Raw genomic sequence first — 288,358 nt, forward strand, 5'->3', positions numbered from 1 at the left:
AAAGAAGAAAATATAAAAATGCTGTTAAAGAAGATGATGTGGCCAAATACAAATATCTTAAAAATCAAATTACAAGAAAATGTAGACAAGCCAAAAAAGAATACCTGGAAAAACAGTGTAATAACATAGATGAATTATTTAAAAAAGAAAACATAGGGAAAGCCTATAAAGAAATTAACAAACTGACTTTCAAATTTAATAAGAACAGCAAAAACAATGCCATGAAAGATGAAAATGGAAAATTACTAATAGAATCTGAGGATATATTAATGGAATGGAAGAATTATCTTGAAAATTTCTATAATGGCGACGAACTTGATGTTGATATCAGAATAGAAAATCAAAATGAAGATAATCTAGAACCCCCAATAATGCGAGAAGAATTTGATAAAGCACTGTCCGAAATGAGTAACGGAAAAAGTCCAGGTGTAGACAATATTCCTATAGAACTGCTACAAAATCTAGGTGATGAGACAAAAACCTTACTCTATCAATTAATATCCCAAATCTATGATAGAGGAGAAATACCAAAGGAGTTTATGAAATCAGCCATAATACCAATACCAAAAAAGAATAATGCAAACAAATGCAGCCGATTTAGAACAATAGCTTTAATCCCACATGTTAGCAAAATTCTGCTAAAAATTATTCAAAATAGAATTTATTCAAAAATAGATTGTCTATTGGATGAAGACCAATTTGGATTCGGAAAGAATAAAGGAACAAGAGAAGCAATACTCTGTTTAAGAACAATAATAGAGAGAAGATTAGACCTTGGTCAAAATACATTTGCTTCTTTGATTTAGAGAAAGCGTTTGATAAAGTAAACCAGCAAATACTCCTAAATTGTCTAACTAATATCGGCATAGATTTGAGGGATAGGAAAATAATTTATCAAATTTACAAAATCAAAATGGACGGATTAAAATCAATGATAAGGAGAAAATAAATATCAGGAGTGGAGTAAGACAAAGATGTATACTTTCACCACTTTTATTTAATTTATATATTGAAAAGGCCATTCAGGAAACTAAAGATAAAATAAATAGTGGCATAAAGGTAAATGGTGAGCAAGTCGTGTATAAGATTTGCTGATGACATAGCCCTTGTAGCAGAAAACAGAAGCACGTTAAAAACAATGATAGAATTACTAAATAATAACCTTGAAAAATATAAAATGAAAATCAACACAGGTGAGACTAAAATCATTGTTACAGGCAAAATCCCTATGAATACAGAGCATACATCAGCGGAGAACAAATAAAACAAGCGAAAGGCTTTAAATATTTAGGTAGCCTAATAACAGAAGATGGCAGAACAAGAGAAGACATAAGATCAAGAATAAACAATGCAAAAGCCCAATTCTCTAAGATGAAAAGCATTTTAACAGGAAACCTCAACCTACAATTGGAAAAAAAATTAGTAAAGACATTGATATGGAGCATTGCACTGTATGGGTGTGAAACCTGGATTCTAGGCAGAGAAGATGTAAGAAGATTGGAGGCTTTTGAAATGTGGTGCTGGCGTCGCATGAACAAAATAAAATGAAGAGGAAAAAAAATCAAACCAAGTCCTGAGAGAGATAAACGAAACAAGAACTCTAATAAAATCGATCAAAATTAGAAGGGATAGGTGGTTTGGACATAGACTTCGACATGATGGACTTGTGAAAAGAATAACTGAAGGCAAAATAGAGGGGAAAAGAAGAAGAGGCAGACCAAGGAAAAGCTTTCTTGACCAAGTCAAGGACAGCACGGGTTTGAGGAGTTACCAGGAGGTTAAAAAGAAAGCCAATGACAGAGCGGAATGGAGGAAATTGCTGCTGAGCTACCAGTCCCAAAACTGCTGCAACTGATGATGATATTAAGAAGCCGGACAAAAAACGTGACACAAAAATGCTTATCATTTTATATCTATAGGTTAGATAAAACTACTACGGAATGTGATCAAGGTTGATTTTATATTTATGAGGAGGAGAAACGCCCAGAGAGTATCCAACCCCCAGTATGAGACTGATCAACTCAATGCTGGAAAACATAAATGAACAGAAAATATAGTTCACCTTTGCGGTGAATACCATGTGATATTTGATTCAAACGAAGAGGACACGAGTTGGATTTTCTAAACCCAGCACGTTGCAGTAGAAGGTTATAGTATGCTACGTATGCCTTAATCGAAACAACAGAACCGTGTGGTTTTGAATGTACGTTTTGTTTTTATTTTGACAAATTGCAGTTTCTCAAATTACGGTCTTTGTTGTTATAAATCACTGCATTGAGAACTTTTATGAATAAAGCCAAAAACTCTTTAGAAAAACCGGATTAGAGCTGTGTCCAAAGTTCGAGGTCGCAATCTGGGCCTCACCCTAAATTACTCTAAATTATTTGGTAACGTAGACGAAATTCCCACATCTGCTGGAGGTCTAACGAGCAGTTATAATCGTGCTTCTGTCGTAACCACTTCGTGCTGTAACCATACTTCCTCGTGAAAGAGGAGAAGGGGCGGTAAACAAATCGCGACCTCCTCTTGAGCATTTGTAAAAAAAAAAAAAAAAAAAAAAAAAAAAAAAAAACTTCTTCACTTAGGGACTGGCAACCAACCACAGGTTAATTGAGGTATTCGTATATCAAATCATTTGCTGATAATGTCTCGAATTCCCGCGAAATACATCACTCCATAAATCTGTATAGAAAAAGCAGCCTTGGGGAAGCCACGCTATATTCAATGCACGATAATTCTCCTCTGTTTCCCCCCATCGCACCTCCATTTTCTGACGCTCATTTGACCTAAGTCCCGTTATATCAGTTGTCATCCTTGCATAACTGAACTTTAGTAGCTTTAGTTGCCCATGGAACACACCACTGCTGTAGAACTGGTTCTACCACTTCCACCCTCCGCCCTTCTGGTAGTTTATCTTTAGAACTTGATTTAAAATAAAATAAAAAAAACTTGTTCGTATCTCCACGTGCAGTAAAGATTACCTAGTACACGCCGACCTCAAGGACGTTTGGTTTTGCTAGGAATAAATTATGGTTTGGTCTGACGGCCTTCGGTCCGTTGGCTTTTCGCCTTAATCATTGGTTAGACAGGGGTGTACGAATCATCGGTATGGCGTAGTTCGTCTGACAGCAACATTCAGTTCGTATGGTACCTGTACTGTGTATTTGTGAAATAGTGCGTGGGGTTGATGCGTGGCTAGCCGTGGGCGACCGTACTTGCTGGAAAAATTGCCCTTTACCATGATGTCAACTGCTGATTCATAAGAAGGGGCTGTCTGTTGCCAGTACTCGTGACTCATCCTTGAAATGGTGATGGTTAGAGAAATAACAGATGGAGGGGACGAACTGGTTTAACGTGTCACCTGGTAACATGTATAATTCTTGTCCAGATCACTCCATTTGGCCAAGTGGGGGGGGGGGATATAAGCTAAGCTCATGCTTGGTTTTACTATCGCTTTTCTTCTTTCTTTTTTGTGGGGTGAAAATTGGAGGTCCATTCCTCTTAAAATCATCCGTCTATTACTTGGAACTCACTCGCAACTCTTGGAAAGTATTAATACACCACAGGTTGTCTGAACGTCATTTGATGAGCGATATATTTAATTTAGTTTCGCAATGACGTTTTTCCTTTTTTATTTTTTATGACTTCACCCAGTACAATTAGAAATCTCTAACATGTGAGTGCTAAGGGTCACGTAACCCAAGAAATCTACTCTTAAGTTGCTGAGGGTCAGAAACGATCAGGGTGATGGTTATACACCGTTTTGATGAAAAGTACTGCTTCAGAATTTTTTGTAATTATTTCAGAATAGTTTTTATCACCTTTTGCAGAAATTTGAAAGGAAGATTTCATTCCCTTTTAACTTTGTTGATCAGTATTTATCTCCTGATTTGTCTCCTGTATCTGTCATAGCGTCTGAACGTCATAGATTGATAGAAAAAGACACACACAATTTCTTCCATCACACACAGGATTTGAACCCCTTTTTCTCCTAGAAGAAAACACCATCAAGGAGACCTCTCCTTTCATTGTACTCTGAAATATAGTTCGTGAACTATATTTCATTCCATTTTTCATCTCTCATCATGGACAGAATAATACCTGAAGTTCGAACACCTTAACTAAGGCAGGTGTGTTCCGATCTTAATATGGAATTTTATTGCTAAATTAAAATTAATTGAATGAGCTACGTAACCTCAAATCGACACAGTTTTAGTACATCTGCACTTAAAGCACAACTGGTGTTTTCCCGTCATAAACAAGCCTTGAAATGTTCCTTGTGTTCTTTTATTCATGTATTTGTGTTAATTGTGAGATTTGTTTTACATTTTCAATAAAAATGTGAAAAAAGCATCTCTTTAATCGACTTATACAATCCTCGTCTCTACCTTGCTCATCGAGTTTGGCACATGCGCGATATTTCTTTATAATATAAAAAAGAAATTCGCTCCAAAACAGAAGAAATACTCTTTATGATAGTTATTATTTGGTCCTTTTCACTAAAATTGATACATATTATTGGATTTATTGGACCATGGTTTTGATAAACATTTATACATAATCGTCGCCTAGTTTCGCCAGCTGTGTCTGTCTGGCTTTGTCAAGACGAGAAAGATTATACTAATATTAAATGTAAAAACAAAAGAATGCAGAAACGACTTAAAAAACAGTTAAACAAATTAGAGCGTACGTGTGACATCATTGTTATTAAGTTGCGTTTTATAATTTTTCGCGTAATTTAGTTCTGCTAAATGGAGTCCCAATGAGACAGGTGGAGAAGTTTAAATACCTTGGGTCCATATTCACGAATGATGGAAAATGGGACGTAGAGCTAGATACTCGAATTGGCTTAGCAAGCTCAATATTGCGGGAGCTTGGCCGTTCAGTAGTATTGAAGCGGGAGTTAAAGCCAGAAGGCAAAGCTGGCTGTCTTCAATACAGTCTATGTCCCCATCCTCACCTATGGTCATGAGAGTTGGGTAATGACCGAAAGAATGCGGACACGAATTCAAGCGGCTGAAATGAGGTTCCTTCGAGGGGTTACGGGGCTGACAAAACTCGACAGTGTCAGAAGCTCTGCAATTCGGGAAACCCACAATACTCAACCGCTGCTTTCTCCGTGTTGAGAGATCACAGTTACGCTGGTACAGGCACCTGGTCAGAATGCCACAAGAGAGGCTCCCTCAGCAGGCCCTCTTTGCCAAGCCAGAGGGTGGGAGGCCACGTGGAAGGCCAAGGACTCGCTGGATAGATTATATCCAAAACCTTGGGTGGACACGTTTGGGAATCCCACCAGAACACCTGAACTTGGTGGCAGAGGATCGTGACAATTGGAAGTTCCACTTGCAGCTTTTGCCCCCACAGCCCAATTAGGAAGAGTGGGCCTTGAAGATGTATTTAGTTCTGCTAAACTTAATGAATTTAATAGGTTTTCCAAATGTCTTTTAATATTATTCCCTGGCTTCTATTGAGGTTATTTCCTGTCCGTATGACTACTGCAGCTTCTTTAAAGGTTCTACATCTATAATCCTCTTCGATATATGGCATGGAGCTGTTGTCGCAATCTATTGAATGGTTTGAAGTTGAGAAATGATGTGCTAACCCTGAGGTGCCTATTCTATTATGATTGACATCTCCGACATGTTCCTTCTTTCGGATTTCTAGGCTTCGTGAAGTTTGGCCTACGTAAGTCAGTCCACACGTACATAGTATGCTGTAAACACCTGCATATTTGTAGAAAACGACGCTATCCTTAGGGGATCTTAATAACTGTCGTGCAGTTATGGTGGGTTTAAAAACAACTCTGATGTTATGCTTTATGCGTTTGATGTCACGCGTGCTCTCCAATTTGTTTAACTGTTTTTTAAGTCGTTACTGCATTCTTTTGTTTTTGCATTTAATATTAGTATAATCTTTCTCGTCTTTACACAGCTGGCGAAACTAGTCGACGATTATGTATAAATGTTTATCAAAACCATGGTCCAATAAATCCAATATTATGTATCAACTTTAGAAGAAATACTCTGTTCTATTAAACACTTGAAGTACTACATTATAATAACAATAATTACTGCATCATTATTGTTCCATTGTTATGATTATATTGTTCATTAAAGGAATATTTCGTTGTGGCATTTTTAATGAGAAAACAATGGAATAATAACGATGCAGCGCTCGTAGTTGTCAAGAAGAATGAACAAGTACTGGTAAAGTGATGCAGAACAATCTTCATACAACTATAAGGTATTGTAGTTTAGTTAAAACAGAATAATATTACTTTAGAAACACCAGGTGAAGTTCAGTTCCAGTTATATTTAAATTAATTCTCGCGAAGGTAATTTCTGTTGCTATAATTTCAGAAATTTATTCTAAGTGATTACGTATTCATAAAGAAAGAATACATCCTTAGGTCGAACCCACAGCACCTCCCTCTTTTTTTAATCGATATTTTAAATGAAAATGTAAAAAAACATCTCTTTAATCGACTTATACAATCCTCAACATATAAAAGTCCGCAGTTTCTCCTCTAGTATGAGGTTTGTAACACACAAATCAAAGTCTCAGTTAGAATAGCTGTTCATGCAACGTTGGCAATCTGGATGCTGTCCTGTGCACGTTCTTCATCATATATGCATTCTTTCTTAGATCGGGATTCCAAATATTAAATATAGTAGCGGGCACATCGGCGAGCAGAATTGCCATCTGGAAGACAAAAGAAATATGGTCTATTGGACAGATGTCAGTAACCCAAACTCCCTTCCGCCAAAGAAGTCATGGCGTTGTTCTTCATCCTAAAAACACAATTAAACAACCAAGAAGGGAGACGGCCCATTCCATAACCCAGGATGTTTTGACAATCTAGGTAAAGGCAAGAATACACTTTCTTCGGACATTGGGTCGATAAATAGCCTAAAGAACGAAATATGGATATAAGATATCTTGTGGTCGCCTTGCCGTCACCATTTTCTTGAAGTAGTTCTGGAATCCGTAGTACTGCTATCATTGGGCCTCCCATAGGCCTAAAATATTTCTGTTCAATAAGTTTCAAAAATCGTGGACAGTTCCAGCTTCCAAACTAATGTGACCGATGAAAAAGACCACTTCTTGAGTTGACTGTTATTTTCTTGCTGAAAGTTCCAGCTAAACTTTAAATTTCCTGCCAGACTTTACCTCGCCAGGTGGATGGCAAATGCTATCTACGCTTTGAAATACATGTTCAGGAATTAGTTCAGTTTAACAAAGAAGGATCAGGAAGGAATTGCGAACGTCTGTATATTCACTATTGGGCTCTATGTTAAAGCCCAGTTCCAAACTCCGTGCCCATGAAAATGACCTGCAGTTCCTGAAGGGCATTTCTAGGATGTCTCTGTTACCTTTCAGAGCAATTGGTCGCATTTGACAGTAGACTTAACCGTAATCGTTTCGCAACTGGAATACTTCGTGCCACCAAACACTGCTGTTCTTCTCTATCACCGGAGAGCCCACTGATTTCCTGAACAGGATGCTACTGACTAGTGCACTAATTAAATTTTAAAAAAAATTAAAAAATCACTTTGGGCGCTGAAGTAGATTTTTAAAACTGAAAAAGCAAATTACGTAATTTATTGGGGCGATGTTAAAAGCTAACCACCCTTTAATATATTATAAATCGTTCAATTTCATAGTTTAGTTTTTTTCTTGTTCATAATAAGCGAAACCAATGAGATGGTGCCTCGTAAGAAATTCAAAACATTTACAGTTTTCTATTTTTAAGAAGCATCCTAATGATCGTGAGTACTTATTTGGCACATTTTAATTAGTACGGACTAAATGTGATACGCTATCAAATGCACAAATCCATAAAAATCATATCACACGTCGATTTATTTCCCTCATGTCCTGTTCAAAAGAAGTAAGCAGGATTTTCATAACCGATCCCCCCCCCCCCTTAATGAAACTATTCTGTAACCCCAGTTACATTCCCTTTGTTTTATCACCTTCGGAGTGCTTGCGAATTTTTTGTGAGGATTCCAAATACCTGACAGTAATGAAAGCCGTCTAGCCCAAACCTCAGAATAAATGAATAACTGAGTTTGTGTGGAGAGAAAGTTCGCGATGGATGCTTTCATCGTATTCTGCAAAGCTAATTTGAAGCAGTTTTTTCAGGATCTAAAAAAAATTAAGTATCAATATGAAAAAGGAAAAAAAGTATTTACACCATTAATTTGTAACCAGAAGGGAATCCTCAAAGCATGCATTTTTAAAACATAATCAAAGTGCAAGAAGAATATAAAAATATTTTTATCGCATCTGAATATTATAGGCTTCCGCATTATAGGCGTTCCGCGATTTGTTTATTTCTAAGGGGGGAAAAAAGCGTGCAGTGATTTCTTCATCTTTAGATTGCACCTCTTAAGATATATACAAAGCAGTCGATTCATGTTTCTTCTGCTCTGTGATCTTCTATAAGATACAGATAAAACCTCTATTTATGTGCAGCAGCTATGAATCATTTTCTATTTTTAATCTTCGTATTCTAACAACCTTCTCTGGTAAGTACTCAAGAAAAATGAAATTGGTTTTAAATGAATTTTGCTGTTTCATTGATTATGAAAAACATATTCGCTGTATCGTAATGGTTTGACTTTCTTCAGAGAATCGCATTTCTTCAGTTACAAAAAGCTGTTAGAAAAAGTCTCTCTCTTTGGAGACGGAGTGTACGATCTGTAGTGTAATTACTTGGCTGTAAGCATACGTTATCACCTGATTTGAGCACTAACTGTAGTGTAATTCTAGTCAGAAGTGAGAAGCCAATCAGGAGTCATAATTCGGTTCCTGATTTGCTTCACTCGTTCTGACAAAGTTAAAATTTCAGCTAGGTGGTGTTCACTGGGAATTTTTCAACTTTCTAGAAGACATCGGTAAAGCGAATCTCTCTTAACTGAAATGATAAAGTTTTTAAGCCTACTGTACCGCATTCTTGTTCCAGCTGGTGACTCCTCTCCACAGCTGTTTACATCACTCCAGCCATTTATACTTCACCACCGGTGTTAGGTGGCTTGTCTACTCATGGTAGCAGCTGCTTTTAAGAGGAGAAGACGAGTAAAACACTTCAAATTTCGTTTAACCTTGCCTTCAATTCGGATAGAGGAGATGTTCACTATTTCACGTTCCAACTAACTGCTCTCTGCGGAACACAAGGTGGTGGAATTAGTTTCGTATTTTGTCTTTTACGGTTCATCACGTCGTAAAGAATTTTTGATTTCTTAAGATCACTGAAGCAAAACCACTCACTTTTGTCACGTAATTTCTACCTTCGAAAGAAAACTTAAGGGGGAACTAGTGGCAGCATTTAATCTTGTTTAATTGCTCCCAGAAATGTTTTATTTAGGCGTTGTAACTTTGTTTTCCACTTTTTTAAGGATATTATATTCCAATTTATTTTAGAGGTGACCTTTAACTTATTTTTCCAGTAGATTAATAGAAAGTCTTCTGCTCCTAACTGTTAGACAATTATATTATAACAATAAAGGTTATTTATTTCTAGCTGTGCAGTAGGTTAGCTGATGCAAAGCAATCGACGATTGATTTTGTGCATAATTTAACTGGTCTTTCTCTTAGAAAAGTTTATTCGGTAATATGAAATTTATTAAACGTATTTGGAAAGATTTCAAAGCAAATCTCTGCTTAAATATCGCTGCATATTCGCTGCCTTTTTCGACAACATAGTTACTTCAAGTGTTTCGTATTACTTAGTTATTTCTTTTGTGCAAAAACAGATTTGTAAAACTGGCTCTTTTAGTGACATAATTTATGATAGGGGAAGAGATCATAGACTTTTGACATTTTGCAAGAATATACTCTGAAGAATAATGTTTTTTTTAAAAAAAATAGAAAAATAATAATTTTTTTAATCTTTAAGTTGGTTCAGTGTTCTGCCTGACTAAATGTGAAATGTGGAACATTTGGATGTAATAACTACAAATACAATGAACTGAATCAGCTATAGGATATTTAATGTAAAAGAATTTTATTATCTTTTTTTTCCAAGATATAAAAAGAACTCTTACTGAAATTAATGTGTATACACGTGTTAACAAAGAAATCCAACCCATCAGTGATAACGCCTATGCAAAATTATGCAAAGTCAATGCGTCAGATATTTTTGATCCGTTGACTTGTTTTTCAGTTGAATTTTTCAAACTGTAAGTATCAGTGTAATCTGATTATAACCACTAATTTGATTATTATCGGGTGTAGGGGTATGCATACATAATAGTATACTTCCAAGCATTTGTTATTAAAAAATTAAAATTAATTATGGACCGCACTAGTGCCTTACGTCTCAAACACACATAAAACCTCTCTGATTATTATTTTAAATATCTTCCAGGTCTACCAACGGGGTAAGGAAAAAAACATCCTTTTTCGGTATTACAATAGCTTCATGACTTTTCCGGTATAAATGTTACAGCTGTACCTGTCTCGACAACCAAACAACGGACTTTTTCTTTTACTCATGATGCATACTTTGACCACATCTGCTTACTCTGTCCATACTTCTTTATTTATTTATTAGTATGGGGTTTTCCCCGTTCCTCCACAGTCCTTAGGACTGGTTGAGCCCTCGTAATGAGGGATTAAGTACGTATTTTAAGTGATCCATGTGTGTGTTTACGGGCCGGTTTGTTTGTTTGTTTGTTCAGAGGGACGAAAAACCCGAGTTTCCGGAGTGAAAAATCCCTCTACCTCTGTATTAGACCGGTTAACTGGTTTCGATTCCCTTCATGGACGAGAAACGAGCCAGGTCTTTCCGACCATAGGGCTTCGTCTATACCGACTGAGTTACGGAGGCGCTTACATATCCCTACTCTGTATAGATATTAGTCCCTATATCTGATGTGGCGCTGAAAACTTAAATTTTAAACTCCGTTCGACAGGGAGTAGCCCAAGTAATTAAACTAATTACTTTAACCACTTTTGCTTAGATTCCTTGTTACAGAGATATTCTGTCTCTTCGCTTCAGTTAGTGTAAATCCTAAATTCATTCATAATTTCCATTCTCCCATTCTTTATGTGAGTCCAACCCACTCATATTCGTACCGGATGTGGGCTTTGCTATTCTGGGTAAACATGGAATTTTTTCCATGTTTGCCCTAAAGCCTTCATTAAACTGGCCTTGGATTCACACCAGACGATAAAATTCACTGAACGTTGAAAATCTATAGTAGCACTTATAGTATCGTGGTGGGGTAATATGGTTAAATTGTCCAGGAATCCCACTCTGTATATAGCGGTGGTCTGAAGTTGCTTAGCAATGTTACTTCAAGCCTCCACTAAGCAGGCTGATGGTTCCCGCTGAGCTATGAAAATTATCTGTCACTTTAGTGATATAATAAAAGGCGTTTCAGAAATGTTTACCTGTGTGTGTGCAACGTTATGAAATGATATAGTTTACATAAATTATAGGCGTGCATGTAGGTGTACAAACAGTTGGCGATATGATATACAATGTAGAATGTCATAAGAATTAATTTAAATTCCATACAAATACTTTTTTGTATTAAATTGGCAATAATCAGAAATTTAACGACATAAAAGAGGGACAAAGCTATATTCTTCTGCGTGTTATTGAGAAATATTTCTTACAGCAATAAGAAATGTATCTCAATAACTTGCAAAGATTCTTGGCCGTAAACCGTGCCAAAAATAACCCACAAGCTTCTCATAAAATGCTGCGTAATAAAGTGTCGCCTGCAATACTTATTTGTCGGCAGATGGATCGGTCAACTGTAGTCATGTTAGATAGAGTGGGTAATCCTTGTGGCATGAGAAGCGAATATTGTCTGGATAAAAGTAGAGAGGTCTCTGAAGATGGCGGGGGGGGGATTATCTGTTGAGGTTGAACTTATTTCTTGTTACAGTATCATTATAGCTTCGACTTTCGTTCCGTAGATTTCATATAGTTTTTGTAGATTGTGATTACCTGCAGACCTACATTATCCAGGGTCATTTCTGAAAATAGCATTCTTAAGTTGCTGTGACAACGATGGGCAACAGATTGCTCCACTGCTAGAACTATAAACCAGTTCAGGTGTGTTTATTTGCTGCTGAGTGGTGATGTAATAGTGGTGGCATTCTGCATTGACAATCGGTTTTCATTCATCATGGATCATGCATCTAGCCTTGGATTTTTTTTAAACGTTAACTGATTCTTCAAAACGTTTTTATATACCATATTTGTTTGTACTGTTGCGGAGAGTTGTGATATGTTCAAACTATTTACTTTGACATCACTAGCTATCTTATGGATAATATACTATTTTTCATTTTAAGGTCACGTGAACCCGCCATAGTATCCCACACCAGCAAGTATTTGGGATTCGTAGAGAGTAAGTTGTTCTGAGTTGACATGTAGAGATGATGAAAAAGTCTAGCTTTTTTTGGATGCCTCAGATAGCTCTGATTTTGATTTGTTTAGTCTGAAGGGGTTTGAAATTATTCTTGAGTTTATCTGCGTAAAGTTAAAAGTAAGAAGATGAAAAATCCAATCTTTGGAATTCGACTAGATTATCTTTATCTGATTGGCTATTTAGGAAAGTAGTTGTAATAATTTAAGTTAAGGGATATTACATCCCATATTGTTTCATAGCCGAATAAAAACTCAAAGAGTTTCATGCCGAATATAGAAACTATATAAAGTTCGGCGAGTCCAAGCGTAAGCAAATACCTGGATAGTGCAACAGCAGGGCAACTCATAATTCACCTGGTAGTGCAACACGGGGCAACTCATAGTAAGGGTGGAGCAAGCTCCGATCACTGTTCTTGGTATTTACCCATAATGTGAAACCCAGCTCCTAGGAGCTGTATTACTGTTCTACTTGCTCCACCCTTACTATGAGTTGCACTACCAGGTGGACTATGAGTTGCCCTGATATTGCACTATCTAGATATTTGCTTACGCTTGGACTCGCCGAACTTTATATAGTTTCTATATTCGGCTATGAAACAATATGGGATGTAATATCCCTTAACTTAAATAATTTCATCGCCGAATTGAAGCCTTTGGCTCTTCATATAATTAGTTGTTGTAATAGTTTAGATATTCCTTGTTTACACATTGCAGAGCTTCTGCTAGAAGAAGAAATTCCTTTTTTTTTTTTTTTCTAAATCTATGAATCATTTGCATTTCGAGAGAAAAAAGTCGTTAATATACGGTAGGAATAGAGTGCAGTAGGAGGGGAAAAGTACAAGATCTTGTACTCTAAAAGTGGGGAAGAAGTTAAAGGGAGTCTGGTGGCTCAATGTACATGAGTGTACATTGAGCCACCAGAATGCATATTATACTTTTTTGCGAAGTGCAATGAAGCACCAGTACGCTCATTTGTTCACGAGGCCTCAGTGGGGGAAAAAAATCAAATATAATAAGGAGATCTAGAAGTCGTGCTTAGATTGCCCAAACCTCTTAACAGCTTTGGTTTAGCGGTTACCTCTGAGTGTTGAAGAAGTTAACTGTTGGTTGTTTTTCATTATTTAGGAATTAACTGAAGAACGGAAAGCATTGAATATCTAGTTGGATAATCGTTTGTCTCTCTTTTGGATACTGGTTAAATATGAGCTGATTTCAAAACTGTAGAAGTTAGAATCCAGTCTAAAAAAAGTAGGATCGACTCTGTAGCACTTTTCGAGATCAATTAAAGGGGTGAGTGCCATGTGTTACGCATTTCTTTTTATTGTTGGGACCAAGGCGCAGTGGATTTTTCTAATTGCTCACTGTCGGAAGGATATTGGAAAAATCAAGTGTAAGAGTTTAATGTAACAATCGGAGTAGACTTTCCTTTGGGATTGGAGCAGGAGTGGGACGACAAATATGATGCTATAAAAAGTGCATCTTGTTTTTTGAGTATGTTGTTGATGAATCGGCATAATGAAGGAGCTGTCATTACTCGAATGCCATAAATTGCGTTCATTGGCTTAGAAAGAGCGGAACATAAGCTATTGTATTTCGATATATCGATGTAAGTGCATATTTTGTGCATTTAGCCTTTTCATTTCCAACTTCGGTTGGTTGATTATTATAACTTCAGACAAGTTATGGATTTCAGTGGACTACGAAATGGAAGATGACTTCGATTTGAGCAGTTTGCGACGTTCTTTCTTTTTAATATAAAATTGTCTCATTTAGTCTGTCTACAAATTCATGTTGTCTTCTATCTATAAATAAATTTGTTTAAATGTCCGGTTAATGGAAATCAAATTTCTGCTATGAATGAACCATGCACTTGTAACTTTCTCTGTATGTTACATGCATACAGTACGTTGATAATAGCAGTGTGCAGTGTAACTGCATAGGTTTTGCAACTATGTTTCTCAAATCCTTTGTCTCACGAATGTCATGTTTCTGCTATTTTAAATGGTTATAAATAGACACAGGTGTTTTGGCTTATTACTCTGCTAGACGGTTCAAGGGGTTAAGTTAGGAGCGTTGGGTTCAGTTGGTATTGTGGCCTCTTTTTGAAGGTGCTACACGGTCAGGGTCCTGTGCTGGCCAATTTAGTATTCCCACTCCCATTTCCTCAAACCATGGTCCCCATGCCTTTGTAGTATGGAGGGTGCATTATTATATTGATACTTAACTAGCGCGTTTTTCACTGAACTGCCACGATATAGAATTACCCACATCAGTATAAGATTCAATGTCCATTTCCCTTTCACTGACAAGGTGTTACTCCAAATCAAAAGAAAGATCGCCAGATTATAACACCAATGCTAACATACTTAACAGATGTAACAAGACGCTCCAGTAAATAATATTATGACAGCCGCTGATTTGAACATTCACTGATTTGAAGTGCGTGTATCATGATTCGTCACTCAATACCACAGCATTTGTATGATTTACTCTCCAATCATAGCAAGCTCTATACTACGCAGGTTGAAACTAAACATTTTATGGGAGGTAGTAGTAGTATGTGGGACGGGTGATGTTTGGCTTGTACGTAACGCATCAGTCCTTCCACGGAAATATAGATGTTGCAGTTCGGTACGTAATATTGTGGCACTAACCTCTCCATCTGTGGACACACTGAATTCCTCGTCGAGAGAATTAATTGATGCACGACAGGGAAGATTCCACAGTTGTTTCGGACATTCCCCGCTCTTCCCTAGTTCCTTATTTTCCCCTGTTTTTAAGGGAGGAAAGGAGTTTCACTATCTCATTTTTATGTTTTAATGAATCAGCCGTAGTTAACCTCGGATGGCGTCATGGTACTGCAATCCTCAAACAGAAGTCTGCGATAACACATCACTAGATGTCGCTCACCCTAAATTACATCTCCCTTTTCTAGTGGTGGATGATACTGCAGTTATTTAGTGTTGCACGCCTGCCTTTATAGCTCACTATTTGTTTCCACATTTGATGCCTCTTATTGAACATCCTTTGGTCACTCCTGCACCCCAGGATTTTGGGAGTGAAGTCTCTGCTGGACAATTAAGTGGTAGGGTCTCAGATGCCATCTCCACAGAATGGGTAAGATCATCACAAACATCCGTGCTCACGATGCAGTTCGAAACCACAGCCTGTTGGTTTTAGAGCGGACATGCTATCCATTTGGCGAACCACGCCAGTTTTCTTTATACCACACGATCATTACTAGTATGTAGTGTGAGAAAAGTGTGTAGAGAGCGGAGTGTTCATTTAATTTTGCAACATGCACTAGATTTTAGAAGAACAAGTCCTTTAATGTGTTCCTCTGCTGAAGTAATAGGATGAGATGCATCTGTTTGGAGGGACTTCTCTTTATCAGCATGGTAATCCTTATTCAGAATATACTATAAATAAAAGCATTCCAACGAACCCTGCGGCGCCACAGTACATTTCTAACCCCTAATGTACAAAATTGTACAAGATATACTAATCTTATACTTACAGTAATGTCATCTTCCCCTTCATTTGATTAAAAAAAAGCAACGAAAAGGTTTAAAGATATATAAATCTGCGCATGCATGTCCGAAAAATAAAATAGAAAAAAATATATATACATACATACATACAGTCGGGTTAGTTGATAGGAAACAAGGAGGGTGAGTTAATAAGATAGATGCAAGTAATAGGTGTAACCTTGGCATTCCTAGACAGAGGAAGAGATAACTGAGCATGGAGGGGTGGTATACTGACATGCTTGTTCTCCTTCCACCAAATCCACAATACTAGAAGAATCCGAAAAAGTGCCAAAGGAAATCCCGCTAACAATCGTAGATAATGCTCCGTGCTCACGAAACGTGATGACAAGTAACAAAAGAATATGTCAAGAACGAGGGGAGAATAACATGTTGGATCCACTCTAGCTATGCATTACACTATTAAGGAATACACACCCTTCCCTCTCTGCCCATGGTGGGATGTACTTCCTACACCCCCGAACAGGATAGTAGCTAATGCATGATTAGTGCAACACAGACCTGGTATTTAAGCACAATCTGATCGGGTTCTACACAAACATTAAAGTTCAGAGAAAATTAGGTTAGACAGATAAAGAAGGACTTGAACGATATGTAGATCCATAAGACGAGTTTAAACACTGCGTAGAATTTTTTATAGTCGAGCAGTGAACGTGCGAACTATCAGACCTGGGGGCGGGGGTTGAATCCTGCCATTGATATAGAGGCTGTCTTTAGATGGGAGATAAGTTGTTCATTGCCCGATGTAAGACCACCAACCTGCTTACTGAAGGTTTGAAATGGCTTAAAATTTTTATATTTGGTCTCTACAGTAGTATTTGTGAATTTTCGAACCTTAGTCTACCCACATTACTCGATGTGATTAGTTTACAGCCTTATGTTGGTGCGGCTGACATAAAAAAAACAGATTTAATAATAGTCTGTGTTTCTAGGAACGTAGGCCAATCCCCTGCAACCAGTAGTATTTTGGTTGCTCATCAACTGTGTTTATAGTATGCATTGTCTTTTTTAATTAAATATATGAAATGGCATTTCCATTTTCATCTCTAACAGTTGAATTTAAAAAATTAAACCGTATGCGGACTATAAATTCGATTTATTGCATTCTGGGTAATGTGAAGAAATTGATAATGCCTTGCATAATGTTCAAACTAATGAAGAAGTGTACGGCAGACAGTCTATAGATGAACAGTCAGAAAAGCAGGGCTTGTCATTCACATAATTGGCAGGATCTGGTATGCAGTCTGGCGGAAGTCGTATACTTAAAAAAAAAAAGAGAAAAAAAAGATTTTTGACTAGCAAGTCCTTACGCTGACTATTTTCATTTCCGAAGAAGTGGCCACTGCATTAGGCGCACGCCTCTGCTAGCTTCTATTAGCTCATTTTCCAGATCTTGTTCAATAGTCCTACTGTCTCCGTCAGCAACTGTCTTGATCAATACCCCAGTCCTCTCCCCACCTACAACCCTTGCCCCATTGGCGCCAGTATTGTCTACTGCGTTTGTGCCAACGGCTCAATAGCTTCGGACAGAATCGGCAGTTACACTGAGCAAGCAGATTGAGATAGAGCGAAGAGGAGAGAGCTCTAGAGGCATTCCTGCTAACTGCTTAACCGGAACGATAGTCAGACAGATTGCTCCTTTGCATTCTATCTGAGTACAATAGAGAAAAATGAAAAAGGAAATCTAAGAGTTATCATAAATCTGTAGCATCATTTTACTCTCTTTTCTTTGCTTCACTTTCAAGGAAGAATATGACATGAATGTATAAAAATAAGAAATAAGAGTCCGTCTTAAATTTAATTTAAAATAAGAATATATTTAAATATGAATCATTCATAATTGCATTACAGGAAATACGTCACAGTTAACATTTAAGTAATCTTTAATACATTATTCAGGGATGAGATAGAGTGAAGCATTCTTTATATTCAGCTGACAAAGCTGAATTAAAAAAAAAAAAGAATAAACGCTTTTTTTTTATATAATGTAATTCAGACAATTGATTGAGTTCTGACACAATATCTGCTACAGCCTTTGCCTTCTGTAGTAATAATTAGCAATAAAATTATTACTGTTTTATAATAGTAAATGTTTTAAATGCGATGATTAAACTGGCTAAAATCTTTTAGAATTTTCCTTTGCTATACCTTCATGATAAGCATAAAACCAGAACGTGTTAATTTTTAAATTGTATATGTTGAAAATATCTAATATTAGTTGCCCTAAATTTGAGTATTTTTCATCGGTCTCCCCCCCCCCAAATAAACTAACCAGTGGAGAACACTCAATTAACAGATATAATTCGCTGATCTTATGCTATAGTTCCCCCAGCGTTATTGTAAACAGCCCCATCAGTTACATACTAGCCATTACCATGTTTAGTATGGGATTGATTTTTGTAATTATCATGAATTACATACTAAGTCATGATAAGACTTATCTTGTGTATTTAGCTTGATTAGGCTAATGATTTTTGATGTCTATTATTGTCTGTATTAACGTATTTTTGCTTTGAAGTGGCTTCACCTTTCACACGCCTTTCATTACAGTACAAATACTCTCTCCTAAACATTTGAAAGGAAGCAGCCTTTATGAATTATATTGAAACCAGGAAATGTATTCCTACGGTGCAAGTATCAATTTACAAACATTGTAGGATTGGTTGGTATGGAACAGTAATGAATATTTCTTACTCTTTCTTGAATACCAATGTTAAGTTAGATCTGTATAGCTTTCACAGCAACAGTTACATCCCAGTGCATTACTGATTCTAATGTGTTCACTGTTCTGTTCATAACAATTTCTAGCTTTCTTGCAATTAATCTTTTACTCAAGTGTGAGCAAACGAAGTTTGTGCTTGAAGTATCTTCACGACTAATCTCCTTCTACAATGGAAAATATGACTTACGCATTCATTTGTTCTGGACTTTTTCCACTGGTCAAGCGCCCACTGATGAGACCTAAATAAAAGTTCAAACCGGTTTATGCTGAATCTTCTCATTATGCATAGCAATTTGCACTTCCGAAAGGAAATGTGCTGTGATTATGGGATACTAAGGCCTATACAAATACCGTTGTCGGTTATGTAACATATTCGTAAACACGTTGAAATCGCACAGCAGTTAGATTTCTCTAAGTGTAAGGAAAATAGATATCACTTCTTCATACTTGTCCACATGTTAATTTTATCCCATTTTTTTAAGAAATGTAGATATATATTAATAAAATTGAGCAAACATTTGTTTGCTCACACCTGATAAAGGATCAAACAATATGATTTCTTGTCTATTATAATTTATGACAAAGTGTTTTGCTTATAACTTTTCTTATTTGTTGTATTTTGTTTCTTAAATATTTTCGTTTAAGATTTGTTGCTCCATGTAAGCAGCGATTTAGAGAAAATTAGTGACGTTGATGGTTATTGCAGTGTTTATTTTTGAATGTAAATAAGTTTCAGTTTTATTCATATATATATATATATATATATATATATCTGCATTTCTTAAAAAAAATGTGATAAAATTAACATGTGGACAAGTATGTAGCAGTGATATCTATTTTCATTACACTTAGAGAAATCTAACTGCTATGCGATTTTAACGTGTTTACGAATATGTTACATATTCGTAAACACCGAGATGTCTCTCGTCCTCCAGAATAAATCATAACTCCTATTAGCTGTCTCAGATCCATTATTTCAGCGCTGACAGATCAGCCAGACAATTAGCATTACGGAAAAGCGTCCCTTTCTAAGTAACTTTGTATCCCTCCCTTCCTCCCCCCCACCCACAGACATCAGTCATATTTTATCTCTTAGGCATTGACGAAATAATTCAAGAAAATAATTATTTGAGAGTATAAAGTAATGCTTTTTTTTTCCAATTTTTTTCTGTGCATTATTTAATTATCCGGTGATCAGTGTCTGGAGCGTACAAAAACAGCATCCTTGTAATCGGGTTTATTTTCTTATTTAAGCATTTGTTTTTATTAAGAATACATATATATTCTTAATGAATACTTATGTGTAGTGTAGATGTGTAGCAAAGGATAAGAATCAGATCAGAACAAAGTATAGTAACTTTTTATCATCTTCACCAAATTGCTTGACAATTTAGGAAACTTCAAGAGAAAAAAAAATCAGATTCTGCTGTAGTGTTATGAGTTTTTACAACATTCTTTAGAGAACATTTCATTTTATTAGACAACTCGATTTTGATAAATTCTATGTTTTTATATCGATATTAATTTTGTGATTTGCACTGCATGAAATAAGAGAGCCTCCTTTAAATAATTTCTAAAAATCCATGGCGATATCCGATTAATAGTAATGAAAAATGTAGCAAATTATGGAATGTCTCGTATTTAGAATGATTTTCGGTCTTGCAAATGTTAAAAACAGAATTCAGTAACGGGTAGACAGTGATACCAAACCTCATGGTAGCCAGCATGGCTACCCATAAAGTGATACTTGATTGAATGAGAACAGCAATTCAATTATATTGCTTGAATTTTCAAAGGCTTGGATAGAAGACCGCAGGAGTGAATGAGTAAAAGTTGGTGGCATCGATAAGAGATGTTGATTTTCTGGCTGATGTATAGAGAAACTTCTATGCATCAGAAAGAAAATGGTAGCTGGTGAAGAGCCACAGGACTCCTTCGAATCATGCTATTTAATTTGTATATTAACTATATTTTGATAGTTGGAAGGAGGAGGCATATGCAGTTGTTTGCTAATAATTCAAACTGAAGGAGAGCTGTAAGAAATCACACTGACTTAGTAATATGAATAGAAGAGAATGATCGTCAATTTAATATTGCAAAGTAAAGTTTTGTATATTAGACTGAATATACTGTACTGCAGATTCAATATATTTAGGAGATTAGGGATCTCGGTATGAAAGCGGAGGAAATTGCAGTTCAAATGATATATTGCAGAAATGGTGAAGACAACGAAAGGATAACCACTTTGTTGAGCGGATACTGAAAATGAAATTGGAATATCGAACACGTAGAAATTAAGAGAGCATTGGTTGTAGAGTTGGGTTCGATACCGAGGGGATTTCCAAACACTTGAAGTATTGAAGGGAGTTTTACAGGGTAGGATAAAAAAATAGAGTTTTTTAGTGCACGGTAGGGGCGGAAGGCATGAAGGATCATCTCGAAGTTGTATACGAGTGTAGTTAATAAAAAGTCATAATCATGTTATGATGAAGATGAGTGAGTGAAATTTGTTGGAAAAAGAGGTGAGGATAACAAAGGCGAGTGAATTGGATACATTTTAATGGTTGGGGTGATACCAGAGATTTAAGAAGACCGTTAATCCGATAATAAGAATAATGCTTAATGAATGTATGATTTCAAGTCTATATATTTTCGTTTTGCTTGTTAATATTTAAAATAAACGCTAGAAACAGTTTAGGAATTAATATCAGTGATACTAATGCACCGTAATCTAATCTCATTAACATATGATTTCTTTGGAGGTGAACTTAAGTTCCATTGAGTTTCTACATTTCAGTGTCTCACGTGAGTGAAGGATGACTTTATTAACTTCTTTGCTACCAAAACTCAATCTATATCATTTATCTCTCCTTACTTTTAATCATACCCGAATCCCTCTCTCTCTCTCTCTCTCTCTCTCTCTCTCTTCTCCCTTCCTGACATAAGCAATTAACATTACATCATATCCATAACTTCCTCAAAAAAAAAAAAAAAAAAAAGATTGAAGTTTCTTTGTTTCCTGTTTTTGTTACTTGGTTATGACATCACAAGTTTTGCTTAAAAAGTATATGCTATCAATTATAAACACGTAAAATTCCACTGCAAAACTATGTTTAGGTTGGCTGTCAGAGTGAGTGAAGTTGAAACTGTTTCACGCTTCATTTAATTTAGTTTAGGCTCGAATAGCCTTCCTTTCATTTTACCATCATTCACACTAGTTTTAAAATTATGCCATTTGTTAGGGAGATTTCCTGTTCGCTTTCGGTAGCCATTCATTAATTTCAGATCTCATTGCGTGCATTTGTACTTAAATCCTCGGATTAGTAATCATTCCAGTGGCGTCCGGAACCTTTTCACCGTGTAGTTGGTGTTTCTGTTATCACATCTGATTTGTTGGTCTCGGTGATTGTTTATTTTCTCCTCAGTCATATTTGCGACACTCACACGCTGTTTGTCCTCGATTATTTTGCTCTTCTGTGATATTACTGGTGTTCTTCTTTCCCACCATCGCTTTCATATAAATCTAAACGATGAAAAGGCATGGGCGAGTTTTCTTTTCTGCTTAATAATCGCATTCTACTGTTGTAGAAGTGCAGTGGAAATGAGTCGAGAGAACTTAAGAGAAAGAGAGCTCTCTATTGAATCGAGTGTTTTATGTTTTATTTCTTCCCAGTTAGGGGCATGCATCATTCCAAACATGAGAACAATGTTTTATGGTTGGAAGCATTTGCAATTTTTTTTAATGTTAATAACTGCTCGGAAGTAAAGTAACGCCTTTAATGAGGCGATAATTATAATTATTGTTTCACTGAAGCAGTTATTTCCCCATTGTAATTGATGAGGAAATAATTGTAATATGCTAAAAGAGATTTCAAGTTAGCGTATTTCCAAAAGGAGAAACTTCATCTTATCTGAAGATTTCGGTGTTGTTGAAAGTAAGGCTGGAAAGGGAGAAAAGAATAAGGTTCTTTTTGTTCGAAATAAAGGATTGTGTTTCGATAACATTAAAATTCAAGGAGTTATTTGAAACCCCAGTAAAGAATGGTTTGGAGGTAAGAGTTCGCGCCCTGGAGATTGTGGCAGGGTAAAGTTTGTCAGATGAGGAATGCGTGCACTGTCATTAGCAAAACTGTGTTTTGGATTGAAGTCAACTGGAGCAAGTCATTGATATGTGTAGGAGGAAGAGGTTGAGAGAAAAGAGACTTTGGAACCCCGGCAATCGGTTACAAAGTTAGAAAATAAAGAACCATCCGTCATCACATGTAGTGAGCACCCTATTAAGAGCTGGCAGTCTTGTTGCAGAAGTCAGGTGACTTCTGCAACATAAACCATTTGTGATTTGCGATACTTTTCTTATCGTTTGTCTAAAGATAGTTAGCAGTGGCAAAATCCATAATGACGTTCTTTTATTAGTTGAGAGCCTTCATGGTCGTGTAGGAGTTGTGTTAGCGGTTCCTTTCCGTTACGTTGGTGAGAAATGATGGGAGAGAAATTGGAACGAGAGTTGGATAGTAATGATTTGTCGCCATTCTTAAGAATAGTTTATACATAGGCTAATTTCTAAGTTGTGGGATGAATAATACCACTTGAATAAGAGAGCATAAAAAAGACGACACAGAACAAGGGACATCTCTGATCTGTGGAACAGAACAATCAACGAAGTGCCATCAAGACGGCGACGTTTTTTGTATCCAGTTTGGACAAGGTTCTTCTGAATTCTTTCTGGGCGAGAGATCAGAGGGGGGTCATTTAGGGTTGAATGTTTGGAATGCCTCGGGAACGTTTACCATCTATACATTCATTTACGGAAAGCATGAAACCATGAAATTGGCTTTTTCTGTGGGTAATGTTTCAGTGGAACTGTCCAGGTGGAAGAGGGGTGTTAGCATTGTTGGACAAAGGATACAACCAGATTTTTTGGCAAGAGACCAGAAAGCGTGACTACTTTTTGGACATGATGCAGATTTGTTGCTTTTCGCTTGCTCTTTCGAAATCAGTTTTGCAGTTGTTTAAGGGTTTGGTAAAAGAAGATGGACATAGAAATGAAAGACAGTAACGATGTTCTCGATTCTTCTGTTATACGCACATCATTTGTAGAAAACCAAGGCTTAGAGGACGGATGATTGATAGTGGAATGGAAAATAAATATTCCATACTAGTAAGGCTACTTCAGTGATACGTCCATTGTATGTTACATGATTGGATCAGAAGGCCGAAAACAATAAATCCAAATGACTGTTGATTGTTGGTTCTTGAGAGACCAGATCAACAGCAGATTGTAGTCCGAATTACCCAGAGGATTAAGAGCATTCCTACTATATACTGTGAAGAGTCATCACTGAGGAAATTATCTAGGATGTTTTGGAAGGCGGATGGGGTTATCTGGTCTTCTCGTAGGAATGTGAACAGCTTGTACAATACCATTGGTTTCAGCATATCCACCTGCTTAGTTTCTAAAGTATATATGACTACAAATTAATCTGATAGAATGGGCTGAGGGATTCAAAAACAGGATATGCTAAGTAGGATACTCTCTGACATGGCACTACAGTGAACATATGCACAAATACCACTTTTGAGACGCAGGGAGTCATCGAGTGCGCAACTGCGAAAGGCGAGCTTAGGGGTGCTTATAAGATTGCAATTTGAATTTCTGCCAAGAAAAAGAGACAACGTTTTGCAGACTGGAGATGGAAAAGATTGCGGATTTGATAGCTTTATGGAATGCGAAATCAATTTGTTTCCCTAGCTGATTTCAGATACAGTTGGATCATCTCACCCAATGCAGATAAAGGCAACGTGTTCCAGATCAAGAATAAAATAACGGAAAAATTATTTTAACTCAACTGTGTGATTTTCCCAGATGTAGACTATGACTTACCCTAAATCTGTAAACACAACGACTGTTTGGTTGGAATACTTCATTTCCATTTTATTTCAAATAAGCTAAATATTTGTTGTCGATATTTTATTGTGTTATTTTCTCGAGATTACACCGAAACATTGGGGATCAGTACGTGTTCGAATCAACTGGCTATTCTCTGTTTGCGAACCCGAACTCACCGCAAGAACATTACGACATTTAAAAAACATTTTCCCTTTGGCTGTAAAGACCTTTGCTTGATTTCGTTTAGGAAGTGAGGAACCTTTAGGATGTTTTCAAATGAAGATGGAGATGGATATTCCCCTCCGGAAACTCGAGTTGTTCATCCCGACAAACAAAACAACAGCCAAAGAGAAACCGGTAACACGAAATTTGAAAGCATGTATAATGGATTCATAGCCTTAATTGTTTTGGCCGCAATTACAAAGCCAACTTCTTCAAATGAGAAGAAGGATTGTGGATTTGAAATTTTTTCTTATCACGGAGGCACCGTGATAAGAAAAAATGCATAACAGTTCTTAATCAGTTGATCATATCTTGTCTATTGCATAGTCTTTCAGCTGGATTTTTTCACTCCAGTCGCAAAACTTGCCTTGGTTTTCTTTCCCTGCCTCTGTACTGCTGGACAACAGGTTCCATCATCCATATGGAGATGGAACCTGTTAACATTCTTTGTTTAATGTAGATTGTATTATTATTCGGAGATTTTTGTGCATTTTATAATATTCATTGATCATCAAAGCGCTCTATAATCGTATAATTCTGAGAAGGCAAGAAATCACTGAAGTGTTGTCTGGTGATGTAAGGTAGCGATAAGGACACCTATACCTGTAGATCGCATTCCTGAATACAAGTTCCCGTTCATTGCTGTAATGTATTGTCTGTTTTGCGTAATGCAAACCCCTAGTGTCTATGAGAGAAACGTACCACTTCCACATGACTAGAAAAATCGATTGAACCCCTCCTCCCAAATAAAAAAAACATTCCTAGACATAATTCGAACTCATGTCTTCCAGTGGAAGAAGTGTCATCGTCTTCTTGACTGCATTACCATCAAGGAAAATCTGACTTCTCAAATTCTGAATTCTTATTTGATCTCTATTTTCACTCTTATATAATAATCTATTACACTACTCAGAAAGTTATGGAAGTTATTCTTTTGTGATTGTTATAAAATGGCTAAGGATATAAGACCTATTTCCTGAAGAGTCTACATATTTTTATATTAATCGCAATATGGAATGTTGTATTGCGCACTAATGCACTACTCTATGAACTGGAGCTGGAAAACGAACCTGGTGTACTCTTTATGGATATCTACAAGTTGTCATCCTTGATAATTACTAGATGAGGAAGTTTGTTCCAGAGAGGGGGGGGATATGTAGAAGGGAAACGTTCACGAGCTGAAAACTTAGATAATGCGAAATAATTTTCGAAAAATGATGAAGAATGGTTGATATGAACTCGGAAGAGAGATAAGCTAGTTATTTTAACAGCAAGTATCGTTGAGAATTAACACTGTCCACGACAGCCTTACGAGATAGATTTGGTCGAATCCTCAGTAATCCGTGTAAGCGTGGAATCACTGGGTGTTTCGAAGTGAGACATCCTTTAATTCTTCAGCCCGATTTATCATATCTTTGATGAGCTCATTAGAAATAAGATGCGTCCTCTATGCGGGATTGTTGTTCAGAATAATACTGCGTGTAGAATACGATTTATTGTTTTTCTTTGTTTGGTAAGGAATTCCAAATCGGTTGTTGTGAAAATCTGGTATTACTGTAATGAAGGCTGTGTTTAATCTACCTTCATTTGTTTTAAGAAATGGAAGTACCCGAAATATCTAGCCTACCCTTGTCATGATATTTACGAAGGACAGAGTCGATAACGTATTCTTTGCTAAGGATATCCAGAAAGATTCGCCATTATTATATAATAATAGGAATCCTGCGTATGCATGGTATTTTTCATCCACTTCAGGCTTCTAATAAGTTGGGTGTTGGTTGTGCACGGAGCGGCAGAAATCATTTACCACTGATGACTCTACAATTAAGAGATGCAATATAGTGGCTTCAACCTTATTGCTTTGATTGTAGTTATAACCACACAACTTTATTCATCTTCTATTTTAATTTCTCATACAAAGGTTAGTGAGTTAATAAGCAGATATAAAAATTATACGAAGAGCCCATTTTTTCCCCGAATATTGCATGCTGATGGTGGCACTGGTACAACAAGATATAAAGGCAACGACTGTACGATGATTTTGGTTTTGTAAAAACCGGACATTGTGTATAATTAATCGATATTAAGAGAATTACTGTATATTAGTCATCAATCATTTCTTACGATTGTAGCAAAGTTAAATGCGCCAAGATCAACTGTAGCTGATAGCTTTTGAAACGTGTTGGTGAAATAAAGTCCCGTAAACTCATGCATACATAAACTGACTGAAAAATATAGAAGGGGATTGATAAAAAAAAAAAGGTTTAATTCCTGTTCGTGTAGTAATGTAGTTCTTTCGACAAAGGGGTTCATGGGTTAACTGGTCTCATACCGAGGTGGTCCGGTTTTTCATTCGGAAAACAGGAAAATCAGCCATAACATGCTCAATACACTTAATAGACATAATACGCTGGTGTCATTGCGTTAGTTTGCTTCGTCCATAATTAACGCAGTCCAACACAGTTCGGTGTGTCCATAGCGGTAAAAGCTTGTTCCGGAATATCATTTATAACTACATGTTAAGCGTGCTTGGTGTTATGACGTTGTTGCTAATTTTAACTAAAGATCCTTGTTCCAAAAAATATAACTCGACGTTATATTGCCTATCTGGATAGTTCTGTGTTGTTTGAGCTACCTGAAGCAAGCCATCTATAATCTTTTACCATCAATCGAGGCATCAAAGGTGTCCCGATGTTTCTGAAAATAAAGGGCTTGCGGAACAATCGAGTGTCCATATTGTTTTGTAACATAATGTATTTCGGATATTGCAAACTTTTTGTGATTTTTGGTGTGATAGAGAATTGCAGAATGTAGGATAACTGGCTGAGTAATCGGGCACATTTATTGCTTGTTACTGTGTGGAGTAGACTTCGCATATTTACATTTCTTGCATGCTCTTGTCTTGACTGATTAGACAAAATCAGTCATTTATTTCCCTCGTGTTGTTGTCGAAGTTACGCATGCGCTATCGTTTATGGTGAGAAGGTCATTTATTCAGGTATATTTTTGAAATTAAGTCCGCAAGTCTTGATTAATATTCAGCGTATTTTTTCTATCAAATGACAGTTATAAATTAATCGATTGACTCGGTAATTTAGGTTATTTTATTTTCATAAATAAAAATTCCTAACTTTTGGATTTTTATGAATTATTCCTAAAACATCTTACTTAAAAATGCTGTAACTTTGCTTTTCCTTAAATTCTAGTTCTTTCTCTGTTTGCTATGTTTTAGCGATACTTCGTTCATTATTGCTGGATTTCTTTTATGTGTTTCGTTATTTCAAATTTATTAATGAAGCCAGAGGGAGTTGCATTCGCTCTCTTTCAGCAAGCGTTGTATGAATGCTTTTTTATCTGTATATTAACCAAATATTTTAGTGTCTTTCACAAATGATTAATGATTATTAGCTGTTTGCTTCATATTAATCGTTTTATAATTTTTTTATACTTTCTTCCTTTGATATATCAGATTTTTATGTTTTTATATGATTACAAGAATAGTTTCTTCTGCGTATTTTATTTTTTTTTATTAAGAAGCGAATTCCTCTTTGAATTAATTCATTCCTACGTGCATCAAGCGACTGGTTCTAATTAAAGTATCCCTCACACACACACACACACAAAGCGGAATTTGTATTTTCAAATTCCGTAATGTTTGAGGCTTCCTTTCCTCCGTAGCTTAGTAGAAATTAATAATATTGAAAATTAATTATAATAATAATAATAATAAGTAGAAATTAATACTACGAATATAATTATTATCTTAAGTTCTGTATATTAGAAACAATGTTAATATAATTATCTTTTTGTGTAGGATTACGTATAATTGCATTAAAAAACAAATAAAAAAAGAATTTTAAAGAAAGTATCAAAAATCCTTACCTTGCCCACCGTACTATAGATTTACAACAATCATGGGTAGGAGATACATAAAAAAAATACTTACTATGTGAATATTTTATAGATTTTAAAATATATTTGCGTAATTCGAAAACCAGTTTGGTTTTGTTATGAATTTTATGAGTTTTACGTTTCTTTTACAGAGATTGATTTCGCTGGTAATTGATCGGAATTACGATTTTTTGTATAATAATTAGTCAAATATTTTTTATGATTTCAAAAACGTGTTACAGTTAGTGTGGATGCTGAAAGGGCTCATTCTAAAATGCAAACCAAGCCCATCAGTTACACTCCATGTTGCAACGACTCGGACAGTCTCACTTGCAAACCGTGGAGTTATTCTCTTCAAAGAGTAACAGCTGAAAAAATAAATAATGCATTTCTGTTTCTGGACATTTAGATTTTCATTGTAAAACTTGTGCATATTCAGGGTAAATTTAAATACTCAAATGGAACACAACAATGCCGTAATGTCATCTACATCGTTCACTTACCACGCATGGCTCGCGGAGCTCTTTGTCGTGACCCGCCGGACATTTTGAAAAAATAACTACTTAACATTAAAACGCGATTAAATAAAAAATAATTTCAATGAAGCCCACAAGAGCCACTAAACAATACTCCGGTATTTAGAATTGTAAGATGTTTTCCAGATTCACAAGGAACGCTGTGCATTTGATACTTTACATAAAATCCTATAAAAATAAATATTAAATAGACACTTCTTCAGCCATCTACTAGCGCCAAGCGGTACTTAAGTACTAGTACTGACGTCGCAGGTAGATGGCTGCAGCAGTAGTTCGTTCGAGTGCCCTGTCTAGTGCCTTCCAGATACATCTCGAAGGTTCTCGATACTTCGTTATTAAATACAAGAGGATCTCATCCACAGTCAGTCGTGAACAGTGCGATATTCGTGTATAAGCGCACGCAGGTTCGTCGTGTCAGCCATAGCCTATTGTGGTTTTATATTGCCAGACTTTTTTCATTAGCGTGAGACATAATAACCGTTACACTGCCATTTTGGATCATTTTTTGGGTTCACTTCAATCACTATGGCGTCTACGAGTAAAAAACGTAAATCAAGCGATTCTTGTCGGGTTTTTAATGAAAAGTAGACCAATTTGTACTTTTTGTGACGATCAACGATAAGCCAGTATGTTTAATTTGTCGTGAGTCAGTGTCAGTATCAAAAGCATACAATATAAAACGACACTATGAGACAAAGCATGCATCCAATTTCGATTACCTTCAAGGGCGGCTTCGTGTGGACAAAGTGAACCGTCTCCAAATTGATTTAAAATGCCAGCAGGGTACGTTTAAAAGGCAGAGGGAAGAGAGCGAAGCGTGCGTCAAAGTAAGTTATGTAATAGCTGAAAAAATTGCTAAAAAATCAAAAGCCTTCTTGGACGGCGAGTTTGTGAAATAGTATCTCATCGCTGCTAGGGATATTCTGTGCCCAAATACAGTGGTATCTCGCTAATCCCAACCTCCTTAGTCTGAACCCTCCAGTAATCCGAACTGTGATTTGAAAGGAAAAAATTTTTTATTTATTACGTATTATTATTTTGTGTACTATTATTTTATTTAATAATTATTTTAACTATTATTATTTATTATTATTATTATTATTATTATTATTATTATAAATGTAATTTCCCGCAATTATGACGTTACCGCATCGATAAAAAAAAATAAATTTGGAGGATGTAGCATTCTCAGTTGCTGCTGCTTGGGGTCAAATCCGAAGCAATTCGAGCGTCGTGGAAAGAACTGTGGCCTTCTAGAATTTACCAAGATAACTACGGTGATACACAAGAAGAGGAAATTCAAAACGTGCATAATTTGGTTAAAAATATAAATCCAGATGTTGAAATTTCACAAACAGATATTACGGAATGGATCACAGGTAGAACCGAAAGTGAATTCGAAATCAAATCAGGTGCTGAAATTTATAAATAAGATGCTACAGATTCAATTAGAAGACGATGATGACGATAAAGAACTCGAAGAAAAAAAAGTAAAAAATGAAGAGGCCGTTGACAGTTTTGATATGTATATAGAATGGGCTAAGCAGAATGATATGCCATTCCACAAAATTTTATTGCTAATGCAGCTCCGAGAAGAGGCATTCGAAAAACGTTTAGCTTCCAAGAAGCAAAAGAAAATCAGCAGTGAATTTTTTACAAAGAAATACCAATCACCCACCGCCCGCTGGTGGCGGGCGGTTGGTGATTGAGTGGTGGAGACAGAGAGATGTAGAGTAGGTGTCCTCCCTCGATGAGTCTCTGGACTCCCTGGAGGTGTCACGTAATAATAATAATAAAATTTTTGTGTGTTATTTTGTGAAACTTTTTTTTTGTGTTGTGTATAAGAACGTTGTATTTTTTACGCAAATTAAGTTATGTACTGAACTATGCAATTTTATTAAATCAAAATACTCAACAATACAGGTACATACAGTTCAAACTAAATTTTTTACTAAAATAAACTTTGTGCTGTATTATTTTTTTAAGTTTTACATTACAGTACAGTAGCTTTTTTCTATCAGTTACTTCATTTATTTACAGAATTAAGTTGATGCACCATTAGAATCTGATTATTTTTGTCTTAAACGCTAGTTGTTGTTGTCTCTTAGAGGAAAATTCGCTAATCCGAACGAGCACGTTTTTTATTAGTTCGGATTAGCGAGATACCACTGTAATAAGGAAGTGTTTAAAAAACCGAGTTTGTCTGGGGTAACTGTAACACGACGTGTCGAAGAACTTGCCAATGACATTGAAGGAACTTTAAAAAAACGGTCGTCCGGATTTACTTCATATTCACTTACTTTAGATGAGAGCACAGATGTGAAGGATACAGCACAACTGGCTATCTTTGAATTGTTGATCAATGCCACGGACAATGGGACAGAAGAACTGCTAGCACTCGTATCTATGAAGAGAACGACGAAAGGCACTGATATTCTTGAAGCCGCCAAGAAAACGCTCCAGCGTTTCGATCTCAGCTTAACCAACCTCGAGGGTGTGGTAACTGATGGCGCCCCTGCTATGGTGGGAAAGAACGAAGGGTTTGTTGCGCTGCTACGGAAAGAACCGGAACTAGAAGGAAAAGATTTCGTCCATTACCACTGTTTAATCCACCAGAAGAATCTGTGCCGAAAACCATTGGATTTGAGAATGTCATGAAAGTTATTGTGACTGTCGTCAACATTATTAGGGCAAGAGGATTGAATCATCGTCAATTCCAAAAGTTTTTGACCCAAGAGTGCGAAGCGAATCACTTTATTATAGTGATCTGCGTTGGTTGAGCAGAGGGAAGGTTCTTAAAAGAGTCTTTGGCTTAAGGAGCGAAATACAGCAGTTCATGCAAATCAAGGGGAATCCGATTGCGGAATTTAACGATCCGAAGTGGATGACAGACTTTGCCTTTGTGACCGACATCTCGTTGCATAATGAATGACCTAAATACGCGGCTACAATCCAAAGATCAACTGGTGCACACTGTTTGATCATATCAAAGCTTTTGAGGCCAAGCTCAAACTTTGGAAGGCACAACTCGCAAAAGATTTAACTCTATTTCAGCTTCTCGCTGAGTTCAATTGTTTGTCTCGATGAATACGCTACAAAATTAGCCGTGTTGCGAAGCGAGTTCGAAGAGAGATTTAATGATTTTCGTAACCAAGTCTTCTTTAGATTTATTTTCAATGCCATTTAGTGTCAATGCTGCCGAAATGCTAGGCACAGTGCAAATGGAGCTGCAAAAACAATTCTTCTTTCAGAGAAAAATTATTCAATGTGCCCTTGCTTACATTTTACAAAGACTACATTTTTGAGGACGCATTCCCTAATCGTCGCCAGCATGTTTTGAAGATGTGCGCTTTATTAGGAAGCACATACTTATGTGAGCAGTTCTCCAGAATTAAGCATGTGAAGTCCAAGACAAGAACTCAGATTACGGACCAACATCTCGAGAATACTCTGCGCACAGCGACTTCCAACATTGATGCCAACATCGACAAGCTGGTCAAGGAAAAGCATTGCCAAGTTGCCTATTGACATTGTAAAAAATGAATGTTTTCTTCATTAAATTATCTTTTTTCAAGTATTGATTGTATTTACTTATCATGAACCCAACTCCTACCTACGCTCTTAAAGCTAAGTTTATTTATTTTTATAGGCTTTTATATATAAGATATCAAATGCACAGCATTCCTTGTGAATCTGGAAAGCATCTTACAATTCTAAATACCACAGTATAGCTTAGTGGCCTGCGGACTTCATTAAAATTTTTAATGGCCCACACTGTCTGAAAGGTTGAAGACTCCGGATTTAGAGGATATTTAGCTGAAATGCAAAGAGAAAGGGTGCTTTGCAAAGTCGTGTATAGGGCTGGGCTTTGGTTGGTATTCAAGATAATATGGCTTGTGTTACTTTGTGGATTGATTCGTTAGTGAGTCTCTTTGTTTGTTTATTTATCTGGCCAAAGTCTATTCATTTGTTTTTGACATCCAGATATCGAAGTACTGTTTCGATTGCGGCTTTAAAAGTTCTTTGCAGAAGCTTAAGACGACCATTTTAGTCTCATAAACAGATAGTTTTGTCATTTAGAACTTACTATGTCTGGTTAAGGCTTTCAATGTCTGTAATAGGTTTCTGTGGTATTAAATCGATTGCTATTGAAGTTCTACTATTTCGTTATAACCATTTCATCATGACTTTCGGGACTGACCACGAATTTCTGTTCATCTGATGAAACATTTCCTTTCCTTGAAGCAAGACATCTTTTTGTAGCTAAATTATCTGCACTCAATTTATTTATAAAAGAAAATAGATAAGTATCGTAGTTAGCATAGAAGTCAACTCACTTTCATGATAAGAAGGCAACATTTATAAGAAGATAATGTGAGTGAAGAAAGCGATATTATTCATTTGGTGATAAAATAAAGCATTACTTTTTTATAAGATTATAAGAAAAATCGGCTTTTAATAGGTTGTTTTTCGGCCTTTCGTACGTAGTCTTGTCCCTATTACCAAACCGGTTCATTCGTCAAGCGCAGGTCTGTTCTATGGAGTATTATTTGTGTGTAGAATTCTGCAAGCCGCCTTGCAGTTAGGGAAATTGTAATCCGTCTACAAAGTTGTTCGCCTGACCATTAATGTTTAAGGTTTATACTCCCTTGATGCTGAAAAAAAAAATAAATAATTCAAAGATGGACTGGTAAAAACTTCAAAATTAAATTGATAACAATAAGTATGTAGGGTCGGGTTGAAAACGGAAGGATTTTGTAGAAAAACAATAGTATCCATGTTAAATATTTTATTTAACATGGCAACTTTTGCTGACATTAACGACAAATTACTCTTAGCTTTTTTGATTTACGATTTAGTGCAGTTTACGGCTCTTATGAGTTTAATAAGAATATTGAATTAATTTAGATTTTCATTGATTTATTCATTATAAAAAATCATTTTCACAACATTCCACTATCTATAGAGAAAAGCAGTTTTGTGTGATGTGTGTAGTGTAGCCCCAGATCATTTCCGATCTAATGATTTTCTTAAGTTTGTTTTCTTTATCTCAAAGGCTGAGAGTTGCCTTATTTTCCCTCCTGGTAGGTGGTAGTTTCTATTCTTGGTCGTTTCTGATAACTTCCTTCTATTCCAGTACGTGATTTATCCAACATATATGTTTTTGTTTTGATAGTTAAATGGAAGATGAATTATGAAGATATTTATGGCATTTTAGTCGAGTTGAAAGTTTTTTAAGTTTACTCTTTGGAGTTATGACACAAGTAACTAAGGCTGTAAGTTACGTGTCGTATGTCTGTTAACTAGATGTTCTTCTGGCCGGTTTGTCTTTTTTGCGAGAGAGAAATCCCTCCACCACCGTATGAGACTGACTAACCCACCTTTAGTTGAAAAGACATAATAAAGACTGTTTGCGTCCTAGACTGTATTCGTGGTATTTTAGTAATTGCTCCGAGTCTCTGCGTTTCTTATCAATAGCATCAGCCTGACTTTTCGTGAATTTACTTAAAATGCCATGTAGATTTTTCATTCTTCAGCATGCGCATCAGTAGTTATTTGTATTGTTATTATTATTATTAATGTTCTTGAGGGTTTATTATTCAGTAATCTTAGTCAGTGGTTTGTCAACTCCTCTGCCTTTCACCTGTCCCTTGTTATTGCTGATTATTGTCAGTGATTGCCGTGAAGAGATTTGTTGTGTTACCTCCATTATAGGTTTTTCTTCTAATCACTCACTGGACGGTTGACTGGTTAGTTGTATTTATCCGACTCTTTATGTTGCTCAAAAGGCTAAATCAAAAACCGAAGATCAAACTTCAGGTTTTTGTTGTCTTTAATTTGTGAACATTAACCATCAGAAGACATCTAGTTAATAACCTGATTTTTTTTTTTAATACTGAGCGTGTTATGAAAAGCCACCATTTATTTTAAACATAATGAAGATATATAAAATTTATCCATAAGCTTTCTGCATCTGATGATACACAAAGGATATTTGCGTCATAATAAGTGTCATTTTAATTTACTTTGTTTGAATTTAAAATTTAAATTTAAATATTTCCAAGTATGCATACTTGTATTTTTATGAATCTGTACTCAAGATTGAAAATCATATTAACAAATCATCCGTCTTCATTGTCATGGTAGAATTAAAAAAAAAAAAAAAAAAGAAATATAGCTAAGGAAATACAACACAAGGCGTTGCTGATATTCTTTAATTATACAATAAAGTTGTCGGTTCGAATCCTTCTGTGGTATTGGTGAAATACTTTACATAGTAGACAATGTTCGCGCTGGATTGTCCATTTAAAAGAAAAAATGTCAGTTATTCTACTGAGGTAGTTGCATATCTTGATCGCCATTTTGCTCCAAACTTGCTTGCAGTTAAGTAAATTTTTTGACGGTTATGTTGATTTAAATGTAATGTAACATGGATTACTTAAGAACTTGTTTACTTCGAAATCATTCCAGATTTCTGAAGTAACTTTGTAAGACTTTGCATACGCTACCAGTCTTACAAGTAGTGCAGTCATACATAATCGGTAAGATAAAAACAGGCTGATATTAAGTTCCCATAGAATACTACCGCTAGCAAAAATATACGTAATGAGGCATTTCAACACCAGATGCCAGCACTGATTCCTTAACCTTACAGGTAAAGTCGATTAAAACCCGGTGCTGCGCAGTTTATATAGTGTATCAAAAGAAGCAAACGCCTGCTATGTTTTATTAATGGGCTGAATGTGTAAACTCCAAAACGCTTCCTAATCTCCGATTTGTAGGAGGCTTCTTTTATATTTGATGGAAGATCTACTATACAGATTTTAATGGAAACTGTAGCTGAAAATTGTCAAGGCAATTTTAAATGGAAAAAAAAAAGTAAAAAATGGGCCAATATGATTTTTGACTTATCTTGATGGGAATATGCATATTGGAAAAAAGTGCATAAGCTTAAACACAGAATTATACACATTACAGTTTATAAGTGTGTTACGCAAATCATGAACCAAAATTCTCGGGCAGGGATGAGCAAATTTTTTTCGCTCATCTTTGGCCGAGAAAATATATATCAATGAGAGCCTGTGTAGCTCAGTGGATGTGGCGCTTGCACACCACGGCAGTTGTCCGCACGAAGGAAGACTTACTTTCGAATCTAGTCAACGACTAGAGGAAATTTTGAGCCTTTGTAGCTCAGTGGATGTGGCGTTTGCACACCACAGCGCTTGACCGCATGAAGGAAGACTTTGTTTCGAATCTAGTCAGCGACTAGAAGAAATTTTTCTAAGCCTTTTTTCGACCGGTTCCCGAGTTAGTCTATCTCTGGCACGGGCAAGTGGTTTTTTTTTCCCGGAAACTCAAGAAAATCGACCGTAGAACCCACATTATTTCAGACATTAAATATATTGTGTTAGGGACCACGAGATGGCGGCACTTGTTGAGCCGTCTCTCTTCACTGTGTGTCGCTTAATTAGTGATAGCCTTGAGCCAGCTATCTCTGATTGGGTACCAGTCGTGATTGAACTGCCCACTCAGTCTCCAAAAGTTAGATAGGGCTGAAACAGCCTCGTTTACTTCCTATACGGGAATAAAAAAGGCGTTAGCTGATTGATTGATTGATTGATTGATTGATTGATTAAATGTATGTCAATGTTAATAAACGGACGCAATTATTTTCGCCCGTTTCGCCATCAATTCCTGTAGTGAATTTGGACGTCAGGTTTTTCAAGCCATCTCTTTCCATAGTCATGCGGTATGACAAGAAGTATTTGTGTATTGATAGAAAAAAAAAAAAAAGCATCAGCACAATGTAGTAGACATAATCGACTACATTGCCAGTATACCGGAATTGCATTCCTGGTTGAATTCCACTATAATAATTCATCACAGTGTAACTATACGCTCTTGTAAACATTTTTGACAAGTAGCTTTATCCAAATGTGTTTATACATTGTGATTCGCCTTTTCATACTCAGCTTTTCATCTTTGACTCCTTCACTCGTGGCGAGCGTCATTTAGAATATTTTTTGACTACAACAGCGGAAGTACTGGTTATCGGGCTGGTTTGCCGATTTTAACAAAAGAGGTTGTGGATTTGAATCCTACTGTGACACGAATGTTTGAGAAAGTCTTCAGATGGTAGACGATTCCAGATGCAAAACTTGGACGCTCTGGATAGGTTTAGGCAATGCTTATATACGAACTAGAGGAATGCACTACCCTTTCCGTCACTTTATGGTTTTTGGAACCGTCGTTCTCGTGTGTTGATTTCACACCCTGTGATAGAGCTGCAAGTTAAGGTTTTCAGGAAGGGTTATCGTAGCTTATAATATTAGTCATAAATTAATTCAATCTGTGCCATATGGTCGGTCGCCTGCAAGCTATGCTCGATATAAAAGGGCGATATTGAGGTGGGAGGGAAGCGTGTTCATAGAATTTTTGTTTCCTAATGTGACATCTACTCTTGACCAGGAGCTCCTGAAACCACTGCGGCAGCAAAAAATAATTTTCTGGAAAACTTTCGTAGATCTAGACACTGTCAGTAATTTGTCAGAAACAATACTCTTATTGGTTATACTTAGTCTACTACAAAAATATTGAAAATATGTGATTCGTTAATGAAGAACGGTACGCGATTGTCTCCAGCAATATTGCAATTTCGTCGGTTTTGTATTCTCAGGGAGGCTGTCAGTGTTGGTATATGAAGTTGATTTATGCGGAGGAGTGAGTGACCTCCGTGTCCTGAAGATGGAGTGATAGAATTAACCTATGTTTGAGAGCGAAGCGAGAAACAAATGCTGGAATACTTGGGAAAGTAATCTGCCTTAAATGACTGATTCTTGATAATAAACACCATAGAAGACATTTTTCAGATTTCCTATTTTTATTTCTGTTCAGTTGTCCGTCACCTTTTCAGTGCAGTATTCAATCCTTCATTTATTCCTTCAGGTTCTACTTCATCAGAAGCCGATATCACTCCACTCAGGTTAGGTGTGTATTGTATGTTGAAATACGAAAGTTGACTTGATTTGTCGAGTGAACAGCATACCCATTCTACAGCCCACAAGCTGGGGACCTGAATCCCCTTAGACATGGCGGTTGGTTTATATATTTAGGAGGAAATTGAATTTCATCGCTCGGTGTGAGACGAGTACCCTGCTTACTGAAAACCTAAAATGGCTTGACAGAACGTCTCTTACTTCTCTAGACTAGGGTTTACGGATAACTGTTAGTCCACTGTACTGATGCACCACGTAAACCACCTGGTGCATCAGTACAGTGGGCTTTAATGAGAATCCCACCCTTTCATGGGTGGGATTCTCATTAAAGCAAAAAAGAGAGGAATAGCATTCAATTCTAGAACAAAATGAATATAGTATTTTACGGATACCTACTGTTCCAGTTTTCCTCGATATTATTTCATGGTATTATTCCTGATAGTGGCGATTGTTGGTCGGCTAGATTAAATTGCGATGTACAGTTTACAACTATAAATCATATATTCTGAAATAATAATAAAAAAAACTTTTAGGTGTTAGTCACTATACACGTCCAAGTTTTCTTCCTGATCTCGAATGAGAACCAACATTTCAGGGAGACTTTTTCCTTCCTGATCACTTGGCGTTAAATTTTATGTCTGTGTATAATTGTTTTTATAAATTTGTTTTCATCTATCTCTCCAGTTCATAACTTTTTCTTTTGATTTCTCCTTTCATCAATATTGCAGTTTTCTTTTCTGTTCTCGCCTTTTCTACTTGTATGCTTAAAATATTGATGGCAGGACTTGTTTTTTGTTTCGTTATATGCATTCCTCTTCTGAATATACTCGTATGTAGAAATATTTCAGTCTATGAAGGCGATTTCTTTATAAGATTCGAATCTGATATTCTCTTGCTTATCAGTTTACAAGAAAATCGCCAAGCTCCTCGTCTTTGCATGTTAAAGATAGTCAAATTTAATACTAAATTCAGCAGTTCGTCATCTACTTTCGATACGAGTTACTGAGAAGTTATGCGTTAGCTTCCTTACCAATATTGCTAGTGGTTTTCTGCCTACTGCTGATGCGAGTCCAAATATACTCTAAACGACTTTGTGGTTAGTGATCCTACAGTATGCTCTAAAGAAAGGCAATTGTAGACCTGTTTTATGAAAATTGCTTTTTCCATTATAGAAATGCATACCATAAACTTCTTTATGCTGAAGATAACTTACTATCAAATATTGGAACTTATGTTTCTTCAAAATGAAGAAATATTTCTTTTGTTTTAGGCTGGTAACAAAATAAAAATTATTTCGTATTCAAAGAATTTCAAAATCGTGACCAAATTGTTGAACTCATTTCTGAATTCTTTCGTTTTTTTTTTGTTTGTTTTTTTAACATCCTTATCTTAGATGTGTTTCTTACTTGATATTCTTTCCACATCACGTACACATTCTTGCACTTCCTAATTGGTTCCGATCTCGAACCACGAGTGCCTGTGTAGTGCAGATGTCTAGCATCATTTTAATTCTCGTCGATAACTAGAAAAACACAGCATTTGTCTGAGTTAGTTGATATCGGGACACTTTCTATTTTTTTAAGATATAACCCAGTCTTTGGTAAGCTCAGAAAAACTTTCGTCATAGAGCAAAAAATTATCAAATAAACTGAGAGGTATCAGTGAATTGGCTCGTTTCTTGTGTTAAGTATAAACTCGACTTTATACCTAACACTGGAATTATGCTTTCTTCCTTTTCGATACCTCATGCTCTTTATGGCAGAACACAGAAGCTGGTCAGCGAAACAATTAACACGCTGATTCTTACGATCTGACTTGTCTCAGCACTAATCCAGCTAGCTACAATTACCAAATGTCTAATGGTATCATACTTCTTGGATATGTTATGTATTTACACAGGACGACATTAAGCAGTGTGTGAACAATTCTAATTTAGTAGTACAATATTTTGCTAATTGTCATAGCAGATTTTTTACAGTAGCTTATTTATTTGATTAAATATTCTTTAAGATTTTTAACAGATTTAAGAGGATAACATAATCTTTATAAAGAATTCAGTTAACATTTTGTATTTTTCTGTAGCATTGTTTCATTTAATAGTGGGCGGACTGTAGCACAGATACAACGACGTACAAGTATAAACCCATGTACAAGTACAGTTGATAAGAAATCAAAGCTCATCACTGTACATCATTCAGTTTTAACTGTTGATTATCAACTTTAGTTTAAGCTATATCTCGTGCTGTATAAGGTTCCATTTATGATGTAGCTTTAACGTTTAGAATAGCTTTTCCCTCATCATGGCGTTTCAAGATCAACAAAACTTAAAATATCCTTGTTATATTATCATGATTTCTAAAGTTATTTTTCTTAAAGTTAAAAAGAAAAATTGGATCTTGGCAAACACCCTCCTTGGCCAGAATCCAACATGTTTGTTCTTCACCAAGTTTACCTTCAACAATTTTTCTTAGCCTTTCATCAAGTGTGCTTTTATAAATCTTTCGTGTTTCGTTATATGAAAATTCCTCCATTATTTTTACATTGAATTTTGTTTCCCTTCTCTTCATTAATTTGTACATGGGAGGAGCACTTACGCTAATCAACTGAGATTTGAACTCCTAACTAATCTTTCTGAATAGTGTAGCTACTGAAAAACGTTTACACCTCCAACTAGAGTCCTCTATTGTAGCTGCCAATCCGCTGCGTTATTTGATGCTTTTAATAGCCTCTTTCAAGCTATAGTAATTCGATGAGCGATACGAAAGTAGTGCCTCCAATTTTTTCCTTACAATTCGAGCGCGACAGAAAGCTTGACACGTCATTCAATAGACAGTACTAGCTATTAATTCCACCCCATTGGCTGCGATCAGTCATATGAAATCAGTAGTTCAAAATGGCTGCTGTTTTTGATGCTCGTACGAAGCTCACAGTAACAGCTGAATACCTTATTGTGAAGACATTTGTCCAATGGAAATTCATGCCAGACTGCAAAAAATGTTTTTGAAGTGTTCTAAGAAAACGGGATCTTGCTTCCGGATTTTTTGGAGAGAGAGACCACCTCAAAGTTTCAGAACGTCACGTGCAGACATTGAAGAAATTATGAAAACGCATTCGTAGAGTTGGGCCCACCAGAAACATGAGGTCCACCTCCATGACAACCTGACCTCGCATGAGTTTGCGCTCAAGAGATGTAACATTTGGTGGCTGGACTGATCTTCCCCATCCCGTCCACTGCTGGATGTGGCACCAACTGTAACCTATTTGGTCTTTTCGAAGGATACATCCCCAAGGACGGCATTTTACGGACAACGAGAAGCTAAATAAGCTGTTCATGAAGAATACATCAAAGTAGAGGGTTTTGCCCGATTGGCATGCAACGTTTCAATCAACGATGACAAATGTGTATAGAGAATGAAGGAGACTTTTGTTGGAAAATTGTAGAATACTCGCGAAAAATGGAGGATTACTCCATGTAAAAGCCGTTGTTAAATTATATTTTGAAAAAATAAAAAATGGAGCCATTAATTTTATACCGTTATAATATATTGTTTATTTACGTAAGTTATAAAAGTTCATCCAGAACTGACTTTTATATGCATTCCTGCTTTTGCTGGATTTCACCTTGCAGTGAACAAGCATTGGCTTTAACCAACTGAAGGCAATTTTTGCAAAGGTTTTAATGCCACGAATGAGCAACTGATTAGGGAGAAAGAAGGGATTTGTTGTGTTTCTTGTATAGCTGGAAGTTAATCACTGGAAAAAAAGTTTAAAAGTTTGTTCCCAAGAACATCAGTAAACGGAATGAAAGAGGAGGGTGAGAAGTTGGTTCGATAAGTTTGGACATGAAGTATGTACAGATGTTAGCCAGTTGTCCTTTGTGTTCTTATGATTACATGTAAGCAAGGGACTGGTGATAGTAGCCATTTCAGTGGAGCAGTGTTCATGAAAACAATATATATTCAGAAGCAGAGCGTCTGTGTAATCTGTTGAGGGAAAGTTTCTGTGAGAGAGAGAGAGAGAGACCAACGTATTAAGAGAATTGTCCTCTTTTTGACAGCATCAAGCTTAACGGAGTATTTAGTGTGACACCGGATTCTAAGGTCAGTCGAATTTGGGATTTATAATGCATTATCAGTTGTACACATGAGAAGTGACGTTTTGAACGGATGATGGCACCAAGTTTTAGTTTAAGTTCGTAGGTGTGATGTATTTGTTCCAGGATAAGCTAGAAAGATAAGTCAATCAAGAATATAAGTATCTATGTTCTTTAGATATTGTCTCAATATTTAAAAACATAAAGAAAATTAAAGTAAGATCTTTCTAGACATGTAACACAGATTTGTATTTTGATAGAATTGAAGTTCACTAGATTATTCCCACTTTTGATGAGAATGGTATGAGAAGATCATTGTTTAAGACATTAGTTATGGGAGACCTTAAAGTGTAGATCATCTGAACACAACAAAATTTCTCGAATGAGGAAGAGGAATGTACTGTCATCATCAAAATCATGGATGTCAGCAAGAAAAGAGCATTAATGTATAGAAGGAAGAGGGTCGGTGAAAGCACAGAACTTGGATATTGGATACTGTAACCTATTCTCAAAGGTAGAAAGCAACTTCAGATAGTAGCTTGGCAAGAAAGACTCTGTGCCATACCAAGTCAAATGCCTCGGAATTGTCGTGTGACCATCCGAGTTTCCAAACTTTTCCTTGGCTTGTATTCAAATGTAGTTAAGGTTAGCTAGGAGACCTGCTGTGATATGAGAATGGCAGAATTCATTAATCGAAATGGTGTAACAACAAGTAATGAAGAGGACAGCTGCTAATGATCTTGATTATTTTTATGATAATTTAGGTAAGAGTCATGGGACGATGGTTTGATGGTTGACTTTTATCGTCTTTTTAGGAACAGGCTTGCTTTCACTGGTAACATATGACAGACTAGTATAACAGTTTATACAGGCTATATATAATGGATGTGAATTTTGGAGAACAGGTTTGAGCAGAGTTAGGGATAACGTGTGTATATCAAGAGATTGATTCGTGTCTAGGTTATTGAGATTTTATCAGTATTACTGGCAGAAGATCAGATGAGCAGTGAGTTGTTTGTAGTATAGCGGGAGGTGATTTTTTCTCTGGTTCTGTACAATAGTTGAGGGGAAGACTTGCCATGAGGTCAGATATTTCTTTAGGCGATGTAACCATAGTAACATCTCGATGTGAGAGATGCGGAAGCATGGAATATTAGAATTTGCGCCAGAAAACTTAGCTAGGGACCAGAACACAAGACCATCGTTTGGACAGTTGTGTGTGTGCGCGCGCGCACACCTTAATCATCATGGTTATCATCTTTCCGCGTACTTCTCCTAGCTGCATTAGTTCAGATTTGCATGTTAGTATTATTTCTTGCCATATTTATTCTCTGTTCGCTCTGTATTCTATTGATCTAAATATCAATTACCACTCCTGGTTCTTTGCTTATTTGTGGAATGTTTCTGCCACTATCTTACTAGGTTTTTTTTTTTATTATTATAATATACACGGAACATCCGCTCGGTGGTTAGCTGAGTGGCTGTGCCCTTCGCAACCATATGCCTGCGGAAGGAGTGTCCTAGGTTCGATTCTCGTGGACGATGTGAGGAGCTTAAGAATCTTCCTCAGCCATAGCCAAGTTAGCCGGTCTTGGGCGTGGACAGCAGGTTTTTTTCCTCAGTTTATCTGGGTTTTTCATCCCGCAAGCAGGCAAACCGGCCCCGTGAGCACACTCTTCGACAGACATGAGATACTACCTGGAATAAAGAGTAACCAATCTATTCCGCGGGAATATCGGTTACGGAAGCTTACGCGGTAAAATGTGATGATGCACGGAACTTCATCTACGGACTTTGATTCATGAGTAATTGTCACTCTTGCCAAATCATTACCGTTTAGTGACTTGCCACTGTGCGCAGTGTGTGTGGAGAAACAAAATTTTGATATTTTTGATCCCTCTGTCCGTACGATCTATCTAGACTGTCTGTTTCTATATCAACTATGCTCTCTTTATAATATGATGGTATAGAAATGTATGTCCAGATGACCGACAGACGGCTGGTCACTGGACGCAAAGCGTGTTAAGAGAAAAATGATTTAGTTTACCTAAAATTAACTAAAATAACGAATCAAGAATGACATTCGTTTGATGATTCTCATTACTTCAGAGATGTTTGGACAAACTTTGCTTTTCACTACATTTTGATATATACATAGGTGATAAACGGAATTCTTATAGTTCTTTTCTTTCATTCTGTTTTTTTTTTTTTTCGTTGATATTTTTCTTTGTGTAAACCCCTAATTTTAACCGATATCTTATTGTAAAACAGTAGTATTATTTTGTTCAAATTTCTGTTAATCGAAAAAAGAATACGAATTATACAGATATCAAGATTGGATATCTTGCCATATCTTGAAATAACTTAAAACTTGTGCAGATGATGAACACAGACGTCAAACCTCATTCGTAGATTATCTCTCTCGAATGCCTTCAATGCAGGTCAATAGGTCATGCCTACTGATGATTTAAGCACTTTCGATTTCTGTGTACGTTTCATTCACCCTTACTAGAAAGAACGAAGCAGAAGGAATGAAAATAACCAAAACAGTGTTACACAGCGCCATCTACATTTAGGCAACCATTATCTCTTGTGATTTCTACTTTAATAATGAAACGAAACTCCGCTCTTCCAACATCCTTTGGAGGAATGATGCGTCTTATTTTGCTCAGAAAGATCAAAGCTCGAATGTCGTCTAGAATATCAGGAACTTTTGAGCTTTTCGACTGAAGGCAAATTAGCAAATTTTATACGGAAACAGTAAATCTTCCCTCGTCGCAAAACAAACTGGCTTAAAAACATACGCACTTAACACACATTGAACGCTTTACGTAATAATTACCTCTTTCTCTCTGCTTTTGATAATAAGAGTTTTGAAACGGTTATGATGGGAGAGAGTGTTTCCATTGCCTACGTAATATTCCATCATGATGCTAAACATATTTCTTACCGTTTTTATCAATTCAATCTGAGCTAGCTGGTCTCAAAAACATACAAATTGATCTCCTTTGTTGCCTCACTATTAATTCTAAACTGAATTCATCAACCGTTTATTTTAATTTCTTTTATGTTTATTAGTATTTCATAAAGTTCTATTTTAAGATGGGGATATTATTTCTCCAATTCCATTGCTATATTTTAATTGGAACGGAAGGTTGAAAATAACTTGGATAAGATTTGTCTCGATCTTACAAATACACGAAAAGTACATTCTTAAAGAATCCCACACACCTTTGAAACTCTATCTGAAGTTGTCCAGTGTTAGTCTCTAGGGTTCCTTTAAATCTTAAGTTTGTTTTGCGATTTTGAAGTAACTTACGAGCACAGAGATGCAAGAGTAATATTTTTTTTCGGAAACTCCATGCAAGTATCCGTCCCAACTTTTTGGCACTTTAAATGGTACATAAATAATCTCTGCCTTTTTTTTTTTTTTTTTTCCTCTTCGCCAGGCAGATGAGAGTAGAATTCCCGGGTAACAATCTCATCACCCATTACGAAGCTGTACAACGATCGTTTTACGGACACGTGCTGTGCGTGACCGCGTGGAACGATAGGTAACTGTTAGGAAGCGACCAGAGCATGAAAAGAACACCGATCGATGGGCGATCACGTGATTTGCCCACTAATCGGCAAGTTGACTTCCGCATACTCTCCCTTCCGTCACTGTTTCTGCTCCCCGTTTCGAACATGGTGAGAAATCGCCTTTTTTTTTTCTTCTTTCTCTTTCTCTCTTCCTTCCAACTTTAAGAAGCTTTTCTCCGGCTCCGCGTGCGTCGGTAAAGTGGCTAAGTGAGAGGCTGGGATATGCGCGTATCTCTCACCGCCTCGTCTGCTTTTACTTTGCTTCGCTTCTAACAATCTAACGACATCGGAGAACTCTGGATGGAATAAGGAGGTTAGGAGACGCCCTGAAAAATCTTATTTCTTCCGTTCGGTCGTTGTTACCACACACACAAACACCCATAAAAGAGTACTTCTTTCCGCCAGCCTGTTGTTTGAATACTTTCTTAAAATATCAGTGTTGGCTAAGGAATGATTTTTAGTTTCCACCCTTCTATATCAGAAACCGGTTTTAGTTTGTTTTTTTAACTGCCTCTCGAGATGCGAGCTGCCCACGGTATTGCGTGCATAACGAATTGTGACGTCACTTGTTTAACAGTGACCTCATTAGTGCCATACTTTTCGAATAGTCTAAGTTTCTTTGGTGTAATAAAAATGAAGTAATTTTGTGTTGTATTCTACAAGTTTTAAAAAAAAAAAATTAAAAAAAAAAAACTGAAGTGCATAATCAGTGGATATTATTGTTAATATGATGATATAAAAAAAATTGGAAATCCTACAGTTATTTTCTCTTTTGATTTTCTTTCTAGATTTCGTACTCCTCTTAATAAGATGGCGATGCCATCTGTAGTGTGTGTGTGCGTGCGTGCTTTGATTGCTCGGAAGTTAATGCATTGACCTGAAGGATCGCACATAGCAGTACATCTTCGGAATTTCTCTGTGCGTTCCTGAATACTTGACTTCCCTATCAGATGACCTTTAGCCCTCGCCTTTCGGCCTTACACTCGGTGGTCTTATGACAGAAGAAACCTTTTCTTATGGGAAGGTAGAAATACAAGCAAAATATCCGCGTACATGATTAGTTCGACTAATATTTCCGGGTCGTTCAATAAGCGTTTCGGTACAACTAACCCCGTCGTTAAGCCTTTTATGACAACCACAATTGCTGGTTTAAGCAACGCTACGGGAGAGGTTAATAATCTTTCTTCGGTCTTGCACAAACACACACACACACAACACGCAATGACCTAAAAATGCATGTACAACGAGGAAGTGTAGGTTTAGTGTTGGTTTTGTAACCAAGGCAACCATGTCGCTGGGTGAATCCTCTTCAACTTTCCTTACATGTGTGCGTTCTGACCAGTAATTAAAGTCGTTAAAGGGGACGTCGATTATTCCGTCTGTGGCACACGTTTTGAGTTCCAATTTACTTTCTCGCCTATTTCGTCCACTCGCCAGGGAATTATAAAACAAGCAGATATGTGGCCACGATTATTTCTCTTGGGTGGATTTGTTGCGTAACTTGGTAACCGTGGAACGTGTGACTCTACGAGTCACATCGTTTACCTGATTTCGACCAATTATTCTTTAACTGTTTAATCAAAAATTAAGTCACATCTCATCTGTAAAAAGTACTCTAAGTATTACAAATGCAGATAATTGGCTGCCGTTATTGTTTTAATTATTGAAAGTGTAATTTTATCCCAATTTATTCGATAACAGCAGCAACATCAACACCGCTTATAAAACACTAGAAAAATAACCATTGGCAGAAGTAAGTTTTGCAAACTTGCAGACAGTCTGCTGCTTTCCCAGTGGTATGATTGATTTTTTATATCTGAAATGTTTTAGAAGATTCATTATTCCCAAAATACACCTTTAATATGCATTATGAAAAAGTTTATGACTTTGGAGTAAGCCTCGTTATATATAGTACAGTAGAGTAAAACAAATTGCACTTTGTGGAAAAGATGTTTCTCGGAAAGTTATGACTTTTAAAATTTGAGTTAGTACTATATAAGTTTCATTACTTTGAAATTGTATGCCAGAGAGCATGTTAGAAATATGTAACCGATTACTATGTGTTAACAAAAGTTGCTTCATCGAGCAGACAGAAAAGATATTTAATTCTATATATATTTTTTCGTTTGGCTCACTACCATATTAGCGTTGCTTATTGAGAAATTCCTGTCATCTCCATTCCAACTCCTGACTTAAAAATGGAATATGTGTTCGTCGATATAATGTTATGTTTGAATCATAACTGTAGCATTTTGTCATATGACTTTTCTTCATATAGAAAACTGAAGTACAGCTCCTAGTTATATTCCCAATATTTCTCAACTATTTGTCTTAAAGTGAAAATCTGAGCCTGATAACCTCTGTTTAGTCTGAAACCAGCTTGTTCTTTTCCAAATCTCTTTTTCCACAATTTTTCTTAACTTTTTCTCAAGTATACTTGCGTAGATCTTACCAGAACCTTGAACAGAAAAATTCTTCTGTAATTCTCACGTTGAGTTTTATTTCTCTTTTTATGATGGTATAGAATAGCTGTACTGCTATAATTCAGAATTCGACCTTTTTGAATTATGCAGTGTAGCCAAATGATTATAAACTTTTATACTTCCATATTTGAGTATTTCTGATTGAATATCATCTACGCCGGTTGTCTTTCCACATTTCAGGTTTTAATGACTTTTTCTACTTCAAGTAAATATGTATTGATTGCATTCCTCTTCAGTATTTTAAATCACCATTCTTTCAATAATTCTTTCATTTAACTTTCTCTAAAAGTGATTACTTTTTGCATTTTCTCTGTATTCTTTCAAGGCACCAACTGACTTGTTAGGAACTTGCGATATACGAGGTGCTACCCAAAAGGTCGGAGGATTTGCCTATAAAAAAATTACTTATCTTAACACCTGGTTTGCACCATATCCTTCGATGCAGTCCCCTTGATCATGTATACAGCAATCCAAGCAATGGTTTTCCATTATTCGTGCAACCATGGAAATCCTCGAGTGTGACTGTGTTCAGTACTTCCTGTGATTCTGTTTGGATCTCGTTAATCGTGACAAAACGACTCCCTTTCCGTCGGAATTTCACCTTGCTGAACAGGAAAAAGTCTCAGGGGAATAGAATGACTGTTGTGTTTTTGGAATCCAGGAACTTGGAGGTGTCATTGTGGAGACCCCAGTCATTTTCTTCCGCTTGTCTAGACGTTTGCGCCGAATGCTCTTCCTTAGCCGCTTCAAAACCTCGCTGTAAAACTTGTAATTCACAGTTTTACCAGGGGAGGAAGTAGGTGAATTCCTTGTGGAGAATAATGTCAAGAAAAAAAAAACGATCAATATTGTCTGACATTGCTGCAAACTTGACTCGCGTTTTTTGCCGTGGTGAATATGGCGACTTCTACTCCAACTGCTGCTTTGTCTCAGTTGCTGCAGCAATGTGTTTGAGGTTGAAGCAAAATTTGATGAAGATTCTTTGCTCAATGCACGAACAACTAAAACACTGATTCACAAAGGATACTGATTGCCCCTTAAAGCGACGGAAGGCCGTATTACAACCGCTCCTCGCACAATGTTCAAATTCCCCGAACGTTTGAGTAGCATCTGGTATTTTCATGTCTTCCAGGACTGCTTCTTTAACTTCTTGCCATCACCATGGAGTTCTTAAATTCCCTTCTGCCTGAATCAGCCAATATTTTCTTCAGAATTGAAATCATCCACTGAAGTCTCCAGGGCTTGATTCTTGTTTTCTCCATCATTTTCTCTTTAAAGCTGCGCGCTTTTTATTATTTTTAGAACTTGACTACATTGAAAATAAAAGAAGTACAATTTATTTTTATCGTGGGTGAAACTAAACGGTAATCACTTCCTGTGCCAGATCTGCACCGTAGATAAGGGTAAAGATATCACTATAAACAATAATATAATCCGTTGGACTTTCTTATTTCTTTCTTCTTTTCACATGATTGTTGCTTATCGTTATGTTGGAAGTGTTAGTGATGACTCGTCCATGTCCTGAACAGATATTCAGCAAGTGCTAACGATTATTATTAGCCTTGTTCTTTTTTCCAATGACTGTAGTCTAATGACCCGAAATCTTCCACTTCTTTCTTAGTAAACCTCAGTTGAACACTGTACTTAATCATTCTTTTCTCTTGATCACTACTGCCTCAAAATAGCATCTTGTAGTTTCCACTTAAAAGAATCTCCCTTCTTTTTATGTTCTTTGTTTCAGTAAACAGGAGAGAATACTTAAAGATTAAAATATGCTACAGGAAAGGACACAAATTACTTATACTAAGCATGAAAGAAATGTTAGTTGAACAAGCTTTAGTTACCACTTCATGAACTTCAGTGGCTGCTGAAAATATGTTAGATATTGGCCTTCATTTTAAAACATTTACTTCAGTAATTAAGTCCTCGCTTTTTTCTTTATGACGAACTGTCTTGTAGTAAAACAGTTTCATTAAGAAGAAATAGATAAAAGCGTCTAAATAATTTTATGTATAGGGATCAGAGACGGAGAAATCGGATACAAGAATGAAAATGCCGTGTGTAAGGTGCTACTCAGATGTTCTCAAGCTATCTGGAAATTAGAATATGTTTAAATTAGTTACAGATTGTTGTTACTCTCCTTCTGAATTTATATGCCGTGTTTGTGGCGCTGTTGGAGACACGAGCGTTCACATTGACGGCAATCTGTCTGGATCACTAAAACGTCTCCCAGTTTTCGTCCTTTGAGGCAGAGAAGTAGATCTGGGGAATAAGGAGGATGTGATACAACAGCCATGTTGTTATTGGCTAAAAAAATTGTTGGAGTCAACGGCAGTTGTCTGCGAGACAGGAAATGCTCGGATAGTGAATAAGACAGGATAGTCATGCTCGCTACATATTTTTTCTGGTAATCCCACCCACGATAGGTTGTAAACCTATAGTACAGTAGTACCGTGTGCGTGCTAAGTGTTAAATAATTTTGGGACCTTGCTCTAGAGACCAAACATGGAATTTTTTTTCCAAGCCACTTCAGACCTCTAGTAAACAAGGCATTGATCTCATCCTAGGCAATGAAATTCATCTCCCTGCTAAGGAAATTCTTAAACATTCATACCTTCAGTAGAACGCACGACATGACTGACTGGAGAGCAAAAGTACATCCCCTCTATCAGCCAAGCCAGCAATATATGCCTTACTTCACGAATCTTAGGATAGATTTCTTTGAGGATTATTTTCGCACTTTTGTTTTGAATTTTCTGTCTTTAAAAGGCTGAATTTGTTACTGTCGTTGCCTCGTTGTAAATGCGAACCAAACTTAATCCCAAACTCTCTAGTTTATCATCAGGATTTACCAATCCATATTCATAAATTACATGTTTTGTTAACCTGATTAACAATTAATTTACTGCCTATGTAATATTATGCAGTGGTTCTAGTTTCGTCACTTCTGAAATCATTCTTTGCGCCTATAATGGCCGAAAAAAATATTTTTTTTCGAAAATTAATGCCCTCTGTAGACGAAAGTACCAATGATCATCTCCCTTCTGGTCATTGTCACCAATTATTATTTTTGGACTTATAAGGAATTGAAGTCGTAATAATATTTATCCTTTAACTATATTTCATTACAATTTGATGACATCTATTCTTTCTGGCTTGATTGTTTTCTGTTCAAAACAGAAGTAGATCTAAACAACAAATCAAATTAAAATGGAAAAACCTTAATGACACAAAACATTGCCTTACGATTATGTTATCGCTGTAGATGATCCCCTCCATCTTTCATAGAAGCTTAAGTGGTGCTAAAATATTTATTGTCCGGTTACATTGCATTTTTCTGACAATCCTACCGATGGAACTTACAGCACGTAACCCTACTCCAGAGACCGCGTGTTTTACGCCCATATCGGGATTCGAACCTACATCATGTAGCTTCAACTTCCTCTATCGATATGGTAAATGCAGTTTATCTGTCAGTATAAGTTAATTTCAGCTGAACCACTCAAATATACAAGTAACGGATAATGGTTTTATTGTATCGTTATGTTGCTTAAATCATGGAATTCTTGTGTCCTGAATTTGAATTAATTTTTTTGGCAAATATGGGTTTCTAGTAATTTTCTAATGCAAGTAAAATAAACATTTATCTCTTTCCCCCTCTCTCTCTCTCTTTCTTGTATGCGTTTCTTTTTTAAATGCTTCTCATGAGATATGCTTTTCTTTGCACGTGAGACGCTCTGTGGTAATCGTAATGCGATATCGAAAAGTTCTTTCTTCAGCATACAAACATTCCATTTTCCAACAGCCGTTATTAAAATGATACTCTTAGCAGATTTAAAAATCTGTTTCTTCCTCATTGCCAGCAATTGCGTGATACATTTTTTAATTTTTCTTCTTGCTGATTGAATAAAGAATATGGCTTTCATCAGTCCCATGACATGATGAGAAAAAGCAAACATGATTAAAAATGGAAGCTACTCTTGTATTAAAAACAGTCTTAATTACTTTGAGTGTTTATTAAAGATGATGAAACATTCAAAGAGAATTTTAATTTGGCTATACATAAATTATGAAGATAAATTATTCATCCGGATTTCTGCATATATTAGCTCTCTCTCTCAACAATTAAAAAATCGACTCATTAAATACTGTGTATAAAACTCGTTAAATTCTAGACTCGCAATGATTGGATGGAAATGACCAATACAAAATCAAATCAGCTTGTTTCGTTTCGACCTTAGAGACCGCTTCATTAGAGAGGAATTTAATTACGTTCTAAGAAAAACTAGACAATTTCTTACAATTCACAATGGGTTGCAAAACCTTGCTCATTTTCTGTTATGCAAAATACACTTCGTCGTACATCATCCTTTGCAGTTAAACAGAAATTGAGTGTCTTTTCTTATTAAACAGTTTACCTTTATTGTGAATTCTTAATTCTTCTTACACGTATCTCGATTTACTTTTCAGATTTAATTTAATAAACGTGTTTGTTATTTCTTCTGATGGTTTTTAACTTGGAAATCATTGGTGCATAAATTTCGTTGGCATCCTGTAAACGTATTTCTGTTCAAACTTGCTACGCTTTACGTAAAGATTATTTTTTGCCTACAACTTTTCTTTCTCGAGTAGTTTTTTCGAGTGGTGCAATTTGGAAAAAAACAAAGATTGAACGATGATGGTTTCATTCTCGTTCCCCAAGACGAGTTGAGTAATTAAGAGGTTTTGGCAATTAATGCAGCTAGCTTGACACTCCTCTGCTATATACCCTACGAGTGACTATTTTTATGTTAAGAGGACGTTCGCCTGTTCTGAGGGACACGAAACCCTCTGCCTCCGTATGACACCGACTAACTTACCTTTAATTGAAAACGCCTGATGAAGGTTCTTCGTGTCATAGACAGGATTCAAACTCAGGTCTTTCCAACGAGAGGGCTCAGTCCTAACCAGTTCAGCAATGAAGGTTAGATGGTTGAATTATACTATGTTTATTGAAGAAATGGCAAAAATCTTCAGGAGTGCTTGTAAAATAAATCACTGTCTGAGATAGAGAAACTGCTTCAAAGACAGTGTATAAAGATACACTGCTTGAATAAAAAGTCATCAGACAATATGCGCAAGGTACATCGTTCCACATAACTAGTCACGTGTTTGTAGCCGGTGTAAATCGAAGGAATATGATGCTCCCAGGTCACTACAACTGTGTTCAGGTGAAATAACTGCGGGAAGGGAACTGACGTTTCTTTCTTTTTTGAGTTTGAAAGAGACGTTGTGGTAGGATGCCATGCTACAGGCCTATCTGTTCGGCAATTGTTGAAAAAATGGGCCATCCCAGGTCAACAATCAGTGATACCAGACTGAGATGGAAACACAAGGAATCAACTGCAAGTGCTACCCGTAGTAGATGACCCACCACAATCATCGAACGTGGCTGCAGGGTGCTACGAAGGATAATATGTAAAAGCTGCCATTCATCAGTTGACACATTGAATGTGGAGTTCCGGGTATCGACTGGAACATGAATCAGCACACAAACATTCAGATGCGAGGCTCACAACATGGATTTCCATGACAAGATCGCAATATGCAATCCCACATTACCCGAACCAACATGCAGTGTCATCTTCAGTGGTGCAAAGAGCGTGTACAGTGGGACGTGGAAGTTTAGAAAGCTGTGCTATAGAGCTGCGAATCACGCCGCTGATGAAGGTTCACCCTCTACCGAGCAGATGGAGGTGTGTGGCGGATGTTCAGAGGACGTCTCTTACCAGAGTGCGTAATCCCAACTATGAAACTCGGAGGTGGCGGTGTGATGATATGGTCCTGTTTTTCCTGGTTTGGCCTCAGACCTCTGTTTGTGGCGCCACGAACAACGAACTCTTAGAGGGTCATTGACAGTGCAGTGCTTCTTACTTGGTGGCTTTTCTATCCAACTGACCATTGTTCATTTGAGCAAGACAACACACTGTGTCATAAGGCTGCTGCTGTAACTGTATGGTTTGAGGATATAAACGTCACCTCGTTTGACTAACCTCCACGGAACCCTGATCTCAACTCTAGTGAACATCTGTGAGATGAACTGGGGCGTCTGGTGAGGTCCAGGATCTCATTACATGCCTATAGGAAGAATGTTCCAAAATTCACATTGATCGCTATCGTACGCTTATGGAAAGCATGTCCCGTAGGATTGCTGCAGTCATCGCAGCGAAAGGAGATCCTACATCTTATTAAGGTGTAGGTGCAATGGTTGTTTGTTCCTGACACTGTGGTGTCCGTTAACTTCTTTCCAAGCAGTGTATATTGATTCAAGCTTATGATACGGCGATGCACGGAAACGTATTAAGGATTTAAAAAAAAAAAAAAAAAAGACTCCAAATAATTTCGGAAAATGGCATGAGGAGAACTCGTTATGAGTGCACACATCTCTGACGAGCTTTAGGGTATCTTAATTAGGTGTCCTCCCCTTTCTTGTTTCATAAAAATTATTATATTACAGTTTTATTTGGCAGCAAAACTTCTTTGTGTGTGTGTGTGTCCTTAGATATTATTTACTTTTATAATTTGCTTTGGCTCGCGTGATATATTGTATTATAACACTTCTTTCTTCGTGCACCTGTAGGTTTCATTCCTTGATGCTTTTATACACGTGTGAGCAATGCAGTGTACCATCCTATACAGGGGCACGTTATATATCGCACAATCAGTTTCATCTGTATCTTAAATTAGTTAAAAGTCTCCACGTAATTCATAATTACCTTCATGATTAATTTCGTGTAGTCTTGGATATTTCTGTTTATTATTTTAATTTCACAGAAGCACGGTACTCTCTCAAACCACTCTTGGTGTCCAGAAGATAGAAGTCTTACATCACCCGATGAAAATTATGTGCCACTTAAATCTTCATAGCTAATTGCATAATATTCGGCTGTTATTGTTACTTAACTTGTAGTTCCTCATCGCGATACAATATAATATACTTAGCCTGTATTATCTAGTTTTCATTTAATTGGGGGGGTTTTTTGTACAAAAGTTTTACAGTGCATTACCAGTTAATATCGATATAAATATCTCTTCTTACACGAACTCTAAAAACATTTTCAAAAAAAAAAAGGCCTTTTGTTCTAATTTCCTTAAATATTCAGATACTGTGCAGTACCCTTAACAAATCGACCATACGATACGTTTTAAATTCGGTTTGTCTAATCACGGAAAGAGTGATCAACTTTGGGTTATGAAACTGACGGATTATTGGAACCAAAAATTCGATACCGCTTTTCAAAATATGTCGTCCGTAATCTTCCAACTTTTTCTCTCCACCAACATATCGTAGCGGCGTTTTTTTATTCATATTGACTTACATGTAATTTTATAAGATGAAATAAAATTATTTGGGATACCCACAAGTTTTTTTTATTTGTTATATTAAAAAGTTAATTCGGTTTTATTTATACTTCCATCCAAGACATTTTAATATGCACATCAGAAGATTTCTTTCAAAAATGTTTCAACCGTATTTGGTTTTGTGTATAAGGCCACATCGTGTATGTACACTCATTAAGATAAGACTGTTAATTGGAAACGGGAAATACTTTTACTCTTTGGAATGGTCCAAGTATACGAAGCATTCTTTATGTAATAATTAGAGTATATAACGGAATGAAGGTCCGAGTTGGTATAACCCGGAAAGATAGGGAACTTGGGCTGTCCGGTATTGCCTAATTCTAGCATTGGTCCCCTATTGATATCTTGACTCCCTGATAAAGCTGCTACGGAGCAAATACTTCGGTCAATAGTCAAGTCAAGGAAACGTCCTCCATCACAGCAAGTGACAAGTGAGACAAGTCAGAAGCGTCTCCTTGTCAGCTTTCTTAAAGAAAGTATCTGTTTAATAGCATCAGCTCATGAGGCGTGCATTACAAAACCACCCCATCCAGCTCGGAATCATTTATTCGGCTTGCAGCTCTACTGTCATTTATGCAAATAAAGGAGCTTTATGACGTACACTAACTTCCGGCCCCGCTGGGTATACACTGTAACAGTTTCCATGCAACGGGTTCATTGTACTTGCGATCGCTCGTGTTTGCGAACGTGCGTGTGCGAGAGCCGGCTTCTAACTGTACATGCAAGCCTCGTGGCCACGTAGCGAGCTCTCGGCTTGCTAGTACCGACGATATAACCAATCAATAAGAGCGAGCCACTCGGAGCTACCCGAGACTGAAAGCCGCCAGCATGCCGCCCTGTTTTTTTTCCCTCTCTCTCTCTTTCACTTTCGCTCATTCACTCTGTCTTTCTGTCTCTATCTTCTTTTTACTTTCACTACTGACCCTATGGAATATAAACGAAATGATGGTCCTCTAAGGTTACCCATTTTGCGTATAATTTTTATTCAGAATAAAAGGGGAAATCTAATCAGATTTGAGGTTATGATTCCGTTATTGCATGATCTATGAAAAGGGATAGAAAATCGGTTGTATGGAAGTTTTATTTGTATCAAAAATATTGGGAGATCTGCATGAAAGGTTGGATTTGTGAAACGTGATCAAAACTGTGAAATATTGGAGGTATTCCAAAACAACTTTGTAAATCAGTTTTCATCAGACTTGGGTTAACTTTGAAGGCGATGAGTCACTTTTCTGTGCCGGAAACTTTGTTGGAATTCACAAAATGAGCAAGAACGTGTGGTCTAATAAATGCGAAATAGATTTTCCTTGAATATTTTATAAAACTTTCGGCCAAGGCATTGTCTGGAAAAAAAAAATTTAAAAAAAACAGAAATACTTTCCCAGGCAATTCGTAGACCAACTCTTTGTTACTGTTGTCTCTGGTAAATAAAGGTTGCAATTGTAGTATTTGCAGCTTCATCGAATAGATAATTACACCTTATCATAATCTATAAAATGACCGTTTGTCTTGATAATTCAAGCACGACAAATCATTATTATTCTTCTTATTTTAAATTGAGAACAGTATCCACACAACGAAGTTCATAGGAAAATCTTTGAATCGTTTCTAATCTTATTTCGAGCCCTGCGAGTTAAGAAAAATTAATGTTACGATTGACAGACAACATTCACATTGAAAAGATCTTATTAATCTCGAAGAATATTTCACAAGTTGTTTTTAAAATATTTTGGGTTTAATAAGCAGTTTCCGAATACATGTCGCCTCAGGCTATTACTGCGTGTTATTTTCAAAAGATATAGTCTTCAAGTATTAGTGAGACTGATAGAAATAAACGAAGTTGTAACCGAACTTCCCACGTCATCGACAATATCATATTGAATAAATTACGGTTATTAGCGAGCTTCTTGGGTAATTGATGCTTGTTAGGTGTTTGAGAAAACCATTGAGTGATAATAAATGCATTATCCTTAAAGAAAAATAAGTCTCGGGAGAATTAAAATTCAGTTTCCTCATTCCATCGAATTTCGATATTTCGTAGTATTTAGTAGATACTTTATTGCCTTCATTATGTTTTTATGAACTCGGTGAGATCGCCTTTCACACTTAGTTCTTCAACTTGGCATCAGCCATAATAAGACGCTGAATTATTTCATTTTCACAGCAACTCGAAAAAAAAAACAGTCATAAATAGATAAATTTTTCTTTAAAAAAAATGCTTTTTTTTTATATGCTGAATAGGTGACAGTGATAATATCGAACTTGTTTTGCTTTTATAGCGATTAGAAAAGGATAGTTGTGAGGTTTAGTCAGTCTTCACATAAACTTAGATTGTTACATTGCCTAAAACAGCGGTCTGACTGATGACTCTTCATTGGTTAAATGTAGCCTCTGTTCGTTTTCCGTTGTTCGTAAAATGTAGTTATCCGATATGTCATATATAATGATATATCAGAGCCGTCCTTGACCAAATACTTAGCGTAGCTACTCTCCAACTAACAAGCTCGGGTTCCTGGTTCGACTTCCGCCATAGGCATGGATGTTTGTGATTGTCTTTAGGTGAGAGACCGTCGGCCCCTTATTGGAGGCATGAAGGGGCCAAAGAAAGCTTGTTTGGTCTCTAGAGCAGGATTTATAAATATAAACTTAATAAAAAAATGGAAGAAAATACTTATGTACTCTATAGGTTTACAACCTTTCGTGGGGGGGTAGTCACATAAAAATAATAATATGAAATATTTCGCTAAATAGTACTGGCGCACTCTGTAGGTATCTACACGTTACCGATGTGCGGTTCGAGACTAGTCGGAGTTTGAGATCTATAAAATAAAGACGTGCTTATAAGAGGCCCTCAACAGATGACTTATTGTAGCGTTGACCGATATAAAATTGTAATTAATAATAATAATAAAGGTGTTGTTAATATCTCGTGTACTACCCTAGTAGCCAGGTGCTGTTCCTTCCTTATCCGTACAACAAACCACATCAAAGGTGGAAACACTGACCGAATAAATGTATTTAATTCCAGTCATGTGCTGTTCTATAGTTTCCTCAACCGCTTGTTTCTCGTCGGCATAAATAAAAGACTGTTTTCAATTCAGTCGATCATATCCTATACGATTTATAATATAAATATTTATACCATAAAAGCAAACTTAATTGAAACGTGTTTTTTTTTGCTTTTTTTCCATTACGTTTTTATTATTTTCTTGTATAAATAAATAATAGAAATGAACTGCTACCCGATAGGATTACTACGGTTAATTTTAACAGGTTTATTTGACATAGAAACCCTTTATTTAAAAACGTCCCTAGAGTAAAAACTCCGATTTTACAGAATATTTTAGTCGATTTTTTTTTACCAGTCAACATAGTTTGAATGCCAATTTTTTTCTTTATTCATCTGAGTCTCATTCCACGACTAAGAGAAATTTTCTCTCAGTTTTGGAATGAATTTTTCGTTCTTCAAATGAGAGATCATTTGTTTATCATCTTTTCACATCATTTGTTTATCATTTTAAAGTCTGGCTTCATTTTGAATGCCATTAAAACATTTGGTTTTATGGCCTGTGTAAAAAATTAAGGAATGTTTATGGCATTTCATTTTTTTAAATATGCATTAAGAGGCAAACCAAATAGTCGATATATTTTCGATGAGTCTAATATTAGGCGTAAAACGTGTGCTCTATGTAGCGTAAAATATAAACTGCGTTGCGAGTATATCAGATGAGAATGAAAGAACCGTGACAATCACTATGTCTGGTTATTTTGCCTAACATGACAACAAAATATAAAACTATTTTTAGTGAAATGGTACTTATATAAAGTTGGGGACGGGCACATTAGCGAGTAAAGCCCATTAAAGCGATCTGCAAATGTTGTAGGAAATATTACGAAAAAAACGAACAGCGGTTGGTATCTCATAACCAGCACCTGATTAGTCTCCGAGCACTTGTTAAAGCAACTCCAGCAGTGTGTTTAGTATTTTTTTTTTTTTTATTAAAATGTAAAACATTGAGATCAAAATCAGTAATTTGTATTCTAAGTTTCAAGATGTCCATGAACGAGACACCGTTTACTTTCTGTAGTAAAGATACATATTGATACCCAAGTCCCTTAAATTCTTTAGATATTTCCATGCCAGTTGTATTGTAAAATTCAACATTTGGTTCACTGTTGCTGAACGAACATGAGTACCAAATATGCACAGTTACTGGTCCATGATCTTTGAGATGTTAACACAAAGAGTGTCTTAAATAGGGCATCTTCACACATGACTAATATATGAGAATTGCTTCAAATGATGACACTTAGACTAGCTCCACTGCAAACATCACTGCGGATTTCTCAGATCTTATTTCTATGGAATTCTGATTGTGTATCATATGAATGATCACAACGTTATCTGACTTATGTATATATATTTATGAAGCAGCTTCCACCCAAGAAAGGTTTTTCAGTAAACTTATAGTTCGTTCGTACCGTAAGTGAACTAAGGATTTTTTTTTCATTTATTTTTTATTGATTTGGTATTTTTACATAGACCGGAAACCTTGCTTTAGACTAAACATGGAACTTTTTCAATCCACCTCAGGCCTCCAGTAAGCAGGGCGTTGGTCTCATACCAGGTGAGGAAATTTATCTCTCACCTAAAGATAATCACAAACGTCCATGCCCACGGCGAGATTTGAAATCACAGCCTGTTGATTGGAAAAAGACACTAACCATTCGGCCAACTAGGCCTGCAAATTTTGCCGGATTACACATCTGTCAGCTAAAAGGCACTTATGGGAAGATACAGCCAGATTCACCGAAACTCATTTCCATTTGTTTCATATTGACAGCAGCCCCGCTTCCCCGATATGGTAACATCAGCATGAATTAATGGAGACATTTTTGCTGTTTGGTAGGGAAGATGTTTTCGTTGCGCGTATTAAATCCCTCAATAGCGATACTTGTGAATGTCGTAGACTGTTTGAATAGTGTTTCACAGAATGCATTCTTTTATGCCTTCACTTTATCTGTTTGGTGATGTTACTTGGAACAGACTAATGCACCATGTCAGGACACTAAACGTTTGGGAATGCTTTGTGGAGCATGAAGGCGACTTAAATACATTTCATCAAGTGAGTGTTTATTAAGGACATTAATCATTCAAAGATACTTGTGATCCATTTGTCCTTCACTTAAGATCATCATTCACCCAGGAATTCTGCATGTATTAGTCTTTACCCTTTGTAAAAATCGATTATTTGCTTAATGCTTTGTACCAACAGTATTTTCAGACTCGCAATGATTGGAGTCAAATGGCTATCACAAAATCGCATCTCCCTGTCTTATTAAATATTGTGGAAATATTTCATTATGTGTTATTCTTGAAAAGTTTCCTTACCACTCATATGTGCTGCAAGTTTGCCTTGTCTTCTATGGTAATGAGTGCAAAGAATTCCCATCATTACCGAAGAGCGAGTTGCAATCTGTAACAGGATCTCAACTCAATTTGAGAATCTATGAGATGAGACGAAACTAGCTATTTTGAACCGAATCCGCTACGACTGCTCTGAGGCAACTCAGAAATGCTTTGGAGTCATCAGTGTGAAATGTATTCGGACTATTTGTCCATGCACCGATCAGTTGAATATTCTGAGAACTAGAGGGAAATTCTTTGCACTCGCCAGTAGGTGAATCTAATGAAGTGATCACTCAGTGCATAAAGGTATTGTGTAAAATCAATAGCGCCAAAACGTCAGGTATTTTATTTCAAAATATTGAAAGATAGTTTACAACCGCTCTATAACTGATATGATTTCAGGTTGGCACTTGTAGACTAAAATTATGCTCGACATATGATCTGTTGACAGATGAGAAGTCATTAATAGAAAAATATCTACACAGGGAATGCAACAAAATTATTATAGAATGTGAAAATGAAAAAGTAAATGAATAGAATGCGATTTCTTCGTCTTATTTATCGAATTTAACTCCAAATATGCATCTAACCGAAGGATTGTTGCTATGGAAACACCGTGTATATATACAGCAGCAGCATTCAAAACTGGCTATTTTGAGTTTCAAATCTGCTGATTATATTGCCCTGTTGTTGATGTAATTCCTATGTATTTTATCAAGTTTTGGTATAACCGTGATATCTTGTAATTGATATTAAAAATTCTGTATGTTTGTTGCTTTTCATATGGATAATTGAACAAATACGTATCCATCACACTCTATGAATGAATTTACGAAACGTGCCAACAATCTTCGCAATATACATTTTGGTTCCTTATACCGTCCCTTTTTGTTTTAAGCATGTTATACTATTAAAAAAGATATGATTCTAAGGATTTTTTGTAACTGATATTTCTGTTGTAAATATGTTAGTCGTAATATTTTATGCTTCTCTCGGTAATGCTTCCCGTAATCTACATAAAAAGTATTTGAATTTTATATAAATAGTTTGGCTGTTTCGTTCATTTTGCATTTATACCGTACATGACAGTATGCGGCATTCTAAATAACGTACTGTATTTGAAATCGATTTGTCATTTATTAGTCATTCAAAAAAATCTTAAGTTGTCATCCGGGCTGTCTTTTTAAACATTTCGTTTGCGTTGGCCAAAACACATGTTACGAGTTTTAAGAAACTGAATCCTTAAAAGTTTCTGATGTATAGACAGCTTTACAATGTCTGTTTCTAACAGACTGGAGAATTACTGTCACCTACACATGCTCGGTGCCTCAAACTAAAGCACGTGGCAGTCTGAAATCATGTGACGCCGTGATACATGATCCATTGACAGATGAGAAGTCGATTAATATTTTACAGTTGCTGTGAGGAGTGTGGCAACCAGAAAGGAAGAAAACACGTCTAACTGTGACATTCTCTCTTCTTTCACTCTTTCTGTCTGTCTGTCTATCTATCTATCTATCTATTTTATCTATCTATCGCATTCTTCGGTCTATTCGTTCACTCTCTTTTCTGCAGTCTCAATGATCGAGAAAAAGAGGCGAAAAGGCCCAGAGAAGAATGAGCAGAAATAGCGCTCCAAATGAACGGAATGGACGGGCTATATGAGAAGATTGAGTTGTTCTTTGTCAGCTTTGGAGAGAAAAGACTTTTTCTTGGGAGACCTTTACAATCGGCACATCTTTACCTGACGGTGGGATTTCCATTAGTCATTCAGTTGGAGAAAGGGACTTTCACGGGCGATATTGTGAAAGATGCACACTCTCGCATCGGTAGCATCGGCTCCGGTGGCACTGACAGAGACAGAGGGAACTTCAAGAAGAGGAACGAGGGGTGGCGCACGTTGGGGAGGGAGGAAGGAAGGAGACGGTGGGGGGGGGGGAAATAGAATGGCCCGTGAGTGAGAGAGAGAGAGAGTAGCGAAGAGAAGAAACGGGCACGTTTTATTTCTGATTGCGACTACTCCGAATCAATGACGTCTTTGAAATGCATCGCTTAAGAACGAAACGTTTCGCAGTGCAATAAGAATGGGAATGTTTCGGAATGGATCTTAATACGATGACCGTGAGGTTGAAATTGCAGCGGATGAAGTAACGTAATCATGCTAGTTCGTAACTGAAACGGCTTTTCTGTGGAGCTAAGGGGTAATCGAAGTTGGCTTTCAATAAAAATCATTCGCTAAGCTATTCAACGGATATCAGACATCAAGTCCTTGCTTTAAGCAAATTTTCTTCTAAATTCAGGTAAACATTATAATGTCGAAGACAATTGACTTCTTTCAGTTTGTAAAAGCGCATTAGTCCGACTTTTTTTTCAACTGAAAGGTAATTTTGTGCGTAGGTTTGTTAAACTTTTTATTCCGCAATTTCTCGGAGTCTTTTAGTTTATTCTGAATTTATGGAAGATCAAGAGAATTAGCTGTAGTGGTCTTACTTCATTTAAATGCTAATACTATTCATAAAAAGAAAATTCAAGTCTTGGCTTCATTTAGATATAAATATTATGCGACATCCTAAATTTTGAGTTGCTTTCTCAATTTATGGTTTTGAAGAATTCTTTTACTCTGAATCTATTGCTAAGTAGTTGGTATATTGTAAAACTTCGTATATATTTTCTGTTTCTTGTAAAGTTAAATGCATAGCTATTTTAATAGCTACAAGAAAGTCTGGTCACAAGACGTAATACTTTTGTTTTATTTTGAATGAGCTCATCACAAAATCATGTCCCCCCCCACTCTTAGATTATACTTTACCTTCTCCTAAGATCCTTTATGTTCATCTCAGATATGAAAGATACGCTTTTAGAATCAGAAAGAATGGAAGTCCTCCTCATACAATTTCAATAGCTGTAGTATTATAAGTTCATAAAATACATATGGAGATGTAAAGCGATTGGAAAATAAATGTTCTGTAGTAAATGTAGTTCGACCATTACTAGATTATTTGTAGTTGATTAACAAGGTTTAATAGATCTAGAAGGGGAAAGAATTATAAAACGAAAGAGCCAAAGATATCTTTGGCTCTTTCATTTTTGATTGGCAGCAAATATCTGAACTGGAATGCATACTACATTATTTTTATGCGATGATAGAAGTGGTTACTTCAAATAGTCCGACCTGTAACCTCCATCCTAGAGATTTCTGTGTTTTAAAATTATGCACTGGTGAAAAATGTTTTAAATATTTTTGCAGTAAAGAAAGTAGGACTGAATCTTAGTAACATTTAAAATAGTCTGAGTCTAACAAAATAATACGAATATCAATTTTGTTTTGTACAAGAAGTAATTTAAAAAAAGCATAAAATTAAAAAAGGGAGTAGTTATGTTACTTATAAACAGGCATAAAGCAATCCGTCTGTGTTCGAAAGAGTGTGAATTTTGGCTGATGGGGTGGCTACGTTTATCGATATGGTAAGACTACATAAGTCATTCGTTATGTTTCTTGTGTCCACGTCGTCTTGATCTGTGAATTTGTTTTTTTAAAATTCTGGATGTCTCGGTTCCCACTCCCTTCCCACTGCGATAATTAAAACCGACTACAAATACTTTATTGCAGTAGTTCTGCATTTTTAACAATTACGTGTTGGATAACTAGTAGAATTTGTGCCCAACCTAGATGGTCTGGATCTTCGGGTGGAAGGCTCAAATAATAATAACGAGACAAGTAAAATGCACACGGTTCAGCTAATTTCGGCATAAGATTTAAACTCTGTCAGCTAAAACTAAATGTAAGTTTAATTTAAAGTGAAACATAATGTTACTTCGCTGCCTTTGACTAAACAAACCAATACGCGCCCAAATGACGCTAATAGAGCCATCTCCTCATTTCTGTATTGATAGACCAGTGTTCATATTTCTTTGAAAAATAAGTTCTGTATTCAAATGATCTTTACAATTTCTTTTCTACTTTTTTTGTTTAGGTAGATATAAGAAAGGAACATTACATTAGGAGTATTTCTTTGGATGAAAATGAATTAAATCCCATTGTTATGCAGGGAGAATTTTTGAATGTCGTTTATTGATTTATAATGACTTTATTATCGTAATTATAGCATATTTACAGCTTATCTCGAGATGTCTGAGCCCGGTGACGAACCATAGTTAGACTGGAAGGTTATTTTTTAATTAGTTAATGAAAATGAGCTGTTGCTTTGAACCAGTTGCCGATATTATGAGGAACCTGGTTTTCCTTGCTCTTAGCGTCAACTAGAAATTGTAAATGATTTTGTCGTCGGTATTGTTCACACTCTTTTCAAATGAACGCAGTTTGAAACGCTGGCTTCGGAGGGTGGTTAATTCCTTCAGTGTCTAGTACTATGCCACCCTAGTGGAATATCGTATTTATATAGTCCAATAAGATTGCTTGCAGCTCTTTTCTCATTTTTTTTCGTTGATGTCTCTGGTGTCATTTAGTTAGGTGGTCCTTTAATTCACCTGTCCCTTAATGGCGTTTCTAATTTCTTTAATAGCCCCGCCAAGACTCGGAAATTAATGTTTCTGCAGCATTAGCTTCTCACTTCGTTTCTCCATAAAATTTAGGCCGTCCCATGCAACTCGTTACGGTCTAATGTCGGGATTATGCTTTTAATGAAAGAATATTAAAATAGGCAATTTGACAAAGTCTACTTTCGCCAGAGATTATCATCAGCGCCCAGAGCGAAATGACACCGTGACGTCATCTAGTGGTTCAGCCTGTCGTTATGAACATTGAGATATTTTGTATTAATTTTTTTTCTTTCGTACAACAATATCATGGTAATTCAGTTGCCAAAATTTTCAGTAAATACGTGAGAGTAAATATAATGAAGTGACTAGATAAGTGTGAAATATTCTAAGAACCAGATGCTGATTAGAAAGTTCGAAGCACTTTATAATATGCGCGAAAGAAAGTGAAAAAAGTTTAAGGGGGTGTGGAAAGGAAATGATATTTTTGTCAGTCAAATTATGACCAGTAAAAAAAAAACCGTGATAGATCTTATATAGAAAATCAAAAAAATTAAAGAATGTAACATTTTATTGCTGGAAAAGGGTTCAGAAATGAAGAGTACAGATAGAATCGATATCATAACTGTAGCATCGTATTCACATATTCTTATAATGTTTAAGTGCATTTCTTACGCTTTAATTTCGTTTCTTCTCAGTTTTAGTAATTATTCATTCCTCATCTTAAGAACCACCTTTGCATTTTATTCCCGAATATTTATTCAAAGGAGAACTGTTTTTATTATTATTTCTGAGTCCATTCATTCCTCTCTTTTTGTGTGTGTGTGTGTGTGTGTGTTTACTGGCTGATATTTTCGTAGCAGCCGCAGTAGGATTCTGGTAAAGTTGCTCCTGACTAGCTGCGAGATCTTCCGGCTTAAACCTCCAGTCATTTTTGCCATGACAACGATTGTGAACTTCCGTAAACAGCAGAAAAGATCAGGAAATGCATCCGTTTCCCGAGGGAGAAGAATCCGTAGGTTCTTTAAAACCCTTTCCTGAACGAACAATGCAGCCTCTTGCTATCGTTCAGCCAAATGAACTTCTGTTGTCTGTTAGAGGCTGCATGTGATTTGAAAGTATTGTTTTCGGCTATCTGAGTATTATTGTATATATTCCACTCGCAGATATGCTTTCACTTCATCTCCGCGCAAAATGTGATCATATTCGTAGTACTGCTTTTTGTAGTAATCTGAGATCTGTTTGTTTTCACTATTTGCATGCATTTCTTTGCACTTATAAAACTAAAAATGTCTAATGAACCAAAATAGAAAAATGGTTAACGAAGATGGATATCTTCGTCTATTAGGTGCATGGTTAGACTTTTCATATTTTAAATATTCCTGGAATAATCGTAATACGTATAATTTTCTTAAGAAGTCGATATTATCTTCGTGGTAAGGTGAAAATTCGTAAATTCTTTTTGTAACTAAGCATTTCTGAAAAAGGAGGGAGTCCCCTCTTCCAGATGATTGGGTTTTTTTTCGGTTCTTAAGGTAGGGTTATTTTCTCAGTTCCCGTCCATTCAACTATTCACAGTTAAAAATTGTGGGTCAGTTTTGATCTCCATCGAAAAAATTAAAATACTGAGAGTTAAATATTCAAAAACCTGGCCCTCATCCCTTTTTTTTTTCTTTCATATTAATGTGTGTATAATCTGTAAAGGACATCGCACAATGAACTGACAAAGACGAATCTCATGCAATGAAATCGCTGTATATAGGAAATCCCACGTCCAAAATAAGATTGCACAATAATCCCACCCACCCTCCACTTCCCGGTGTTGTGCAGCGCGAACGCTTAACATTCATCGGCTGGTCGTTCCTTGGCTATACTTTGCTGCACCCAGTAATACGTCTTCCCTAAAGTGGACAACTCTTTTAACACCCACGCTCCTCGTCAGACAGATAAATGGCGCGCTTCTCTTGTGCCGCGTTTCTGCGGCAGTTTATAGTGCTGGTGTAATATATCTCGTGCCGATGACGCAACACGTGGGTCATTAACCTAAAAGTTTATGGCAGACCAGGAGAATATCTCCCTTTTTCCGAGTGGCGTTCGACGGAGGGAAAAAACCGTAGGATGAAGTGGATAGTACACGTACTTAGATAAGATGTTATGTAACTCATAATAGCACCCACTCCCTTTCTCCATGCAAAAACAGGCATCGGTAAGGTGGATAAAGAGGAAATGATGCCTCTGACCACAAAAGGGTTTCGGCGGTTTCTAATGCGGAAAAAAGAACAAAGGTTTGCAGGTAGCATACCTGTTATTTTTAATGTTACACTCCCCTCATATCCAAAAGCATCTCCACGGAAATTTGAAGTTGATTGGACATCTCATATCGCCTCTCATTTCTCTGATACTGCTGTGTGTATGTCTTGCTCTTCGGTGGAATAGTTGATTACACGTAATAGTTATTTGCCTTGAATTCATCTCTAAAAAAGAAGCTCTGTGAATAATATGTGTGCGATGTAACACATTTGTGTGATAAATTGAGTTTTAATAAACTGATATTTTAAACAATATGACCTTCGAAAGTCTCTCCAGTATAGTTGATATAACAATCGATGCGCTTTATTATCTTTAAAGAATGCACTAAAAAAATACAAAATTTTAACATATTCATGAATTTTATTGCTCTGCTTCACACTTAAAGGGAGCATCTCTGTTCGTTGCTTCTTTATCTTCTTGTTGTTGAAGAAGACATTACTGTTTGTTGCCATTTGCTTTGTGCATTCCCAAGTACGTTTTGTTTCTGCATAAATCTCCATTAACCCTTCGCCCTATTGTCATCATGTTTGTAAATTAAGTCGTTTCATACATTTTCTTCGTGCATTCTTCCCTTATTTCTCTTCTCTTCATTGTCTGCGCAAGTTGAATCGTAATCGGATTGTGCTTCGTACCAAAGTTGCCGGAGTAACGGCTCGCTATTCTGTCGCCTTGCTGAGTCCTGTCAGTGGAAAGTCATCGGTGTCAGGATCAGCCAGTAAATCCTCCGTAATCGGAGCAGTCTGTCGCATCCATTGGCAGTGGCAATCTCGGCCTTCGGGGCTGCCTAACGATCGGCCAGTCGAGGTGAACTAAAAATCCATCCGTCCACGCCAAAAATGGCCGTGGGCACAAATTACACGCTGGCGATGCTGGGAACAAGAAAAGATCTAGCTCATAGGATCAGAGAGAAAGAGAGAGAGAGAGATAATAGATGGCCACTAGCCATTGTGTTCTGATATTTGTCTTCGTGCTATCAGTGTATTATGATGTATCCACCTGCGTTAGTGCTTATTACGCTATGTTCGGATCTGCGTAGCAGTCGCAATATTGTTACGCTCATATGTGAGATCTCTTCATGTATAAATAAAAAGAATAAGTCGTTTTCATGCTTTGATCCATTACTTAAAAAAAATAATAATATCTAAACCTGGTTATAATAATTTGCGAGGAAAGCTATGTATATTGCATTAGATTTAGAATAGGATATTTTGCCAATATGTAAATTATTTTAGATGTATTAAATGGTAGGATAAATGCAGATTGAGAAAATTAAATTTTGCTTATCATCTGTAAAGTGTTTTAAAAAATGTAATTGTCTTAGAAGTAAATAATTGGACTTCAGACAAAATTGTCGAGGTAAGATTTTTCAAGGATGCTCGACTACAATTGTGATGAAGATAGTTCAAATGGTACTTGTTCGAGTATTCAGGGAATTTTTCAATATGATTTCTTAAAAGATGCTTTCCGTCCAACATGGCGTGCGTCAAGTTCCACATTGACATGGATCATTAGGTGGTAGACAATTAAGTGAATTTTTCATCTGAAGAGGAATTAACCGTTCTCATACGAGATTGCACGATTCTCCCTCGCACCCCCCCCCCAAAAAAAAGGGGGAAAATATCCTGAGAACACACAATTAACAGCCATAATGCTGTCATGGCTTATAGCTTCATAGTCATTTCAGTCGTAATTTCCGGTCAAATTAAACCAAACCAGGCTCAATCTTTAATTCATAGACTCATTTATACCAAATTCCATTTATGTTCACTGTAGCTGAAAGCAGGCGTTTATTGAAATAATCAATTATAGAAAAGATTTATACATGCTTAAATCTAGCACGAAATGCGCTCATTTATGACAAATGGATCGTTCTCATGTGTTTCGCTGTAATGCTTAGTGTCCAAGTGAAATTACGAAACAGTAGAAGTTTCGAATTCATTGAGTTTCGATTTGTCACGTGTTCATTCGACAGTCCTAATTACGAGTAGTACACCGAAACCTTAAGTTATCTTAGCTAACCACTTTAAAAATGAACTGCCAAAATAGTTTCTTTTGCAAGTAGTCCGTTTTATAAGATAAACATTTATTACAAAAAGGAAAGCTTAAAAGAACCTCAATACAATTCTTCCGATCGCGTGAAACTAAATTATATTCTCTCTCTCTCTCAATACACACACACACACACGCACGCACGCGCACACACACACACACACACACACTTGATTAGAACGTACTATATATTTAACTAAATGTTCAAGTAATTCAATAATCTGTTTCCCACCGTTTACGCTTTTCTACTAATTCACTGGATATAATAGAACCTCCGTGGCTCAGTCGGTAATAGACGAAGCCCTTTGGTCGGAAAGACCTGGCTTCGATTTCCGTCCATGACGTGAGGAACCTTTATCTGGTCTCTCTCGACTAAAGGTGAGTTAGCCGGTCTCATACGGTGGTGGGGTTTTTTCCAACCCTCAGAGTAGGCAAACTGTAGGTCCTTGGACACATACGCATCTACAATCATAAAAAGCATTCTTAATCCTTTATTTGGAGGGCTAAACCAGTCCTAGACGGTGGAGGAAAGGGCGGACCCAAATTAATAAAAAAAACAATATAATAGGAGGCGATGCATTTTTGATCTGTTACCTCGAAGGAAATAACTCAGATATCACGCTTTTATATGTATTTTGTATGCATTTTATATGTAGGTTACATAAATCATAGACACAAATCCAGAAATATTAATAATTTTGAATTTTATTTGATATTGTCGACTTTATGTGATTATTGTGATCTTGCATTGATATCCCATGCGCGAGTGTGCCTGGCAATCCCGCATGGGATATTCGCAGATTGCTCGAATGTGCAAGCGTGCAGTAGATGTAAGTGCAGAATCGGGTAGGAAATAGAAGTCGAATAGACCTCTATTAATGTATTATAAAACACACGTGATTTACGAGTATGTTTGCATTATGTTTTATGCCACATGTAGAAGTGTTTGTTGTTGCTAGATTTATTTTAGCAAATTTTTTATAACCGCATTTGTTTGCATTTCTTTTCACAATATTGACAAGTAGGGCCGGAAGGTTTCCTTATAGGAAATGATCCTTTTCAGCGAGTGTGATCGAGAGCAATAAAAAATATTAAAAATTCATTATTGAAGAGTATTTTTCCATAAACATTATCGTAGGTAAAATGTCTGTTTTTGTTTGCTTTTAATGACAGTCCATTCCACTTCTGTGGAATGGGTTGCCATTCCACGTAAGTAGAATTCTGTGCTTTGTCTCTGAAGTAGGATATTTGCATTATTTAGCCTTTAGCCCGCAGACGATAATGGTACTAAATATACATGCTATAGGTACGTATTTTTGACAATAATTAAATTTTACACAAAGACAATATTATCTAACACTTATCCAGTCTGCTCGAACCATTAATGTTAATCGGCTCATTTATACAATTGTTATGAACTAAAACTGTCTTCATGTCTGTAGTAGGCTAAATATCCCTTGATCATATCGGTTATTTATTTGGGTTACTTTCATTTCATATTGATAAAGGTAAGCTATTGAATGTTTTAAAGTTGAGTATGCTTTTTATATGGTTTTGGAACTACCACCATTTCTTGTTCCTAATCCTAACTCATTGTTGTGTGAAACAGTGGGTTCGCGGCTGATTTTTCAGAGTTGAAAATTTAAAAATCCAAGAATGAAAAAACCGTCGTTTGTGTCAAAGAACGACTAACTTTGGAATCATTTCAACAAATACCTTGAAAACGCTCCGCTGTTCTGAATACTAGAAAATGTTGTGATAATTTTTCAAATATTTTTTAAAACGCAGGCTACATTTAGAAATCAGCATGGTAGATGATGATCATCATTATATCTCTGGTTTACTATTATCGAAGAAGAGAAATGATCACTGATCATTCGTTTTGCTGTGATTGTCATATCAGTGGTGATTTTTATGTTACACTAAAATATGAAAATGATGACCTTTTGACACTTCTTTACAAATTTTGAATGTCCGTAAATGTTTAAGAAAAGTTTTGAACAGTTCAGTTTCTGGTGCGGAGTGCTTGTTTCCGTTATTTTATATGGATCTACATGTAGGATCCATATAAAATAACTGTCGGGTTCCGTGTTTTGTTTACTTATCAGGCCCATTTTATTCATTCAATGTTGTATTCATCAATCCTCCCTGTTCTGATATCTGCTAGTCTTCTAATTTGATTTTCTGGTAATCGTGTTTCGTATCACAATTCAAACACTACTTCATCGTATTTCTCCAAAAATGTAGCGCGCTCCATCCATGAAAAGGAAACTACTATCTTTAGAAAACAGCGGTTGCGTTCAAGTGTGTATGTGATAATGGACAAAAACCGTGATCCGAGCGATTTTGAACAGATGTAAGTGGAATCCATATGGAGTATCTTGAAGAACGTCGGCTCTGGTTTGATGTCTCGTGTAGTGTCTCAATTATACAGAAAATGTTCGATGTGCAAGGCAGACAACAAATCATTGAAAAGATAGGAAATTCCAACAAATATGTTACAACTAGTCAAATGGCAACATGGATTATATCTGGATGCACCATGCAAGATCATACACTGTCCAAAATGGTATAACAGTCATTGAGGATAAATTATCTATCCAATAGAAACGAGCAGATGTGGCTCACGTTGGCAGAAACTATCAACATGGACGGAAAGACAATGGTTTAGCGATAACAACATGAAATCAAGAATCCGTCATACTTGGGTCCCAAAAAAACAAGGGTGGTGAAGAGTGATGGTCTTGGATGCTACTGCTTAATTTCCTTTTGATACTTTTTCTGCGACTTCTTAGATCCTTCGATAGGTGAAGTAGGGACTGAATTCAAGATTATCTGAACATTATGGCTGAGCCTTGTTCACCCATGTCAAGGATGCATGTCCATGAATAATTAGAGGAACATAATAGTGACTTTCCCTTCATGGATTTATCTTCGCATCAGATGGGATCTGAATCCTCTGACTGATGGAGAAAATCTAAAAAAATGGAACAAGATTCTTGTGAAGATTCCCGCTGCCAGCAAATCTGAGGGAAGCTCAGAACTTCAGTTGATGACCGATGTGTTGAGGCTGCTTTTAGCTGACATTAGACCATTTGGAATCAACTGGTCACTCAACCGAATATCTGATCTGAATAATTTAGTTAACGCATATTTGTTATTTATGTTTGTATATTACATAGGTGGCGCATTGCTTATGGGATTTATTTTTATTAATGAAAAATGGAAGTATTTTTCATCATCATAACAATAAATACGGGTATAGACCATATTGGTCTGTTCCGGTCTCATTATCCATCCGATATCCGTTTTTGAGGTCTACCCTGCCCTCAAAAACGGATATTGGATGAATTCTCTATCCAAGTGGCTTGTATTTTAGTATTTGCTTAGGACAGGGGTGGCAAACTGGCTTCCCGCGGGCCGCATGCTGCCCACAACGCCTCAAGGAAAGATGAAAAAAAAAAGGATGGTTGCTTTTTATAATAAAACAGAAATACCGTATTTACTCGAATATAACTCGCCCTCGCACCTCTGATTTTACTTTACGAAAAAATAAATTTAAAAGTTTTGCATATACATTGCACACGAAAATAAAGTTTAACCACTTTCAAGTGGGGGTGATAACTCGCTCCCCATGGTAAACAACATGCCCTTCCCAACTGTCACTATATTGCAGATGCAAGAAAAACAAGTAGTTTTATTCTTTTTCTTGCATCTGTATTTCATCTTGTCTCTGTATTTTATTCCACTGAATAAAATACAGAGACATTTGCTGTCTGTGTAATATATTTCTCACACGTGTAATATATTTCTTTAGTGCAATTAGCGACAACTGGGATAAAAACGGCACCAACTAATGAATCACATGTCTCCTCCTACATTAGCCATGCTGTTTAGACTCAAGCAAAACCATATGTTGCATCGACAAATACAGTATCTAACTAAAAACTATTTTTTTTTTGTTAGATGTGTGTGAGTGCGCCCACTAACTCAAATGCAAAGCAACAATAAAATTAATTTCGGTTTAATTTGGTTAAATGCCATCTATTGTAAATATTAATAAAAAAATTCAGCTAACGCCTTTTATTCCCGTAATATAAATATAATAAAAATATTCTTTATTTTTTTAGTTGTCATAATTATTATACTATTTTTATATGTCTTGTAATAACTTAGAATAAATAAAATTTTTGTTATTAATTTTCCAATTTATTTATACTCATTCTTTCACTTACCTTCGATTCTAATTAGTGAAGGTTTTTTTAGTCTAAAATTTTTTGCGGCTCACTTGAGATGCACTTTTATAGCGAATGGCCCGCGGTACCAGTCGAGTTTGATACTGCTGGCTTTAGGATGTTGGCCATTTTTGTTTATAATTGTTTAGTTTTTCTTCTATTCATTTTGTTTTTAGTTCTTTTAAAAATGTCCTCTTTCCTTTTTGGATCTAATAATGTGTATTTTGCCGTTCTTCTCATAAATCTCATTTCACTTGTTTTTATTTTTTGTTTCTCTTGTTTGTTTATTGCCCAAATTTCACTGCCATATAATAATGTGGGCACTGCTAAAGGATTGTATATTTTCAAGCATCTTTCTTTTTGAACTATATTTGGGTTGAGTGTTCTATTTATCAGGCCTGTAATCTGTAAAAATGTTGACGTTTTTAATTTTATGTCTTTTTCTCCTTCATATGATATTTCACATCCAAGATAACTGAAAGTATTTATCTGTTCTAGTATTTTATTATTAATAACTATTTTGCTTCTAACTGGAGTTTGTCCACAAAATGCCATTAATTTAGTTTTATCTATGGAAATTTTCATTCCAAACTGTTCTATATTTTTCATAATTTAAACTATAATGTTTAAATTATGTTGCTCTTTGTAACTTGTCTTCTTTATCTGATATTATTACCTGATCATCTGCAAATAATAGCGTATTTATTTTGTTATTCCGAGAAATTTCTATACCTTGATTGTTTATGGTGTTGCACTGTATTAATATTTCATTAATGTAAATATTGAAAAGTGTTGGAGACAGAGGGCATCCCTGTCTTACTCCTTGGTTTATAGATTGTTTTTCAGACATATTTTCATTTATTTTTATTTTTATATCATTATCTTTATATATATTCAATATTGCATGTAGTAAAATATTAGGTATGTACTGTTTGACATATTACAAAGAATAAGTATACCTAATATTTTACTACATGCAATATTGAATATATATAAGGATAATGAAATAAAAATAAAAATATTCTTTATAATATGTCAAACAGTATATATCTTTTTACTTTATCAAATGCTTTTTCGTAATCTATAAACAAAAGATGAGTTTCCAAATTAAATTCTCTTCTTTTTTCTTTGAGTAGTTTTAAACAAAAAGCTGCATCCATTGTAGAGCGTCCTTTTCTAAATCCATTTTGACATTCTAATAATATTTTTTCACTGTATATTTTTAGTTTTTCATTAAGTATTCTGCTATATATTTTGTAGCATGTATTCAATAAACTAATACCTCTGTAGTTAGCAGGTTTTGTTTCATCCCCTTTTTTAAATATATATAAGTATTACTATGTTTGTATTCCATTCTATTGGTATTTGTATATATTTTATTTAAAAATTTTAGTAATCTTTGAAATTTTTTTCCAGCAAATTTATACAGATCGGAGTTTATCCCATCTTCTCCTGCTGATTTGCCCTTTTTTATTTTCTTTAGGTTGTCCTTTAATTCTTTCATTGTTATCATATCATTTAAGGTATTTTGTAAGTTTCTGGTGTAATTATTTTTGATGCCAGTATTTGATGCCAAAGATCTGTAAAGTAATCCAAGAATTCTATTTCACAATTTATATTTACAGTTTCTTTTATATCTGCATCCATGTGTTTTAGTATTTTATACGCACTGGATCTTATTTTGTATATGTCATTTTCTAGATATGACGCAAATTTTCCCCAACTTTCTCTGTCTCTCTCTTTCTGGTTTCTCTTTTGGCTATTGCTCGTCTTTTTTAATATTCAATTTCATAGTATTTTTTTATTTAGTAATTAAATCATGCTGATACAGAAAACAACATATCAATAGCACGAATATCTCTACTCAACATGCAACAGTAATTCTGCAGATATAGATATTTATGAATGTTATTAGTTTGTACATGATTTTCATCGCCTGGTGTGATACACCTTACTTATTGGAGGCCTGAAGAGGTTTTGACGAAGTTTCGTATTTGATCTCTAGAGTTCATGAAAGTACGGTTCATGAAATGTCTAATCCTCAACCTACCGTAGTAATATCTAGTATAGACTTATAATCTTTCGTGGATGGAATGCGTACATAAGAAATGTCACTCTTATTAGTTTTTTTTTCCGCTATTTGAGCAGAATGTCTTTATTTTGTGTGTTTAATTTTCAGTTATGAATTATGTCATCAAGAATTTTTTAATTAGTCTAGACGCGTTTTTCGTTATGGTAAATTAATTATCTAAGAGTTGAGGCATAATATTATTACGAAATCTGTCAAAAATTAGAGTGTTTGTGAAAAATGCATGTGTGATTCCCTCCCAGCGCCATCATTCACTAAAAAATGGATAGAAGTTTTCGAAATCAGCTTAGCAAACTTTATGAAGTAGTAAATTATTCAAATGCGAAGTGATTGAAACATTCATTCGGCAAGTTTCCTGTTTGTAGACTTGTAATATTTTTATGAAGCAAGCAGCCATTTTATGTTTTATGGCATCGACTACCCAGTAGTTTTTCTGTAATTTGAAATCGGTTTGCTCAGTCTCAACTTCTTTGAAGTATAATTTATTTTTCGCATTTTAATCAGTTTAATGCTTTTTGATTATTATCTTTCTCGTAATTGTTTTATTTCATATACAAAATGAATAATTGATTGTATTATTTTCTCTTACTTTAGCCGTATTTGATTCTTTTAAATGATGATATATTCTTTTCTTTACAATCTTTTAAAGTATCAGTTGCACTCATCTTATTACATGCAATAGCGAACCTCTCCATTTTTATACTGGACTACTATTTTTTTATTCTTTTTTTCTTCGTCTTCTTCATGTAGCTTCCTCAGTGAGAGGATGCAGCACCATGTCCTTCCAGTTCTCTCTGTTGATGGCCTTCCTTTTTCTTTCTGCGTAGCCTTTGATCTTGTCCATAATCTTATATCTTCAAGCTATGTCCTTCGTTTTTGCCTCTTGATCCTTTTCTCATAATTTTTCCTTCTAAAACTGATAGTATCCTCTCCTACTGAACCTCTCAATATATGTCCCGCCAATCTAATCTTTCTCTGGATCATTTCCTGTAATAAAGATCTCTGTGTTCTCATTCTCTGTAGGACATCTGTATTTGTCACATGTTCTGTCCATGAGATTTTCAGAGCTCTCCTGCAGCACCACATTTCAAAGGCCATTATCTGTTGTCTTACTCTCTTCTTGAATATCTAGGTTTCACTTCCATATGTGAAAACTGGCCACACTAATGTTCTTATCATTCTTTTCTTTGTCTCCATACCCACAGAATCGCTGAGCAGATCTTTATTTTTCCAGAGGGCATCTTTAGCTATATCATCTCATTTTCTTTATACCCTCTTTTACCTTGCGGTGTCAAGGGTTTATTAATCATTGGACCTCAAACTGTTCACAGGATAAGGTGGTCAGCCCTACGCCCCGGTGTATCCTATGTCTGTCGTGTTGAGTTCTCAAGGCCGGTTTGCCTGCTTTGCCGGATGAAAAACCCCAGGAAAAAAATGGGGAAAAACCCTACTATCCACGCCCAAGACCGGCTAACTTGGCTGAGGAAGATCCTTCAGCTCCTCACGTCACCGATGGGAATCGAACCTAGTACACTCTTTCCCCAGGCATATGGTTGCGAAGCGCACAGCCACTAGGCTAACCGCGCGGACTATCTTTAGCTATGGCTGTTCTTATTTTTATTTTTTTTTTATCTTGCTGTAAAGTAGGTGCCTAAATATCTGCATTCTGTTGTATGTTCAATTTTCATATTGTTTATTAATATTTCTGGCTCTGATCTGTTTTCTTTTGAGATTTTCATAAATTTGGTATTTTTTGCATTTATATTTAATCCAAACTCTTTACCTTCTTCAATTAGTAGTTGCAGTAATTTGATTAATTTGTTTCTGTTTTCTACTATTAGAATGGTATCATAATTCCTTTATTCTTTTGCCTGATGATTTTGTTTTGGAAATGTATTTTTTTCTAACAGCAAATCACTAGGCATGAAAACCTTCCCATATTCCCATCCTTATTAACATATTAGGCTCAACGACCTTGTACTACCAAGTAGCTTCGTTTTGGTCTAAATTATTTTTGTAATATTAGGGCAGTGAATTCTGTCTCCATAAGATTAATCCTGTATTCTATGTTTATGTGATTACTTTTTTTTTTTCTTCAAGAGGAAAAAACTCTGCCAATTAACTCTCCTTTAGTTGAAAAGCCCTTATGAATGTTCGTATCCTTGATTATACTCGAACTAATACTCTCTCATCAAAGCGTCATCGCTACCAACAACACTACGACGGTTTATGTCATATGAACTTCTTAGATTGATTCCGTGATTTTCACTTTGCTCATATTCCTTGCACAGTTTTACAAATTCATATATGTAAGTAGCTTGTAAAATATTTTACCTAAATCTTTTTAATGTACTTACCATTCACAACTTATATTTGCTTTTTAAAACATAATCATTAAGCCTTCTCTGCGTTAATTGGACCAACTACTCTCCAAATAATGTCACTTATTTTGATGCTGATACAATGAACAAAATTGAAATCATTAATTCCTCGTCTGGGTCCTTACAGTAGGTGGCGATGGCGCCTCTTAAAGCCTTTGTTCGTCTTAAAAATCGCAAACGGATGCTGTATCAAATCGTATCGCCAAGACGGTGAGCTGTAAACTTTACAGTGACATTAAATCGTATTCTATTGAATGCTGGCTAGCAACGAAATACAATTAACTAAATCTAGACCGAGCAAAGCAAATGGAGGGTCCAACAAATCATGAAATCTGTACTCGAATGCCCGTCCGTTAACCGCTTCCAAATCTAAGCATTATAGTACAAGTAGGACCGATAAATCTTCGGCATTGCCAGCCTGCGAATCTGTAAAAAGCCGAAAATTTAATTGCACGCTCGGTTTTGTGACAAGTGTTTCTTCAACAAGAGGTTACGACCAGCCAGCGTCCACTTTAAGCAGAGAGCATTAACCCCGATGCGGATATAAGAAAATGCTGTTAGAAATCTCTTCATGTAAAGAGAATGGGTTTCGAAAACAAAACAAATTAGGAGTGACATTCCGTATTACGTTACATGCTTCCTAGCACTCCGAATAACACCAAACCTTCCATTATTCCTCACAAAGATAGAATAAGAAAGGAAAAACTGGCTTGAGAGCGATGTAAAATTAGGCTCCAGATTTTAGAAGAAAGATAAACTACATCTAGAAATTGCACAAATCTTAAATTATTTCTATGTTTTAAATATTATCGAGATTATGTAGATCCGAAATGAATATAGTTTCCTGCTTGGATTTTTCCGCAGTTATATGCATCTTCGGTGCTTTGTACCGAATATGGTACAAAGCACCGAAGTATTAGGGTGACATCAACTCCCACTATTTACTTGTATATTATGTGAATATCGCAAAGATTTCTTACCACAAAGATTAATAAAATGCTTCGTGTACTTGAAATACTTTTTCATATACTTGGACTGCACGTTTGAGCCTCTGTAGACGAAAGCCCTTTGGTCGGAAAGACCTGGGTTCGATTCCCGTCTGTCACATGAGGAACCTTTATCTTGTCTCTTTCGACAAAAGGTGAGTTAGCATATGAAGGTAGGGTTTTCCCCCATCTGGAAACTTGGGTTTTTCGTCTCCCAGAACAGGCAAACCGGCCGCGTGAACACACACGAATTAAATCAGGAATACTTAAGACTGTCCCTCCAGCCATATGGATGATTCGTCAGCTATTCCGGTCCTGAGCTCGGATAAAAATAGGGTGGAGCTGAGATTGGGGCCTCCCCGTAAAAGGGGCTCACGGCCGTTGAATCATCACACGAAATAAAAAAATAAACTGCACTTTTTAACCTACTATGAGAATGATCTTTATGAAAATCTGGAACTGGGTTCTCAAATTATCTAATCCTTACCTACAGTATTAGATGTGTATAAGTTACCAATCCTTGAGGTTAAAAAATTGATCAACATAATTAACCTTGAGAGTTCGTGACCTCGAAATTTAGCATTGCTCAGCCCACAGAAACAAAAAACTGCTTAGAGTTACTGTATACCAACTTATGAACTTCGCAAGATATAGGCTTAGTGGGCTCTTATAATTGTATCTTATAATACAGATTTGTTACAAACTGAAACGTTCTTGATTCTCCGTCTTTTTACTACCCTAAGAGGATTGGAAGATGAGTTGCATTAAAAATCATCTTTTTATGATTTCTTTGGTTATATTAATCATTATTATGCAGCTGTCTTCCAGTTATTTAGGATAATAACTTATTTAGTTATGAGTTTTGGTGAAATTGTTATATATAAATATAAAAGGACGAACATGCTGAATAAATAACCCCTTCATAAAAAATTCAGATTTTCTTTTTGCAGCCTACCATTTACACACACACACACACACACACACAAATGTAAAAATGTATTTTCGCAAAATCTTTTTAGCAGTTGGGTTTAAAACAAGCCTTTAAATCCTTCCTAACGTATAGAAAAGATATTTTCTGTAGATATAAAACAATCTTTCTAGTAAAGTTTTGAAGTCCAACCCTTCACAATGTGCTTAAACTTCGTTTGTCGTGTTTTTCCGAAGTACAAGATAAGTAAAACGAGTATTTAAATGCTTATCTTACGCGTAGGACAGAAAAGAACGGATTGAAATGTTCCCTTGTGCAATAATGTTTGGTTTGACTAAACGCTTAAAAGAAGGGGATTCACTTTATGTCAGACTAAATCTGTATATAAAAGATAAACAACGTCAAGAAATGTCACGAGTAACAAAGCTTCCAGAGCTCTGTATTCTGACTTTAAAGTTGCTTCTGCTAAACTTACAATAGGTCCCAGTGGGATGCCGATACTAGGAGTCTATCGTAAGACTTCAGAATACTGCTGCTAGAAGTCCTAGAGAGATCAGCTAATGATCTCTACAGGGGTGCGCAAGGAAGAATGTGGAATGAAATATAAGCTCGGTAAAAAGACAGATGGCCGAGGATTTGACTTTGTTCATTCGTTTTAATCGTGCTAGTTTCAACATAAGTCTTCGCAATGGGGTAGTTCTTGGCTGTTGTCTGTTCCTTCACTCTGCACCAACGCCATATTGCGATAATAAAGAGTACAGTTGGCTACTTTTATTTTTAATAAATTCAAATTACAAACAAAAATGAAGTGTAACCAGTAGGGTATTCGCTTGTCTCATAGAATCAAGACTAGAATTAACTTGGAATTTTTTGCTCCTAGAATTTCTGTGAAACACTCGAAGCCAATGAATTCCACTATATTCTAGAGAGCAAGGGCGAAATTGAGGATAATCTTGAAATACCGGAAATTTGACAACAAAAACGGATTGGGAAACAAAGATGACACGCTACCATCGCCGAGGTCGTGTACATAACGTTTGAAAGAAAAAGTATATAAACGGATCAAAGACCATCGGAAAAGCTTCTTATAAGATGGACTGTTGTCCTTTCAACTGTCTCGCAAACCCAGCAAGTCTCATACATTTTCTCCATGCACAGAAAAAATAGAGAAAGCTGTGTATCTCATAGCAGTAGCAAAAAGTAAAGTGATGCAGTGAGCCTCAGCAGAGAAGTATTTGGTACATGTTAAGATTGTGTGGAGCTGTTTCACTTAGTCTGGTCTTGGCATATTAAACGTGATGCATGAAGCTGGGATGTAAAGGCCTATCATATTCTGAACTAATGTACATAATATTAAACTGCTGACCTTCTCCATTTTTACAGATCTAGATGGAACAGAATGCTGAGTAATTTATCCTCAGTAGGATCTTACTGTAACTAAACCGTAACCGACCAGACTTTCTGATCATCTTAACTCCAATGCCAACTACTTTGACTCTTTTCTTTCTCTACCGTTAGGAGTGGTGAGTTTTAGCGTAATCTGTTTTATAGGCAGTTCAAGATTGCAATTAGATCCTCACTTAAAATCATTCTTAGCCTATGCTGATTAGCACGTAGGTAGACCTCTTCAGTTTCTATTCTTTGTTCCTTGATTGGGCTGTTGCTTTGCGTTTCCAAACCCTGACACATGATCAGAATGCATTATGAAATTATTCGTTCTGGTTAGTACCTTCATTCCATCTTGAATTCTTTTTCTTTATCTAGTTTTAGTTCTCCTACAAGTGTGCCTACGAAACAAACTGGAAATTAATTACCAATAGCCGAAAACGAAGTCCTAAGCCCCTGTTTTGTATATGAGAAGCCTGAAAAGCCTAAATCAAGAAAGACCGATCCAAACCAGACTATGGAAAAGTTAAAATGCCAAAACTTTCTTCATCCCCAAATAATAGTCATGTCTCCTTGTGATTATTTCTTCCCAGAGCTGTTGGTCGCAACTTCTGTTCATCCTTTCCCCTTCCCTTTTTTTCCCTATAACGTGGAGGTTCTCTTGCAGCATCTTAAAAATAAAATAGCTTTCCTATTTCATAATTCTGTTCAAACTCTTGCATCGACAGTGCCACTAAAGAGTGTTCCTTCCCCTATAATACCCAATATTTCACATAAATATCTTTCTCGATCAGGGATCGGCAACCTTTTTTTGAGTGACGACCCATTTTAGATCTAATGTTTTAAAAAATCCAAAGAGCTGCACCTCAGCTGAAGCTGGAGGTGCAGACTGGAGGTGTTGGACAGACAACAGTCTGTCCAACACCCAGCATTATTATTATTCATTAATACTGGAGAAAAAAAACGTAACAAATCTCCAAATAAGTATGAATTAATATGACTTTGCTGCTGAACTTCCTGAGCGAGTCATTCAACGCCAGGTGAGTACGTCGTAATTTTCATCTTTAAACATGCTGAGAAATTCCCTTTGTACAGGTGGTGTCTTTATTTGTGTTAATAAAGTTCATGTTCGAAAATATTTGTTCTCAGAAATACGTCGAACTAAAAACTGAGAAGTTCAAACGCAAATATTTTCAAATTTATATGCGTGCCCGGTAAGCTGCACACGCATCGCACACAGTTTGGTCTTGCTTTTTCATCTCCATCTGTCGCCGTCCCTTATCATAAATAACATATAAATATGTCATTTTGTTCCTGTATTAACTATTTTATACTCGCCACCTCTTCTACCATTAACCTTCGACGCCTTGATGTACATGTGTCTGCTGGCGATGCGCAGGCAAACTAAACTGAGAAGTGTTTACTGCGTGTGCTTGTCGTACATGTACGCTGAAAGTTAAGAGTCACATGTTCTAAGAGCGTTTGATTGTTTAACTGCCATCTGTTAAACAATCTATTGTTCAATCAATATATCTGATAAAAAATAATAAATTAGATTAAATTAAAGTAAGATACCATACATACTACTAATGATTTAATGATGCCATATTTTTGAGATGGATGGTGAGCAGATGAATTGTGAATGTAGAGACCCGATAACGTCGGCTTACGATAGACAGAAGTGGAGATGGAACCATCTTGTTTTCGTTGGATGTGTAAATCCAGAAAGGAGATACCTTGTGAAGATTCTTCTTCTAGTGTAATTTTCATGCGAGAATGTTGATTTTATCTAGAAACAAGTATAGTTCTTGTTCAGAATGACTGCAGACAGCAAAGACGTCATCAACATATCGTAGCCAAATTTTTGGTTTAAGTTCAAACATGAAAATTTTTTCTTCAAGGTTGGCTAAGTTTGGTGATAAGGGAAAGCCCACTGCTGTTCCTTCCTCTTGCTTGTAAATTTTTTCTTTCCATGTGAAGTATCCGAATATAATAACAAATTTGAATAATTCCACAAAATCGGATAGAAATTTCTGAGTTAACAAGTCTATTGTTTCCTTGTGGGGAATATTAGTGAAGAGGGAGACAATGTCGAAGCTAATTAGCATGTCGGTTTCTGACAGTTGAATGTCTTTTATTTTTATGTGAAACTGTGGAATTTTTAATTGATGAGGATTAATGGCTTATGAGAGGACGGAGAATGTTCGACAAAATTCTTGATAATTTATAAGTCGGGCTGCTAATAGAATCCACAATGGGTCTGAGTGGAACGTTGTTCTTGTGAAGTTTAGGTAAACCATATATTCTAGGAGGGCTAGCATGGTATGTCCTGAGTTTTTTTTATTTCATTTTATTTTTTTATGGTTTCTTGATCTAAGGAAATGGTTTCATCGAGTAACTTGCTGAATTTCTTGAGCTGTCTTTTTGTAGGATCATAATGCCGGCCGAGTGGTTAGCGTATCCGCTCTCAAGCCAAAAGCTGTGAGTTCGAATTCCGCCATGGGCATGGATGTTGGTGATTGTCTGTGAAAATACTAGTGGTGGCGGTCGGCGGTATATGGCGTTGGTGTAGATAAAGAAGGTAGTTGTGATTGGTGGAGTGGTGGAGACGGAGAACTGTAGAGTAGGTGCCCGCCTTCGATGAGTCTTTGGACTCCCTGGAGATGTCGTAGTAAATAATAATAATCAAGTTTTGGTGTATGTATTTCGATCTCGAAGTAATAAATTCATTTTACGGTCATGGGAATTGGTATCTAAGACAACAGTAGTATTTCTCTTGTCGGCTCTGGTGATGATTAGGTTTTTATTTCCTTTTAAGGAGCTAAGAGCTTTCAATTCTGATGGTGGGATATTCAAGTCTGAAGGTTTTGCATCATAGATTATTTTGGCTATTTCGTAACGAAGTCCAATATGGGCTTTCGTAACGAAGCCATCTGTCCAATATTTCCATATTGGGCAGATGACTGATGTTTCTTTCAATGTTGTGTATGAAATCTAGATATGGAATACATTTAGACAAAATAGCAAACGTATGACCTTGTGCTGATACATTTGTTTCATCTTCGGTTAATGAACGACCGAAAAATAAGTTGACAACTCATTTTTCGGTCGGTAATATTTTTCTTACATTGTTATAACAATGTAAGATATTTTTTATGTAGATTAACATTGCTTTTTTCAATTGCTTTGATGCCCGCATTTTTTGAAATATTAGTAACCGATTGCAGCATAATGTGTTTGACAATTCAGCTTCTAATTCTCTGATTTTTATAATATTTGTTGCAATTCATGTTTTTAAACTCGTTACTGATTAAGCAGTAATGAATGGCTCGCTTTTTGATAAATTTTATGATAAAGGCATCTCCGAACGTCTATCAAAAATTATGAAGAAATATAAAGTGACTGCTACCTACAAACCAATCAACCAGATCTATAATTTGCTACCTTCTCCTAAAGAAAAAATCTCACCTTTGATGCTACCTGGCTTTTAATTTGAGTTGAAGTGGTGTTACCTGTGGTTTAATTCGGTTTAGAAGCAACATGTTTATAGATTTTCAGTGCGGCAGGAAGTAATATGATTCCTTTGTAATTTCCTGGGTTGTTCAGATTGCCTTTTTGGGGTATTGGTATTATTAGGCCTTCTCTCCATTGTGATGGAATGTTGGATGTAGCTAGAGCTGTAAAGATATTTAACAGTTGTTTCCAAAGCTTTTTCCTCCATGTTTAATAGATTCTGCGGTTATACCATCTAATCCAGGTGCTTTCTCATTATTTTGGGGGTTGCAGTTTCCAATACGAAGTTTCATGTTCCTGTACGATGTCTTACTACGGACAGACAGGAAGATCTATTAGTAAACGCATCTCTGAACATCAAGACCATATCCGTCTTATCAAACCGCACAAATCTGGCCTCGCACAACACGAGTTGAAAACCCAAACCATAGGATCCAATGGAAAAACATTAAACTTCTACATAGATCCTTATATAAACATGAGCGTTTATATGAAGAAAAGTCTGTGAGGTAGGGCTTCGTGCTGAAGCCCTACCTCACAGACCAAATTTCCGTAATGACGTTCTTACTATCCCTAAAGTCTGGAAAATTGCCATCCTTGAATATGTAAAGTAAATTTATGCATTTTGTTTTAATTTAATCTAATTTATTTTATTTATTTATTATTTTTATCAGATATATTTTAATTTAATTCTATAACACACTACTGCACGCATAATGGGATTCCATTGTAAGCATGCACCCTAACTGTGTGTCATTCCTAGCATTGTTTGAAAAACTGTACTGATGATGTCCTAAAGATACTTAGGACGAAATATTTACTTATTAAAAAATTAATTACTGTGGTTTACATGTGTACACTCTGTTCATTATGAACACTCCACAGGTTTCAGTATATAATAAGAGTAATAATGAAAAGATATAGTACCAAACAGTCTCCTTGAAGAACTCCAGTGGAGATAGGAAAGTCATCTGTCCATTAACTATCACCTTTGCATGATGGTTCTGTTTTGATTATTTTCAAGAGTATGCTATTAATGAGAATTTTGAATATTCTTTGTCTGTTGATTGAATCGAAGGATTTTTGAGAAATCTATGAAGTTTTTCATTAAGGGAAAAAGTTTTTATCTCTTGACCCTTCTAGTAACTTTCTAAGGCAGTGGATGTATTTAACAGTGGTTCTGTTGTTGTTGTTGTTGTTTTTTTATAGGAAACCTGCTTTATTTTTGAGTTGAAGTGGTGTTACATGTGGTTTAATTCGGTTTATAAGCATCCTGTTATAGATTTTCAGTGTGGCAGGAAGTAGTATGATTCCTCTCTGGGTTGTTCAGATTACCTTTTTGGGGTATTGGTGTAATTAGGCCTTCTCTCTATTGTGATGGAATGTTGGATGTAGCTAGAGCTGTAAATATATTTAACAGTTGTTTCCAAAGCTTTTTTCCTGCATGTTTAATAGATTCTTCTGTTATACCATCTAATCCAAGTGCTTTCTCATTATTTTGGGGGTTTTAAATGCAGTTTCAAATTCTTGCATCGCAAAACTATTACATGTAATGGGAAGTTCTTTTTGGATTATGATTTCTGACAAAACACTGTAGTGAAATTCACTGCTGAATATTTCAATAGTTGTTCAAAGTGGTTCTTCCAAACTAAGAGTTCTTCACTTTTATCTTTGGGTATGTTGCTGTTTTTAGCTTTTATTCTTAGTCTTTTGGACTTCCTCTCTTTTGTGCATGAGTAACTAATTTGTACATTTATCTTGTTTTGTGGGTATTTTGATAGTGTTCTAATTTTTGACAGATATCCTGGATATGGTTTTTCTTCTCATTTCTCTGATTCCTTTATTGCTGCTTAATGTCACTGCCTTTCTTTACCAATTCTTCAGTGGTGTGTGTGTGTTGTCCATTTCCTTTGAGAAGATGAAGACGTCTTTACAACTAACGTTTTTTTCCTTATTCTTGTTTTAGGTTTAAAATGAAACGAAGGTTTATATATATGCATTTACTGCTCTATGATCGGAATTTAGTTCTACACTATTGTAAGCTCTGCAATTTTGAGCTAATCTCACCCACTTGCCAGTGATTTAAATATGATCGATTTGTGATTGTGTTCCGTTTGGATGTTTCCATTTCTTCTAGGTTTGTGCGGAAATTTGTAGATTGACAAGGGTATGAGTGTTGCATAGTTCAGCTAGAAGATAACTATTTTCAGAAGGCGAATATATGGACGCTTGGGCAAGCGCTCATGTCTTCAAAGTGGTCCGTGCTAGGGCAACTCGTGAATGCCGGGGAGTGTATTCCCATAAGTTCTCTGGTCAACTTTTTTACGAATCTTCCAGTTTCTACATTCGGCTCTGAATAATGCTGGATTTAATATCCACTTGATTTATGCAATTTTTCATTTCCGAACTGAAGCCTTTTGGCTCTTTATTTTAGTAAATATTCATTTTCATTTGTTGTACTGTGATACATAAAACGCCGATGTGTTTTGTGATTCCTAAACATCTGATTCCATTTGTGCATTAAAATCTCCGTCTATGGTGTGGAGACAGTGTAGAGAAAGTTTTGAGAGTTGATTGTAGAAAGCATTCTTGGAGTTTTCATCTGAAGCCTCAGTGGGTGCAAAGGTACGGGTTATTGTTGCCTTTGGGTTAGAGTTTAAAATTATGGCCATTATTCTCTTGGAGACTGGAGAGATATGGCTATGGTTCTTTTTGTTCAGTAGGATTCCGATTCTTCCATTACCAAATTTGTCTGCTGATGTATAGATGAAAGTCCATTTTTGCAACTTAGTGTGATTTCTTTCCATTCAAAAACTGTTCTCCAGCTGTGTTTTTAGACTGCATCAGCGTTTATGGACTTTACTCCGGTTCAAAGTTCATGGAATTTTCGAGAATTCAAGAGAGTATGGACATTGTAAATGGATATAATGAGTGGTTTTCTCCAGAGTTGATGTTTTGAATGTCTACCTCTTCCTGCTTCAACTTGTGGGCTTCCTTGAAGGCTTTCACCGACAGGCTTCATACCTTCTCTTTGAGAAAGAGGAATGGAGGTTGCCCTACATGTTTTTTCTGTATCTCTTATTCCTTTCGTAATCAGCAATAAATCCATATATCAGATTATTGTCTCTACATGCTGTCTTTTCGTTTAAATTCTTCGTTTACTAATGTGAGGAGTTCGACTGTACCCATAATAATTTCTCATTTCGCAGCATCTTGTTCATCTACATCCTCACATGACCAAATATGGACCAAGAAAATATTTCACTCTCTCACAATTTCTTGAAACCTTCTTAGTTTATAAAAATTCGCGTTGGTTATTTAGTGACAGTCACAACACTCTTCCTATCGCAAAATCTACACATGTACATCACATGGGTACGTGGGACATTAGAAAACGTGAAGGACAATTCTGCATACCAAACGTTAATCGCACCCTGTAAAACATACGATAGATTATATCACAGCGTAGACAGTCAACACTTCTCGGTTTGTTATAAGATGGCGAGATAGCAGGTCTAAATTCTGAAGAAGATATAACGGAAGAAATGCTGATGCTTGCTGAAATTATGAAGTCTCAAAGAGGCTTTGGTATCGAATACCATACCAAGGATTGTTATCTTCTACATGAAAGAAATGATTGTATACACCATGAAAATTGATAAGGATGGGCGAATCCCAACAGTAGATGTGCCATTCTGAAGATAAAAACGTTAAGATCAAAACTCCAGATATCCGAAGGAGTTCAAAGTATCGGTCTTCATGGTAAAACCTGGGATACAACTTAATGGTTGTATCCCAGCATACCTTCAAGAAGGCCCACATTGTTTGAAATAATGCATCATCATCTCATCCTCTTGGTAACGGGGTTGAGTCCACTAAGAAGAAAGGTTCTCCACTTATCACGATATATTGCCATCTCGGTCATGATTCTATAGCTAGGCAGATGGGAATGTTCTTTCAGCAACTTTATCCAAGTACTTCTTGGTCTTCCTCTAGGTCTTTTACCTCCTATATATATCCATTCAGAGCTAAATATGGCAATCTATGAGGGACCATTCTCTGAATGTGACCAAACCATCTCAACTGATGCTTAATGGTTGTATCTATTATATCATCTTGGAAGTTTAAATCTATTCTGACTTGATCATTGGTCTTGTGTTGCATCCAGTGGGTATTGTTGATTTTTCTGGGGCATTTCATTTCAAATGCTTGAAGTTTCTTGATTGGTTGTTGAGTTAATTTCCAGGCTTCTGAAGCATAGGTAGCCGAGGGGATGATAATTGTTTTATATAATTTTAGTTTTAGACTTGTTGGAATTTTTTTATTTTTCCATATTTTATTTAGGTTATTCATACTGGTCCAACCAAGGTTTAGCCCATGTTTTACTGTTTCCACGTTGTTGTGGTTACTGGAAATGAGACTTCCAAGATAAACATATTTATTAATTTGTTCCAACGGATGATTTTCGAGATTTATAGAAATATTTTCTTCTTCTCTACCTATCTTCCTTATTTTTGTTTTATGAAGATTTATTTTCATACCATTAATATCATTTCATTTCATTAATATCTTAAATGACAGGAGTCATTTAAGATATTAATAGTTTTTTCTAACTATGGTTTAGAATCTGCTAGGATAATGTCATCAGCGTATTTGATGTCATTAATGTTGGTGCCATTGATTTTACACCTGGTTCATCAACTATGGTTTTACAGACTTCTTCTAGGAAGATGATAAAGAGTTGAGGTGAAAGCGGGCAACCCTGCATTACACCTTTCTCGACTTTGAAATCGTTGGTTTTAATATTGTTCTTTTTAACAAAAGCTTTAGTGTCTCCCTAATATTTTGTAATAAATGTTAAAATATCTGAATCCATTCTTACATTCTTTAAAATGGTGATCAGTTTGTTCCTATTAACTGAATCAAAGGCTTGCTTGAAATCTATGAAACAACAGTATGTGGGGTAGGTTGTATTCCCTATATTTTTCTGCTATATTATTAATGGTGAAGATGTGGTCTATAGTGGATCTATGTGGCCTGAATGCTTGATTTTCTTCTATGATTTTTTCTGTAAGCACCTGTGTTTTTTGAATAAATAATGCATAGTCCATTGTTATTGGACTTTGTAACAATAGCAACTGACCTTAGGAAGAAAGGAATTGTACTATACTATACAATATTCAGATCTAACAGCCAGTATGGATTTTCAGAATGCCCGGAGGAAATCATCTTTCACAGTGAAGTTCGGAGCAGCAGCAGGAGAGAGGAGATGCAGATTGTTCTCGTGAGATTCGTACCTTGGGCACAAGGTTCACAACAGTAAAAACAATCAATGCCGATTTGTATATTAAATTCTTGACTGAATCCCTGCATCGTACTCTTTGAAGCGAGGTCCTTTATGTTCCAGAATTGCAATGTTCTTTCCATAAAGTCAACATATTTATCGAATCCACATACTTAAGATTACTGAATCTATAGCCCGTTAATGTCTTCTTTTTTTGACTTAGAAAAATAAAACAGACAGGCTTGGCACTATCAGAGTCCTTATTGCCAGATCACCTTATTGTTACTGCCGAAACAGGACCTCTAATGGACAGTCATAATTTCCACTTTTTTTTGGCAAATTCCAGCAGTCAGCTGTTAAATGAGCTGTGATAAGAATTCTACCAAGGCTCGCTGCCATTACTCAGATCAAAGGGTTTACTCTTTATTAATTTTTTTAAATAAAATCGAATTTCTTCCATATTACTTTCATAGAATACTTTTGAGCAATAGAGTAGTTAATGATTGAACTATAATGTATCGAAATAACACATCAAAATTATGTTATTTATTTTTCAAAACTTAAGCAACTCCTGAAGTGCCTAGGGTTAATTCCCAGACAAGGAAGAGGTTTTTAAAAGGCAACATTACTTCATTTTTCGATTAATATATTTGGAGATCTACGAGGAAAGAGACTCGTGTCGACAAATTTTCTCTAAGTGGTGAAAAACCCTCTTTTTAGGTGACGTTATTTTAATATCCACTACAATAGAATACGGTCCATATTATGTATACATTTAAATGATTGATTCAGTTTAAAATTAACTGACACCAAGAGAAGGGGAGTAGATCAGAAGATGCATAAGTGCAAAATGTTAGGAACCACTCCCAAAAGCAACAAATGAACATCAGGACGATTATTCTGGTTATTAGGAGTACGCCGCCAAAGATATCTTGGGCAGGTGCGAATATTATGACATTTAATTGCGTGTGTATTTTCTACCAGTTTGTCGATTTTGTAGAAATAATCTCTCCTCTAAATAATCAATAAAAAACGATACTTCTTTATGATACTAGTGCTCCCTCTCTCTCTCTCTCTCTCTCTCACATCGGCCGTAATTTCATGTGATGCAAATGAACGAAGAAATAACTTGAACATTTTCGAAATGCAACCTGTTAAATCACTTGTCTATGGAGCTGATGAGGCCTCTGCTTTGCAGACAGGTTAATTGCAGCGTCATTGTTATACAGAATATTTATTTAGAAAATAAGAATAACCTTCTTTGGTCGCACGTTGTTCACACCTGATCTTGTTAGAATCTCACTAAGTTTGCTTTTCTTGAAACACATCGAACTTCGTAGATTACTCTTTCAAATTTTGTCTTTGCAGATCACATCTCTTGTTTGTTTTTTCCATCACCTTTCCAATAAAATCTAGTTTCCTTTTTTATATTTCCTACTCGTTTTGACTTTGTGTTTGTATAGAATCTAGGTTAATTGCTACTTCAATTTTCATTCCCAAAATTTGATTTTAATGACGAGCTTCCCACACATCCGATCTCTGGAATGTGTTTGGGAAACCTACTTCGATTTCTGTGGCTGCAATGGCTATTGTCTTCCGCGCTGTTGCACTGCTTTGTTCGCTGTTTATTTACGGATGTAATCGCCGTATTGTCTCAGGTAGGCCGTTTAGTTCCTTACTTCTTTTTTAAAAGGCTCGACTTCGAAGTGTAGTACGTTTCTCTTATGAAGACTCACAGTTCTCTGGCATTAATCCCAGGCGTTTTGCATTGAGAATAAAAGGGATTTAACCCGCGTCTGATCTACCCTATAGTGATTTTCCAATCTTGCAACCAATTCCAAAAAAAAAAAAAGCACCCTGTCTGCGTATTGCTCCACCTTACCAGTATATCACATTTTGCCAGAAAGAAGATAAAATGGATTACCGGAGCAGAAGTTACATAATAATTTTAAGTACCTAGGATATGACAGGATTATAACAGTTTTCTTTTATCAATATCTGTAAGAACAAGTGAAGCAAATGCAGCTTCCAACAGATTAAATAATATATGTAAATCATCCAAATATTACAGTGAAACCAAAATAAAGATCTTCAATAACATTGGAAAGGCGTTGTTATTATGTGGATCAGAGAAATTGTAAATTTCGATATCTGATTATACTTTGGTATCGGACACATTTGTTTAAAAATAATGATGGAGGGAGAAGCAGTTCTGCTTCCTTACAAGTCGTATCTTACAGTGCTACTTAATGATAGACGATTCACACGATTTGAAGGTGGAAGAAATATTATATAGATTTTATTAAACCAATAACAACTCATCCTCCCCCCTCCATGCACTTACGCGCACACACAATGTGTTTTTTTTTTATACCGAATTCTTTTTATTTTTATTTTTGGGTATACTGTTTATACTGCCCTTTGACTCCATCTAACACTTGATGGCATCTGAAGAATGCTTTGAACATTTCCCGTCAAATAACTTCGCCGTGTGTCAGGACAACGACCACTGGATCGCGGCGTATCTGTAATGCTTTCTTCACCGATCTAATTTGGTAGTGCTGTTGTTGCTCAGCTTTTAGATGAGAAAAATCAGCATAATCATATAAAAGCTCGATTTGCTATTCATAGTCGAATCCTCATGCGCGCGTGTGTGTGTGTGTGTGCACTATAATGATGTAAACAATCAACTATGGACTACTTCATCCTTTTGGGCAATTTCAAAATGTCAGTGCATACAATTACACCTCGATCATAATATACTGTTCGACATCAAGTGTAAGTTGAGACTATCATCGCTCTTATAGTTTTTTTTCTTTTCAATAAACCATTTCTAGTTGCATCTCAATTGCTTGCTTTCCAGTTTTTATTATTTACAATAGATAAAAAAGAACACCTCGGTCTGCTTTTTTTTTCATGATTCGCTGAGGAGTCCATACTTGTAAGATGGTAACATTGGAAGAGAAAAAGTTCCATAGAAAAATACATTGGAAAATTTCGTATTCTTAGAAATAATTATTGAAATAGGAAGATATGAATCAGGTTAAGCACGTAAAAACGCCTATTACTTCTGTCTAATTTGTCAGCGACATTAAACAGAACCATTGGGAGTTTGTTGTTTGTCGTTGAAATGGAACTGGAAGAATTCGAACCATTGGGTACAAGGACGACGGAAAGATCATCAGAGAGAGAGTCTGCGGATGTGTTACGGTAATAGCTGTAACAACAGAAAAATCTCTCGATAAAACATCGCATCGAGGTGCAGATCAACGGGATTTATAGCGTTCCTTGTGCTAGGATATTAGGCTCGAGCAGACACGGCGCTCTCGATGCGGTTAAATGACACCGTCCATTCCTGCTAACATGACTCTCGGCGGAAAACTTCGAGGCTCATCATCCCACGCCGGCCCGAACCTAATGACTCTCAAATGGTCATCGCGAAGCACAACTTGCAGCAGCACACAGAAACAACACGCAGTTGGCTCGATTGGTGATACCCAGCAGCGCGCGGGAGTAGCGTCCAGCGGAGCAGAAAACGTTCGCCCATAATCACATTTTCTCGAGAAACAGAAGAGCTAGTGGACCAGGGAGGAGGCGTTCTTTCGCCGGCCGTTGTCGGACCACGTCGAGTTGGCAGACTTCAAGCTGACTGCACTTCCATCTTGTTCCTATCAGTCATCTGAAGAACGGAAGGCCATCATGACCGGGGCATCCATCACCAGGCCATCTCTTTCTCTCCCTCAGCGTCTCCGGCTGCTAGCCAAGATATCGGAGCGATTTATTTCTTCCGGATGGCGTGAGCTTACGTCCGGAGATGGGGTCACAGGTCAGCTCGCTGTCATCGCAAAGCGGACATTATCTAATCTAAATAGGCCCGAACTACGTCCAGACGAATGACTACGCGAACCGACGTAAATATCAACACTGACGATTTTTAAAGATTCTTCAAGATATACGCTTTAAGTCACATAGTCGTTTGTTTTCAACTTTCTTCGTCTTATGAGCCAAAAAATAAATAAATAAAAATCCTACCCAGTGTCCAGCTTAAAACAGACATGCGGCAATAATGCAAAGAGGTTTTTACGATGCATTGCAGTCTGGGGTCGTGATGTTTATCTCTTCGGAAAGCGTGTGCAACTTAAATGAAAAATAACTCCAAGGTAAATTTAAAAAAAAAAAAAAATGTATATATATATATATATATCAATCATTTGCCTTTACATGTTAAGCAAAAAGGTCTTTTACAACTAAGTTAAGTTGATTTCAGTAAATGCAAGTTCTGTTAGATTGAGTTGCATAGTTAAGTGGATAGAAACTCCACTCTCCTGCCAAGAAGCTCTTGTCTCATTGTCGCATGAATGTTTGGGAATGTCATTAGGTAGTAGATGATTTTAAACGTCCAATGTAAGACTGTCATCATGCTCACCGGAGGTCTGAAGTGGTTTGAAAACTTACCATATTTGGTTTCTAGAATAGGATTCTCGGATTATCTAAATCTCAGCCAATCACGGCACCAATATGTCTATAGGTTTACTATTCTTGAGTTGAATTCACGTTAAAAAATAGGGCAGTTAATCATATTTCCATTGTCTGCAATTGCTTGTCAATGCTTATGTATTCACTTGCGAATTGTTCTGTTTTGCTAAGTAAGCAGGATGAGGGGGGGGGGAATAAAAATCATCAGGCATCTAAACACATTCGCAAACAGCCATTCCATAGTAGGATTCATAACCAAATGGATAGTGCATCGCAAAGCAGGTACACTATCCAATCGGGACACAAAGATTTTCTTCCTGCAAAGCAACAAATCCGTCATAGAATGCACAAATTGACAAACATTGCAGAGAACGGAGATAGGATTATCTGTGTTATCCATCTTATCGGTAAAATTAACTTAAATAAAGTTACGTTTCTTAGCTATAACCTTTCGAAAAGGTCCGATATGTTGCTCCAACTCAGTGTCGTTCTTTGCCGAAGAGAAAAGGATCAGATTTTCTCTCAGTTATAATTTGTGGAGTTTAGTTGGAGTAGGTAGGAGATTGCAGAATAATCGCCACTGCATAACTGCATCCTTCTCCACTTTATCTTGTAAGATGGACCCCCCCCCCACTTTTCCATCGGCGTGTGCCAAGTATGCATAGGAAGAAGAAGACGTAGATGCATATGCATTCGGGTGAGGGTGGCTGCTCTGATGTGAGTGAGTAGATGGTGTCTTTTCGTTAAGTTGGTAGAGAAGTCTTGGAAAAAAAAAGAGAAGTACAAAGTCAGTTTAAGAGTTTCTAGTAGTACTCTTGATTCCTTTAGCCTTGGTATATTGGAAAAGGTCTTCAACTTCAGGTTTGGATTAGGAGGCCCTATGATTTTTATTTCTATTTCATTTAGGGAGAGGAAGGCATTGTCCATTTGTGGGACATGTTTTTGTTTGAAAACGGTGGGTCTATAAGCACAGCTGAATGAGATGATTCCATCGTTGCAGAATGCCTCGATAGAATGAAGAGTTTGGAAGGCGATGGTGCAGTATAAACTGTCCGGGAGACTTTAGGCAATAAATCATTTGGTGGTTTCTTTTAGAGCATGTTCAAGTGTGGTTACATAAATCTGTTCGATTTTTAGATTACAATTTTTATTTTACAGCCAAAGCAACTGCTGTTATCAGGCCAGTAAGTTTGTTCAATGATACTTTCTTGTACAGAGATATATCATTGTACTTCGAGTACGATTTTTGTTGTTTCCCACGGATTTCAGGAAAGTAAAAATGAAATAATTATTTCTTCTGTTGCGTTTCTCGTACTTCATAGAAAAAGTACGGTTCACTGTACATCAACAATAAAATTTAAATTTCTAAGCGTCAGAATAATGCATTAAAATGTATTATATTGTACTTCATAACTCAGTGGGAGGCTGTGTATTTTAATATTATATAATTGATTTATGAATTGTAAGCATATTAAAGAAAAATCATAGGCTTAATCAATACTTCTGAGTACATAGAGATGATTAGCTTATGCTTATACCGGATACTGCATCATTATCTTCCAACGTTGAAATTTTTGTTGCTCATGAAGGAATGCTATACTGAAGTTATTTTCATTTGAGATAAGACTTTTTTTTTCATTCTTAACAAGTTGCTTCGCATTTGATTTGGGCTCGATTTTTGTCATCTTAGTCGTCGATTCATTTTTGGATGAACTGTGCTGCCTTTCTGAGATCAAATACTTCGAGTTCTTGCGATTCATTTAACTTCCAACGAATTGCTTTTCGATTTCGATGGATTATTTTTGGTGAATTTTCAATATCCAGACTGACAACCTCCGGCGTTAGGAACCACCTTATGTATTATAAATGTGCAGTTCAGTTGACATTAATTATGCTCTATGCATCGATGGCCCTTAGAAGAGCGTTTACAACAACTGAAGGTAAGTTGGTAGGTATCATATCAAAGTAGGACTTTCTGCTACACAACACATCACGCCAGCCGGAGGGAGTTCTACCCTCATGGCTTTTTTTTTATTCATGATTGCATCATGTCTTGGTTCGTCGTAAATCGAAATTGCAATGTCAAGGATAAACATTTAGAGGTTTCACGGTAAAAGTCACTGGCGGAAAATGTCCATTATCTTCTTTATACCTCTCACTTCAGTAATTGTGATCTGCTGAGGATTAAATTGTAAGAAGGATTGATCTCTCTCTTCATTTCCCAAAGCAGGAAGACATAATTAAGTCTCATACGATATTATGTCAAATGCACTCCAGATGTGTATTATCACCTCTCAGAGCCGGACTTCATCCCTGTAGTCCATCACTCTTGATGGACCAGGCTACATTTACATTATGATCGCATGAGAGAATACTTTTTTAAGTGTTATAAAGCACAAACATAAATAAATAAATAAAGAAAAATATACACGTGTGAACTCTGAAGGGTGTGTGTGTTGCTCCACTAAAATATAATATAAAATAGTGTTTGGGGAAAAATATGCTTATCATACGCAAGGTGTATATAATTCCTCTCAAGTCTCAGAGAAGTCCTTACAACCTAATCCTTCTTCAACTCTTAATTCTCTTTTAAATATGGAAAAATCAGGATCGCAGCTAATGAAACCGATCAGTATTTCACTGCATTCCGGTTGCATGTTTGACATCCGGTTATGCAGATTTGTATATCAGGATGTCAAATAAACCTCAGCGATATTTGTATCACGTACGTGTGTGGCATCACTCGTGATGAGTACATGACGTTACCATCTGGTTGGAAAGATCTGGGTTCGAATTATTTATAAGGCTTTTGAGAGGAAAGTGTGTTAAGTCTCATACGGTGATGAAAAGGTTCTTGAAAATCGTTTTTTCCTCCTGCTGACAAGCCGGCTGGAAAATACATGCAGTTAACAGTAATTACTGGCATCATGCTTCTAGTTACCGTGGTCGTCATTTTGAACTAATAAATATCCGCCTGGTTGCAAATCTCTTTGCTCATTCATACTGCCGGTCAAGCTCTAGCAGTAAACAGTTGACAAGTAAGCATACTGTGCAGGTTTAAGAAAAGATAGGTGTATTTCCCATACGGAAAAGACGCAATCACTTCCGCTAAGTCGACAGATGCAGTCGGAGCGGATTTTGCCATGGGTGTTTTATTCCTGTCGAACAGCAGTAGCAAGTCGTACAATGGTGATATCGAGTCCTACAGCAGTAGGTCGGGTAATACAGGGAAGTTGACCAAGTGCTGCCTAGCCCAGAATGTTTTTCTACGACGAACGTGTTGTTCCGCCCTTACCGGAGGGAAGGGCGTGCACCAGTTAACAAGGAGGTGGGAGATGTTTCTGCTTGCATGTGTGGAACTGCTTCGCAGCCACCGATTAAAGCGTGCCCTGCTGGGGAAGCAAGTAAATAAATCCCTTAACTGTCATATCTAGGTGTTTGGATATGTGTGGGCATTTCAATGAACCCAGAGGAGTTGGTTATGGCAGAATGACGTTAATGTATGCATTTGCCGAACCATTTCCTGGAAGACGCCTCCAAACAAGTGCATTCCTGTCAGTAGATTACATTGTGTGTGCGCGTGTGTATGCGTGCGTCCCAGGTTCACACGAAAATCTGTTACCATGATAACCACCGGCAAGATGCTTTTCACTTCGCTTGTATTATTGTTAGCATTTCTAAACGGCGTGCATTTAGATAATCTCGCACGGATTCTTGTTAGGTAACTTGAAATGTGCATCGCGATGTCTAAAGCAGAGGTTCCTAACCGACGTGCCGAAGAATCGCGGGTGTGCCGGAAATTCTTCGTGGTAAAATACAAGCATTGATGATGATGTAAAAAAAAGAAATAAATAACATGTACAATTTTGTTTTTTATTCAGTCCTGTTTTCTTTATTTTAACTACTTATTTTCGGCCTTTATTTTAATTATTAAAATATATTATTTGGGAGAAACGTGAAGATTATTTCCATTGCCCTAGAGTGCTTCCTGAAAATTGGAATCCTCGGGAGTGCTGAAATTTAAAAATTGCTACGCTAGAGGACGTGTTTGTCGTATGAAATTAATGAAAGGTATCGTTTCATGATATTAAAATGATACAAGGTGATCCCTCGATCATAAATATAACCCTCCCCATAATAAAGATAATTAAAAGAGGATGAGTACTTCATTTATTAATAATTTTAACATTTTATAAAAATAATAATGTAAAGAAATCTTTTTTTACTCGTATATAGGTACGGTATTCTATTTTTCGGTATCATCTTATTTTCTACTAATTATCGTCTCCAATGAAAATAAAAAATTGCTTGGGTTGCGCCCATAAATGGAAGCAACACTTACGGCTTCCCTGAAAAGAGGAACTTGAGGCGATTCGGGATAACCAATATTCTTCAGTTGTTCACATAAGGAAACATCACAGTAGCTGGATCGTATGCAGAATACAATTGCTTCTATTCTGAAAGCAGTTAACTGATTTAAGACGACATAATGATTACTGTGCCCAGATTTCGTCACTTGGTTTTCAAAAAGATGAAAATGTACTGGAAAAGGTTCAGAGACGATTGACTAAGGTAGTTTCTAGTCTCGGGAATGTTGAGTATTAAGACAGATTAAGGGAATGCAAATTGCAGAGTCTGGAAGATAGAGGGAAGAGGAGACATGATGAAATATATAAGTTGGTAAGGAGTTATTAAGCCTCCGTAACGCAGTCGGTATAGACAAAGCCCTTTGGTCAGAAAGACTTGGGTTCGATTTCCGTAAGTGACGTGAGGCACCTTTATCTGGTCTCTTTGGACTAAAGGTGAGTTAGCCGGTCTCATACGGAGGTAGGTTTTTTTTTTTTTTTCACCCGGAAACTCGGGTTTTTCGTCCCCCAGAACCAGTCTCGTGAACACGCACAGATTACAGTCATGAATACATCCCAGCCATATGCCGGTCCCGAGCCCGGATAAAATTGGGGGATTGGGGAAAGCAATAGTGAACTATCCTGTAAAAATCTCACCAGGAATACTTTGTGGGCAAAGCCTACAAAGTCACCTACGGGTGAAAACGACTCAAAGGGAAAACTTGAACAGGACTTATTACAAGGTTAAGATGGATTAGGTTTTTCATAGAGTGGGTAGAGATAGGGGGGAAGAAAAAGAAGCCATTCCTGGATGCTATATAAGGAGGGTGTGAGCAAGGGGATGAGTAGGTTTTTTTGCATAGAGAGTTGTGGATAGTTGGAATGCATTGCCTGGAAGTGTGTGTGTGTGTGTGCGCGCGTGTGTGTGGAGACAGTGAATGCATTCAATCAATGCATGATGAGTTGTGTCTGTGATGGAGGACCTCCCGTGATGAGTTGTTTGATTCCATGGATGTCCAATAATAATAACTTTCTGGGCTCTGTTATTCTCAGGAAGTTGTTGCTGTTGTGTTTGATTTACAGCCAAAGCAACTTAGGCTGTGAAGCCACCTCCGTATGAGGCCAGATATCTCACCTTTATTTCAAAAGACCTTACAATGGTTCTCCAAGTCATAGACAGCATCTCATCTCAAAGACCAGTATTATAGCAAGTATATTAGTAACTAACAAAAAGAAGAAAAACTGGTAACTTTTTACTGTTTTACGGAAATATTTTAAGGTTAATTCTCTAAAGAACTTCAAAACCGGAAAACATCCATCTGGAAGTTTGAAAACCGCTTATTTCATCATCATCATGCATATCAAGGATTTAGGCCTAGCATGGCCTGTTCCGGCCTTAGAAGTCATCGTTGAATCGTTTAAGAGGACGTCCTGGTTTTCTTTTTCCTAATGGCTTGTGCTTTAAGGCTTGTTTTGGTAATCTTTCTGTTTTCATTCTTTGAACGTGTTCCATCCATTTATGTTTATATTTTTTTAATTTTTTCTATTACTGGTTCTTGGTTTAATTCTTTCATAATTTCTTCATTTCTTTTGTGATCAAATAGGGTATACTGTGCAGTTTTTCTCATAAACTTCATTTCTGCTGTTGTTAATCTTTGTTTGTCTTTTTGTTTTATTGTCCAGATTTCCCTTCCATACATTAAGACTGGTAGGGCTAATGTATTGTATACTTTTAGCCTGGTTTGTTTTTGAACTAGGTTTGGTTTAAATATAGAGTTAATTACACCTGTTACTTTTAAATATTTTGCAATTTTTACGTTTATATCTTTTTCATTTTCATATGTGATCATACATCCTAGGTAGTTAAATGAATTCACCTGTTCTAAGATCTTGTTATCAATTACTATTTTAGTTCTTGCTGGATCTTGTCCTTTAAAAGCCATAGTTTTTGATTTTTCTGTTGATATTATCATACCATAATCTTTGGATATCTCATTTAGATATAAAATAGCTTTCTGTAAGTTATCTTCAGAATTTGTAATTATTATTTGGTCGTTGGCAAAGAGGAGAGTGTTTAAGTTTACTGTAGGAGAAAGTTCAATTCCTTGATGTAAATTTTTTATTCCATTTTGCTTTTTTCATTGAATGCAAATTTCTCCATGGAAATTAACTATCTTAATGAGATATAAACAGATAATTACCGCGAACCTCTGAACCATACCAGGAGATTGTAGCAAACGACAGTAATCCCTCTGTGTTCATCACTCAAAGAAAGAAGTTGTTACCCAAGTTGAAGTCATTTTGCTGAAATTTTCACAAAAATTAAATCCCCCTCAAAAAAAGAAGAAAAAAAAGCTTAGAAAATGTCCTTCACGGCCTTGACAAGTTTCGAATATAGATCCTTCCAACCAAGGGGTGTGCCTTGTGACCTCGTTGAGGAGTCATTTGTAATATATATGACTAACAAGGAGAAAAATGAAGCAAAACTGAAGATGCTGTGTTTTGCAGATCTTTTGTTTACACATGTTTACAAAAGCTGCAAATGAGCCAGTCTTGTAAACACATATGTAATACGAAAATATTTTACTAAAAAAGAAATGTGGGACTCTTTTTGCACTTTTTACTGCAAACTGACGCTGTTCTGCTGCGTCGGACGTCAGAAATAAACGTATTTGAAACTTCATCCCCCCCCCCTTTGTACACAAAATTTAAACTCATCACATAGACGACCAGTTTATTTGAAAGAGTTAGATGCTTCACTTCAATCTAGTGAAGGACACTGAGTAAGTTCTACTGCGAATCTAACACGTTTCGAGGAAGTTTATCTTGATCTGACAAGTAATGAATATTCTAAATACAAACGAAGATATCAGAACATCATCTACAAGGGTAGATTTTACTTTAGTCATCTTTCTTTTTTTATTTTAATTTTCTGGTTGAAACTTTGATAGAACGTAAACACTGGAATTGCAAGAAAGAAAAAAATCTGTGATTTCTAATTATAATTAAATATATGCAAAATAAAACATGTATAATCATTCATGATAATTACGTAATTGTTTTAGAATGGTGTCCTAACTGCCAGCTAACAACGACAGATGGCATTACTAGTAACGTGCAGTTGACTAGCACTGCCTACATAAGCTGCGGAACAACTAACTGGTATCTGCAGTTGATGTGATCCGTGAAGTTGTGTACAGCAGCGACTGAACTGCGATAATCTGCTTGGCAGAACTGTTATGAAATACCCACACACACACACACACACAGAAAAGTTCTAGTATTCACTAAAATACGTTTACTTATATCGTGAATATATTTTGTACGTTGAACTATCGGTAATACACCGAACTAATCAGTAATTTTATAATCTAAATTTATAAAAGTTTCAGCGTGAAGATACCTTAAGGATATAGCCTGCAATTGAAGTACAGTAATTGAAACGACAAATGTGGCAAAATCTGGGAACACGGAACACTTTTGTTTCTGCAGTATAATATGAAACCGACAATTGTTGTGACATGTAAAGACTTTTGCAAATTTGTATTAAGATAATTCTGATTGGCAAATATCCCACCATCCGGAGACATTCTTCCCGATACCCTTCTTTCTGCTACAAACATATCTGCTTTCAGACCAATAAAAAAAATCATAAAATATCTTCACCGTTAGCACAAGAAAAGTATATTTAATATATTTCCAGATATTTCAGTTTGAAAATAACAAACTATCATCGGTGGCTTGAGAGAAAACAGTTTTTTACAGCGTAGAATACAAACAATTGATCATTCAAAATTAGAACGAGGCTCGTGATGTTATATCGCTGATCACGATATCTTTTCACTGAACAAATGTAAACATAAAAGAGTGCAGAAATAAATTACATGTATAAATTTTAGATGTTTTAATGAATTGTTGGTAAAGAATTAATTTTACTTTAGTCATCTTTCTTTTTTATTTTAATTCTTTGGTTGCAACTTTCCTAGATCGTAGACACTTCTCATTCAGCTAATTCAAAAATAATAAAAGTTAACACATTCGGTGATATGATATACACCTAAAAAATAGATAAAAATCGTAGGTAGGTAGGTAGGTAGATAGATTATATCGATTGCTTTAATTTAGCCATTTCTAATCTTATATCTTTGTTGGTAGCATCCTCACTAATTCCAATTGGCTTCCTGTCACACAGATATTAAGTTTTTCTGATTACCTTTCATTTCTACAGAGCCTTGGGTATTATTAATATGAATTGGCATCTAAAATGTTCACTTTTTTTTCCTCTCTTAAATATGACTCCGTTCATATCAACACAAGAGTGATTGGCATTTCTTTCCTTCCTTCATCTATTTTCTTGCTTTGTATCATCCTTTATTCAGTTCTGCATCTCAAACGCAGCCGATCTCATATGGAGGTTAAAAGATTCCTTCCTCTGTCTCTCGGAGGCTGTGAATCTCTCAAAGCAGGCAAACCAACCAGAAGAACACGCACTTAACAGACATAAGACACTCCCTTCTCCCTCTACTCGAGGGTGGGATTAATTTCGACTCATTGGAAATATGATTTAGTTATTTCTGATTTGATTTTCCTACCCACACGTTACCTAAGAAGGAAACGGTGTGATTGTTTGTCGGTTTATTTTTAAAATGCTGGGAATTCTTCTCAAATGTTTTATAATTAATTTATAACAAAAAATTGCAAATGTGTTGTATTTATTTCTTTGTAATGATGATGATAAAAAAATACCCTCTGCAGAAAAAATCCTCAGCGCTATCTATGGATCACTTAGTGAACTATGTGTGGAAAAAAAAAACTTGAATCATTAATCGCTGCATATGTTGCGAAATGCCCACATTTACCATCTCTTCGCATACACTACGATAACAGTTAAGAAATATCATTCGATGAGGACCCTTGTTGAAAGCATAAATATGCGTTCCTTTCTTTTCGAAAACGTCTTCCCTTTCGTTTTCAAATTATTGACATATTCCTGGTCAAATAATTTATGAAAATATAATTTATTAAACGATAAATACCATGACAAAAGTGCGACTGAAATATTTGTTCGTTTACATTCCCCTGCTTTCCGCGGAGTAGTTGAATTTCTGCATTTCCTCTTTGAGCCCTGATTAAGGAAGACAGGAAGCTTTTAAGGCCACCTTGTTGATTAAAGTATATCTAGCTGATCTTGGAGGGCGGTAGAAGAGGATGCGCCCTCTTGGAAAGTGTTTTTTTTTTTTTCATTTTAAAAAACAGACTAACCGGCCACTGAGCATGCTCAGTTGGCAAGCATAATACATTGGACTTGGAACATGAAATACCTGGACGTTGACTATAAAATAATCAAATCTCTCTCTCTCTCTCTTGCAAGCACGTGCACTTTCCTTAGCTGTGCCGTAATAGTTTCTTCCCTAATTAACATTTGCGTTGCTGAAATCATTAAATTTCAATATCTAATTAGCACCAGAAAGGATTTCTCCATTTGCTTAAGATTTCTAGTCTACTTTATAGCGACTTCAATATTCACAGTTTGTCTGTGTGCAGGTGTAAACAATGTATTATTAAAATGCCTTTTTAGTGCTGCATCCAAGGGCCCTCTCCCTCGAGATCTCTTTAAATGAAATGACTCATTCGCTTTAATGATGTGATCTCACTCTGCTGTTTTGTTTATTACTAGGTTGGGTTAATATTTTATAAGATTTTGGAAGAATCCATTTAAATAAAGTAGAGACAAATTCATTATTCCTGCATCTTAATTTTGTAGCAAAAAAATAACTTTGGTACTATGCCACAAGTATAATAATAATAAGTTGCATTAATATCGGTATTTTGTGGTGCTACAAAATAATAGAAAATATTTATTCATAAAGATAAAAATAAAACGCTTTACAAATGTTGCTAATTTCATGCACTAGAGGTTGTACAACCTAATCACACGAATACCATAGGCAGCCAAGAAGAAGCTTGTTATAACTTTTTTTTTTTTTTGCAATAGTTTTCAAATATGTTGGTGATAGAGGATGTCTTTTCCCTACAGCTTTCCTATTCAGTTCGTTATTTATTAGTGCGATTAAACATTAGTTTTTTACTCGACAAGACAGACAAGCCAACCTTCAGATCTCGATAATAGTTGATCGGTACTTCATAAATCCTTAGTTCTGAAAATACCTTTCCCTAGGTTATAATTTTCAGTTTTGGAAGACCTTATTTTATATATATAATTTATTTTAGTTTAATTATATTTTAGTTTCTTGTCGGATAATTATAAATTTCTGCAAATAATTATAACTATTAGATACTTTATACATGAATAAATATTTCTTACTTATGGAGGTGTAATTGATGAGATATTGTTTAAATAATCGATATTTATTACAAAATATGTTACATTTGTAAATTATTTTAATAGCTTTTAGCTTTGTATAACTTTTATAACTTCACGAGTAAGCCATGAATTCAAAAATGGACTCTTTATTCCAAGTTCCGTCGAACATTTAACTAAATTTCTTTCCAATTTTTCTGTCGCTGTTTAAAGAAACGAAACCCAAAAAAGAACACACGGAAAGTTTAAGTAAACATAGATCTTTTAAGGTAGTAATTTTTCCCTTTCTTTCTCAAACCTCCTTTCTCTAAGCACTATTAATTTCTTCAGCAATGAATGCCAGTAGAAAATCTAAAAAGACAATTATTTCCCAAGAGAACTACATGCGGGGATGTTGATGGATAACTACAATAGTGATTAAACATAATACTGGCGCTGCGCGAGGGAGTGTATTGTTATGTTCATCAGACGCTGGCTCGTGCACACCACGTGCTTCTCATTAACTGAGCGAGAGCACGCCGCAGTCAGCAGTATGTCTGTCCTTGTCAAGGCAACTGAGTAATCTCGGCTGACTACAGTTAGGCCTAACTGAAGACTGATGCTTGGAAGAGCAAAAGGAGGATCTCTTTACAGCAGAGTTTGTTCTCGCAATCAGAGGAGACAAATCCAGTTAGCGTTACATCAAGCGGGCGGATCGCCTGCCAGTGTCCGCAAAGGGAAATGGTTCTGGGAGGTGTCGGCTAGGGAGGGAAAAAGGGGGGAAAGATCCATTTGGTGGCCGGACGTCGCTCGCGCTGATGGCCCGTAAACTCTTGTCGGTCGATCGAAACGAGGAGGGATTTTTGTGGCTCAGCCGACACCGGTCTAGTGGGGCAGGTCGGAGCAAGGTGGATAATAGCTGCGCAAGGTTCATCGCATTTGCGGACGACCAAGAGGATTGACGGGAGAATAGCGGAGAAGTGAACGTGGTCGCCCGAGCTATGTATCAGTTTTTACAATATTTTTACGGTCGGCGATATAAAGATTTCGCCTGTTTGTCTTGCTGGGTAAAAAATTTTTAGTAAAAAACGGAGAAAAAAATGGCAGTGCCCATTTTTCTTTCTGCACGCTCCTCGTTCTTTTTTTTTTTTTTTTTTCTTCTTCCTTCCTTTAAATGTTACATTAAAAAATCGAAGATTCACCGATCGGGAGTGCGCGACTCACATTAAATATTTTATTGACAGCTGCTGTTCTTTTTATCGTTAAAGTGTCCATCAGAACTCGAAGAGAAAGTTGACAAATATTTGATTGATGGCGCTCAACCTATATTTCTGTTCATAGTGAAAAAAGCGTGATATTTGCATACCCTGTTATCCATTAAAACTACATTTTTGCTTTTTTGAATAAAGGAACTCTTGGTCTTGCCATTATAAATGGATTTTTTTTTTTAAATGCCATTTACGTTTAACAACTGAACATTAAAATAACACTGGAGTTCAAGCCAGCATTAGGAATTCAGCAAAAGGAAGTCGCATTCTTTAATAAATGCAAGGTTTACAATTATACTGAATAGCTTTGAGCGTGTTCAGTGGGGTTTCTTACGCATCATAATTGTAATATTTGGTTCAAGTTGAAGAATTGCGTACAAAAAAAAATAATAATAATTAATGAGGAAAAAAAAACTTGTTTAATCTAATACAAGATTACTGATATTTCAAATTGCTATTTTTGTTTGTCTTAGCATATTTAAATGTTTAGGTTTTCATTCGTAGCTCTTGTATAATATGGTGAGACTTTGTGCTCATCTTTCTGAGCTATTTCATAAATATTGAAATTGAAACTGTAATTAATGTGTATATTTATTAACATTCGTTTTAGGTTTAAAAGTTTCATAAATTGGTTTATAAGAAAAATTATACTTAAATATTATTTAATAACAAACTAATAAGATATTCTGAAAATTTATTTTAGAAGTACAGAATGGTTTTAGAAAAGGACGATCATGTGTAGACTCGGCCTTTTGCCTAAAATTAATAATAGAGAAAAGAAGAGAATACAATTTAGAAACACACATTGCATTTATTGACTTTAAAAAAGCATTTGACAAAGTTAAAAGAAACATATTATTTAACATATTAAAAGAAAGAGAAATACCAAATAATATCCTAAAAGCTATCACAAGTATATATGAAAATAATCAAATTCAAATAAGATTAAATCATGAGCTATCATATACGAGAGAGAGAAAAACCAAGGAGTCCGACGGGGATGTCCCCACTTTCAGTAACTCTTTTTAATATTTATCTAAATGAATTATTAATAATAAAATGGAATAAAAATTTCCATCAAGGAATTAAGCTTTCTCCTATTATAAAATTACAAATTCTGAATATAACTTACAGAAAGATATCTTAAATTTAAATGAGATAGCCAAAGATTATGGAATGATAATATCAACAGAAAAATAAAAAACGATGGCCTTTGAAGGACAAGATCCGGTAAGAACTAAAATAGTAATAGATAACAAGATTTTAGAGCAGGTGAATTCATTTAACTACCTAGGATATATGATCAGATATGAAAAAGATATAAACAAAAAAATTGCAAAATATTTAAAAATAACAGGTGTAATCAACTCTATATTTAAAGCAAACCTAGTTCAAAAACAATCCAGACTAAAAGTATACAATACATTAGCCCTACCAGTCTTAATGTATGGAAGCGAAATCTGGACAATAAAACAAAAAGACAAACGAAAATTAATAATAGCAGAAATGAAGTTTATGAGAAAAACTGCAAAGTATACCCTATTTGATCACAAAAGGAACGAAGAAATTATGAAAGAATTAAATCAGTAATAAAAAAAAAAATATATATATATATATATATATATATATATATATATATGTATATATAAACATAAATAGATGGAACACGTTAAAAGAATGAAAACAGGCAGATTACCAAAACTTGTTGACTAATCAAGTTTTAAATTACAAACCATCAGGAAAAAGAAAACCAGGACGTCCTCTGAAGAGATTCAACGATGACTTATAAGGCCAGGACAGGCCATTCTAGGCCTAAATCCTTGACAAGCATGATGATGAAGAAATTGGTTTATTTTACTCACCGTTTGAAACAAATAATTCAATTGTAGGACTGCATATTTTCTTAAATTAAAATAATTGAATTAAATTAAAAATATACAGCTACAGCCATTACGATCTTTATGGTTAAGTTAATTATTAAATACTAAAAAGGACAAATAATACCACATAAATTTTAAATTTTTAGTATCTCCATTAACGTAGCTGTGGGTGTTTATAACCAATTCGTAAAAGTGCGCCGTCTATCGGTGCAGCAGGTAATCGTACATTCTGGTCATATCTTTCCACCTTATTTCCTGTTTCCTCTTCCTTCCCTCCCTACACTTCTTTGCAAGATTTGTCTTTGTATCCTGGTCGATCTTTCTGAATACTGATTCTAACAGTCTAATTGACATCCAAATGCCCTTTATTTCTTCCTCCGTTATCTCACACCGCTAACTTGCGCTGTTCTTTTTAATGGCTGCCTCATGTCGACTGCTCCGTGTATAATTAATAGTCTGTAAACTCGGCGTCATAGCTAGCACTGCTTGCCTTGTGCTGCAAAAACTTGTTTGGGAACATCAAAAAACATTCGTTAGCGGAGCTGCTGCATGCTGCCTTTTGGCTGCGGAGAATAAGACTGGGGTTCAAGCGGGAAGGAGACAGTAAAGAAAGATATTGTAGCGTGTATACCTCTCAGGGTAGGTCCAGATAACTTCCTGACTGTAGACGCCTCTCAGCGGGTCTCGCCTTATTGTATTCACGCCAAAAAAATAAAAATGTGAGTGTACTCATCAAAGCAGTTGTCCACGTCCCTCAGGTGACTCTCTTTCTCTCGGGCTATAATAAAAAAAAAAAAAGTATTAAATCAGATGTTTGTAAAGTTTTATGGCAAATTATTTCTTCTCTTTGTAAGCGTAATGCTTAGAGCAATGGTGTCAGAGCAAGTGATCTACTAAAGAAAACTTTCAGGCCATGTAAGAGACATACAAAAACGACATTTTCACATCTTGATGATAATCTCACGAATATCTTAGGACATTAGTTTATTGACTTCGGTTTCTTTTTTTTTTTTTTTTTTAACTCTGTACCTCCGGATGTTACGTGTTATTTTTCAACTACTGAGTCATCCTAATATCGTGCTTTGAGAAAAATGCTTATAAGATAGACTATAAAATAATTAGGTGTTATGAAATATTTCAAAATCATAAAGAAAAGTCATCATTGTTTATAAAATAAAATGCTGAATGAAATAACACGTAAAAAAATGTTAATATAGATTTCCGGATTTGATTTCAATGAGATAAACATCGAAAAACCCATAAAATAAACGTGTAAGTTGTGCAGTAGTTGAATTTGACAAACTGTATACGTATAATTTAGATTGAATAATAATAAATATTTAAATATTAAATAATTAAACTGATTGTTTATTCCATTTGAGTTTTGTTTTACTTGGTCCTTGAATCATGAAACGGAGGTAATGAAAGACTGTAGTTTGGCATTTTTTTTCATTTGTTTTTAAAAAATAATGTGATAGATATATTTCATCTGTTAGTGTATGGAATAGCTGATTTGAAACGTCCGTCTTTATCATCAGTCATTAATAATTTTTAACTTATACATTTTTTATTTTTTATTTTTTTTTGCATTTTTTTTAAAGTTTGCTTAAAAACAGAATTATAATTTCCTACGCGAAATATACTTTTATTGGGAATGCTAACGAACTCATCACTAGGTGGCGGTTGTTTCATTTCATTATTGTGTAATCCCACGTTTTATACGTAATAATTACTCAGATATTAAAAACATTTGAGTAATTATTATGTAAAAAAAATCAAGTTTTTTTATTTTTTATTTGAAATATGTGGTAATGGAACTGAAACATTTAAAGAAAATTTAGAGGTGCCACGATATGTTCCTCATACTTACGATGAGCTGGTTTATTTTTCTGTAGTCGTTGAAATTAGTGCCACTTAATGCAGTTAATCGAACACAGATTTCATAATCTTTATTTATAAACATTTACGAAGTCACGCTTTTGTCCGGATTTTGAAGTAAATTTATCTCGTTATTCGTTTACATTCAGGAATGTTTATGAACCGAAGGTTTTGTTTGGAGATCACATTAAAAAGCTTGCATTGCGAAAAATGCGTAACAGAGACGTTGAGGAATCTTGTGGCCCTTTGCACCGACAGGTCATCGTGAACTGCTGCCAGCATCCCCTCCATGAATGGCACTTACTGTCAGATCTTATTCCGGGTACGACGCAATATCATTTACGTATTTCTAATGGCTAAGTGTGAGCACGTGGTCACGTCTTACGTAGGCTGCTTCCCTAGGAGGAAGGCAAGGAACTGCACCCAGCAACAAGAAAGTACCGCGTCCCGAGAGGGGAATGGCCTCAGCATGAACTAGTTCATCCCTATCTCTGGGTCACCAGGAGGCTCGCAAAGCTCTCCTACGGCTGACGGGTTCTGGACTGGAAGGACGTAACTACATAATCTGACGATAGTTTCCGTTCTCGTGTGGCTACAGGAAAATCGGACCGATAAGAAATAAAAATGATAAGCTTCCTCAAAAACGCCAAGCTGCGATTGAAATATTTTCCTGTACTGTGTTGCTAGGTGAGAGATTGGCGTAAGCATCGTGGTCGTTTGTAGTAAGAGAATGCCACCCCATTGAGACAATCATATTGAATTTAACGGGAGTTTTTCTTCGATAGAAAATTATAAGTGCCTGCTTATGTAGGATTGACATTTATTGATCACGTACAAGTGTTAATTAATCGTTTGATATCCCCGGTCAGGTAAATTCACCAATTTGTGAGTTTGGATTTGCTTCAAGTCATAGTAGATGTTTATAGGATGGTTATAGTTCATTTAAGAGAGATCAAAACAAGGATTTAAAAAGAAAAACTACAGCAGAACAAAAAAAAGTTAAATTAAGGATAAAAATTAAAAGGGGAATTCATTAATTCAATAATTAGTTACAGCTGTTATCATTTTGTGGTTAGTAACCCTCATTGAATCATTTGGTAGCCTCGGTAGCCGATAGTCAGCATATCCGCTGTTCAACCAACAGACTGTGGGTTCGAATCCCGCTGTGAACATGTATGTGATGTCTTTAGGTGGGAGATGAATTTCGTTGCAAGACCATCTCGCAACGAAATGGTCTTATTGCCCACCATTGATACTAATGTGCTATAACCTTTCGTGGGGTGAGAGACATTTTTTTTTTTATCTGTTATGTAATAATTCTAGTGTCCGAGAATTATAAATAGCCTTCCTCTCTGCAGAAAGTTATTAACGTGTAGCATGATAGGATATTCAGCACGATCATTATTGAAAGTAGGATTTTAGTTCAAGTTATAATAGTGAAACAGCAATGTGTAATGAACTTGGCCTTGGGGAGTTCAAGGAAGTGAACTGCTTGACAGGGTTGAACACCAAAGATTTCAAAGAAATGGCGAACGTGAAAACTTTTTTTCTTATTAAGAGCAGTGAAAAGTTTCAGCGTAATTCAAATATGTTTTCATAATTCAACACAAAAGTTCCTCATGAATTTGAGTTTAGTATATCAAAATACAGAAAAGGAGAATTTTAAAAGGTCCACAAACACGTCTTGATAACAGTAAAATTAACTGTTTTTGGATTGAGGGTTATGTATTGAGGAAGCTGGCTCTATTTGGTTTGGTAATACCAAATAGGGCCGATTTCCTTAATCTACTAGCGGGAATCCACGAAATATAGTCTTTCTTGAACATTAGAAAAACAGATCCATTGTCTCCCAGTCAGTGCTTTTAGAGTAGTGAATAAATCTCTCAATGGTTTGACCGAAAAGTTCGCCTGATCGGATAGCGTCAATGCACTACGTAGTTTCAGAAATCCCGTTGACTCTAGGACAGTGCTTCCCAAATTTATGGATGTAAAGGCTCCTTTTGGAAAAATTAAAATATTTCACGGCCCCATAGAAAAAAAATCCTAACTATTATTATAATATTTATTGTATTTATATTCAATACAATTTATATTCAAGATTTTGCGTTTGTAAGCTTTTTTGTACTCCCTATCTATTTGAAATGAAATAAAACTTTTGAAATGAAACTTATATGAATAAGCATATATTTACTAATATTCATTAAGCGCCGAAATACGCAGGAAGCAAAATTTGTGAATCCGCACCAATCTGTGATTTTTCCCATTTCAATATAAAAAACAACAACAAAAATAATAATAATTAAATACGTTTCTTTTAAGATTTTTAAAAAAAAACTAAGTCTCAAGTTTTAAGTCTTAAAATATTTTAAATTTGTTTTCATTATTTCACGGCCCACAATTTGGGAAGCGCTGCTCTAGGACATCACTTCGAGTTTAGCTGAATTCTCTCCTACATAATTGGGCTTGGATATTTGTTTTCCTTTTATGTTCAAATTTTCCCCATTTCCAGTGTTGTTTGAAGCATTTTTTTGACGTCATGTCTTCCTTCTCCTTATTAATATGATTTTCTGTCATCTCCCATTCGTAGCTGTTTTAATGAATGAGAATGCCATGCACGCCTCGCTTTCCCATAGTGTAGATGGAAAAACCTTTCGAATTCTGTGAGAGTCTCCGAGAGACCTTTTTCAGGTATTTTTCAACTAATGTATGTTAGATAGTCTGAAACTGAGATTGCAAGGTGACAAAGCAGGTCTGCGAACACATTCACTTGACAAAAATAGATTTGGTTCATATCCTTAGTGGTATTAATGTTAACTGCAAACGACATAACTCATACTTCATGCACGATTTAATCCAATTCCTTAAATGCTAATCTTCGTTATATTCACTAAAGAAAAATTATATTCGCCAGAGAAAAATAACCCGATCGAGACCGGTTCTTCCAAAATTTAAACCTACTACATTTCTTTAAATTTGCTCTGGTTGATTATTGAGCCCACTGGTGATTCCCCTCTACTTCCTAACCAAAGATAGTTATTGCTCATGCTTTTACTGAAACTTCCAGTGCTGTTGGACTTAGTCAACTATCCCGTAATTCTCGGACTGATGAGTGCTGGACAAAGACAGATCGCGATCATAAAGGTTTCGATTTTCCTGATTGCAGTCCTGATTGAAACAAACTAGTGTTTCAATCAGTGCGATTTAAAAAATTGTAATTCTGCATTAACCTAAACTTTTCTTTTAAGACAGTCGTAAACATTATGGAGACATTTATTATGAAATACTGTTCAAGTGACTTAAAATGGATGTATATATTGAGAGAAACACAAATCTTGATTGGAATCTGTAAATTACCAATCCTATTATTTGTCCATTAGCTAACCCCAGTGCTTTGATTAGGCATTTAAATTTGAAAGGAGTTCTAGATCAAATTATGATGCTTTGTTTTCATCAGTTTCTCCCAAATTTAAATTAGCAATCAAGACAAATTCCATTTGAAAGAATATCCTACAGTTATGTAGACATTCATTGACGTTATAGACTATCTGAAGACGAAGATATTTCGACTTCTTTCGGTTTTCTTTCACTAAGCAAATCACTTTATATTTTAAATCTAGCAGTTGCATAATTGGAGACGCCATCGATAACTGATTGTGGAAAGTCATTATAGGAACCGACTATTATAAGGCCTATCGGCATCATCGAATTCAGACAGTCAGATGCTTATTGGGAATGTTCCAAAACACGTGCACTTTTGTTCGCGTACATAGCGGATAATCCAATTTGGAATATTGTTTCCCACAGCCAACTTTGATATCTAAATTAATGATAAAATTACATTGATTAACGCATTGTGAATGTGCTGTTTAATTTGCTAATTATGCCAAATTTTGTAATATAACTGTCAAATGTTCGTCATCTGATGCAGAAATTGATTTGCACGAGGTTTGGAACACTGCCAGCTGTTGGGTGACCTTCGGAATGCTCAAGGCTATGTGTTTATACGCTAAGATTGTTTAGCATTCCGAGCAGAACTGTCGTATTGTGTTTAATTGATGTTTTATTGAGTAAAAAATTGTAAGAGAAAGATGAACATATGATGTCAGCAGTTCTATATTTTAATGTGATTTTGCCTTTTTTTAAGTGATCAGAATTGCTGTAATTCTGATAAAAAAAAAATCATTTAGATTGTATAACTAACTCTGAGCGATCTCGCGTTGTCTTGCACAAAATTTAATTATTACTTTGAGCCTGTTATTAGCATTATAAAAAATAATAACGTTTGCGCTATTTCTGATTAGATATTTTCGAAGACATGCAGAAATCTGTATTGTTTACGAGAAGCGGAAAATTATTAGTCTAATAATATTTTCTTGGTTTGTAATTTGGGGTGTCGCTAAAATCGCTCCGCTTCGGATCCAGATTTCTTCGTTCTTTTGTATTTAAGTTAATTTTGGACGGGATGAAAATATTTTTATTGAAATTCGGTATTTGGATTACTTACTAAAATTTAACAAACCATCGGAGTTTTTTTGTTTCCAGTAGCCCATTTGCAGCACAGAAGAGATGAAATTATGTACAACAGATATCCGCTCTGGCTGGATTTTGAAAATTAATAAAAATGAGTATTTAGGACGTAAATGAGAATAGATTCAATTAGTATATTCAGTTTACTGGAGAACGATTCTAAGTGAAAATTATACTTTCGCCCAATGTACGTATGCTATACTTCTTGATTCATTTGTGATTATGAGTGTAGTAGAAGCCATGGTTCTTTGAAATGTTTATTTATAGCAGTCAACTTAAAAAATTCTTCTAGAATGGCGTCTATTTTGTACTATTCATCTAAATTATTGTTACCCAAATTGAAGTGTTTTTTTTTTCTTCCAATTTTAATTCTTATAAAAAAATTTAAGCTCTTATGAGAATGCGATTAGAGCCTCCGTAGCTCAGTCGGTATAAACGAAGCCTTTTGGTCGGAAAGACCTGAGTTCGATCCTGTACAAGAACGTGAGGAATCTTTATCTAGTCTCTTTCGATTAAAGGTGAATTAGCCGGTCTCATACAGAGAAAGGGGGGTGGGATCTCGGGTTTTTTGTCCCCCAGAACAGGCAAGACAAATATATACAGGTAACCCTCGTATAACGTGGTACTTATACAACGCGGTCTACAAATTGTGGTATCCCTTGTTCAACGCTGTCTACAATTTCTAGTAACCCTTTATTTTTTATTTTATTTTATTTTTTTCATATTTTTCACCGCGAGACATAAAAATCAAATTTTATCTCGTTAAATTTGTGTCTGCCCGTATCGCGCAAGTAGTTATAAGTATCGAATTTAATTTTATTGTATCACTGAATAAGGTACTGTACAGAGGCTTTTGCAGTCTGTGTCATTCTCGACAAATAGTGCAATTAGAGACAGATGGAATAAAAACGGCGCTAGCTAATAAATCACATCTCCCCTCTCACAGAAACTACGCTGTACAGACGTAAGCAAAACCATATGTTGCATCGAAACACGGTATCTAACTAAAAACTATTGTCCAATTTTTCAATTATGAAATAAGTGTTTGTTTTATTGAATTTGAAATTCTCGATGTCATTATGACAGATCACAAAGGCTAACTTAAAATAAAAGACGACCAAGAATTGAAACATGCCATATAATAAATGTGTGAGTTCTCCTGCCACCTCAAACGCGAACAAGAAGCCATAAAATTCAACCAAGGATTGAAATGTTTGTGTGAGTTGAGCCAGTCAGTAATGAGAAGTTCCATCGGAACGATAAATGGCACCCTGTTGTGAATGTGTTAAAACTAGTAGTGAATGTTGTTATGACAGTATCAGATGTTATGGAATTCGATTGAAGAGAATTAGCATTTCAACTCGACACTTGTCGGTTGCTTTTGTCTTTGGGTCGCGTGATCTTTTGTTAATACCGCACCAAAACATCTTTATAGCTGCTGTCGTGTGTAAAACAAAATTCAGATTGTACGTATTGTAACAATTAAAAAAAATTTTGAATAATTTATAAGCGTATAAAAGGATATCACCTGTAAATCGTTGACGTGCCAGCAAAATTCTCAGACGTGCCAGCAAAATTCTCAGACGTGCCACCTCTGGCACGAGTGCCATAGGTTCACCATCTAGGCTTTACTGTATAAAGTGTTTATTGTTGAAAACTGTCTTCGTTTCTGCCAGGAAAGCGCATTTAAAATCATAAGTGTGTTATTCTCAAGCAGAGCAGTTTATTTTCTGGTGAGTGGCATACATATGTAATACTTTTTTTTAATGTAAAAGTTTATTTTTATTGTAATGGCCACTAAAACTGTAACGAAAGGTAAAAAACCACATTGAAGAGAAATTCATTTCTCTTGAAGAAAAAATTAAAATCTTGGATCGGTTGAAAATTGGAGAAAAACCAGGAGTTGTTGCAAGGATTCTGAATTTAAATGAATCAACAATTCGAACAAACAAACAAAATGAACATAAAATCCGAGAAAGTGTTATTGCTGGGTCAACGGTAAGTGCAAAGCGCGTTGCTCGTGTTCGCGATATTCTAATAGAGAAAATGGAGAAATCTCTAATGATTTGGATAGAAGATTGCACTCAAAAAAAAAAAAAAATCATTTGGATGGACACCTTATTAAGCAAAATGCTCTCAAGTTTATAAACATTTAAAAGAACTTGATCAAGATTCTTCAGAAGAAATCTCTCAGAATGGATTTTCTGCCAGTAAGGGTTGGTTAGAAAACTTTAAAAAGCGGTTTTCTTTGTATAATCATAAAATCCAGGGAGAATCAGCATCAGCAGATGTTGAAGCTGCCAGGAAATACCCAGCAGAACTTTTAAAAATCATTAAAGAAGGTGGTTACAGTGCAGACCAGGTGTTCAATGCGGATGAATCTGGGTTATATTGGAAAAAATGCCAAAACGCACCTATATTTCGAAAAAGGAAAGATCAGTTCCTGGATTCAAAGTTTCCAAAGGTAGAATTACTCTACTGTTTTGTAGTAATGCATCAGGTGATTACATGACAAAACCAATGTTTATTAACCAATCTGCAAATCCTCGTGCGATGAAAGGGCTCAACAAGTCCATCCTACCTGTTTATTGGCGGGCCAACAAAAAGGCATGGGTTACAGCTAGCATGTTTGAAAATTGGTTTGTCAAGTGTTTTGTACCCGATGTAGAAAGTTACATAAAGAAAAAGAATATGGACTTCAAAATTCTACTAATTTTATATAACGCACCAGGCCACCCAACAAATTTAAGCCATCCGAATATTAAAATAACTTTTTTTCCGCCTAATACTACTTCACCTATTCAACCACTCGACCAAGGAATAATATCAACATTTAAGTCATATTATATTCGGCGAACATTTCAATTAATTTTGGAAAAAATGGAATCTAATCCAAACATGACACTGCCTCAAGCGTGGAAAGAGTTTTCAATATTGAATTGTGTAAAAATTATTTCTCTGTCCATTAAGGAATTACGACCCTCTATGCTGAATGCTTGCTGGAAAAAAATATGGCCTGAAGCCGTAATGGAACAAAATTTCGTACCTCCAGTGGATGCCGAGCTACGTCGTATAATAAACGTTGCCCACATTTTTGGTGGAGAGGGCTTTTGCGATATGGTTGAAAACGAAATTAGTGAATTAATTGATGGGGAAACAGATTTAAATGAGGAGGAACTGGCACAATTAATAGATGGCGTCGAACCAAATGGCGGGGAAAGTTCTGCCGAAGATTCTGATTGTGATGAATCCGTTAAAGAAATTAGCAGAAGGATCAGTGGCGTAGCTAGAGCTGTTGCCGCCTCTCTCAATACACACCAAAAATCCTACAAAAAGTCAAAACGACGTATAGGGAAATAAATTAAAACACTATGTTTATTTTTGAAGTAAAACTTTAATTTCAACATTCTGAAATGTTATTTTTCTTCCTTTTCTGTTAGCAAAATCGTCGATGACATTGGCGAAGTCTATTTCATAGTAATGTAGGTAATTCTTAATCAAATTTTATTTAGAAAAACTCCTCTCACAACTAGCAACACTTACAGCAACTGTGAGGAAAATTCGCAGTCGTATTACAATATTTGGAACTGAGTTCTCCAGACTGTATTTTAGAATTAACTCCAAAAATTTTCAAAGTGCCGCCCGGGGCGGACGCCCCCCCCCCCAGCTACGCCACTGAGAAGTATTGGACTTTGCAAGAAAGTTAGGAAGTTATTTTACGGATAATGATCTCTCAATGGAGCGCTCCGGAAAATTCACGAGTCAATTGGATATTTGTTTAGCGCCATATTATGAACTTAATAAAAAATTGCAAAAATTCTGAAGACAGTGATGACGATTAAAATATGCGCTTTATTTTATTGTGTCTAAAACATTTATACATTATTTGCAATGAAAATTATGTACAATTTGTAATTTTTATAATTTTATACTACGTATTTGTCATAGCTTATGTTTTCTTAACTTACATGAATTACCTGAATTAAATAAAAATATTGTTTTTGTTGGATATGTCGTTGTTTATATAATTTAAAAAAAAAAAAAAAAAAAACGATTTCGGAACCTAACCCTACTTTTTCTGTGTGATCTATGTCTCATATAACGCAGTATTTCTATGGAACCTAACATCCGCGTTATACGAGGGTTACCTGTATATATATATCTTTCCAAAAAATTATATTCTTGGTTTTAAATCTTTTATCAAAGTGTAAACAAACACAGTTTGCCTGTGAAATATCTTCACGGTTAGTCTACATATATATATAGAGAACTAATGACTTCACATTAATTGCCTTTCCCAGAATGCAAAGCACACATCTTTACGGTCGTGTATATTGCTATACGTTATGGTAAGGACCACTACCCAGACTGATTTCGACCTCTTTATATGTATATAAAGATATATTTATCTTCATGTTCGTATAATTAGAAATGTTTGCCGAAAGTGATATTTTCTATCGAAGATACGCGAATGTCAATTGGGCACACATTTCTGATTTGTGTATCGGAAATGTTTAAATCCATGTCAAAAATTTAGTTCTTTCTTCAAGAAGGCATGTATCACATAAAATCCATAAAATCGCTGAAATATTTTCATCCCATATTATCGCTATGAATTCATTCTTCTAATCTCTTATAGTAAACAAAAAATAAATAAATAAAATAAAATAAATTACTCTACTAATTTTAATAAAACCCTGTTCTGCCTAGGAATAAAGATTTTCTCAGTAAATTTTCTTTGTGATTTGCTGAAAGTTGAGTTTCTGTTATGATTTCTTCCCAAAGAATCCAAGAGTTTTGTTTCTTTCGCTAGAGAGCCATGAAAGACATTTTGTGTTAATGGTAGTAAAGTGATGGCCTCTTATTTGCATACAAATGTACACTTTCGTACAGAGAATAACTGAAAGCTTTTCTAGTCAGAGATTCCCTTCAGTTAAAGCATAGTTTTTGTACTACAAAGCAGGATTTTCTTTTATAAAGTTTTTCGGCTAAGTTAGATATCAGTTTTGTAAAAGGCATTTAAAACTCGCATGTTTGTACATGATGGGAGCTGTGTTAATCTCCTTTGTCGAGTTACACAAAAGGACATTTAGAAGAATGAAAATTTGAAATTAATTAAATTTAAAACCACGCCAGCGTTTATATCACTGGCAAATTTACCGCAAGGCCTTGGGGATAGCTGTTGTTCTTTAGGTGCTACGGTTATCCTGCAATCCTTGCAGCCTAAATATCAAGTAATAGTATTTAGACAAGGTAACTAAGGCAAGTGATATATACGAGTTTCCCAGTCCTGAAATTAATTCAGGCGCATACTTTGTTTCTTACATTTGGATAAAAGATTAAACCAAGTGTATAATTTCTTGGTATCTTAAATTTATAGTATAACCAAGTTGAAAAACTTCCAATAACCAAGTAATGGTGGTTGAGAAGTGAGCTGCAGCACAGTAGAAAGGACAACCGAGTCATCCATTTTCATTGAAGAGGTCCGACTTGGAATCTTTCATCACTTAAAAAGCTTTTATAAAGATTTTTCTAACAGTAGGTGAGTTCGTCGATTTCATACGAAAGTAGTAGTCTCTCTACTTATCACTAAAATGCAGTGATGTCTGTCATACCTCTTCTTAACTTCATTCGATATCCGTGGTTTGAAGCTGGACAGTAAATGGATTTTGGCTGTTCAGCTACACGGGTCAATGGAACATTGGCCTTGAAAATACTTATGGAAGTGGCAAAAGGGAACCAAAATATCTTGGAAAAGAGGGGGGGGGGGGATATCTTTTAAACAAATAACTCTCTTTTAGATGGCGTTAAGCATTTTAATGAAGTTTATAGTGCACCATCTCAATTTCGTAATTACCTCTCACTGTCTGTAAAAATGATATTCTAAGATTGTGAACGGGTTGGGTAATGTTAGTGCTTGAAGTAACGTCTTGAACAGAAAGGGAGGAAGTTATTTGGAGATGGAGGAGACTATGAATGTGATAAGTATCTGCAGGAAAGGATGTAGTGTAATATAGGCCAAAAAAAAAAAATCTAATCTTTCCGAGAGATGTAGATATTATCAAAGTTTAGGAGAAGTGAAATTAAGATCATGCTTAAAAGAAATAAGATAGGGCTGTGCTTTTTTCAGCATTGAAATTTATAAGATTGTTCCCGATGCTCAACGTACTTTAAACATTTTGTGTCCAGTTCATATCACGCCTGGTGTTCTGAAAATTCATGCAGGAAGGGGTGTGTGTGGGGGGGGGGAATTAGTTGAATAATCTTTTCATCGAAAACCCACAATTTAAGAAAATAAGCAAGATATACAGAATATTTATATTCTGAATAATTTTTCGAAATTATTATTTTTTTCTTGCTTTTATGATTCTAAAGACACTTAATTTCTCTTATTTCGTAATTACCTCTCACTGTCTGTGAAGATAAGAATACAAGTGGTTCAAAGTAGGGGGGGGACACTTTTTCCTGAGGAATATGAAACAAATAATCCCCACCCATTTACATCACTAAGAGAAAAGCATCGTATATTAACGAATGCAAATAAAAATTAAAAAAAGATGAAGTATCCATTCGCTTTGTGTTGTTAAGATTTGTTTATTTATTAAACTTAGAAAGGATTCTAAAGTAATTTGGATATTCTAAAAACTGACTGTAGTGAAAAGGCATTACAGTTGTCTGTTTTCATGGCGAATATCACATGTTTCATAAAAAATAAGATTAATTAAGCAGGCTTTATGATTAGCAGTTACCACCACATTTCTATGTTCTCAAGAAAAAGATAATCTAAAGGAATGCCTAATGAGTATTTTCAAGTCAAGTCGGATTAAATATTAATTTTTAATGAATAACATGAATGTAATGTAATATAAATGTAATTTAAAATATTGCGGATATCAAAGGATGAAGTTCGCTATGAATATTCTTGAAATATTCTGATTTAAAACAAAACAGTAAGAGCCTCCGTAGTTCCGTCGGTATCGATGATCCCCTTTGGTTTGAAATACATTAGTTCAAACCCTTTCCAATTAAAAGTGAGTTAGCCGGTTTCATACGGAGGTTTTTTCCCTTCTGGAAACTGACCAGAACACACGCAATTCACAGCTATTATATACTGTGTAGTATATAATAGATACACAGTATATAATAGCCAAGTTACTTGGCCATGCAAACAACTGAGCCCAACACCCCAAGGAAAAATGGGAACCAAATAGTTATTGAAAACTGATATTTGCCTAATTATGTTATATACGCTATTAGTCATGTTAACTAAACATTCATCATCATTACTTGGTGCATAGCTCTCGTGACTGTGGAATAAACCGCTGCCAAGCCATGATGTGGAGTGACAAATCGCAACTCACGTACTCTCTGATGAACGTGTTTGGTTATGAAAGCCGCCAGGTGGTGGTAATTCACCAGAAGACATTTTCCCGACTTTTGAGAGGGGACTTGTGTTGAATTCTGTTCCTTGATTTGGACCAATATCCTTGTGGGGACGCCCGAAAAAATTTAAATGCAAACGCTGTTCTGACATTTTGGGTAAATCTCTATTTTGCTGTGGCCCTATGAAAACGATCTTCCAGAGAATCGACATCGGTGCACCAAATCATGCTGTGGAGAATCTATAGCGACATGATTTGAAGAAATGGGATGAGAAAGTAAAGATCAGACTGGTCAATACATCTTCTAGTAATTTGATGCTTCTGTTTCATTTCACCCTAATGGCATATGACATCTCACACAGTTTTCGCTCTTTTGGGTTCCTTCCATGCGTAAAACTACCCTTAATTAACCAAGATAATTTTAAGGAGCTCAGGGGTGGAAACAAGGGGTGGAACTGAATGATTCAGTTCCATCCCTTGTTTCCATGGAGACAACAATACCCCGAAAACATCCATTTCATCTAGCATCAATTGCCGAAGTTTGCGATCTTAATATTGAGTGGGTATCAATTTTGTTCACATCATTACTTATCTCTGAGTGGATTATATGTAATACATTTGCATGAACTTGAGATGTATTTACCGACTTGTTTATGACGAATGATAAGAACCAGCAAAATGCAGTTTATTTTATAGTTGACAAAAGTATTATTCGTTTAAGTGGTATGCAAATTTAAGGATCGTGTGTGATATAAAATGGAGCTTCTTCGTCAAAAGTGCACGTAGCAATCCCCCCCACACACACACCCCACCTTACCACGTATTGTCGAGGATTAGGAATTCTTTTACATCCTGAAGCGGAGATAAAATATTATTAAATACATTAATAATATTTTATCTCCGAACACAAAATGCAGTATTCGCATTCCACTCGAATAGCCAAGCAGGAAATAAGCACCAGAGTTCGTTTGGTGACTTCACCTGTAAAGCTCCTGTGTGGGACTGACTTGTTTATTAATTGTGCATTAAGTTCGGAAGAGGGAGAGAGAGGTGATTGCTTATTCTTAGCTGATTGGAGAATCTTTTCTTTTTTCTCCTTCGTAAGATGCTTATGACGATAACAATAATAGCTTGCGTGTCTGGAAAAATAAAGATCATTTACCGTTTAGAATCACTGGTCTGTAAAAGGGGTGCTATGCTTAGAAGTTGCTTATTTCGTGTCTCCGTTGCCTCCTTTTAGTTGTCTATCCGAGATGATCTTGGTATAGTACAAGGCGTTTATTTTATTTTATTTTATTTTTTTATCTAAGACCGATCTTAGTAATCATAATTGAATTTCGAATGCTTCTCTGATGACTCGTCCTCATCTTAAAATTTTATTCTGTCGGCAAAGGTTCTCTGTGGTTGTAGTTCTTGTTGTGAAACACAATTTTTGTTTCTGTTAACTGTTTTGATATATTCTAAGCTCTAACTTAAAACTTTGCTTGTGTACGCAAAAGATTGCTGTTCATCCATCGTATAAAAATGCAAAATTCATGATGGATTGTCCTTGCGTTCTTTTTCTTACAGCATATTTGCTCAGTGGCCTTGGAGAACATTAATCTCAAGAGCATTACCATGTTATCGCTTTTCCTGCATACCCAAACCTACTGAGATACTTACTAATGTAAGATATCTCTTTTTTGTTCCTTTGAAAATGTTAGTGGATAAAAAAAAATCCAGCCATTTTGTCAGAAATTAAATTGCAATTTTACAACTGCAGTTTAATCTCCAGACCAGTATAATTAACAAATATATTATGAATTACTTTATATATGTAAGTCAAGTTTTCTATAATTTAAATGTAAATTGGAGAATAGAAATTTTCAAGACTTTATTTCGCCTTCCAAGTAAAGAGATTAATAATTAAATACCAACAAAAACTAAAGATATTTCTTCTTGGTATTTCTTTGTTTCTTGCTGGAAATACGTTAGGATCCATCACCTCAATTCCTGCAGAAATCATTTGATTGCCAAGATTATTTGTAATAATTATCATCTTGAAGCCTGAATATGGCTTACATATTTGTTCTCCAAACACGCAATCCATACATCAGACATTTGTAAAAAATTCGTTGTGTCCTTTTAGCATATTTTGCTCATTCCTTTGTTTTATATTTTCAGACTTCGTTTGTGTTTACCATTTCTTTAGAGCCTTTTGTTTTTGCATTGCTTTCACTTTCCCAATTTTTGACCTCTGGGCCATGCAGTTCACGATCAATATGACAAAAAAAAAAAGAGGAGAAAGCAATTGAATACGATTAATTTATCATTACTGAAACGTCTCCAAGACAGGTAAACAAGATCGGCAAGAAATTCCTCGAGGTGCAAACTTAAATGTTCATTTAGTCGTCAAGGAATTAGCGTTCGGAACTTCGGGCCTCAACTCAGAGAGAGGCGCACATCGACCATGAGCAACGCGACACATTGAAATCCAAATCGGTTTTTAATAAAACACCGGAAGAGTGCATGTGTAGGAAGCCCTGCTGACTGCATTGAGAAGAAAAGGCTTCTTCAGGAGCCCACGTGTGGATGTGTCGATTTCTCCTCAGATGGAACTTTGTAGTTGACGCCATCACATCATACCGGAGTATTCATTTAGTTGGAATTTTTAAACGCTCTGTTTTGAGACATCTTTAATGTCTTCTGATCATTGACGTTCTTCTTATGTTGTTCATCAATTTCTTTTTTAAAATTTTCTTTCCATTCCATCCCATTATTATTATTTTTTTTTTTTCGACAGTGAATTTTTGTTACTGGAGTGTCCATCGCATATTGACAAAGAAGACAGAATACCGAATCACAGATACAATACAAACGAAATTAATCACTCATTTATCGGCATTTGGGCGATCCGTAATCTTCTGTTGTATGACATTCAAGGATGTATTAGTGACCCTGTGGTACGTACTTTATAATAATGGTAGAATCATATCAATTTTCAAGGTAGTAATGCACTTATTCTGTTTTCATAGAATGATCATGTAGATTCTATTTTTTTATATAGAACCATATTCTGCTAACAACCACGTTAACTGGCATTATTAATGTAAAATAGCCTGTTTGTATTGCTGCTATTTCCTTTCAAAATACATCAAAATTCAATCAGAACTGTGAATTCATAAAACGAAATGAATGAATAGATTCATTTTGACTGGCATTTTTGTAGACTGGCTTGTGAAGGCAAAGAGAAGTGATTCTGTCACTTGATTACTTCCAAACAATTTCATGCAATACTTAGCTAAAAACTATTGCATATGTAAGATTAGTCAGGCTGAGGGAGTGGTGTACCTCAGGGACAGGAATGCCCTTATGGCATACTCAGCAAGTATCATATCGTTGACAAGGTATGATAGAGCCGTATTACAATATTTGTAGAGAATGAAATTACAGAATTATTTTAAACTTCTGAATTTATGAATTTTAAACATTAATGCATAATCACTGGCTGAAAAAATTCGACTTATTTTGGGATGATGTGAATACTTTTCTAAAAGAATTTTGCTGATTTGATGAACTGTGTTTCGATTAATTTTCCTCTGTGAATTTTATGCACACGTGACTCATGTTTCAGTTGTGTGCACTTGCTTCGTTCATCTCGATTGAAATGGTGAAACCATAGAAAAGACAACGTTACCTTCCTTTTCGATGTTTGATGAGATGCACGGTTGCATATATCAGCATTCCACTGGTTAAAGCAAACACAATTTACCGACAACCTCTTAATAGTTCATTACGTAAATACACCGGATGGAGCTGGTCAACTTTGGATGCTTCCACAGGTGGTCTGATATCAGCTGAAATGTATACAATCTTGACGTTCACGCCGATACTTAACGAATAGTGGTGTCTATTAGTCCATTCCGTGTATACTCGTTTACCAGTGTGAGGGCGCAACCAGCGCGCAGTAAACTGAGACTTTTCCCTTTTGCATGACTCTAGTATAGCAGAAAATTCTATAAATTTGCTTGTGTATGTGTGTGAGAGAGAGAGAGATATGAAAACAACGTTGAAAAGCTACCTTTCAACGACATGGTTCATAGTGGTTTTTTGGGGGGGGGGGGGGAACATAATAAATAAGAGAAAGTATAAATCATTTTATGAATATTGTATATTGAAATCTCTTATACAGCTCATACTGTAATGACAGTGCCCTTTGATTGAAAAGGCCCGAATGAATCCCCTCTAAAAAACGAAGATTCTTTAGCCGATCTAAACTGCGTGATAGGTTTTTTTTTTTTTTTTTCACCAGTCTTGTGTCTGCAGTTTGTGGTCAAGGTATTAGAGAAGTTAGTTAGTTAGGAATAAGATTCAGAATTGGATTGACAACAGAAAAATACTCTTTGGCGGCCAGCATGGATTTACTAAAGGAAGATCGTGCTTTAGCAACCTGCTTACTTTTTATAATAAAGTGACAAATGCGTTGGATAAGGGTGTTGCATATACAGTGGTATATTTAGATTTTGCAAAGGCGTTTGATAAATTCGGGTATTTTTCAGACAAACTTGCCAAAGAACACACACTATTGAATAACATAGCAGGCTATGAACATAGATTCAACTACCCTGTCATAACATATGTCAGATTTCTGGGAAACCATGTTTCTTAACTTTTACGACAGGCCATTGGATGAAAGTGAAATTTCCTATAAGATCAACCTTTTATGCGAGTTGGCTTTTTTATGTGAATCTCGTACGATTGGTTAAAACTCTATAATACATTTGTATTAGTATGTATTGATCGAAATAAATCGAAAATCTTGACCAAACAGAACTTTTCGAGCCACTTCAGCCCTCCAATAAGCGAGTGTTGGTCCCACACCCGACGATGAAATTCATCTTAAGGTACAGGCATCTATCGCAGTGGGATATGAACCCACAGCCTGTTTGGAGAGTGAAAGTGCTATTTGATCTGCCATCACTGACTCGCAAAAGTTGTCTAGTCGTGAAATATAAAGAGCGGTCAGTCATACGCTCAAGTGACTGACTTTCTTTCTGAAGTATATCTTCTATTAGACGCTATCTTTCCGGTATATTTAAATATATCTTCTATATTTAAATCAGGTATGCAGATTTATTCATACACTGTGCGTCTGTGAAGTCTCGTGAGTCGAATCTGAGCTCGATGCAATCTATCCGACTTGCGGAAAGATCGATGCACTTTATATAACTACCGTTTTTCTGGTATTTCTCCCTTAGTTCTGTAACTTTTTTTGTTTTTTTTTCTTATTAAAATCGTTGGTTGTAATTGATTTATATATTAAAAAAAGAAAAGCTTTGTGCTACAGATTTCCTTATGAAAACGAAAATTTTAATTGCCTACCAAGTCCAATTGTAACGCCTCGTTTGACTTATTTGTTTTTAGAAAAGTTAATTCTTTTTTCCCTCTCCAAAGCTATGTGACTATCTCCGGAATATGCATAGATTATCCCCTCATGAATAGCTTTCTCCTCTCTAATTCAGAACTCAGTCTTAAGCACGACATTTTCTCCACCGTGCAAAAAGACACGGGTTCGAATCCTAGGATACAAACTTTCCAGCTGAAGCTACAAATCGACCGTAGAAAACATGCAGTTAATATACATAATACACTGACCTCATACTTGCTTTGGCTGTAATTCCAACTAGTATCAGTCTTCATAATTCGATGCAAAAGTTATCAGTGAAAATCCAAGATGAAGAAGCTCTATATGAAAAACTGCATAGGACACCGAGCCCTCTCCTGAAGGGTAAATAGGAAATCATCCTGTTAAAAAATAAGGAAAAAACATGGCGATGACTTCACAGATAGTGTAGGTACTCTTTGAAAGTTTAATGCCAAATGCATTTACTTTTCCTGCTTGTCGAAGTGTGGTTGGTATTAGCTGGCACCCAATCATGTCCGGACTTCGGAATACAGACATCGAGATTTTTAACAAGCGAATGTTAAAAGCAATATCGAAAGCGACAAAGAAGAATTTAACGATGGTTATCTTTAGAGACTTTTTTTTTATTTGTAGAATACGGAACCACGGATGGTGTATTCGGAGAAATATAGCTTTAAACGAATACACGGATGTCACAATGAGCTACTTTGCATTCGCGCACCTCTCGTAACGAACCCATTCTTCGTGTATTTTAACACAAGACGACGCCAAGTTTTTCAGCGTAGGGCGAGTGATTATATTGGTAACGCTTCTTAATGCGTTAGGGGACCATAATATTCCCACATCCCTTTAAAGAAATAACAACCATCACAAAGACCACATCTGATCGTTTTAATAGAATGGAGAAGGATCTCTGAGCATTGACTCTCTTCACTGTTTTACAAAAGGCATTCTTGGTCCTCGTGACTGTGGTATTTGCTACAAGTGTTCCAACAGACCTTCGAGAAATGTCTTAGCTTTCCGACGGTTTCCAAGATTACTACATGATCTCACGGTTTAAAAATATGTGGGCTTCACCCTTGCCGACACTTAATCGGAGAAGGTGGGTTTGATAGAAAATGATGAACTGCGTCGGTGAAAATTTCCTCCTGAAAAGAGGAAATTTTCACCGACTCAAAAAATAATTGATTAAAAAAAAGACATTTATAACCCTCAGAAACTGCATAAATTGGAAAAACGTACCCGACCTATAAATTAACATAGCCTACCGCTGTTATACAAATCGTGAGTATCGACTTCATCACAATACATTTATGGATTGTGATGAAGTCGATAAACTAGGAATCTTCATACGATTTTTTTTTTTAATTTGAAAGCGCACAGTCGTTCTCAACCGTTGTGACACCACGGTCTGGTAAATTCTTTTTTTATAAGACGAGGGCCCAGTCCCAACAAATTTACTCGCAAATACCTTTCAATTTTTTTAAAGTTCATACATTAAACTAACATAAGTATTAATAATTAATTATGGCATAATCATAAAGAGTATTAGTACACTTATGTATATGGTATGGCATGTTGATAAATATAAAATTACATTTAAATTAGTTATCAATCACTGGACTAGTGAAATCTTGTAGCGTATTGTACTTTCCTCAGGAATAAATAATAAATTAATTTGTGCTGATTTTCATTGACATATTCCATTCTGATCACCAAAAATTTATAATATATATTATTATAAGTACTGACGAGTGAATGCAGACTTTTTCTCCTGTGTGCTGGTAGTTTTCTCTTCCTTTTGTACATCCTGGAGATCGCTCTGTAGGCGTGAGGTGGATGAATCACTATTTGTTGCGTCATAAACACCTTCAATACGAGATTTTCTTAACACCAAAATTAAACAAAAAGTCCCTTGTCTCTCTTATTCATATTAAAATTTAAATCTGTAGGCCTATTACTTTTAAAAAATCACAGCACTCGGGTTTCGAAACAAGCACTTTCACCCTACAATACGAACTTGTGAAGAAAGTATTCAGTATTATTAGATTATTTGAGAACCGGATACAGACTACCTTGATCTTCAATTTCAGGGGAAAATTTTCTTTATACTTCCTTGCTGATTGGTCACTAGCATTTGCAACATAGATGTTATTTCGTTTAGTTTTGAGAACAAAGGATACGTCGCCCATTATAGTAATCGGCTGGCAGGCAATTTTTATGGCCGGTCGTGAACATGCGATATTCCCTTTCCCGAATGTTGAAAGATTTCGATGTGTGAAAATTCGGGATAATTCATGAATACTTCCACGTTTAAAAATACGTGTCTTGGTCACTAACATTTGCTACACGGATGTTTGTAGGCGTTCTGGGTTTGAGATTTTCGAGACATTCAAGAATATTATTCTCCTCAGAATATTTCCACTATAAAATGTTTATTCATGAAAAATGCTTAGAAAACTAATATGACAAATTCCAGAAGAACTTCTCGTGGCCCGGTATGCTTGATGCCAGGGGCTGGCTGGTCTAGACAAGCTGATCTGAAGAACATACACAGTTAACTGACAGTACAAACAGCCTCGTAGTCTCAGCTGTTACAAACTTACCTTAATAAATATATATAAACCTAGATGAGATTCGAATCCCCGTATGTTCATGACATCAAAGTGATGGAAACATCAGGCTGCTTATTCGAGGCTTGAAGTGGCTTCAAGATAGTTCCATATTTGGTTTTTGTAAAGCAAATTTCTTGGACTATGATCATTGGCCCATCAACAGTAGTACGTTACGTTTACAGCCCTATAATAAGCTATAAGATAGTACAAATTTATGACAATCTCACCTACAAAAGCCTGGGTAAGATTGCCTATGAAATCACCTGCATGTAGGACATTATCAGAACGCCAATGAGTTATCAATGGAAGAATCCTTTCCTGTATGAATCACCTATAAATATGAAGTACATTGCTTTTGCGTCTGTTAAAGTCGTGTTTAAATTAATTAATTTTAAAATGGTCTCGTCTGGTGTAGCATAATCTAGTTTCTTTGACTCGAAAAATATCAAAAATAAATGATTCGCCAATTTAAAAAGTATAATTTTTCATTATGTTTATACAAACCAACATTGTATGCAGGAAATACAAATGTGTGGTGAAGGTGAAAACAATAAACCGATATTTGCCACCGACATTACTACACCATATCAGCCTCATCCAACGTAGCATTTTACAGGATTGAGCATAAATCGTTTGTCATGTGATAATGCTTTTCCACGCGAAACATTTTCATGGCTGCCACTGTATACTTAGTTGCCAAGACAAGGTTTCGTTGGCGCTGTTTTTCGTTTCAGAACGCGTTAACCGCACGGTTTTGTAAAGGAATGATTGCATCCCAGGCAGACAGTCACACGTCCCATGACAAATGGTCCATTGACGAATGGTTGGCCTGATCCTCTCTCTCTCTCTCTCTGTCATTTTCTTCTCTTTGCCGTCTCCTAAAGAATCTTTTTGTATGTTCTGTTATAAATAGCGTTCAAAACTAAACACTAATTCTCGCAATCCGTAAATCATACGATAACAATTACTTATCTTAAGATGAATGGGGAAAATCAGTCATCATTCTCGCATGACTGACAGTTGAAAGATTTTTTTAAATATTTTCTGTGAGTAATTCCAATATTCAGTGCATACAGCAGTCTCCATATTTACAGTTTTAGATGATGGTACAGTAGGAAACCTTCAGAAAACTGAAAATTTCCTTACATTATATATCTTTACTGATTATGAAAATAGTAATCTTGGCAGATGTCCAAATACTCTTATTTTCGTGAAAGACCTCCCATAGGAGAAGTTTCCATGTATATAAATTTATTTTGTTTGGACAAGTTGTCCGTAGCTTAGTGGTAAGGTGATCTCCATTACTTACAGACCTGCGTTCGTCATTTCCCTCAACTTCTTTTCTGGCTTATTTTAAACTGAGATTTTGTTTACATTTAGGTCGAGTGGATCGACTGGCATCTTACTTCTCCTAATCTTGCAATAAAGAAATGGTTTTGGTCACATTTCTTCATTCGCCACCAAATATTTGACTTCACTGACAGCCTCCTCACTGACAGCCTCCGTAGCTCAGTCAGTTTCGATTATGTCTTTTGGCTTGAAAAAAATCTGGGTTCGAATCCCTTGTAGGAAGCAAAGAACCTTTATCCGGTAGTTTCGATCGAAGGTGAGTTAACTGATCTAATACGGAGATGGCAGAGTTTTTTTCCCTCCAAGAAACTGGTGTTTCGTCCTGCTACTAGACAAACTAGCGAGGAGGACACACTCAATTGATAGACAAAAAAAAAGAAAAAAAGAAAATACATTATAACCAATATTTTTATACTTGAATGATAAGATGGTGAATAGGAAGCGATTGGAACGGCCTCACGGCTGTTGTGTCGTTATAACAGCACTAACTGGTTCATCAGAAAGATCATTGGAGAAAGAAATATTGCAAGAAATCAAAAGCTTTCTTGATATTTTTAAAATCCTAATGGCATCTCTACTTCATTCTATGTATGTGTATGTGTGTGTGTGTGTGAAAGATACCAAGCTATTTTAAACCTGGTTTTACTCCATTTCCCAAGTAAGCAAACAGACAAACAAGTCAAGTTTGCGCCTGCAAGTGTTGCAAGTCTAGCTGACCCTTCACGTAGTGCAAGACCAAGGCAACTCATGGTAAAAGTAGTATAAGCTCTGATCACTAATCTTAATATTTACCCTTAATGCAAAGCACATTTCCTGGAGGAGATGTATGATGCTTTGTATTAAAGGCAAGGGGCCTCTACCCACACCGGTTTCGACCTTATGAATAAGTAAAGCCGTCTCTAAAAATTCGGACGATCCTTAGGCCACTCAATTGTGGGCGAAAGACCGTCCATCTCAGCGTTGGCTCCACTCCGTGATGGCCTTCCACCCACCACCACCACCGAGCAGAACCGCTCATATTCCGAAGAAAAGCATTCACCGACAAAGCCCCTCACCGGGCCGGGCCGGAGAACACTTTCCCCGGAAACTCAAATTGCCCCCTTAAGGCAAAAACCATAATAGAACGAACTCATAATTGCCCCCCACCGGTTTCGACCTTTATTGAGGTGTATTTATGTAAAGACCTCTCTCTAAAAATTAGGACGATCCCTAGACCACTCCATAGTGGCCGAAAGACCGTCCAACTCAGCGTTGTTCCACTCAATGACAGGCTCACCCCGTCACCGAGAAGAACTTCTCAGCGTTGGCTCTACCCAGTGGCAGGATCACCCCACCACCAGCCAAAGCCATAATCTCAGCGGTGGCCCTACTCAGAGACAGGCAAAAACCTATCCCCAAGCAGAGCCTCTCAAAGCCAGCCCCCATCAGTGGGAGCCAGGCTAGAAATACCAAGAGTTTAGTAATACAGAGCTTATAAGTATTTTACCAGAACAAGTTACCATAAGGTGTTTTAACTTTATTAAATAAAAATCTCAGGAGGAGATATAAATGTAGAAAGTATTTTACCTTGGGTATAATAAATGTTAAAGATACCAAGCTATTTTAAACCTGGTTTTATTCCATTTCCCAAGTAAGCAAACAGACAAGTCAAGTTTGCGCCTGCAAGTGTTGCAAGTCTACCTGACCCTGCACGTAGTGCAAGACCAAGGCAACTCATGGTAAAAGTAGAATAAGCTCTGATCACTAATCTTAATATTTACCCTTAATGCAAAGCACATTTCCTGGAGGAGATGTATGATGCTTTGTATTAAAGGCAAGGGGGCCACTACCCAGACCGGTTTCGACCTTTATTGAGGTGCTCTGTATTACTAAAATCTTGGTATTTCTAGCCTGGCTCCCACTGATGAGACCTCCATAGTGGTCGGAACCGGTGATGGCTATTATGAGTTCGCTCTCTTAAGGTTTTTGCCTTAAGGGGCAATTTGAGTCTCCGGGGAAAGTGTTCTCCAGCACGGCCCGGTGAGGGGCTTTGTCGGTGAATGCTTTTCTTCGGAATATGAGCGGATCTGCTCGGTGGTAGTGGTGGGTGGAAGGCCATCACTGAGTGGAACCAACGCTGAGATGGACGGTCTTTCGCCCACAATTGAGTGGCCTAGGGATCGTCCGAATTTTTAGAGACGGCTTTACTTATTCATAAGGTCGAAACCGGTGTGGGTAGTGGCCCCTTGCCTTTAATACAAAGCATCATACATCTTCTCCAGGAGATGTGCTTTGCATTAAGGGTAAATATTAAGATTAGTGATCAGAGCTTATTCTACTTTTCATGATAGAATAAGCCTTGGTCTTGCACTACGTGAAGGGTCAGCTAGACTTGCAACACTTGCAGGCGCAAACTTGACTTGTTTGTCTGTTTGCTTACTTGGGAAATGGAGTAAAACCAGGTTTAAAATAGCTTGGTATCTTTAACATTTACTATACCCAAGGTAAAATATTTTCTACATATATATGAGTTATATCCATTTAACTTTAAATCGAAGTCACAGTTTTGTTGGGCATAGCACTCTGTTCTCATTGAACAGATGTGTTACCGCACTATGCAAACGCAGCTTCGGAAAGTTGTTTGTGATTTTAGTGACAATGAATTTCAAGAATATGGTTGAAACGTGTCCTAAGGGGTCGCGGAACAGAACCAAAATCGGGAGGTCAAACGTATAATCCATCAGTAACGTCGGTTTTTGTGTGGCCTTAGTTTCATAGGCAAGCATATAGCGTTTTGAACTCCGGAAGAAACACGGAAACCAGTTGAACGGAGCGATAAATGTTCAGTTTTATCAAATGAATTCAGAGGGGGAAAAAACGGAGAATATCAAGCTCTACCCAGTACATCTTTCCAACATTCCCTTGATATGACTCGTCAGTTACGTACTCCTCAGCATTATGTGTGTACTGTCATTGTTGACAAATTATAAAATCTCAATCCGACAGTTCTATGGATCGGAATTGCACAAAGCTCAAATGTCAAATTAGGGTGAGGCAACATCAGGTGGAATAATGCTATCTGCTATTGTAAAATGATCCGTCAAGATGTTTAAAAGGACTTCATATCTTCTACGATAACTTGAAGTTTGATCACTGCTATTATTATGGAAAACAGAAGTCAGGTGGAGCATTTTTTTTTCTAAACATCATTTTGTACAAAGATTTTTTAGACCAATCTCTGCATAAGCTTTCATCATCTACATTCAAAATTTATTCTCCTTTTCTCTGTCCTCAACTATTATTTCTAACATCGTATTAACAGATGTAAAACATCTTAGAATGCGAGTCATATCAAAACTTTTGATATGTTTTTAAAGGTCTGTAAAAGGGATGGAAATTTAGTGCTGTAGGAACCATTGTCAAAAAAAATACAAAATAAGAAAAAAAAAAATTCAAAAAATAATAAAGAAAGAAAAGTCTAAGAAGTCCAGCAAGGCATTCACGTAAGTGGAAAATGAAAAGAACAGTTTTGGGAAAATGACAGTAAATACTGATTCATCAATCACCGATCTTCATTGTTCGCTGCACTGTTGCAATCTGCAGGGCAAAAACAAAGAGCGCGCAACTATAAAACATCAGGTTGCTGATGATGTTTGAACGACTTAGCAGCATATTTCCTTCCTGCATTTCCGGCACATTTTAGGAGCAAGTTAAGGTTCCACACATGTAATAATTCAGTGGGTTCTGTCAGCTTCCACTGGACCGAGATCGGTAACTTGACCGATAATAAGCATCGCTAGAGAAATGACATTTAGTCTGTAAAAAAAAAAAAAACTAGAGATATAAATTTTTTCGTGGAATGGAAAAAAAGAGAAAAAATGCAATGATCAAATGAGGGTTTTTATACGAGATAAACACGTAGACGTTCTGCGTGTTTAAGCATTTTCAATGAAATAAAAATCAACAAATTCATAATCCAATGACCATTCACTATAAATCCAAAAACTATCAGCTATTTCATGAAATAAACCTTATAATATACAACATTGCAAGCGTTACGTACTCCAGAATTGCTTATTTTATAAATCTGATGTTATAACTTCTGCCTTCAGAAAGTTGTAAATATGCATTAGTGCCGAGGCGGGCTAAAGATTTTTATTATTTGTTTTTTTTCTGGTGTAGCATGACCTCGGAGATCAGGAACATTTGCCATAATAATAATACATGAGATGTGTTGTTCAGGATAAACACGCGAGAAACTCTACCCCAGAAAGCATTTTTTTTTATTGATAACGTTGAGCCTCGATGATCATAAGTGTGGTATCACACCGGAGGGTGAACATCATCCGCATTCTAAACGCTTTTTTTTCTGTTAATAACAAAGAAATATAATAGAAGGACAGCGAATTTCTGCAATATTTTTGTCACGATAGTCTCATAAATTTAGGAAATCTCTTTTCCCGAAGTCCTTCTTCTACACCACTTTATTTATTTATTTATTCTGTAAATTCCACAGAACAATGATGTTGTTCGCTCTGCCAATTCACCATCAATAGACATCTCTCCGAAACGTAGCAACAATCGTCATATCCTGAAATCTAAAAAAAAAAAAAAAAAAAAAAAAAAAAAGAAATATCCCTTCAACCTTTAATTGTTCTTAAAAAATAATATTTTTCGTTCTGTATAAGAATAATATCTATTAGAAATTAAGGGGATAAAAATCCCTACGATCTATGAGTTTCATGCCGCAAAACTATCGGCGTAGGCAATTCGAAGCAAAGGTGGAGCAAGCTCCCTCACTATTCTTGATATTTTCTCACAATGTAAAACACAGCTCCTAGGAGATGTAATACTGTCATTACATTATGAGGAGAGGTCACTACGCAGATCGGTTTCAACCTTTTTTGAGGTCTCATCAGTAGTGACCTCTCCTCATAATGTAATGACAGTATTACATCTCCTAGGAGCTGTGTTTTACATTGTGAGAAAATATCAAGAATAGTGAGGGAGCTTGCTCCACCTGTGCTTCGAATTGCCTACGCCGATAGTTTTGCGGCATGAAACTCATAGATCGTAGTTCGCGATCTTAAGTTTCGCTTACTGGCTATAAAACAACAAGGGATTTTTATCCCCTTAATTTCTATTAAGGTTGCCAGAAAACTAGCCGTTTGGCTTTTTATCTTAACTAATAACATGACTTTTTTTTCATAATCAATAAAAAATAATACAGTAAACAAAGTGCCTCTACTAGACTTCGTCCTCGGCTCTCTCTAATGCACCCTTGATTGAAATGATTCCCCGTTATATGTAAACCAGTCTCTGTACCATTACTTGTTTAATTATAATTAATCATCCAGTTTAAATCATATTAATTGTTGAACTGTTTATTGCTATATAAAAGCGAGAACATTATAGCAGAGGTACAAATATGGGCATTGTTACGTCATCACCACATACCATTACATAATAGACATGATGATGACGTAAAGATGACAGGTAGACATATAATACACGTTATTGTATCCAATATATATCCTCTCTACAGACAAATGTTATCTACCAGAGGAAATAAAAAATAATATTTCATTACAGACATTTACTATTTTCTCTGTGCTATTAATTTTTCTTTTGCCACTGATCATCTTGTGCGTACGCAATGTATTTATGAGTTGGTGTGATTTATTTTTCCGGATGTCAGTTATTAATAAACCAAGAATTATTCTTTTTTTTTTTTTAAATCAGAATCTTTAATATCCTCAAACTTATGCGATAGGTGGCGCAACAGGTAATCTGCCTCAAAGACCATCTCCCGCCTTGCTAGCAAACGTACCATTCTGTCATTCACGTGCGGCGAACATCTTCCCACCAACAATTCACCACCGTAATATCCACCCACGTCACAATACAGCAGCAAGCCACCGACCGGGATGTGTTCCCTGCTGGCATTTGTCCCAGGCTGACGTCACTTCAGGTCACAGAAGGGTGTTGTGTCTCTCGCCGTAGTCCGTGTACTGCGAACGCCGGCAGCTATATGCTATGCCGGTAAATCCTGAACAACACTTCCCACTGAGCTAACCACCGCACAACGAGGGTGCATCAACCCAATGACCTATATTTTGTGACCGGCCATAACGACTGCGCCCGCCGGCTCACATGTCACGCCAACTCGGCAACGGGGCTCGTGGTTGCCAGGCGAGACACATTGATCGCGTTATGTATGTACACTTAGCACTCACTTCCATACACAGCATAACGTTGTTCCTGGCACTTCCTCGATTGCTCAGGAAACTCTCTGAGAACGGGAGAAATGGTCTCCAAGTGGCTCTTTGTTTTCTCGCTTTTTTTTTCTGAATGGAAGTGTAGCAGGCAGGAAGAGAATCCCTTAGATTATGTCGTCTCGCCCTTCTTTCTGAAGTCTATCTTAAAGCGATTATATCATTTTTTAAGGCTTGCAGATTGCTCTTATTTAAGTAATGTGAATAAAATCTGGTCCATCTGTTTATGGAACTGGCTGGTGGGATCACTTCAACTTGACGTCACAGCAGTTTTAGGTTAAATGGATCCATTTCAAGTTGAATATGTTAAATATCGCATGTCTCCTATTACGCAACTGCAGATTTAATGTTAAAATAGTAAAATTGTAACTGACATACATCATAAAAGAATTGCTCATCACACTGTATTTTTTTTTCTTTCTGTTATGGTAGAAATCAAGTAGTCTGTAAAACAGAACAGCAGTCGTCGCCAGACAAAATCTCAGAGACAACGGTCATAAATTTTTTTATATAAATAGCAGTAAATTTTATCAGACGATTTCTATTTTATTATTTTTAAAAATATAATAAAGTTCACGTGATAAAAACATTGTTTAAATATTATTATAACTTTTCAGCAGTTATTATAAAGAATGATTTGATTAGTTACAAGCCAATGAAAGCATTATATGGACAACGTCATTAAAGACGCATTATTAATAGCAGAAGAACTTATCGAAGTGAACGTAAAATACCACGCCCTCACAGAATTTATGGACTCTAACAATATAGTGAAATAAAGCGCTTAATTGTCAATTAGTGACATTACTTGTTAAATATTATTCAACACTTAATGTTAATCATTTTCATTTTTTTTTCCAAGTGCAGACATTTTTAAAAAATATTGCAGGGATGGGGGAGGGACAATTCATGAAGGCAATATTTTTTATTGAAGGACATTAATATCATCACAGTTACGAGCTCTTTTTCTTTAATAATCGAAAAAGTAAAAATAAATAAATCCTGAACATGCAATTGTGTTAAAACGATGGTCAATGCTTTGGACTATGACATTTTCCGTTATAATGAAATTTGTATTTGCCATCTAGGTTTTGAAATATCTACTCGGGAAAGAGTTTTTTTATTCAAGGAGGGTTAAGTGCATGTTTAAGGGGGATGCATGCGAGTGTGTGTGATACTTCTTATCACTTTGCCCAGGGAGGCGAAATGAGAACTTCAAGCAGTCATTCGTAGTTGGAAGTTTTGCTTCTATAGAAGTCTACTATCAAACTGGTACAGTATATTATGAATGACTCCAGGCTATTTGAATTGCATTTCGTTACTGATACGATGTATTACACATAAGCAGACGAATAAGTCTGATTGAATTAAAAAAAAAAAAAAAACTATTTCTCTTTTCTAATATTTCAAAAACGAATAATAAATACAAGTTTCATTATAAGGGCAAGTTTGACGTCACAGAAAAAATCATGTGACTGATAGCGTGGCTCACTTTTAATGAGAACTGGACAAACTAGCAAAATTTTATTTAATTAATTTTGAAGTATTGGATTTTATTTATTTATTTATTTACTGGTGCAGAAATCCCACAGGCAAAAATACGCAACTTCTGTCTACTGTACAACATTCATATAAATGGAGAATACTAACCCTAGTTTGCATTAAGTGTAGTATTGTTGCTGGCAGTCGGTCAATCCTTTTTGTGATAGTATCTGGTATTTTGATATAATCAGTGGTGAGCTATAAGGGGCTCTCGGGGGCTCGCCCCCCTTGTTCTTCTTGTTTACTTAATTTTCAAAAAAACATTTTTTTTTTTGAAACATATTAAGCGACAAACTCATAAGGTAACCTAACAAAAATTAGTCTATTCGGCAGTGTATAGATTATTTGGAATTATTGTTTCAACTCCTCTATAACGAATGCGCCCAAGTTCGAAAATAAACGCATGTGCTATCTTTACCCTTCTCCCTTCTGGTAGCCAATCGTATGGTAAAACCAGTAGCCAATCAAATGTTTTATGAAAGATTTCATTCTTATTATATTTTGATATTTAAAAAATGTTTTTCTTATGTAAGATAAATTAACACAGTTGATTGTGGGCAAATATTTCACGTTTAGATTATGAAATATTTGTTTAAAAATGATAGCCTTTAGAGGTTGATTGTCCTCTCATACGTTTTTGACTGGGATTTGTACACAAGCTGTATTAATATCAGTTTTTGTGTGAAATGCGATGCGGCTTTTTTTTTTTTTCTTTTTTTGCTCGACGATGCGAGCCCTTTGTTAAAATTTCCATAGCTCACCACTGGATATAATGGGTGACAGATGCAGTCTTACATTTCTGAATAATTCAAATTTCGTTGGATAGTGAAGCCAATAATTCGCTGTTGTCCACAAGATATTTCCATTCGGGAACAGAGCGAAATATTTTGTATGGCTTTCACTCTATTCGTCACCTCCTAAAACAAAAATAGGAGCTGTGCTATTTCGACTGCATTTCTTCCTCTCAGGTAGCCCTGAAACAGTGGGGACTATCCTTCCCCGTAGTACATGGAGGTTTCTAAATACTACAAATGCCAAATCTCAGTAAGAGTGCACAGAACTTGTCTCACTGGAGCGAGGAAGGTGTTACGTATTCCGAACAATATAAATAGAGTCGTGTAGTACTCTCTTATTCCTGACAGCACGACCTTGCTATGACCTCACGTGTAGCGTCGGAAGAACGTTTTATCAGCTCAGCGTACTATTTTTAACTTCCGCTTTTTTGACGTTGCTTTGGGTTTTCTAGACGGTTGGTACTGCTACAGTGTTTACGGCACTTTTAAGATTAGATTTAAAAAAAAAAAAACGTAAATGCCTTCACTGTAGTATTGAGATTTCTCTACGATGGAGATATTTCCTATTTCGCTGATCCGTTATATACCTGATGATGATTTTTCTCTCTCTTCACTACTACATTTCCTTCTTCAATTCTCAGTTTCCTGTCTAGTTGTCCGTATAACCGATTTCATCTTTAGGGATCATTCACTTTCCCAAGTTGGTTGATTTTTTCGTCAGGAAATAAGATGAAGTATCAGATTGTGTTTTCGGTTTAGTTTGTCTGCTATGCGAGAAGGAGGGGGGGGGTAGAAACTGGCTTTTCGTCCAAGTTAACTCATCCTTGGTTGGAAAGTCCTGGATGAAATTGCCGCCATCATAGACAGGAATATTTTTATTGGCTGGCTTCTGTCATGTCTCAGCGTTAAATTAATCATTGGAATCCGAATTTATGTATGCTGATTAATTACCATCAGTGTAAACTAGAGAATTATGCTGAGGAACTCAGAGAAGCGTGACGCATTGCACTATTTGATCCATTTGTATGGAATATCAAATGTTGTTAAACATTAAACAAATCTAGGTTACCCACTTATGTGGATTGCATAGTCTCCAATGACCTCTCGTGATTTCCCTTTCAAGGAACTTTGAAGGGCATTTCTTCCTTTGTAAGTAGATTTACTAGAAACCACTTTCAAATAAAAGCAAATGGGAATTTTTGAAAGTTAATATGAAACTCCGAAGAGACGGGAAATGTGCTTGTATCTAGATAAATGCTAATGGATACCTACACCTCCTCTCTTAGAAATATTATTTCTAAAAGAGGAGATGTGGATTTTCATTATAATGTTGAACCCGTTTTCCTCATCTAAGCTTTGTAGAATAATGATTTCTCGCATCTCCAAACAGTTTTTTTTTAATTATTTTGTTATATATATTTACTGTTCATGTTTGCTTCCGCCAATGGAAATATTGCTGCAAACAGTAGCCCTTGTTTTCTTCGTAATGAGAGCATTTCCACCCACCCAGAATAAGAAGCATCCACTGAACCTCAATCTGAGAACCATCTTAAGTGCAAACTTCCAGGTCAAACTGCTTCGTTACCCTATCAAAAGCTCATTTCATGTGAGTGTAATGAAATGAATCAACTCGAGAGAGAGAGAGAGAGAGAGAGAGATGTCAAGAGTCCACTAATTCCAATTCTTTTCTATCGCTTCGTTCAACTTATGCTTTTTTTAGCAGCTCGACCTATTTCTGCACGCTATGCAACACCGATGACTGCTTTATAGAAGAGAGAAGAAATTTCCCAACGTTACTCCTCCTCTTCCTTAAGACATTCTGAAATGGCCCGTGTTGACCTGAACAGTAGGTCAGTTCCAAACACAAATGACCTTGGGTTAGTGCTCAGCTGGGTCGCACTGCATATCATTCTGGCAGTCAGCGAAGTAACCTACTTACCCAAGTAGCGCACTTCTCTGTGCAAACTAGTCGGGTATTATTAGAGGTAATATCCCCATGTGTTGATTGGGAATAGCGACTATTCACTGTTAATAATGTTTATAATATCTAAGCAATTGAAAGTAGGTGGGAACCTTCCATGCCAGAATCAAGAAAAACATTTTTAATGCATTCATTGAATTATCCTGAACTCAAATTGCTCGTCCAGTGCAAGATGAGTAACTTGAATTTTTTTTATGCATTAATTGAACTATCCTGATAGTTCAAGTTGCTCATCCAGTACAAGATGAGCAACTTGAAATATACTTTCTGTGGATGTCCAGTATGATGATACTCTTGAAACTCGAGAAGTTGCATAATTTATTGGGAAAAGAAGTTTTCCAGTTCGTTTTTAATCATTTCTGAATGAATGATATAATCTGTTTGCATTCCTTTTAAAAGTCGGGCGAATTGTTGGCAGTGGGAAAAACTAGATGCAAAAGAGCGTCTTCCTTTGAAAATGAAGAAGCCAATTCCTTATTAAAACGTACCCACAGTAGTCGGTTTAACTTCTCAGAGGAAGCCTCATTATTATGCCTTTACATGCCGCTGTTTCCATCAGCCTGAAGCGTCTGTTGATACTTCCCTCTCGCGTGCATGAGCATGTGTGTGTAGGGCTAGAAAGAGAGGCCGATACACGAACAACGCTACTATTTGGAGGCTACTTATCCAGCTTTATTCGTAATTTGATTTTTATTTCAATAACGCGGCACGCCCCATCAACTTTGATTTATGTAAATGTATCCCTCTAGTTTCTTGAAAGGATGCTACAAAGAAAGTGAAACACTTTAGGATCGTTACTTGTTCCTCTATGATAGATGAGATTCTCTGCAACAGCTTGTTAGGATACACTAGTCCGACCCAAGTGTCTTTTTCAGAAAGATTCTGTCATTCCCCAGTTCCTGTTTTTTTTTTTTTTTTTTTTTCATCCTCTTCGCGTTTTTATTGAAGCGTCACATACAGTCGAGGGATAAGGCAATTCTTGCACGAGCTGCCTAAATCCACAGGGATTTCTTGTCGTGCTGCACTTAATAATTACACTTAAGGTGCTGTTGTTTTACATTGTTTGGCTTAAGACTGATTAAGCTGTCAGAACACGTTTCATCGATGAATTTTAATGGAGCCGGAAAGATAGATGGTAAAATATTCTTCGAACATCACCCAACAGAGGCAACTGTTGGGTGATTACTGTAAAATTGCTTCATCTTTAGCCCTACTCGAAATATCTTATACACTGCTAAATGAGAGCATAGAGAGAGAGAGAGAGAGAGAGAGGGGAACGAATGATGTGCGTCATAATGAAAAACAGACATAAATAGTCAGCTACGTCTTCTGTAATATTTTACTCATTTTCAGAACACAGATATTGAACCTGGGGATATTTATAGATACCAATAAATACTTTCCCCGACTTAAGCCCGTCTGAGCACATAACAGCCGCCAATCAATTAGAAACATCTCATTGTGTCTTAAGTTGTTAAACCGAGCAAGGGACGGACACCTACTTCGAGTGTTCTCTCTCTGCTGTCTATAGTAACTTAATTATTGCCTCCTATAATTAAAAATACACATCTAATTACCCACAGGAGCACATTCAAGGGCGTGCCTCTGATGTGTTTCTGAGAAATCACGGGACTCGTCCTCAGTGTTGATCGAGGGATGAGCGCAAATTCACCTGCGGACAGGAAAATGTATTACAGCACGTGACAAATAAAACGATTGTGAAACACCTGATTAATGACGGAATTAATAAATCAAAGGGCCTAAAAAGGAAAAAAAAAGAAAGGTTAACTCAATAGAGTATTGATAAAACATAAAGCATTTAAGTTGGGATGGGATCGTTGCTCGGTGATTCGACAAGCCGCCACTGCACTTGACACGGGCTATTGAGTTGAACTGTCTTCAGTCAAGTTTAAAAACATCTGCTTTTAATCGATGAATTAAATTTGTTCACTAATAATTCTTGTGACTAAGGATCTTGCGATGCTAAAATAAAAACAGATCGCTCACGAGCTTGTATTTTATACTCTCTCTCCCCCCCTAATTTTTATCTGTTTTACACTGATTTGAAGTGTGTTTTCTTCGTGAAGAAGCGGTTTCCCTCCCCAAACTCGACTTTCTCATCCCTCAAAATAGGCTAGAAAACACATACGATTAATGGAAATAATATCCTGGCCTTAAAGCATAAAGGCAGTGTATGAACCTGAACACTCCTTTTTTTTGAAGATAACTACGATAAATTATTACATAAACGAATTACAAAGGAGGATTACTTTCTAGATATTCATATCCAACGCGAAGAAGATAATTCACTACCTACCACCACAAAATAATTAAAAATACAAAAAACAATTATGAAAAATTTTCATAATAATAAAAAAATTCTTAGCCCACTCACGATACTAATATACTAGAATATTCAAATGACTATAGTCCTTGTGTTATACAAGGAGCCTCCCAACCTATTGCTAGAAAATTCAGGATCCATGCTTGGGAAACTTACCTTATTTCATTCAAATCGGCAGTTCAGTAGAGATCTTTGAACAACAGGACTATATTAGGCTTAAACTACAAGGTCCGTCTGGCACCACCGAATTAAATGCACAGTAGCCATTGGATTCGTTGAGTTAACTCTTGAGATGAAATATTTTATTTATTATTTTTTTATTATGTCGTGATACCTCCAAGAGGTCCGAAGACTCATCGAGGGAGGACACCTACTCTACAACTCTCCGTCTCCACCAACTACACTGAACCTCTACTGCCATCACTAGTATTTTTTTGCCTATAAATAGCATGTGTTCTGAAGGACCAACTTTTCTGTATGCGGGACGAAAAACCCGAGTTTCCAGGAGGAAAAAACCCTGCTTCCTCCGTATGAAATCGACTAACTCCGAAAGCATACTGCATTGGGCTGGCTGATTTGAAGTTCAATGATGGACTATACCCAAAGTATGGAAAATTCTAATCTTAACTTTATAATCTTTAATATACTCAGATATAATCTTAAGTTCTTAATACGCTTTGATCAGAAAATAATCAAATACAGTTATTAATCTGTGGTAAATATTTATATTAATGGAAAACCGTAAGTTCGTTGACATATGGTGTGTGTGTGTGGGGGGGGGGTGATTACATTGCTTACATAGCTATGCCGTGTGATAAGGCATTCCTTAAGTATGTGGTCAGAGAAGCTTTCCTCTTGTATTCAGTAATTTTTTGTGACAGCGGAATCTCAATGACTCAACTAGGTTACGGATTTAAGCGAAAGCATTGCAAACCAGAAATACCGTAAACTAAACCTGGTTTGTGTGTTTGCCCATCTAAAACGTTTGTGCTACGTTTAAGGAAAAGAGATTTCCCAGAGCTATTACGTGACCTTTGGCGGTTTTTTCTCGCGATGTGTCGGGCATATTGTCGGCTGGAGGAGAATTAAAATGAAGGCGAGTTCAGTTTCTTAGTAATAAATACCTACAATTACTGTGCCACTTACTTCTCTCTACACGAGTAACCTTTCATTATCGTTGAATTTTTGCCAACTTTCTTGTCACGTAATTTGAAAGTCAAACGGTTTTTAAATATCTGAAAATGAACAAATTTTTGTGGCCATTTCCTATTTCCAACTAATACTGAAGTTTATTGTTTCACTCGACTGAATCCTGTCCTTTTCAGCTTGATTCTTGTCCTTTAAATATTGCCGAATTTCTGCAACAAAACATACAAAATCTTATTCTGCCGCTGTTCTGTAAGAGGGAGTGTTGTCCACAAATAATGCACACTGGCATGATTGATTGCGAGGTCCGTTGGAGGGAGCGTTGAGACTTCATTTCGCTAAGAATCTGTAGCTGTCTCCATTCAGATATTGAAAAACGATGGTTCAGCGTTGTCCTGATGCCAAAAAAGAAAGAATGGATGAATGAATCTTGAACCGTTTTAAATATGAATACTTCTTTGTTCACTTAAAAGAAAACCAGTTAGGGAAGTTTCCCCGGAATAATCACTAATTAAATTAATATTTATTTACCCGAGTTATTTTACACGTGACATACACGACAACAAATTCCAATGAACTTTTGTTCCTATCGCATTTCTCGCGATCTGTCTGGCATATTTCTTGCTGATGTATTTAGATGTTAACAAGCTTGTTAATAGACTATTTTTGAAATTTAATTAGGCCGTCAATCTCCATTCGCCGAAGGTTGAAGCCCAACCTCACGGCGTGCTGGATAAGAGGCAATGATCCTAACCCCAACTAGTATTGATTTGCATTTACTCGTTTGTTCTGCGGTCGATTTTGCTGAGTTGATAGGTTAAAAATTCTAGTGTTTAAACTCTGGCATTGATTCAAAACAGTGCCTGCAAAAGTTCCTCCAGTAGGAGATTAGAATCGTACCTATAAACCATTTCTTCGGCAGATTTAGGATGATGGAAGTTATCACGAGGCTACTCAAGCCTTTTGATTAAAAAAAAAAAAAAACCTTACTACTTCTGTATGAGACTGGGAAACCCACTTTCATTGAAAAGTCCTTGTAAATGTTCCTCTCGTCGTCCTTGATTCATATGTAGATCTTTCCCAGCCATAGGGCATCATTCTGATTGAAGGGTTTGAAGAAAAACAAACTTTTAAATCATATGCCATGCTATGTTTTAAAAGTTTGTTTTTAAGAATTTATGATACCTTGCATTCGGAATGAAGTAGAGAAAATATCTCTGTGATTCAACTGTGCTTGAATATACATAAAAGGCAATTCGTTATTGTAGAGCTATTTATATAAAGCTTTGTTTATCTCTCCAATTTTGTTGAGTTGAGTTGAGTCGAGTCAATGAAATTTTCTTAACCTTATCTGGGAGACTATTTTATCAACATAATAACATTAAAAAGAGTTAAAATTATTGTCACAGCAACTAAGGCTATGAAAAAAATCTTTTAAACTACTACCATATGCGATGCTAATTCACCTTTCTTCGTTGCTAATGCTGTGGATACAGTGCATGTACCTTATTCGTTTTACTCCTTCATATGTGGTATTTTAACCACGTGGTTTCACTGTACAGTATTACTCGTTTGTTTATTTGGTATAGGCATAGTTTGATATTCATCGTACTCCATTTCCCTTCAGAATCGTACTTCATTTCCCTCATTGAACTCGATTCAGTGTTCAGACTACGTTGTGATCAACTTTATCAACGACTTTGATCAACGTCGTAGTGAGACTTCGAATCATCTGCAATAAAAGTAGTGTCTTATTAGTTAGATCTGCAACATCTAGCTCTACCATCGCTTCAGTACTGATGCGTGGGTGATAAATCGTCATTGTCAGATGGAAGCATTTACGAAGATGGAAACAAACGTCATCTAATTGAACAGAAGAAATTAAGCAATATTGTTTGATATTTAAATTTATCTAAATAACGATGTAAAGTGCTTGGGTTTTGGAAAATCTAGTGAATAAGTTGCATTATTGAAGACGAAAATTGAAATTTTCGTCAATGCAGCTTATTCACTAGATTTTCGCATTTAGAAATAGAAAAGAAAAATCTTAGCTTCATATTTTGAAACGGACCAAGGCATTGTTACTTCCTGGACGTATTTTTTTTTAAAGAAATGACTGCTCATATGCCGAAAGAATTCAACTTGTTTGTGGACTCTTCTGAAACAAGCTTGAAACCTTTTTATATAAAGAGAAGAAAATCTCGCGCCCATCACAAACATCAACAAGATTTTGACAATTGATGGAATTTGTGTCCAAATTGATGGAAGGAGTAAATGGACTACCATTGGAATATTTTGGGCCGATGTCAAAAATTGCTTTACTGTTATATAACAGTAAAGGAAGATTTACAAAACAGCTGTTTTTATGCTGCTTATGTGACAACGCCAGGGACATAATACTGAAAAAAATTCTGTTGAATTCCCGAAAAGATTTTACAGCAAGAAGATAAAGCATAAAACAAGAGTCTGGTTGAAAAATATTTCTTGTGTGACGTGTTCTCTTGACGTTCGAATCCGCCATCTTGCTAAAAGTCACTTTCATAAAATAAAGGAAAACTAATTGCAAATTAATCACTGATCTAAGGGTAGAGAAGTTTCTATTATACTGCACCACTGTATCCTTAGATAAGTCTATATGAAATAGTAGGATCAATTCAAAATTAGTTAGCAGTCTTTTCATTCATTCAGGCCGAAGTATTTATTTTCTTTCTGGGATTCCCGCTAGATTCGAATTTTTGTGAACGGTGCAGTAAAAAGAAATTCAGGCAAACACAATATTTAAATTAACAAACAAAACATTTAATATATGGTTATATAACAAATACATGAATTCCACTTCTAAATATGACAACTCAGTCAAGTTAGTACATCAGGTCAAGTCATTCATATTAATTCAATCTTCCAAACTTTCACATACAAATTCACAGTTTCAGAATCACAAAGTTTCTTGACTCAATTTATTACAATAGAATTTCTTGTTTAATCAGTTTCACACACTTCTCAGTCATGCTATAAGTTCAAAATATCGCAGGCACTAATAGTTGAAAATAATCTTTCAAACAATTCCTATCTCCAACTCTCAATCACGAAGGGTTTCCACAGTTAAAGTTAACAATTCACTATGATAGACCTTACCGGAAATGGTTCCTAGAACATCTATTATGTTGTGAGCAAACTTCTGGAATTCACTTATCACACTTAAAGAATAAAAACACATTTACAAAACTTATCCGCAGTTATACTTAAAGCACTATCAATTACGCTTCAGAATTCTTGACATCAATTAGGGCACTTCAACTATCGTTATTACCACACATAAATTAATTAAAACGCTGTGAGGTTCTCTTTAGGGCAAATCGGAAATAAGCTGCAATACTAGATCAGCTGGGTTTATTCAGAATTCTTCCTTGAATGTTCAGCTTTTTACTTTATCCGATTGTAGCTTTAAATTTCCTTCTATTACTACTGCTGATTTCAATTTCAGCTAACTATAAAATTCGTTACGTTCTTGCTCACTTATAAAAATTATCCACTTAACTTCTACCCTAAGAACCTTTTATTTACTTCTACTTCTCTAGTTTATCCCCTTGCTACTTTTTACTTCCAAAATTCCGTTCCGACTTTCTTACTACGTATGTATTTTCTCTTCTTATTTTTCCCACGCTCCCCTCACTCGCGCTCGTTTATTTCACGCGTCTCTATGACAACCGATAAACGTAAACATTCTCGCGAATGTTACATTAGGCTATACAACTACATTCAGTTATTACATAACGTTAAACTTTCACAAAAAAGAATAAATAGAATATTTGCATTTCAATAAGTGCGTAGTTAAATTACAAATACAAGTTCTTATAATACTGACATAACAATAAATAAAATAACTTAATAATATTTAATACAGAACCTCTTTATCATTAACACAGTAGCGCCTCCGTAGCGCAATTGGAAGAACGACGGTACATTGCGCCCTTCGATTAGAATAGGCCTAAGTTCGATTCTCGTCGCGACGGGAGGAATCTTTATCTGGTCGATTTCAATCGATGGTGAGTTAGCCGATCTCATACGGAGGTAGCAGGGTTTTTTCTCCCGGAAACTCGGGTTTTTCATCCCGCATACATACAAATCGGCCCTTCAGAACACACGCAATTTACAGACAAAAATTACTAGTTGTGGTGGTGTTGGAGGTGGGCGGTAGATGGCGTTGATTCGTAGTAGAGGTAAGGTGTAGAGACAGTTGAAGATGTCCTCCCGCGATGAGTCTTCGGACTCCTTGGAGGTATCAGGAATAATAATAATAATAATAACACTTTCTTTTGATTAAATAATTAAAAACTTGATATAATTAAGGCAGTTATATGATATCAATTATAATTTATGTTATTTACATTAAATAATATTTACAAATATAGTTCTTGTGACGGAAAATCATGTTGGATTCTGAATCAAATAACATTTATTCTAATTTCTACATAATCAGAATCCAACATCACCACTGCTAATTCAAACTGGGTCTCATGAAAACCTTTGCTAAATCATTGGACAAAAAATTGTCCTTCCTTTATTCTCACTGCATTTCTTCATGGAAAAACAGTGAGCAATTGGAAAAGCAAACTATTCCACAGAATGTCATGATAATGGAATCATGACACTAGGTAAAATGGGATGCTCGTATAACGGGAGACTACTCGTGGTTCTTTCAAAGAAAGACAAAAAGAAACGAAGTATTCGTGAAAGCTTTTATTACTATCATTATTATTATTTTCTTACGTAGTCTAAATATAGTAGCAGATGTGTTTGAAATTTGGCTCGTTATAATCTTTGCTAATTTTTTTTAAATTATTTATCAGTATATAACCAAGTTTATGGCATACTTGAAGTAAAGAATGTTAACATTGCTAAAAAAAAATCCGATTTTTTCGAGACTAATTACTTAGAATCGTCTTTCTTTTTCAACTATACTTTTTCTTTTCAACCTTTCTTTTTGAACTATAATTTGGCATCTAATAAAAGTTATGAAAATAATAAGAATATTCTGTCCTGCTTTGATCCTTGTGAATAAAAGTTAAGAAAGTGAATTTGAAAAATCAGAAATAAAAAAAAATTGATTTTCTAATATAAGTTATAAACTAAGGGAGAAGAATACACACACACACATCCCAAAGTTACCATTCTTGATGTATTGTTAACTAGGCAGGTAATTTCTATCGTATAAGCCATCTACTAATACCTTTTCTGTAAGTTGGTGATTAGCATACGAGAAAACAGAATATGCTGAAGCAGTGAAGTGTAAGGTAGCGTGATTGGTAAACGTGCCCGGAAAACAGCAAGATCTCTGGGGCACATTTATGGGTACTGAGCACGCATTATATGCTGGACTTGCAGTAACTACGATAGTTCGGGCGGTTTCTTTGTGTTCGTGTGAGGTTGCAAGGTATGATGGATGTTCTTCACCCCTTGTGCAAACTCCGCGTGTAGTCTGACCAACCGTTGAGCTGTAGCTATTCGAGTTACTTATGGCAGCTACTTACATTCACGACAATTTTAAATGGAGTTGCTTGCTTTGCATTAACCATACGTTGGTTCTGTGCTATTAAAAGAAGCATTTAAAATGGCTTCTGGAACTTGGTCCAGTTTGAAAACACTCACAATAAAATCATCAGTCGGAATTATAGCAGTGTTGAGTGCAAGCAGCGATAGTTTACGTCAAAAGAGTGTTTCTTGGATTCGTTGCATAATTAGTTGGGAATGAAAAGTTTTAGAAATCTCGTGGGGTTTGCTTGAGCTCAACGGCTACCGAAAAATACGTCATAAGTTATTCCTTACCGGGTATTCTGTTGTATCTGGTACTGTGACTTCCCTATCAGATTGATATCAATGCAGTGTGTGCGTGATTTAATTTTTATGGTAATATATTTCTAAAATGAAAAGAGAGATACAACATGTGCTGCTCCTGCTTCAAAAGTCTATCTCTATTTATTTTCTTCTCGATTCATGTTAGTCTAGTTTATTGATAGATAAGTAATATCGTATACCAAATAACTACCTGTGGCATACTTTTTTTTGTTTGTCTCTTGTGTACTGTCAAGCATATAAATAGAAAATGAGATCCCTTATTGAATTAAAATGTTGATATTTTTAAATTAGTAAAACCTATTTTCGAAATACATAGTATTCTGATGCAAGAGGTATGTTCTACAGGTTGTTCTTAAATGATTTTTTAGCAGTAAGTGTAAGGAAATTCGATCTTATACTGAATTCGTCTCTTAAAAGCATATTTTAATCCTTTAGCCAATTCACTGTGGGCAAAAAAAAATTATTTTTTTTCCCGTGCTACTTCAATCGAATGTGTCACACAGAGCGGTGAAAATCATCTACAACTTCAATAATTTCACAACTATCTATGTCATGATGGGATTCGAACCCACAAGCTGTAGATTAAGAGCGGGAACTTGTGTAGTGCCACGCACCTTTGCCGTCAGGCCTAACACTTTAATGTAAGATTAGGACAGGAAGTGAAGTGACATGGCATCTCATAAACTTGTATCGTAATACGACGGTTAACTATTCGTTAATATGACGGTTTTTGAAGTGTGCGTGCTTCTTTCAGGATACTAAGACAAGAACTTGTCTTAATAGCCTGAAAAATCAGCTTTGAATGTTATATTTACATTTTGAACAATTCTCTATTGCCTATGCTGTGACTTTTCTGTGAAACAATCTAGTGGAGCAATTTGGCGATATGCATTGAAGAAATGAGGGATAGATACCGATTCCATATTTGAACATTACGAATCAGTTTGAGGAAGAGTTGAGGGCGAGAACGTCATGCTCAACCTTCCCTTCAGGAACTGACTGCCACTGGGCAGAAGACCGGGCCAAAAGACTTAAGTCTTTTTATCAACATTTAGGAAGAAGTCCTATCGAGGGCGCGTCATCTCCACCAGTCAATAACGAAGAATTAGGCTTCTGAAAACGATAGGTTTTTGAAATACTCAGGTATCCGAATAATTTTTGTGACATAGTGTATATACAAATATATATTTAAATAAGCAACGGTATGTTTGTATCTTGAAAAAGTTTTTTTCTGATTCCGTCACTTGGATTCCATCTCTTTCGTCTACGAGTGGTCACTCCATTATTCTAAAATATTCGATCTGTTATGTAGTGTCATTTTTAGTATCTTTTGGAATTCTTAGATTGGTGTGTGAAGGGAAATCGGACCTCAATCTTAAGGTAAATCTTGAGGTAATGGATGAGAAATCCCAATACTGCAGCTTCTGATAACCTCATGTGAGACATTGCATTAGGAAGTGAGAATTTTTCATGAATCCCACAATGCCTTGCGCTTCTTTCCCCACCCCCTGTATTGCAAATGATCGAAATCTACGTTAAGAAAACCTAGCCCTAATTCCCTTCATGTCCTACACAATCATATCAAACATGTACAGAACATAGTAATAATGCTATTTAATTTTTAACACTTCGCGGTCTCATCTTTTCGGTGTATTCACGTGCTTTTAGCCATTCTAAAGTTGTTGTACACGTTTAAAGTTTATAATGTCCTTTCTATCGATTTGAAAAGGGAGATCTTTGATATCAGAAGTATTTGTACAATAGTAGTGAAGATGAAACAAACAGAAGTCGTAGTCAGCAAAAGGCGTTTTGGCATTTGATCAGGGAGATTAGTTGCTGAGGCTGGAAATAGTCGACTTCACCTTAAAACCTTTAAGCGGAAAATGTGGGTGAAAAAAGTTATCAGATTTAATTTTTCTTGTGCTTCTAGAAAACCTTGAAACACTCTTTGACTGCGGGATACTATTTACATTTTCATTTTGTGCTTACGCCTACTTTATTTGTCCTCAGTCGGATTCCCCTTTTCTGTGTGTAAGATTTTCACTTTCTCTGTGAATTTCCTGAAAGACAGTGAACTTGTCAGCAATCACTTGTTACACCTATCGAAATAAAGAAACGCTGTGTGAGAGAGAAAGAGAGAATAAGTAGATATTCTAAATGTTGGTATAAATAAATTAGAACCATAGAATGAAATTAAACTGACAAAAATAACAAGAAGGGGGGAGAGAGAAACGCTTATATCCACCTCTCTCTTTCTATCTTTCTCAGAACGAGATTTGGATAAAAGAACAGGGTGGGGAGGACAGAAAGGTCAAGGTAAATAATGATAAACGGATAAAGAGAGCCACGTAGCAGGTCGTTCTTTCAAAGTTATTCTCTCGCTGAACACCTGAATTAGGTAGTGGATTAAGGCTGAGTGTCTATTTCTCATGACCTCATAACAGGGTGACGTCATGCTTACAGTTGTGTGTACAAGTGACGCCTTACTAGTATGCCGAGAACAAATAAAGGAGGAAAGACACAACGTCCTACTGAGCTATGAATAGAAGAATTTATTGCTAATGAGGTGTCTAAGGCCGGAATGGTCTCTGGAGAAGGTAAAGCGCTTCAGTGACTTTTAGATTAAATTATTTTTGCGTGGTTCAATTTATGTTTTCTTAAGAATGGCTGCAGTTTCTTCGTAATGTTCGGAGAAGGCAAATGAACGTTTTTACTTTGTGTGAGTCTTTTCTTTGCAGGAATAGTATTGGGAAGTCGTATTACTGTGATTGGCGTGCCCCCATTTGCAGGGAGTGATCAACAGAAAACCTATTTTGTCATAGCTACGGTCTTTTGTGGGACTGATGATACTGCTTCTTAAATGGAATAGAAACACACTCTTGTTGCCATCTCCGCTTGTATTAATCCTTTTTTTTTTTTGTTTTTTGATCTGATTTTATTTAAGAGGATATCTCTCTCCGAAGTGAACTTGGCGCTCATACGAACAGGTGAATCGTAGCAGTTGTTACCGAATTGTTGCCAGTAAAAGGCACCTGTGTGTGTGTGCGCGCGCGCTGACGTGATTGGTTGCTTATTATAAGCGAAGTATAAAAGGAATCCCACTAAGCCAGTCTACTTACTTGAATGGATAAAACTTGGATAAAAAAAAAAAGCATTTTTCCAAAATCAGAAAGCAGCTAAGGGAAGAAAGGAAAATTACATGTTTCTTAAGACGTATTTCAGTTTTATTAACCTTTAATAGTATGATGTCACACTTAATTCTACCTACTTCACACCAGCTTGCGGATAAGGCGACCGTCAGTCTGATGGAGGATAAGATTTTTTTTTTTTTTTTTTAATTTAGCCTGCCCAAATGCTTTACTTCCTGAAAGTGATGTGCCCTCTGCTGTGGCGCCCACAGTAACTTAATCTCGCGTGAGGTCAGTCACGCCGCGAGGATCCTATGGGTCAGCCGTTCGTCACGGTCCACGGGAGGTTACACACTTGTTGGTGAAGCAGACACTTGGTCTTATGTAGTTTTAACTTAACGTGCGCTTTCCGAATAAAGAAGTTAATGCGTTCTCAGATGGTCTTTCGTGAGAAATTTTTCCTTCAATTTTCTGATAGCTCGTCAAGAGTTACACAACACGTAACTATTACAACATTCTGCTTCCCGTCATCACTGTGCTCTTCGAACCTTCATTTCGTACAATTATGAACATTAGAACGCTAACCATACCTAAAGCAGTAGTGTATGTGCTACTTATTGCTATTATATCATGTGATATTAGTGCTGTATAGTCCACATAAAACTGATCTCAACAGTACAACACAGTCAGTCGGGGGGTTTTTGTGAATAACGATATATAAATATATCCAAATTTTATCCGCTCAAATAACCAACTTTCTATAGAATAAGAACTAAAAGTAATCTTAAAAAAAAAAAAAAAATCTTGGCTTTTTTCCAGTATCATTTCTATATTCTATTTCCGCATCAGTAGTAAATCTACGTCATCATCATTGTTGGCTGACTTCCATTGTGACGTCACGTTCCATGAAAAAGCATTCTGACTGCATTACGCTGACAACTTGATAAATTTCTTACAGAAGGTATGAACCAAGTGGCTACAAGCTTTCCGTGTGAAATCTTTTTCTGCTGTGCTTAATAAATCAAGAAGTTTATGGAGAAGGCATTTATCTTTTACATACGATCTGCAACACAAATATCGAACTCTCTTTAACGATTGAGTGAAAGGCATTTAAAGTAACCGAAGAACAATTTTTGAACTTCAGTTTAAATAATAGGTTTGATTTTTCAATTTTGCTTTAAGAGAACGATGTTGCGAAAAAATAATCTTTAAATACGGTATACAATGTCAGCTGTTTCTGACACCATTCTTTTTTTCTGTCAGAGGGGTGCCAAGTGTACTTGTCACGAGGTACAAGAACGCGTACTTGAAATCGTATCATTTGTGATGCCGCAAATAAAGACGGTGGTTTACGAGACAAAGAAGTTAAAAGAAAGTCATGTGGATCATTTGGTGGTGATTGTGAATGCATAAGGGGTAGTCACATTCTTCGAGTTATGTTTAAAAATAGTGAATGCGTATTCACGGAATCGAGTTGCATAGGCTCATCGGAATGCGGACTGAAGAAACGCATCGTAAAAGTTTCCGAAATGAAGACCTTTGGTAATGCATTTTAGGCAACGAAATGAAACAATTAAAGGTCTTCGAATGTTTTTCACCTTTAACATCTCTAGTTCCGTTTACACTACGTTTTCCTCCATTTTTTTTTTTTTTTTTTTTTTCCAATAACCTATACAACACTGCGAGGTTCCAGTTATTTTCTATTGATGCTGACAAATTCTCCACGTGATTCCATGAGCGAAGTTCATGTTTTCTTCAAACGTCGCCAGCCCTGTACGGTTATGAGATATGATCTCGTTTTATTGTCGAAAACTTTCACTTTTTCTCATAATATTTCTGTATTTGATTCTCCTTTTCGTATCTAATAGCTTCTTGGTTTTGATTATTTTTAAAACTTCTTTTCAGTTTTATCCGGATCAGAACTAAATCGCAATCACTTCCTGCTTCAAAGTCCCAGTGTAGCTTTGTGTACTGGGATTTTGTATCCAAAACAAGCCTCAAACTACTACCTTGAACCAGTCATCTCTCGCATGTTCTCCCCATATAAAAGATAACTATATAAAACTTGATCGTAGTCGGAACATGGTGTTTATAGTGTATAGCGTATGTCCTGCACAAAAATCCAACAGTACTAGACGTCTCGGATCCATTTCTTACACTGTTTAGATCTTTTATTTTAAAAGGCATACATTTCTTTTTATATTAAGGTCCCCCACTAATGCTCAAAGAATCCCTTTTCTTCTTCACTATTAGTATCCCTGCGGGACCATAGACACAAACAAGCTGGTAATTCCTTTGCAGACTAAATGTAATACACCTTCCCCCATAAATTCGTAAATTCATTCCGCAAAACAGACCAACCGGTCAGAAGAACACACGCAGTTAATCATTGGTCTCATGGACTTAGTTACTTTGACCGTAAATCCAAAATGAACCAATCCAATTGAACTCAGGCTGAATAGAAAGAGACTGGAATTAACATACGGAACGAAATTAATGAAGAGGTTCCAAGAGTAAAACTTTTCCAACATAACAATGTGATGGCTTTCGGTTTTAGATATGTTTCACTTTCGCATTCTAATTAAGGTTATTTATTAATGATTTACTGACTTTTTCGATTTCGGAGATAGCATCGACAAATTTCACGGTTTTATCTTAGCTTAACATATAAAACGTTCTGACCCCATAATAAGCGATTGGATTCAATATTTCCATATTAACGTACCGTGTCTAGTTTGGACATCGTTTAAGTCTTAAAATACAATAACATGATATTGAAATTAGTATTCTTAATGAATACTAATAAATAAATAATTTCGTTATATCTGCTCTATCATTTTCTTAAATTGCAATGACTACAATACTCGTATATCTGAGATTTTTTTCTCTCTCTCAGCGTTATTTCATAGAAACAGAATACCGTTTCGCCATATTGGGTGGTGTCCCCGCAATATTCCTAAAAATTCTCGACTCCGTTCCGAAGAAAACAGTTGGGTTAATCAATGACTCTCTACGACTCATTCCGTTTCCTGTCATACACGCATTTTTCTCTTGCATGCGCTTTCTACAAAATGCTCCGCAGAGCATTATTATTTCGAAGTATCATCGATAATTCTATCACTTTCTCCTGTAAGGTTGCAGCAATCAACTATCGTTCAGTTCCGAACTTCTCTCTTCGAATTCATTGCCTGTATTCCATCTGGATATTGTATTCTTCGTCTCAGCTTCTCTTCCCAGTCTTTAATTCATCTAAATACATTAGAGTAATTTGGTTTCGACTATTCAACTACTCTTATGGGGGAAAAGGGGGGGGTAGATAAAAGGGATTTTTTAAATGGCTCCCACCAACCAAAGCTTTATATAATCTATTGCTTTACAGTTTCAAACCAGTGTATTATATCTGTCAATTTGGGTGGGAAGGGCACGAAACCCTGCGGCTAACTCATTTTTAAAGACGTTATTCCTAACAATAAAAAATCTATTTAGTTCAAAACTTTGAAGAAGAAAAAAATTGCAACATGACCACATTTACCATTAACTAACAGTCAACTCGTTCACTCAAATTGTGACTCAAACCTCATTCCTTCGTTTGAAAGAACTGAGTTCGAATCCCATCGTCAGGATCTCTCATAAGATATTTTTCTACTGAAGGTAAGTTAGCCAGCCTTATGCGGATGTTAGGGTTTTTTTCCTGAGATTTTTAGCGTAGATTTGAGTAGCTGTAGAACACACTCAATCTCAATTAATAGGCATAGAAAATTCACTTCGCTGGGGATCTCCGTAACTTCCTTGCGGTGAATTGATGAAAAGAGACAGTCTTCGATTATGAGTATTCTTTTATCAGAAGAGACGGCTTTTTTTTTCCTTTTTTCTTTTTATTATGTCGTCAAATCTATCTTCCTGTTTAGTGCGGATAATTTCTTTTTATTGTGCTTCAAGCAGTTTCATTTTCTGGTTTGATCTTCAGATATTGAAGTTGAAGTTATGAACAGACTTCGGGCTAGAATCAGTACGTTTTTGGGTTGAATCTGCCTTTCTTCTGATAGTAATTTCAAATGAGTGATAATCACTCATTTGAAATAGGCCAGTCTGGAGCAGAGGGGGAACAGCCTAAATCTCTTTCAATATATTTTACACCCATATATTTCAATATATTGAAATATATATTTCAATATATTTTACACCCAGTACAGCAGTATTTTACCAGAAAATACTGCTGTACTGGGTATAGGACAGGTTTGTTCCAACATATTGTTACAATTAATTTAATGACAAAAACTAATTTGATCGACCTATAAATTATAAATTCTTTTAATTGTATTTAAATACACTAATAGTTGTAGTTAAAATTACATCATTCATTGTGATTCATTCTTCCTTTCTTTTGTAAACTTCTTTGAAACGAACAGAGGCGAAAGAACTTTTAGTACATTCTTGCTTAACCACAAAATATTCAGCGCGGTCGACAAGTATTTCTTGATAGAGAACATATGTAGGAAACTGCCAACAATATTAGATGTTAACAATTACTTCTCGAGGCCAGCCACAATTGCAGATTCGTTGCAATTGTATTGCGCATGTCCCAGATGAAAATGCACTGTTTCCGTAAAGCCAGACACTGTGGGAAGTTAAACCATTGTAAGAATGGAAGCGAATAATAAAATTGTAGAAAGCCATGATGAATGCAGTGAATTATTATAAAGATCTAATGCCTTGTCATGAATTTGTTGTGGGCAACGCAATCATGAGCGTCTAACAAAGGCTCACATTCGCAATAATCTGTGCATTCAAATATATTTTTAGCCTTTAAATATTTGTACAATTATTAATATAAGAAAAGCTCAAAAAGTATCAAAATGAGTATGCATTATTTCTTTTATTTATTTTAGTTAATCCAATAGAAATTTTTTATAGTCACGTGTACATGGGATACCCTGGAGACTGTCATTTCTTTGTGTAGTTCGATCTAACTCTTACAGCGCATTATTAATTTCTCCGAATACAATAATTTCCCATTTGCTTCCATAACACTTGTTTTGTTTCAGTTGTCACTTACAACACTCGTGCTTCTGATCAATAATTTCCATTCTCTCGGATAAAAAGCAGAAAAGAAAAATAAAAACACTTATCAGCGCAATCACAAACAAGATCCTAATTGGTGTTCTCTGCATGCTGGAGACAATTGGCTCCTCTGAGCATCGCTGAAAGAGCAAAGGAGTCAGAGCGATGCTGTTGTCGTGTTTATGATTTGCATTTATGAAGTCATGTTTGCTTTGATTAGACGAGTCAGCTAAACCGGCGAATGACGTTGCGAAGAAAGTCGCCTTCAACTGTTGTTAATTACTGTATTTTCTCGACTTCAGAACTTCAATTTCCGTTTATCAACTACTGCTCTCTTTCTTTCTTACCCCTCGCCCTATTTTATTTGTATGTGTGAGCGCAAACATTCTGTCTCGATAAAACTGTTTCAAGGATAAGTAACTTCCTTAAATGTTTCACTCAGTTAATTCCTTTTCAAGAAGTGCCCATGTGCGTACCAGAACTCAGGCAAAACTGTAACACACGCACGAGCACGACGCATTTCCCTTCTGTTGGGAATACCTAGGTTCGAATCTCATTTGGGATTCAACGAAAGTTTACCTCGTAGTCTAGCCATAAACACTGTTACAACTTGAACAGCGCATAAACCTTTAATCTATCAGTAAATCATTTACAGCTTTCAGCACATACAAACCACATGTACAGTATAACGTGCTCTCAATGTTCGAAATGTCCTCCTTTTGCCTCCACGCACAACATTCAACGGAAACGCTGCCACTGCTCACTCCAAATCCACCTTCAGATTGGTGGTGTCGTGGCTTGCAGGCTACTTTCTCAAGCTCCGACCACAATTTGAAGTGGAACGGATTCAGATCGGGACTTCCAGAAGACCAATCAGATGGTGATATGTAGTCGGGCACATTCGCCTCCAACCATTGTTGTGTGGTCCTCGCCTTGTGTGCAGGGGCTGAGTCCTGTTGGAAGATCCACTGCGGGCCGTGAAACAAGGTGTTGTTCAGGAGCCCTACCACAGGTTCGAGCACGGTGTCTTGATACACTTTAGCATAAGTTTTGATCCCTTTCTTGCAGCTTGGATACCCCCGATACGTCATCCCCCCCCACCACCACCACCACACCATCACTGACGCGGGGGTGATGATCTCTCTCTCTCTGAATCCTGGGTGCTGTGCGACCATCCGGGACACATACACAATCGTTTTCGGATTAAACGACTCTTCAATGGCGAAAATCTTTTCATCTGTGAAGAGGATATCTCTGTGTGTGTGTTGTTCACGTACCCCCGGAGAAGTGCCTTTTGATTTTATCGCCCTCTGCCGCATGAGTTTTGATGTTAGGAAGTATCCAGTAGAACAACGATCAGCTCTACCCCACACGTGACATCGTTCTCTGCGACATGTTAATCCCTCGCGACTTCACCTTCTGCGTTCTCACAGGATTACGGCGGAGGCATGCATTCACTGCCCTCACAAGCTGTTGCATCCCAGCGCAGCGTGGTCGACCTATTCTTTGGCGGTCATATACGCCTTCTTTATGGTTATAACTGTTAATAATCCGATACACAAACATCCTACTGATCCTGGGTGTTTTAAGTGTGCTGAAAATAGCAGGTGGCTGCATCCCAACTTTGTTAAGTGCTATTACAGTTACATGGTTCTCATAATATCCTCACATAACTAGACAACTCTCTCCCTCTTTCTACTGATAAACACGCGAATGTTGGCTGCGCACAGCACCACTAACAGAACCGGGCTCGCGCAATTGTGTGGGCAGCGCGGATGTGTAAGGAAGTTGTAACAGTATTTATGGCAAGACTGTGTATGAAGGCTTTTCAAATGCAGCTGAGTTACGGTTTCATTCATATGGCCAAAGTAAACAAGTCTGAAGTCAGCACGTTACATTTGTTGATTGTGTGTGAGCGAGCCCGTACTTTGCTGGGTTGTATGTTTTGAACGATACAAAAAAAAAAAAAAAAAAAAAAAGTTTTTCTTCTGTGAAGAAAAACTTCTTTATCCATATGAAACCAGTTAACCTACCTTCAGTTGAAAATCCGCTATAAAAGTCCTCCTCACCTAAAACGTCAGGTGCTTCGTTCCTCCAGAACAGACAAACCGCCCCGAGTACACACCCGTTTACCAGATACAATAAACAGGCCTTGATAACCTTGGTGGCCTCATCGAAATTTCAAACCAACCAAAATAGATTTGACCCCAGCCGTCGACGATATCCTCGATGCAAAAGTAAGTTTTTACTTGAGACTTGGCAATATTATTTTGTCATCTTTGCCCATCAGTTCATGCTGTAAGCATTAATCTCTTTTTGCTATCGTTTGTTATGTGAATCTTACTAACCAAAGGAAAATCAGTATCAGCACTCTTCGTGGACTGAGGGATACCTAATCAGAAACGCTGACTACACATCGAATGTTTCAAGACAACTATATTTTTGGTATCAACTATAGCTTTCCTAATTTGCAGTCTTCCATGATTGGTCAATGAAAGGGGTTAATGAAAGAGCATAGACTGCATACCGTGTGGGAGTGAAAAACTTGCGAATACAGTCTCTGACACACACAGAGTGCTTGTTGTTCTGTCCATTTGTGACTTCGAATCTCTTTTTCTTTCACTCTTCATATCGTTCATCCTTGTTAGGGTTTTCCAACATTTTTAACATAGCTGAGTTGCCGTCTATGTTAAATGCCAGTTTCAACATGGATGTACACACATGATACATCCCAGCTATGTGTTACCATGGCAGGAGAAATCCGAGTTATCTGGGATAAGATAAATAAGCTTTCACCGTCTTATGAGACCAGTTGACTCCCCTTTCAGTTGAAAAACTTGTAAGAGTTCTTTGTGTCCTAGAAGGATTAGAATTCAGAGCTACGGAGCTTCTAGACCTCGACTATACATTCCTCTCCCACTAGTACCTCAGTATTAGTGGGGCGCGATGTACCTCAGTATCTCCGCAATTTTTGGTTCGTTGGTCGGGAACCCTTTTTAGCAGTTTTGCTTGCTGTCCACTGAATGGGTCCAGTACCGAACCTGCTAAGTAACGCAAATATACCTGCAAATGAAGAATGAGAATTATGGGCTTGTACAGGGCGTTTGCCATGCCCTTAAAGGGTATACCCGTACTGAATATGAGAAGAGGAGACGGAAACCCTATTCTGGAAATAAAGCATGTAACTGCCACTTCAGGCCTCCAATGTGAGGAGGTGGCGTTTCACCTGGCGATGAACACCACTTATAGGAATCATTACTATTACTTCAGATCATTTTGCCAACAGAAATGATTGGAGTGGAATGGAATATTCATAAATCCCACATTTAATTTCAAGTTTGTCCAGAGCGGAGTTATTGCAGCATATAATTTCGGATTGTGTTTCCTTGGTCACGAGCAATTGGCGAATTGAAAAAATAATAATAAAAGAAGAAGAAACTTTTGCATGGATTCGAAATATTCAGTTTCAGTAAAAGCCGAACTGTCAAAGTTCACCTTTCATAACTTTCATGGTCGTATGGCAAGTGTCGCTCCCACCCCTTAATTGTGAAAAAAAGAATTGTTTAAATCTATTGCTGTGTATGAGGCTGTTTACATATGAACCTTTTAAAATGGTGAAAATTATCTTTGCACATTTCTGTACCGAAAAAGACGTGCAGTTATTTATACGTGAGGTGCACTGTTGTCTTAAAAATTGGTTCTCACATCTATTTCTTGTTAGATATTCTGAAGATGACGTTGAGTTAATCAGAAATAAATCAGTCGTACTGATAAACTTCATTGTTATCCAGTACATGTAGAAGTTTTCTGGTCAGTCTCACCTTTCATTAACAAATTAAGTCTCAGCTCAGCGTTGAAATTTATTAAATAAAAGGATAAAAAATAATTATGCTCATTTTATACGAATTAGCCAAAATTATTTTCATTTCAAACTTTTAAAAATTTTTCAAATGATCGAGAGTTTACTGGAATACAGAGTATTCTTATTTGTGATTTTAATTAAGGACTCCAAAAAATAAATATTTGAAACTAGAAAATTTGAGATACTAGAATATTCAGCAACTCTGCCATAGGTGGAGCGTATGCTCGTCCCTATTGCCGGTCCTAAGCCCGGTTAAAAGGGGATTATTGAGCGACGGGCTAATCACCCATCCTCATAAAAAAAAAAACATGATTACAGAAACCACGAGTGAAGCAACAAGAAATCCTTTAGGGCGGAGACCTGTGATCCCCCGACAGACGAATATTTACAGGACTTTAGAGGGGGAGCCAACATCTATGATGCAGGTGGGACAAAGCCTCATGGAACCTCACTTGCCGATGAAGTCAATCACTCACCCTACAATTAAACTTAAAATCGGAACATGGAACGTTCGCACAATGTACCAAATTGGAAAAACTTGGCAGTTACGAGATAAGTAAATACAGTCTTGATATCTTAGGAATTGCTGAAACAAGATGGACAGGTTTTGGTGAGATAAGAACAACCGCCAAATATTGCATATTTTATTCGGGAGATGATGAAAGACATGAGAAAGGAGTTGCAGTGATTGTAAGCGAGAAAGCAAGGAAAAGTCTGATGGAATGGAACCCAATAAATAACCGAATAATTAAAGCTAGATTTTTCTCCAGGTTCATGAAATTCACCATCGTACAAGTATATGCACCCACAAATGATGCCGAAGAAATGGAGAAAGTACAATTCTATGAACAACTTCAAAAAGTGATTGATAAAGTCCCTAAACATGACTTGTTAATTTTGATGGGAGACATGAATGATAAAGTAGGGAAAAGAAAGACGGAGGATGAACGTGCTATAGGAAACGAAGCGAGTGGTGAGCAAAATGAAAATGGAGAACTTTTTACATCCTTCTGTGAATTAAATAACCTCATTATAGGAGGTGGTATCTTTAAACATAAAGAAATTCACTACCTAACATGGATCTCCCCTGATGGAAAAAAAAAAAAAAAAAACAGATCAATCACGTTGCTATATGTAATACTTTCAAGAGGACGTTACAAGATGCCAGTTAAAAGAGGTTAAAAGAGGAGCTGATGCAGCTTCAAACCATTTTCTGCTAACCGCAATAGTTATATTAAAGCTAGCAAGAAATTCAAAACTCAAAAAGAATAAGAAAATTAAATATAACATTGATAAACTGAAGGAAAATAAAAGAGAAATTTACCAATGAACTGAAGAATAGATTATCAGTTTTGGAAGAATCAAATGAAAATTATGAGGAAAATAAGATTGAAACCAACTGGAAAAAGTGTAAAGAAGCCTTCAATAAAACCGCAGAAGATATTTTAGGAGTGACAAGTCACCAAAGAATGGATTACAGGAAAGACATTAAAACTAATTGAAGAAAGGAAGACGATAAAAGAGAAAATAAACAACTTCAGATCAGAACGATTACGTGTAGAATATCAGAAGCAATACCAAGAAGTACATAAGATGGTAAAGCGCTCCGCCAGAAATGACAAGAGAAACTACTATCAGCTGTTGGCTGAGGATGCTCAAAGAGCGAATGATACTGGAAATCTTGGAGAAGTTTATAAAATTATAAGACAACTTGGAAGAACCTATCAGATGAATGAATTAATGTGGGGTTTAAGATAAAAATGGTCAACTACTAACTCAAGAGCAAGAAGTCCAACAAAGATGGAAGGAGTACTTTGAAGAATTATTAAATGTTAAACACAATGAATCAAATTTTTATTCTTAGAAACATAATTGAACAGACTGTTGAACTAAATTCAACTATGTATCTCAGTTTTATTGATTTTACCAAAGCTTTCGACAGCATAGACAGAGAATGTCTATGGAAAATCCTGAAAATTTATGGATTTCCTAAAAAAATAATAAATATTATAAAAGATTTGTATGATGGAAGTAAAGGACAAATTCTATTCAATGGAACAGTTTCCAAACGTTTTTTACATCAAGCAAGGTTGTGTCATGTCTGGAACACTTTTCATCATTGTCATAGATTGGATAATGCGGCATACCCTGAAAAACTGAAAACTGGAATAAGATGGAATATTGACACCACATTAGAAGATTTGGACTATGCTGACGACATTGTGTCATCTACCAATGAGAAGAAAACCAAAATATTAAAAATCAACAGTAAAAAGAATGACCCAATCTTTATAAATGGAAATCAAGTAGAAGTGACAAACACTTTTAATTACCTCGGAGCAACTGTCAACACGGAAGGTGGTACCAACGAAGACATTGCAATAAGAATAAAAAAAATCTTGCTACGCATTTAAAACTGTACAGAATATTTGGAAATCATCCAATATAAAAACAAACTTAAAGGTGCAAATTTTTAAGTCAACTGTTAAATCTGTATTACTTTATGGAAGTGAATCATGGAAATTAACCAAATAACAAGAAAATAAAATCGATGCCTTCCAAACAAAATGTCTTCGCAGAATTCTCAAAATTTACTGGCCAAATAAAATCTCAAATATTGAATTTTACAACTAAATCAAAACTAAACCCATTACAATAGAATTAAAGAAACACAGATGGACATGGATAGGCCATGTATTGAGAATGCCAACATCAGAACACACAAGAACACCATTGACATGGACGCCTGATGGTAAAAAGAAGAGAGGAAGACCCAAAATGACATGGCGCCGAATGGTAATCCAAGAACGAAACAAACTAGGACGGTCAAGCTGGGGGAAAGCAAGAGAAGCAGCACTGGATCGAAGAGGATGGCACGCTAAACTCGTGGCCTCAGCACCTTATAGGTGTAAAGAGCAATAAGTCAAGAATATTCAGCATTGAGAATTATTATAATAGTTGTTTTTGATTATGACAATAGGTGGCGCTACATCGCAGAAATTTTGCACTTCTACAAATCGCTTTTATCTCCAGGTTACCTGCCCACACCTCAAGTCTACATCTGAAATTGGGTTTCTGCGATTGTCCAAATTAATCATTGCTAAAACAGTTCCTCAGAAATGCCTTATTTCGATGTGATAGTTCTCAGTACATTTTATTCTTTCTTTGACTAAATTTCTCCAATTCAGCCAGTAAATTTCCCACTTTTGCGCCTGCGTCTGAATGTGCGCACAGAGTTTAACGTCTATACACTCACCCTCTCCCAGTTTGAATAGTGTACCTGTTTCGCATAATTCTATGTTGGCCTTGACATCGTGGACAAGCATGAAAATGCTCGCGCACACATACCACTGCTGCCATTTACTTGCTGCACGCAGTCATGGATTGTCAACATTCATAATGTGTGATGCAGCAACTACTTTTCCTCAGCCATTAGCATGTTATTTATCTTTTTCTGAAACAAGATGTTATCTTCCTGTTAAAATATCTGTTTTCATTTATTTTCTGCCCTTTCTTTCCCTAATCTCGACGTCTGTTTGCAGAGGCCGAGCACTGAAGTCCACATCTCTGCGAACAGATGTTTTTATTTATTTTTCTTCCTCGGGATCATGGAGCGATCTACAATTTTCCTCAAATGTTATGTTTCTGTTTTAATAACAGATGCGACATACTGCTCATCTTTGGACATTAATAAAAATTTTATTTATTTATTCAAACGGTCGTAAGAGATTAATAATGTTTGTACTCTAAACTATACATCAGACTAGTGGGTATGGACTTCGACGAATGTATATCTTTTCAGAATGGAATACAGTGAAGTTCTCTGGGAATCTTAAAATTGTCTGTCGTGTTTAAGTGAATCAGAAATTTAAATTGATAGCAAGAAAGTTCGAAAACCTAATTTTTTTCCCCTGTAGAAAGACTTTCAAATATGAGCTTAGTAAACAATAATTTATTTACTTTTTTCCTGTTATGAGGGTGCGTTTCCTCCACTTTTTCTAATAGTTCAGCAATGATTTACTTTTTCAAAACTTGAGTAATTCATTTAGATCTTATATTTTCGAAATCCGTTGTGTGAATTCAAATGATTGATACGTTCTTATTTCTTCAATATTTTCCTGTAGATTCGTTTAGTATGAATTATAACTTTTATCTTGTTAATAATATGGTTTATACCATCATTGCCGTCCATTTTCTTATAAAACCGCAAGGACGTGTAGTCTGATAGTCCTATGTGGTTACCGACTACACTTCTGATTACAACTTGAAAACAACACTCAGGCTTGCTATCAAAGACTCTTTCCATCAGTACAAATAAAAACGAAGTCTGTTTGTAGCCAATTTCTTACGTTTCCAAACTATATCTTCAAATACATTACAAGACAAAGTTTATTTTATGAAATAATTTCTTTTGCCGTTCAGACAGTCCGTAAGACTTAAAGGAATCCAATGAAAGTGAATGAAAATTGTCATAGACAATTTGTAATCTGTAAGAAATTTTAAAAAAGTGTGTACGTTAAGACTGTACAACAGTCTTACGTACATATTGTTTTAACTCTCCGTACAAAACCCTGACATTTCGGTGATGCCCACCAGGTGTCACCATTGTGTGATTATTAGTTTCACTAGAGCACGAAAAGAGCCACTTCTCCTCTCTATATACGGACATACTATTAAGTCTATGCATGTGTGCAGGTGCTTTTTTGCTGTTGCGTTGTTTCTTGCATCTATCCAGGTCAGACATAACGGCACAGTGTTAGGACGATAAGCATCAAATTATTCGGACGTCCTAGTGATGAAAAAGGTTTTTTCTTTTTCTTTTTTAGCATTCACGTGATTCCTTTGCCACTTTCACTAGCAGTACTGACCCACTTTGCATCACGTGACTGTCTGTCATCTTGACTGCTGTCTGTTAAAAGTTATTCACATTAAGGAGATTATTTAACACATTTGTTTATTTTACAAAAATTCCGGTCGCCTTGTAGTTTTTTTCTTCTTCTTTTGCATGCTTCGTGTTTCAAACACGTGTAAATACCAGTGTTTTTTTTTTTTGTTTTATCATGATTGAAATGATGATATAATGAAGTTTGAGTATTTGACCTTCATACGAAACAGTTCCTTAGACTTTTCAGTTGAAGGACAGCCTGTTGATTATTTAAATTTAAATAATATGTCAATTCTTACATAAAACTGACACCTTGTGAAAAGCACCGCCTATTTATAAAAAGTGTAATTAAATTAATGCGTAAGCGCGCCGAGAGGGCTATAATATCACCATTTTTTTTTTTTTTTCGTTTGGAAAAATTGAATTTTCACAGGAGTCTTTTTGTTCCGGTTTTATTTCATTTCCCTGAATAATTTATTATTAATTTCACTCATTCATTCAAAACCTCATCAAAATGTACGAATTAATCGAAATATTTATGAGCAATCTTAAGCTACTCAAAATAAACATAAAAATGGACATTTGTTTACAAACATTATTTCATTTTTTGAATATCTTACAAGTTTGATGCCATTACTGCCGCTCTTAGCATGACAAATGAGCCACTAAACCTATTACCGTAATTTGCTAAGTCAAAAAGTGAATGCTCTCCAGCCTCTGTTTCATTTCTTAATGTAACTCATCGGTGAAATGATCAAATATAAAAACATTATTATACAGACTATCCAGAAGGCGATTTCTAGTAACAGTCGATGAGAATGGTTTTTTTTTTTTTTTTGGTTGTTTTGTTTGTTTGTTTTTTCATCCGTCCATCCACCCAGCCAGCTAACTGACACTGTTTGCATTTCCAGATTACACAAGATAAACAAAATGATTTATTCTCTTGCATATCCTCGTGATCATTTGTATGAAACAATTGAATGCATTTGTTTCTTTACATTCTTTTTTCATTCTCCCTGGTAGAACCAAAACATATATGGAAAGTTCTCTGTATTATTAGTAGTAACCACTTTAGCTTGAATTGAAAACTCGCATCGCTTCATATATTCTGTTCGCTAGTTAAAGGAGAACTAACTATATTTAATTTTTCAAATCTGAGACTCGCTTTTTCAGCTGTAATATGGATAGGAGTGACCACAGCTGATTAACATTTAACATCGGGATGGGGATACTGCGAGTAATTTAAATAGTATGTAACAGATTGCTACAAGAATTACGCCAAATAAAAATTAACATGTTGCTGTTGCCAAATTAATTTTCCTGTGGTGAGTGAAAGGATTAGCGTAGTTCTTTTAATTTCTCTTGGGTAAGTGAAGATTGTCATTAATAGTGTGGTAAGCGCATGTTCTTCGTCAACTGGACAACAAAATAAATTGTAGTTGGAAGAAGTTGTACTTAGCACTTTAAAAATTGATCCGAAGTAACGCAGAATATTTTAGCTGTGTAATATTTCAGTATTTTAGAATCAGAAGAGTGTTTTTTTTTTTTTAATAGTGTGCGACAACCAATGCCTATTTAGGGATTAGTTAAGTTGGTTGGTGCATGCCAAAAGTCTGAAATACAAACGGCGAAAACAATTGTCACTGCATAATATAATGATTTATGATTCTGGATGTGTAGATCTTTAACTTCACAAAAAAAAAAAAAAAAAAAAAGTATCTCGTTTTTTATTTTATTGTTAATTCTAAACATTTTAAAATAATGGTTCGTTAATTAGCGCTGTCTGTAACGGTACATCGGAACCACATTTTTGCAGAAGTATTTGGTGGTATGGGTCGCTTCAAAGTCAGACATCTCGTTTTCCCCACAGCTGAAGTTTCCAGTTCCTGACGATACTACCGAAACTGCAGGACATGAGAAATTCCGTGTGTGTGTGTGAGGGGGGGGGGGGGTGAACGATCACAATAGCCAATGGCTGTAGGTGCGTGGCAATGTACAAAAAGAGGCGAAAGACTGGAATCTTGACCATTGATTTCGGATATCGTAAGGTGATGTAATTAAAGTCGACAGTCGAAGTAGTTTATTGCAAAGAGCAAAGCCAGGGTGGGGTCCTGGTAGGAATGTCTCGTTCTTAGCGAAATCGTTGTGAGCAGCAGCATTTCAACCAGGGTTTATGGCAAATTATTTGTACAAAAAAAAAAAAAACATTATGGAAAGTCTACTGCACACCTTCCATTGCTTTATTTTAGTCTTTGCTGAAAGGAACAATATTTCTCTTATTGTGTTTGGAGTGGTTCATTTGTAATCGCGCTATCATTTTCTCCTTCAATACTGAGGCGGTAATCTCAGCCTTATCAAGCAGCTGCTTAGATATTTCCAATTTATATATGGAAGCAGTGACCAACTTTTTTTTTTGTCTTGGGTTGCCCGCTACTCAAATATATCATCCAAAGCATACTGATCTACAGAATAATACCGTAAGAAATATTTTGGCTTCTGAAATATCGAAAAGATTGCTGGATTTCAGAGTTGTACTTAAAATATACTAAAGATCTTGCCGTCGTTAAGTACATAAGTGCACATCTGAAACCATCATAATGCAAAAATAAATAATAATAAAAGCAGTAATTCTAGCAGAGATGAAACTGTTTTTCTGGGAATAGAAAGCAGCTGTCGTTTAATTTTCTAGTCGAATAGCAGCAAGTGCCGAGTTTTCGCGTGCCGCCCAATTAGTTAGTTATAGCAAGCTCGTATTAATAGAGCGCTTCTCTTAAGACTCGACTCAGTTTATTCCTCGTTCCATCGTATATTCATGCTCGAATTAGAGTAAAGCATGCTGAACAAACACTTATATTCTGGAGACACGTAGAAACTTGTAAAGGATGGTTGACAGATGGCATTGTCGAGAAAAATAAAAAGAGCAAACGCAAGAGGGGAGGATCTAAATATGAACAGTACAGAATTTGTTTTACTAAATAACAGAAAAAAAAGGGCAATTGTTATTCATAAGCTCTATGCCGAACCACTTCTTTTGCGAATACGAACTTTTACTTTTAAAAAATAAATAATAAAATATAAACACTGATTGAGAGCCCGTTTAGCGCAAGGTAGACCCGCTTTATCTGAGAAATATCCCCTTTTATTGACTTTTGTTCCAAGAAGGACTAAGTTACCCAGTCTTAGACGGAGACGTGGTTTTTCTTCACGAAACTCGAGTTATTTCTTCCTCAAAAATGAGTTCAACCATCGGCAATAATAAGTACTTGGCATACATAAAAGGCGAAAAAGGTACTGCAGCTAACTGGATACTTATCTTATTATTTGTGACACCGCCAAAGACTCATCGAGGGAGGGCACCTACTCAACAACTCTCCGTCTCCACCACGTAATCCAACTATAGCGAATAATCATCTACACCAACGCCATCTGCTGCCCACCACCACCACTAGTATTTTTTGTCTGTAAATCGCGTGTGTTATGAAGGCCGATTTGCCAGTATGCCCGAAATTAGATGATGAAAAAAAAAATCATAGCAACGAATAAATGACTGGTATTGTCTTCACAAAGCTTACACTTAACCCTGATCGATGTTAATCTTGTTCCAACCCGAATACGTCTTGAAAAGATCTCGTCAACTACAGTGATCTCGAATTGGTTCTGAAGGTAACCTTACAGTGCCATCTGTTGAGTGTTGAATGATGTCACCACTGGAGAAATGTGTGAAAGTAAATTGATTCAACAGTTGACAGCAAGAAGCTTTAAGTTAATGGCCACTGTTGCCTGCTTAGAAAGTTGCGTAATTACCGTAAAATGGTTTCCTGCACGAGCTCATTACCTGCCCTCTTCTTTATTTTAAGAAACGGCAGAAAGAAAAATTCTCATTATCCTATTTGGCTGTGAAGAGTTCTTTCACATACCGCGCCATATAATTCTACTTTACTTTGCGCTTAAACTGAATGATGTCATTTCTGTGGAACTCGGCATTAGAGGAAGCAAGTGGATGATGGATTTGCGCGTTTCTCTTACACAAGCAGGCAAAATCTCGGGTGACAATTATGTTTTCTCGATCCCCCCCCCCTTCATTTTTTTTTTTAACGACAAAGTGAATTGTCTAAATCTTGTAGAAAACACGAAGATCTTAAGCTAATTATTCCAGTTAACATGTTAAGCTAAACATGTTAACTGGAATAATTCCACTAATATTGTGGTCAGTTTGCTTCAAGTCATATACATAAACTCGATCCATTCATTTATCGTCCATTCGAGATAGGTTGAGTCTCCTGATTAGTTTTAGGCAATTAATGCATCATTGTTTGTATATTTGTGTGTCCAAGGGCAGGTTTGTATGTTTTGAGGAATGAAAAACCTGAGTTTCTCGGAGGAAACCGCCCCCCGCTTCCGTATGAGACCGAATACCTCATCTTTATCAGTGATTTCCAACCAGGATTCCTTCAAAACCAATTGAACTGCGAAGGCTCATAAATTGTTTAATGTTTAACTTTTGATTGTCATAAACAGACTGGAATTGCTTGGAATAACGGAGGAGGCGACTGAGACAATATTATGCGTTATCGGCGTGTGTTCTCCATTCGATTCGCCTGTTTTGTGGAATGAAATACCCTAACGTATGAGTTCATTCTACTCACTCACAGTTAAACAGATTCGAAAATTAAATAGTTCAAATGATTCGAACCCAAGTCTACAACCGAAGGGAAAAGACGCTTGCAACTGCCTTACGGGAGAAGTTGGTTATACGATAATAGTTAAGATTACATACCGCGAAGTCCGTTATATCAGATGCGCGCCAAAATCCTTTGTAATCGTTTTGATAGATTCATTACGAATGTCAAATAAAACAATCCACAGATTTTTTATGGAAAGTAAGTATTCTCTTTTCCATCTGCTTAATTTTTTTGATACAGTTTGTGTTTCTTTCTCTTTCCAACTCGCTTCTCTTTACAATTGCTTTTTTATACGTTCTCTCTGAGACAATCCTGTTTCACAGATAGAAAAACAAGCATAGACAAGGCAAACATACACCATTTCTCTTCTTTCCTGGCATTCGCACGTACGGTCAGCTGCATAGCCTTTCACCCCCCCCCCCCCCAACGATACACGTACAGCACAAAATATCGTTCCTTTGTTCCGTTTCGAACACACTCGCAACATTCTCTCTTTCAAACCCCGGCATTTTTTTTTTTTTTTTGGTTTGTTGTTTATTTTTTTTTTAGTTCTTGTATGCTTGTGTTGTTCGAAGCAGCCACTGTGAATACGCCCGCCATCAGCAGACTAATGTGGGCATGGACCAAAAACAAATATTTGCCCCAAGTGACCCGCTCTGAGACTTCCTCGCCTAAAAATCCATTCTCTTTCCAAAGGTACAGAAAACACGCGAACTAGAGATTTGAACAACAACCGTAAGAAATACTCGCGTTAGAATCTGGTTTGTGGTTTAATTCTTTTTAGTGTTTCGCGTAGTTGAGAATGTTGACAGAAGTTCAATAGTGGCTGCCTTCGTTAACGCTAAATCAACAGTTGGTTTGTGAGCCGCATGTTAAATGGGCTTCGCTACGTGGTCATCGAACTTGGCGAGGGAGGTACGCAAAATCTGTGTGTAACTCCACTCTTCTTTATTGGGAGCAAAAATGAACCTTCTTAATAGAAATTAAAGAAAGAATTGGAATCTTTCTTGCACGACAAACTACTTCCCCATGATTGCATTTTTAAACCACCCAAAAAGTCAGACTTAGAACTAAATTGATATCTGATCAACTTTACTTACAAGAAGCATTTGTTCATTCCTTTACCAACGAGGGCAGATTCCTTGAGTAAACGATCCCTTTTGCGAGGCAGAATATGCCATTCCATCGCATTCACAACGCACTGCTATGGTGTGCAGCACCATAGCATACTTTAATTTAAAAAAAAAAAACGTGATTAGTAAGAGACGGAGAGAATTAATTTAGCATTTATATAATTACTGTGGCGTTTATGGAGTTTTTCATTCAGTCGCTATTAATTGAACTTGTACTTTTGATTTCCCTGATTCTTCGGCTACTTCAGTCAAATATGCAATTCTCTGAGTCTTTTAAATGCGACTGCATTGCATTTCAGTGCAATGGCAATTACGCTAATATAATACTCAACAATGGTTTTTGATTGCGCATGTCACTTTATCTTTGATACTGCGTGCAATTGGCGCGCGCGTGTGTATATGTTATGCACCATTATATGTGTCGTATATAAATATCATGTTTAACCAGAAAGGAATAATTACCGTAAATTTTCTTATAAATATGTAATGAGTTAAATAAGTTTAACTAATATAAAAAAATGCGCTCTTAAGAATAATTTTTTTTTAAAACAAAAATGGCCGTTTTTTTTTAAACATTTTGTGTACGTTATATCTAAATCAGGCGTGGCCAACTTCATTCTATACATGGACCAATATATGATGAGTGGTAGCCTCACGGACCGCACACTTTTAGAACAGAACTTAAATAAAAATACACTCTGCATTTTTTCAAGGCAATAGTTATATGTATTGAATTACTATATTTGTTAAATCATTTTACTACTGGGAGAACAATATAAAATACTTGATTGGTTTAAATATAAGTTGTTAAATTAAATTTAATTACATATTTCTGTAATCAGAGTACTGCAAGTGACTTTCAATGATGCGTTACTGCGGAGCGCATAGAAATCTACCACTCCCACTACTCAATTTATAAAATCTACAACTCGCACAGAGAAGCAGTAGATTTTATAAATTGAGTAATCTTTTTAAAGCAATTTTGATTCCGTGTTGAGAATATAAATTGTTTCCGTCATCAGAAATAATGAATATAACTATTATATCAATCAGAAAGTCTGCAGTCGAAACCAATAGCTAAATTGATAATACATATAAATTAATATAGTTTTAATCATGCCGCGGGCTGCACAAAATCACGTTACGGGCCTGCTGTTGGCCACCTATGATCTAAATAGTACATTAAAAAGAGAATCCTTTCTTTTTTGAACTGCATTCCTATACAATTGTTGGAACTCTACAGCTAAAAAAAAAAAAAAGATCGACAGAGAGAAATTCGCCTTCGGTGGCCAACAGGAATACCAATATAGTAGTATATTGGAGAAACGTCTTCTGATCAGATGAATCTACATTCCGGTTGCAACCGGATGATAGTGGGAAAAACAGCACAGATATCGAAGTATTGTGGCGAGAATATTCCGGCCTGTGGAGGTCGTGTAATGATTAGTAGTCATGGATACCTTGACTTGGAGTCTACTTCTGAGACCAATACGGAGGAGAGTAAGTTGAACTGTGGTCTGAGAAACACCGCTAAAAGAGTGAAAGCAATAATCTGATCATGGAGAGGAAGAGTAGAATTCCCGGAAGTCGTCCCACTTGGTATCTTTGTAGTGCAAAGGACACGAGGTTGGGAGTGGCAAGAGAAAGGGAGGTCTGTAAAAGCGAAAAGTTACACAACAGTGTGGTCTGAGTTAGCTTGGAGGTTAACCTTCCTTTCGGAGAACCACTTAAGGTTCAAGGGTATTCAGAGAGTGGAGAGGCCTATCACGTATTCGGGTTGGAAAGTGTACGATTTGCGTTAGGCCATCGATTATAGCAAATACTTCCGCATCTCATCCAGTTTGGTCCATTTGTGTTGAAAAAAAGGAAGTCACTTGAAGTTATGGCCTCCGTATATCAGCCGGTATAGACAAAGCCCTTTGGTCGGAAAGACCTGGGTTTGATTCCCGTCCATGACGTGAGGAACCTTTATCTGGTCTCTTCTCACTAAAGGTGAGTTAGCCGGTCTTATACGAGGTAGTTTTTTTTTTTTTTTTTCACCCGGAAACTCTGGTTTTTCGTCCCCCAGAACAGGCAAACCGGCCTCGTGAACACACACGGATCTACTTACTTAATCCCTCATTAGGAAGGCTCAACCCATCCGAAGAGACAGGGGAGGAAAGGGGTGAACCCCATATGAAATAAAATTGAAGTTATGGACAGTATGGTCACCTAGGAAAATATATAGAAGATGAATGAATATATGCAAATGAATATTACTGAATTGGGCGAGCGAAATCTTAAGCAGTGGAGATTAAAAGCGGATGATTCTAGAGCTATATTCTTGCACTGCCTTGCAAGAGAATGCCAAATTTAGAATCCTCTGCTTTTGACCTCCACCGCTTAAGATTTCGCTTGTCCCCAATTCAGTAATATTTGTTTGCTGTGTTTACTAGCCTCCAAATTCGGAAAACCATTTGTGACGAATTGAATCGTACAGGGTGAATTTGGACAGTGGTGTAGATTGGCTGTGGTGGTTGTAGCAACAATTTGGATATCTGTCAAGAATAGGAGGTCAAGTCTAGATGTCTGTAAGTGATAGCGTAACGTTATAATGTTAGCGTTTATGCCACCGAAGTTGGTAAAATGCTAAAACTATTAATTATGTTTGGTAGCGATTTTGATACGGTTGATAAGTTTTGTTTGATTTGTCATTTTTGTTGAAATAGTTTTTTAGGGTGGTTATTTTAATCCCAGTAACTCTATCATGGTTTGTTGTACGTTTCGTTTTTGATTAGGAAATAGTTGAAAGAGAATAGGGACACGCAAAGAGAGGAGCAGACTCTTGGACATAACGTGACCTCTACAGTTCCTAGCAGATGCCGCTACTCAAAGTCTCTTCCTGGAAAATTATGATTGAGGAATTATGCACCAACTGACCAGAAAGCTCGTTACTCTCAGGTACCGCTGTTTTGTATCTTCGAAATAGAAGGGGATCTGGACTGTATGGATAAGAGAGGGGCGAGGAAGCCCTAATATGGAGACCACTTCAGCAGTGCCGTAAGCAGGTTGGTGGTGTTTCACCGGGTCATGAAAGTCATCTACTACCTAGTGGGTCTAGTAGGTATTTCTCAACTAGAAAAGTATCTTTTTTGCAGCGGGAATGCTCGCTGGGTACGCCAGAACCCCTTGTATGGAAACAGACCATAAATGAGAAGGCGGGGTTGACATGTGAGAGGTAGAGGCTGTATATTGCTTGCGTTTAGCAGCTCAAATTTACATTTTTAAGTTACTGAATATTTCTTTAACGTGCCATAAATGTCATGTGTTGGGTGGAAAGCAAAAATCATTTGCTCTCCTTCAAATGAGCCATCCTGTACCGCGAGTTTAAAAATCTGTCTTCGGTTTCCGATTCAGCTGTCGTGGAAAAGGTTATTTCGACATTCTGTGTACTCTGGAGTATGAAATGGCTCATTTTTACCAGTTTCCGTAGAATTTGTCACCTTTTTAATAATTTCCAAAATTTCTTTATAATGTGGGTGAATTTTGAATAAATGGTTTATATTTTTTTTCTTTCTGATCGATGAAAATGACTAATTGAGAGAAATAAAAAAAATAGTTTCTAAGTTTACAGACTTAGTGTCAGTAAGTAGGTATTAAGACAAGCTCAACTTCTTTAACTCAAATCTGAATCGCGTCGAACGATAGGGAAAGCATTCACTCACCGAATTTTTATTTCCTTTTTATCAACACATTCCCTTTTAACTGCCCCGCCCATTTTAGATACCTTGATCTTTTTACGTGGGCAATTTTTTCCCCGCATGCATTAATTACGCCCAGTCGAAGTTGCTGTAGTCCTTGATGCACAAGAACTGCTGAAAAAAAAAAAAATCTTCTTTATCTAAAATTGGGATGGGGAGTTGAGGGGAGGGAGTTGCTACAGAAGACCACATGATGCGGAAGTTCTCTGCGTTGCTGACGGCTTAACCGGGAGGGAGTGTGAGATTTTCCATTACCTGACACCACTTTGCTTTCCGACCACGTAAGATTAGCCTACTTTTTCCCCCCGTTTTTTATACATGTATTGCTCCCCCCCCGTCTGATGTCGCTTCTTTCAAAAACGCCGAGCTAGCCGTAAGTGTAAAAGCGTACAGTGTTTTACACGACAAACACAGTGACCCCCCTCTTTCTCAGATGTTTCACAGTGTACATTTGATCCCCCCCCCTTTCTTTTTGGAAGTTTACACCCACACAGACCCCTCATCATATATAAGTATACAGAAGTCTTCTTCCTTCCCCCCAGATGATTTATGAAAACATCCTGTAATTAAATTGCCTTCTAAAGTATCTAGAAATGTCCTCTCTTTCTTATATACACAATAACTGTTTTTTCTTCTTCTTCAGTCTTTCGCAGTATAATCACCCAAATCTCTAACCTTATTTATAGCTTTACATTCACCCAGAAAAACTTCCTTCTGTATGGATTAAGCGTCCAACTAGTTTCACGATATTCGATCTTTTAGATTTTTTTTTTTCATAGTGACGTTTCCTTCCTTCGATATGCCCAGTGACCTTTCCTTCTAGATGTTTTATACAGTGCGCACACACACAATTGTTCCCCGTTTCTAAATGAAGCCAATATCGTGCTCATCCTAACAACTCCAAGAGTGTAGACGTAGGTGGCTTACTTCCCAACTGCTACCTACTGTCTAGTATGTGTACAGAGAGGATTGTGTTGCTAATGCCAGTTGCTTGGAAACAGATCGATTTTTGTATCACACTAAGGGGTCAGTGACTTTCCCTCGTGAGTTACTACATGCCACTTGCTCTCTCTCTCTCTCTCTCTTTCTGTGAACGTTGGGCGTTGGCGATGCATGTAGTCGAAAGGAGAGCCTTTGCAACTTACTTCCGGTTTTCTCACTACCACACTGAACTAAAAATGTCTGATATATATTTCTGTCGTAATCTGCTTTTCGCCATTATTACATAATATAATTCATATTCGTGCTCGTGCGGGGTGGTCATGCAAAAGTTTTTTTTTTTTACCAAATGGCGTCCGGCTGGGACTATCTCATTTGCGGGATATTAACAGTTGGGGAGGGTCTGCATTCTGTTTTTCCTATCCACTATCGCGACCGATTCAGCGCGTCTGACGCTCAGCCTAGTGACGGCTTGCCAATGGACAGTATAGCTTTATATTGCTCTAGGGAGGCCACGACTTTTTCATAGTGCAGTAAATTTATTTGAACCTCCGATACTACGGAATGCCGCCGAACTCGGCGTTTCTTTCTCCCTTTTTTAACCGCCCAACTGGCTTCTTGTTTGAACAAGCAACACGACACATCGCCCAATCTTCACGGTGACGGACTCGGTCTTGGGTCAGCGCTTCCTCTGGAAGTATGCTGATTTTTATCATAATGAATGGGCTTTCAGTACCTTTGGAGAATCTTTCTTCCTTCGTTGCCTTTTAATAATAGACTGTAGTTTGCTGTAGAGGGCGCCAACTGCTCTTTCATCACCCACCTTCGAAGATTGTTTACTTATCACAACTCTTGTGGAATGATCTCTATCTTTGCAAGAACTGCGTTGCGAACAGGTCTTTCACGTAACACTTTGGTGGCAGTCACGTGACCATTTATTTCTTTCGTCTTCAGTACGTTCCTTTGCTTGGCTCGTCCTCACACCATTCGGAAGCTCTGAGGAAATTTCTGGATGGATTCTTATTGGCGTTGTAGATAAATATGCTCTTATGAATTTCCTGAGAACATGGAAGTGGAAAATATGGTTGCAAACATTTATTGAAATCCTATACAACTGCATCTCTGATACGTATTTACAATGTAATCAACCGAATGAGGGTCTTTTCGCTTTCGTGTCCATTTATTGTTCCCCATGTGAATACTCCTCATAGAAGTACAAAGGTGTTGTGAAAATAATAACTCCTTGATTATGATTAATAAATTTACTAAATTGGTATTGATATTAAGTGTTATACCGCCTTTAAATCTTTCAAAACGTCTTCAATTGACAGACTACAATTTGCTGTGTAGTAGAGAAATTCTAGTAGATTTCATTTATCCGAGGTATCATTTTTTAAAAATTACGAGCAGGTTGTATGATACTTTCTATTTTTAATGATATCTCAGGTTCTAGATGTACTGTAAAAAAAAAAAATCGTGATTCTGGAAATCTCGTTCTTAACAATGCGAAATGAGCAACGATTGTTACTCATTCTGTAGTCATTGTTAATAGCTAAAAAATGTTATTCATTAGAATCCCGAATCTGGTATTCTATTTCATAATTCGCTTGTTTTGTTGATTAAATAGAAAAACTGGCTTCGCTACAACAAATAGCTGTGAGTTTTAATACTCTGTCACGTAATAAGAGACACGAGAAAAAAAAACCCCAAAAAACAGTAGTAGTTCAATGCAGGAGAATTTTTTACCGATCCTAAAATGCCAAAAAATGAATGCAGTATGCTAATGTAATTGAAAATATGTAGATAATTATTCCTTCCCCTCCATACACATTAAGAAGTCTGTCTTGTGAAAGTAGGGCACACTTCCGGTTTTTAGAACTTATCATATTTATGTTTGACTGGTTGATGCATTTCTATATCAGATTGATTAATTTTATCAAGATGTGCTGGAGATTAAAATTCCGTGTATTAAATTTAAGAAGAAAATGCTATGATTTTGAAATTATAATATTCCGTGTTTCAGTGTGATTTGGATTCATACTATTACTATATAATTTTTTTTAATCAGAAATCGTGCTTAGATTTAAAAACCTGCGGTTTGAGTATTATTCCATTTTGTTGCTTATGCTCCGAAAAGGGTGCAATTGTTCCCTTATGGAAGGAAGCATTTGACTAAGAGAAGTAGGATTCCTGAGAAGTGACTGGGTTGCTAATTGCATGACAATGCGATAAACAACGAGTCCAGCTAGCCACAAGCAAGTCGTTGATATCCTCAACAGGGTTTCGTAATTTACAGTGAATAAAAAACTTCACTCCTACCCCAGACTTTTTTTTTTCTTCCTTGTCTTGTGTGCACCATATTTGTGCGTGATTTTATGATGCTACGCCAGTAGTCTTTTGTTGATGATTAGGTCGTCAGTGATGCGAGCTGCCATGCGCTTCCTTCACTCGACCTGCACTCATTTTTCGATAAGTGCCTTCGTGTGTTCACCATCCTTCGCCTTTCCTCCACACATTCTCTTCCTAATGACCTTGGCAACTGCAATCTATCGATATCAGATCTCAGATGCTGCTTGTTGTTAGCATTTTTACTTTCTCTTTCTTTCTTTCCAAGTTCATCCTTTTTACGGGGGGAAGGAGAAAAGGGGGGGTGTTGAATTAGGAAGATGTTGGACGCTTCTTAAATTACTTTAGTTTTCTGACTTGATTTTGTCTGCAAACTCAGTTCCACCCTGTGACGGCACTTCATTCTAATTCCGGAATATTTGCTAAATACATTCATTCTTTCGGCGATATCCGTAATTCAACTCGGGCTTTTGTTGGAAGCGTAGACCGAATTTCTGATTGCTCTCAATTTCAACTAACGATCCTTCATCTTCTCTTCACCAGTTTAGATCATGGCTGTGTCCTCTTCTTTCGTGTATTCATAAAAGTACGGTAACTCCTTTGTTTCAGGTTTATTTACAGAACCGGTGTGTGCGTAGGTGGCGCTGAGAATAATAGCCCCAAGGGGAAAACGCGGAATTCTCTTTTTATGTGGTACGGAGTTGAAGTACTAAACATAAGATACATAGACCACATCTTGTCTATTGGAAATACTCTACAGCGTCATGTTCATTCTTGAAGATGTCAATAAACCTCAACAGACTTGATAGGAAAACAACACCAGAAAAGAAAAAAAAAGCTATATCTTTGGAGTTTTGTTTAATCAACTTCCAAAGCTGTATAAAGACAACAGACTGCGCACCCACACTTACGAACAGCAATGCAGTTAAACTGGACTCACTCGTTCACAGTAAAATTAGGCAGTTAACCATCTGAAACCATATTGTTCTTGTCGGAATGCAAGAATGTTAGAACGTATGATTTCTTCACCCCCAAATCTGTTCGATCGTGAGTTGAACAGGATTTGATGAGAATTTGAATCAACACTCATTGTGCATAGCTTCGTGTGATATTTTTAAGTTCAAGGTTTGCATTTTTCCACTTAAGTCTTTTTATGGCTGTGTTTACTCATGCATAAAATTTTTTCTCCTCGTGGCTCTAAGCTGATACTCGAATTGAATTCGTTCTTCTGTCAGAAGTTTACTTACCTGTGCGCCGAAGGCAACAGTTGACCCACTAAATCAGTGAACAGCTACTAATGTCCTTTTATTGTGGATGTGTTTATTAATACAGTACCGCTTACACAATACATAATAATAGATAGTAAAACATTATAGATTCTTTGCTTGACGAAGTCGTTTTATGAGATCAGAAGCACATCAGGCAGCTAGAATTATGCAAGACGACAACCTATAGATGATGTATGTAATATCATGAGCGCATGCAGGACAATAACCACTAAACTACAATACTTGGAATCACCGCAAGCCAAAATGCCCTGTAAATATTGCAGAATTCCGTTTCTGGTGAACAAAATTAAAATTACGTTTTTGTTTTTGAGTACTTATCTCTGCTATTTCTTCTATTGCATGGTCAGTAAATCGAATTGTACACAATATTTGTTTTAGGCTTTTTTTTTTTTTCTTTTTTTTTGCCATTTACAAAACATAGAAACGCTCAGTGGCACGTGATAAACGTGACGAGTCTTCCATTTTAAGCGTCGTTATTTGGTTGAATATTTTCCTCGATATGTGTTGAAGCTGATGATCGTCGAGTACCATTTGTTATTTAAGCCACATTTTCTGCAGGCAATCTTGAGACCTGCTCGTGACAAACCACTTCCCCTTCCGTATCCTCATTGCTGCTTTCCTCGAGTACCAAAAACTTCAGCGATTCTGGAACTCTTTATTTATGACCGTACCTACTAAGAAAAATGTGTTTGGCGGTGTCTTAAGCATAGAACTCAGAGAACCGATTCATTATAGTGCTGGTTTTCGCGAAGTTTTTATTTCATTTTAGGTTTTTTTTTTCTGTTATCGAGTAAATCAATTGCTTTGGGATGAAAACGACACCATGAAAATTACAGTAACTAGATTAACATTTTTAACTAATTTTGATACGGTATGCTGTACGTAGCTTCACTTTTATTTATTCGATTATATTTCATGTCATTTGAAATTGTTTGTGAAACACTTCGAGAAGTATCCTGCAATTACTGATCGCAGTTTCTATATATAATTTATAAAATATGATTAATATTTGATAATTTACGCAATATTTTGTATTATTAATACGGGAGATATCAAAGGAAGAAGTTAATGTAAAAAATACTAAATGTGGACAAGTTTAGAACCTTTCGTGGATACGAGTCATATAAAAATGACCGCTACAAGCTATTTCCTTGTAGATCGAATTTAAAATTTGTTTTACTTTTTAATGGTTGTATTTAGAAATGAATAATGTTTACTACGGATACCCAATGAACAGCGTGTTGACCATTAGCCTTCAAAATAATCTCCATAAGCTCCCAGAAAGATTTCCTGACTGTTCTATCCAAGGCGAAGATCATCCATAATGTTCCATCATATTTATTGCTATAGGTTCCTGTGATGAACATGTTCCAGTGTATCCCAAAGATGGGAGTGATATCAAGAGCTTATTAAGGTCTTAGAAAACATGCCTCACTCATAGTCGCCACATTGCCCTTTTGCGACCAAGAATAACGGATCCATAAGTTTATGTTGAGCTTATCAAACGTGTCTCCTACTGTCCACATGAAAATCACAAGGATTCCATTCCATGCGACGTTTATCTAATCCTCTAGTACAGTATTTGGTGGCGATGTTGTTTTATGTTGGATAAAACAATATCGGTGATTTTTTTACTCCATGTTTTCTGTTTGCTAACCTACTCTCAGATAACATCAGGTAACATCAAACGATCTTTGCCCATTATCACATGCGCTCTTGAACGAAAATACCGTCCCTCGGAGGCAGTCTTTGTCACTCTGGTTGGTTGAGTAGATAGTGTCTCTTTATTTTTGGAAATGGGAATAGAAGCTTCAGCCCATTGTGCTGTAGCTTCTGATCGTAGTTTCGTTTACTTGAGATCTGAAGTGGCTTGAAAAAGTCCTGTGTTTTGTCTATAGAAGAAAATTTCTGGATTATCAAACTCACTCAGCCATTCTATGAAAATAATGCGATATTTGTTTACAACCTCTTGAGCTTTGAATGATTCCTGCAGGTGTATCAAAAAAATTAACACAGTTTACTGTGTTAATTGTTGGTACGAGATCCGATGCAGAGAACATCTTGATTCTTTGACCCATTATTGTGTTAGTTGGATTTGGTCTGTGCTGGTTCACTAACATTACTAAAGTTTGCTCTTTTCTCACTGCTGTGTTGAGGAAATGCTTTCAGCTATAAAACAAAATTGCCTGAACATTAATTTTTTTGAACAAAACTAAAAAAAAAAGTATCCTGAAAACTCTAAGAAGTTGGACCCTTAGATGATGTGGCTAAATGGCCTTGTTTCGAGGCCATGAGATGAAATAACATTTTGGAGTAAGGTTATTTCATTCTTAAAAATTGGTGGGTTTATAATTTTCTGACAAGATGACGCTTTTACCTTAGCTAGAAATTTTGCCATTTATTTTGTGAGATTCTCAAATGTCTTTTGAGAGAATACATTGACCGTAAGAAGGTAACTCACTTGGCTTTTCTCTCTGACTTTTTGTAGCTTCCAGTAATGAAAATTTCACATCTATTTCCTTAATCAGACCCCGAAGTTATCCACGTGAGAAAGTATGTTGCAGTGGCTAAAGTAATTGGTGGAATAAAGAAACAAATACGCAAGTGTGGACATGAGATTCATTTACATTTATTTTACATTAATATAAAATAAATTTATATTAATTCATTTACATCCGCATTTACATGCGAATAAAACTTGGATGTAACAGAAACAGGTGAATATACAACATAAGAAAAACTTAATTTACTTTTTGAGTCGATGATTGTGAGGAGAAACACTTTATGAAGACATCGTACGAAGTTTGATCCGCTTTTCAATACCCTAAATATGGGTGCTGAAACGCTCCTAATGTTGGGTATTAGCTAGTTCGTCAGTGTCTTCTGTTGATTTGGTAACATCATACTAACATATTCTGTACCATTGACTTCGAGGATGTTTGTAAATTTCAATGAATTTTTTTCCATTATTCTCGAGGTATGCGTATGAAGTAAACAAACATTAGCGTGATATTGTCACACATCGTGTGTGATGTCAGGCGTCACTGAGTAAGGACATCGCGGGTGAATGCATTCTCGTGACTAGTGAGCTGCGATCTTTCTTTCTGGATCTCAAATGGGATTTTGTACCTTCCAGTAGGAATGTAGAAAAAATGAATAATAACAGCGAAAAAGAAATACGGAGGAATGAGAGAAGATGATTATGAAAAGTACGAAAAAGTGAATAAAATATTTAGCCACATTCCAGCATGTTTGTGCACCCTAGTAAAGAATATTTAGCTTTACATGATGTACACGATACACAGACTCCATCTACAGCAAACTTTCTTCTTTCTCTCTCTCTCACCGTGCTGCTAACAGCATGCAGAACGAAATTTTATCTTTCCGAGAGACCATCAGAAACTATGCGGAAGGCATTCTGCGGTGAAAGAAATTCGAGAAGTAAGAAGTCACTCGAGTTTGGTTTTTCCACACTGGAAATCCAGATCGCGATAGAAAAAGATCGTGGAAAGGGTTGAGACGATTGGCTGAGGTGGTTTCTGGTCTCTGGAATACTATACACATTGAGAAAATGCAATTTACAGACTAGTGGATGGGAGAAGGGGGGGGATATGATTGAGACATGAGTTAGTACATTTCTTTGGGTTTTTTAATTAAACCAAAAATTGTACGAACAGTGTACTGTTGTATAGATATATGCATGTGTGTGTGTGTACGTGATGCAAGGTGAAGACTCAGTTTTCGTATCTTCCAACTCACTTTCAGTTGAACAGCTCTTACAAATGTTTCTCGAGAACGCCACAGTAATCTGCTGCTGCCACCTACAGACCAAACGTACAATTCTGATTGGCATTGTTGTTAAGTTACGTTAATACTACCGTTACTTTTTCCTCAGTTCTTTCATAAAGCTGTTTATGAAAGAACTGTTTCATAACTGTTTATCTAGTTAGAAGTTGATTAGGGTTCACCAGCCTGTCTTGTTGAATCAAAGAATGAGTATTGGATTCTTTGGCTAAGTGGAGAAAAAAACATTACATGGCAGTGGGTATGAAAATTTATCCAAACTTTACTTGTGCACATAATTTTTGTGCACTGTCGACTCCGTCAAATGGTGGTTTCCTGTTTAAAAAAAAAAAGATCAGCGACACCTGAGCATTTCACATGCAATTAGTGAAACAGTTTCCGTCGCAAGACCCGCATCTAATTATACGCTGAAGGCCGAATAACCACCTGCTCTTCCCTTTAATCCCGGAAGCTTCGAAGCAGCAAATGTCCAGGGAGATAAGGGTAAGAAGCTGTGCACCGTTTCTGACAAGTGTTCCTGGTGCTTACGTCATCTTGGTAGGACGACGTAAACAAGGATCCAAATCTGCAAACAGCCACTGAACAAACTCCGCTTGTCCACAATATATTTCGCGGTTATTTTTAGCCTCCGCTAGTAAGAATGAAAGAAAAAAAAAAATTCACCGTTCGTGTTAATTAAGCCTACCCTTTACATCAAAGCAAAATGCCATAAATGTTTGTTTTTTTTTATATGCGATTAGTCTTCCCCCCACTTTCACGAATGGTTGGACTAGGGATTTCTTATACGTTTATTAATCATATGGTTTTTGTATTGTTTTTGTTCATTTTTTACCTGCTCTAGAGACCAAACACGAACCCACCATCTGTTGGTTGGAGAGCTGTACGCTACCTATTCTGCCAATTATATAACATTACATATTTTGCCTAAACAAGTATTTTAATGTTGTACCATCATTTTTTATTTTAGAATTACAGAGGTATTTCCCTACTGAGTGTTCCTGGCAAGATCTATGCAAGTATACTTGAGAAACGGTTAAGAAGAATTGTGGAAGAAAAGCTTGGTGAAGAACAAGCTGGATTCAGGCCAAACAGAGGCTGTCAGGATCAGATCTTCACTTTACGACAAATAGTCGAGAAAGCATGGGAATATAACAAAGATCTGTATTTAAGTTTTGTCGATTTGGAAAAGGCATATGATAAGGTGCCAAAAGAGAAGCTATTCAATACGCTGCAGTTATATGGTGTCGATGGGGCATTATATCAAGCAATACTTAGTCTTTATTTGAGTTGTAAGTCAGCAGTTAGAATTGAAGGAAGTACAGGAAGATGGTTTAATGTTAAATCTGGTGTGAGACAAGGATGTACATTATCCCCTCTGTTATTCATTATCTATATGGATCACATAATGAAGGAAAGTGGTATTAAATATGATATCAGAATTGGAGATGTTAATGTCAGCTCTTTGCTTTATGCGGATGATGTTATACTTCTAAATAAATCCGCTACAAGTCTGCAAGATTCTCTGACTAAATTGAATAACTTTTGTAATAGATATGGTATGAAGGTCAGCAATAAAAAGACAATGAAAATAGGCAGAATCATTGAAAATGTCAACTGTCTTGTGAATGGAGAACCTGTGGAACAAGTAAAACATTTCAACTACTTAGGCACGATTTTTACTGAAGATGGTAAATTAAATATAGAAATAGACAACAGAATCAGCAAAGCTGGTATGGTGGGAAGTCAATTGAATAAATTCATATGGAATAAGAGAGAAATTAGTCGGAACACTAAATTAGCTGTATACAAGACAGTGTTCAAACCAGTTTTAACTTATGGATCTGAGAGCTGGGTCAGAAGTAAAACACTTGACCAAAGACTAGAGACTGCAGATATGAGAGTCCTGAGAAAGATTATAGGCGTGAACAGATGGCATCAATGGCAATATCATATTAAAAACGAGGATATTAGGAAAGAACTTGATATTGTCAGCATCCATGAATGTGTTAGCAGAGCTAATCTCAGGTGGTATGGTCACCGAAACAGAATGGGCGAGGAAAGATTAGCAAAACAAGTGTTCTCTGCCAGGTTGGCAGCAAAACAACCCAGAGGAAGACCAAGATATAGGTGGATTGATACGGTACAAAGTTCCTTAGACGATAGAAATATAAGATCTGATAATGTTGGAGTCTTGACAAGTAACAGACTGATTTGGAGGAAAATTGTAGATAGGAAGTTAGTAATGATATAATTTTTTCATGTAGTACTATCATATCCTGTACACCCCTTGTGGGTTCATGGCAGGAATTTGATGATGATGATGATGAAGTATTTTAATATAAAACAAATAGGGGCTTGTCATCAGCCCATATTTTTTAGATAATAGTACGTTGAGTAAAAAATATTCTCTCACAAAATCCCATCTCTGTTTTACGGTTTTTGGGCAACTCTATGTAATAGTTATTTGGGGTGTTGTCACTACGAGACGTCAAATAACCATTAATGAACAGATTTAGAAAAGCCTTTTCGTTTCGTCTTGCTGGCACCAGCAATATCTTTGAACTTTGAACTAACACCAGAATGTATATTCCAGAACTAATAAAGCTTTTAACAACACTCTCCTGTTTATTATAGTCTACTCAAGTTGTATTGCTTCATCTCTTTGAGTTCGAGTACGGCCTGACTTGAATTTATACAGAGTCAAGGAAGTGTTTTTCAAAGAGCCTTCTCACTCTTCGTCCTTCACTCCTGTTTCAGGAGTGAAGTCAAAAATAAACACTAAGGCTTACGCCCAATAGATCAACCAGTCTTGCCAACTGCTGGCCTTGTTGGTAGATTGGGTATATCTGATCTATAACCAACTGGTTGTGGGTTCTAATCACAGTCAGTTGTGCACGTTGATGCTCATCTGGTAGTGATACCCCCATCCCCCTATAGAAACTCATCTATATTTCATCTCTTTTTTTCATAATATTTTCATAATTTTTCATCTCTAAACAGCAAACCCTCCAAAAGAAAACACGCAATCAACAGACATTATACACTGGTTTCATGGCTGGATTCCGAACAGACTGTCAATGTTAAAGCCTATCCTCTTCTAGGTAACCCGTCCTAATAACCAGATACAGATGATAATAATTTCCGATGTACGAGGTTCGTATTGTATATCTGGATTGCTGCTTAATAAGTTGGATTTCCTACAGAAACACCATTTGCTTTTCGCATTTTTATATTATTATTTGTCACCTCCAGGGAGTCCAAGGACTCATCGAGGGAAGGCTTTACATCTACTCTACAGCTCTGCCTCCACCAACTGACCGCAACTACACCAACGCCATCTACCGCCGACCACCACCACTGGTATTTCCACAGACAATCACAAACATCCATGCCCACGGCGGGATTTGAGCCCGAAGCCTCTTGACCGGAGAGCGAATACGCTAACCGCTCGGCCAACCAGGCTGGCAATATGAATATGCAGTTCACATTCTTTTATATAAATTCACCGATTTCCTCTCCAATTTGAACTTTAAATCTCTTCCATACAGCATAGAAAGTGACACTATGATAATTCATTTAAATATTATTTACATCCTGAAAAAAGTACTTGTATACCTTCAACATCGTCTCGTAATATAGTCTAAAAAGCACATTTCGGAGTAACTTAGAAATAAAATGCCAAAGAAGGAAGTTTATTATCTTTTCAACAGAAAATGAATGGTGTAAAGTCAGCACTACAAAGTGGTCAGGAAATTGTCCTTTTCTGTCCAAAGAGAAGCGGGCATTTGAAGTCTGTCGTGTGTAAGCGTCACACACACACTTTCGCTTTGAGGCGTTTATTTCGAAGGATATGTATTCAGTGGGTAAACCAGAACTCTTTTCCCCTATAATTGACAGCTGTATCTGTTTACACTCCGTGATAGGATGTGACTTTGTGGAAAAATACGACTTTGTTTGAGGAATTTCTCTTTTTTTTCCCCTCTTTTGTGCGTAATCGTAACGAATTCAAAACGAGCTTGTCTGTTAGTTTCAGGGATGACATACTGAACGATTTGCAGCTTACATCCCAATCTGTTATTTCAGGTAACTCATGAACAGTGGACCTTCAACTCCCAACTTGCACGACTACATTAAATTCTTTGGACTTGATAAAAGTGAATTATCAACGCACTATCTCAAAGGTCTTACTTAAGAAGTTTTTGAGCATCCTGTAGATGTATGTTGCTCAACATTTCCAGCTTCAGAAAATGGATTACCACTGTATGATACAACTATCATCAGGTGGATTAGTCTTGGGGGATTTTAAATATTGCATACCATAAGATATACTGAGGTTCGTGCATAAACTTCAAGTAGATGAACAACTATCATCGATTACGTAACTATCAACACTGTGGTTTGAAAAATATCTGATTGAAAATATTAGTATTCTTTTGCCAAAATGGTGCATTTTAGAAATCTTAAAAGATTCTGACACTACTTGAATACAGCCAGAATCCATTTAAATTATGACGTAGACGAAGATGTTGAAACCTTGCCACACTTTGCGAGAGGAGAGAAAAAGTGGAAGGAGGATCCAAAAGTCTCTAAGAAAGTATGGTATCAACAAAATCTAACATTGTTGCAATAAGGAGGAGAGGAGTATCCTCTCCTCCTTATTGCAACAATGTTAGATTTTGTTCCGCACGAAATGTTTGGTTTCGAGATTAAGCTCAGAATACGCTGAAATATTTATTTCGGAGATTATTTAACTTGTCTTAACTTTAGAACTTGCTCTGCAGGAGACAGTCGTCGCCACATTAGGTTATGAATGAAATAATTTCAGGCGATCAAGTCTGATCCATTCGAGGTCAGTGGTTGACCGGAGAAGAACGACGATGACTGTCTTCTTCAGACGTATAGCTCTTTAGTACCAGTTCTGTATATGGTTAACACTTCCAGAAGATTTGCGGATATGACGTGTGTAATGTAATCGGTGGACATCGTTTTAAAACACGCAATATTATACCTTTTTTTTTTTTTTTTTTTTTAAATCTGCCTGTACTGTTTTATTTGAATCATCTAAAGGCTTTTCAACCGAAGGAGGAAAAATCCTTGTAAGGATTTTTCCTCCGAGAAGACAGCCACAAACCAGTGTGGGAATCTACTCGTCGTATGGACTTGAGTTATGTAATCCTAAACAGCAAGCAACCCTCACCAGTAAAACATTTCCTGATGGAATGAGAAGCAGAAAAAGCATCCATACACTTCTTAAACAGAAGAAGGGAAAAAAAAAAAATTCCCCTTACCATCGTGACTAGTAATAATTCCGTTTTACATTTAGAGTAGTTCAATGGAATGTGGTGTGACTTGCACTAATCTTTCAGGGTTACACACTACTAAAAGTGTGTAATATATTCGACATGGAATTAAAATAGTCTCATGCCTTGATTCTCTGTCGAATGCATTTGAATGAATGTAGCATCTTCGTATAGATTCGATACATTAAAGTTATGTAGGAAGGGGAAATTTGACGTTGTTCACAAATCGCATTTGGTAAAATAATCGAACAAGTTTGGGAAGTGAGAATTGAAATTATCTGCGCTATCTAGAGTCCACTGCTGCCGTTTTCACTTTTCCTGATCGAAAGCTTCTTTCGCTAAACAATAGATAAATTTCTTTTTTTATCTCGACGCTTAAAAGATATCACTCGCCGAAATGGAGTTGAAAGTCACAAAATAGTGTTATCCTGAAATAAGGTGTGCTTTTCTCGCATTTTTACAATGAGGTTATTCACAGTTTGGAAAATGATAGTTTAGTGATGTAATAATTGATAAAATACTGATATGGTTTGCAGTAATTTCGCAAACATATAAATATGGAAACACTAGATCAACAACTACAAATACTCATTTAAAAATTAAACACTCATTTATCATTAGCTTGAATTAAAATTAAATAACCAAATATTAAAATGATAAAATCTAAAACTAACAACCAAAATTAATAAGGAAATAAAAAATAGTTTTTTTTTTATTTTAAAAATTTTAAATAAGTAACGAAATAAATAAATACTACAGAAATATGAATCTACATCATAATTGCATTCCAGAAATATTCCTTAGTAACTGATTTTAGTTTGCTTTTTTAATTATTTATTTATTTTATTTATTTTTTTTTTTTTTCAGTATAGTTTGCTATCAAATTTTGAATATAGTTTCCTCAGGGAAACAATTGTACACGATTGTAAAATTGTTACAATATTAAATAGTTGCACTTTTTTTTTTCTTTTAGATGTGATCTTTAATCAATCATTTCTGTTTAGATTATAACGTTGTCATCGTGCTTCTAAATAATAAGAACGAATGATGATATTTAAAGATGGACTTCTTAAGCTAATTATAAATATAAAAAAGATATTTTGTTATTTTTTTACCAAGAAAAAATGTCCATAGATTTCTGTCTATTTAGGTATATTGAGATGACTTTATATTAAGAATCCAAACGAAAGTTAAAGAAAAGAAGAAAAAAAAACTGATATTAAATTCGACACACTTTACACAACATTACTTTCACACTTCTAATTAAATTTTGATAGGCCACGTCTTCAAACTTTTTTTTGTTGTTCATGACATAAGAGTTGAATGATTACTTTTGATTCTTGCTGGTCGAGTACTAATTAGGTTGATTTGCAAAATGAGTTGCAATAAATGAATAAAAAACGTGCAACTCAAACGTATTCTGGTGCACGGGATATCTTTATCTTATTAAATTTGCATTGAAAATAAAGAAGAACATAATGTATATACAAAAAAAAATAGTTGTACACGGTTATAATTAATACCCTCCCTCCCTCCCTCGAGGGCCATTTACGAAAAGGAACCACTTAGCAATCCACAATTTGTAGTAGGTTGTTCCTAAATGGGCCACTGAAGCGGAAGCTATTTTACATCTCTCTCTCTCTCAGCATGAAAGTCTGAAAAATCAGAGCAAGTAACTGAAAGTAAGATACATTAATTAGTGTGCCCCCCCCCCACTACTGGTTTATCTTTAATAAATATTTCAGTCAACAACCAGCACTTTTACAAGTAAAATAAAGTTCTATGATTTGATTCTGTAACGAAAACATACGCAACTTGTGTTAAGTGAATCGACTATGACAACCATGTGATACTTAGTGATTACTACATTCATAAAGTAATAGTAAATAGTATCATGACTTGACAGTTTTTACAGTGCTGCTAAACGAAACCTAATAGTTGGTTGCCTCATTTGACAAATTTGTCTTAATGACGTCAATTTTGCTCATTTCGGAAGTTTGTTTATTTAATGTGATATTAGTTATGTAACGTAGCGTGTTTAGATCAAGATATGTTTAAACGTTTTTAAACTGTTTCCATTATGATAAAAATGCTATATATTTTCTATTAATACATTAAGTTAGCGCTAATATGAATGCTACTTTTATTCCCCCCCCCCTCCAAAAAAAACACTAATTTTATGGGAGAAAAAAAAACATAGCAGCAAATCATTATTGAATATACTCATCCTTGTCTGAATGCGAATAGCCATAATAGTTTTCGAATTTTTTTTTTTTTTTCTCTGCTCAGTTATTGGTTGTATGTGATTATCTCTTTGTAGTAAAATAGTTTTTGTTCGATTGACTAAGACGAATATAATGTTGCACTTTCGTGTTTCCATGGCAACAACCGTAAGTTTCTTCTTGCGTATACTTTGTAGGTTTTCTTTGTTAGCAGCGTAGTCTTCAAACCGATGATATTGTCCTTCTGAGCACGAAAAAAAAGACAGCATTTTAGGGCTCTTCACCCTCCACAGTTTTAGTAATGCAGTAAATTGTCAGTATGATATAATTCAGTATTCGTCGCTGGTGTATTGAACATGTCATACATGGGACGGGTAGAACAGAGTCGCAGAGAGGTTAACGTACGTAAAAAAAAAAAAAAAGATTAAAAAAAATAAAAATCGTCGCTGTTTTCAGCTATGAGAAGAATCCCGTGCCGCGAGCGACCTTGCCCGAAATTAATGATACTTTTAAAACGAGAAAATTACAGGAAGCGTCACCATCTTGCACAACTTGCGTATCAGGTCGCAGAATGAATGTAAAGGATAGTAGGGCGTAAATCAGGTGGTCAGGTGTAAGAGCGGAGGCGCTGAATATCTCCGTGTACCTGCGTCGCTTGGTGTCCGTAATTGCAGGGTTTCCATTTCGCAGGCAAACGCGCGCGCGCGAACACAGCAGTTGAGCTTTGTCACCTGTTTGGGTTCAACGTACTGGCAGAGACGATAAAAGTCCTCTGCAATTGACAGAGATGACTCTCAATCTCCCACCCCCTCTTCTCTCTCTCTCTCTGTGATAGCTTATCACAAACGTGGATATCTAAAAAGCAAACAACTTTCCCAGTCATAGCAGCGCGTGGTTAGCTCGACTTTACTGCGGGATAACACACACAATGAGAAATGTCATAACAACACAACGATAAAAGAGAGAGAGAAAAAGAAAGAAAAAAGTGTTCTCCCTAAACAGCGGGAAAGCACGAGCAAGCATGATATAAGAGCTTTTTTTTTTTTTTTTTTTTTTTTTTTTACGTGGTTTTACAGTATTCTTTGGTTGAGTCGCAGAACTTGTCGCGCAGTTGTCAAGGGTAGCCTAGCAACAGCAAATGTGTGTTTATTTCGAACAGTGTGACAGTGGTTCCGAACTGTATTAGGATTCCGAATTCAGTACACATCGTAATTCCAGTGAGTTTGATCAGTATTCAACCTTTTGTAGTTCGTATCACCAAAGAAAAGAAAAGTAAATTATTATCCTTGAGTTCTACAAGTATTTAGGGAAAAGGACCTTCCGATCTCAGAGTAGCTCCCTCCCCCCTCTCCCGTTAGTTATCGATGACAATACAATAGTTCGTCATACTTACAAGAAATACTTGGTAGGATTTCGTAGGAGATGAGGATTGATGATTTCAGATGTCGCTGCTCTTCATGGCGATTCCTAGTTTTTTCAGTATAAATGCGACAGTGCAAACTTATAGGCTGAGGAAAAACAACGCTGAAAAACGTGCACAATCCTATTCCGCTGAAAGTGGATGCCCATCTTTTATCAGCATTGTATGAGGCATGGTTAGACGAGTTGTTATCGTTTCCACTCCAAACTGACAAAGCAGATCCTGCATTGAGCAGGGCCTTTCGACTCTTTTTATTTTTTTATTTTTATTTTTAGACCACTGGCAGAATAATCTGTTCTGCATATCGCATGCAGAACGCACAACTAATTATGTCCGGTACAAATATAACATGTATACAGTTCAGTTTTCGATTTAAACAATGATTTTTGCTTGTTCTCATGGTTCAAACATTAATATCTATCTGATGTGAAATAGCATGGAATTATTGATTTCTCTTAATCATTTATTTTCTATTAGAGCCAGTTAATTTATATTAATTTGTCCTATAAAAATTTAAAAAAAGCAGTAATAATTTTATGAGGTCTCGTTTGGTTGTATTTAGTCTGCATTTCTTTAATATTAGATCTATATTGACGAAAGCTGTAAAAATGTACGGAATAATCGATACCGACCACGCAGATGTAGAATGTGAAAATCAACAAATCATTAAAAAAAATGCATTATTTAGCGCCCAAAGTGCTAAAAAAAGAAATGCAAACCTAATTATCATTATTTTCCTGTTTCCTTGGAAGTAGTTGACATTAGATTGTGCCGTCCATAAGCATTATTCTACAGTATACGTTTTTCTCCTTTACTAATTAAAGGGGGGATGATAAATTTTATCATTTTATTTTTGCGTGGTTTCATTTTATTATATTTTAATTTTTTTTATATTTTAAAATATTAATTAATCACAAAAATAAAAATTTTGCTACATAAAATTAATTTGCAGTGCATGTATTCTGTATATATGTGTTGTATCAATATAAAACTTATTTCTCAAAAAAATGTGCTAAAAAGGCGTCGTATATCCCGACTTCTATTAAGAAATTCTTTTAACTTACTGTCACACGTCGTGTGACGTCATCGGTCCCGTTATAAAGCACGGGCAGTGTGTCCGCACTCCCTGAACTCGTTCCAGTTCTAGTTGGGATCCCGGTATTTGTTGTTGATGCACAGCTGGTCGAATATCTTTATTCGCTCGCACATCCCATCATTCCCTTCCAGACAGGTAAGACTGACGACCAGTAATCCGTGCCGGATCTAGCGGAGATCCCACTGGAAGGTTTTGCTTTGTTGCAATTCCCGTAGACATGGGATACTCTCTTGCAGGGGAAGGCAAGAGAGAGAGCACGAATAAAAGCATTTGTGAGAACGCTAAGATGTGACGTCGATATTGTGGCACGTCAGTAACTGACTGATCCGCGGAGTGTTGTTTAATGAATCGTATTATGCCTTGGAGTGACTTCACACTGCGAAACGTGACTTCTCCAAACGTCAAGTGCGATGAGTTCCTTTTCTAACAAAGTTCTTGACTTCTCCCCCCCCCCCTGTTTTCTTTACACGAATATGAAAATCACAAATATGAAAATAAAAAATAATCACAAATATAAAATATAAAAGTCTGCTTAAGCGTCAAGTTTTGAAACATTCTTTGAATTTTGTTTTTGTTATTTCACAGGTTTTCTTTCTACGGAAGGATGAAAATATCCACTGTGGTACCTACTTGTAGGAATGAATGGATTCGTTTGATGTTGCTTTGATTGGATGGAGTTTTTCTTGAAAGAATTGCAGACAGTCATTTACCAGTAGCAAACCCCCTTAAGGTGGTTTGCTTGCGAGTAGATCGTTTATGAACAAGAGAGAAAAGGTGATAGAACAGAACCATAAACCATGACTCGGAGAGAAAGCTGGCTACCCAATTACAGAGGGTGGTAGGGGGACCAAAGGGTGACAATTTGTTGAGCAGGTCACGATGTCACATGAGAGGGGAAGATGAGAGTTTGTAACTGTCAATGTAATTGATGGACAGCCTTTCACTTTAAAATAAATAATAACAAACAACATGCAGTAATGTAGAATAAGCGTTTTTGCTATATTTCCTTTAAAAAAGTATCTGGGTAGAATCGCGAACATTTAAAAAATAAATAACTATAAACTCTGATGGAACAAAATGAGTTCAGTTATTCTCAACAAGGTACTTTAAGTTCAGATGTCTTACGAAACAGCTGGTTTTGATGATGATAAATGATAATGCAAACCTTAGTGCTTGCATTATTATCTGTTCACCTTTCATTCCATGCAAGATCTACTGAGAGTTGAAGGTTGAACGAACGACTGATGCCACTCATATTTAGAAAATGACCCACAGAACTTTATTTCGAACTTTCTAACAGTGACGTCACCAGGGACTTTTAGCCCCGTCTCTAGATTCACAAATTCAATGTCTAGACCAGGCTATAAAATCGAAAAAAAATTCCTGTAATGCTATTTTTTTAAAACCATTCTACTGTTGTGTCCATTCTTCTCTACCGATGCATCTTATGTACACTCCACAAAATACGTGTAGAGTGGAGACAGGTTTTTACATCTGTAATGAACTACTAATTACAACCTCCCATGCTCTTTGTAAGCTTTGATGTCCCCGCTGAATGTAATTCAGCGGGGACATCAAAGATGTTTAGTTTTGTACTTGTATTATTGTAAAAGCAAGACAAATTCCTTTGTGATGTTGTCAGCCCTGCACAAAAGTAGTGGTTTAAATGAATTATCTTAGTAAGGAAATAACTTCTGGAGGTTATTAAATTATTTGAACGACATGCTTGATTTTTTTTTTTATTTTAATAAAAAAAAATTAATTTTAAAAATTTTAATTTTTATGACTATTAGTGACAATAGTCGCCAATTTTTTTAAAAAATGTCTTGGGTACAAGCCTCAAATCTTTAATGTGCTCTACCTTAAGGTGTTGTGACGTCACTACATGTTTCCGCTATAAAACTTTGAGGGTCAAAGCTAGATAACTGGAAGGAGGCCTCCATATAGTTTGGAAGGAATGTGGTAACGTTTGAATCGATGTTCACTCCTCCGTTGGTTTCATCGGGTTTATTGGCTCAAGAGCAGCAAGTTCATGCTTCACCATCACAAAAGTTACAGCAGTACTTTTCCTGTTAATAGGTATCCATCCACGATACCAATGTTGGACTGACAATTTGGGACTTGCGGACCAAATTGTATTCTGCATTAGCTTAGTCCACAATATCATGGTACAACATAATCAAAACCAGATGTCATGCTGGCTGGAACACCACTTAAACAATGTTCGATTCTTTTAGTCAGGGAAGTAGCAACTATTCGTCATGGGTGAACAGTGAAGAGTTTGCTACTGGAACAAACTCATACTGACCATCATTGAAGAGAGCCCCATCAATGTAAAAAGCATAACTGGAAAATCGGTGGCCCAGGGTTCAAACATAAAGATATGCATAAGTTGAAACGAAAATCGTGTACAAAAAAAGAATTTTTAAAAAATAAATAAAAGTTGAACAGCTTTTAGAGGTGAACTACAGCCTCGAATATACAAATGTTATTGGAGAAAAGTGACAGTTTAAAAAAATACCAAACCTCGGAAACCTAGTGGCAAAACTTGAAGAAACACATCTCACTCTTCCTAGAGAATCATATGACGAAGTTGTCTTAAGATTAAAAAAAAAATAATCATAAGAATTTCATAATATCCCAGCTAACAAACTGCAATATGTAATGATGAAAATTGGAAGACCTTAAATATCTCATAAATAAAATATTGAGTATATTAGAAGCATCGGATTCGCTTCTCAAGATTATTCGTGGTTTTTTGAATATGAAGAAAAATGTGAAAAAAAAAAACAACTGAAGAACGTGAAAATGCTTGAAAATTTAAAAAACCAGTTGTAAGGATTGGTAGATAGATATTGAGATATGCTGTTATAGTTTAGTTGAAAAAATCAGAAAATATAAAATGTCACAGGGAAAGAATGGTTTCAGAAAACTTTCTGTTGTTATATATTAGGGATTTGAGAAAATAGATTGATTGCAAAGTCTTGAGAAATTGAAACCTGAAACATAATCATCATTCATCTACCCACCCGTCCTGGGCGAATACTTGACAATTCTAATCAGAAACTCTATTCAGGAGAACTAAGATGGAATTTTTTTCAATGATATTTATACTTTCCATTCATCTGCTCTAACTTACTTGGGTTCGAATCCTGATAGCACGCAAAGAACTTTTATAAAAGATATTTTCACCTGAAGGGAGTTAACCGGTCTCATATGGAGGTGTAAAGTTTTTGCCTTTAGGAAACTTGGCTTTGTCGTCCCATAAAACAGGTAAACCTGCCGAAAAATACACACATTAATAGATATAATACACTAGTTTCGTAGTCCAAATTGCTTTGTCCGTAATTCTAATGAAACCAGATCAAGCCTCATTTGTTATAATACTTTCTTCCATTCTCATCCAAAGTTGTTTCCCCTTTGTTATTTCCACTGACTTATAAAAAAAAAAAAAAAAAAGAGCTTCTCGAAATGTTGTATATATTGCTGTGAAAAAAATCCCATTGACAGTGCATTATCCTCAGATTACTGACCATTCCATTTGAATAAATTATCTGCTTTCTTCAAGCACTCCAATCTGTAAAACAGTTATTGCAATCGATTTATCATTCCTTCACAGTCATGATGATTTCGCTGTAGCATTATTAGCAAAAATAAAGAGTTGTCGATGTTAACAATTAAAATAATCTCGATGTTATCGAGATTTTAATTGTTTTAATTTTATTGTAAACAATTAAATCCTTTCTTTTTCTTGTAAGTCCTTTCTCTCTCTGAAAATTTTGCAAAAGAAAAAAAAAAAAAAAGAAATATTTCAAACGAAAATTAGATATATTTAATAACACGCAGAACAAACCAAGGAAAAAAACTGTATAATAATAAAAAAAAATTAATTAGTACTAGTATGGCAAGTGTACGTTTTCATAGAAACTTGGTTATTAAAACCGTAATTAATTTTGAATGTGTGCCAGCACTGTTTGTTCCGAAGTACGTTAGGGCATAATATCTCGGTCTGTATTTAATTTGAGCAGGACAGTGGTTATGTCACACAATGTAACGTCACATCATCCACTTTAGAGCATCCTAAGACGTTCCTCGGAGCGTTACATGGGACGCAACTCCGCGTTCCCTGACGTAACGTGATGGAGCTGCACGCAGGGGAATGACTGTTTGCCGCGCGGGCTGGTTTCCGCACGGTGTCATGCACTGTAAAGAGCAGAGCACACTACCGCATTCCAGAGTGAGGCAAGTCCATTATCGGAGAGGGGTGGCCGATTATCGGGAGGGGATTCGCAAGGATTACTTCTCGACGTCACGGTGCTAGGGCATGCACACTGGCTGCCGCTATAGTACCATGGGGTGCCAGGTTTGGTAAACTTCCTCCACGGTTGAGGTCGCCAACTAAAAAGGAACAGTCCGTTGTTATCCGAACAAGTACCGTTATTTCAGAGGGTATTTTCTGCATCCGGGTCACCTGCATGACCTGTAAGCTAAAACTGGCCTTGAACACGGAGCATGACAAAGAAGAAGAAAGAGGAAAACTAGCTGAATCTTTACGTGAGTTGTAGGTTGGCTAGATTTGACACCACTCGGTCTTGTGCTGTAGGAATTATTAGATCACCGCTCTAGGACATTCTCGGAAGTAAACGGGGAAGTTTTTTTTTATTTTATTTTTATTTTTTTTATATAGAGCCGCGAGACAATGCCATGAAGGAGTTTGGTGTGAATAATACCCATCTGAAAGGTGGTGCTCAAGAATTGAATCACTTTAAGAAGTTAAAAGTTGATTTTCTTGAATTATTATTTTTTAAACTAGTCTTTGCATAAATACAGTGTAGTTAAAATGGCAGAAATGCCTTAAGAAAAACAAAATATTTTCTATGAAGTGCCCCTTCTATCTGTCTCTCTCTCTCTCACATACACACACACGAACAGTTCTGTTCTTCGTTGACGATTAGCTAACCCAGAACTTAACAAGGATCATTTCATTGGGCTCCGCGGTTACTGCCGGGTATTATGCAAGGCATAGCTGACGCCATTTATCATTGTTCGATGTGGTAATATTAGATGTAATCTAGGTTAGTGAAAACGTATCAAATGATGGATACAAATATCTCTGGCGGAAATACCAGAATTGAATGATCTGAGAGATTAAGGAGGGAGGATAGCAATGATTTAATTGAGAGTTTGACTGATCTGTTTTCATATGTCAGAGGGGTTGACATTATATGACAAACGCTGTTAATAAATATATTTTTACAGTAATTTTATTGCTAATATTTTACACATCTAACAATGATAAATGGCGTCAGCTATGCCTTGCATAATACCCGAAGAGTTAATTTTCTTAATAGTTAATAGAATGTGGGTTTTCATCTTACTGTAAAGGCCAAAGAACGTTCATATAAAAACAAAATTTGGACATTTCTGTTACACATACTTGAATCGATTTCTGTTCATTTGATAAGGTTACCTCAATGTACCACCGAACCCTGGTATTCCTAACGTTATTTGGCGTTGCGTAAGAAATATTTCGATACTAGTAATATTTTCGGTCTAAAATAATTATGCATGAATGAGAAATAAATTTATTTGAAATTATATAAGTATTATAGTAATATCTATAATAATAGTTATATTCAAAAAGCCAGGGCTGGGACCGTCTCACTGGTCAATCAAAGACACGATGTCATACTGCACCACACCTGTCAGGCATATGTTCTGTCGATATATTTATGGATTCTGTTCATGTATTTCAAATGCGGAAGGATTCGTAGTCGGATTGCTTTGGAAACTCCAAATGATATGTCTTCATTTCTGCTATGATGTGAGTCCGGATTTCTTTTGTGGATCTCTGAGTAGGAACATCTGCCAAGTAAATGATCTAGAGCAATGATGGTAAATACCAATCCACTCAATGATTCGGGCTCCATAATACTCTCCTGTCCTACTTGTTTTTATACAGATCAAAGTGTTTTGTATTTGCACATTTCCTGTTATGATTCCACCCCCCCCTCATTTGAAAACTGATTCGCAATCCCATTAAAACCTAATCATATAAAACTTCTACAAAATAATATCATTTTAAAATACCTTATTTAAATCACCCTAATTCCGATCAGTTTCATCTAGTGGGAGACTACCACCTTGTTTGGTGACGGCTTGAACTGGCTGGAAAAATGTCCCATGTTTCGTCTCCCAGAACAAGAACTCCGTATCAATATCTGACATTTAAACCACCCACGGTATTAATGCTATAAATTGTCTGTGACATCCATGTATTTTTTTAGTAACTCCCACCAGCGAAAAGTTGCAAACATGTAGTACATTAGCTCCGTGGATGGTGCATTAAGATTTATATATATATATATATATATATATTTTTTTTTTTTTTAATTTGTTTTACACTATACAAAAACGTGGCTCTAGAGATTCAAGCCGGGGAGGTGGCCTCATGTTCGTTGAAAACTGGATACAAGTCGGCAAATTTGTATAGTTTCTTGAACTTTTCACATAAAGATGTTTTTCGTTCAGAACTGAATGAATGGGTCGCCTTCCAGTGGAAGCAAGAAGATTTCTCCAACAGAACACTCCACTTTTTTTTTTTTTAATTATTGTAGAGAGAGAGAGAGTGCATGTATTATTTTATAAAAGCACAATCCAGTCGTACCATCCTACACGTGTCTTAATGTTCCAGCTGTAATCAATACCGATAACTGGTTCCTGGAAATATGAATTCTCATTATAAGTTTGAGGTGATAGTGAGAATTCAGGATGTTGGCGCTACTTCCAAGGATAGGTTTCAAAAAATAAATCACCAAGAGTTTTTTCAGTTCGTTTGTATAATCAAGTATGTTTGACAGTAAATCAAACCGCAGCGCATTTGTTTTTGCATAGAAAAATGTGATTGTGATACTGTATTATAATAGAATTGCGGCAGCTCAGTAATATGCATAAACAGAGCCAGCCTCATTTGAAACTGATATAACTAGGCTAGATATGACGTGACCTTTTCAGTAGGTCGTTGGCTTATATTATTTCTGTGATGCGAAACAGAGCAATCAATATGTTTCGGTTGATGTCTCCAGAAATCACTTTCTCATTCGATTTCGAAGTATTCATAGACGAGTACATCGAACTTCAGAAGCCTTGTGACATACTTCAAGAATGGCTCAAAAGAGTCATTTTCTGGATATTTACAAAAATCATTTTCCCCAAATATCTGCACTTTTGTAACGTGTAGTGAAAGGATGTCTAAGAGTTTAATTTGGAGCACAATTAGTGGTTTGTTTTCTTTTTATGTGTCAGCCAGTTTTAATGATTTCGATGCCATCCATTCCAAAGAGGAAATCTGTCGATTTTTATTTTTATTTATTTTTTTTTTTTTTCCTGCTCGTTTGTCTTTCATAACTTTTGCATCATTCTTTCCACAATTTGGACTTTGGGGAAAGAAATAAAAATTAAAATTTAAAAATAATTTCCTTCAAAAATAATGCGGGATGCACATCAGCAATCAAGTCTTGTCCTGCTGGTGAATCAACGTATGATTTTGTGATTCCAGTGGTCTGAAGCTGTTTGGCAACAGGAAACAGATTGACCCACATAATTAACAAGCAACTAATTGCATCAAGTCATCCTGCAATGCTGTATTACTAACATTTTATCCCAGTATCAAACTGTAATATTTTAAAAATGTCTAATGCTACGCAAATATTGATAGTCCGGTTAACGATATTTTGTGCCAGATATGAACTATACATCGATTTTATTTTTATGCCATTTTTGTTTATTTTTATTCGATGTGTTTACATTCCCCCACCACTTCGAACAAAGCACTTATTGAACTGATAGAAGTCAAAACTTCTTGAAACTGTAGCTACATATGACCTGGACTATATTCAAACGTATTGGTTTGAATACAGTCCGGATATTTAACACATTTCTTACTACACGGTGCATACATAGAATCCTTGCAGCACTTGGAATAGGAACTTGATACATATTCCTGTTATGTGGTGCTTATTTATTTACTATCTGTATATTTCTAGAGGGGACATTTTGTAGCTGTTAATTAGGTCCTTAGAAATATCCTCTGTAAGGGTTGAATAAGATTTGAATTTTGATTAAATACACTAGTTGATTTATAATTATTGCATTGCATATAGGTCACACGATTTGCAGACCAATGGTTACATAAGAATGATTGTAATATATTATTATTTGACAAGATGATAATGATATTTTTCAATAATTTACTGTCGTAACGAGAATGGTTTAGGATTCAATTATTCCTTAAAAAGCAGCGTGCAGTATTTTTCTCGATTTATTTAGAAATTTATCTTTCTGACCGGAAAAATAAAACACGAAAACAGAGCTATCCATTTGTAATAAATGATTTCCTAAAAGATAGCGTTTGTTCCGATCATCCTCTTCAAATGGCGTTCATTTTCGATGATCGGTATTATCGTATTTATTTTTTGGGGAGGCGGGGGATGCAAATACAATGAATACTAACTTCCTATATGTAAACAAAACAAAAAGCCGTATCGCTTTAAATGCATTCTCTTATGTAGTCCTTACGTGATATCATTACAAACAGGGCAAAGATATTTTCAATATGCATCACATGCGTCAACAACTACGTAAAGCGATGGTGCTTTTATTCTCTGTGGAGTGGAACACCATCCATGCATCCGTTACCTACATTTTAATTTGAATACTGCCCTCTTATTTGTAAACAAACGGGTGTTGTTTTAGATCAGATGACCCCACTTTATGCACCGCTTATTGGTGGCATGTTACTTGGCATACATGTAGTAGTGAGGGGGGGGGGTAGGAAAGATGAATATGTCTTCCTGGCCTTATGCCTATTATCTGTTTCACGGATCGGAAGGATTCTTATCTGTTAACTAGTGTAAAATGGTAGCAACTTATCAGTGCGAATCGACCACTTAATAACACATGCTGGTGGGCCATTAAATTGTTAGGCCTAATTACATAACACGGTGCTACCTTCGCTAGGAGGAAAGTGAGAGAGAAAGAGCAAATGAGTGTATAAAGACCAAGAATTTAATAATAAGGAAAAGGAAACTACTTTAATCGTCACTCTGTTACAAGTGAAATTAAACTCTGATTAATTATTAAAGTGCCTTGCAAGTTGGCTAATTCTTCACACCGAAGAAAAAATAAAATTGTAAAAGGGAAGAGAAGAAGAAGAGAACGAAGTGAAAGTGACGACTAAAGCAGTGCGATTAACTTAATTGAAGACCAGATAACCAACGAAATAAAAAAAAAATCTGAAAGAGAGAAATTAAAATCAGAAAAATATGCCGGAAAAAAAGTAAAAATAAAAAAGGAATTTTTTTCCTTCTCTCTCTCTAAGAAAAATATCAGTGGTTATAAATGTTTATTATCAATTTTAAAGCAAAAATAACCACTGATATTTTTGTTAGAGAGAGACAGAGAGTAGAAATACATTTTCTACTGTTTTTCTTTATTACTACACATATTAGTTTAAAAGGCTTTTCCATCATTAACTGAGGGGTTCGTTGACTAATCGGATTTGTCAGAGAAAAATATTTTGTTAAAAATCGGCCATTAAAAAATTAATTATTAAAATTAAAATTTTTAAATTAAACATTGCTGTGGAAAAACTTAATTGAGATCGTTGAGAAAAACAAGCGCTTTATTTATATCGGTAACCAAAATTGTTTTAGCATTTTTACTAGCGAATTAACTCTGAATCTTCTTATTAATTGTATTATTAATGAATTTTCTTCAAAGCACTGAGATTGAGATTATACTTCCGGTCCACGTTCAGTTTCCCGCCAAAACGTGAATCCGATTTCATGCTGCCCGAGGATTGTTACCAGTAGTGAGCTATGGAAATTTTAACAAAGGGCTCGCATCGTCCAGCAAAAAAATAAAATAAAATAAAAAATAAAAAGCCGTATTTCACACAAAAACTTTTATTAATACAGCTTGTGTACAAATTCCAATCAAAAAGTATGAGGGGGGACAATCAACCTGTAAAGGCTATCATTTTTAAACAAATATTTCATAATCTAAACATGAAATATTTACACACAATCAACATGTGTTAATTTATCTTACATAAGAAAAACATTTTTTAAATATCAAAATATAATAAGAATAAAATCTTTTATAATCGCACATATGCAATAGTTCACATTTTTTATAAACAAAATAAATTTGTTTTGTTTGCGATAGAAGTTTTTATGACAAACAATCTATAAAGAATAAATTAAATATTATCTAAACACAATAATATTGAAATACATTCTATTTCTCTTTTGTTTTTATACTTCAAGTGATAATCAACGATTTTACCATACGATTGGCTACGAGAAGGGTGAAGTTAGCACATGCGTTTATTTTATTTTCAAACTTGGGCGCATTCGTTGTAGAGGAGTTGAAACAATAATTCCAAATAATCTATACACTGCCGAATAGACTAATTTTTGTTAGGTTACCTTATGAGTTTGTCGCTTAATATATTTCAAAAAATTGTGTTTTTTTGTTGTTTTTTTTTGAAAAAATAAAAAAGTAAACAAGAAGAACAAGGGGCTCGCAAATTTTAGAAAAATTTAACGAAAGGCTCGCTCCGAGCCCCTTGTAGCTCACCACTGATTGTTACGCATGGAACCGACCAGATCATCACAGTTAGTCTTTTTTATTTATTTATTTATTTCTCGCTCCTCTTTAATATGGTGTTATTCTTCATTCTTTACATTTATCAATTAAATAAAATATTTTGGATTCTCCTTTAAATGAGTTGATTAATTCATAATAATCAAAACTGGATTTGAGGCAGTGGCGTTCATCGGGGTTTCCTAGTCTTAAGGGGAAAGGGGTAGAACAGAGGCTTTTTTTAATTAAAATTTTTATAATTAAATTTTATACTAAATAGGTAAATAATAAAGGTTCAAACAGCAAAACATTTTTTACAAAATAATGATAAATTATTGGTTCTTGCCTTATGTACATAATATAAACGTATTCCCTCCATGAGATAAAAGATATAACCCTTGAATCTCGCACTAAGTACTCTGAGGATTATTATTGTTATTATTTATTTTTTTCTCTTTGCGATGGAATAATTTATCTTATAGTCCTTATAAGGACTGGCTTAAAGGGGCGAAGCAAGCATGCTCTTCATCTTCCCCGTTATCTGTAGAGGACAGTGTAGGGATAAGGTGTTATTGAGCTATTAAAGCTCTGATCATGACAGGAGGGTAACAGCAATAGCCGAGCCTCAGTTAGAACTTCATTGGCTACAGTATTGCCATCCATTACCCTCCAGGGGTATTAATCACCGCATCTCACGGTCACTCGTCCCATAATTTATCTTTTAATGAAAATTTCTTATTTCTTTCTTTTCATACATAAAGATTTTTGGGTATTTAAAAAAACATTAAAAAAAATCCGAAAATGATTCGATTTGAAAATGAAACTTATTAAAAGAACGGATAATAAATATCCATCAAAAAAGTAGTAGACAAAAAAATATTTAGTTTCGAAAGTGTGACTACTGAACACATAATAACACGGCCTTTGGCATTACTACTTAGAATACAACAAACTCTATAAATAGCCATATATTCGCCTTTAATTAGTGCTTGTGGTTAAAGATAATAAAAGGCAAATATACGGGTCCTGAGCGCGTTTCATTGTCAGCAATACCAAAGCAACTCACACTTTTACGTTGTACTCTAGTTATCGCTGTCACTTTCGCAACTTTTTTTAAAGTTCTGAAAGCATATTCTTTTAAGTCTCTTTGGTATTAAATAGAGATGAATATTTATTACTCGTTCTTTTAACAGGTAAAAGACAGCTGTACTAATTTGACCTGTATCTCTTCTATATGTTTTGATTTTTTTTTTTTTCTTTTCCACTTTTGCTACTGATCCATTTCGAATTACGTAATGAACGGTAGACGCCTTAATGTTAACGAGGACACTCACTGAAACGCTTGGAAAGATCTCAGAGAGTTCGTCCTTCGCCGGGTCAGAAACCACAGTCATGAGCCAAGATTTCCATTTCCGTTTCAGTAACGAAGAGGAGGGATTCAAGGAACGCGTGGATTTTATATATATATATATATATATATATTTATTAATTTATTTAGCATTTACACGCAGAGTTTTAAATATTCTCCTGCAAATACGCGTGTAAAACAGTGTAAAAATAACATAAATATTATTTTAATTATTCCATTAAACAGTGCTTTGCTAATTTCTTAGGAGTTGCTTAATGGCCTTTCTTTCCCTTAACAATTACGATTTGTCGTAAAAAAAGGAGGAAGAAAGAAAAAAAAATTCAAACATTGAATTTTTAGAAATCATTTCGATAGTCTCTAGGGCATTTGCGGATTAGGTAAAAAATAAATAAAAATTAACCGATAATACTGATTGATGTACTATATGTTTACAGCCTATCATGGTTGAGAGTCACATAAAAAAAAAAGAAAGGTAAAAAAAAAATGAGCAACAAGCACAATGAGATTATCTAATCAAAATCACGTTCTGTATTGTGCATCCACTGATCACGTGATTTGTCTGGACTAATATTCATCCGCGCTTTGAGTGATTTCTAAAACTTTGAAATTTCTCGAACATAGTTTTAGCGTACAACAACGAAATCGATGAAATTTTAGTATCTAAGTACGTTAGTATTGAACTTCCTCGCAAAAAAAAAAAAAAAAAATCTGTATTTTCAAGCAGTTTCTAGCTGTAAAACTGTTTAATCTCAAATATAAAATTATTATTTGTCCTTAGTGAGATAATATAATAATTCTTTCACTACGGTTTGAGTAATATTTTATGTTTAATGAAAACAAAAAGTAACTGCATCCCACATCACTGTTCTTTGTGAACCGATGGGTATCCAACTAATCCCGAATTGCTTTTGGTTTATTCAGCATCAATGTCTAGAAGGTAAGGCTGTCTGGCAAGTGCATTGTGTATGCGCGTATTCACTGGTCGCTTAGTCTGTTTGGAAGAGGATTAAAATGAATTTTCGAAGAGAGAGAGAGAGAAAAACCACCTTGTTTGAAACTGGGTACGTCAACTGAGGTTGAAAGAGCCCAAAAAACGTTTCTTCCCCTATCCTTGACATGATCGAACTTAGGTCATTGCATGCTTAATTTACAGGTTTATTCTTTTATCTATCTGGTTAGCGGCCAGACAGTGTCTCCGCCCTTTAACCAGCTGACTGTGAATTCGATTTCTATTGCGATGGGTATTTGTAATGATTTAGTCGGTAAATGGTCTATCATCTCCTAGTGTGAGGCCATGCTGCTTATTGGAGGCCTGAATTGGCTCGAAAGAGTTCCACATTTGGCCTCTTAGAGGAGTGAGTCCCTCCTATGGGTACTGTGGAGTTGCATCAAAATTAACTGTAGATCTGAATAATAAAACACATGTCGTGATTCATTTTTACTCTACTGCCTCTTGAAATAAACCAAAATAAAATAATGAAAAAGTCTGTAAAATTATTTTATTTTACACATGTGCAGTAATTTCATTAAAATATGTTTGTCACTGCCACCATGTGTCAATGGAATTTTAAAAAAATACTGCATGTAAATATTTTTCATATTTCAATTATATACACGGACAGCTATTTTCATACATAAAAATAGTTGACACGAATAAAATAACCGGATCTAATAAATAAAAGAGAAAAAAATGCAGAATAATATTTCTTCTTGGAAATATTATGGGGGAAAAAAATCCTTTTCCTAATGTGATTTCTCCATAATGATTACTCCATTTAAACACCAAAGCGATTTGATTCATTCAGCCTCTGAAATGCTTGCACATGATTGAAAACCTTTATCCATACGTGGGATGAAGATGAAATTACCTCATGCTATTTATTATTATTATTATTCCTATTTCAACTTTCTACCATTTACCTCTATACGTTCATCGAAGGTGACAACTGCAGCAAAAAAAAAAAAAAAAAGCGTAAGAAGCCGTAAGCCGTTTTTATTCGTTTGAAACTGCGTTTTGATCCATTCGATCTAAGTAAATGGCCAGTAATTTAATATTTCCCATTGGTAAATTTAAAAAGAAAAAATATATATATATACTCGTATATTGTTCTTTGGAAATACCTTGGTTCGATTCCCATCCAAAATAGAAAAAGTGTTTTGTAAAGAGTTTTTAAAGTGAAGAGGAGATAAACTGTCCCACCAACTTCTTACATGATCTCGGTACCATTTTTTTCAGAGGTAGTTGGGGGAGGGGGGATATAACCAGGTAAAACTTTAGTGCCATTAAAATTAGAAATAACTTAATTTTGCTAATGCTGCGATCTTCTGGACATTAAAAGATTTTCTTTTTTGTTGGAATAAAATTAAGATGCGATGACATATCGCATCAATTACTTCTCGCAATCGTTATTAGTTTTCCCACGTTTGGAGCAGGACCCAAAAACTCGCGATTCTATTTAAAAATGAGCTAGGTTTAATCATAAACTCTAAGCCGTGGATTATCTTTCTGTTACATCCTTATTTTTATTTATTTATATTGCATTCCTTCTTTTTCCCACGATTGTGTTCATTCCAATTAATTAATTAATACCTCAACTTCTAAAGTTAACACTCGCAACACCTCGGTCTATGGACAATGATCTTCCGCTCATTGTTGAACTATGAATGTAGCGAAAACGTCCTTCTTGTATCTTCAAAACCACCCTCTCATTTGCATTGTGAAAAAAAAAAAAAAAAAAAAAAAAAAAAAAAAAAAAAAAAAAAGCTATTAGAGAATCACTTGAATTCCTGTTTTACTATAAGAGTCAGTTTATTTACATTTAAAGAAAGATTGATGTTTTTATACAACATCAAAAAATCATTATGTAACCTATTTTTTATATTTGATTATTTTTATTTTATTGATTTACATAAATGGCATCATCCGATGAAGAAAGAAAAAAAATATTTTTTTTATTTTTATTAAATCGAAACCTTCAGAATCCACTGTGGAGGTCAGTTTACACACTAAACAATACATCCATCTTCATTCAACCCATCGAATGTCTTTTAATCTGTTCATTACTTGTAGAATTTCTCCCTACCTAAAACTAGTTTCCAGTAAGAAAATAATCCTGCCACCTCCATACGAGACCGGTTACTCTCCTTTAACTGAAAAGGATCCTCGTGTCATAACGATTAAATAACAAAAGCTTCCCCCCCTCCCTCCCTTGGTGGTGCCGCAGCATTTGGTTTTTAGAACTGAGAAATTGTGACGTGTTCTTGGACACTTCCAAAATTCGCACATGATTTTTTTTTTTTTTTTTTTTTTTTTTTTTTTTTTTTTTTCATATGGCAACTTGTTCATCTATATTTACTTGGGTGACCTAGGAACCAACACGGAGTTAAAAAAAAAAAAAAAAAAAAACACTATATTCGTTTATCGCTGGATCACAGTGTTTAAACCCACAGTTGCATCTTTTTGGGCCATTGCGTGATTTGGATGTCCATTGGATAAATGGATTATTTCCAGATATTATTACTGGATTATTTTAACTCAAATATTTTAATAGGATAATCTGACAGAAATAAAATATGTCAAAAGAAATTTGGGACCACACATTTGAAAAGTGTGAGACGATCTACCTGTTTATTGGAGGTCTGAAGTGGCTTGAAAAATTCCATTTTTGGTCTCTAGATCAAAGGTTCTGTAAAAATAAATTAGAAATACAGAACGGATTAAAAATAAAATCCCTAACCCACTCATGGTGCTGATGTACTATAGGTTTGACGACCTTTCTTTAGTGGGAGAGTAGGTCAATAGAAAACAAGAGAGCATCATGCGACGTTTAAATAAATGACCATGAAAAGTGTCCCTGAATTAAGGAATTGAAAAAAAAAAATACTGTTTCTCATGCGTACATATACTCCCTCTTTGATGTGGCATACTTGACAGAGTTGCCGTAACTCTGGGTGCGGAGCAATGGCCTGTGTACACACACACAGCCTTTTGAGTAAAGCAGTTCTATCAACGAATTATTTTCTAAGGTCAAATTCTCTTTTTTAAAAATAATTCCCGCATGCAAAATAATGCCTGGCCTTAGTGCCGATATAATACGTGTACTAATGCATTCCGATGCTTCATTTTGCTTTGAATATGAGCAATCAGAGAGAGTTTCACTAATCGACATGCAATTTTTGCAAATGATCTCTTACATAAATCGAAAAAAAAAATTCCCATCGTTTCACTTTTATCGACTTAAAGACAATTGTAGAAGTACCTTTTTTTTTTCTCTGCGATATTAAGACCGCGCGATGAATGGAACTATGTCTGTTGTTATCATCCAGTCATGCCGATGAGTGAGAAAAAAAAACGAGAGAGAGGGACATCTGTTTCAACGAGGTCCGTACGTGTTAAAAAAAAAAGGATAAAAAAAAAAGTCTGCGACGAGCGTAGTGTTTTGTGTTGTCCTCCTGCGAAACGGTTTACGAGAAAACTCACTTCCGGGTGTGCAGAGCAGTGGCAGTGGCTTTGTATGGTAGCGTCCTATCGCTGCTTGCCTCACAGAAACCTCCGGGTCTGGCTGAGGCTGCTAAGTTTAAAAATATCCGCCACTCGCACTTTTAGCTTCCTCGAGACATCGACAGTGGCTTGGAAACGAACTCCACACACCTCTCTCGAGCAGTTCTGTAAATTCCTTATCTTCCATTCTGTCGTAGAAAAGCTAGCGCGACCGCTATCTGTAGTAGCGTGGATGAAAGAACGCCACATTGTCTCACAGCAACACACACACACACACGCACGCACACACACACACGCGGCGCAGTGCTTCACGTGAGCGTGGACGTCACCCTCTTACAACCTCCTTCTCCTCCCCATCGACGCCAGTGGACCGTTCTCGTTGGACTGCGCCTACAGCGGAGAAGTATTGGGTCTGTCGGGAGTGAGTTCACACGCTTGAAAGCTAGCTTACGGAACAGGTGCGGGAATCTAACGGGACTCTCCTAAAGCCATCTGACACAGCGAAACACAGTCCTGGGACACGGTCGGCGTTCTACGTCTACCGTGCGATTGTTGTCGTCAACGAGTTTCAAGTTGGTTTTTTTTTTTTTTTTTTTTTTTTTCTTCCTTCGCTGCGGACTGCCTTTCGACTGCAGCAGCCGAAGGAAGACATCGTTTCGCAGTGAAGGATATGCTCGGTGGGAAAAACGTCTGCTGTTGTTATAAACGTCGTTGCCGTGTACCGAATGTATGCCGAACTACGGATGGAATATCGCCTTTCTCGCAGCCCTCGTAGGCTTAGCTAGCAGAGGAGACTTCTCTGGCGGGACACCGCAGTTGAACCGACTCTTCAGAACCTCGCGGTTTTTGTATCTCTCCGTTGGTTCATGGTTGGGCAGATGTCGTGGAGTACCAACTTCGCAAAAGTGGAAGTGGCCCAACCCCAGACCTCATCGGGTTCCATCAAAGGTTCGTACAAACTCTCTCTCACGTTTTATTGTTATCTCATTTGAACGTGGCAGCGCATGCACCATTTCCGCACACGTGAATGTGTTGTTTGCGACGCCGACGAGTGTTAACGATGTAATTGTGTGCAATCCGAGGCAATGACAGTGGCAAAGTTGAACACAGGGAGCAGAAATAAGCACGTGGGAACACAGACTCGTGTTGCCGTCTTCCATATTATTATTATTTTTTTTTTTTTAAGTAGCGCATGTGACTCGCCAGCTTCCGTTACCGCCGATGTCACGTGACCCGGTGTAAACAACGGGGAAGTTCGTACGTCATTTTTATCAATAAATGCACAGCACTTCATTCTTCACTCGCTCTTTCCGTAACTCATCGTCGTGCACTTGGCGATTGTTGTTTTTTTGTATTCCCTGCGATGAATTCGACCACCGTCGAATAAAATCGTGTCATCGGAAAGGTGGGGGAGGGGGTATTAAATCAGGTGTGTGAACGTCTTGATGACGGGTCGTGCTTCTTAGTGTTTGCATTTTGCAGACGGCACTCCATAACGGAATGGTGGCTTTTACGTTTTGTCTCGTGCGAAACAGGAGAAAGCACGTTTTGGAACTCCCTCGGTTGGAAATCATGGCGATAATTAAAGCTATTGGCTTGGTGCCAGTAGGGCACGAGGAAAACACGTGACCTTCAAATAGCAGGCTTTCAGGTAAGAAAAGAAAAGTGGCGATCAACTAATCAGCTGATGGTTTAGCACTCGATGCGTTTTTGTATGTGTGGGGCGATGTTTTCACCGAGGACTGACACGTGCGTATTGCATTTCGGTCTACAATAAGGTATTGACGCACCATAATAAATGCGGATGCGTATTCTCTTGCTGTCATCGTTACAAATCATCAGCTCGTGGAAATGCTGATTGAGGTGCCGTTTCGTTTTAACATTGTGGATGTTTCAAGACCGTGTTTTTTCTTCTTGATGTTCACATGACATCAATTCTGTAGCAAGAAAATTATATTAAAGAAATGTTTGAAGCGTTTATTGAGCGATCCTATTAACTGAATATCTTGTCTATATGATCGTATAAATGCTGGCCAATCGAGTTCTCACGTTTCAGGATGATTGGTGAATACTTGCAAGTAGCTTGAGATTCTTAGGATGTCCCTATTTCGCATAATTTAAAGTACTTCCAAGAAACACGTGTCTCAATGTCAGGGTTTGCATGGATATCTCAAAAGTTCAGTTACCAGATGTCCTATTTTGATTCACCATTCTGTTTATACATCTTATGTTTATGTAATCACAACACACACACAAACGACTGCTCTAATTGATTTTAGTGAATATACGATTGCTTTTAGATTTCTCCTTTTTAACTGCTGCATGCTCACAGTCGCTCCGCTGTTCACTAGGTATGTTTTCATAATGATGTTAGAATGCTGTCGGACATTTCTTTTATGGGAACGGGGGTGGGGGAAGTATTATTATTAGGAAGGGATCTGATTGCGATTTTGTAGCCCAATAACAGAATCGGAATGTCAGAGAAATGCAGTGACATCTCGGGTTGTTGATCACGTGGGATCAACTGTATTAAGCCTTTGTGTTAATCCTTTCCAGCTCACCCATGGCCAACTTGGCAAATTAGTCCGGCCAAATGCTAATCCATGTGACAGCGCACGTGCGAGTCGATTTCCCTTTGACCGAGAGTTCCTCGAGGGCTTTTAAATGCTCATCCGCCACGTGTTCGGAGAACTTCCATATTGTCGGCTCATCTTCGTACCGTTAATTGAATGTGTGGCTGATGGGCTGCACGTGGTGCGAAGAGTAGGAGGAGCAATCGCATTTCGCAATACCAGTTTTCGTTCCCCAGGGATCTGTTGCTTGCAGCTACTGTTCTGTTCTCACGTAGTTTTTCAGCCCTACGAGTCTCAAATTTGTTGAGCATACACTAAAGCCTGTATTAAGTTAAAATATTTTTGTTTCTTTTTCGAATTCCTTAACGGAGAAATATTTTTTTTTTAGATTGATATACATTTTATTCTGAATATTTAAATTCACTTTGGGAATGTTTAATAGCATCGAGCTATCAGAATATGCAGTACATCGTCCCCCCCCTTTAATGCTAGGAAGTGATAATGTTATATTTGAATTATTTGACTGTATACAGACATGTTGTAGTTGTTAAACTTAAAGCAGGATTGAAACATTAAGTTGTGTAATCATTCTTATTAGTAGCATTTTAGTATCGGACACATTTTCTTACGTACTTTTAAATCCAGTGGAATCCTTTGGTTTACATATATTCTTTTAGAAAGATCATTTGTGAGTGTATTATAGTGCTGTTCTGAACAAGTAGCCGACCTGTGAATTGCCATGAGATGCCATTTGTAAAAAATGCCCACGTATTTTAGAGGTGCTCCGGCTTAGTAAATACATGAAAGTTTCTAGTAAAGTCAACTAAAAAAAAAAAAAGCAAAGAGGGATTGATGCAAAAATTAAATCTTTTAAACATGTTGGAAGGATTTCATGCTAGATTTGAATAAAGTGAATCTTGAATAAATAAAACCGCAGTGCCACTGATCACACTTGAACATTTTCAGATGTGCATTAAGGAAATTTTGAAATTAAACAGTTTTAATTTCATTGAATGTTCTTATTGGCGTACACTCAGTTATCAGTGCCCGATTCATTCAGTCCTTCATCCAGTGTGAATTTTCCACATATGTTTCTATATACATTAAGTGTAATGAACCTCTTATCAGTAAAATGTTTGTTGAAGTTAGATATGAAAGTGTTAATGGGGAGTTAGTTGACATTTGTTGGTAATGTTGTGGGGAAAAAAAAAACAGTAGAATAATTGCAGAGATGTTTTGGCAAGAGCATCCATGTTATTCTACTCATGTGTTATTATATTATCCAAATTATAAAGTTTATAAAGATTAGGTATAATATTTTGAAGCTCATTGAAGAAACTAATAATTATTTAAATGGTGTTTAATTATGTATTTTTTTTTTTTTTTTTTTTTTTGTCTATAAATTCTGTCAGAAAAGGTTGAAGACTTGCATTAACACATTGAGCCAGCTATGGGTTAAATAATTCAGAAACTGCTCGCCAAACCAAACATGGAACTTTTATCGAGCCACTCCAGTAAACAGGGCAAAACCCCAATGTCGATGTACGTCTTCCACTTTGGGATTCGAAAACCCCCATCCCATTGGTTGAAGAGCAGAGATGCTGAATATAGAGAAAATATATACCGCTTTTATTTTTCAGTTAGCATGCAATATCAGATCAAGTAGTTTCTTCTTATATTGTTTATCATCCTTCGAAAGTATTGGATTGAACCATGTTTCTCTTCTAAACTAGCAGTTCATTTGCAGCTACAATAATGTACAGAACTGCTCTTCTCATTCTCTTGTTTAAGCAGGTGCTATATTGCAAGAAAGATTTTCCTCCTAGCTCAACAAGTGCCATTTACGTAATAGAAATAGCATCCAATTTAAATAATAGGTCAAGATCAGATCACAAAAGCGCATGTGAATAGAAAAAAAAAAAAAAACTCTTATAAAACTCTTGTATTTATATAAATCCTTCTTAACTTTCATCTTACTTGAATGTCATTTCTCTTTTGAATATTTTTACCTTGAATAACCCAATTTGATGCAGCACAAAGATGCATCAATTTCATAAAGGAGACAGTAGTGGATGATGTAGAAGTTAGCACTAAATAGGAAAAACGAAAAATAATACTACATATTAAAGGACACATTTTCTGCGTTTTTTTTTTTTTTACTGAATTCTCACTAGGACGACTGTGGGTCAGACAGGTGATTTCTTTGGGACGCACGGTCACCCTAAATGTATCACTTCCTGGTACCACTGCTCTGCCGCCGTCAGGGGTTGGGAAACATCTGGGAACCTTGGGAATATTCGTGCTGGGAGTTTATAAATGAACGGGGGGGGGGGAAGGTCGCTAGAAGAAGGATGGTTGGTCTTTGGTGAGGAGAGTTTAGATATAATGAGAAATAGCTGGAGGTTACCGTGGAAAGACACTGAAAAAAAAAAAGCAGAAAGTTATGACGGAAATGACACTCAGTAGAACCCTGGGGTGGAAAAATATCTGAGGATGCCAACATCTGTGAAGACTAGAGTAATGGATGTAGAACCCCACAAACTATATACGATTGTCTGTAAATTTACGACACTACCAGGCAGAATATAAGTTTTGATTGACTGAAATGTGTACATTTTCTTTGATACAAGAAATCAGTAAATGAAAGTAAACTTATTTTAATGACCACATTGTAGCTTGATAATTGAAGAAAGCATTTGAAAATCCCGTACATTTCAGCTGATGTTTATTAAGAAAACTGTGTAGATTATCCGGAAATAACTGAAAGATAAAGAGTAAAAAGGTAGTACGTCTAAAAGCGATTCATAGAAATGTTTATAGAAAGCAAAGGATCATCATCTGGTTCAGCGGAATGGATCTTAATTAAGATACCGGTGCTAACATAGAGCTCGCGGAGTAACGTCTAGGACCGAAAAAAGAAGCTAAGATGAAAATCACCGAGCAAAATGAGACTGGTGAGGCAACTTGCATGCAGCTCCTCAAAAGTACACTTCCTCTGCTAGTTCTTTGAAATGTTGATGAGGAAGCATGCACAAACTAAGCAGCAACGAATGCACAATGTGGATTGTTCCTGTGAGATCACAGCATCGCACTTGGAATCTGAAAGAAAGATAACTCACTAAGCATGCGCACATAAATCGGTTGTGCCATATTCCGTTAGCTAATGTTTTTCAGCTCTATGAGATGCTTTCACGACATATTAAATTCCGATTGGAGAAGTTTCTCTGCTCCATAGAAGTTTGTAGATAGCTCAATGGCTGTCTTTTCGTACACACACATCCACAGAAACATTTCTTGCTTATCTTTCACACAGCCAGAGAGAGAGAGCAGGAAAACGCGTTCATTGCCGTAAATTATGCAGTATCGCTACGTTTTATTTATTTTTGACGACGATCTCCCTAGTGCTGATCACTGCTGTAAGATGTTCGGTAGCTTTTCTTGAGAATTTTCTACGTCTAGAATTTCTTGGTTTTACTTACAAAGTTTATTACGATACTGGATTTAGATGTGAAGAATACCCGGATGTCCTATGCTAGTCAACCGAATTCGTTTCCCCCATTGATTATCTCTGGAGTTCAGTGAAGATCTGATTCTTTGCTACTGAGAATCTCTAAGAAATCGTTAAGATATTAATCCTATATAGTGTACGTATAATTCCCCCGAGAACGCATTGTCTATCCGAAAATAACAATAATGATTTTCTAATACGTTTGTTTTCTAAATAAGATAAGAATTCTAAATCTTAATTTTAGAATAACTCAAACAATTATTGAATATTCGCGTAATAATGTGATATGAAGGAATGAATATTCGACATTCCAAATTTTAGTAATCCCTTTTGGCTTGTTGAGTTTAATCAGTTTAATGCATCACAAAGATTTTTATTTTATTTATGAAATCGCTTTGGTCATTGACTCGTAACGATTGACATACATGTGCTGCCTTCAAGTATTTCCAGAAGTCTTGAAATTTGAGTATCCAAATAGAACGCAAGTAAGGATTGAGTATTCTAGGTTGTCGCGTCGCATGTTTTGTGTCGTTAATCTATGACATTAATGAAGAAAAATAAGTAAATACACACGCTTAAAAAGTGTCTACGGTAAAAATCTCAAGAAATGGAAACGTAATGTCAGATGAGCTTCCTGCTCCACTCTTTTTGTAGCTCGTTTAATAAGTTGGGGGGTGGGGGGATAACGTCGTTCATAAAAGTAATTACGTTTCAAGCCCTGACCGCCTACGCATACCTACACCGTAAAAGAAAATAAACATGCCTAATGCTTCATTTTGCTCTTAATTGTATTATGAAAGGGGAGATTATGATGCATGCGAAAAATGGTAACCCGATCCACTAACTCTTGCTTTAATTATTGAGGCTTCTTCCTTGGAAATGGTGATCAGTAAATCGCCCACATGTGAAGCTTGCATGGGGGCGATTTACTTGAACGTATAAGCAACCCGTAAAGTGATAGCGTTAAGCTTTCGGATGGATGCTGTAAAGGCTTTATTCAGGAATCAAACCACGACTTCAAACCTGAACGAATGTTGTTGTAGAGAGGAAAAAAAAAAGCAACAACAAAAAAGTACTCGGTCGAGGAGGAAAAAACAAAGTAACAGAAGATAGGAAAAATGAAAAAGAACGTGAAATCTAAGGAGTACAGTTTAATACAGGAAAATGTCAGAACTGAAACCTCGGGATATGTTATCAGTGCAAGAGAAAGATCCCGACTCCTCAGAGAAACTGCTGACTTTCACAACCGCATGTGTACGTCTTAATCAGCTAATCATTATTCATTATCTTTGCCTTTTGCTCTTCCAACTCCATCTATTTGCATTTAATCAAACGATGCGTAGAAAAATGAAATAATCTCTTTTCGTTCGCGCTCATCAATTATCAATGCATTAGAATAGGGATCATGTTTTATTAAAGGGAAAACAAAATATTTAGGGAGACTAAAAAATATTCTTTGTAGATCGCATTCGTCTACTCACCACTGATGCATTTCGAGAACGCAGAATGCGAAGCATGATTTATTTTCGTAGTCAAAATCTGAATGGCATGCCATTTCCTCTTTGGTACGTCGATTCAGAGTCTCCTAGTGGCTACACAGAAAGAGGATCTGCATATAAGATGCATCACAAATGGGAATGGTTTAGCCATTTTCTTTCTATAATCACCATTCCTATTTTCTTCTGTTTACTTGGTTTACTTAAATAGCACGATTGTGAATAACCAACCCATAGCTGTTGTAACAATGACGTCACGGCTTTATTAAATAATACATTTATTAATGGCAATGGAACGTTGGTCATTGACAGAAGCGAATACGCTTAATTGCAGTCGTAGTCATTCGGGCTATCGTAGTTGGCAAAATGCCAAATGTCATAGTCTGCACTTTCTGAATTTGCTTCTGTTAGGAAGAGAGTATGAGAGGGTGTTTTTAACAGCCTATCCTGTTCTGTTCCTTCCAATTAAAACATTGCTGATTTGTCCTAATATTTAGTGTCGTTAAATTAGTCGCTTGCTGGGTTTATTAAAGTAAATTAGGCTTAAAAATTGTCTGTATTTTAAAGTTTGCATACACAAATGTCGTGTCGCATCTATTGGTGAAGTTTAAATGCATGGAAGTTATTTTATTGTTATGCGGAATGAATCGGAAAGACAGCAAAGATAAGTATTTGCTGAGCATGTCTTAGTCTGTGCTATTTTTGAAAAGCTTAGAATTTACGAGCCGATCGCAGAAGATTAATCTCTCTCTCACAACACACACGTTATATAAAACCAAATGTATTGTTGTCGTTAAATGTGCGCTGTTCTGTTTGGAATCGAAAGAGATGTCTGTTTAATTGTTTAAACCAGAGTCAAGTAAAATAAAGATCGGTAGTTGACATTATTCTTACAGAGAATTTTATGCAGATTAAATTACTTAAATATTTTTAGCATAAAATTCAATAGATTTGAATTTTATGTTAAAAGCAGTAGTGATATTGCATTCACATTTTATACGAAAGTGCTAAATTAGATGACATGGCTGTTAATAATACTTGAGACATTTTAGATTTTATCTCTGAATATATTATTATTATTATTATTATTATTATTATTATTGCTTCATTGGCATTTCTGTTCATCAGGATACCTAATTATACATCAGTTAAAAAATATTTTTGAAAAAAAAGCAAATCATAGTGCAATCAGCCTTCGTAGACTGGTTCCGGTAAATGGTGTGGGCACTAGGTCATATGACATGCATATTTGGTCAAGTGCAACTTGTATGCCACTTGTTCGGCCTTTGGATTCTTAGGAAATTTGTTCGATACTCACAGTAGTTCTATGAATGAAGCGACTTACTATTCAGGAAACGTGTGTAATAACATACGCTAACAGGGCATCATAAATACGTGTTCATAGAATAATTTCTCGCAGAAAAAAGGTGTGTCATCGCCTATAATTTTAATTTTTTTCTTCATTTAAAATCGAATAGAAGATGCCGTATATTATTTTATAGTAATAATAATAAATTAACCCTACGAAGGGCCCACCCGAAAAAATTGCAGCGTAGGTGGCGTGTATCTGAGAGATACATTCATTACTAGTATGTACTAAAATGCGATAAAACTTAAAGAAGAAAACACTGCAAATATAATACATGATGATTTGTTTATTTTCAATTACAATATAGAAATTATTGAACAACAACAACAAAAATAAATAAATACTATACTGACTTCGGAGGTCGCGGTATCTCTCAGATACAATTTACTATGAAATATCACAAATCCTTACATAACGTGTTAAACCAAAACTGACTGCATAAACAGTGTGGAATATCACTCGTAATATATGCCTGCACAGCTATTCATGACCTCCAAGCTATACACTGGATATGTGTGAGAATATTTATATAAACAATTTGCATGTATCTGTCAGATCAGCAGCGACCTCCGCAGGGTTAATGATAGATTTTTAAATCATATAGTTAAAACGCCATAAAATTATTAATCAAAAATGAAGAAATAAATCATTAGCTATTCAAAGTACGTCGTATACTCAACCACGTGACATTTTGATAGGAGAAACGCAATTTTCAACTGGGTAGTATGGCCTTTTTCTTCCGTATACAAAGCAAACCTAAGACAATACTATCACGGCGTTTTCAGAATACACTCAGCACATCGAAAAAACACGTGACTAATGCTGGTCACTGTCCCCCTTGTCACGCAGAACGCCACCCAACTTCGCGTGTTTGTATTGCATACAGACCAACGTCACCACTGCCGCTACACAAAACTCGGCAGTAGTTGCTTTCCCTCCGAACTGCACACTCGGAAGCGATCTGTGAAAAGAGGTCATCATCTCATTGAAGCACTAGGGAAGTCGGATAGTATTACTGGTTTAATGCAGGGAACTACTTTTTCCGCCACTTCAAACTCACAGAGAAGTGTATTTTTTTCTCCCATATCCAGCTTTTGCGTTCTCACCTAATACATACTGTAACTAGAGTTATCTCTACAAGTGTAAAATAGAAATATTTCTTCTCAATTTGTTATTAATTAATCATACACCTCCGTTCCACCCCCCCCCTCCACACACACACCCACCCGTCTAGCAAATCTTTGATAGTTGGTAACCTACAATTATTATTGCACGACATTCCCTAAATTATGATTATGAACTTTCTTATCTGTGGATTGTTTGGACGTTAATTACCTGTCACCGCATGTTAATTCTGGGGATTATTTGCGAAGTCTCCACCCTTAGGGCATTAAAGTGTACACATGTACACAAGGCCTCTAGAAATCTCCGGAGGTTACGTCATCAGAAAAGACGCATAATACGTATAGCCGAAGTGCCCTAGAGGCTTGGAACGGTAACCGTGTTTATTCTCTGGATTAGTTGTTCGGACAACAGTTAGAATGAGTTATTTCTTTGTTTCTGTACTTGCAGTAGTCATATTGTATTCACATAACCCGTCACTTTTCACGATTATTCTTTTGACGTGAATAGCAAGCTAGAACTATTTTATGGAGCGGAGTGGCAGAAAACCAACATTGTTAAAGTGTAGACGGGTATTGATGAGTCAAAAACAAGTGAAATATACTTAATTCGTTGTGTTATCCAGCTTTTTTTTTAGGTTGTAGAAAATTGTTTTAACGTTATTTGACGAAGTTCAACATTATTTATACTTGTCACGAGTATATTTCACTTTTTTTTTTATGCGTTATAACAAAATTACGAAGAAATCCGGAATTACACTGCTGTAGTACTAAACGTTTATTTGTTTAGAATATTATGTTGGTGAACTGGTAATCGCATGATTGATCTTAAAATTAGGGAAAGACTGCTCCATCTATTCTTTAACGCCCTTTAGATTCTCATTTTTTAGTAGATCGGATGTATAATGTACATTTTGCACCACGCGCAAAAATTCTAACGGAGTTTCCCGTTCGGATTTAGATTTGTACGTCTGTGAGTTACTATTGAAACAGTAGGCATTGGTCCAAATGTAATAAATACGAATATTGAAGCATTACAATTTCGTCTGAAATAGATTTCAAATAGGAATTTGTAGCCCTCTCGAACACAGTTTCTGAATATCAATGACATTCTGTGACATTTGTATCCAGGTGGAAGTATGTCCAGTAGTTCAGATGCGCGCGTGTGTTGACTGTCAACATCGAGATGGCCATTGCAATATATAGCCAACATAAATATTATCCGAGGAGGTTGCGATTAGAGGGAATATACAGTAATAATCCAATGTTGCACGTTTACTAAATACATTTATTTAGAACCACATACGATAACCTGGATCAAAACACATTAATTATAATATGTAACAGTTGAGATTCTTAATCTTGTGTCAACGTATTGCTTCGCCCCCCCCCACCCGAAATTTACCTTTCGGAGTGATTTATTGTTAGGAAGTAGTATTCAGTTGATATAAATGTATGTAGTGACAAGCAGCGAGTGTGAACAGAACTGTAGGAAAATAGGATGCTCCCGGGAAAATATTAAAGCCATACTGTGTCTTTTAATACTTTCGTTAGTATTTTAGTTTTAATTCTAAACAAAACTAGTCATTGTTTGTAGAATTTTAATTAGGGAAAAAACCATTATCAGAATACGCCCTGCAAGAAATAGTGAGATATATGCCACTAAGTTCTGAGCCAAGCTGCTGATTGTTTAAAAGATACACTTAAAAACAATTATACTCCCCCCCCCTTCTGATTGTCTTTTCGAAAAATAGAGGATAGTAAGGATGAAATGGAATTAAAAAAAATTAAAGGGTAGCTTAGTTCCTTTTTCCCAACATGTATGTTCTAACTTCCAACTTTGTTTCATGCCACTCATCTAATGCTGTTTTTCCAATAAGAATCAAACTATAACAAATAATAAAAATAAATATACACATACTTGTTTTATGCTAATGAAATTAATAGTTATTATATAGGAGAACGAAGTACAAGTTGCTTATAGTAGCAGTTCTCTTAACAACTATTAGGTTTTTATTATAGCAGAAAACGTGCATAGAGTAATTGTTATGCCTATTATATTGCTATTTAGTTGTTGACTGTCATGATGAATTGTTAAGTTTAAACCTTTGTTGCAATTGTACCATTGCAAAGTAGCATAAAAAAAAACACTTCAGTAAAATTTTGGTTGAATCGAAGTGCCACTATATATCTATTCTAACTCAGTGGCATGCGATTAGGACAAAGACTAAGTTACTACCGTTTTTGATGAGAAGTCGCTTTACAGGTCACGTAGCAGGAATGCATTTGTATTAAACACGAGACATTTCACTAGACACATGTGAAGGTCTGTTGGATGACAGGTCACAAGGCCGTTTGGGTCTCGATGAGAACGCAAATAAATGCTACACCTTTGGCATGCATGATTGCTTTAAAAATGGCTTAATGAAGAAGTAGGGAAGAACGTTGGATGTTAAAGTTAATAGCCCAGATGTTAAATCTCACTTTTATGGTTGACTCGAAGAGGCCTTTAAACACATCATGTGTGGAAGGCCAAAACACTCGCACTTCATTTCTGCATGTGAAAGATTCATTCGGAAGTACCACGTGTGGAAATATGTGCCTCTCTCTCTCTCTCTGTATACCACAGTATCACGCAATTATTTGAATTTGTTGTAGTAATTTGAGTTAAAGATTCATCAGTGAAAGTGATCACATTGCTTCTTGATTTTAATACTACCGGAATTTGTTTCCGGTGGCGTAGCTACCCTATTGCGAAACTTCGCAAGGGAGGAGGTGCAAGAATTCATAAACGGACAGTGAAAAATAAAGAGTATGTGGAGTGACCCAGAAGTTTGAGTTATGCCACTGAACTCCGTGTTTTTATCTTTTGAAGTTGATCCGTGGTATTTCACCATTCAAGATGAGATGTTTCAAATGCTTAAAAAACAATTTAAAAATGGAAAAACCAACTACCAATTTGTCATTCATATTTGGAGTTCTTTTTGCATAATTGGGTTGCCAGGAAATCTAAACTATTAATAATATTTTTGTCTTATGGTCTCAATCAAAAATAGCTTATATTTTCTGGACCTTGAGAAAAACATAAAGAAAACAGTAGTCTTAAATTACCACCTTTTGTATTCCCTCCCATTCTCCTAACTTAATGTGGTCAATCTCGAGATACTTATCAAACCTTTCTTTGACGGCATCAGCACCTGAAAAAATACCGAAAAAATCTGAAGTGTTAAAACTGCAACACGTGTTCGTAATCCTATCGCAATTCCAGTTCTCAATTGGGGTATCGCGAGAGATTGGCGATAATTTCTAATCTAAATTGAGTTTTTGAACGAATCAATTAGGAGTACGAACTCAGTACATTGTTTGTGTTCTCTTGTGGATTTCATCCTGTTTTGCGGCTGGCAAGTTTTCACCTCCGGTTGACATGTTTTATAAAAGTTCTCCTCATGTGCGATAGGGTTCAAACTCGGATCTTTTTTCAACCAAATGTCGTCATGACTACTTAACCAAACCGGACTATTTCCTCTTCGTTGTGCAGCTGTGTTTGTGGAAATTTACCCATAACCCCCTCCCCGCTTTTTATTGAAATATCTTTGTAAAGACACAACATCAGTATTTGTAAGTATAAATAATTTTCTTTCCTGCTAGAAAGGGTTGGGGTTAGTGGTATTAGTGATTAAAAGGAAGATACTGACGATATAACGCTTAAAGAAACTAAGAAATAAAACGCTAAATCTCTTTAAAGAATGTTGTTCGGACAACATTTGGAGGACTTTCTCTGACCTTGTGTATAATTAATTAGTTTCAGCTCTGTTGCGACCTTTACAGAAAACCTGTATATCTTCCATTTACTGATGTACAGAGTCTTACACGTGTCTGTTAATAGCCGAGAAATGTTATAAACGTGCACAACCATCAGGAAGTGTAACTGAACGTCTATGACAGACAGAGCATAAGAGGGTAAACAAGAAGTAGCATCGGAGGCAGCGATGATAAGGATCGAGGTTTTAATCGCATTTGACCTGCATCCGTAGAAAACATGTTCAGAATAGGCCGTTATAACCACGGAAAAATGTGATCGTTGGCAATTTACACTGCAATTAATCTTATTAGAAACTGATATGGATTAGCTGATCGAAGGTCATGATTTTGCATTTTAGTTTCAATTGCTAGAAATTTAATCCAAACAAGAATCCATTAGATGCTATCAAGAAATTTAATATTCAACATTTGAGCATGTAAATCCACGTGAAGCAACGTATTAATTTATGACGTCTGCAAGTCACATCATGTTTCAAGGCATGGCCTTAAAGGTTGTTTGTATCTACGTGACTCCAAGGTAAGCTGTCATTTCCGGAAGGTCTGCGCGACAACAGCCTCATGATTTCAGACATCTTACTATTATTGTCAAAGCACTTGACAGGATCGCATGATATTTTTGATTTCAATCTCTGTGTGTGATTCAGAGATGTTTGCTTACAAATGCAGTGTCTGATTCATATCCTAATATGCATTGCCATGCTGGGAATCAAAAAGGGTGATTGTTTTGTTGAAAAATATAAGCCATTAGATTCAGTTTTACCAGTTATATTATAAACCGATTCGTCTGAGATTTCTGCTGAAAAAGCAGAGATTCTAATTATTCGAGATAACTGACAGACCCTGAAAGTAGCTTGGTTGTCATGTCTATGTAACTCATTGCTATTACTTCAAGAGCTGTTGTTTTTTAGTATGTGAATGACGTAATATGATCCTTGCCTACGTAACAACAAACCATTTCTTGAATTGTAGAATAATACTTAGATTCACTGCGGATTTGGTGCATGCGCTGGCTAAAGCGAGTAACATTCATGTGGCTTTATTGTCCAAATTTCATTATAGTCATGCTTTAAGATAATTAATTTCACACATTTTCTTTAACCCATCCTTTAATTAAAAAAAAAAAAAGAAACAGTTCAGACGATTGAAATCAAACTGTGAAGATTTTCTGACAGACATACACTTTACATCTTTTTCTATTTGTTTTTATGTATTAAATATACCTTTAAAGTTCGACATAGTCCGGGTATTACAGACTGTGTGTGTGTGTATATGAGTAATGTCACTTTCATCGACTGTATTTGCGTAATATATATTCGCAATGCTTGCCAGTTACTTGTCAATTCTCTTTCTTGAAATTTGCCAAGTACTCTATAAAATTTCCGTGGGAGATTCTCTTTAACCTGCAAAAGGTATGGCACCTCAGTCGAAATATAGATCAAACAACATGCGATGTTTTGGTGAACATACTGCTGTTGTTGACAACATAATAAAAGTGTTTAGTAACAAGCATGTCGTTCCTGTGAAAACAGAATCGGGTATTTTCACGTTAAGTTCTTATAATATAACAATCTGGTGTAAACAGATGCTAGGCTAGTTGCCAGTATAGTTCATAAGTTTAAAGACGACTGGGTAGGAAGGAAAGGGAATGAAGGTTATAATCACTCTGATCAGGGGCCAATTAAGGGAACTCGGTCTGTAATTATCCAGTAATCCGAACTGTCGTCGTCGTTAATGGATAGGAGAACACCACTGATTTTGTGGTGTTTGAATTCATTCATTTTTGACTTATATCTCCTGTGTATCTCAGGAATTGTAAGCGAACTCCTTCAGATATTTTGTTTTATTCATAGGCATCATGAGAGATACATTTCTTTTAAGGGAATTTTCAGAGTTCTCTTGAAAGAAATCCCCCTTTCAAAGTTCAGTGTCTTCCTTTTTTAAGTAACTGATGTCAAAAGAGAAAAGTCGAAATATGAATTTGAACAGTATTTATCAGAAGTTATCTAACATTGACCTATCGATGGTCAAGTGGATCTTTTCCCACGAATTGCTGCAGAAATAAAGTACTTGACATGTAAAAGAGAATCCTTAAAGTCAGTTTCTGTAATACAGCGAACCACATCAGTGTTGCTTCCTCTTACACTTAGGATAATTCTTAGTTCCCCGGCATCTCCGGTCAGCCACTGGTGTTATAAGAGAAAGTAGGGGAAGATAACCCAAGTTTCGTACAGTTTATCCATTATGTTAGTGTCGGATAAACTTTGACCACCTAGTTCATGTTATCATCAAAAACTGACTGCTCGGAGAGAACTTTGACCTGGACCTAGTTTGCTTACGAAAACTCCGGGGAAAAAAAAGCGTAAAAATATTGTTACAATACTAACATTATAGGTACTAAACGCCACAGTTGTTTGGTTGAACGTGGGACTTCAACTTTGCATATTTCCATATAAAACCGATTTTCTCTTAACTGGCGATTTGGAATTGGATTTTGTTTATTGTGAAGCGGGTTCGTGCTGCCCAGTAGTGGTTAACACGGACCACTTCTTAGTTCCTAATGCTATTCTGCTGCCTGACAGACTGATAACATTGTAATCTTGCATCGGAAATCTTATAGACACCAGATTAAAGTGCTTTCTGTAGAGCAGGTGCTCAGCTACTGAGCAAACTCTGAGCATGATAGCACGAAAGTGTTCGCGTGTCCTGAGAGCTGGCAAGTGGTCGCATTGTATGTGTTGGCTTTCTTTTGTATAGAGTTATCTTTAAAGGTTTCTTCGCAAATTTAGATCAAAGAATTATTTATTTTTTTCTGATTGATGGTCTTAAGTTTCTTTTTGCGGCCAAATTTCGTACTTTTTTTTAACCAGTAGATAACCACAGCATTTCTATCAGTAGTAAATAAATGCCACAATGAAATAAATCACAGAGCGCCACTCGTACTCTGTTCGACTAACTGTTATTTATCCTCACTTAGAGAAATTGGGCATGTTGTTGAAATCTGTCTTTAAGTGACTGGTCGTTTATCGTTGTGTCTTGAGGTTATTATATAAGAGATGATTGCCGCTCATTGGGTTATCTTCGCGTACAATTTAACGAAGTTGGCCTCTATTGACAGCGATGGGGAATATTTCCGATAGCAGTCGGTTTTCAATATAGGAAGAAATGAGAAAATGACGCGAGCAGTTTGCCCGATAACTTATGGACATTAAAATACCAGTTTTTGATGTTTTTGTCTGAAATTCTTGCTAGAGATCTTTACGTTTGGGTGGCTGCGTTTCTTTTTTTCTCTTCCATGGTACCCGACGTGTGTTACAATCATTTTCTAAACTCAAAGATGTTCGCTTCGACAAAAAAGGAAATTTGGAAGAATATTTTGTTGTAAAGTTGTCAATCAAAGGGGATTTGTGTTGGCTACAATTCTCACACATATCGCTTCTTACCTGACATAATGACAATTGCTTTGTAGCGAAGTGCACTTTTACCGGAATGTACATTCTCCATCTCCAGAGAAATGAGTAAGTTTGTTAATTGACCATTTTTTGTAACTGCAAGTGGAGAAAAGACAGGAAACATAGTTTTAGCTCACTTGCTAAATATTAATTACTTGCAATCAAACTTTACATCGTCTGGTTTTCAGTATTAGAAGAGCAATATGAAATACTGGCGAGGCGTCATCGAATTTCTTAATTCTGAAGAGTAAGTCGGATTCTTAACGCGATTACAAAACTCTACCATAGACATATATAGAGATGCGAATCACATCTTCCTGTGGAGGGGCAAGGAAGCTTTTCTCATTGTTAGTATCCTCAAAAGTGTTCTGTTACAATGGTTAATCACTTGATGCCGCTTCCTAGTGGAAGTATCTTAGTTTCACTGACCAGTCCGAGAAGGAAATTGACAGATAAACGCGGTCACTCCGTGGTTTTGATCCCCTTTATTTGAGTTTGATTTGTATCGGTGTATGGACAAGTGCGATATATTTCTGATAATTGCAACTGTTGACATTAAACAAACACAGTTAATGGAAATCACACATACGACCACCTTCTTCTTAAATTCTAAATTTTATTTTACTTTCTCAAAACAAATAGACGCCGGAGAACACACCCGCCGTTAACTGACATCTGAACTCCTCTTAATTGACTTGACATAATTATAAACACCATCACTACCACCTATTCTTATTGTTTTCGTAAGTGAATCCAACTAAATCACGCTTTTGACGTTTCCTTTATTAGCCATTGAAATAGTTTATTTTGAATATTTCTGAGTCGTTTTTTGGTCGTAGTTTTCAGAATATTTATATTTTTAACTCTTCGTTCCTTTAATTTTGGAAAATAACTGAAAACGAACTTGATTTTAAGAGTTGGTTATGAGATCGATTAACAGAATTTAACTAATCAAGAGAATTAAATGTTTTCGCTTCTTCCTAATTAGAATTAATTAAAAGTTGTGTCATATTGGATTCAGTAGAGATTCCAAAATACTGTGTGTGCGTGGTAATAGCAATCTTAATGAGCATTGTAATTTTAGCAACTTCCGCCTTCTCTCATCTTTTACTTGTGCAAAGTCACTGTGTTGGATGCTGATCCCTTAGAAAGATGAAGTGTCTTTATAAATTATGGTGCAAAATACTGCCGTGATTTTCACAATCGGATCTAATAATTAGAATTAGAATAATATTTTTGAATATCTGGCTTGTCGTTGCAATTAACTGTTTTAAGCCAGTGGAGTGCACATTATTCTCTACATACAGCGCAACATTTCGTCTTTTAAGGCAGCTATTCGCATTTTTGTTGGCAAAATTCATCACGTTTTCGTATTAGAACAGTCCTAACTCACTAATGGTTGCCTTTTCCTCTGCATGTTTTCAATTCAGAGAGCACGTGAAGGGAGTTTTTTTGGCTTTCCTATTTTCAGCCTGTTTGGATTCGTGGCGCCACTGTATAATCTACGCGAATTCTCTCTCTCTCTCTCTTTCTAATGCTCGCGTGGAATCATCCTAACATTGTTCTCTCTCTCTCTCTCGCAAAGGAACAAACCTTGACAACGGAAAAGATGTCATTTGATTAACGATGCTGTGTAACACTGCAAATACGAGGAAATTAAAACAGATTCGTGTCTCTCTGCACTGCCAAGGGTTTTCAGTTCACTTACATTAACGTTGTGGCCATTCTGTTCACATTTTAATAGAGTATCGGTTATTCCACCTGATAATCATTTCTGAATAAGTTTTATTACCACAATCTGGCAGTGAACTGCACGCAAGTATTTGACAGGTTTAGAGTGTCCACTTTTATTCATTGTATTACGATGGATTCGGAGCTACTGAGCAATTAAGTTATTGTATTCCAGTTGAAAGGTAATGCGGTTGACAAAAGAACGTCATCTGTCCTTCGGTTGATAGACAAGTTCGAATCCCGTGTGCGATGCAAAAATCTTTTCAGAGAGGAGAATGAATTAGTCATGAAAGAGGCAAACCCGCTAGAAGAATACCCACAGTTAAGACAAGGTACACTAGCTTCAAAGCTCACCCATGGTACCAATGCACTATGTTTACAATCTTTCTTGGATGAGAGTCACATTTAAAAAAAAAAAAGTATTGGCTTCCTATTGATGTTTTCAGTTTCTTGAAATATACATCAAGAAATGCGTATTAGTTTATAGGGCTATTAAGCTAAAATACTCAAATAGTTAACTGTTCTTATTTGTTTCGGTAGCATACCTTATTCTGAGAATCGCAAAACAAAACGTGAAATAAAGTAATTGTCATTATCCATTAAAAAAAAAAAGCATTGCTGTTTGCCATCATGTCCAGGATAGTTCCATTGTTGAGCGCGTGGTCTCGCTTTCTTTATAGCTGAATTGTTATAAAGAAAACTATTTATGTATTGTGCTCGTGTACTATATACTAATAGTGCGTCTCGCACGTTGCAGTCCTCCATCCGAAAATTTGAATCTCCAATTAATATCGACTCTTACGTGAAAAAAAAAAAAACAGTGCCATGCTGAATAGACAAGTTCAGAAATATTTTTATTTGAATAAAACTGCTCACACACACTTTTAATGGTGAAATTGGATGGATATTCAAGAATGCAGAACCTTCACAATAGTTTTTCGTGCATAACAGAATGAAATCAAAGCATTACAACCTACTGACTTTCATCCTAAAATCACCTATTCTTTCATATCTTTCTAGTCTACTTAATATAAAAGAATTCTAATTGAATTTTTAATATAATTTCCTCACTTTTTTGTTTAAATCTCTTTCCATGACTTTTTCACTAATAACATGTAATTTCTCTAAGCCGGGACTTCTGACTTTTTTTTTAGTAAATTTTCTCTCCAATCGGACTAAGGTGCGTTGAAATTGTTAGAGCAGCAAGCAACCTTGACTTTGGCAGAGCTACTGCCAGTGCGAGAAAGAAGCAGGAGTCAGTGAGTATGGTATCATTAAGCAGTTCCATGCCAAAGGTTGAAGTGTTACCTTTCATCTGATCATTTTGCTTAGTAAGAACTGGTTGGTGCTATACAGAGTGCAACACACACTGCTTTCTGTATTTTAGGCAACTAATGTTCTCTGTTTATTTTATTTAACTTCCATCGACTGTGCACACACTCACCATGCTTTTTTACCCGGAGACATACCTGATAATTTTTGAGATATTATTTAACATCTGGATAACAGCATAGTTTACGAGAAAAGTAACCTCTGGTCAAGAGCTGTTAGTAAGATGACGTTTCGCAATATAATTCTAAAAGATATCTTACTTTGTTAAACCAACAAAGCGAACTGGAACGTTATGGAAACAAAAAAGGAAGCCTGTTCTGATTTCCCAGAAATAATACCTAAATTAGATTTTTTTTTCTTTGTTCTTTTTTTTTTTATTCTTATGTTAAAATGGCATCTCCTGTTAGGCCTAATTGGGAGGGGGAGAGGAAATCCTTGATTGAGGGAAAATTTCTGAAATGATTCTCAGAGTAAAAGAATTTTGTCCTTCCTTAATGTGATGTTGTCGTCTTCTGCAAAACAAATAAAAAATATCCGTCTCTTGGCCTATGCCGCCTTAGTATTAACTCAAAAAAAAACAACACAAACTGTATAAAGCCGTAATGTTATGCTTGGAATATTATGGCATTGTTTAGTATAAATTTAGCTATTGATTAAAAGATTGTAGAGGATAGTAAAAGACAAAAAAGAATAGCAAGTTCCATTATTTCGTAGAAATAATGGAACTTGGTCACCACTTTGTGGTTTCGTAATTACCGTAATCCAATATTCATTCATCTCATCTTTGCGCTTCTATGAATGAAGCCTCGGCAGACTTCAATGCAGAACGAAATCAAGAAAGACTACTCAACCGCCTTGATCCTTACGCGATTGACTTTTGACAACAGAAATTGACCGTATCCACGTCCGCTTACAAATGTGATCACTCCCCCCCCCCCCATCTCACACATTTTATCAGCCCCGTATGAAGTCACATTAGCCGAGACAAAAGGAACAGTGAGACGCCTCTTCGCAATACGTGCCGAACATCACATTTGAGAAGTTTGAACTTTGCCTTATTCGCTCTTTTCTCCATATATGCTGAAACTGTACACTGCGTTCTTAGGCATTATTGCTCTTTCGGCTGCCCGCCACTGGTCGTTCGTCTGAACTATTCAGGCATCTTCGTAACAGTGTCTTGAAACACTCGTTTGTGTGATATGGTAATAATTACCTAACGAAAAAAATAATTAAACGTGTGCAGAAAATGGCTATTACAATAACCTAGTTCTTTTTTTCATTCAAGTTAACAATAAATATGAGTTAACCGTCCAACATGCAATCCATATTATAAAGAATAAAATGGCGAACTAGTCATGCAAGTATACAAGACTAGTTCTTCTTAATAGCGGTGTTCCTAGACTTCCGATAACTTTCACTGCAGTCACTCTGGAATAGAACTATTTGCTACAAGGGGGAGAAGCGACAGATCAGGAAACGGTTTCAAAGTAATTACATTTCGTTGACATCTGTACTTTGCGTCATTTTCACCGTCAGAGCTTTGTTTAATTTTCATTTCATTCGTCGAATTGTACCCACGAGTTCAAGGGAATGAGACCTAATCACAGATTTGCATCTCTTAATACAAAGTTTGAGTTGTTTCGAAGTTCCTTATAACTCGTTTCTCAGTTCACAGCGAAAGGGCTGGGACTGCGTTTACCAAGACCTTGAATTCATAGTGTCAGTTTTATTAAGGTCGGTGGCGTGTGAACAGGAATAGGAAGGAAGCAGGAATGCTTGGGGAAAAACCTCACCTTGGCAAAACCAACATCACACGAAGAATCCGAATACTTGAATTTCTTACGACAAGAAAAGTTAACAAAAGTAACTTAAACGACTGTCTTACAAGTTTGTAAACAGAGGAAATGGTTAAAAGTTGCATGTCTCGATGGAAAATAAACAAAAAACAACAAAAAAATGACGATGTGTCAGTATCCCTTGCTTTCTCATTGTAAGACTTATTTTCAAAAAGTCTTACGATGTGTTTTGTGCACGTGCGAAAAAAAAAAAAAAAAAAAAAGACTAACGCATTTCTTCCACGATGCGTTTCGCTTGAGGAATCATCTGCTCAATCCTTCTCTCTCTCTCTCTCTCTCTCTCTCTCTCTCTCTCTCTCTCTCTCTCTGCCGTAATATGTTCCCGTCGACTTCTTTTCACAGTCTAAATCCTTCCAAAACCACAGACCATCCCCATTGATCCTGCCTTTGGCGTCTTGTCGACGACTAGAAATTACATAATGAAAAATGTAGTAAAGTGGGTCAGGCTCATTATGAACGTATATTACAGGTGGCAATAAGGGTCTCGTCTCTCTCTAGCCCGGGATCATCAACATAAAAGGATTTAACAATAGTGGATGTTCATTGCAGCGGACATACACGAAGCCCATTATGTTAGGAGTAACCTCAGCCACCTTTCCACAAACCTTTAGATGACGACCTGCTTTTTCCTATAAGAAAATGAGAAAATTAATTTATGGGCTTTAAGCATTCGCCTTTTTTATCACATGAAACACTTTTTTTTTTTTTTGTTATTTTTTCAAAGAACGTGTTTGTTCGAAGGCGATTTCATTCACTGAGTGTTCTTGCCCGGCACATAACCGATTAAGAATAGAAGCACGCAACTAAAATATTTTATTCCATTAATGCAAGGAAATAAAAGTGTTTAGGGCCTCAAGAAGAGGAACGCACCCACTAAATAATGGTGATTAAGTCGTCGTGAAGAAGATTGGGCATATGCCTTTTCTATCCGACTATAAGATGAGAGTACGCAAGTTATGAAGCATTGAAGTCCTTTCTATTCGCTGTAAAATGAAACAAAAAAAAAAACTCTGAAATACCAACATGCACAGTCCGATTTTAATTATGCATATGTACACTTAATAACGTATTTAGAATGATCTGATTTATTATATAGTTGTTACCAGCTGTTTATCTCCTCAGTTACTTTGTCAACATTAATTCAAAATGTAGTAGTGTGTTAAGTATCTGTAATACTGGACAAAAGCGACTCGAATTACTGTTATTAATAATAATAATAGCAGTTCGTAAAGCACTTCCCTGAAAAGTATAGAAAAAATCTTGTTGTCTCGATGCTAATTTGTTTCTGTACTGATACGACCAATGAAGTAGTATCTTCGGTGGAACAAAAGACGGATTTCCTGACACTACATCGTTTAGGGGAGTGGTGGCGATGCCTTTGGTGTCTAATTAGGCCAACTCACCTATTTCGTTCTTCCGTCACACATATCGTAACTATAAATGATGGGGGGGGGGGAACTTTGCAAAGATCCGAAGTTGTCTTAATATTGTACGACCGCGAGGCAGGAAGTATCACAATGTAACTTACACAAACATGCACTTACTGTTTCCTCGTATTTAAATTATCCGTGGAGACAACAAATATTAAATATTTTCCTCTTTGTTTTCTTTATAAGCTGTGATAATTTGTTAAAAGGCGCCAAGAAAATAAATGAATTCCCCATCATTTACATGCTTAAGATAAAATCAGAAATGTACGCGTTTTAAGATCAGTTGTGAACATTGAGAGCAGTGATGACTTTGAGCAGACTCGCATTTTCAGTGCTGGAGATTAGGTGGAGTTTGGGAAGTTATAAGCTGTTTTTCTCCCGAGTCTTTTAAGTAGTGCAATCCAAGCCAACTGCGATGCCGAAGGTTATATTCTCATAAGCTCTCTGATAAATTCGGAAAGTTTAAGTTTCCGAATTTATCAGAGAGAATTTGCCATCTACTCATAATATCATTCATTTCGATATTATAACGTATACCAAATTGAAGCCCTCCGGTTCTATATTTTAGTGTTTTTTTTTTTCTCTTGCATTGTTTAGTTTAATTGTTCCATTTTGTTTTAAATTATTTTTTTATTTTTTATTTTTTTGTGAAATTTGTGAATCTCGCTGAGTGACATCTCGTGCCTTTATAGTAATTAAAAAACTGTTTGGAGAATAGCCACTGCTCAGAGTCACAAAGGGTAGATATTATTTCATATTTAGTTGAAATCAGTTGACTATAGCAAACAGAAGATTATCAGGAAACCAAAATATTGAAAAGTGATCAGGTGTAACGAGCCTCTGGGTGGGTGGGGGGGTATGGCCCACCAAGAACGATACATAAAAGAAAAATAAGTAATTTAGATTCTGTGCTATCAGGAGTATTTTCGTCTGTACTGTTATCAGGAATAGATAAACGTATATAATCTTCTTCAGAAAATACTGAAAAGTGTGTCTTAAACGAATTACTGCAAGTCTCCCCCCCCCCTTTGAGCTTTCATTCTCCAAACCGGCCATAGAACATACGCCATTTACAGACACAATATTATTTCATTTCTTAGCTGTATTCGCTCCGACCGTAATTTCATCTGATACCAACACTAAATTAAGATGAAGACTGACTGGAATTCCTTATATTATGTCATCTATCCCTATATATACTTGACATGCATTTAAAAAATAACATGTGATATCACTATTTGAGAAGATAAGTGTTTAAGTAAGGTACGACAGTGTGAAACAACTAGAAATATCAGTTATTCTCATATCAGAACCTCCAGAAAATTTGTGAAGGTAGACAAAAGCAGTAATTATGGTAACCAAATACTTATGACTAAACTTTTTATATCATTTCATCATATTACAACTCATGGAGAATTAATAGTTTGAAATTTGCAATTTTGTTGTCTTGATACACGTTTTCTGATCGTGATAGTATCCAAGTTTTTGCTCTAGAATTCACGGAAGCATGACTATATTTAACCCATTCCAAAAAAAAAGAAAAGAAGCACGATAAAAGCTAACCATCAAACTATTGCCCTCAACTCCATCCTCACAAAATCATGGAGAAATATATGAACATCTAATTTCTTCACTGCGTCGGAGGCTCACAAATTAATTCTGATTACCAATGTGGATTTCACTACTCCTAATCCACCTTACAAACCAGCGGATACAAGCTATGGAAACGTTTTTTTTTTTTTAAAAAATCTCGTGTGGTCGCTCTTGACATTTCAAAAGCATTTTCTCCCTTCAGATTTCCCCACAGTCGCTGGAGTATACTCTAGAATCCTTTACTTTCTTCTCATACTCTTTTTCCTAAACATAAAGGACGTTTCTCACTGATTAATCTGAAGTCATTCCGATTCATAGTTTTACGTACTTTAGTGTATGGTGAAGCCATTGACCTTCACTCCACCGAAACGTAGTCTTGTCTTCTTTCTTGCAAGAGAGATATAGAGGGAAGGAGATTTCATTTCCCCCTAAATTTGATGACACTTAGCTCTCCACTCAAGATCCGAGTTGTCTTCTTAGCGGACTTAAACCTCTAGCTTTACTTGGCAGAAACTCGAATTACATTCGTAGCCTATACTCGGCCTCCAAAAATTTGGTGTCCTTTTCGCCAAATCTGTCACACTTTATAATAATGTACTCTCATTTGGGTGGGGTCTCAAAAACCTTAAAAACGCTTTTTCATAGACTTAACGTTTCTGCCTTTTGTGTAGAAATTTTCATACTCGCTGTTCGGCTGAATTGGTCGCATCCATTTCTCCGCTTGACTCCGAATACTTAAAAACACGACCAGCTTATTGTCAACATCCACACGCAGTTCAGCTTTAAACTTACCAAACCAATTTCTCATCCTCTTCTTTCATTCCATCTCCCTTTGTTCTTTGGAACAGTCTTCCTAACACTCTTTTCTTGAATAAATAGAACCTCCAGCTGTTCAAGAAATAATTAACAGGTTCCATCTTTCTGCATAACCGCTTGCTCACACGGCTACAGATGGTGCTATATATATATATATATATATATATATATATATAGTTGGTACTGCAACGTGGGTGAAACGTTGAATAATTTGAACCCCCCCACCGAGACTAAGCCACTTCAAACCTCCAGTAAAGCAGAGCGATTGAATTCATCTACCACAAAATATCTGTGGTGTGTTAGTTGATGAGTGGATAGCATACTCTCTCCTTAAGCCAGACCGCAGATTGCTCCACCTTTGCCACAAGTTGCCTAGCTATGCACCAGTATACTAAGACATAATCTCGTTGGCAAACATATTCCTCTCATTTCAGTAGAACCTTGAAAAAATTTTAATAAAAATACCGAAGGAGAGAAAATTTCCGTAGGTAGGCAAGCTTTCGTGGTTGCCTATAGCTCGTATTTGGAGTGAGTACTTAGCAAATTGAGGGGGTTTGAAGTATAAAAACTTGGATTTTCATGAACTGCGTACTCTTCTGTGTACACAGTCACTGAAAATAAAAGTGACTTTTATTTTCAGTGCGTTTCGTAAAACGAAACTGCGTTTCTCCCCACAAAAAAACAGACAAGCAGGCCTTAAAACACACGCAGTTGTCAGACAGTACATTCGCCATAGTTTCTTCATGTCTAATTTAAATTACTGCAAAAACTGTATTCTATTCTGTTAATTATTCCACACATATTTCACTTAAAGGAGCAAACTGTCCTAACTTCTGAAAATTAAAATAAGTGTTGGCCCTCCAGGTGGTCCCGCATGATCAAACAATGACAGACCACTATTTCTAGCGGATCTTTAACGTGTTTGTATAAGCGCATGCAAGGTTATTAATAGACTGCATCACAATATTTCCAATGAGACAAACAGTGCCTGATCTGCAAGTAAATTACGTCAGCTTTACAATCCGTATTTTTGGATAGTCGGGTTTACAGTGTTCTTTCAAGTAATGTTCGTGTGAATTGTATTGAACGCCATGCAGACAGTGTTCCGTTACTAATATCTACGTTGTCTACTGGGCCGTCATCTCCAGCTGAGCGAAGTTTAGCGGGCTTCTTCTTCTTTCTACCTGTCACACAGATAAGAACCCAGCTAGATTCATGAAGATGTACGTCATCTGTCAGGAATTTCCCTTTAGAAGAGCGCTGCTACAAATGAAAGTGTTACATGAGGAGCATTGATGTGTTTTATTTCTTTGGTTGTTGCTGTAACTCTTACAAAGAAAAAAAAAATCCACACGGGTGTACAAAGAACGTCGTCAAGAGTATACGTGAACCAACCCAGTTCATAACGTCATCGATGGGGGAACACAGAACGGAGGGAGGGGGATAAGAAGGGCTTTGTCTAACTTCCGCATGCAGCCATTTTGTGTGCCACTGTTAAAAACCTGTTTTGCTACAACCCCCGTTTCGATGTCCGCTGTAATTCAGCGGCTATCGGTGCGTGCTTTAACTAATGGCCTACATTTATGCCGTACAAACTTGTTCGAGATTTGCTGTAGCTAAGACTTCTCCACACACACGTCACATCTACCCTGCAAGCTGTCTGACTGGTGAATATTGCAGTTGATAAATGTGGGGCTTTTATTTCATTCTCTGCTTTATTTTTTCGTTAATACTTAAATCTTTCCACAGTTAACAACTAATTAAGCATCAAGAGACTTTTGTATAATTGTCTTAATGGGAATTTTCACGTGTATTCAGGACAAGCTTTCAGTTCTGACAGATCTCTGTTAAAATTAATAATTGGAATGAAGAGCTTTTTTTGCATTACCGGAAGAATAGAGTTCTGAGTGCGGATATTATTATATTTTTCGAATTGTTTGTTTATTGAACTTAGATGCGCATGGCTCATGCCGATGATATTTGTTCACGCTAAATTAACCGCTTTACTGTTTCCGAAGATCTCTTAAATCTGTTCGTGCACTGTACTTCTATTAAAAACCACTTGATCGTATAAATGGAATCAGATATGGTTCATCTACTTATAATGCTTGTAAACATGTATGTGGGAGAATATGTTTTTACTTAAATACGATGTTAATGCCTCAAAGAAGCCCAAAAAGATGCGGGCTCAGTTTAGTCTAAATTTTGCAGTTTTTAAACCCCGCTTCGTACAAGATGGTTGAATTCAAATATCTTCATTTCTTTAATACTTAAGCCTTAGAAGTATTCGTGTTTGCTACAATTTCTCTCGAATAATGTAAGTTATCTCAACTTCTGTTATCGCTATGGTTTCGGAGCTTGCGTCACTGTTTTAGTACACAAATAAGCAGCGCTAATAAACTTATACAGCTTCGAACATGAAGGCAGCGACCCAACTGCTAAGAATTCTTCTGTAGCTGGTTATTACCGAAGATTCTATAGAACGACTGCAAATAGTTAATGTGAATTGTTAGAATCACTTTTGATGCACATCGTAATCTAATTGAGTGTGACGTGTTATTGTTGTCATAGTGATTTTAGCTAACAGAACTCATTAGCTCTCTACCGAGAACTAGGTCAGTGTCCCTTTTAGATACTTCTATGTTCTTACTGTCATGATAAAAACCTTAATTTTCATCAACAGAGATGAATCGAAGTGTTTGACTGCGGCTTTTTTAGATAGACATAGGAAGAGGATTTATGTTATTGGTATTTATATTTTCTCTGCGGAAAAAAAAAATTAGTTGGAATTCTACAGTCGGAATTATTGCTACGTTTCTCAGGTGCTTTGCCGAATACGTAAACTGCATACAAGAGTGAAAATGCCCCGCACATGTGTGAGGGAGCATTCGCGAGCTATTCGGTTCAGTGCGCTATCGTGCGGGACCTACTTTTGCAGTATTTCCCGCTTCCTGGTTGTGTACCTGTGTAGGCGATTTGTGCGTTTTTAAAAATAAACCACTGATTATCCAAAAGCGGAACTACGTCATGGTAATTTTCTTGTATCTGTATTTCTGATCTTTCTCTTCCCTTACCCATAACACACGCAGTAATGCTACAAATTAAACAACACACAAACTACACGCAAATAAATGTTCGGACGATTTGAAAAAGAAGAATGGCGTGCAGTAAATACGCAAATGAGTGCTGAATTTCGCCAATTATTGCAACTCAAGTTTTTGTTTGAATTTTAGTTGGTCATGCATTTAAATTGCGTTGGAAATTTCCGGTCTCACTTCTTTGGGAGATTAAAATGGTAAAGGTGTGTCCGACATGAGTCATTCACCTGTACTGATCCAAACATAATTCTGAAATCACGGAACCAATCACAGAGTTTGAGCCGGTTACTGACTTTGTCAAGCATCGGGCCTAGGAAACCAACCGAGTTGGTTCATTAGTCTCCAGTATTGTTTCTTCTCTTCTTTAAAGGTGGGTGTGCTGACGCATACTTTTTTTTTTTTTGTATCATAACGTCTAGAGATTACTTCTATTTCACCGTTTTTTTTTTCCTGTTTTTTTTTTTTTTAGGGCTAAAGGCTGTTTTGTAATATCAAAATTTTCTTAAGAGCTTCCAAACTGAATACTGGGAAACAATCGATGTATAAAAAAAAACTTCAACGCATAAAAAAAAATCAGACATCTGGTTGACGTCATATCTAAAATCCTCGTATTAATATGTTAGTAAAACACAACTTCGAGGAAGTTAAAAGTGTGAGATGTGCGATCATTCTTTTTTGGGTTTCCGCATGATACTAACATCCTGAAAACACGTCATACTTTGTATGCACATGCTTGTGCGTGCATGCGTCCCGTTGAAGGGAGAGAAATTGGTCAACGTCCGGCCTTGTACACACTTTTCCATCCAATCCATTGTTTCCTTGAATTCGCAACGCAACCCCCGTATAAACTGCTTGAAAACAACAAAAAAAAGTGACACACGCATGCAAGGAGAACGCAAGACTTGTGTGGTGGTATTTGAAAGGAAAAACTGAATTCCGAAATTAACTTAAATCAGTATTTAAAGAGGACATTGAAGTTGGCTCTAGTCATATCGTTTTATTTTGTTTCAAAGGAAGGATAACCACCAGAGGAATTTTTAGTTAGTGGGAGAGAGAGAGAGAGAGAGAGAGAGAGACGATGTATCCTACACAATGTGTTTACTCATTGGTAGGGTACACAGAATGCTATTCCTATCATGCTAGTTCATCATTTGATCTTTATAAACACCCCCAATCCACTGACTTCCAACATTTTCCAACTTCAATCTCAGTATTTCTTTTTTTCCTATATTTTTGTTTTTGCCAAAATGTTTTCAGTTTTGCATCGAAAACTAACTCCGGAAGTAACACCCGGTCATTTCCGCTTTATATACACGCAGTCTTTTCCCATAAGAACAAGTCAACACGTTGAAAGGGTTTGTCGCTCTGTCCACTAGTAGTTCAAAGGTCACAGGTGGCTCGGCCACTCACTACACTCTGGTCGTCGTCGTAAATAAACAGCATGTGCGAAGGCAGGTTACTGCTCCCTAATCTGGCCGTAATACCGGAACATACAGTATTGTACTGTACACTCATGTGAGTGAGGTTTTTGCTGAGTTAGGATTTCCTGTTTTTGTTGATATGTTTTCTGATTTAAACAGCTGAACTATTATTGGCAAAACAGCTTATACAAACATTCGTTTCTGCAGCAATTCACTGTTCGCTTTCAGATTGGATAAAATGTCCTTTATTTTGACAATCAGTTGCACCTAATGGATCTTACAGCAACTGAAAAGCCCATCTATCTAATCAGTTGCGTTTTGCTACTTTTTAGCACCTGCACTGTGCAACACTATGTGGCCATGCTAGATTTGCGACTTCCGATATCAGTTATTCTTCTAGTGACTTTAGAGCCATCTCAGAAGAATAATTCGTTTGTCTGTGTAGTTAATGAAACAGTGGATACATAAATATATTATGATGAGGGGAATGCAATTAAACTTTCATCTCAGGTCTTTATTTGCTTAGTAATCCTTTTTATGCCTTCCAGCAAAAGATGAAACAAACTTGATGTCACAAAACTAATTAATTATTAAAACAGATGACAAACCATTCAAAACAAAACTGATTTTATGTATCTATTTTCTGTTTATTCGTTTTTGGAGGGAGGATTTTCATCTACAGCCTTCCGTTCCGCAATAGCCAAATGCAAATGCCAGGATTCGGAAGGCAGGTCTGAATATTCGGGTTAAAATTAGTCCCAAGTCGAGGAAAATAAATGAATACTAAAATAAAGGAAAAAAATACCATTTACCGACATCTTTAATAATAAATTCACACAATAATGTATTTCTTCAACACAACATTTTAAATGAATATCCTGCAGAAGAATTTGGTATCCCTGCTGCTTAGATGCCGAGTTCCCATCCTTGATTGTAACTGCTTGAATTTTCATACGCGAAGATTTCATTTCTTCCTTCTTGCGATTCGTTGTCGGACTGACATCAGCATGCTGATCTAAGATGAAACATGTTTTTATCGATGTTTTTTCATTTCTTTGTCGCACATGTTCGTTGTCAGTATAATAAACGACCAGTTTCAAAGTTACGAAAAGGTCAGCGGTCAGTGTTATTTTTTTTTATTTATTTTTTCATGGCTGCTTGCCAGTTTCCCCACTGAATTGAAATGTTCCTGCTCATCTTTTCACCTAACACTTCAAGGGACATATATTACACGAATTTCGTATCGCCAGAAAATCGTGTAATATATTTCGAAATCGCCCCTTTCGTCTGCGCTACACGAAATAAGGGATTCGTAATGTAACCCGCCAATTACCCCCAAAAAAGCTTAACGGGGAAAGCCAAGACGTAAAACCACTTTGTTCCCATCGTCTGTGTTGATTTACTTTGTTTCGTAGACGCTCCATAGAGGACGAAACGAAGGTCACTGACATGACTGCTATGCCCGTTGTTAAAAGGCGGAACTGATCTTTCAAAACTGTTTACCGGGTCACCTTTGCCCGCCTCCCGTGAGTCCTTCTGGCGGCTGACCTACGGGCAACTGAGAGGTTTCTTTTGCAATGCCGAAGAAAGAACGTGTTCGCTCCCACCTGTAAAAACGTCCCTTCCCCTTCCTTCCTCGCGCTACTGCTCGCTGGTCACGGGACATTTCGAGCAACCTGTCAAAAAATCGGCGGCACATGCGTTCTGCTTCATGTCCACCGGACTGTTGACGGAAAAACAGACCTTTGTGGGGAAAAGCGTTATTTAAAAGTGGGTGTAGCTAACTGGCGTTCTTCTACACTCCCCCCCCCCCTTCCCACTCTCCGCCAGAGGCCGTCAGGGTAGAAACTGCGAGACGAGGGGAGGAGGTACGAAGCGGACTTCAAGGTTCCGTTTCCCACTACTTTGCCGAGGTCAATGTCCTCTGTAGCCCACTGTGGTCTGGCATGGCTGTTGTCAGAAGTTTACCTCCGTTTTTGAGGGGTGACGGGCGCTGTTTTTTTTTTTTCCTTCTTCTTTTTCTTCTTCTTCCCTTTCCTGATTGTAACTTGGACGATAGTTACATGTGTTATTAACATGAAAGTTACAGATTGCCTATTCTTTAACCATATGTTTGTGAGCGAATGTGGCATAATACTGTTTTGGAGTATCTTGAGATGCATTTGGATTCGTTTTAAGGGGAAAAAAACAATATCGGGTCTGACATTACTGTACTGCGATGTCAGTGGTATGCAGTAGCTAAGCCAAGATTTTTTTTTCGGGGGTATGAAAAAAAGACAGGACACGAAATATTAATTGAATAGTCTTCTTGGCTTTCACAAAAACTGACTTGATCCTGATAGAGCTGGTGATCTGAAATCAAACGCACTATCAATACCAGTTTGATTAATCTCGAAGAGTCACCAAAGTTATTATTTCACAGTTAGTTTTATTAGGAGTTTAAAATCTGTGAATGATTTTTCTTAATGTTTGTAGTGACATAAAAATTCTTTACATTGAAATTTAAAATTTTTAAGTAAATATGTTCAATTCTGAATCTTTATAGACCAACATATTTCATTTTAAGTTTCCGAAAAGACCTCTGAGTCTTCTACTTTCCGCTCATAATTGTATTCCTTGATGCAAATCCCAACTGCGAAAGCTTTTAGACCCATCGTACATTACCAGTGTCAGTAGGCTAAGGGTTAAATATACTCGGGAAACTCTGCTCTCGAGACCAAACATTAAACTGGAGAAATCCGTCAAGTTCCGTGTTTCCAGCTTTGACGGATTCCTGAAATTTCGAAAATTAAAACTTGAGGAAACCGTCAGACCCACTTCAGGTTTCCAATATTGGTTGAGTTTCTATCCACTCGGTCAGCCACTCACTCTCCACTGCGCCTGCGTAGCACAGTCTTAAGTGGTCAACTGTTTAGGACGCATGAATTTTAGATTGTCTAGCCGGTTGGAAGATCACCCCGAACAGCAGTTAGCTTGAGTTTATCTTGTTCTGTTCGTATGCATCGCAAGCTAAGAGCTGTTTTTAAGGTGATATTTACATACGAAAGAAGAAAAAAAAAATTGAACCATCAGGTTCAAGCGTCTATATTTCTTGGCATTCTCTTTGACATTGAAGCGATTCGCCCTTCTCATCTCTGACCCAACTTTCTGAACGTGAAGCACTTACTATTAATGATGTTTCTTTTATCGTTGCATCTTTTTGTTACTTTATTGAGGTGCATGTAATCCTTCACTCCGATTGACAGAGCATTTCTTTGACTTGTTTGTTCGTCATTTTGAATCATATTTTGCAGTCGTGACGTTTAGAAGTATATTTAATGATACTTTCTAGAGACTTTTTTACTCCAATGAAGAAGCCCCCAGAAAGTATCTTTGGAGTAAAGAAGCCTCTAGAAAGTATTAAATATTTTCTGGGGATGGGGGGGGCTTATTTACTCCAATGATACTTTCTGGGAGCTTCTTCATTGTAGTAAAGAAGCACCCAAAAGCATCATTAAATACTTTTTTTGTGGGGGGGGGCTTCTTCTTTCCTCAAATGTTTTCAAGCTCAGCGTTTTTTCGGTATTTTCACATTCTTGTTGAGATTTGAATTTAGAACTGAACACAAAATTCCCATCCCTTTACCCCCCCCCCCCTCCTCAAGCCGAAGTAAATATCAAGTATGCGCGTGCCATGTACAAAAATCTTCGGGATGTAACATTACACTCTACGAAATAATCCCTCGGTAACTTCTCTGTGGAATAGTTGCCAAAAAAAAACTGTTTGGGTCTGCTTGCAGTTTTTCTGATGATAACCATACGTTTCTCTGGAAACCTTGCTTAATGTTTCATTTTAAGCATTTTGTGCGCTTCACTATTTTGCCATTCAGTCTCTCTCTCCCCGTCACAAGAGTAGTCATTTGTCTTTCTATCGCACACATACTGAGTCCATATCCCTAGAAATTAGTCTTCACAGAAGTTTTGAAAGCTTCCAAACCGGAAGAACCTAATCTTGCTTAGTGCTGGAGGTAAAGCTGGAAGGTAAGAACGCTATCTGGCCCACATTACGCTGCTTTGCCTCCTTATCAGTCTCTGCTCAAAGAATGGAATTGCTACAGGCTACTTGCACTTCCAGATCCCAGCCTTGCTATTCGCTCACTACAATTCAAAAATATTACTTTGGCCAACCGACGAAACAGGAAACCATATACAAAAAAACTTGGTCTACGTTATATGCCGTACATGGCAAACCGTTAGACTTAATATTGAGATTTTGAACATTTTTTTGTTGCATCTACTCGCCTTTTTTTATTTTATTTTTTTAATTCTCCAGGCCGTTTGGTGGAGTGTGTTAGTATAGAATGTTCGCTGTATATTTGCATACATGTGTTGTCATGTGCGTGAAGTACTTACCACGAAGTGAATGAAGGTCAAGCAGCCATCGTGACAGCAGAAAAGAGAGAGAAAAAATCAGAATAGTCATTATTTAGCAGTAGTTGATCTAAAGAGAAATGGTTAAAATTTTGGTATTCATCCAATATTTTGGACTGATCAGCTAGCGTCATTTCTCCCATTCACAATTGCTGGACATTCTGGCATTCATACTTTTTGAAGAATTAAATAAACCTCCTGTACAGGCTGTGTTATATCTAAATGTACTATACAATATTCAATTTTATAAATATAAATTAAAATTGAATATTAGAAATATTCAATTTTAATTTATTTTTATACCTGCGGAATACAACAAATATTTAAATAGATTCGCTGCTGTTTATATCATAACTTAAAATAAGGTTACAGGGAGATGGGAGGGAGTCGGATAACTTGAGAATGTGTTTGAATAATTAGCTGACTTTTGAATGCAGATCAAGCTGCTATTTTGCATACCATGGTGATATCTGGGATCCCTCAGTATTACCTACGATGTTCTGTTGGCTTAAGTCGTGCATATGTCATTGAGTTATAAGATAACCTTTATCAGGATTTTTTGGCCCGCAACCAGACAAACCGGTCAGTAGAACACACGCAATTTACTGACAAACATACATGGCAACTAATTGGTATCATGAGATGGTTCCAAATGACCATTTGAGTATCCCGGTCGTTGTGTCATCATATGATAAGATATGCATTTTCAAAACGGATGTTAATGATGCAAGGTCTCTCTCTCCTGTATTCAGCCTCTGTTTTTAGAACATTCAGAGATGCCAGACGATTCGCAAGAGTCAAATTCCAATACAGAAATTGATTCCTTTTTGTTGATATCGAAAATGGTTGCTCCTGGCATGTACAAGTATGCATTCTACCGTGCTGAAGTATTACAAAAAGCATTTCTTCATTATTTCCCAAGGTTGTTGTTAGTAGCAGAGAAACATTTGATTTCGAAGTATATGTCTCAAGAAAACTGTTTACCCTAACGAATTCTCCGAATCTATTTCATTTCGTATGTTCAGTTATTTTAAGAAAATAATTGAAACATTTTTTCAGAAATCTTTCGTATTACAAACATTAAAGTTGGTTTATGAGGTGTAAACATTCGAACTGCAAATTGTAAAACCTTCTGCTTTAAGCAAGGTTTGAAGTTATACGACAGTTTCGAAATAATCGTAACTTGTGTAAACTGCATGTCCGAAGAATGTTGTCTTGGAACAGGTTTTAAGTGTGTGTTCGTTCGTTTTATTCTTTATTTATTTTTCCTTTTAATATATTTCAGTCGTGTTGTGACTTAAATTCTTAAAACAGCGCTCAGTGCCATCCTAATTACGATATCGAAGAAGTTGGCATTATAGTTGAAATTTTTATTGCTATTAGAATGGCAGTTACTATTATATAAACATTATCTAAGGCGCTGATCGAATTATTAATAAGTAGATTGGGATGTGCCAGAAATCTTCCGGCATAGAAAAGTCATGGGCGGAATAATTTTAAAAAATATGCAAGGAAAAGGGGGAGGGGGAAGCTATATATAATCACACATTTAGCTTTTTTTTTCTTTTTTTTTTTTTTCCCCAGCGCAGAATACATTCCTGCAATGTCAGTGCAGGAATGTATTCCTGCGTCAGTGCAATTTACAATACTTTAGTTTAAAAAAATAATAAAAAAAATCCCTTAGCGAAATTCTTTAACATTTTTTATTCTATTATTATTTTTTCTTCCGGAGAATCAGAGGAGCACAGAACATAATCGCTACTGCAGCTCGCTGTGTATTATTCGGCATTCTGTCTAACCAGCAAATTCACGCTCATTTGCTTCCGCGTTGGGTGGATTGTTTATTTTTGTGCTTGCCATATATAAGCGAACCCCTGGTTTTGGTAACCAGCAGTCATCCATTGCAAAATAGGTTGTTTCTTATTCTCCATTTTTGCTTCTTCGTTCTGCAAATGGTTTAACTCGAAATCCATGTAACTGATCATAGTATCGCGCTTTTCTCACACACACACACACACACACATGCACGCACGCACATACCCTCACATGTACGCATCAGTGAGCTTCATTGCAGGGATGCGATGTCTTTTGTTCGCCACTATTTTTATCACGACTCGCTCAAAATCCAGTAACTTTACACACACAGCGAGTCAGTAATGACCCGTTTGGTGAGAACCCGGCTATCCTCCTTGTACTCGTCAGTCCTCCTCAGAACGGGCGTGGGCACGCAGTTTCGGCGCCTCCCACTTGGCCGACTGCCGAAACAAGTTCCTTGCCAACAAGAGCCGAAGAACTGGTCGGGCTGTTTACCCTCCTAAACCCGAGCAATTCTCCGACACAAAGTCACGTGACGACGGTTACATCGTCCCGTTGCGGCCATGTGTCCCGACGGCTTGCAGCCAACCGTTACCACATTCAAAAATCCGTTGTCGGCTTTTCTTAAACGCCCTTCTGTTTCAGAAAAGGCGGAATTATCTCGATGTTTAAGATTTATGTAGAAACTGAACGGAAACATGTAAATAGATACATCTTGGCCAACTTAGGTGTGAATCTTTCCCTTTCCGAATCTATTATTTGCAGGAACTGTTGTCAGCTATCCGAACATAAGTCTCGTTGCTCTTGCTCCATCCAGTTCCGGTTACGCCATTTCTCGTTTTAACACTCGCACTTGGTTCTTCCGTTTTAATTACATATTGCTGAACTGTTTACACAGATCACGACGATTTGAACTGTAAACAGTAGAACGTTGCTTAGGAGAGGTTTATTATTTTGTGTAAAATTTGAATTTGCATTTATTTGAATTGTAAATTTCTTTTCGAAGCATCACGACATAAAAAAATAAAATAAAATTTTGAAACCCGAGGTTTAAATAACTGCGGAATCAGACTTCATTCAAATTCGACTTTTTTTTATTCCCCCACCCCACCCCTGGTGCAAATTAGGATATGCTAGCAAAGAAATTATTAAGATTAGTGAGAAATCATGTTAAATTTAATCTGCATCGACTTACTAATACGCTATATCCAAATTACGACGACTGCTTGTGGAATTGTACACGTCTTTGAGGTGAACCATTTCCGTCGTATTTATCTTCTTCGACTAAATGATGCCATTCTCCGAAACAACAAGAGGACAATTTTAGCTCCAGAAATTAGTCACAAAATGATTAATGTCACTTTCATGATGCAGGGTAACAATTTTCACAACATAGAAGAAGGTAAATATGTTGGTTGGATAGCGAGATATTTTCATTCTGTGTTTGTTCAACAAATGAATTCCGTTTTGTTAAAAAAAGAAGAAACAATTTTGATGGATCTGTAGACAAGTAGCTTAGAAGTGCTTAAGATAACCGGAAGGCGAAATTTGTTCCCCCCACCCATAACCTGGCGCTTTTTTTAAAATTTTTTATTACATACTAACATGCTCAATCTACATAGCCCAATTTAAGGGGGGGGGGGTGATAAAAAATTGCGCTGAGTATTTCAGACAGTATATTTATTTTTATTTTTGCTAAATCAAACTAACAAAAACTAAGATTAATATTGTCGAAAAGCTTTCGATATTGCTTGGAATACATAAATCAAAAATAAAATAAAAGAACGTAAATTTTGTAAATATGTGGTTGAGTAGTATTTTTAGAGGTACTTTAAAAATATTTTAGTTTCTTTAAATATTTCGCTATTATTTACTTCATTAACATAATTTATAAGGTTTAAATTTTTTTCTTTTTTATTATTTAACTTAAAATGAATGCTGTTTTGCTTCTATCCCTATCTAGTTTCGTCACTGATCCGGTTAACTCTAATACATATACTTAACTGAAAAAGAATTGGGCTGGATTGGATTGGTATTAAGGCCGAAACAACTAAGACGGTGTGGCCAGTGTAATTAAGTAAATTGAGTGTGTTCTTTGGGTGGTTTGTCCGTTTTGGTGATGAAACATTTCTACATATGCGACGGGTTCTTCGCGTTGTGAAGGAGATTCGAACCAAGGTCTTTTCAAACAGATAAAGAGATTTACAGAATATAGATAAAGAATAATATATTTTGTCATTTGAGCGTCGCTTTTCCAACTAGCTAATTTAATATTGTCGTGTTTTTGAGGATCTCATTCTATTAACGAAATTTTACAGGAGGTTATTTACTTTCTGTTATCGTTAGAATAATACTCATAACATACAGGACAGAAGATCATTTTCGGTCGCATTCTCCGAGCACAAAAGAGAGAGCAAACACTTATTTTGTTACTTAAACGATGACCCCTAATGTGCTTTGTATCTTTCAGTTTCTATCATTGATGCATGCGCATAGCAAGGATCCCTGTGGGTGTCCTTTCTCACAAATCAAACTTAAATCAATATCACTTCTAATTATAATCTCCGAGAATATAAACGCCAAAAAGATCCACCGATACCGCAGTAACAATAGAAGAAGACTTTGTCGAATCTACTTTAGATTCCACTTAGGAATCTATTAAAAACACAGCACTTGTAACCCTTTATAATTAACGTCGTCGAAATGCTGATAAAGTTTCCCTGAAGGAGCGATCTTCACCTTTAATTACCTTCATTAATGATTTACCTATAAACGCTGCATCGTCTTTTTAGCAACAAGCTACTTTGCTAATGGAGATTGATGAAGAATCTCTCAAAAGGCGCTTTGCCGATAAAAGGTCCGTCAACCAATAAAAAAAAAAACTGTCCTTAGGAATGCTCGAATTACCTCACTTTTTATACGATTAGTCGCAATTGCGGTAAGGGTAAAGACGAGTCTTATCCGGCACTTTTTTCCCTTTCCAAAACTGTCTCTTTCTGTGTTTCCACGCACATATACACTTCTGTAAGCCAAACATACGCGTGGTGTTGTGTATGTATGTAAGACATGTGTTCGAACCATTGTATAAAGATCAGATTGATGACGTAATGATGTTATTCCCCCAGGAGCAAAAACAAGTGTTTCCCCCTAACATTTGTTGAAACATATCCAAAAGAGAGAATAATCATAAAAAGTTGTACCCCTAGCGTGGTTACCAGGACAACCCCATACCTACGCTTTGTGACCTTTGTGCTACTCTCAGAGGTCAGTCAACCTGTCGTTGCTCTTCTCTAATGCTAGTAAATTACTCCAGTGGTATTTTTTGTGTTATAGTACATTTTATTTCACGATGGATGTTTTGCGTAGCCTCGGGAAAAAGTTATTAGTGGGGGCCCAAAATATTTGCAAAAAATAATTTTTTTATCGAAAAATCATATAATTTTATTAAACATAATTTACAAACATTAAATACATATAGTTATATACTAAAACATTTCCCATATCAATAGATCTCTGAAACATAAAAAATTCTATTATCAAATTTTCTTAGAAATTTGAAAGTGCGAGGCTCGTCTGAGCCGGTCCTGTTAGTGACTCCAACATGCAGTGACATTTTTGCTGTTCAGATTTGTATTCAGAGTTCATGCGAACGACTTAAATATACGTTGACACGAAATTATCAAATATTATAGTAAGTTGTGGGATTAGACTTGTTTTTTTTTTTTTTCCCCTTCGATTATGTTATAGCCAAGTAACTGACATTCGTTTACGGAATAAGGTTAGTTTTCATTTTCTATGTTGGCGAGTGAGTGGAGAGAATATCCTCAAAAAAAAAAAAAAACAGCATTGCATGCAAATTAGAAGGAATCCCCGAAAAAAAATCAGAAAAGCATTCGCTTGTTTTATCAGCTATTTCTGAGTGGCAGTCGTCTCTCTCTCTCTCTCTCTCTCTCTCACACACACACACACACACACACACACGGTGACAAGTTATTTCGATGACGTCACAACTATACGTCACACACGCCGAAGACAACTGCTGAAAGTGAAGATTACAAAGAAGGTGCGAAGTTCATCCTGCTGGCACGTTGAATTACAAGTTACGCCTTTATCTGTCGGGCACGGGTGGAGGGTCCAGAGGTTATCGCCAGCTGTACAAAAGTATATGGTTATGGTTCTGGTACGCGTAATTCTTGGCGTTCTTACTCTGGTGCCGTGAAAGAATAAGTAACGCTGAATTAAGAAACGACAGAAAGTGGAATTTCGGTAATTTCTTTATCAACCCAACAAAAATTTGTTTCTTTATTTTGTAGTAAGACTGCGTTGTGCACATGACATCTTATTGTGATGCGCAGCGGACTAGTTTTAAACTGGTCTAGACGATGATGTCACTGATCAAAAAAAGCTACAAATTTAAGTTAATAAAAAGTAGGATCAACTGCAGGTCTCTTTCTGTTGTCCCCCCCCCTTTTTTTTTTAATCTCTTTAGATGTGATATCAGCGGATTCCGCTTTGCAAACCAGTTGGTATAGTTGATAAAACCAGAGTTCTCCGTGCATATATAATCAGCTATTATGAATGAGGCATACCAGTGTAGAGCCACCAACAGTTTTATCAGTGTTGTAATTATAGAATGAAGGAGTCATTGTATTGTCAAGAGCTTTTTTATTTGTGAGTATTTTCATTATCACTTGAAGAGTTTTATCACTGGTACTTACAGTATCCAGTGATAATGATAGTGCTTTGTTTGCTATTGATGTCATTTAGAGACGATATTGGTTTAAATTATTGGATCGCAAACATACAAAACCCACATTGATCTATCAGTAAGCTTATGTAATACATCCGAGGTTCAACTGTTAATTCCTGGCATTTCACCAACATTTACTGCACTATTTTTTTTAAAAATTACGACATGTGAATTATTGGTAAAAGAAGTAGACATTTGTCATATTTAAAAACTTTGTTTAAAAAGTGTTCCTGGCAGACGGAACAGCACCGTCTTGCGTGGGTTGGTTCTTATTACTCGTGGCTATTCGGTGACCAAGAAAGGCAAAGAAGACATTCCATCCTTCATACATAATTATAAATTCTAAACTTGTTTCGCCGAGCATGCTTGCTGTGATTGTGTTTCGTTGAAAATAAAGTTCGGGTCACACTGCAACTGACTGTCGATCCCCGAGTGAGAGAATTGTGGTCTGCAGGTCCAGTTCTGTAACTTAAAAATATGACAGCCCGGCGTCTTAAGAGTGAAGCATTCATGCTAGGTGGAGGCCGTAACAACTTCCTACTTCCCCCTTGTGGGGCCCCCTGAGCGAGTCGGGCTGAAGGTTGGTACTTATATAATTCCTGTTCTTTTAATCTAGGCATTTCCCTTTCATGCTGGACACGTTTAGACTTCTCGCATAGCTGACGGCGAGGTAAAATATGTGTATTAGGCGACAAGGATACAAATAATAATAAAAAAAAATGATAAGATTTGAACACGTCAGGTTCATGTGGCCTAGTCTAATGAGGAACTCCGCTGACTGCGAGCAGCTCAGGTAAAGAAGCCTATAGTTTTTCTGCTATTTTTTTTCACTTCGTGCCTGAGGGCTTCGGGTATACCAGTACCTCGGATGAATGTTAATATACATTCTGCTGAAGCCGCGCCATGTTGAACTTAAAAAAAAAAAAAAACTAGGAAGTTATATGAATTTTTTTCTCTTTCGTAATTTTTTAACAGTTTTTGATTTTTTGCTTAGCTCTTCAATATTCGTTTAATCATTAAAACAGCAGTGCAGTACTGTTTGTACGAAATCAGAGATGGAATATTCATATTATTTCTTAAGTATAAACAGATGTGCCCTAAAGTTGGCTAAAAACGAATATCAGAATACACTTAGAATATGATACCTGCATTTTATAACGTTATGTAAAAGCGCTTATGTGACAAGATGGCGTTAGTCACGTGCTGGTTACCATAGTAACGTCAACAATGTTTTTTTTTTCTTTTTTTTTTTCTTCACTATATGTATTTTATTGTTTCATTTCAAGGTTCTACGTTCGATATGGCTGAACTGTACTTTATTGCGCAAAATAAAACGGACGAAAAATTTTATGACTATCTTATAAATGGTTTTCCGAATTCACTGGTGCCTTCTAGAGATACGCATGAAGCCAGTCGGCAAATAGGTATTTTGTTTTCAAAGTTCCACACTTCGAGTCATTTCCTCTGTAAAATTTTATACAGGTATAAATTCGTGTACCGAAACGTATGCGATTGTAACGCAGTATTAATAGCAATATCGCACACTCGACCGGACAAAATTACTTTGTAAACTGTTTTGAGAAGAATAGCAAGAGTGAAAATAGGACCGGTATTTTCGTTTGCACAGTTTAAATTTGGATTTAATTATGACACTGCAAATGAAACATTAACTAAATGTTATTGGCGGCTTTTGAAAAAGGATGATGTTAGTTGCGAAGTTGTTCGTTATAATCTGCGATTTCATTTCTGCAAATGCTTTTACATGCGTAATGGCAGTTACATTTAAGTTTTTAATTAAAAGTGTCTCTTCTTTCAAAGCACATAGGGGTAAAAATAAAAAACCCAAAATAAGCAATGAATGTTTGCAGTTTTGCCGGCCGAGCAAAAAATAAGCAACTATTATTAAAATTTACGCTTTTGAATACTTCGAATTACTTTTAAGTATATTTTCTGAAAAAAGACAGTTGCCATTTGAAAGAAAATTAAGGTATTAACAAAGAATGCTTGCACCAGTTGGACTCATTCCAGTTTCAGTGTAATTATCCGCTTTTTCCAGTGGAAAGACGTTACAATCCTGTTGTTGGAAACGCACCATTGGCTCCTCCTCACTTATTATGTAACTAAACATAAACACTTCCACACAAAAACATTCCCATGCCATCCCAAACATTCCGATTTTACACCAGACCAAATTCCTTTCATTCCTAGCTGTCATTTCTACTGAAACCTGGTTTTCTTTTTTTTTTTTTTTTTTCCCTTCATTATATCGACAACAAAATATTCTAATCAGCTTACAGCAATTTTACACTTTTATTTTCAGCAATGTACTTTTTCCTCCTTTTTTATGTGGGTATTTCTGCATTTTCTTAACACATCATATGCATTATGTGATTTGAATAAATTCATCTGTTTCAGAGAAATTAAGCCTCTGTGAAGAGCTGGCATGTTAAATGCAATGATGGTTAAATTAAATCGCTTCCGTAAAGGCCGTGATGGTCAGTTTCATTTGAAGATAGCGGACAGTATTATAGTATTATCCCAGTTGCAGATTCGCTGTAAATGGATAGAGGGGGGGATGCTAATGTGCATCGAATATCAGCGTAAAGTCTGTATTTATCCCCCACCACCCAAACATAAAAATAAGATTGTAAAGAGTTGTACGTTTGCTTCCTTTTTCCTGTTGACCTTTAGTACAGAAAGGTCGATAGAAAAAAGGTGTAGGGAATCAAACGTACAACTCTTCTTCTCTGGTCACTCAAGAACGAAATCTTGGTGAAAAACGGATAGATAGTAGATTTACATACCGCTTCTACAAATAAAAGACTGAAAAACATACAGCATACTAATACTCTAGGTGGGCTATGGATCAAGTTGAAAGTAGTCTAGAAATTTAAATGAAGGCAATATTCCACACTAGGACTGCACCGAGGCTAAATATCTGTTCTGTGGAATTTGAGTGTTTATTAATATTATGCCAAAGCAACTAAGGCGAAAGTATCTTTGTATGGCTTGTGTTTCTCTAATTGATTGGTTTGTCTGTTTTGCAGAGTGAGTGAAAACAAGAACTTCCAGAAGAGATGTTTCTTGTTTGCAGACTTCTCCATTGCGTTTGTTCATAGATGGGCCATAAGCAACGAGTTTCCATGTAAGTTTTCGAAGTAAAGGGACTGCATTATGAAGGCTCTGTGTAAGTACTGTCTGGGGCGGAAGAGAAATTGGAACATTTGGATACTGCAATAGGTATAAATGTGGTGTGTTTTGATATTCCATTAAGGGCCATTTCTTCTTGATTGATGTCTTGGATAGTATCATTGGATAGTTTGGAGGAAAGAAGTCGGATTAGATTTGAAAAAAAAGAAAAAACGGAAGTAAATTGAGCCACGTTATCCCTTTTATAATTAATAAAAACTGCATGGAGATTAACTCGTATACGGCTTGAATTCTGCAAAGTAAAAATGTTTATGAGTAATGTTTGCAGTTAGCGATGTACTTACTCCAGATTCAGGGAAGAGGGCAAAGATAAAAAGTTCCGCCTTTACAGATATTGAATGACCAGACACATTTGCCAAAGGATGGCTGGTTGCTCAGAATGCTCTGGAGATGGAACACTGCCTGTATTTCCATAGCGCTTGTCCACAGGAGGATAACTCAAATAGGAAGTTTCCAGTGGAATGACTTTAGTAGACTCCATAATATTTTCCCCACCCCTCATACGAAAGATTGAAAACCTATAGCACGTTAAGTATTTTGGTAGCCATGTATTAGATATGTCGAGAGAGCTTTCTGAAAATTAAATATGACTTTTTATACATTTTCGGTTTCAACAAAACAGTTTTGTAAACCATAAGATTGGAATCCTGCCTTCAGAAGAAAACGAAAGCTTTTATTCAGAAAGGCCCAGTGATGGATCTCTCCTGTTTTTGGAAAGTAGTTTGTAATAAGATGTTTTTGTATCACTCCTATCCACGGAAAGCTCTTTTGCCTCTAATACATCAGCATTAGTGCCGGGAGTGGACCTCGTGTTAAGAACCCTGTTCTAGAGGCCAAACATTGAACTTTTATAATCCACTTCAGGCCTGCATGGAGCAGGATAATGTTGATCTCATGTCGGAATGAAGTTCATCTACCACCTAAAGACAGTCCCTAACATCCTAGAGGAGATATACTAACAACTCAGCTAACCAGACTTAAGATGTCAGTGGAATGAGAAGGTATATAAGGACAACTCTTAAACACGGGCGTTGAGAACATTTGAGGGATTTTCTTAATACAGAACATTATTAATAAATAATCCAATAATTACTAAATGATTGCTTTTCGTTAAAGAGAAATAATTCTGCAAACTTTATTCATTATTTTGTTCATTATTCATTATTTATTCATGTACCTACTTTCGTCCGAAAAAAAATTCGGTGATATTTCAGACTCATTAGTTATTCACCCTTTTGAACTAAAGAAAGATCGAAACAGTCAGTACACGTATATAATTTTATCTCTTTAGAGACGCAACTAACACCCTCTCCTCAAATTATCTTTCTTTGCGGCGTCTTATTAGTTCTTCTCATCTAGACACACCTTTCTTTTCCCCTGAAAACCTTGCACGTTTTCAGATGCTACTTAATGAAGTAGCAGTTACGAACAGAACTTGGTCATGCAACACTGTTGAAATTCTCGTCTTATAAGTGGAGAGTCCAAGTCCAATGGGAAAAGACCGTCTGTAATATATATTTCTATATAAACTGCCCGAAAACACGCTTCGCTTAAAAATGAATGAATACAATATAATTATAAATTGAACGGATTTTTTTATATATGTATTCGATGGATTGGTTCCCTTCTAAGAAACTGGGGTTCTTACTTACGAAACACAAATCCACCAAAGAACACTCCTCATTTACGTAATATACTCAGACTCAGCTGTGGTGTATTCACATCATATCTGAGCATTATTGTTTTCCCGTATTCCTGAATAGTCATTATTTAAATATTATTGCTGTGAAATCGCAGACTTCAAAAATCAGCATACGTCTACACTTTTTTTTTTTTTTTTTAAGCTTTAGTGGAATTAGTTGTTTCAAAGAATGCACAGACAGACGTAATGACTATAAATGGTTGGGAGCGATGCTAAAAAAAAAAATCACTTATTTCAAGCAATTCGTATCTTGTTATATTCGAGTCTTATCAACGGTTGATTTATCTTCTCGTCACTTGACACTTGGCTGTGTCAGAACTATCTCCTCTGTTAGGAGATAGTTCTCCTAATGCCGAAGGGTAAGGAAGGGTTGTTGTTCAGCTTACGAACTAATTTTGTTTGTGCATATCATTTAGCCTTGCATCTTCCAAACCCTCTATTGCATTTTCCCCACTTTCTCGTGCATTCGGTGCAGAGAAGTGCGTTCGGTGTTCCAAAAATTCTCATATTGAGGTTGACTATTAAGTGCCAGTGGTTGCTTTGTTTATAGTGGGATTTTCTATAAAAAAAAAATTAAAATAAAGCTACGATATGTGTGAGCTCAGAGTTACCGCTGTTTGATTTTTTATTTTTTATTTTTTTTTTTTTTTCTAATCCTTTTTCGTTATTGCATCTCAGGCTTTGATAGGTATGGGATGCAAATAACTTCGTTGGTGACTGAAGTGTGCGTTGCATCGCATGGCTGTAGTCGCAGTGTTGTCGAAAGTTCTACGCCATAGGTTAGCTGATGCATACAGATTCCCAATAACACTCATCCTACAAAAACAATCAATAAATCGAGTCTGGTCGTTAAGTTTTTCTTACCTAATTTTCAACGTTTTATGGCCGTCATTTCGAACCACATGACTGAACTGCCTAGCAATAAAACTCTGATGTGGACCATCTTTTATTAAATATTGATCTCATATAAATATGAATTAAAATTACTTCTATGCACATTTAATGGTGCTACACAAGAAATATTTTACTTCCGTGTCTTGTGACCTGTTTTAACTGCGACTTTTCTGTATTTCGCGAATAGTGACAAAGAAACCCTGCCGTTTTTAACTTCCTTGTGTCGTGTATTCGAATACAGTGGTCAGCAGTGTGCCAGTAATTTCTGACACTGCATAATGTCGCTTTGGTTCAGTAACATGTCGAGAGATTTATGATATCTGCATTCTCAGCCCTTCACCCGTCTCCATTCTGTCCAGCAGACTTAATTTGTCGTTCCCATCCCTGAGATTTAGTTTACAGTAAGATACTAAGGTTTATCAGTGTCTTACTGTTAAATCTTTAGAAGATTTTTTCATTCCTCTAATGATTTAACATTATATAAAGTAAGTTTATAACGAACAATCTTTTTTTTTATTCGTGACTCCACGGATCATTCATTCACATAAAGGGCTCATTCTTTTCTATCTACCTTTATAATTTCAACAGTATACGTACCATTATGAATGATTCTCATATTTCTTTACTATACGTTTAAGATGCTGCTTTTCCTCTGTTTATTCATTCTTCAAATTCCGCCTTCAAAATACTCCTAGATAGAAATCATATTTGGGGGGAAATGATTTTCAATGTGATACCGCGACTCTGTCTATTTGGAGCCTTGAAGTATTTGGTTCAAATTTCACGTTTGGTTAGTTTCTGACATTTCTGGATTATCTAACTTGTAGTGCGTCCACGGTACTCGGTGTGCGAAAGGTTACTAACTTTTGGGGAATAGGATGCACGTAAATTAAATAAGATTTAAAAAAAAATAAGCATTCTCCGAAATTCAGAAACCTGAAGTAGAATTATTAACTTTTTTAGCGTCGACTGTAATTCCAGTTGCACAGTGATTATTATTTTAGATTCGTATTAGATGTGTAGTGGTAATACGAAAAAAAAAAAAAACAGTACAATTTTTGTCGAATTGAATATGACTTAGATTAAAATGCTTTATTCATGTAAGCTTTATTCAGCAGAAAACTGTTGAATAAAGTTTACATAAACGCCGCATTGAGATAAGCTTATTCATCCTATTGTTTGTAAGTAGGCACGCTAAAAGCTATTAAGAAAAACGAAACAAACAAAGCAAATCTGTATGTTGCTAAATAGCAAGGGATACTGGTAGTTGTATTCATTTTTTGTATTTATACACTTGTATTGTCGCATAGAAACAAACCAGCTGGTGAACAAACGCACAGACTTTAATGTAAATAATAAATTCATGGTCTTGGTGCCCCTTTTGAATTCTTAAAAAATAAAAAATAAATAATCAGTCTTCGACTTCTTGAAGACACTCTTTTCGATCCACAAGTACAAAATCTGCTCTGTCGTACTCCGAGAACTACTTCAGACTGAATAGCGAATCTAATTAATGTGAGAAGCCTAAATTGTATACGGTAATCAAGCTGAGAAGTCTAAATTGCCATAGAACCATATTGCTGTCGACTTGTTACACCGAGATGCGATGACCATGTTTAATCCAGAAAGTTATTATAGCAGCCTCGCATTCATACTTTCAGTTTTCTTGTTCACAAGTGTATTTTACGTTGAAGATTTATTGCTGGAGTTTTATGATTCATAAACGGCTAACGGTGTAAATTCAGGATTGCATTTAACTCTAAAAGCTTGATGTGCTTCGAGTTTATAACGAAGGACTCACACTTTTATATTGTATATTCAAGGCTTTGTCGCTTCGGCTAGATAATGAAATTTCATTATCATTGTTACCTGTGTTGATTTTTTTTTTTTTTTTTTTTTTAGTGTTTACAATAAAATCTCAGAAGTTTTAACATTTCATACTTTCGTACTATAAATTTTTATTATTTTTGTATTATATCTCAGTTAGTATCCGAAAATCTTGTATAGAGAATTTTAGCTTATACCTTAGGACAGTAGTTCAGAGTTTTTCTCTATTGCCCTGCGTTTTGGGATATTTGGCCCTCTTCAAGAGGAGCGGTAGGGAAAGTGTACTTCAAACTCCCATTAAAAGTACCTAATATATGTCAAATGTAACTCATGAAACCAATATATGTTATTTTCCTGCATTTAGGACTTCTCATCTTGCTTGAGTTTCGGTTTCATATTTGGTTGAGATGTTCTTCAGATGATTCGGTTCTTGTCCTGGTTCATATGAGAGAAACCTTCATAAAGGCCTTTCAACTGAATATACGAACTAGTCAATCCCAACAACAACTTTTATCACTGATTGAACTTCAGCGCATAGTAAATAATGGCTGTATGCGGAAGTTAACACTACTTGACGTTGATACTGTCTACAGGATTTTAGTTCTAGCTTAATATAAACTCCACTGCTTACTCAAAGTGTTGATCACTTTACATGATTCAAATCTGGGTTGAAACCATTCGTAGATTATAAAATATATATGTAAATGAGCTGTTCCTAGTGCTTCACTGTTCCAGCTTTGAGAACTACTCCAAGAATTGTATCTTCGCTGCATATGTGGATATCTACATCTGTCTCCAAGAACAGCAGTCCGATATGTTGTCTTCCTATTTATATATTTATTTTGTAGTGATTCGCCTATGAAAGGGTTTTGTGGGTCAGGATTTAGATAAGGCGAGCATCTTGCTCTTAAATCCGCATAGTTTGTCATTGCAGGCTTCCAATATGCAACGAATCGGTGATTAATGACTGCATATTAAATGGAGTAAAATATATTTGTAGCCATCCATCTATTGACCTGTAGGAAACTGTTGAACATCTTGTTTATCTTTAAACACAGTCTATTACACCTTAGACGTAATTAGTGTATTTCGCTTTATATTTGCTATTTCTTTTCTTTCTCCAAGAGGATTACTTTGCCATTATCCCTAACAGATCTCACAAATAGCTCAGCTAAAAATGCTTTTTTTTTTCTCCCCACCTTGCACATTTTCGATGGAGAAAATACTAGTTCTGGAATCTGATTCGACTTAATTTTCCTTTGTAGATATCGCATTCCATATTTTGGAATTGTTTCCTTTACATTTATTTGAGTGAATTGTTTATTACACAACTGATGAGCAGGTTAGATTCAATCTAATTGGAATATGAAACCCCTCAAATCTGTTAATTTAGAATAAAACAATTCTTTTCTTTAAGCTTCTCAACAAATTATCAGATTCTTCTTTGAGTCGCTTTGCTTTTAAGTCAGCCAAATCGTAATTACAAGTCAGTGTTGGTCACTTGGTTACTTTTAACATCTTGACACTAAATTAATGTCGTACAGTTTTATCTGAGGTTAGAAGATCATTTGAGAAAGAGGAGGATATTTTCGCTTTACTTGGGATTAAATAATACTGATGACCTTCCTGTAGGAAATTTTCCATATAATCTCCAGCTGCTTGGCACGAAATGGAATAGAAGGATTTTATTTTCTCTTCGTTTATGAAAGCTGTCTACATTTAGTCCAGCAAGTTCTACTTGCTGGAGTGAACGCCATAAGAAATCCGTGATGATCCTAACCATTTCTAGAAGAAGAAGAAAATACAAGACGAAATTTATATTCACTATCGCTGATCCAGTCACGTTAAACGCTTTAATATACCTTTTATATGTAAAATAATAAATAATAATAATAATGTCACCTGACCAAGCTGCGCTTATTTACAATCATACTTATAGTGACCCACCACTAGGTCTTCAAATTTTCTGATGAGTCTCTCAATGATGAAGCAAATGTAAAGCCATCCATATTCCCCCACATTTGCTGCATTGGGACTATCGAGGATAAAAACCAAATGGGAGTTCCATTGAATACATTCGTAACCATATGAGAACCATCTCCTCAAAATTCTTCAGGAATCAAATTTTGTTTTCTGTTACCTAAAATTATTCACGGCACTCTCTGATTTGGTGTTGGGGTGGGGAACATACACTGATGACATAAGGGAATGTTGTAGCAGCAAATGTGCAGATACAACATGGCTTTCAAATGCAAAGTAAACGTTCCTAGTGGCATGGCCAGGAAATTTTTTTTTTTTTCCATGGGGATTTGCAGTGGCATTTTACTAAATAAATAAAATCGAGCATATTCACCATCCATTTCGAAGGTCTGGATGAACTTACTGAAAAAACCTCTTTCTGGGACCTTTCGCCCAGTGGTGAGCTGGTCGTGGACATTTAGACTTTTGCTCTTATGTTTTAACGGGTGAGTATGTGTAGTGTTTGTTTGTAAACAGAAAGTGTAGCGTTTCTGTTACATTGTCTTTATACAAGGTTTCCAACTGCGTACACTACCATCATATTGTGCAACACCACATGTAAATTGTAACGTCATTAAATATTACATTAAAATTTTCAAGCTGTCATCGCGCTGTTTATAATTTTTCCGTTTTGGTTGCTTGAAAGAACAAAAAGCAAATAATAACGCCCTCTTCGCGAACTCAGTCGCTGCTTAATGGAAGCACTCACGTGTCGGCTATCAACTGTGTTTACATCGCCACCAACGTCTACATATACTGCTGCACTTAAAACTAACGGGTACCTTTACGGAGCGTGGGCATATGATCGCACGCATGGTTTGATCGCGAGGTGTCTTTTAAGTCGAGTTTCATCACGTGATAGCCTCTAGGCCCTTTACACTCCTTTGTTTAGATCAGAAACAAGAAAGAAAAATTCTTCAGGAATCAAATTTTGTTTTCTGTTACCCACAATGACTTTCTCCCCCATTCAGTGAAGAAAAATGTCCCTACAGCGACACTAGCATACTAATGTGCCATAATCTTATTTCATTTACCAATTTCAACTATTTTAAACCATCCATTTGAGTGAATTGCAGTCACACACCAACTAATGCACCCTCTGGTGTGTCACTTGGTAGTTCACGCAGACGGGACCTACATGTTTGATTCGCTTGTGTGGTTTTAATAGCATTTTTAAAATCTTCAAATCTGTAGTAGCCATCATTGTACGACGCATGCGCCAAAACGTGTTCACACCCTGATCAAACTCTTGACACAATAAGGATACAGTGAGTCATTATAAAGTATTGACACGAATTCTGTGGGATAATTAAATTCACGTGCCCTTGAAACCAGTAGTGCAACCTTGCACAGATTTTGGTTACGTAACATGATTTCTTGAAAAGAGTATCCTGCTTGTAACGTGACTACAACACCCGTCGCACCTAATCTGTATCGCGAACTGCTGGATATGTTTCCGACAGCTGACTTAATTAAATATTTATAGCAAACAATACTATCTGATTTATTAGTCGTTTAGTTCACCGATAGATCATGTTGATCTATAATATATATATATATATATACTGGAATTATTGGTAATAAATTTTGATGGTTCTTGATTGATTGGAACCAAAGAATCCAGGAAACTGAAACACATATCCATCTTTTTAACATCTGAACTACACACATATCTTTCTACTATAAATGCAAAACGTAAACTTAATATTAATGAGAAAGTATTGGTTACCACACAGCATCCAAACGAAATCTGAAATGAGCTTCAAGTCGTATTTATTCCGGATTCTATTTACGAGATTCCATTCTGCACACTCCGAATTTAACCCTAACAACTTGCCAATCACAAAACACACCCAAGCTAGAAGCATTTGTATACGCTCATTTATGCATTAAAAAAAAAAACGTCTGTTATAATTGTCAGGTTAACATGCGAAAGAATATTCAGCAAAGTTGAATCTTCATTCCTTTCGTCAGTCTGTGTTAGTTCAAGCAGCACTTCTGTGAATGATTGTGAGAAAGAGTCAAACAAATGACTCACCTTACGGTGATTCAACAGCAAGGTAGCTACTGATTACCAAACATATGGCGACCTAAAATATGGAAAATATTTAATGAGAACTATCGAATTGATCGTCATTGTAACCAGTGTTGGGTAGCGGAGGTTTTATCGTACACTTATTAGGAAACTGCGGTTGAAATTTTCGCTGTTTTTGTATTTCAAGAGAAAAGATCTTTCCGAACTAGCTCCGTCGTGGTTTAGAATGCATACTGTCCATTGTACGAGCGATAGTATGAGATGTTTAGTTAAACCTAGCGGCACGAGGAGTAAGGGGTGCCGCGCGCTGCCTGTTACCCTAATAATCATTAACGATTACTTTACCCATTCAGCTATGGTTATTGCAATTCCACAAAGATATCAGTTACCCTATTTGTTCATTGTGTTTAGTTATCTTGTTAAAGAATCTTCTGAACGTGTTATCGGTACCATAGTAACACCAACAATACTTGTTTGCTAGCCACAGGCAGCTCGTTTGGAACTTTTTCGACATTTTTTATGCTCAAAGGTATGTCATATATACGATAATAACATTCTATTGTTTGCTTTAATTTGACACAATGTTTTCGCATTGCTTTTTTTTTTCAACGAATTCCATGCATTTGTTTCTTTTGTGGATGAAATGAACTGCGTCATATACCAATTTAGATATAACGATGAGTTCAGAGACCTTTAGTATCCTAAGAATATAATTGATAGCTACCTTTTCCATTAGTTGGAACAAACCGCTCTGTAGAACACACAACACTAACAACAACCTCGCCATGCCCTCCTCACGTCTCGAGTAGGTGAATCCTTCTGATATGCATGCATTTAGTAACAATAAGCTCAATATGAATATCATTTCGGAATCAAATAATCATTTTGATATACAACACAATGATTTCATTGATCGTAGCTATTCTTGCAATGTACAAAGGGGACGTTTCGAATTTATAGAGACAACTAAAACCATGAGACGAGAGAGTTTTTTGACAGATTTATTTTGAATGCTCTCTTTTTTTTATTGTCGTATCACTCGCCACTTACTTGAACTGATTTCCGTAAGGATAAGATTGACTCTTCACAAAATATTAGAAAAACAAACTTATCATAATAACAGATAATCGGTCTTTCATATATCGAAATGGTAAGCGATCTCCCTCTTTATTCTCCACATAGAAGATAACAAGATAAATTGGATAAGATCGACAGCCGTTAGGATAATCATAATTCTGATAGTCCTTGTCCACTTATCTAAGAATTTATCTATGGTATCGACACTGAGACCTCCCAATCTTCAGCGGGCTTCACTCTCTGATTGCTGATGCGAAAGTTGAATTTTGTCAGTTATTTTCTTTAAGTACCAGAGTATTCAAATCCCTATCAAAATCTCTTTGTTCGTGTGCATATACCAGCGTCTCTCTCTCTGGTTACACTGATAATAATAATAATGGAATTTGGTATTTACGATCTCTTCTAGAATGTGTCGACCTATTTTTGTTTCAACTTAAATCTAAGCCACGGTATTTTTAAAAATAAAAAAAAAATGTCCAGCCCCTGCTACCGAGACCAGTGGCACTTCATAGGGGAGATCACAAACAGAATTCATCTTGGATAATAACATCCCCTTTATGATCCCCTCAGATAATTTCCCAATTGAGTTATTTAAACTGACTTGACTTAGTCACCTTTTTAAGTCAACGTTAGACGCTTCTCCGGTGAGATCACAATGTGTGTTGTTATTGGAACAAAACACAATATAGAGATGGTCCCTCAGTTGACAATTAGTTCCTATTTTCTTTTCTGCGTCTCCTGCCAGCCTCTCAAGCGCCGTGGAGTTGTGCAGTACGAAGTTCATTACGGAGCAAGCTGTAGTCTGCACACAGTGTTAATACGCAATATGCCCTTTCACCCGAGTAGGAATTTTATAAGTATGATCGGTAAAATCCACTCTGCAGACAAGAAGGAACCTTCTTCTAACCAGATTTGTTCTTTCTTAATGCAGTTCCGAGAACGATGTGCTAGTCTCATGCGAAGTGGAAGGATTTTCCTTACCCCAAACAGACAAATCGGCCAGAGATCACAGTTACAAGACATTATCCTTTCCGGCCAGTTGTTCCATATCTGCGACGTCAGAACTCGACTTTAATGGGTTTTGAGACATATCTGTTCAACTCATGAAGAGTATTGACGGTTGTTTGAGTGTAAAACAACCAGCCATGCCCTTCAAAACATTTTCCTTTTTCAGGTTATCTTTTAGTGTCGCTTCAAAGTAACTTTATCCCTTCTTCTTTCTTCATTTTAATTGTTTGAACGCTGCAATCGTTTGTGCAAATTGTTTCCCACAAGGGGAAACCACACAGTAGTATTAAAAGCATTTAGATATCCCTCAAAAAGGAGTGAACAACGTTAACTGGATATACCCAGACTAGGAACAGGCGTAAAAGAGATGCTAATCAGAATAAATCAGAAGTATTGCATTTAATGTAGACCTGAGAGAATCCGCGATGGTAGCAACAGCTGACATTAATTTTGCAAAATGAATAGTTTCGGATTCAAAGAAGTTGAATCGTTGGATGCCTTGTCGGTAATTTTTCGTTCAGGATGCGGCATATTTGGGTGGGGGAGGGTTGTGCAGCGAATCTCCGTAATTGGTGATTACTCTCGAAAATGACCTAACAATATTTTAGATTTCAGCCAGTTCATCCCCACTTTAACAAACTCGAAATGATGTGGATCATTTGGTTACCATGGTTACATACCAGGCTCGGCCTTGATATTGGGATTCTTAATTGAGTCAAATATAAAAAAAAAAAAATCCAAGTAAGGTTTATTTCAATTTTATTTCCACCTTGTAAAGAACACTCGTCAAAACAGGACGTGAGCAGTGTCTGTTGACAAGCATCCTTTTTCATTTTTTTAACTTAATTACTGAGAGAGTGCAGAACCGGTGATGCTAATTGCTATTCTTTGAACAATCCAAGTCCAAGAAAAATATTACATTTAATGTAGACCTGAGAATATTTAGCACACAAAACATGTTGGTGATATATTATCATCTGGTGTTGAATACGTATTTCCCTCGCGCCCGGCAACAGCGGAAATATTAGCTGTTTGGCAGACATGCATGAAGAATTCTCGCACTTCTGAACTCTTGTATGCAAGTAGAATGCGAAAAGAATTATTTGAAACAAAATAAAGTTGTCTTTTCCATCCAACAGTCTTATTTTGTAGGAAGTTTGTGCAGTTCAACACTGGTGTTATCGCCGATACGAAGCAAGCGATAAGCGTCATCTTCTCCGATAACCCTCGAGGGTATGCGTCTCCACTCTGGGGACAGGATTCAAATAACCCAGAACAACAAGCCTTACCAAACCCAGCACGCAACGCAGCTTTAACTACAGGTCGACAGTCCATTCCCAGAGTGCTTTGCGCACCTGTGGATTCAAACAGGAGAGGTTTTATCTGACTGCAAGTATGTCAGCCATGTTATGCGGGTCTTGTCGTAATGTAGTACGTCTCCGCCGTCACGCTGCTGACGGCGTTACGTGCTTATTACCGGCACTCTTCCGGGTCTTTGACCCAGCCTGGCACAACAGACCTACTTTTGCGGAATCTAGGTAACGATTCAGTGACCTGTGTTCCGCGTTGAAGGCATGTTGGTAGGGAAACGCACGAGGGGGACGAGAGTAAAGGAACAGTATTTATAGGTGGTTCTTCTTCGTTGTTTTAGTGCCAAACCTTGGCCTTGCCAGGAATGGCCACTTCGCAGTTTCCCGAAGTAGAGGGACAGGATGCAAAAGAGGACAAAGGGGGGAAAGAGGCCGGGGAACCACAGTTATGTAAGAATCTTGATGTTTTTAGATAACGATGACGACGGAAGATTCGCTAACCCGGAAATAACTGTATGTTATGCCAACCACAATGGTTTCGGGGGTTGCCACAACGCCGAATTCCTAACGGGCAATCGCAATTTATATTTCTGTACATAATGCAAGTTTTGTACCGCGGTGAGTACAATTTGCGCTGGGAAACGTTCTCAGACACAGTTAACAGCTGTTATAGGGAAAACATGTGCGAACTTCCTTCTGCTTCAACTTAAATTGAAGTAAGCCTAAGTAGATTAGGCTTACTTCAATTTAAAGAACACTCTTTTATGCAGCTTGTATATAGGCGAAGCAGTACCACTCTGCAATAGTCAAAACCGAATTTTTGTTTCGTCCCGGACCAAAATTCAGTAAATTTCTCACCCTTCTTAGCCGTAACTTTGGTCTAAACACCGTTACACAATTCATTGAATGCTTCCTGGATTTTATTCATAGTAAATATCGCTTATCCTGCTAAGCCTAAATAGGTAATAGTTGCCATAGCTACGATACTTCATAAAAGTTCATGAAACGAAAGATAATCAAGCCTCCAATTCACGTGTTGTACTGTCTCGCCCCACGTCACGTGTGTCTGCATAGCAACGTAACTGATGTCGATGGCCACAGTTCTTAGCGTCGCTGTATTAGTGCCACTTGTTTGCAGCGCCCTCTGCCGATATTCAGGAAGTGTTGTTCTGAATTGTTAGGGAAGGGTGTGTGTGTAAAAGAATTCCGCTTGTAAAGGCGCTATTTAGTAGGAATTGTGGATTTAAATTTTTTGTTGTAAACTATTTATTAAGAATTTGATAGTTTTAATAATGTTCAAATCTGTTATTTGAACTAGAATTTCAGACATTCTTCAGGTACACGTCTTGGCATATTGCCTGTGAATCTTTTTAAAGTAACTTTGCGTCAGCTTCTACTTGACTCATCTTCTGGAGTGTAATGGAGAATGATTTTGTTGGTTTTCGAATGTGTAAGAAACATATTTCCAAGCTTTAGTTTATTTGAATCCCCCCAAGAAGCAAATGAATATGTAAAGAGTATTCAATTCTCTGTAGAGTTTGAGGTATCACTTTGAAATGTTAACCTCATTCTTTCACCACGTCTTTAAAATAATTAAGGTCATTTGATGTGAAGTTTCTCTATATAAGATCAATTTTGAAGAAAGATTCGCGAAGCTGGGTCCACTAAAAACGTAAGGACCAGCTGCTGTCTGTGGAAAATAAGTTGATTGGGGATCCATCGAGTAGTCGGACAATTTTCGTTTTACTTCTGCTAGCCAATCTTCTTTCCACCCTTGCAGAAACCATTCCAACGTAGAGTTCATGTCCCGTCTGTCTGTACAATACAGTTGTTTTGCTTGCTTGCTTAAGAAAGATGTGGATAGCTTTCCATGTTTTCATGTCAACAGTACATTCAACTTGCGTATAGGTGGTAGAGAATATTCTGTTTATCACAATTAAACGATATTACAAATTATATGCTATTTTGTGCCTGTACATGCGCCGAAGTCCAACTTTTCTTAAATACATGTCGTGATTTCTTTATTCATTCCCACAAACATGTAGATAGACCATGAAAATGGTAATCGAAAATATTTATTAAATTGAAAAAAAAAAAAAAAAAGAGAGAGTAATAAATGAAAATTTAACACTATACTTAAGCCTGAGGAAACTGTCATGAATGTGATAACTTCCACCATAGTAAATTAAACGGATGTTCACATTTAGAAAAAGCTGGGATAGAAGCAAATAGTTAGCATTGTAATCTACTAATATCATAATTATTCCTTGGATTTAGAGTATTTATATTTGTAATATTATATCGGAAAAGTATTTAGAAACAACTTCAATATATGCGTTGTACTTCAATAGTTAAGGAAATGTTAATCCACTAAATAGGGTATTCTGGGTTCGAGAATAAACCTATTTTGAAATCCTACTGGCATTTCATACATTTTGGTACAAAGTGAAGGACCAAAAAAGGGGTTACGAAACGGTATTAAAATTCTTATTATGGCAATTCCCGGTCTCTCTGTAGTAGGATGGCATTGATGGCTGTATTTTTATGGTTATCTTCTCTACAATATTATTCAGTATTTCCGAAAGGTTTGGTTTAGTTTAGTTTAATTTGAGTTAGCAGAAACAATTAAGATATTATTTAGTGTATTATGTTTGTTAATTGTGTGTTCTTTTCGCTAGTTTTCCTGTTTTTCGGGGGAGAGGAGTTTCCTGATAGGAAAAACATCATAAAAATCTTGACCAGTCTTTCATATTAACTTTTTGCAAAATTTCACTGTAGAAAAATAAGTAATGTCTAACAGTGCGGAACACGCCCCAAAATTTCTCGGCAACATGAATTCACCATGCGGCAAAATTAGTCATCTTGATCTAACACTTTTTCACTAACTTCTTGCATCGTTCTTGTCTGCTATCAGTCATACCATGCATACCCTCTGTTGCTAAGATATAGTAAATAATTTCCAAATTATTAGTTCATAGAAATAAAATAAACTTTGGGCTTGCATTCCTCAACATATTAATCTCATCTTTTAAGTCAGTAAAAATAGATACCGTTGCGTGACGGTTGGAGTGGGGGAAGAGACATATCCTGTTCCACAAATATCTTAAAGGAATGTCTGTAATAGTCATTCAGTATTACTTCTTGCTGCAAAATTACAACTACAAACCATGCGTGGAGAACAATCACAGCTGAAGACATCTCACTGATAAATGCAAAGAATTCCACCAACCTGTTATGTCACAAATACAGTTCTCTCCATTGCTACTGAACATTAAGCCAAAGGGTCCCCTTGTGAAACGGGAACCGCGTACACAACTTCAGATCACTTGTTTATGTACTAAGATTTAAAAAAAAAAAAAAAAAAAATTGTCCCCAAAGTAGCAAGTGTTCAACTCATTATGCCAGATAGCTAAAATGCTGCTTAACTAAACATCAGAACAGGGTCCACAATATTTATGTGCTCAAGGAAATCCTGGTATTTAACAGGATTTCCTTGAGCACATAATCACCGTGTTTCGACTTATGACTTCCCTTTTGTTACATATACATAATAAACTTTTCAAGAAATTATATTCTTGGTTTCATCCTTTAATCAAGTGTAAACAAACAAAGTTTGCTTACACTTGGATAAAGTCATTTAGCCACTATATGCAAGTAGCCTAGTCGTTAAGTAACTTCGACTAGGCTAAATGACTTCACGTTAATTGCCGTTGTATCTCATAATGCAAACCACACACCCTTTCGAACATGCATAATGCTATGCATAACGGAAAGACCACTACTCAGACCGGTTTCAACCTTTATCAAAGTTTCAGCAATAGGAGTTAGACCCAGAAGAGATATTAAGATTGAATTAATGTAGTTCATTATATATAAATAGCTTGAAAAGCTGATTGCAATAATAGATTTCAATATATGAAGGCGTAAATTAGTTTTAAAAATGCATTGTAAGTTAAATTAAAATTCTAGGTTTTAGGAAGGGTTGGAATCGTGTCGGCCCATCAAAAGAAGGTGCTATTAACACAGCATCGTCTTTTGATGGGTCTTAGTTGTCTGGATGTAATTCAAACCAACCCCAAGCAGGGTTTTTTTTCTTTCTTTCTTTTCCTGTTGGCTGCTGTCATACTTTTATCTGTTTTCTACGTATTAACACAAAAATAGTTATTCATAGATTATAAAGCTGAAACGCCTTTATCGCTGTTTCACAAGCGTATGTGGTAATTGGGACATGCAAATTCATACTGGTGTTGCGCACAGGACATATCGATATGCTGATGATGCACTGCAGGGAGTATAAGGCTCACGGTTGCTATCATTTTAAATTATTTTAGACATTCAAAATTAGCACCTGCGTTGTTTTACATCTTGTGGTAACTTCCACTTTCATTTCTTTCCCTGATGACAAATTTAAATGGTTCTTGAAATTGCCCAAGTGTCACCAGTAAATGGACTCCTGTAATTCTGGCCAAGAACAAGATACGACCACAATGTCCCCAATGCACATAAACACACGTTTCGTTTTGTTTTAAAAAAGTAAAGTTCTAATTCACATAATCTTTATATGGATATGATTGCAATTTTATTCTATAAGTACGCAGTATTCTTTTCAAACTGAAGTCGTACCTACTTAGCAAGTAGGTGCGACGTACTAAGAATTACGTTTGCTTTTCTGGGAAAGAATTATGATCATTTTAACATTCACCTGGTGAGGCTGTGTATCTCTTCTCACTCTAGCCGTGATCCAAGTACTTCACATGACAGTTCTTTTTCATGTCGAAACTATAACATCGAATAAACAATAATTGTAATGATCAAAAGAGGTTTTTTTGCGTGTTCATGATTTTCTCTTGTCTCTACCGTTTTTCATTTGTTTCTGTATATACTAGTTACGTAACATTATTTTATTTTTGAGTTTTTAAAATTCTTCCTAAATTCGAATTAATTTTATGAACCTTTCGTCTAGTAAAAGTCGCACAAATTTTTACCGAAAAAAAAAAAGTGATGTTTCATGTTATTTTTATGTCATATGCAACGTCATGTATTATGTCACTTCCGTTTTCTAGATATGGAAATATGGTAACCGTATTTATGACTGATATACAAATTACTTTTCATTTTTATTTAAGTTTTTGATTCGCATACCTAAAAATATTAATAAGGAACGAAAAACGGCTTGCTGTATCTGCCAACATCTTTACCTTTCCCAAAATCTGTTGCAGTCTGTAAGAAAGATTTGACCCACCATTTCCACGAATACATGTTAACAAAAAATGCCTTCCTTGACCTCGTAGTTTCACATTCGCGACAGTGCTCGGATGACCATTTAATCTGCCGACAAGTTTTTATGCGTTAACCATGGTTCACCTTTGGATGCTCCTATTTCATCCCATTAGTATTAATTTGATGTCATTGGTCGCGTGATGTGTTTTGGACAACGTGCAAAATCTTAAGGCATTTTTCAATTAAATATGTTTATATTAACACAATGGAATTGAGAAGAATGAGTTCAGAATGTGTGTTCTTTGCTTAATTTTCATCAGTATTTAAATAGCTGCTTTATATATATATATATATATATATATATATATATAACAAAGCAGCATTGTAAATAACTGAAGTGATATGTTTGGGTGGTGAGAAGCTGTGTTTGTTGTCAGGCGAGGACATCTTCATGAACAGTTTATTGCAGGAACCCAGCTGTTTTGCATTGTAATTTAATGTGCCAATTACAATTGGACACTTATTTTCAGTTTTGTTTTCATTAATTTAAAGAACATGATCGCATTGCTTATTCAGATCACACATTCGACTAAGGTAAATGACCAAAATGCTGATAGCAAAAAAATTTAAAAAAATGAAGAGTGGATTACGATTTCGCGTTTATTTTATTGTTTTCAGATTAAGTTTGGTATTTCCTAGTACACCGAATAGATGATGCAGACACGTAACTACACATGCAGTTAACACCCCATAACAGAATAATTGCAAATGATTACGTCACGCCAGAATGGTCTAGGAGGAAGGTGGGGAACAAATTTGAAGTGCGTCGTTTCACTTCCTTAACGGGACAAAGAAGTTAATCGAGAGGGGATTGAAATCCTGCTCATAATGAGAGGTGTGTTTTTAGCACTCCTAATAAAACTTAAAGGGTAAATATAGAGTAACGTGCTATGGGGGTTTCCAAGTGCTATGCAAGGAAGGGGAGGGAGGAGAAAACGGGATCTTGCACGACCGTGACTAATTACAAATTCTCTTCCCGTACGCAAGCGAGTGTGCGGATTGGGGAAGAAAAAAAACCCACGGCAAGTTAACAAGTTTTTGTTAGCCTCTTAGCGTTTAGAGTTGCGGATAGTCAACCGCATACAGAAAAAGACAATACGGAATTTCTTCTTCAAAAAAAAAAAAAAAAAAAAAAAAAAAAAAATCGAATTGCTCATCTATAAAGCAAAGATACAAATGCGTGTACGAGTATGTGACCGCTAAAGACAAACGGGTTAAGCACAGAAATAAGAATTGTTGATAGTGTCTGAGAATATCAGAAGAAACTTAAGTAGATGAGAAACTGATTACAATAATCCCCATTGGACTATTCTGCAGAAAGGATCGCTCAAAAGGGTACCCCCACTGTATTTACCTGACCATCTGTCACCAGAAAGTTAGTTTAGTATGTGATAGTTGCTGAAACAGCCGCTACCGTAGAACTGGAATAACAGCTGTTTCCGCATACGCCCATCAGGCTACATGTAGTGTCAAGTGTCTTTAACCCCCTTCTCTAAACAAGGGAAATTTTGTCAAACCTACTCCCCTTTTAAGCATTGAATCATGTTGCTCATTCACTATGTTTTTGAATGCATTTCTTTTTAAATTTCAATATGAATTTTGCTAAAATTATTATTAGCCTTTGTTTGGACTGAATATTCTGATATTTTTTTAAAAGGAAACTAAGAAATCCCGAAATGCAACTTATGTTATTAAAATAAAGTTAAGAAACTGAGGAGAATGATTGGCATTCTTTTTTATTTTTTTTTAAACTTGATTCATATTTTTTTTGTTTAATTTTTAAACCAGAAATAGAAAGATCCACGTTGAACAGTTGTTAATACCAGCAACCTGGTAACGAGGATTTGATTGGTAACACATATCACAATAATTTAATAACTAACAACATACTAAAATAACTAAAAAGAGACCGATGTTTCCCTTACATTGGTCCTTTACAAGAAAAAAAAAATCTGATTTTGCCCATACGACAATGATAGACACTGGACCCAGCACTGCTTTTTGTTATAGTTATGACGCTTTCGTTGTCTGAACACTTGATGTCTGCGGGGTTTCTTTCTCTTTTGCTAGTCTGATGTACACACCATCATCATCAAATTTCTGACATGTACCCTAAAGGGGTGTACAGGATATGATAGTACTACATGAAAAATTTACATCATTACTAATTTCCTATCTACAATTTTCCTCCAAGTCAGTCTGTTACTTGTCAAGACTCCAACATTATCAGATCTTATATTTCTAACGTCTAAGGAACTTTGTATCGCATCAATCCACCTATATCTTGGTCTTCCTCTGGGTCGTTTTCCTGCCAACCTGGCAGAGAACACTTGTTTTGCTAATCTTTCTTCGCCCATTCTGTTTAAGTGACCATACCACCTGAGATTAGCTCTGCTAACGCTGATAATGTCAAGTTCTTTCCTAATATCCTCGTTTTTAATATGATATTGCCGTTGATGAGATCTATTCACGCCTCTAATCTTTCTCAGGACTCTCATATCTGCAGTCTCTAGTCTTTGGTCAAGTGTTTTACTTATGACCCAGCTCTCAGATCTATAAGTTAAAATTGGTTTGAACACTGTCTTGTATACAGCTAATTTAGTGTTTCAACTAATTTCTCTCTTATTCCATATGAATTTATTCAATTGACTTCCCACCATACCAGCTTTGCTGATTCTGTTGTCTATTTCTATATTTAATTTACCATCTTCGGTAAAAATCGTGCCTAAGTAGTTGAAATGTTTTACTTGTTCCACAGGTTCCCCGTTCACAACACAGTTGACATTTTCAACAATTCTACCTATTTTCATTGTCTTTTTAATGCTGACATTCATACCATATCTATTACAACAGTTATTCAATTTAGTCAAGGAATCTTGCAAACTTTTAGCGGATTTATTTAGAAGTATAACATCATCCGCATAAAGCAAAGAGCTGACATTAACATCTCCAATTCTGATATCATGTTTAATACCACTTTCCTTCATAATGTGATCCATATAGATAACGAATAACAGAGGAGATAATGTACATCCTTGTCTCACACCAGATTTAACATTAAACCATCTTCCTGTACTTCCTTCAATTCTAACTGCCGACTTACAACTAAAATAAAGACTAAGAATTGCTTGATATAATGCCCCATTGACACCATATAACTGTAGCGTATTGAATAGCTTCTCTCTTGGCACCTTGTCATATGCATTTTCCAGATCGACAAAACTTAAATATAGATCTTTGTTATATTCCCATGCTTTCTCAACTATTTGTCTAAAGTGAAGATCTGATCCTGACACCCTCTATTTGGCCTGAATCCAGCTTGTTCTTCACCAAGCTTTTCTTCCACAATTCTTCTCAACCGTTTCTCAAGTATACTTGCATAGATCTTGCCAGGAACACTCAGTAGGGAAATACCTCTGTAATTCTCACATTTAGTTTTATTTCCCTTTTTTATATATGGGTAATATTAGAGCTCTACTCCAATCATCGGGAATTCGTTCCTCTGTCCAGGCTTTCTGAACTATGCAGTGCAGCCACTGTAAGACTTATACCACCATACTTCAGCATTTCTGGTCGAATATCATCTACTCCTGCTGCCTTTCCACATTTCAAGCCTTTGATGGCTTTTTCTACTTCATGTATGGATATGTATTCCTGACTGTATGCCTGTGGAGTGTTTTTACCACTGTGCTATCACTGCTTGTTTCATTTAGCAATTTTTCGAAGTAATTACTCCATACTTCAAGGATATCTTTTTCTCATGTTTTCATGTTACCTTTATCATCTATATCTCATTTTACAGCATCTTTCCTCCATTTCTAAGCTTCTTCAACAACCTCCAGAATATCTTACCACCTTCTTGATATTTATTTTCTATGTTCTTGCCAGAGTCCTCCCATGACTTTTGTTCAGCTAGTTTTACACAGTGTTTCGCTTTCTTACATTTGTCTGTATTCTCTAAGAGCAAAATCTGACATATTTGGCAGGAACTTTTGATATGCTTTCTTCTTTTCCTTCACTGCCTCTTTAACTTCCTGTGTCCACCATGGAGTTCTGATTTTTTTATCCTTGCAGACTACCTCACCACATGCCTATCTGGCTGAATCAATCAGGGTTTTCTTCAAGGCTTGCCACTGAATCTCCAAGGTTTGGTCCCTGTTCTCAAACGCTTTCATTTTTTTCTTCAATAATCTTTGTGTATTTTAGTCTACAGTTCACATCTGAGAGATGCTCAACTTTTTTTCGCTTTAAAACTTTCTTACATGTTATTCTTTTCAATATAAATTCAGCAGGATAAAATTCAATTTTATCCTGCTGAAGACTAAATAGTGATCACTTCCAATTTCAAATCCTTTGTACACTCTGGTGTTCTGCACCAGGGAGAAAACATCACTATCAGCATAGTCAATGAGACTTTTCTTGTTCCTTGCTTCTTCTCTCCATGTGAATTTTTGCACATTTTTATGTTGGAACATGGTGTTAGTAATAACCAGTCCATGTCCTGAGCAGAAATCCAACAGATATTTGCTATTATTATTAGCTTTGCTCTTTTCTCCAAATTTTCCCAAAATATTTTTGTATGTCTCACAATCATTTCCTACTCTGCTATTTAGATCCCCAACAAGGACCAACTTTTCCTTTTTCATTGTGTCAGTTGATTTTTCTAAAGCATCAAAAAATTCCTCCAGTTCTACCTTAGTAGAACCTTCTGTGGGACCATAGGCACAAATAAGTCTCATTGTCCAATTCCTCATTCTGATATTTGCCCACATTACTCTACTTGAGACTGCCTGCCATTCAAGAAGATTAGCCTCGTATTTTGTGTTGAATACTATGGCTACCCCTTCTTTTCCTTGATTGTCATTGCCTGAATATAACATTTTGTATTTATTGCTCAGATCTCACCAGTTTTGGTCTTTTTTGTTTCAGTCACCCCTATTATGTCGATCTGATGCTTATCTAATTCCTCAGCTAGCTCCATTTCTTTGCCATTCAGGTTTCTTATGTTGATAGTACCGATCTTTAACTCTGGTGATGTTGAGTTGGGGATGTGCTTTCAGATTTGTTCCAGTAGCTGACTTTTCGCTGTTCGCCCTGGTTCCCTGGCGAAAACAACGGGGGCCTTGTTTAACCGGCGACGCCCCTGCTGGCATGAAATTTTGTCATGTTGTACCATCATTTTGTATATTGGTTTAAGCCAATAAGAATACAATTTGGTCGGCTAAATCCCAAATTGCCAGCCCATCCTCGTTCGTTCAGTATCTAGGTAGATACCCAACAGGGGACACCACGAGAAGGTGAAGATTGGACATTAGGTCAAAAGCCCTGCTCGGTTCTCCGCATTCCTTTAAAGGCTATGTGGAGGTCTCCTCTCAGTTATACAGCTTTGACCCTTAAGCACCGCCTGATGTACACTTTTATTTAAAATAAATAAATAAAATTCAGATCGTTAATGGTGTAACAGTCTCACTTGTGAGGCACAGCCCCAATACACCTGAACGGGACACACGGACTACTCACAACCATCCTATTTGCATCCTGCTACGATCGTGCAGCAATGAATTAATCTGATCATCATCATTGAAGTCGAACTTGAAATGATCCACAAATTTCAGTAGGGATGTCCAAATATGCAATTTCAATGAAAATCCTCACAGCGAATTTCGCTGTTTCCTACTGATGACAGACTGACAATGTTGATCGCAGCAAATACCTTCCTAATTGCGAAATGCACTCCCAAATAACTCAGACGCTTTTACACATTTTGCCCAAACTGGCAAAATTAATAATTCAGAATATAATTTTCGTCCGTCGTGGCGTAATTCCTCCTTTTTTTTTTTTTTTTTGCTTCATACTGTAATTATTCCCAATATGCTAACCAGCGATGATCTCCTCTACTACATTGACTCGAAGCGAATAACCCAGGTGAGCTATAGTAACCAATTTGGCAGTCTTAGCCAAGTGAGTTAAAGTCGGTATCGCAACCCTGTTTTAGATACATGAAAGAAGAACACTTTCAAGTTTGACAGAAATGTATACCAGAGCTGTAAGCTGTTATAATTTACATAACAGCAGTTTTCAAAGTGTAGCAATCCAATTAGTCCCAATTTAAATCCAAATTTTTCGCTAACATACCTCCATTAATGTTTGTTTACCTGTGAGGAAAACCAGTGCAACTTACATTGAAAGCTTTACTATTTTTATATTTAAACTTTGGACGAGGACCCTGAGATATGAAACTGTTTAATTCATTTCCTCATTGGGTTTATTTATTTATCCCTTCACATACCGTCAGTTGAAGGCTAAAAGAAATTCTAAAGTGGTTAATGTTATTAATAAATATTTATTAATTATTAAATTATTAATATATATTTATTCGAATCACGTATGAAGCCTCGAAGAATATTAGATGATTTAGCTGATCTCATAGGGTGGTTGCAGCATCCTTTAAAACAGGCCACTTGGCCAGAGAATACATGCAGTTAGCAGTGATAATGAACTTTGCATCATAGCTTTAGATGCATTGAACGTAATTCAAAATAACATCCAACAACTATCGTTCTACCGATGGTTAGGCTCTCTTTTTTCCGGCTCTTTCAGCTTTCATTTGTACTCTTTTTTCGCGGACTGGTCACACGTCCTTGTGATCATCGTATAGTGTAAGAGGAGCATTTAAATTTACGAATAAAAATTAAATATTCCTCAGTATATTCGGATGGCAGTTAGTTAAGGAGACCTTCAAGTTATGCCACCTAACAGCAAGCATCCAAAAGGATTTGTGGAATCGTTGGCTGCGTTTAAAGTTCAGGATACCTTTGTCCAACTGTAAAAAAAATTGCACAGTTTACTCTGCGGGGTCAGATCTGTGTTCTTTTGCTGTCATAGTCCATAATGTGTTATTAGAAAAACGTGTGGTGTAGTGACATTTATTTCGTACACACAAGTGCACGTATCCATCCATTAATCTGTGACGATAAGAGGGAAACAGCCACTTACCAGCGATATACAACAGTGCACAGCCTTCTGAAGTGTTTAGAGGCTGTTCTAAAGCACTTTCTTCGCTTATCTTATTCACTTATTGGAATTCGAAGTGTAATTATAGAATCCTCAGTCATCTTGTGTCGAAATTGTTCACTTTGTCTTTCCAGTCTGATGGTGTCCGATATTCACTTGTCTGTAGCGTAACCAATATCGCGATTTCACTGACACACGTTTTTCTTGTTGTTATTTGATTGTAAAATAAAAAAAAAAGAACTCGGTCTTCGTAAACTCCCTACTTGCTTCGACGTAATTTTTGTTATAAGAGTTGAATTAAGGATATGTGTATTTGATAGTAGCATAACGGTCACATTTTATTTGGATCAATGCATTAGTTAAAATGGCAAGAAAGACAGAGAGAGAGAGAGAGATTTGCCGATATAGCTTAAAATGAGAAAAAGCTAATTTGATCGTGCATTCAATGATCGTATGTCTTTAAAGTGGAAATATGTTCTTATTCTTTGTAAAACATTAAATAATCCACAGTTGCCAAACAGTTTAAAATATTAATCCGCTCAATATCAACTAATCCACTCTATACTATAAAATGATAAGCTGAAATTGGCAACGGATGTGACGTTTGCTTGAAACGGATGTAGGCTGTAACGTTTTTTGAAACTCAGGAGCTACTACCCTGAGTGTCGAGTCTTCAAAATTCGAGTCATCAGAATTCAAGGAGAACCGGCCTACCAGTCCGGATCACGGGGGGTTAGGCTCCAGGGGGTGGCCCCTTTTGAAGACTCGACACTCAGGGTAGCCCCTGAGTGTCGAGTCATCAGAATTCAAGGAGAACCGGCCTACCAATCCAGAACACGGGGGGATTGGGTGCCGTAGGCGTCAGGGGGAGGAGCCCCCTAGTATGAATATAAAGAATTCTTTGCCTAATGCTTATCGACCGTTTCATTAGGGTGCGCTGAAAACACCACCTTTTTTTTTGCTACGAGTGTGAGGATCCTGACTGTGGACTGCAGGGTAGGCTTGTCGCAGCTATGCAGCCAATACATGCTAAGAAAAAGAACGACCGACTTTGAATGTTCTCGCTTTTCTCTCACCAAAACAGGCAGTTTCACCACAAAATTCAATTTACAGACATCTACTTCAGCGATTTCATCTTGAGAGAAAAATCTTTTACGTTAAAACGCAGTAGTTTTTTCTTCTCTTTTCTCACTTGTGAATATAAAAATGAAAAATTAATACTTCTTAATTAGAATAGGTGCGCGCGAAATGTTATGTCACAGTGACGAAGCTACCTACTAGGAGGAGGAGTGACATATTGCACATGTTCACCATCGGACACGCACGTATACTGCCGCCTTTCTGGTTGTGGTGTGCAATGTAGATGTTCCACTCTGTAAATAAGGAACGTTTGTATGCTCTGTTTTGTTTGTAGAAAAACGGGAAGAAATATTGAAAAAAATGCACCTACCGAGACGCAAAGAAATTCTTTACTGTGATGTATTACGATAAGTTTCGTATTAGTGAGAATTTGTTTGTGTATTCAAGAGAAGGCTATCTGCTATTAAACGGTGTTGACGACAGACACTCTTTGCTTACCAGCGTTGCCTTGGGAAACGGTAGTGCGTGCGTTAACCTCACCTTACATGTCGACGAAGCGGATTTAATCAGCTGAGTCCGTTATTTAGCAGAAGTGCCATTCTTTTGGAGGGATGAGCACTTTGCCGTTCGCTTAACGCTGTCTTTGTTTTAAGTCGTAATCTGTTCCTTCCTTTGTTGATGAGATCTTACATTCTTCCTTATTGCCTATTCCCATACATGCCATTGTCGTTTCTGCCACGTTAGAAGATCTCTCGGGTGGGAGGCACCAAACAACACTGTAAACAGACCGGAACTAGATATTGCCATTGTTATTGCCATAATGGCCGCTTGTTTTAAAGCCGTACACTTCCGACTATCACATTCTAGATCTTGCTGCGTTCTGTCTTTTCTTCTCCTGACACGTCGACCGCTTCCCACGGTCGACGGAGATACTTCTCAACCGTTACGGATTTACCTGTCATCGGTTCCGAGTCTCAGTTCACGTGTGTGCTGTTGCTCTCCCTGCGTAATGGGATGGGAGACAGTTAGGATCAATCATTTTTTTCCCTTCTCTTTTGACGCACCTTTCATAATGCAAAACTGCGGAACTGAAAATGTCAGATTTTCTGTGCGTGGCTTTTGTGCATGCATAATGCCACCTGAAGGCGACTGTTTGTTTTCGAATAAGGCCACGTTGGCGGGTCCCCCTTGCATACCTCACGACGATAAATAATGAACCAAATGCCGCTCTAATGAGTTGAAACAGTTGTCCCGAACAGTTCACATATCCTCTCTTCCAGGTCAGGTTTTCCACCCGTACGGTTCACTAACTATTTTATTTGCATTATTTTCGAACAACATTTATCTATCGAACAAAAAAAAGGCATCCGTCCGGCTGCAGTAAATTGTTTTTAAAGCGGAACTCTTGTACCGATCAGCAACTGGTCGCAGATGAAATCAGTCATTTTGATCCGTGCATGCTAAGAAAAGTACGACTTGAGTCGGAACGTAGCCTTGGAGCCCGAGGATGATATTTTTGTTTGTTTCCTTTTCTCTAATATAAAACAAAAAATAAATAACATCCAGATTGGACAGATGTATGTACGGAACCCACAGTCCGCATTGTTACGTCTCGCCTCTACTTCAGATTCCCACGATGATCGAAGTAGTTTCTAATTGTGTTACTACCAAAGCCACCGTCTGAAGGACAGTCTTTGCTTGGAGAGACCTCGGTTTACGTTCCGTTTAGAACTGGATAAACCTTTATACCGGCATTTCATTTCAAGAAGAATTAGCCAATAGAGGGATTTCCCTCCAAGAAAGTATTTTTAACTCCCCCAAAACAAACATATGTATTATAAAATAAGTACAGTTGTCAGGTCTTGCAGGTGGCAAATGATGACCAGCCTGCAAGACTTGATTTTCAAAAATGTGCACTCGCAGGTGGAAAATTGCGACTATTTTGAAACGTAGCCTTCTGAGGAAATATTATTATTATTATACGAGCATCTCCATGGAGTCAATAGACTCATCGCGGGAGACTCAAACTATCCACACAATTTATAACATACCTCTCCTTGAACTCATTAATAGATGAAGCACACAAAACTGAGTCAGGCAACGCATTTCATTCACTCACTTGTTTCACTCACAACGCATTTCATTCACATCCAAGCAAAAATTCCAGTCCTCAAACTCTTGTTAACACATTCTTAATTTCCGTGGGATGACCCCTTGTTCTTCCACCACTAGCCAACTGCTGAAATATTTTCCTGCATCGATTCTATAAAACCCTTTTAGTAACTTAAATGTTTCTATCATATACCCTCTTCTCTGCCTATCAGCCAACTTCTGTAGTCCACAAACTCACAATCTATCAATTTAGAAAGCTTTCCTTACACCACTCACCAACTTGGTCACTCGCCTCTGGCTCTTTTCTACCACTTTCTCATCTCCAAGGCATCCAGGCGACCAGACCTAAGCACAGTAATCCAAATTTGGACGGGTCAACGCCTTATAAAGAGGAATAATAACTTCTTTATTTCTGCGTGTTTCTGTGTTCTTCAATAATCAAGCAATCCTATGAGCTGCCTTGGATACCTTAGCAATATGCCCTCTGAACCTCAACTCTCGATCCACCAATATGGCTTGCTTTTTTTTTCGTGGGCTGCAAATCGTTTTTGCCAAATGGTGTAGACAGTTTAGTTCTGAGAAAGGCGATGTTCATGATGACGTTCGAAGTCGCGATTAGAGCTCATCAGAAAAGAGGCTCAATGCAAGGTGGTCAAGCAAAAAAACAAAAAATGCAAGCAAAAAAACAAACAAACAGTGACCTTGCAGCGAACATCACATATATAGAGCTGTGTAGGATTTTATGATTTTATTTTCTAAAGTCTGGTCTGTCCATTCAACTTATTGTATATCAATCAGATACTAGCATCTTACCAAATCATTTTGTCGTCCAGAAGCTCCTTTTCCTTTCCGCATCGTAACCAAGCAAGTTGCAGTCCCATACTAATCACCATAGAGATCCTAACACACTTTGTCAAGACATAATTTTTTTATATATTCTTTCACTTAAATAACTAAAGCAGTGCAACCTAATATATAAAGTACCGTTCCTGAAAGGGAGAAATGAACTTAACAGATATCGATGCAGAAATAATAACGAAATTATCGATGAAAATGTACCAATGTATCAGTCGAAGTGAATGCAGACATATTCAATTATTTTAATGAGCGAGTATTGTCTTTTGCTTCTTACTCTTTGCAGAAAAGCAGATGAGCATCCCTTTAACCGAACCATTACGTTCTAGACATGGATATTCCTCGTACATTGTGAATACACAACAAAAGTATCATATAATTACCTTGTATAATTTGCTCCTCATCATTTGCCCCTACCTGCAATTCAAATGTCCGGTAAATTCTTCCAGCAGAGGAAGTAACGATAGTATGCAAGGATGTATTCCATTTTTCATCTTATTTTGTGTGCGTTTTCCTTCAATCTGCTGGTTGATGGGGTAGCATTGCCACTTTGCTAGGGAATTATTATATACAAGGTGATTCGCCGTTGCCTTCCTAGTCCTAAATTTGTATTTGTTGTTATGTGTGTTCACGAGCGAGCCCAGTTTCTAGGCGGAAAAAGAAGGAAAAAAAAACCTCCACTGCATTAGACCAGCTAACTCATCTTTGAAAAGGTTTATAGGCGGGATTCGAACCCAGATCTTTCCAACCAAACTGAGCTAGAGAGGCGCCACAATTTATATATCTATATAAAAGATATACTTATATATAAGCCTATATAAAACAACATACCTTGTTAACCCCCTTTAACTCATATTGTACCAGGTGTTGTTCAATTTAAAAGTGATTATAATTTTGCTTTTTAGCCACGTGATGTATAAACCTAGCCCAAATGTAAATGACATTCCTCAGAGTGTATTTAAAGGTGCACAATCGTTTGTTTTCCTTAGGATAGATCTAAGTTTGAGAATAACACTGATAAGCCAAACAGGTTGCGTTTATTTAATGACATGACTAGAATTTGACTTTGCATAGAGAGAGACTCTGCTGTGGCACTGGTGACGAGGGAAAGACCTTCAAGATAAGGTGAGATAGTGGTCGCCCTTCCACAGTGACACACCTGACGAGTGGATGAGCCCCTTTGGGTGACCTCCGTCTCAGAGCTGTGTTAAAAACAGGTAATTGACAGCTTATGATTACTATCTTCATGGTGCCTTGATGAACAGATTGCGTGGACGGCATTTTGAGGATAGTGGAGAGTTGTGTTCACTGCATAAAGTGGACGTGTATAATGCATGTCGCTGGTTATTGCTACAGTTTACAGTTCATACTTTTCTATCTTCGATTTGGTTTTTTATCAAATAAACTAATTTCTGTACTCTAATAATACACTGCCCTCAGATTTAGTTATAGTCTGTATGCAACTGTTCTGTTCCTCCATTGCACTCCCTGTCGATATTCCTGTCTGATCAGTAATTCTCTCTTACGATCCTTTAGATTGGATTCGCCCACGCTTTCACTAAACCGGCGGCTGCCTTCCTTTGTTATTTGCATTCGCCTTCAGGACTGTTCCTCATGAAACCTGTACAACAATCCTGATTACCTGCAGCTTCTCCGGCATCACGCTATCTGTTGCCATAGTACGCCAGGTTCAGCTACCTTTTCATGTACACAACCTACAAACACCTGCCACATGAACTGCGTGTAGCGTCTTTCTAG

This window comes from Typopeltis vanoorti, chromosome 11 (assembly GCF_054136105.1).
Source record: "Typopeltis vanoorti isolate ZY-2024b chromosome 11, IOZ_Tvanoo_1.0, whole genome shotgun sequence".
In the NCBI taxonomy this organism is placed as follows: domain Eukaryota; kingdom Metazoa; phylum Arthropoda; class Arachnida; order Uropygi; family Thelyphonidae; genus Typopeltis; species Typopeltis vanoorti.